Source organism: Nannobrachium achirus, assembly GCF_963921795.1.
Source record: "Nannobrachium achirus genome assembly, chromosome: 9".
Lineage (NCBI taxonomy): Eukaryota > Metazoa > Chordata > Actinopteri > Myctophiformes > Myctophidae > Nannobrachium > Nannobrachium achirus.
Window position 1 is genome coordinate 43,315,592 of NC_137818.1, and position 260,383 is coordinate 43,575,974.

The 260,383-nt window shown below is 41.9% G+C and overlaps 9 protein-coding genes and 1 long non-coding RNA gene across 13 annotated transcripts; 3 read left to right on the forward strand and 7 right to left on the reverse strand.

Annotated features, from left to right (window-relative positions):
• The first annotated feature begins 2,116 nt into the window (after positions 1–2,116).
• dennd2da (DENN/MADD domain containing 2Da) lies at positions 2,117–37,395 on the forward strand. Of its 2 annotated transcripts, XM_080733631.1 has the most exons (17): positions 2,117–2,343; positions 7,121–7,200; positions 7,323–7,415; positions 7,580–7,726; positions 16,611–16,652; positions 18,729–18,824; positions 21,279–21,445; positions 22,326–22,438; positions 23,405–23,474; positions 26,687–26,764; positions 26,862–27,002; positions 31,255–31,403; positions 33,022–33,196; positions 33,996–34,046; positions 34,783–34,864; positions 35,212–35,457; positions 36,159–37,395. In XM_080733631.1, the coding sequence occupies exons 2-17, from the start codon at positions 7,134–7,136 to the stop codon at positions 36,224–36,226; spliced, it is 1,785 nt and encodes a 594-aa protein (XP_080589757.1). In that variant the 5' UTR covers positions 2,117–2,343; positions 7,121–7,133; the 3' UTR covers positions 36,227–37,395. The 2 variants fall into 2 exon arrangements, with proteins under 2 accessions (XP_080589757.1, XP_080589758.1); XM_080733632.1 differs by lacking the exons at positions 2,117–2,343; positions 7,121–7,200; positions 7,323–7,415; positions 7,580–7,726 and adding an exon at positions 9,204–9,475.
• A 456-nt stretch (positions 37,396–37,851) lies between these two features.
• On the reverse strand, positions 37,852–46,916 carry LOC308290875 (DNA damage-regulated autophagy modulator protein 2-like; the record flags this gene model as incomplete). Its single annotated transcript, XM_080732789.1, has 8 exons — positions 37,852–37,974; positions 38,795–38,887; positions 40,301–40,316; positions 40,771–40,819; positions 41,438–41,615; positions 42,504–42,649; positions 45,861–45,928; positions 46,786–46,916. 8 exons carry the CDS (start codon positions 46,914–46,916, stop codon positions 37,852–37,854), a joined length of 804 nt encoding a protein of 267 aa, XP_080588915.1.
• A 2,236-nt stretch (positions 46,917–49,152) lies between these two features.
• On the reverse strand, positions 49,153–61,464 carry LOC308291466 (choline/ethanolaminephosphotransferase 1-like). The gene is made up of 9 exons (XM_080733482.1): positions 61,315–61,464; positions 57,958–58,477; positions 55,752–55,899; positions 54,963–55,104; positions 53,926–54,010; positions 53,550–53,681; positions 52,735–52,893; positions 52,054–52,179; positions 49,153–51,963 (listed from the first exon to the last, which is right to left on the reverse strand). The coding sequence occupies exons 2-9, from the start codon at positions 58,378–58,380 to the stop codon at positions 51,835–51,837; spliced, it is 1,344 nt and encodes a 447-aa protein (XP_080589608.1). The 5' UTR covers positions 58,381–58,477; positions 61,315–61,464; the 3' UTR covers positions 49,153–51,834.
• A 3,881-nt stretch (positions 61,465–65,345) lies between these two features.
• LOC308291118 (serine/threonine-protein kinase 38) lies at positions 65,346–86,079 on the forward strand. 2 transcript variants are annotated; one of them, XM_080733054.1, is made up of 14 exons: positions 65,346–65,415; positions 69,366–69,502; positions 72,440–72,491; positions 73,085–73,207; positions 73,871–73,954; positions 75,022–75,145; positions 75,694–75,848; positions 77,370–77,481; positions 78,096–78,157; positions 79,104–79,221; positions 79,882–80,005; positions 80,451–80,546; positions 81,912–82,006; positions 82,595–86,079. In XM_080733054.1, exons 2-14 carry the CDS (start codon positions 69,372–69,374, stop codon positions 82,732–82,734), a joined length of 1,416 nt encoding a protein of 471 aa, XP_080589180.1. In that variant the 5' UTR covers positions 65,346–65,415; positions 69,366–69,371; the 3' UTR covers positions 82,735–86,079. The 2 variants fall into 2 exon arrangements, with proteins under 2 accessions (XP_080589180.1, XP_080589181.1); XM_080733055.1 differs by having other exon boundaries at positions 77,370–77,472.
• Positions 86,080–91,170: 5,091 nt separating this feature from the next.
• Positions 91,171–98,631, reverse strand: LOC308291264 (BTB/POZ domain-containing protein KCTD20-like). Its single transcript, XM_080733246.1, has 8 exons — positions 98,487–98,631; positions 96,475–96,551; positions 95,369–95,525; positions 94,485–94,587; positions 94,234–94,354; positions 93,441–93,638; positions 93,107–93,217; positions 91,171–92,611 (listed from the first exon to the last, which is right to left on the reverse strand). The coding sequence occupies exons 1-8, from the start codon at positions 98,495–98,497 to the stop codon at positions 92,322–92,324; spliced, it is 1,068 nt and encodes a 355-aa protein (XP_080589372.1). The 5' UTR covers positions 98,498–98,631; the 3' UTR covers positions 91,171–92,321.
• Positions 98,632–103,043: 4,412 nt separating this feature from the next.
• On the reverse strand, positions 103,044–104,291 carry LOC308290876 (solute carrier family 22 member 23-like; the record flags this gene model as incomplete). Its single annotated transcript, XM_080732790.1, has 1 exon — positions 103,044–104,291. One exon carries the CDS (start codon positions 104,289–104,291, stop codon positions 103,044–103,046), a length of 1,248 nt encoding a protein of 415 aa, XP_080588916.1.
• A 1,170-nt stretch (positions 104,292–105,461) lies between these two features.
• On the reverse strand, positions 105,462–165,104 carry vps13d (vacuolar protein sorting 13 homolog D). 2 transcript variants are annotated; one of them, XM_080733220.1, is made up of 69 exons: positions 164,581–165,104; positions 163,892–164,119; positions 162,925–163,002; positions 160,230–160,420; positions 159,838–159,918; positions 159,181–159,297; positions 158,515–158,619; positions 157,612–157,782; positions 157,409–157,509; positions 156,911–157,079; positions 156,303–156,404; positions 155,881–156,064; positions 155,446–155,628; positions 154,434–154,564; positions 154,118–154,169; positions 153,725–153,904; positions 152,916–153,046; positions 152,700–152,832; positions 150,147–152,399; positions 149,871–150,022; positions 148,310–149,389; positions 145,589–145,679; positions 145,302–145,428; positions 144,400–144,580; positions 143,034–143,216; positions 141,361–141,526; positions 140,531–140,750; positions 140,039–140,210; positions 138,393–138,508; positions 137,694–137,918; positions 137,283–137,566; positions 137,047–137,180; positions 136,026–136,181; positions 135,403–135,589; positions 134,950–135,024; positions 134,497–134,697; positions 134,140–134,229; positions 133,477–133,617; positions 132,387–132,512; positions 128,602–128,707; positions 127,086–127,238; positions 125,951–126,086; positions 125,726–125,773; positions 125,282–125,432; positions 123,951–124,167; positions 123,473–123,720; positions 123,018–123,209; positions 122,514–122,640; positions 121,836–121,978; positions 121,607–121,737; positions 121,301–121,476; positions 120,525–120,648; positions 120,082–120,317; positions 119,665–119,767; positions 118,883–119,040; positions 118,212–118,320; positions 117,774–117,944; positions 117,580–117,681; positions 115,630–115,779; positions 115,128–115,280; positions 114,554–114,650; positions 114,289–114,437; positions 113,508–113,642; positions 112,615–112,782; positions 111,652–111,784; positions 111,069–111,264; positions 110,419–110,550; positions 108,864–109,104; positions 105,462–107,351 (listed from the first exon to the last, which is right to left on the reverse strand). In XM_080733220.1, exons 2-69 carry the CDS (start codon positions 163,986–163,988, stop codon positions 107,220–107,222), a joined length of 13,083 nt encoding a protein of 4,360 aa, XP_080589346.1. In that variant the 5' UTR covers positions 163,989–164,119; positions 164,581–165,104; the 3' UTR covers positions 105,462–107,219. The 2 variants fall into 2 exon arrangements, with proteins under 2 accessions (XP_080589346.1, XP_080589345.1); XM_080733219.1 differs by having other exon boundaries at positions 153,725–153,907.
• Positions 165,105–172,780: 7,676 nt separating this feature from the next.
• On the reverse strand, positions 172,781–181,932 carry LOC308291123 (leucine-rich repeat-containing protein 38-like). Its single transcript, XM_080733059.1, has 2 exons — positions 180,946–181,932; positions 172,781–174,786 (listed from the first exon to the last, which is right to left on the reverse strand). The coding sequence occupies exons 1-2, from the start codon at positions 181,586–181,588 to the stop codon at positions 174,527–174,529; spliced, it is 903 nt and encodes a 300-aa protein (XP_080589185.1). The 5' UTR covers positions 181,589–181,932; the 3' UTR covers positions 172,781–174,526.
• LOC308291124 lies at positions 179,854–185,718 on the forward strand. Its single transcript, XR_013962311.1, has 3 exons — positions 179,854–180,309; positions 180,956–181,121; positions 182,150–185,718. It is a non-coding gene; the product is annotated as an uncharacterized lncRNA (long non-coding RNA).
• Positions 185,719–192,365: 6,647 nt separating this feature from the next.
• Positions 192,366–253,785, reverse strand: ephb2a (eph receptor B2a; the record flags this gene model as incomplete). Its single annotated transcript, XM_080733195.1, has 16 exons — positions 192,366–192,474; positions 195,554–195,709; positions 196,330–196,523; positions 197,434–197,583; positions 199,340–199,555; positions 200,598–200,845; positions 201,729–201,851; positions 202,769–202,833; positions 204,049–204,157; positions 204,576–204,738; positions 204,927–205,051; positions 205,335–205,670; positions 206,762–206,917; positions 232,722–233,406; positions 233,992–234,056; positions 253,734–253,785. 16 exons carry the CDS (start codon positions 253,783–253,785, stop codon positions 192,366–192,368), a joined length of 2,952 nt encoding a protein of 983 aa, XP_080589321.1.
• Positions 253,786–260,383: the final 6,598 nt, after the last annotated feature.

The following is a 260,383-nucleotide window of genomic DNA, read 5'->3' on the forward strand; positions in this document are numbered from 1 at the left end:
GGGGCAGAGGTTCTGAATTGGTGTCGAGGGAGTGTGTGTGCACAGTTTGGCAGCGGCCGGGCCAACGGCGCCGGAGATTAGCTGGTAACGGACAAACGGACGGACGGACGGACGCACGGACGCACGCACGGACGGACGGACGGACGGACGGACGGAGGGGAAAACATACTCTCCCTCAGCCTTCGGCTGGTGGAGACAATTATGAGAATCAGAGATCTAGGGAGCACTGGTTCTCAAAGTGGGGACCAGGGACTCCCTGGGGTCCTTGAGGGGGTTCCAGGGGGTCCCCAGCAAATTGAGCATCAAAAACAAAATATAGCATAAAAATCAAACCTCGGTTCGAATTGAAGCGGTGCCGGTGGACAGATAAAACTTCTATTCTGAATGTATTTGGAGAGCTGGTATGACAGTTGGTATAATAGGTTTAAAAAATAAAATAGATTAAAACACATACATTAAAATAAGAATTTGTAATTAAATAAATACATAAATAAATATAAAGTGTTTAAATAAGACAGATAAACCCTGAAGGCCAAATTATCATGTGAAGCTTGACCAATCCTCAAAGTATCCATTCATCTGACCGGGAGGGACACCGCACACATATTCTAGATGTACAGGACATATAAAGCCTATTCATTCTGAACTGAAATGACCATATATGGACATGGGACACACATTTTGCTTTTTGAAAAAGCCTATTCATTCTGGACTGATATTTTACACGTACGGGACAGGAAGAACCTGTTCATTCTGGCCTGGAGTGACCATATATGGACATAAGGTAACAGACATTCTGTTTTTGAAAAACCCTGTTCATTCTGGACTGAGATCACCATATATGGTAATTAAACGGACATTCTGTTTTTGAAAAAGCCTGTTCATTCTGGACTGAAATGACCATATATGGGCGTGATACACACAAAGCCATTCATTGGAAGCGGTTTCCACCGCTTCAAAAATCTGTTCAGCCATGTTAACCCTATATTGTATCCCATGTTAACCCTATACTGTATATCCATAATGCCTCAATGTCTATAGCTGACATGGAGATCCATATATGAAGATCACAACACGACCTCATCAAACCCTGGAAATCCATACATGGAGACGACTGGATCGATCACCTAGATCTCCATATATGGAGCTTGTCAATACCTCTACATCTGACCTCACGGACTCCATATATGGATATAGCTGACCTTTTCACAGTGATGACTCGACCGGCTCAGCAGAAGGGTATACATGCCAAAGCGCCCATGTGCACATGCCCATGCATGCAAGGGTGAGGTGGCGTCTTAGGGCATCTTACTGGTATATGATATATATATATTTTTGTAATATATTGATTGTAACAACACACTTCTTGTATGGGGGTCCCTAGGACAAACTATGTTCATGTGGGGTCACGGGTCAGTGGCCAAACACATAATTGGGGGTCCTTGACATGAAAAGTTCTGAGAACCACTGATCTGAGGATGAACTGGAATGAACGGAATGGGCCGGTTTTGCTGACCACGTCAGATATGTGAATGGAACATTCTTGATTTGGTCTCGCTTGAGAGGGCCCTATTTCACAGGGCCTCTGAGCTCAAAGGAAATGCAACCAAATGGCCACCAGATGGGGATCCATTGCCTTCTATTCATTCTTTGCCAACCTACAGGGTGTCTGAAACATTGGAATCAGGGGGCAAGTCTCTCCATAACTGATAACTGTACTGTAGGCTTGAGTGCAAGATTTTCAGACACCGATTCACAAACAACTGTGAATTAATTATTGCTTATTTTAGAACATACTTGTGTATTATAAGTTATTAACCTGTAGGAAAGACATGGGGGTGGGGGTAACAAAATGGATGTTATATGCAGTACACACACACACACACACACACACACACACACACACACACACACACACACACACACACACACACACACACACACACACACACACAGACAGATAGAAACGTATAATGTTTACCCAACACTGGCTTGGCTTGATGTTGAAAAGGAAACCCCGGTCAGTGCATGGAAGAGCAAAGTCTGTTTCTCAGTGAGGCGTGCACTGACACTTCTACCAAAACACTTCCTCATTCATACTAAGTGCACTTGCTACAAGCCTCATTATGATACTGATGACACAGACAGAACAAAGTGAGGGAATGGACAGTGAGATGTTCAGACTGAGAGATGTGTTGGTGGATCCTTTCCTAGTAGAGTCTTTGTATTGATGGATTCTGTATAATCAAAGCAGGGCCAAGACGCTCTTTCTGAACCTACTGGGGGAACCAGGTGGATTCCTGCTGGTCTAGAGGCAACACAGCACCACACAGCACTATATAGGTGAGTGTTAATGCAGCTGCAGGTTGAACCTCATGCTTTCTGTGCTTTGAGTCTTCTTGGATGAAGTAGTGGGGAAATTGAATTCTACAACAGGAAACTTTGCTGTGTGGGATAAAGTCAGCCCTATTTGTGTCATCATCATGTACCTTGTTTTTATTGTTATTACTTTTGTCATATTGATTATTTGATCTCACACGTTTTGTGGTTCTTTTTTTGTTTAACTGATAATATTCAAATTAGTAACCGGGGCAATTACTTTAAATTTTGAGCTGCCCCTTATAAACAATAAATGAAATAATATTTGTTTAGGAGGCAGTGCTTGTCCAAATCCTAGTGACAGCACTTTGGTTGCTATTCAGATTGAATTTGAATTAAATCATGTCATGTAATGTAGATACATTCATTAGATGACATATGGGTAAATGAACACTTGGAAAACAAAGTAGGCCTATGCAGTGAAACTGAAAGTGACAGTGACAGGTAGCCTATAACCCAAAACGGAAAACAGGAACTAGGATATTTATCAGATTCAGAAACGTATAGTAGGCCTATTGCTATTGAGACCAAGTATATTTTTTTCAGAATGAATTAAATAATCAAATGTTATATGTATATTACATAAGATGTATTTAAAATACTCTAACACATCTCACAATTTAATAAATTATCAAAATATACTAAGTCTGTAGAACTGTGCTGAGTTACAAATGGATGAACTCATGCTAAGGATTTTACTGTGTAACTTCCCAAACGGTTTCACTTCCTGCTGTAAGCATATAACATCAACTTCCCTTTCTCTTTGTAAAAAAAGAAAAAAGAAAAGGAAAAACACAGGGTGAAATATTTCACAATTCAATTTGTATACAAGAAAAAAGGTTGTCTCTGTGCTGTGCACCATTGGCAGGAGAGCTGGTAGCCGGAGCAACCAGGGAGATATATTGTACTTCAGTGCCCTCCAAAGGTCTACGTTGTCCTTGGCAGGAGTGTCTCACTTGCCCTAGTAATATGAGAAGAATAGCCTCTTATTTCTGGCTAATATTACATATTAAGGGATTCGTTCAGAATGGTTAATGGCTGGTTAGTTTTGAAGATCCTTTTGTCCTTGTCATCAGCCAAATGACTGTATTCAGAGATTACATAAAAGAGAACCAGAATGAAACAATTACAAGGCACAAAATAACCAAAGCAGCCATTTTGCTAATACGACCTTGTCGTAAACAACGGAGGGGAGGGCAGGTGGAGACTTGTTGTCAAAGCTTGGGTAGCTTATAGTCCAGAAAATAGGTATCACCCTTTCTAGAGTTAATCTGCATTCATAATCTTTAATGCCTTAGGACAGTAGACTGACATGGAGAGTGGGGAGAATGGGGAGTGACATGCTCATTTGAATTTGCAAACTTTACAAAGGTACATAGATAGATAGATACCTTTATTATCCCACGGGGGAAATTCAGTTGCCCAGAGGCAGCACAGCAGTTAAGGTTACAAGTTACAGAGAAGTAAGAAAAAGAAAAAGAGTACTGTAGTATACAGTCCAAAGAGCAAGCACAAAAAAAGATAAATAAAACATAAAGTGTCGAAAGCTATTGCAAAAAAAAAGAAGACAAATATATATACATAAAGTGACCACGAAACATTCAACGCTCATAAGTGACACGTGACGTCACACACACAAAAAAGCTATACTCAAGCATAACTTAACAAACAGCGCCAAACAAAGAGTGCACATAACAGTCACTGCTAGTCATGCAGTCATGCAACACAAGTATCACACCACCATATCAACACCGCAATAATACACAGTACAACCAACACAACCCAATAGTGCAGGGCTAGAAAAAAAGTGACCAAAGTACATAAAGCATTATTGTTAATAAATGGTCTAAAATATGTCTGATTACGTTCAAGTATGGTCAAGAGCCACCTATCTGATGTCCAAAGTGAAACATGGAGCCAGAGGTCACACACACACACACACACACACACACACACACACACACACACACACACACACACACACACACACACACACACACACACAGTCATAGTACAACTCTCAGTTCCCAGAGGCTTAAAATACCCTGTGTGTGTTTGCTTTGTGGCCGGGGGGTGGGGGGGTGGGGGTGTGGTAAGGGTGGGGGTGGCCTGGCTGTACATACAGTTGCATTTCACAGGATAGAGATTCCCCAGAGAGGGGACTGTGACCCCAATCTGGAACGAACACTCACTGTCTCATCCTCGTCCTCATGCAAAGAGCAAACCCGGATGTGGATCCAAATCTCACGTCCACAATGTATCCTCAATACATCTACAGTACAGTACAGTTCATTCATGTGCCATATCACACACTCCCTTAAATAGAAGCATTAATATCCAAAGTCAATTCCCACATGACTCTTGTCTTGTGTGGACAATCTGGGATTGTAATGTAGATGCTTTGACATGTATGATACAAATGAACTGATTATGAAAAACATCTGTATGAGCAATTTTGGTATAGTGGCCTTAGTGTCCCCCCTCTGTGCAACACAGGTTTATAATGCTAGTGAGATTTCCCATGGGCACGCTCAACTTGTGTCATTTCAGTCTGCTATTAATAGTGGCCGCATGTCTTCCCATGCATGCAGAGTCACAGTGCACATATCCAGTTCTGCGTCTCCAGAATATAAGCAGAGGGCTAATGATGGCAGGACAGCGGAAAGAGTAGGAGTACTGATGTAATGGTGACTTTAGTATCTACTAATGACTTGTTATTTACACGTTCCATATATGCGTGTCCAGACTGAGCTTGAAATCTGAATTCTGTTCTGACTATGGCTGCATCTATCGAGCATGTTCTTATAATGTTTCTATTGATTGCTTTTTTGATTAATCGAATAACTGAGAAGCCTTTTTAAAACAATAAATCAACAGAATGAAAGTTTTTTTTTAAATAAACACACACAAAATCAGTAACAAATAGTATGTTATGAAATAAGGTTCCAACAACAATAGCCCCCCCCCCCCACACACACACACACACACACACACACAGTAAAGTAAAAGAAATTAAGTAAAAGAAATTGGCCCAAAACTGTGTACTCTTGTTGTAAGATGGACTGAAGATTGATTGAAATGAATTGATTTTAATTGATAGGAATTGAATTGATAAGAATTGAACTAACCCTAAACAGTTTACAGTTTAGGCATTTAGCAGACACTTTTAATCCAAAGCGACTTACAATAAGCAGATAATACATCACTATAATAAACAAGATAATATGTCAGAACATCAACAACAATATAACAAATGCATATGAACATCAATCTAGAAAAACAATATAAGCAGTAAAAAAGTAAAAACAAAGTCATTGCTGCTGCAGCAGACACAAGATGGTTAGATAAAGAATGGCTGCAAGCACATTTCCAAACCCCAGCTGGTGTTGGTAAATGACATGGTGTTGTGGGTCAGATGGACGTCTAAAAGACTGCTCTCTTTTCTGATGACTCATGATCCCAAGGCACCCTCATTGTTGAGCCAATGGAGAGGGTGTGTCCACTGTTTAAATACAGTGTTTCACTGTCAACAATAGAGCAAGCAAACAATAATGCACGCAGACATGCAAAGGCATTATAGTGCAAAACATGAGCCCGGCGGCATGTTATAAGATAACAAAACTGCATGTGTCACAGAGTAGCTCTGCCTGAAGACCAGAAGTATTTGCCAAGGGTGGGCGATTCCCTTTTGGATGAGAGGTAGGCAGTGGTGGAAGAAGTTCTCAGATTTACAATGCAGAAATACTCTGTTAGAAGTAAAAGACAAAAGTCCTGTATTCAAACTTTTACTTGAGTAAAAGTACAAAAGTATTGGCATGAAAATCATCAAGCTTCATCGTTTTGATTGTTTCCAGAAAGAGAAAGAAAAGAAAGAATGGGCATTAAAAAAGGGAATAAAAAAATAAGTCAACAATGTTTCTACATATTTACACATAGTATATCTATCCAAACATTAAGTACATGAGGTTTAGAAATATCAAATGAGTGCAAGAAGTGTATCAGTGTATCAAGTGTACATGAGATTAAGGTGCAGAGAACAGTTGTTTCCCCCATGCACGCAGAGACCCATGCACCCATGTTCCAATGCAGGTAGTAACACTGGGGCTGATGTGGGATAGGGTGGAGAGTTTCAGGGTCAGTGGCGTCAGTTTAGAAAAAGCTGAGGGCGCGCGTGCAAGACACCAGTCATGTTGCCATACCTTAGCAACAGGCACAATGAAAAGTACAGTTTATTATTTCCCCCTGTAGCCAAGGTATGGCAGCTGCCATAGCTTGCATACCCAATTGACGCCTCTGTTCAAGGCGTGCAGGTGAGTCTAGTGTACTGTAGCAGAGTGGCCTTTCCCTTTCCCCTTACCCCTAAACTTCATTGCCTTTTTTTTTTACTATTTTGGAAAAACATTTTAAAATACTTCAAATAGCCGATCTACATTGACACTTTGTGAGCTTGAAGATCAGCTATTTGAAATATAAAAAAAATGTTTTCAAAATAGTGAAAAATGGCAAAAGGGTAAGGCATGGACGAGAATAGAGCCCCAGAGGCCTAATATCTCCCTTGGCCTTGGCCAAAGAAAGTTTGAGCTTTGGCCAAGCATTACTGTAGATGTTTGTTGGAATCCCATGCAGGAGACGCGTATTTAGATGGTTACACTTGCATATTTAGTAATGTGTTGGTCTGTTTAAAATCATTTAACTTTTCATTTAAAAACACCAGTGATCTTTCTTTTCTTTTTCCTCACAGACAAAAACTAAGGATGGCGGATAAGCATCCACCAAACAAACAAAGGAGGAGTTTTAGCTTTTCATCTGTCCGTCACAAAAGTGAGTATTATCCACTATATTCAAATCCAGTTGTAAGATATTATGAATAAGTCTAATAACGGCATTTGCATATAATTTAACCTATATATAAACCTATAGACTTTGAACCTATCAAATTTCAGCTCACCGGCAAGATAGCAATGAGGAGACTGGATTCTTAAGACGGAGAGGGTTAAGGGCCTTCTCGTCAGTCCGGTTAACTTCCACAAGGAAAGGTAAAGGGCAGGCATTTAATTCTGTTTTAATGACTATATGTGTTCTTAAAAGTCATAGCCTATAAGTCTTTGGCAAAACTGTCTATTCTGAAGAGCAGGACAATGTTTACAGTTTAAACATATAGCATGCAAGACCTGATCTCCATCCATATTCTTCTGTTTAGATTCTAGTATTCTAGATAAAGATTTCCCTGCCCCTAAAGATGTCCCTGCCCCTAAAGATGACACTGTCCCTGCTCTTGCCCCTGCCCCTGCCCCTGTGAGAAGATGTACCTTTGGAGTATTGTTGAAGACGACAGGGAATTTGGAAGGTAAGACTCATGTCAGTCTTTTACACTTAAAAGGGATACTTTATATAGGTCCGCTTTTTGCATTTTTGCCTGTACATTAAGGTAGTATGGCAGAAATGCTGCCCAAATACACCAATGTCAAATACACCAATGTCAAAACAAATCAAGTCCAAAACAATCCCCTATATATAATAAACTTTTTTGAATGAGTCAGGTGGCATTTCTTGTCTATAAGCAAAACAATGGGGGAGTCCTGCACACTGCCTTCACTTGCAGCGTTTGGGTCCCTCAGACCTTCATCATGCATCATGTACCATGCCTGATGAAGGTCTGAGTGACAGAAAGGATGCCTACCAATAAAAGTGTTGAAAGTGAAGACAGTGTGCATTGTTCCACTTTTCACTGCTCCAATGCACCTGACCATGCCTTGTGATGTGATGTGTTGTGAGCTTAGATAGCCTATAGGCCTATGCTATTTTCACTGTTTTCATCTTTGAATTTCTTTCTACGTTTGAATACAGCATCGATATAGAAAATGTACAATTTAGGCATTTAGCAGACAATTTGCATGCTACTTTTGATAATAAGTAGGCCTATATAAATATATTGTAGCCTTTACTATTTTTTTTTTTTTTTTTAAACTCTTTATTTCTCAATAATTTTACATTTTTCAACAATATAAACAATAAGACAATAAGCAAGACAGATATAAAAGTAGATCAAAAATAAGATACATAAATAAAAATACAATAAAATACAATAAAAAAAAACAATAATAAAATATAAGAGGTCATGGGACGCCCGGCACAGTTGTCATGTAGTTATATTTATAGGATTAGTAACATGTAGGATATCATCAACCTTCATAAAGAATCAGTTGCTTCACCCAAATGTCTTAACCATTTCTCCCATTTCCTTTCTCCTGCCTCCTTTTGGAGTCTCAGAGAGTAGGTCATGACTCATTTGTTCCATAAGATGCAATTGTTTCACAATGTTAACATATAGGTCTATACTCTATAGTAGGGCATTTTTTCTGTAACCAATTCTTAGTTATGGCTTTTTTACTTGCCACAAGTAGTATCTTGAGTAAGGCCTTTACTATTTTTTAAAGCAAGAATGCTCCTCTAGTACAAATTTGACAGAGGAAATGTCACAGTTGAGTAATATTTGACTAGGAGTATCTATACTTTGACTAAAGTAATAGCTTGCTGTGGGGTTGAGTGTCCATATTGTCTTTAAATTATTTTGAGCATTTGGAGAACTAACACTGTCACCACAGTAAGTAGGTGGGGATTAAATAACGTGGTTAAGTTCACAACAACGATAGATAAATAAATCAACACAAGTTAAACGTGAAATAAAAAAGTAAACATGGTCGTGATGCAACATGTTGGATGCAGGGCAGGGTGTCTGCAGTGCAGTGGGACAGCGCAGCTGCGCAGGAGGCGCATGCAGCCATGCACTCAGCACTGTTTGCACCACACAGCGCACACACACACCACAAACCAACCAGCAGCAGACACACACGGTTTACGGTGAGCCTGCAAACAAGCATGCGGTACCAGGGGGGATTCTCCTTTCGCTTTCAGCAACCAACAACTATCATGGATACGATAAGGGACTCTGTTTGCTGATAGAAAGAAAAAAGAACAAGAGAAACGAATCCGGAGTCAGTTGTCAAGTGTTTTCCACAAGTTCTTTAGGGAGCAATGAGTGAAGTGGTCAAAAGACGGAAAGGACACGGATTGTCTCACTGGAAGGACAGATGGAGTGAGTATAGACCTGACAACGATTTTGGATTGAAATTAAACTGTTAAAATGACCGAGGCGACGTGGATGAAATACAATACATGAGCTCTGCTGTGTGCACGCACGCACGAAGTTATTATATACTCATCTCGTAACTTTAAAAAGTAGATTTGTCTTCTGTTACGTTCGATGTCCCACTGCGTAGCCAGTCGAGATCTATTCAACACCCCCCGGGTACTCTCCTAGACGTTTGGACAGTTTCAATTGCATTAAATGTCAAGTATGAATGGATTGACATTCAAGTAGACTTGGTTAATGTTTGGTTCGGGTTTGTTTGCATACAGTTAGAATGATGGTGCCTACAGTACCACCTGTCGCCATACAGCTCACTGCCATCCAGATGAAACGCCTCTGGCTGTGGAGCCTGTGGTTTTAGCAGATTGACCTAACTGCACATATTAGGGCCTGGAATGTGTCTGCGGACAGAGAGATGAACCAGGAATACCTGATAAAATAAATAAATGAAACAAGCTGCTAAACGCCTCCTAGACACAGATACTGTAGGCATAGGCCTACATAGAACTCTATATTGGTTAAGTAATGTAAAGTTAGGCTATATAGACTACATCAGCGCTACTCAACCCGCGGCCCGCGGGCCGCATGCGGCCCTTTCCGCATGTCTGTGCGGCCCGTCATGATCTAATAAAAATATAATTTTTCTATCAAGTGAACGCAGCATTTCTCAGTGTGTATCGGTACATGACGGCTGAAATCATGATGTATCGTTCGCTGAGTGTCTGGATCGGTAAACTCCACGGATGTATGTATCGTTTTTTTCATGTAGTATTTCATTCTATCCTACGTTTCCGAGGCACATTGAATGCACCATCTCAGCTCCCTCCCCAAAAGCCAATCTTTAACGCGAGTCGCCACCACAGCACTCGGACATTCATTCTGCAGGCAGACAGACAGTGCAGAAGTGCACACAGACGAACTAGCAATGCACTGAATGCAGCAGCAGCCGCACAGGTTAAAAATGCAAGATTAGCAGTACAGTAATTAGCGTTATAATAACATCCATGAGTGTCCGCTGCGCTGATTGTTGTCACAGAGTAGCACAGGCTGAGTGCTATTATAATCAACGGCCGTTTCTTGGCGAATCTCCGACGGTATTGATTGAGATCATTTTGTTAAAGAAAGCTTCTGCGCTATATCTGCACACACAAGACAACAACGTTGCTGGGTGTTGTAGGACTACTGCTTGTGTTTAAAACAAAGTATTTTTCACTGTTTTATAACTTTCCTGTTGAGTGTTGATGCAATGGTGCAACTCTCTCTCTCTTTCTCTGCTTCTGTTCTGGGAAAGAAGCCTAATTTATACTTCGCAGTACAAGGGTGTCGCACCTTAAATAGGAGACCTACAAGCTCACAACACGTCGTGGATGCGACACGCTGTGAGCTTGTAGGTCTATGTTTTTAAAACATTTTTGGCTAAAATGGCATAATCTTGGATATTATTATAATGTAATATAATAAACCAGGGAGTTGTTTTTCAGGCCAAGGACCCCTTAGCTGAGAGAGAGATAAAGCAGGGACCCTCACTGTAGGCTAGGTATTATAGCCTACTGTAGGCTATTATATAAAACTGTATCACAAATATTTGGTAGCCCCCCCTGTAATAACCTGAGGATTGGGGTCCCTAACCCCCCAGTTGAAGACATGTACTACTACTAATAATGATATAGGCCTACTTTATGATTAGTAATCAAACAATTCTACAATAGCAGCAGTTGGGTTGTTAGGCCCAAAATGTGGCTGTTTTCTGTGTGTTTCCTTAATTATTAGACAAATTATTAGACAAAATCATTGTAAACGTCCCAAATGGGACCGTCATTTTTAGCTTGCGGCCCTTTGACTTTTGGCATTTTGCTGAGTGGCCCCTGAGCCATCTTAAGTTGAGTAGCCCTGGACTACATCATTTGAACAATCGACAAAATTAAGGCCTATTCTACAATGCGACAAAACCTGTATATCCAGTTATTTTGGGATTAAACAATGTAGGTTAAAGTTTAACAAATTAAAGTCAGATTCTTTTACATTTTGGAAAGACAAAGGCAATTTATGTAGTAAGGACTGTAAGGTGCCCACACTTTTTGTATCCTATAGCCTTCGATCAAGACAGAAGATTTTACCAGGATTTACCAGGGAAATTGGGAAGAATGCAGGTTTGATTTGAGTTCCCAATCCCAATGCTTTGCTCAACATAGCGGGCTTGTCAGAGATGTTGGAACATGTTTAGTTGCCTCAGGGCCAACATCACGCCCAGGCTGTGTTAAAGCATCACACCCCACAGTGTTGCATTTGCAGTGCTATAGTTTATGGCATGTAGCCATGACTTAAAGTAGGCTACTCTTTTGGATGCTTGCTTGCTTTGATGTGTATACAGTATATTGTTGTTTAGAGCAGTGGTTCTCCAACTTTTTCATGTCAAGGACCCCCAAGTTAATATGGCCGTAGACCACCATCTGAAAGTATTTTGTGCCAGGAACCCCCATACAATATGTGTTCAAATTATATTTCCAAATATTGTCAATTCATATTCTTTAAAATAGCAGATCCACAAGCTCACAACGCATTGCATCGTGAAGCGCTGTGAGCTTTTACATTGGCTATTTTCAAATAGGCCTACATAGGGTTAAAGTGGTTACACTGAATTGATGCTATATTAACTCACTTTCCAGAGGACCCCCTGGAATCCCTCCAAGGACCCCTGGTTTAGGGCATGTACATGTAGCCAGCATAGACTAGACTACTTGATTGGATGCCTGCTTTGATGTAGGTCTACATGTCTGAGGTTTAACCTCACCATGCGCCTACATTTCCTGACAGTGGTGGAAGTGGTGCTGCTGAGAGAAACCGAACGTTGCAGTAATCAGATTTAATGTGCTGCAACGTTTAGCCTACTAGGGGTTATCAGATGTCATGAAGGCAAACAACAAGTTATGAAGCTCTGCAAAAGTCTTGCAGTGGAGATTGAGAATCAGCTTTATTTGTCACATCACAGGTTTACAGGTGTACACTGTAAAGGAGTGGGTGCAAATTATTTTGTTGTGTGCGTGGTCCATCATTTTGTAGTATTACATTGAACAGAGAAGATGGAGGTGCAGTGAGAGCAGAAGGGAAAGAGATAGAAACAGAAATAGCACAATGACATTAGCATCATGCAGGTGTATACATGTTCTTTTAGAAACATTAGCATCAGATAGTGCATATAGTGTTTCTCAAAGTGGATTCCAGGGACTCTGTGGTTCCTTTATGGCAGGGTTGGGCAATTATTTCTTCCATGGGGCCACATGAACAAGACAAAATATTATGGAGGGCCGGGCCAAAAGGCAACGCTCCCCGCAAGATGTGCTCCCCGCAAACTAAACACACAGCTTTACCTCCGACTTCAGTAAATAAATACTTAGCAGTCCAATTTTTGTTGAAAACCCGGCATTCGGCATCGACTTTTCTTTTTTTTAGCCACTTTAGCCACTTTTTGATGGGTAAGGTAAGGCAGGTCGTCTTGACTTGTGACCAGTCTGACCACCGGCTTGTTATTGAGACAACATCCAATGATCCCGCACACGTGCTGATGTACACATTGCGTCCATAAGTATGTGAATAAAAAACGTCAAAATAAAAGCTATGCAGCTTTAGTCCATGCATGACGTACAATTTGAAAATGTGTTTATTTTGTAATTTGTACAATGCCCAGGTCAGAGCGATATATAAGAGAGTGGCGTCACGCTTTGAACTCGCCGCAGACCGGAAGTGGCTTCGCATGGAGCCGTTCTCATTCCTAGCGAGCCTCTGCCCCGTCCGCCCCCATTCTAGCCGAGGCATTTAAAATCGCTGGAAGTAGACCAAATCACGTCTTTTTCACCATTGTAACGCATTCACGGGCCTCGCTAAGGTAGAAAACATTATTAAAAGAGTGAAAAAGACGTAATTTAGTCTACTTACCAGCGAGTGACAAAATGAATGGGGGCGGACGGGGCAGAGGCTCGCTAAGAATGAGAACAGGCTCCAGTAAGCTAGGCTAAGTTAGCTTCCCACCATAGAGTAAATAGGCTTTCCACGCTTACTATGGGAGTCGACGTAAGTGACGTAACTCTCTCTTCTACAACTCTGGCCCAGGTCTGCTTTATGGGGTTCTAAATGGACCCATACAAGTCTGTAACTCTGACAGTGTACAAATGGAACCAACTGGATCCGTTTGTATACTGTCAGAGTTAAGGGGAGACCTTGAAATGTAAATGCTTGAGAAACACTGATATAGTGTAATGCAGGTGTGTACATGTTATTTCGGAAACATTTGCATAGCGTGCGGCTATGGGTTGAGGCTGGGTTAAAATAAAAAGTAGAGGCAGGTGTTGTTGAGGTGCTGTTTCAAAGACCAGTTCGTGCAACGTGGAAAGATCTAGAAACCACCTCAGGAGGATGTTTGCAAGCTATTCAGGTCAGGTGGAGACATGGTGGAGCTGAAAAGTGGCTCACTTTTGTTGACAAACCTCACCCACTATACAAACTGTGTAGCTGCGAGCCCATTTTGTCCTTTCGCGAATCCACACTGCTGCCATTAAGGTGAGCTAGACTGGAAGTGAAACTTGGCCCAGGTCCAATTAATAGGCCTGCTCCTGTCCAGTCATGTACTGTAGGTTTTGCCCTTGGACCGTTCTTTGTTTAAATCCAAAGCAAACATGCATGATTAGTTATGATGGGTGGCACATACTGTATATGTAGATAGCTAAATATCTCAAAACTGGTAGTATTTAGCTTTTTGTACCCTACTGTACCTACCTACTACAGTACCTACCATACCTAACTGAAATGAATCTCCCTGCTTGTGGGTACAGTCAGTGTAATGTGATATGTGTTGATATCATGTGACCATGAGCATTGAATATGCTCCATCCTGTCCAGTCAACCACCTGAAGGAGGGTGAAGTGGAGGTATAATTACAACTAGTGAGTTTACTCTAATGAGCTATAATTTATCTGGCTAGGCCTATAGCACACACTGTTGACCTCAACCCCTCTACACGTATGATTATCATAGTTTTGTTTTTTGGAGCGGTGAAAGCGCTCCCAATAGACAGGTATGTCCGTGGGTATGTGGGTGGGTGGCTGGCTGGGTGGCTGGGTGGCCGTGTCCGTAGCCTGGCAATACCTTGAGTGGCCACACACAACACACTAGTTAAAGGAGGGGCGCTGTTTTGTGCAGGCCAGGCACACTCACCACTCACTCACAGGCACAGTTTACTCACTCACTCACTCACTCACATAGGGTACAGCTGCTCAAATTCACCGCTCCACTTCGAACCGAGGTTTGATTTTTGCTTTCCTTTCAGCTGGATTGTTTTCCTTTTAGAGTGGATTTGCTAGTTGCAATTTAGTTTTTTATTGTTTAAACATTTAAAAACAAACAAAAAACTAACAATGACGCCTAATTTCACATTAGGCGGTACTGCACTGATGTGTTGCAATAACCTTTGAGAAATCATCTCAATTATAACAGCTACTACAACATCGTGTTTAGTTAGTTGAATGAAAGACTAAGCCGTTTGCTGTGTCCACCCGGAGCACAGCACACCTGCGGCAGTTCACTGCTCGCTCCCACCAGATGTCTTTCTTTCCTCCTTTCATCTTTGTGGTAAAAACATATGTGGACAAGTAAGTGAAGTAGAGATAAGATAACTACTAAGCTATCCAGATCAGTATGTTTGTAAACAAACATGTTGGTGGTAGAATGTCTATGAATATTTACACAATATAAAATAAAGTGTTCAGAAGTTTGTCAATCTGTGGATATTTAAAATAATACAGTATATATTCTAATGCTCAATAACATCATCATAAGTGGCCCGATTGTACAGAAGGTTAAGGAATTATAATGCTCCAACATTTTGCAACGGTGCCTTGCATTATTTACCCCGGAAAAACATTTTTGGTTGTGGTGAATGTCGATGTCATGTTGTGATCTATACTAGCTGGGTTCCCATGTGTAGCATAGTAAACTGACTCCTGCTTTCTGATTGAAAGTCTGGTTTACGAGGCTATCCCATGTGGGTGAAATTGGCACAAAGTACTTGGAGGCACCTGACAACAACGGCCTCTAGAAGAAACGTCAAAATAAAATATCAGATTTGCCTTCCGTTTAGACGGCAACGGCAACGCAAAGTGAAATCTCCTTCCAGACTGGAAATCTTTGTAATAATACGGTGGAATAGGGGTGGGCGATATGGAAAAATACATTATCACAATATTTTCCCAAGCTGTATCACGAATGATACACGATTTTATCACGATTCTTTTTCACGTTGGTTTTTATGGTTACTTGACAAAAACTAGACTCTGGGTTCCTTTTGGGAGGTCAAAATTGAACTTTACAAGTATGTGAATGAATCTCTGTATTAACGATTAAACAGGATTTTTTACAAGGCTCCCTCAATTGTATCACGATTCACAATATATACGATACCTCTGAAAAGGTATATCGTGGAGACATTGTATCGTCTCAACGATAATTATCACCATATCGCCCACCCCTATGGTGGAAACGGCAAAACGTGTGATGTCATGGTTCAAGTCGGGTCACGCTGCTTTTGCTATTACATCGGCGTAAACAAAAATCTGTGTTAGGAAGGAAGGAAGTAGAACGGAAGTGGTTCTACGCATGCGTGATTGGTCTATCTGGCAGCTCGTCTCACCGCCACCTCTGCTGTTTTCACTAGTTTTGTGCGACGGTCTTGTATGATGAAGCAGGGCAAAAGACGTGAGGAGATACGAGGTTTCTGCCCGACAGTGACGATATTTTAGTGATTATGTTGCGAGGAAAACGTTGAGATAATAACCATTTTGGTTAGAACTGACTGAAAATAACTTTGTACTTAAAGTTTAAAATTATACTAAATAATCTTTTAAATGTCCAAATAAATTCCAAATATTATCAAATTATCTCGCGGCACCCCAGGGTGCCCTGTCACCCGCTTTGAAAACCCCTGGCATAAACATGTATTGCTTTGTGTAGTAGTGGAAGAATACACTGAACACTAGGGGCCTAGGGTAGTCTCTGTCTCTCATTGACCTAAATGTTCCCTCTTTTGTCATAGGTGAACAGCCCAAAATCCATACCGATGTCAACGGGAAGGAGGGTAAGTCATTGTCCCAATGCGGGCAGTTTAGACTTTGGTGGTGCACCTGTTTCAGGTTGGGGGCTCAGAATGTAATTAAGTGTTTTTCAAACCAAGGTTTAAAAAAACATTGGTTATCTGAACAGACTTGGCAGCAGCAACTCCAAGTCTAATCTCTATCTTCATTTTTAATCATGGCAGAGCTTTGGTTTTATTGCAAAGATGGAGAAGTCAAATAAAGTCTTTAGTCCAGGATATACAAAGATTATAGTTTGTTTACAAACTCATGTGCTACTTCTCTGTCCCTAAATTGCATGTTAGTAATATAATCCACCTGGGCCACCACACAGTAAAGTCCTGTGTTAATTTATCCATTTATACAGGTCATCATTGTGTACCCCAATTAAGTAATCTTTTGAAGTGAATTTAACGTCCAACATACTGTACACAGTGCACTACTACACACACATGTAGATTGAAACCATCCATCAATCCATGTTCATTGTTCACCTTATCCAGAGGCGGGTTGCGCCTCTCCCTGGCCACCCTTAACCTAGCCTCGCGTAGCCAGGCTTACTCATCTGCGAAGAGAAAAGCCTGGTGACAATATAAGGCAGAAAGCGTTCAACTTCCGCCGTGAGAATTTCACCGGAAGACTGCAACGCATGACGTAACTTCTGTTAAACGCAGGACTTCCGCCACTTCCGCTAGAACCAACCAGAAGGCATATTGTCTACAGGGTGCCCTTAACCAGCTCTAACTGGGGGATCCCAGAACCAGAGACATTCCCAAGCCAGTGTGGAGATATAATCCCCCATCTGGACGTTGGTCTGCCACATGGTCTGGAAAACCTCCCCGTGGAGGCAACCAGTAGGCACCCTTACTGGATGCCCTCACAGATGACAGAGCTTCTCACTGCCAGCCACCCTCCTGAGATAACCTACAGTATTTCGGCCACTTGTATCTGTGATGTAGAACGAAACTGGGCTGTAGAAGTTAGAAAGGTTGGGGGTAAAGCAGAGGCGTTGAGGTTGAGATGGACATGTGCAGAGGAGGGATGAGGCAAGAGGAGAAGAGGAAGGCCAAACAGGAGATGTATGGATGCAGTGGGCTGGAGTGACCAAGTGAGAACAGTCCAAGGGCAAAAGCTGCGTCTCAAGTCCTTAAATCAATCCTATTTCCTATTTCCTTGCTTGTACTGTATGTTAGTCCCTCCCATTGAGGAAATAGAGAAGAGGAGACGTCCCATTGGCCATTTCTGATGACAACATCACAGGTGATAGGCCAACCCCCAGTGGGCGGGACTAACAGACAAGGAAATAGGAAACAAGTGAAGGAAATAGGAATAATTTAAGGACTTGAGACGCGACCTATGCTGATTGTTGAGAACAGCTACATCACTGCAGGTTTCAGGAAAATCTGCATTTTGTTATGCCTTTCTTATCAATCCCAATCTAAATTGAAGACGATTAAAACTTATCAGAGGAGCTCAATGGGACAGAGCATGTGATGATCAGTGGTATCCAAAAATACAAATACTCAAAAGTACAGATACTCAAACAATGTACAGTACTCAAGTAAATGTACTTTGTTACAGTTCACCACTGCATGTGACCTATGTCACATGACCGCTTGAAGACTTTAAATATTGAAAACCTGTCTTCAGTTTCACTTAACAACCTGTGATGAAGGCACTCTGAGTCCAAACGCATCTGAATCCATGACTTAATCTTTGTATAATCCAACTGCCATCCATCCAAATACCATGGACTTCCATTATAAGTAAGCTGGACAGTCTTTTAATTCTTACTTGACTACTACTTGCTCCCTTGAAGAGCACCTGATGTTTGACTTCACTATTGTTCTTAACTGAGATAGGTGATTGGCGTTTAATGTTTTCTTTTGAACTCTTTCTTAATTTTTATTGAATTCAAAATGTGTTTTGCTTGCTTTTCTTATGTAGAGCACATTGAATTGCCTTGTTGCTACACAAATAGACTTGCTTTCTCATATTTTGTCTTCACAAAGATGTATCTGTTGATCTATACTGTAGCAAAACCTTTTAGACAATCTCTTGGCCTTTGTTTTCCACTATAGAAACAGCTCAATCCTGTGAAGATGGAAGTGAAGAGAGAGGACCTCTCAAGAGGATCAGTGCCATGTGGTCGTCGTTCCGCAGGCGCAGACATGACCGTGAGTACTGCTTCAGTAGACCCCACACCATTTATCTGTTACAGTTCTGAGCTTAATCCATTAAGAACGGGTACACATTATTGTGTATCATTATTTTATGCTTTAACTATTGAAAAATAGCAGATATACAAGCTCACAGCACGGCACCGAGTGCCGCGCTGCAAGCTTGTAGATCTGCTATTTTTGAAAAATCGTGAAAATTTGAATTTTGACCCGATTCTATAAGTGTCTTTTGAATCCTTCTAAGACTTTTTTAAAAACCTATGTTTCTATGTCAGCAATCTGGCTAGCCATCGTCAAAGAAAAGGTCCTTTTCACTTAAATGGAACTCAGCTAGCCTGTTCTTGAGAGACTACTATGTCAGTGGTTCTCAAACCTTTTCATGTGAAGGAAATACATATATTCAAATATTTGCACACATTTTCACGACTTTTTCAAAAATAGCAGATCTACAAACTCGCAGCGCGCGCTGTGAGCTTGTATATCTGCTATTTTTCACTGGTTAATGCATTCAATAATTCTAGGCCCACTGAAGCCCTATTCAAATTAATAAATAAATACATTTGATCTGCTATTTTCATATTCTTTTTTTCTTTTTTACATTTTAGAAAATGTATGTTTTTGTCAAATTGATTGTTTTGTAATCAATTCAAATGATTAGTTTCATTATCTGTTGCACCCCTACATTTTTGAAAACCTCTGAAAGGTTTTGAAAAGCTCTGCCTATTATGAAATGCCCAAAATAGGGATGCCAGGTTGAAAGTGGTTAATATCAGCTTACTGCACTTCTTCTAGATGTGTAATTACATTTGTTTCACTCAGGCAGCATACACATCAATCACCTGTGCAACAGATTTAGGAGGTGATCATTAGCCGGTGTGACTGTTTTGGTTGTATGTGTATTACCATGGCAATGAGATGGGCTAAAACTACTACAGCTGTGTGTGTGTGAGAGAGAGAGAGATAGTGTGAGAGAAATGAATAGATGTGTCGTGTGTATATATACATACACAGTACATACTCATGCAGGAATGTACAAATAGTTGGCTGCCTACAAATATGTGAATAAGTGACTTCATGTGTTAGTATTGTGCAACACAAAATGATCCCATCTAAAAAGTGGGTGAGAGTGCAGTGCTTGTGTTTGGTTAGATGTACAGTACCACAAGTTAACCTACCAAAAACACCAACCATGGGTGAGACAGGAAGTTAACTAAACCTTAACGGTTTGAGGAAATGTTGCAACACATAAACAAAAACGCAATCACTCTAATCTTCATGGTCGTAGTCACAATCCCTGATCTAGCTTTGCCTGTATTATATAGTTTAATAGCCTTGCCTTTAAAGGCCGATATGCATATAGAGTGAATGGTAAATCGAGTGGCAAAGTGAGTTTAGCGTCATTTAACGTTGTTTAATGCAATCAGATCAGACTTCTGTTTAGATGTATGGGCTGTCAAGGCCAGAGAGTAGTTTTTTGCCACTCAGTAGGCGTTCCCGGCATAACTTCCGGGTATGATGATGCTGTCACACGCATACCCTCTATTCTTAGAGCTCTGCATTTTAATGCAGTAGAGTTAGAATCTATCCCAATTGCAGACTATCAGCAACATTTCTAAGTTATAGACTAAATTAATAAAGGAAAGACATTTAGGGACCATCAGGGTAGGGCGTTCCAAATGGACCCTTGAAGGTCTCTAACTCTGAGAGTGGAACCAAATGGACCCATAATGGTCCATTTGGTTACATTTGTACACTCCCAGAGTTATGAGGGTTCTTGAAATCAAAATGTTTAGCCACTGGTCTATACTATTATATTTATTGAGTACAAACATTTTGAAAATAGCAGATCTACAAGCTCACAATGTGTCCCGTTGCGATGCATTAGTAGATCTGCTATTTTGACTTTTACAAAAGGTTTCTTAACCTGCTTGCTGCCAAGCATTAAAATCTTCAATGTCTTTCCATTGCCAGAATCATTGGATTCTTACCTTTTAATATGCACGATGTGCACGGGTCATGCACGGATAAAGCACGGATTTCAAACAAAGAATTCTGCTTGGAAATCCGTTCAGGCATTCAAAAGATATAGTCTATAGTGTTTTCTTCAAATGTAAACAAACATGGATGCCATGGGAGCTTCCATGGGCTGTTCTGGGAGTCAAACATGCATTTCGCGATCGCGATCATGCCGAAACCGGATGTTGGAAGTAAGGAGAGTAGGGAAAAAACTGCCAACTCTGGAAACTCGGGCTTGGCACAGCTATACACAAACCCGGGAAACTCAGGGTTGGCACCATAAGTGTTAATTGTAGTCGAAACGTTTGAAATAATCGTGATATTGATTGATTTGATTTTGAAGTCATATCACCCAGCCATAGTATGATCTGTTGGTGTGTGTGTTTGTGTGTGTGTGTGTGTGTACGTTTGTGCTTGTACGTGTAATGTATGTAGCGCTGAAAGACCTAGCCCCTCCTCCCCCAGAAGCGGACAACGTGGCACGTGAGCCGTGCTATGCCAGTGGTCAGTACTTCTTCGAGTATCTGGTGGTGGTCAGCCTGAAGAAGTCCAAGGAAGGAAAAGGAAACTATGAACCCCAGATCACATACCAGTTCCCAAAGGTGAGTTTGATAGTCAAATTTACACCACATTATACTTAGTTGTTTGTCAACTACAGTAGCAAAAACAGCCGAACTACAAGCTCCCAACGCAATGCAATCTTGGTTTAAATTTTGGTTTTCATAAAAAGTTTATCTCGGATTTACTAAATTGATTACATTTTAATGGTGAAATACACGCTCACCTCGGGTTAGTTCATGATCAGGATTTGATAACTTCAGAACTAGTTTTTCTAACCTCTGACAACAGCTGATGGTTGCAAAAGAAGCTGTTACAAGAAAGCCTGAAGCAACTGGTGAAACGTAGAAATGCTTTAACTATTGAAAAATAGCAGATATACAAGATCACAGTGCCGCGCTGCAAGCTTGTAGATCTGCTATTTTTGAAAAATCGTGAAAATTAGAATTTTGACCCGATTCTATAAGTGTCTTTTGAATCCTTCTAAGATTCTTTGAAAAACCTATATTTCTATGTCAGCAATCTGGCCAGCCATCGTCAAAGAAAAGGTCCTTTTCACTTAACTGGAGCTCAGTTAGTCTGTTCTTGAGAGACTACTATGTATGTGGTTCTCAAACCCTTTCATGTGAAGGACCCCCAAACTGATTTTTATTTGGCCACGGACCCCCATCTCAAAGTATCTAGTTCCAGGGACCCCCCAGAAGCAAAATTTGAGTTACAAACGTTCGCTTTGAAAATACACATATTCAAAGATTTGCACACATTTTCACAACTTTTTCAAAAATAGCAGATCTACAAGCTCGCAGCGCGGCACTCGGTGCCGCGCTGTGAGCTTGTATATCAGCTATTTTTCACTGGTTAAAGCATTCAATAATTCTAGGCCTAAATAAGAACACATACAGTATTGTTTTGTCTTTCTGTCAGAGGGATGCGATGTTGAGGTTCCAGAAGGAGGAGGAAGAGAAGACACTCAAGGCGATCACTCTGTTTTGTTTTCCTGAGGGCATCAACTGGGCTCCGTTGACAGAATACCACAGGTAGGCTCTCCAGCCTGATTTTATGAGCAGAGGAGCCCTTGGATATCTTGTCCAGAGCACTCTGCAGCCTTTATTGTTCCCAGCAACGTTCAAACCTATCAACCGTTGCTGAAACAACGTAAACAGGGACTTCTCTTGGTTGTGGTAACGATTCAATGCCGGCTCGTAAATTACCGGGTTGTCACACACAATCAGGGTAATCACCCAGGGAGCTCCGCCAAAAAAACGCTGGGCTCTGAGAGCGCTGAAGCATAATGCTTGGGCACTGGGAAGAGGACCTTTTCCCAGAGCCTTCTTTACCTTATAAATGTTATAATGCATGGCCAAACAGACGCTGCCAGCTCCAAAAAATATTTCTGTGGACACAGCCCCTAATATATTGTCTTACGGCAGGGGTCTTCAAAGTTTTCAGGCCGAGGACCCCTTAGTTGAGAGAGAGATGAAGCAGGGTACTCCACAACCTTCTCATGAATTCCATATAGTTTCATTGTTTGACAGCACAATCATTAGTGTATTTTGGATTCATGTCAATTTGTGTATATTTAACCACTTGAACCGTGAATACTCAATAAAATTGGCCTTTCACTCTGTACTTAGTCTGCTCTTTTTCTCCTCTACATCAAATCTCTTTGTCGAGACTAGACGATCTACAAGCTCACAACGCCTCGTGTTGCGAGGCGTTGTGAACTTGTAGATCTGCTATTTTTGGCTACAGTTCTCAGAATATGGACATTAGGGTTCAAGTTGTTAAAAAGGATTGGAAGATTTGGAGGCCCCCTAGGGGACCCGGACCCCTTGTTGAAGACCCCTGCCTTATATATTGTCTTACGGCAGTGTTGCTTGCCGAAAATAGCTGATCTACAAGCTCATTGCATTTCATCGCGGCTTGTTGTAAGCTTGTAGATCGTCTATTTGCACATGCACCCTAAACGTGTGTCTGAGATCTCTTGTTTGCTCTTCTTCCAGCGAAACCTTCTCGTTTGTACTGACTGACCTGGATGGCAGCAGAAAGAATGGATACTGCAGGAGATTACTGGTCAGTGTTATCCACAAGTCGCCTGTTCAAGCAAATTATAAGTAAACTCTTAAACTGTCACAAAGCGCATTTTCATCGGCTGGGCTGAAGCAAATACATGGTAAACCATATTATAATTATTAGTGGGTGTCAACAAATTTGATTGGCCAAGTAACACCACTACAATGTTTTATACTTTTTCAAGGTTGAGGTGTTCGTGTCATAAGTACTGGGTGTGCAGCTCGACTTTAGAAGAAGGGTCAGAGTAGGCTGTATTTGCTGAGAAGATTGGCTTCTTTCAACATCTATCAGACATCGATTTCCACTTTCCAGCATCGTTTTCTATGCTTTAGTGTGCTGGGGAGGCAATGCTAGACAGGGGACACTCAGGCCGGGCAGATTGGTTAGGTAGTCTGGCAAGGTGATAGGGACTGAGCTTGGCTGTGGTGGTATTGGCAGAGAAGAGGACATTGGCATCTTCCAGTATACTGGATGATTCTTCTATCACAGAAGTGACAGATTTAAGAACTCCTTCATCCTAAGGGACATATATACACTTGTATACAATATACAAGCTATACAATGAAGCACTGGGGGGAGAGGAGGTTGGCCAGCAAATTTATATCGTTGCGACCATAGGTCGCATTTAGTATGAAAACCTGCAGATCATGTGCGTGCGTCACGCCTCAGCCCCCATATATGGACATATTGTGTCAGACATCTAGACATCAGCCATCTCCATATTTGGGAAAATATGGCCACATTTTGCAGAAGGAGCAAGTGCATTCTCTGGCACCGGCGTCAGATGCGGTGGCACCGGTAACTGCCGACAACAGCCGCGGCAGGCACCGCCACACGGACCGGCAGTGGACCGGCAGCCATGCGGCGTCGCCGGTAACTGCATGAACGCCTGAACGGATTTCCAAGCGTATTTTTTTGTTTGAAAGCTGTGAACGGCGTGCACACGCGTGGTGCATGATCTGTGCATGGGCGTGCATTATTTGTATTGTTATTACTAGCCCTTACCCGTTCAAAGATATGAGCTCCAAAATGATGTGCAGTGTGTGGGTTATGGGATGTGCACTGTGCACACAGTATATGAGGGATGGAAAGTAACTTTAACTGGTGCTTGCATGATGTAGGAGCATCAATGTAAGAAACCCGTTTCGTTTAATGGCGACAGAGATACTGTCCCCCCCCCCCAGCCCGCCCACCCACCCGCCTGCACACACACCCGCCTGCCTGCACACACACACACACACACACACACACACACACACACACACACACACACACACACACACACAGAGCTGGTTAAACATTTTGCCTCAAGCTAGATGCAGAATAGATGTGCCTCATGCTAGATGCAGAATAGATAGTAGATACACCATAAAAATGCTAATATACAGCATACGATTTGTGAAAGTGACAAACGGGCTTCACAGTTATGTCAGGTGTGTTCATATGCTAATGGTGATGCGATTTCAGATCAATTGCTCCAGCCACTGAGGAGAAACGCTGTGACAGACAGACACTCACTCAGACAGACAGACAGACAGACAGACAGACAGACAGACAGACATTCGCAAAATTATATGTTTGATGGGTGAATTTGGAATTCTGGCACTTTGGCAGCCATTGAAGGGCAGAGTGTGTTAATATTAAACCCATATCTGGAAATGCCCATAAATGGACATATTATGTCAGTCTCTGTTGTTTCGCCCTTAGGGCGTCCTACTGGTAGTTATAGTTGTGTTCTTTTTACTTTTTTACTTCTTATGACTTGAAGTTTTTCACTACATTCTATTTCTATTGATGTAATGTGATGTAATCCCCTTTTCTGACAAATGAATGTATGGAAATTGGAACTGTTGAACAGAAAACATTCCTTCGGGATTAATAAAGTATATATCACTTGTAAGACGCCTCAGGGCGACATGCGACCTTGCCCTAAAGGGCGAGGTCACGCCGATTCTTGGCCATATGGCCAGTGATGTATATCGGACCAGTTACCCATATATCTGAAAACCCTGGTACCCATACTGTATATGGAGATCCATTTACTGTATATGGAGATATGTTGTGAGAGACCAAACATGCTTATTCAGTTATTTGTTATGTGAAAGTCCTATGATGTCTATGACATCTGACATCATACCCTTTTATGCCTGTAGAACCAGCCACACAGATATGGGCTGTCTTGGCCATCTGTCTTGGCCATATATGGATTATGTTATGTGGTATGTGGCCTCCATATATGTGTATTCCCATATGAAGTCCTGTTAGATATGGACTTAATATTGATAACATCAGGAAACTCCATATACTGTATGGGCATAAAAGTGATTCTGTTAGTGTGACATCACAGTGAAGCCAGAGCGTGATGTCAGGACGGAGATGCGAGAGACTAGGAAAGTCTTTTGTACCGGCTGCCCTTAAACTGTACAATGAGACACACAAAAGTCGATTGAGGAGGACTAACTTCCTAACCTAGGATGAAGGAACTATAGCTGACTCTGACCTCTAAGGACCTTCCAGGGAGGGTGCTCATGTGCGTCTGGCTGTGACACCCTTTCTAGTTTCTTTTCCTTTCGAGTTGTTTTTTTCGCACTGACTTTTTTGACACTGCACTATTAGAATTAGTTTTGGTAGTTTGGGGTATTTTTGCTTGTGTTTGACATGACAGTGAGTTACTTGTTGCACATTGATTGCTATTTCACTTTTGATTTGGACACTGTACTATTTTGATAGTTGTGCTATCTGTCAGAGCAGCAAACCTATTCTGTTAGAGTGGTTCCCCTGACATTACAGTGACGTCAGAGCGGCAAACCCCTAGAACCACAGTGTCAGGCGTGACAGACAGAGACACACACACATGGACAAGCTGTGACCGTTCACATACTAATTAATCTGTGACCTATGGTCGCAATTATCTAAAAAAAAAAGTTATTTATTCTACTTTGGCGAATTACCCCTGTTTAATGAATCTGTAATGTGCTTTTTTATGCATGTAAACAAAACATTTACTTAACTGACTGGCCAAGCATCGTGTAACGGTCGTGCCCGTGTAACCGCCGCATAGCAGTATAAATTCAACAACTTGCATGGTTCCCAACATCCATGACCCCAAGTAGGCTGGCACCCAAATGGCAATGTCTTTCATTCAAATTGTCAATTGAATGTAGTGATTTAGGATTCTATATTCATGATTAGTCTCTCTTTTCCCACTCCAGCCCAATGGGAATGGAGCACGTCCCCCAGAGGCATACTGCATCATCAGCAAACTGGCATGTTTTGGCCTTTTCTCCAAGGTAAATCCTTAAGTAAAGAATGTAAAGTTTACGGTCTTACACAAATGGCATCGGCAGTCATTGGTATGAAATGTAATCAAACGTGCTTTCATGTCAGATCTTTGATGAGGTTGAGAAAAGGCGACAGATCTCCATGGCGATGATCTACCCGTTCATGCAGAAGCTGAGGGAGTCTCCATTCCCTGCCCCAGGAAACACAGTGGAGATTAAGAGCTTTATCCCAGAGTCTGGCACTGAGGTGAGAACAGCACCAGTCTCTCTGATTGTAAACATCAAAATGGAGACTTTTTTTATGTGTCCACCTTTCAGCAGTCGTGGAAAGTAAGTACTTGTACTCAAGAACTATACTTAAAGGGCCACTTCACCTCTGGGACAACCTGATCTTATTTTATTGTCGTTTGGGACACGATCAACACAATCCTGAGTTATCTTTTGTGTTCAGTCTGTTTTTTGAGATATTTTAGTATTTTAACATGTACTAGTGATGCGTTTTGCATCATATGATGCAAAACGCATCACTGATGATGCAAAATGCATAAAAAAAATAACTCAGGATTGTGTTGATCGTGTCCCAAACAACAATAAAATAAGATCTGGTTGTCCCAGAGGTGAAGTGGCCCTTTAAGTACAATTTCTTTACTGGAGTATTTCCAGTTTTCAGTTCTTTTACTTCTACTCCACTACATCTGAGAGGCAAATATTGTACTTTTACTCCACTACAATTATTTGCAAACAAGCTGCTATGTACAGTAGTTACTTTGTAGATTTTGATTATTATCACAAAACATACAGCAACCACAATCAGCCCTATATAAATTTCGTCCATTTGAAAATAGCCGATCTACAAGTTCACAATGTGTTGCGATACAACGCATTGTAAGTGTAAGTGTGACCCCTGCATAAGGGCTGAAAGGGTTAAGCGAGTCCTCTATAACTACTGTCATTACTCCGGGAACCAGGCAGGCTGCCGCAAGAAAGAGTTCATTCAGAGAAAGGGTTGAAGGAATCCATGTCAGGAGGACAAGAAAGAAAGCCATGAATACAGTATCAGTAGGTGTAAAGTCATGAACTCCTGTTGTTAGACACAGCCATGAATAAAAAGTACCTCAAAAGATATGGGAACTGGGGAGTGTGTTCAACCCACTTACTATACTTCAGGTATGCTGGGTGAAACTTGCCGGTTATACATAAACACATTGGGCTCATTGTAGGGTGACTTTTATGTTAGTGGTGATTATTGAACATTTCAACTTACATGAAAATGAAATCAAGTCTTTTGCAATATCATACAATAAACCCGCCGAAAGAAAGAAAACGAAACCACAAATATATATAATCATGTTAAACTGATGTATTTACATTAATAAAATGAAAGGATTTACACACAAAAAAGAAACAAATCAACAGGAAAGACATACAAAAATGAAATAAAAATGAAATGAAGTATGGCGGATTACAATAGGTGTTTTGCCTTTACATGGCAGGCACACTTAATCACATTTGTAAGATAACAGAATTTCACATACTGTAGTACATACACTTTTGAGCAGTGATAGCTGAGTGGTTAGTATCCACATCTAGGACTCCGGAGGTCGCAGGTACGATTCCCTGCTCCAGCTATCACTGCTCCCCTCTCCCCCGCGCTCCTTGTGGGCAGCACCGGGTTCAGCTGGGTTAAGCTGGAAAACTGAATTTCCCTCGTGGGATGACGTAGGTAAATTCGGCTCAATCATTTCCACCCCCCACCCCCCCCCCCCCCCCCCCCCTCCTCCCCAAAAAAAGAAAGTACGAAGGCTTCCTTTTAAGATTGAACATGATCTTTTCTGGGGTTAAGCATGTAGAGAGCTCTTTCAGCCATAGGGACATACTTGTAGGGTGACTTGGGAGTCTTTCCCCAGACAACACACCCCTACTTCCCTGACATAATGCCTCTGGGACACAGCTCAGTGGTTCCATATGAATGGCAGAGACGACACAGCTCAGCCCAGTGAACACCTTGAAGTGCAGGTGTGTTACAGTGTAAGGTTTGTGTCTGGGCCTGCCTTTGCTTCTTTACCTTAACTTCTCCCCCTCCAGTAACACTCACAGTATTACCTATTCTACCATGTGACATTCCAGCCTTCCGCTCTGTTGCACAATCAAACCCAGGGTGATCAGTGCAGGGGCGTCAATTGGGTATGGCAGGGGTATGCAGCTGCCATAGCCTGGGTCCAGGGGGGAGAATACAAGTTACTTTAAAATATAAATCCATGAATGTCTCTTTGTCTATCTGTGCTGGTTATGTTGTTAAATTACATTAAAATAACTACAAATGCAAAATTTAACAAGGTATTATAATTATATTCTCCACACTTGTATTCTCCCCATCTTGACAGAATAGTATATTCCCAGGTTCCGCAGGTCAGATGCACAGGTGCAATTCATCATTGTTAATTGTGGCACGTTTACTATATTATGCCAAGTTTAGCCGCACTTGAACAACTGTTCCAGACTGCCATATCCAGCCCAAGAAACCATAGAAATTTAAGGTATGGCAACATGACTGGTGGAAGGCGCGTGTGCAAGACACCACTCATGTTGCCATACCTTACCTTTTTCTGAACTGACGCCACTGATTCAGTGGCTCTCAAAGTGGGGTCCATGTACTGTAGGGGTTCCAGGGTGTCCCCAGCCAAATATATTTTAATATAACATTTTAACTTATTTTATACTCAAATATTTTGAATATTGTAGAAACATCTTAATACGAATCTTCTCTTCTGGGGTTCCCTGGCACAAAATCTTTTCAGATCGGGGTCTGTGACTAAATACAATTTGACACGTTTGAGAACCACTTGTATTAAAGCATTTGGCTTTGGTGATGTTAGACCCACAGTATATCCATAGAAGAAAGGCTCAAATTACTTGTACAGAAACACTATAAACAGCCAATCAGGAAGTAGCACAAGGGTCAGAGGCTCAGAGCGCTAGTTTTCGGTGTTATTGTAATTCCAAGACGGAATGCCAGTATAAAGAAGAGTACAACAAAGGAGGAGGGGTAGAATTTGTTTTTTTTTTCAGCTCTTGGGGTAAACAGATGAGCCGAAAGACTGTTCTTGCCCATGAATGGTCCCTTTGTCCGTGGTTTCTGTAAAGGTGGACACAATGACATGAGCCAAACAAACTCTGGCTTCAGTTCATGTGGTGTCGTCTACAATGCTTGCCCCTAAGGCCACCAGGTCGGCTATTTTTATTTTTTTATTTTTTTTACACCAAGACTATTTAAAAACTGAATGAGGTTTGGGTTGCACAATAATGTTGCTATCCTGTTCAGTTAAAAGAGCATTTCACCCATTTTCATCCTATCTTTATATAATTGGTCCTCACTAATGCCCATTTTAAGATGGCATAATTTCTGTCTACCGTATATTTCAAATAGACGGGGGGCAAATAGCTGCCGGGCACCAATTACCAGCCGGGGGTCTGACATAGATTTAGCAAATTTCACTCCCAGGCTACTATTTGGAAAAATGCCGTATTCTGTCTGAGTATAGCTCAGAAACCTGACTACCAGTGACATAATCGGTTGCCAGATTTGGTTATTTCAAACTTCTTTAAATATCTTTTATTAATGCAAGAACAATGGCTTCTATTTCAGCATGCTCTTTCCAGGAGGAGAAAGACTGTAGTTTCTATTAGCTTGGAATCACCATCGATGATGTCATTGATAGGCAGGTTTCTGAACTGTCCATAGCCCTGCAATGATAGTATATAGTACACTACAGACTGAGTAGATGGAAGTGGTGGCATCTTATAATGATAATTATTAAGGAACAATTATATCAAGATATTGGGTAAAGCGCTCCTTTAAGATGATAATATTGATGTTTGATTTGCTATTTTAGTGTTCAGGGAATAGGGATAAATGAGGTAGGCTTCAAACGAACTGTGACTAATTATTTCTTCAGAAGGTTTGGCCCTTAGATCGTATTGGTAATAAAAAGACTTGGCATGGAATGTTTAGTTGTGAGCACGGCTGACTAAGCGTTGACAGGTCAATAATATGTTGTTGCTGTCGGTTGGAAACCTTGTTCGTCCTAAACCGTTTCTTTTCTGGAAAGGTAAAAAAAAGAACTTGTGTTCCAATGAATGGTTATCATTTAGTCACAAGCTCTTGTTACTCAGTTTCAATATCTATAAAACTCACAGATACACTTCACCACTTTCAATTACGTTTTGTGAATTAGTAGATTGGCACACGGCAGTTGTTTCTACTTTTGTGAAGAAAACATTATATATATACAAATAAAATACTGATGTATTTAATAACTTTATACTTAGAAAATAACTGATCTCCAATCTTTTTGTGTCACTTTGTGACACAAATGTATGAAAATGTTTCCACATGGAAACAACTATGACGATCGTGTGAACGGGTCTGTAATGATTGTGACAGGCCTACTGCTGTGATGACATGTGACTCAGGGTGTCTGTCATCTCCCTGCACTCAGATCATCAGGCTGACGCGTCCGCTGGACTCCTGGCTGGAGCACGTCAGCTTCGACACGCTCTTCCGCTGTCTGACTGACGAGGAGGTGATGGTGGTGTTTGGTGCTGCTGTCCTGGAGAGACGGATCGTCTTCATCGCCGAGGAGCTGGGGTATTAAGAATGCAATCACCCATACACTCACACGCGCACAGATAGAGTTCCTCATGGATACTTAACCCTGTGTAACTGTAAGCCCTGCCCAAGGCAAAGTCCATCAACCGGGCCTACTGTATATATCTTATATATATCAGTGTGAAGAGGACAAAATAGTCCCCTTGACAATGACAACCATGTTCATGTTTTTCAAGGGCCACGAAAATTGATATGTATTTGGCCGTGGACCTTCATCAGAAAATACTTCTTGCCAGGAATTATTTTGTTCAAATGTTCTAAATGATATCAAAATCATCACATTCTTTGAAAATGTTAACATTGTATATCAACTATTTTTGATAACGTTACTTACAGTTGTCAACAACAGCAGCGCGGGATTCCTAGATTGATCATACATTATTCTATCAGTTACGGTATGTTGTGAAACAGACTTTATGTGACCATGAGTCATGACCTTTCAGCCCCATCGCTGTACACCAAACGTCAACAAATGTAAATAACAAACTTGTGCTTCTAATTTCCATGCAACCAAATCCACATTCCTTTGAATTACTTCGACAGTTATAAATTAAGCATAGGGTTATTCAATGTTTTTCAAGCCAAGGACCCCTTAGCTGAGGCAAAGACTGAGCAGGAACCCCCACTACAGTATTGTATAAATTTGTGTTGCATATTATTATAGAAAGTCGCCCATGTAACTTGAAAAGATGCTTTCAAACTGCTAATTCACCATTGTTTGAAGGTTTGGTTGCCTTCAGGTGATGATGCACCTTTGATGGTATCAAAGACTTGTTTTACAGCACTATCATAAGTGTAAATTAAATGTCTTTGTTTACAGATATCTTTGCTAATAATATGTTGGATTCATGTTAACAGACATTTATTAGCCTATATTTACAATTATAAATGGTAAAGTAATATGAGATTATTTTATATATTTTAGACAGCAAGGCATTTTAAGTTGTCTAGCTCTAGCATACTACAGCAAAATGAAGAACACTTCTTTTGGTTTCTTTATTTCCATTCTCCTGCTGTGCACTTTCATGCTTGTGTATCTGTAATGGATGCACGTGTCAACATCACTTGGCAAACTATTACTTGAATTATCTGTGGGAAAGAGACACATTGTTCTTGAGGAAGAGGCCTTGGTGTACCTGACATCATTCTCTTTTGCCAAGGCAGATAGGCCTGTCAAGCATGGAAAGAGATAATTAGTGGCATTAATTATTTGTCTCCGTCTCATAAATGCGGTATTATCAGTATTTATAGACTGATGCAAATTCTAACTTTTAATTATAGACTAGTACATTTATTACATTTTAATGTTTTTCATATTTGCTTGGCATGTTGCCTATTTAAATACGGTACCCATAAACACATTTGCACTTTATAAACTTGTTAATACTGCTCCTAACAGTAAGTGCAGAGGGAAATTTTTCATGTATACGGTTTGCAAATGTACAGTGATGAAAATACACCAAAGGAGTGGGTATCATTATTAGCAGGAGTAGAATAATATACAAGCAAAGATAGTAATCTTCTAGGAAGTGTTGTCTGAGCTTTGTCTGAAGGGTGGCTGTCTTGCTGACTGATCTGTCCATTTGTCTCTCTGCAGCACCTTATCGCAGGTCATTCATGCTGTGACGGCACTCCTTTATCCATTCACCTGGCAGCACACCTACATCTCCATTGTTCCAGAGATCCTCATCGATGTGGTCTCAGCTCCAACCCCATACCTGCTGGGGGTCCAGAAACGCTTGCTGGATCTGGTCACCGACCAAAGTGCTGATGTGAGTTGAGTTACTGTACCCCCCAACAGTTGTCATGTCAAGGACCCTGTAATTGACATGTATTTGGCTGCAGACTCCTCTCTGAAAAGATTTTTGGGACCCCCAGAAGAGAAGATTTGTGTTCAGATTATTATTATCTATTTGTATAAAATGGGGTTAAATTGGTCAAACTGATTTTGATGCTTTGTATGGGGTTTCCTGCTCTGGCTGGAACCCATCAAGGATTGTCTCATATCGTACTTTTTGGAGCTGTGTGGAACACAAGCTCCCTATACGTGGCCGTGTGTGTGGGTCTGTCTGTCTCCGTGTCTGTCTGTAGCCTGCAGTAACCTTTTCTGACCACACATGTTAAGGGAGGGGCGCTGTTACACACACACACACACACACACACACACACACACACACACACACACACACACACACACACACACACACACACACAGCTCCACTTCGAACAGAGGTTCGATTTTTTTTTTATTACTGGCCATTACTTTGCCTTTTCCTTTTTTTAAGATTTATTTGTGGGCTTTTATGCCTTTATTGATAGGACAGTACACTGACAGGAAATGGGGACAGATGGGGAGTGACATGCAGCAAAGTTCATTTGGAATAGAACTCGAACCCACAACACACTGTCAGGCACTGCAGCCTGGGCCTAATTGCCCTTTCTTAACCTTGACAGTTCTTGGTGCAGCATTTGTGGATTAATACCCTTAATCTGTATCCAATGACAACATTCAAAGTATTCAGTCATTTAAACTAACAGTAACAATGTATCCCTGCATTTCTGCTTACACAGTTGCTTGTGGTGGACTTGTCTGAAGATAAGCAGAAGACGTTCCTCTTTTCTGTAAGTTTTGCGTGTATTTTGACATTGTTTGTTTCAAAGAAATATTCTACAAAATGGGAGTTTGAGTGTCTTAGGTTAACAAAATGTTTTAGATAATAGATAGATAGATAGATAGATAGATAGATAGATACAGGGTTCCCACGGTCATGAAATTCCTGGAAATATTTTGAAATTAGAAAAAAAGAAATCCAGTACTGGAAAAGTTTTGGAATTGATCAAGGGTCCTGGAAGGTCCTGGGAAAAATAGCTATGCATTGTCTTTGGTTATTGATTTTGTTAATACCTCTGAAATGACAAATTAAACATTGATCAAATTGTCAAATATTAGAGGCAGAAATTGTGAAAATAGCCGATCTACAGAGCATTTCACAATAGAAACGTGTGAGCATTTCACAATAGAAACGTGTTAGAAAACGTGTTAGAAAAATTCTTCAACTCTTAGTGCTTGTCAGGGTCCCCAGTTAAAACATGATTATTTCGGGGGTCACAGCCTGAAAAGGTTGAGAACCACTGGCATACACTACCTGTCTTTAGGCATTGCGCATAGGAGTTAGCGACTTGTTATTGAGCTGAATCATTGTTATATAGTCCTGGAAATTGGGTTAAATATTCTGGAAAAGTTTTGAAAATTAATTGGTAAAAATGTGTGAAAACCCTGTAGATAGATAGATAGATAGGAAGAAAGAAAGTATACTCCAATGTCAGTGTTAATGTGAAACTGTCCCTGTGTTTCCAGATTGGCGATGAGAGGGATATTCTGCCCCCTAAGCTCCAAGATGAGATATTACAGGCATTAAAACAGAGGAAAGAAAACCCTAGTGAGTACACTGGGCTTGAAGTCAAACTCTCAGCAAATGTTTACATTGTTGTACAGGAGCAAAAAGAGTTCTTTGGTTTTTCAAGATGATGTATACCAGCGTTCTCAAGCAAGCAAGCAAAATTAATGTAACCGCTTTAACCCTACATACATCAATCCCACAATGCATCGCAATGCTATGCTTGTAACAAACGAAATCTATTTCTTTATTTTGTTTCGATTTATTTGAATCTTGTATTCATGACCCTGGCAAAAAATATATTCCAGTTCTATGGCATTTCAAAATGATGTACACTACTCAAAATACGTTTGTGAACACAGAACTTGTGCGTGTGGCTTTCCTTTCAGCTGTGGATGAGTTGAACAGGATTGTCTCTGAAGCCTTCCTGCAATTCTTTGTGAAAACGGTCGGCCATTACGCCTCCTATGTGAAGCGTGGTGCGGCGGACGCCAGCGGGGTGTTTGAGAAGAGGAGCTTCTACAAGGCCATCGACTCCAAGACCACACGGCACTTTGTGAAGAAGTTCTTAATGACGCAGATGTTTGACCTCTTCATCCAGGAGGTGGAGCAGAGGCACACAGGGATGCACCAAGGTGAGAGCTAGGGCCAGAACTACAGTATCCTTATACCAGGGTTCCCCAATAGGCGGCCCGCGGGCCATTTGCGGCCCACTGGGGGGCTACTGTCTGGCCCACACCAACCCCAGTAATAATGGTGGTATAAGAGCAGCAACAACACTAGTATATCGTCGTTGTCGGCTGGAAATCTCCTATCTCCAAATTTGTACGTTCGCGGTGCGAGGCGGTGTGTGCTTGTAGATCGGCTGTTTTCACTAGTTTAAATCATTTTAAAAATTATAAATTCAAATGAACGGTTTTGGACATACAAGATTTTCACCCGACAACGACGATATCTGAACTGTCGCTGGAGTAGCAGGAACGCTGCCGTCGCCCCCTGCAATGTTGTGGCCCTGGGCTTGGTACCCTAGACATAATTCGGCCCTTGGGGAAAAATAATTGGGGAACCCTGCCTTATGCTATCGTATTCTTAGCCATTCTTGTTTCTTTCTTTTTACCCCTTTTTCTCCCCATTTCCGTAGTTTCGCCGATTATTCCAGTAGGCTATGTTTTATTTTGTGAGCTTGTAGATCACCTAGTTAAGAAATAAATAATGATAAAGCCCCAAATTGGAATGCCAGGCTTAAGTGGTTACCTTCACAATGTTAACATTCTTGGTAATGTGTGCGATTGTGTGACCATTTAGACTGACCTTTTCTCATTCGTTTATTCCACAGGAATATTTCACAAAAAGATTGTTGAATACCAGGAAAAGAAACGGGAGAAAAAGCCAAAGAAACACTAATTACTTTGGTAAATACACTGTCTGTATAAGTGACCATTATTTGTATATATAAGGGATTAAGATGTGAATTTTAAAGTTTTAGAGTACAAATGTTGATGTTCAGTGTGATGTAAATAATGTTTTAATTAATGATACTTTTTGTGTATTTTGTGTAGCATTGTTCAAGTTTCTTTAAATGTTGCTGCTACTGTATGAGGCATACGGAATGTTCCAGAAGTCTGGAATCATAGGATACATACATCTCCTTCCTGAATGTATTTGACACAGCATAGTCAGACTGTAAGTGGCGGAACATGTAAGTGGCGGAACATGTAAATTACTGTATTCACCAAATAGCAGCCCAAGTGCAAATAGCAGCCAGGTTCCTAATAGTAGCCAGGTCTGACCCCATATTGAATATTAAAGGCTGGTTCAAATAAACGCTGGGGTCCCACACTGGGGCTATTATTTGCTGTTTCTTCAGCATAATTTGGGTCTGCCAGGCTATGATTTGTAGTTTCTTCAGCCTATTTGGAACTGTAACCAAATAATATTGTGACCAAATAATATTTTTGTACCGCAAAAATAAATAAAAGCCTGCTACAAATAGATGCATGGATCTTGCGTATTAAACACACAGGCTACTATTTGGTGATATACATGTACTCTGTTACAAGAACCCTGTATTTAAACTTTTACTTGAGTAAAAGTACAAAAGCAGAGTACCATATACACGTTTAAATGAACCAAATAGAAATACTCGATTAAAGTAAAAGTACCTCATTCAATTTACTTTCCATTAATAGTGACAGCAGTGAATGCCTGTGGTGCCAGGCAGTCAATGCTGTAGATAGTTAGTTTCAATTTGTTAGAATTCAAGGGATATGCACTGTAAAAATGTCTGTTCATTTAACTCAGAGTTAAATGGTTCCATATACGCGGTCAGAGTTAACACTGGTGATTGTACTGTGCGGGAGCCAACCTGCTGTTACGTTTTTGACATGCATCATCCAGTCCTATGATTCCAGAGCTTTTGGAAACCCTGTGTTGATGACATTTCAAAGGTCCGAGGCTTTTTCTTTTAGTTGAGTTCAATTTCACTGCTGGTTCTCTTCCTGTGGCCAAGGTCTGCCACTGTCAATATGACAGGCAGAAAAAATCATTTCAAATAAAGACTAGTTAATTTTCAACTGCATTTCTTTATTTTCTTTGTCATTGTCAATGTAATTACATTTATATTTATAACCAGTTGCACCCACAGATGTGGCCTTGCAAATGATGTGCGTAAAAGAGCCATTAAATCGACCCTCATCAAATCAAACATTTTCATTATAAAATATTTAATTTTCATATTTCATTCGTTTTGTGTTTTGCATTATCTTCAGTAAGCAGCAAAATGGACTTCACATCAAACTTGACCTTACTGTGGCAACACAGTAGTCAACTGTCACAGATAAAGATAGCATTATGAAAAGGTTCTGTAACTTCAGCCCCAGTAGGCTACTTGGTATTATTTTACTTGGTACCAGCAAAATCTAACATTAAATAAATGTCAGAATGAAAAAGATAATATATACAGCATTTCCACTGAAAATACAAAATTCTGCATCAAAGGCACTGAGGAAACAGCGGTTGGTGTCTTCATGTCAGATGCTCCCTGCCAGCAGTGGTGACTGTTCCTCATGGTGCACGTGAGCCCTGACATCATAGTGACTGTAGTCGTACAGGTGGTTACTCTGCAGGACAGCCTGCACCCGCATGTCCAGTTTCTGCACAAAATAAAAACGGGACTCTTTAACTCATGCCAAAAGCCCAGTGATTGTTTAGTTGTATTTTTGTCTTGCAATTTAGCCATCCTTTGTATTAATATTGTCAATTAAAATGTTTCAATTCAAATGAGCTTTATTGGCATGAGAAAACACAAGTTTACATTGGCAAAGCGAGTGTCACAAATAACATCAGTTGAAAATGGAGAACATAATACATACTGTTGACATTTTATATGGGGGATAAAGCTTTTGGAACAAATAGCATTCTTTCTCAAAATGCATTTAAAGGTGGCAGCTCTGTTTCATACTGTATGTGTGCAGTAGGTCAAGATGTCAATCCATGGCTTGTAGTCATTACAAGCCATTAGTTCCAGTACCCTTGTCTCTGCTGACCCCTGTGGTTGTGTTCCAGTACCCTTGTCTCTGCTGACCCCTACTGGTTGGTCTTAGTGAGGATGTAAGCAGGCATGTGTCACTTCACCACCAGTTTTGCTTCTTTTTGCCTGATTGTGGCGTTTCGTAAAATGTGTGGAGCTGAACTAGCTATTCCTCCTAGTTCTCCACAAACCTGACTAACCATTAGGAGGCGCTAGAGCAGTGACAGATTTCCCTCCCCGCTGGCTTCTCATCCTTAAACATGGCCAATTGTGTTGGTTGGGATGCCAGAAAGCACTGGAGGATTTGAACCTCTAGTCTCCACGGTTCGGTAGTGGTGGGCAGGAACCATACCCCTGCACCACCCGAGTGCATCAATCTATTCCAGAGAAACAACGATCGTTTGGATTTTGGTTGAAGTTAGTTGAGCAGCAGCTCTTCTTACCTGGAAGTCTTTGACGTAGGTGAGGAAGAACAATACGAAGGAGAAAGCCAAGGACCACTCGGCTGCTGTACTGACCATATGGGCCGCGTAACCCTGGAATGCAAGGTCAAAAGTACATGTATCTACACAGCACATTTTAAATGAACACTCAGATTGCATTCTTCATTTCCAATAGCTTCATAAACCTGACTAGTATAATAACCCAATTGCCTCTTGTGTAAGCTTTTCTATATTCAAAATAAATAAATTGGAGAGATGAGTAAGGAGGAAACTTTGCTAGATTTGAATCTACTAATACTAGGGAAATGGGACAGCCTACATTCTGGCACACGTTTGCATAAACCTGTCTGCAATGCAAATCACGAACGGTAGGAACCACATACAGTGCAAGGGCACTGAATAAAGATGCATTGTCTGTAGATTGATATATAAATACAATATATAACATATATATATATTAAACCATTTTTTTAAGTGTGGGGCAATTAACTGAAATATCTAAAACGATATTTGGAATCAATAACCGACTTAATCTTGCTCATGTAGGGTAATCGAACAATTCTTTTAAATTTATAATATATCTTTTATTTCTGAATGGACATTCATATAGATTTTATTATGATCGACTAAACCAATTTGATTAACCACTTAATCTTGTAATATGCTTTGTTGTGAAAGCTCATTAAAATGCATTGCATCACGCTTGTAGATCTGCTATTTTCCGTATATACCGGAATATATATATATTTTTTAAATAATCGTAATCAAGGCAAAAGTTTGAAATAATCTCGATATTGATTTGAAGTCGTATCCCCCAGTCCTAGTTTATTTTTTAGCTGATAGACGTGGCACATAATTATGTGAGAAGTAAGGAATGTTCATTTGTCGGCCCCATGTTCAGTGTTACCAAACATGAACCCAAGAGCTGAACTCTCTCAGTGGGGTGACCTTCTATCTCCCTTGTCTCTGGTGGAGTTTACTGGTTACACACTATATTGTTGCTGTCTGGCAGACAGACAGACTGACTTTTTATGTGTGTTTGTTTTTTTGTGTCATGTAACCCAGGTCACAATTCTGTGTCAATGCTGTGTTAAATAAATGTACTGGTGTCACTGCTGTCCATGCATTCCTGTGGATGGGGATTCCAGTCACAGCAACCAGCAGTCACTGACAGTCAAACAGAGACAAACAGCAAGTTTAGCGATCGATTGCTGACTAGTCAAGCAATCAGTAGTCTCTCGATTACAGACTTCTGCATTGCTGCAAGGGAAAAGATGCAACAGAACTTTTCCTTGACGATGGCTAGCCAGATTGAGCAATCAGTGACCAGTCACCAGCTTGCTTGGTAAAAGCAGTAGTATCAGCCTGCAGTAGTGAGGTGAATGTTGTGGAGCACACACACACACACACACACACACACACACACACACACACACACACACACACACACACACACACACACACACACACACACACACACACACACACACACACACACACACACACAGGAGCTGCAGCAGGTCTGTTACAGAGACACAATTGTCAAATCCCTAACTTTACCAACTTAGATATATTATATGATCAGTTAAAAATACTTGTGATGCTGGCTTTTTACAGTAGATTTACACCTCCTGTGCTGGTTGCTGGTTTCAATTCGTAGCACTGTGACTGAAATTAGATTGAATTGGTGAGTGAAACCTGACGTTGAAATGTTTAGTTTGAAATGTTAATTTTGTTAGGTTTTACGAAAGTAGCAAAAATAGACGATTTACAAGCTTGCAACATGTCACAATATTAATAAGCGTTTGTGACAAAATCATAACTACATTGGATCAATTGGAACACAGGATCTTTTTGTCCATTTCCTGAAAAGCAATAGTTTTGTATATAAAGGGTTTCCACGGTATCCACCTGGTAGGTCATCATAAAGCTTCACTGACCTTCTCCCCTGGTGTCCAGTTGACTTTACTGTTCACTTCCTCATCTGGTAGTTCATATCATAAAGTACCACAGATGAAATAAACACTGTGTGGAATAGAAAGGGACACATCGTTAGAGAGGCACATACAGTATAGGCAACAAAAGTACGAAACAAGCACAAAAAGTTAGAATAAGTACTGTAGATCAGGGGTCTTCAACAGGGGGTCCGGGACCCCTAGGGGGTCCTCAGAGTTACTACAGGGGGTCCTTAAAATCTTTGTGTGATAGAAACATTTTTTTCTCCTTTTTTATATTAATCACTTGAACCCTAGTGTCCATATTCTGAGAACTTTAGCCAAAAATAGCAGATCTACAAGCTCACAACGCCTTGCGCGTTGTGAGCTTGTAGATCTGCTATTTTTGGCAAAGAGGTTTGGTGTAGAGGAGGAAAAGAGCAGACCAAGTACAGAGTGAAAGGTCAGGTTTATTAAGTATTGACGGTTCAAGTGGTTAAATATCTGAGAAGACAAATTAACATGAATCCAAAATACACTGATGATTGTGCTGTCAAACAATGAAACAATATGGAATCTATGAAAAGCTTGTGGGGGTCCCTGCTTCATCTATCTCTCAACTAAGGGGTCCTTGGCCTGAAAACGTTGAAGACCCCTGTTGCCCGTGGAAAGAAAAGGTTTCTTTCCACGGGCAACGAGATGTTCTCACATGTGATGATGCTGGCCATGGTCCACAGCCCAACGACGGTGCGCGCCCACAGGATGTCCCTGCCGTGGAAGCGTGGCTGCATGTGATAGGACAGACCTGTCTGCACCAGGATGTAGAGGGACCCCGCGCCAAACGTCAGCCCGGCCCCCAGCAGGTGCACAGAGATGATGGCACTTTTCTAGAAAGATAAGAAGAGATCAAGATAAGAGACCTTGTAGAAGTCCCCCAGAGGAAACAGAATTCTTTCAGCAGTTGCTGACGGTTTGCAGATGCAGCAACAAGAGAAAGAACAAACATTTGCCTTTTCTCTTCTCCATATGCGTCCTCACTAATGCTCACTATGGGAGTGCACTATTTCTGTCTACATATTATGCTCTGTGCCTCACTGTGGCAACTCCTGGTGGGACTTAGCAGGAAAAGAACGAGGCTCTGTGTCTCAGAGGTCTGTGGTGGGTTCGAAAATACCTAGCGATGACATCATTGGTGGTAATTTGGTATAGCAAACTTTTTTTTGTATTGATGCAAGAACAATGGGTTCTATTTCAGTGTGCTAACTTGCAAGGAAGAGAAATGCTGTAGTTTCCATTTAGTTTGGAATTCAGACCAATGAAGTTATAGGTAGGCAGGTTTCTTAACTGTCCACAGGCCCACCCTGAGATGCAGAGCGAGTAGATGGAAATGGTGCCATCTTATGAGTGAGGAATGACAACAGATCACAATCACAAACGCAAAAAAGTCTGAAAATCACTTTTCCATTTTGTCTGCATTTACAGAATATGCAAACCAGTTCAGATAACTAAAGAAACAGCTGGGATAAGTGATGGGTCACACTTTTTTCCATGTCTTTACAAGCAAGGACAAGCGTTTCGGCTATCAAGCAAGGACAAGCGTTTCGGCTATCCAGCCTTCATCAGTGTGTATAAGGTGACGAGGGTGCACTGCACTTTTAATGGGGGGCGAAAGGTGTTCTCTCTACTCTACCGTATATAACAAGAAATACATGTACAGTACAGCAGTGCTGGAGTCATATTCATGGAACAAAAAAACGAAAGCAAATCGAATTTACCTGAACATTGGCAACAATGCACATGCCCAGGGAGCTGAGAAGGCCCAGTACCAGACCTCCAAAGTTGAGCCGATGTAGCCTCTGTTCTCCCCCTATGGCCAGCAGAGCCTCCACCTGCTTGTAACGCACATACACTGTAGCTACACCTGTAAGGGACATTGGGTACAAGAGATGACTGTGTACTTAAAGTTACTGAAATAGATCCTCACCATGGTTATTATAGTTTTGCATTTTTTCATTCATTTTTTTAATTTAGTTTTGACCCTATGGTCTCTTGTTAGTGTGGTATGGGAGGCAGCTGGCCATAGCCTCCAATCACTATAAAACAGGGGTCTTCAACAAGGGGTCCTTAGAGTTACTACAGGGGGTCTTCTAAATCTTTGTGTGATAGAAACCTTTTTTTCTCCTTTTTTATATTAACCACTTGAACCCTAATGTCAATATTCTGAGAAAAATAGCAGATCTTCAAGCTCACAACGTCTCGCAGCTCGAGGCGTTGTGAGCTTGTAGATCGGCTATTTTCGGCAAAGAGGTTTGGTGTAGAAGGGATCAGACTAAGTACAGAGTAAAAGGTCAAATTTATTAGGTATTGGCGGTTCAAGTGGTTAAATATCTGAAAACACAAATTGACATGATTCCAAAATACACTGATGATCGTGCTGTCAAAAGATGAAACTATATGGAAACTCTGAAAAGGTTGTGGGGGTCCCTGCTTCATCTCTTTCTCAACTAAGGGGTCCTTGGCCTGAAAACATTGAAGACCCCTGCTATAAAAAGTCCACACTTCCCAGTTCACTCTCTCTTCCCCCTGGGCCATGCCAGAGCATTTTGGTTTACTTTTGTTTACTATTAGTTTATGGACAGTTTAGTTTTCCCTAATGAAGACTACATTTTTGTAACAAAAAACGTTTTGCATTTATTAGTCCATGGGCCAGACGAGTTGTCGGTATCAAAAAGGTGGCAAAGGTTACCATGCATTTTTGAAAAGCTCTATATCTGTAGATTATATTTTGATATGATAACCCTTTCTTAGACACAGCTAAATTCGTGTTATCAGCCGCTGGAGTTGGTGTCCCATTAACTTTACATTACAGGAAAAAAAAGCTAAAAATGAATCTGCTTTAAGTAGCATATGAGGGGTCAAACTAGGGGGTTTTCATGATGCTGAATCCATTGCAAGCATCTGTTTTGCACGAAAAACATTCCTGGGGCTAAAACAGCCCCCACAAAAGTGTGAAAAGTGATGACTCATCACTTTTCATCACTAAACCATAGTCTTGTGGGACAGTTTTTAGCCCAAGGAATGTTTTTTGTGCAAAACAGATGCTTGCAATGGATTCAGCATCATGAAAACCCCCTAGTTTGACCCCTCATATGCTACTTAAAGCAGATTAATTCTTAGCTTTTTTTCCCTGTAATGTAAAGTTAATGGACACCAACTCTAGCGGCTGATAACACCAATTTAGCTGTGTCTAAGAAAGGGTTATCATACCAAAATATAATCTACAGATATAGAGCTTTTCAAAAATGCATGGTAACCTTTGCCACCTTTTTGATACCGACAACTCGTCTGGCAAAAAACGTTTTGCATTTATCCCTTGCCTGTTGTTTGTGTTGGGGTATGAGAGCCAAGCCATAACACTGACTGAGAACGCATTTTCAAGTCAAAATCAGGGACCATTTATGACAACAACCCAAATTAAGCACTCCAAAAACCAAACATACTTTCACAAATTACAGCCGTGAAACTGGATTTGTGTGCTTTTAAAAAGACAACAGGCTTGATTTGTAATAGTTGTGCGGTGGCATCACATGCCAAAAAAATAGCAGAGATATTTTTGGTGTGTGACACATAGTGCATAACTAAGTAATTTATAAATCAGGCTTAATGCTGGTTCACTGGCAGATACAAGCAACAGGCTACCAGCAACAGACAAACACAATCAGGCACATGAACAAACTGTCAAGAACGAAAAGAATCCAAGGCAAAAGAAATCGCTAGCCCCCCCCCCTTCCTTCCTTGCACTGCTTGAGCTGCTGCACCTACTGTACATACTGTAAATACGCTGTGTGTGAAGTTGAATTTCACCTACTGTACATAAATATCTACTGTGAAGTTGAATATATTAACCTGTTGCACATAGAATACACTGTAAGTTGTCTACAAAAAGTTAGGTACAGTAGCAACTACTGGAAAACAAGAAATGCTGTTGGGGTATACCAGGGTTCCCCAATTAGTTTTCCCCAAGGGCCGAATTATGTTTATGGTACCAAGCCGAGGGCCACAACATTGCAGGGGGGCGACCGCTACTCCAGCGACAGTTTTCGTCGTTGTCGGGTGAAAATCTTGTATGTCCAAAACCGTTCCTTTTGCATTTATCATTTTAAAAATGATTTAAACCAATGAAAACAGCCGATCTACAAGCACACAACGCCTCGCGGTGCGAGGCGTTGTGTGCTTGTAGATCTGCTGTTTTCACTACTTTTGTGCGACGGCCTTGTATGAATTGCGAAAGAACGTACAAATTTGGAGATACGAGATTTCCACCCGACAACGACGATATACTAGTGTTGTTGCTGCTTTTATACCACCATTATTACTGGGGTTGGTGGGGGCCTGACAGTAGCCCCCCGCGGGCCGCCTATTGGGGAACCCTGGTGTATACAATATACCAAACCTTATGCACATGAACATTCGAGGATGCTCTTTTATTCTCTCTTTGCTATTTTGCACTTTTTTAATTTCTATTTACAAAACATTTGTAGCTGCTACAAAATCTACAAAGCTACAATCCAAGTTGAGCTGGCTTTAACTGCAGCTACAAAATGGTGTTAAGACCATTTGCTCAGGGGTAGAGTGGCCGCTTGCCTGGCAACCGGAAGGTTCCCAGTTCGATCCCGGGCTCCCCCAGAGTTAATGTCAAAGTGTCCTTGAGCAAAACACTGAACCCCTAATTGCTCCCGATGAGCAGGTTGGTGCCATGCATGGTTTCCACCGCCATCGGTGTGTGTGTGTGTGTGTGTGAATGGGTGAATGTAATGCACTCAATCTATGTAAAACGCCTTGGATAAAGGCACTATATAAATGCATCATTTATCATTTTATTTGCCATTTACACTCACCTTCCCCCTTCACACAATTCCGGTTTATAATAGAGAAAAACGAATGGCTTTATATTTTCCTTTATACTTTTCTCTCTCATCAACGACGGATATGCTGTTTCTTTTCATCTGCCAGTGTGAACGCAGCATCAGACTCTACAACCACAAATCTCTCATGTTCAGGTTTTACTCACAGAATCACGGAACAGCAGATATGGTGTCAAACAGGATGTATCACTTTTTCCACATTTTTACCTAAAAACGATGAGATGCTCAGCATGAAGCCGAAGAGACAGCGCTCAGGAACCACCAAGCTTGTGTCACTGTAAACACAATCCGCCAACGCAAGTATCAGACACTCACACCTAGCCTAACTGACAGGAAATAATAACTGATGCAATTTATTCCATTCTAACCAATGTTCAACACTATTATGTTGGGTCACAGGCTGGGCTGCTTGCTCGGGAAAATACATTTATGTACTGTATATCCTGATCAGACAATAGTCACAATAGACCAGTGGTTCTCAACCTGTGGGTCGGGACCCCCAGGGGGGTCCCCAAATTATTTTGGGGGGTCCCCAGATGATTAACTTAATGTGCAACACTGTTTTCCTCACTCAACAGTAAACAAACCAACAAGTTTAAGTGTATTGAGGGTATCTGCACATTTATAAAGTGACAATTTAAGGACTTTTTAATACCTCTAAAACATTGGCCAAATTGTCAAATATTAGAAGCAGAAATTGTGAAAATAGCAGATCTACATGCTCACAACGCCTCATAGAACCGTGTTATACAAAATGTGATGCCTCAACTCTTAGTGCTCTTTAGGGTGTGTGTGTGTGTGTGTGTGTGTGTGTGGGGGGGGGGGGGGTCCCCAGTTAAAATATGATTATTTTGGGGGTCGCGGCCTGAAAAGGTTGAGAACCACTGCAATAGACAATAGCCTCTACATGCCTATAGTTCCCTTTCTGCATTCCAGTTTCTTGTTATGGTCAGTTTCTCATGGCTTAGCAGCAGATTTGAACTGGAAACACACAACACGCACCTTCATTATGTGTTTGTTTCCACTTCAAATCGGCTGCCAATCAAAGGAAGTTATGAGAAATTGAACAGGAAACGGGACTGCCACATTCTGGAAAAGGTGGAAAAGTGAGCCTAGAGATGTCCCCACATACCTGATGTAAGGTATCAGAGGATCAATGTGTCCCAGCAGCACAGCAATGACATAGTTGACTATGAATGTGGCAGATGACCACGTCACCAATAAAGCAGGGAGGATAGAGACTCCACTCTGAAACGACCACATACTGTACCGCCTGAGGGGCTGTGGAAAGAACAGGAAGACAGAAAAAAACATCACAGGGATGAGGGATTAAAGCAAAAACGAATCTCACAGCTGAGAATTTTGCTTAGGCCAAGTCCCAGTCGGTGATTTGTGAAACGGTTTCATTATAAACATGTTTCAGCTGTTCTGTATACAGCCAACCAGTTGAAGAAATTGCATATTGAGGCTTTTAACATGTATTCTATTGCTTATTTGACCCATTCTAACACATTAGTCTTATAAAAATGACTGCAATCACCAATCAGTGGTGGTGACTGAGAACTTCAATGAACTTCAAACTTAATCCACGTACAGTATATCACTAGTAAGACGCCTCAGGGCGATGGGCGAGGTCGCACCGTGTCTTGGCCGTCTGGCCAGTGATGTATATCGATGACATCAGGGATCTTCATATATGGGCATAAAAGGGATTCTAGGGAATACCCATATATGGACTTTTACATTGGTGATGTCACCTGTGATGTTACAGTGATGTGACAGGGGAACCACACAGTGTCAGGCATGACGTACAGACAGAGATACGTGGACAAGATGTGCCGGTTTTCATAGTAGTTATAATATATAGTAATAATAGCCCACACAACTATTTAAATGTTTCCACATCATGTCACCATCACAGTGACATGTACCGTACATAATTACTAAATCAGTCAATCACCTTTGCTTGAACACGTAAAGCCCCAAGACTTGGAAAACTGGACCGGAGTAGGCTCTGTAGCTGGGACACATTTATTTGTGTATACCAGATCTCTTCAACAAAAACAGAGATACAAGCTCACAATGCATTGCAAGCTTTTAGATCGGCTATTCTTGGCTAATGTTCCCCCAGAATATGGATGCTGGGGTTCAGGTGGTTGTGGAAAAACCCAACTGTTTAAAAAATAAATAAAAAATACAAATAAAAGAGAACACAAATAGCTCAGAGGAATGCAGGTCACATACAAAGATTTTTTTTGTCAACTTACTCACTGTGAAAAGAGGAGTCAGGCCTCCATCCAGTTCAACCACACAAACGGCACCGCCACCGCTCCACTCGAGTCCCCCAAAGTAGTGGAATTCCAACGTGGACAGATGTAGTTGGGCCTCTGACAGTGTGTTTTATCTAAAAAAAATCTCTCAATTCACAAATAAATCACGCAAAGAGACGAGAGGAAGTGGGGAGACGGAGATGTGAGGCCTGTTGTACAGTATATGAAAGTGTTGAATGAGTCTCACAGAGACCTGAGGCTTCCATCTGCTTAAGCCAAGGCCTTGTGACTTTCAGCCTAAGTCAGCTGACACTCCTTAAAGCATGATTTCACTTTCATTGATGCAGACTGCCAAAATACTTTGGCGGGCCTCCTACACACCACACAGGCGCAGTGCACACCAACACACAAGTGATTTCCCAAACACTACCTATTTCTTTGAACATGAACAGATGATTGCCATCGACGATCAGGGGCGTCACACCAAATTCTGGGCCCTGGGTACAAGGATTCACTGCGGGCCCCCCATGAATGTTAACTATTGAAAAATAGCAGATATACAAGCTCACAGCGCAGCACCGAGTGCCGCGCTGCGAGCTTGTAGATCTGCTATTTTTGAAAAATTGTGAAAATGTGTGCAAGAAACCTATGTTTCCATGTCAGTGATGCTCAACATTTTTCATGTGAAGGACCCCCAAAATGATATGAATTTGGCCACTGACCCCCATCTCAAAATATTTAGTTCCAGGGACCCCCCCCCCCCCCCCCCCGGAAGCAAAATTTGAGTTACAAATGTTCACTTAAAAAATACATATTCAAAGATTTGCACACATTTTCACGACTTTTCAAAAATAGCAGATCTACAAGCTCGCAGAGCGGCACTCGGTGCCGCGCTGTGAGCTTGTATATGTGCTATTTTTCAATAGCTTAAGTTACTAGGGCCCCTCCACCTTGGGCCCTGGTAACTCAGTCCCACTTTCCTACCCCTTGTGACGCCCCTGTCGACGATATAAGCAAGGCTCCAACAACGATATAAGCAAGGCTCCAACCTCCTACCTTGCTAATAGTACCATTTGTCATTGGATCATGATTAACTAGACACTGTATGTCACAGCAAAATAAGAAAAGAATGATGCCATAATCGACAAAAGTTACAAGGCATAGATTATCATAAATATATCAATCTTTATTATCTGTAAGGTTGTTTATCTGTATGGTTGTTTAATCCCAAAATTAATTTACAGAAGAAAAAGAACATTGGTCAAATTAAATCCATTTAAGCACATTGCCTAATAATCCATCTACAACATTTCTGCATGTTTCCTCATAATTATGTCTACTTAATGATGGGGGAAATTACAAGTTACAGTGTTTTGTTAGTTGTTTTATAGGAAGTGTCTTCAATGGTTAGATGGCTCAGATTATATTTAAATGTATATGCATACTTTAGTTTGTTATCACAGTTTGAATAAATGTGGGTTAAGAAGCTCTCAAAAATCGATACCTCCAACTTTTAAGTGACAATCAAAGAATACAGAAAAAAAAAAGACTCTTCAGATTGACATAACCAGACAACTTTTATGACCATATGAAGGGATTAGCAAACAAGCTATTGTTATTTTCGACTGTGGACGGTATTTGGCCACGAAACTTGTAACACTCAGAATACGTAAACGGCGTCAAAACGAATGAGAACGGTGTATACTGCGCATGTAATGCAGACCAGATGAATGAACCAATTTAAAAACGTGGAGCGTAGAAGTCAGCAGCAGTGGACAATGTTGTGCAGGATATCAGAACCCTAACGATGAGGTAACCGGTGGAAGAACAGACAAACTATTATTTTGAGGTGACAACCTCAAAATAATATATAACGACAGATCAGGGCTTTTATTTATGCCCACACTTTACCCTATGAACGCAAATACTTGGTAAGGTGACTGTAATCTGTAATTGGAATTTGAATAGACTACCCCATTGGATGGTACACTATTAGAAATCCCTTTTTCAAGGAAACTATCCATAAAATGTATGCAGCAATGAACACAGGGAACTGATGTTTCTAGATAGAAGCTAGGAGTGTAAAGCTTAATTTATACATGGTTGTGCACCAAAATAGCTGATAAACAAGCTCACAATGCATTGCCACACGACATGTTGTGAGCTTGTAGATTGACTATTTTCAGTGCACGACACCGGCACAAGTATAAATCAGCCCTAAGCATGGGTGACAGTGCTGAGAAGAGGAGTGTAAGCATTGGTACAGTGCTGGTCTATGGTCCATGGAAAGACAGAACTAACAAAATAAGCTTTGACAAACTCTTTTGACGATACAGTGGAAAGACTTGAACATGAAGACTCTTTCTCAAAATACTCACATCAATTAAGATTTGGCAAACAACTTATACCATTTCACATTCTACCTAATATCCTCTCCTTGTTTTTACAGCACCTGCTGACTGGAAGCATACAAGACAATCACATACATGTGTGTACTGATCTCTTTGAATGGCAAAAGAAAAAAAAGAAAGAACAGTAACCAGCCATTTACAGTACTGCGGCGTATAGAAAACGAAGTTTGAATTTCTTGTTCGTATCGATCTTCAAAATACATACATTTTCAAAGCTGGAAATTATTTCACCATGTACATGTATGTGCAGGTATAATGTATAATTGTCTCGGAATACACAACCCTGTTATTTGACCTCACCTAGGGTTTACCTGTAAGGAAAATGGTGACAGTTTGTGCCTCATTAAGTACCTAAATAAGTGACTTAAGTGAGAGTGACATTCATATTGGTCAGACAAGCTAGGTATAGGCTCCCATAATTTGGTTAGGTTGAAACTCACCCTTCTTAACAATACATTTTATGTACAGCATGTTTCAATCCAAAATCAATCCAATATATGAACAGTGGTATGGTAATTTACTTTTCTTAAAGCTGCAATGTGGGAATTATTTTGTTTGTTTGTTTTTTTTGTTTTTTTACCAACTTTGTATGGTAAAAGTAATTATGTTAATACAATACAACTACTTCTCCATTGAGAAACGTTTGACCCTCGTATTGGGCAGGACACCTACTAGTTGATAGGTAACCCTGCCTGAAGCGCATAAGCCCAATATCTCCCCTGGGCCAAGCAGGGATTCCCTCTGGAATGCTTGGTTTCCCACACGGGAGAGCCGGGTTCAAATCCCAGGTGTTAATCTTGCAATTAACTCTCTCTCTGTCAGGAGAGGACATTAAACGTATAGATTCAAGATTCAAATCAACTCCTATAAGTAACTGTGGTTAGTTAGACAATGTCTTATTCTCATAAATAGCTGGTAAGTACTGTAGTTACATTTAATGGCACAAACAAAATAAATGACAACAAATATTCTCTATTCTTCTCTTTGGTTAAAGGATACACCAAAAGAGAGAACCGTAAAAAAAACTAAAAACAAAAAAACAGCATTATTGCACACCACAGAGATTTAAATAAATTAGTTCCCATTTACAGAGTTTTTCTTGCCCTCAAAGTATCCATCACATCATAAGCTAATACGGGGTGCCTGACCAGTCTGGAAACACAGGGACAAGTGCAAGATTGCTGACCAAGGGATTTAAGGAGGAGGCTCCCTGATCCCTCAACTTACTGACCAATGTACTGTATATCCGGCTAGGCTTTGTGGAATACAAAGTGCCACGGTGTTCCGTCTGCAAACATCTAAAGGTTGGCAGTGGTCATGGTGAGCAGATAATGAATAGGAGTGAGTGATTCCAAAACGTTCGGCCACCCCGTATCTTAACCCAGAGTTCACTTCATTACCGTATGACTGAACGAGAAGCAAGGGGATGAGCTTCGGGTTACGACGTCCCCGCGCTGCTTCCTGTCACCTGAGCGGGAGGAGCCCCCGGCGTCATCGGTGCTATTTGGCAGAGAGAGAGCCGGGCTGCCCGCTCACTTGTTTGAGTTTGAAGACGAAGATGCAGAGATGACTGGCGATCTGGTTGCAGACGCTAACACTGTAGCGCACCAGGTCAAGGGCGGACAGGAACTGGATGGAAGGACGACGAAAATTTAAATACAATAAAGCCCTGTTTGTATATGGATGGCATATTGACTTAAACAGCGGAAATGTTCTTACCAGTGCCACCCAGAGAACCAGGTACTCGTCTATGAAACTGTTGAAGTACTGATTTAGGAAGAGCAGCCCTGGCCCCAGGAAAGCCAGGTCGTGGAGATGCATCTCACTCTTCGTCATATGAGCCACCTTTAAACAAATAGATTACATCAATGTGCTTGTCGGAAGTAATTTTAATCATTTTTATGGTGTGGCACCGTAGGGGCCAGCCGTCTAGAACAACATTTGTCTGTATATATGTTCCCCAAATATTTGCCCAAATATTTATGTACAGTATGTCCAGCACAAATGTGGTTCCATATGGCTCAAGTCTGACGCCAGAGTCACTAACATAATTTTTTAAACAGGCAACGTGTTGTTCACAAACTGCACACCTAGTAAATTACTAGCCATAGCAACACCATTATTAGAGCCTGGCTGTGTCCATACTGATCACTCCCTACTGACAATATAGTGTACTATAGTGATTACATCATTTTATAGTGGTGTCCAAATGTATAGTGATCATTATTATAAGTTCACTGTATTGTCTCCTAAATAGAACTCCTTATACAGTATATGGAGGGGTGACAGTGAATGAGTGATTCATTTTGGCCCCTGTCAGGTCTTGTTTTGTTGTCCTTTTTTTGCTCACAAAATCATGCTGCATGGGATGGGACCATGGGCTTCAGGGTTATTTCTCACCACTAATTTGTTGGTGATCTTGGCTGACACAAAGCCAAAGGCTAGAACATAGAGGCAGGGATGCTTCTGGAATAGCTGCACAGATGACTTCTTGTAGATCATGAAGGCCAGAATTATCACGGCACCAATGTGGAAGAATGGTCCCAGTACACTGGTCCCCTGCGCAGCAACAAGACACAATATGTTTCAATATACAGTGTCTGTAATGAACTGGGTTAAAACTAGCTAGACAAAAAAAGAAAGAAAAAAGTTTCTTAAACTCTCCTAACATGACAAAGCCAAATGTAGGGCCGTCACAATTATTAAATAATCGTCTAATCGTGATTATTTGACATAATCGCTATTATTTCTCATAATCGTCATAATTGTTTCCATGTTGAAAAATGTTCATGTTTTAAAAAAATTCTAAAATAGTGGAAACAGCAGATCTACAAGCTCACGCCGCGTCACATCGCGACGCGTTGTGAGCTTGTAGATCGGCTGTTTCCACTATCAGTGTTCTTTTTTAAGCATAAAGTTGTCAAATATGTCAGTCATTTCTTTGTATATTTAGGTTATGTGTCATATCTGCCATGTGCAACTTCAAAGCCTAAAAGCCAAACAGAAATGTAATTGTCAACGACAAAAACACAATCAAATCGTTAATCGCAATTATTTGAGTGACAATTAATCGTCATGTAAAATGTCATAATCGTGACAGCCCTAGCCACATGATTCCAGGGATACAGCACAGTCATATAAAATAGCCTCATAAATATAACAATCAACATACTGTATCTAATAAATGCTAAAAGCAGAGCAAAACGGCTTCTTACCGCTATAGTGGATCCATTCTTTCCTACTCCACCTGTGAATATGACCCTGAAGTAGTTGGAGCAGGAGAAAATGGCTCCTGCCACAGTGAGGAGGGCTGGAATTATCTTCACCTGGATGTTGAGCAGAGGAATCTAAAGGAACGAAACAAGCACAACTAACAATGAATTAATGTGTGCTCAGATATATATTAATGTATTAATTAATAACAGGCATATGCTGATGGTAAACTATATGCAATTTGTGGATCATTACAACACAAACCACACTCCACACACACACACACATTAAAATCTATGGCACACTGCGATAACTTCAGTGTTTAATTTAAGAGCCAGTGTTTGGTGAGTCATATGGGGTTGTGGGTAATGGCATTACCGAGAACTGCCAAAAAGCCGTTCCTCCAAAGGCAGCCAGCACATACATGGTTATTATGAACATCTGCACTTCAGTCACATCAATGCTGAGCGGGCACAGAGAGAGCAGAGGAATTATGACCAATAGTCAAGGGTTATAGAGCCACATCAAAACACACTATGTACACACACCACTCCCCCTAGCAGCGCCTGCACTAACTGCACTTTATAGTCCTCAAACTGTTCAGTCTGAGTTTGCTGTGACTGACAATGTTAGTAATCCTTTCTAGTGATTTTACACAATAATTTCTCAACATAAAGTTGAACTGAATATATAATTGTGAACCCCCAAAATCACCTTGAATTAACAGCATATGCTTTAAAGTCCCAATTATATTCATAGTTTGATTTGTAGTTTCTACTTTCTTACACCATCATAAATCAAAATGGTTGGTGTATATATATATATATATATATATATATATATATATATATATATATATATATATATATATATATATATATATATATATATATATATCCAAATACAGTACCAACATAATTATACAAAGCTATTACAGCCCCAAAATAGAGCGAATCCAGGTTTAAAAATAACTTATCAGTTGTCTGTATTGTTAGTCCCATCAAGAGCTGAGTCAGTCTCCCCCAAGAGAATAATAAAAAAAGAATTGTGCTGGGGTGGGATAACATAATTATGATCAGAGTTGGAATTTCTACAGCAGTAGCATTTGATTATCAACAATGTCCTAAAAAACATCTTTGTTCTGAGGTCACACTAAATAGAACTCTTTTGTGACAGAGGTTAAAGGACAGCCTTGTGAAAGGTTTACACGTTTGGATTAATAATTCCTGTAATGCCTAATTTATATACAGCATTGTTACAATGGTGTACCGCACCAACAATAGCAGATCTATGAACTCACTTGTAGATAATGTATTTTCAGTGCAGGACACCGTTGTAAGACTAAATATAAATCAGGCTTACCAGTCTAGTTAAAGCATTAACTGTGTGGCTGCATACAGTACAGTACAACTTACATGCCAAAGCGTAGGGTGCCCGACACATAGGTCTGCCAGTGGGCACAATAGAACATAAACATGGCAACAAAGCAGCAGAAGAACATCCAGTCAGGATTAGTGCCCAGCTGGATGGCGATGCACGTACCCAGAACCACAAACACTAAAGAAAATGGGGGAGGGGGGTAATGAGTAGGGGAAAGAAATACAATTTACACAGCTAAAATACTAAGCGTTGATTCTGAAAATGCGACAAAATATGTTAACTTTCAAATTAGTTAAATCAAACACGTGGATTTGAACTCTGTACAGTTAAAGGAGCTATAGTCAACTTTTTCTTGAAAAACGGATGCTAAAATAAAAATGTTTCGAAAATATTTTATAAAAAAAGAAGCTTCATATAATGTGTTTCTATTCAAAAATGACCACAACAAGCGTAAAATAATGATAAAATAATCATTTTGGCCATTGTCAGACTAGCATGTAAACAAAGTGTCGGCCCTACAATGAAAAAATTGACTATAGCTCCTTTAAGTTAAAGACGCTGGCATGTGACCAACACCAAATAAAAATAAATATACTGTATATATCATGAGGTAAATAACTTGGAGGTGTAGATGTTTTGTCTCCCATGCGGGGGACCTGGGTATGAATCTGATGTAGGACAACTTACAGATAGCAGCTTTAAACGTAGCCTTATGTTCTGTTGTGTGTTGCCAACAAGTGAGCGAGTGTTTTGCCTCGATGTGTGAGTATGTCTGGTGGACACATTTGAAGTGTGTGCTTTGATGTCACGTGATTTCCTCCCACCTGTCGAAAGAGAGTCACAACCGTGATCAAAGAGCTCCCCCAGAGGAGTGCTGCTATTGGTCCGACGGGCCTGCTTCCCGTCTATAGCATCCAGTGACTGGTAGAGGAACAGGCCCACGGCGCATGCCATGTACACCCACAACGGTGCCTGCAAAGAAACGTTACAATTTCAAACAGCAGATACTACAGTACGTTTTTTTGTACTGCTTCATGTCTGATCTAGAGCAGTGTTTCTCAAACTTTTACATTTCAAGGTCTCCCCTTAACTCTGACAGTATACAAATGGAACCAAATGAACCCGTTAGGGTTCACGGGTTCATTTGGTTCCATTTGTATGCGGTTAGAGTTACAGACTTGTATGGGTCAATTTAGACCCCCATAAAGGAAACCACAGAGTCCCTAGAATCCACTGGTCTAGAGGACCAGCCCAGTGGCCTTGTGGTCAGAGTGTCAAACTGTTCCGAGTCTACAAATGCACCCAAAATGGTTACATTTTGTACACTATTGGAGTAATGAATGGATAAATTAACATGAAGGAGTTTTACAATATAGCTCTTTTGCACAGTGGAATAACCATATTCACTCTGTATCGGTCATGGCTCACACTACTGAGACGCCCAGCCCCACAACATCCGTCACAAGGAAGGAAGCACAGTTTCTGTTTCAAATAAACACATACGATGCAAGACTTGGATAGAACGTTTAACCAGAAGTAAGCAGTGTTGAGCGTTTGCCTGATGTTCCTCCACAAAGACTTTGAGGGTAACAATAATGAGGTTAATTTTCTAAATCTGCAGCATTAAGCAACAAAAAGTATAGGAATAAATCACAGAAGCAAACAGTAGCATTATATGATTATTAGGTGAATGGCAGATGTATTTACTTATTTTAGTTTTTTGTTAACTAGACAGGAGAATGTTGAATCCATATAACCGGTCAAACTTGGCCCAATCTCTTCAGTAGGTCAGACAATGTCTTGTGACTGGTCGTACTACCCAGTCAACCCAGGTCACCATACATGATGTGTTAACATGATGTGTTCTTGAGCAAGCACTTATGTCACAAGCAAGCTCCAACGGGTGTCACTCTGACTGTGCATGCTGCTGACTTTCACATGGAGTATGCCACTGACTTCAGCAAAAAGAACATTTCTTTGTTGAAATCGAAACATTTCACAAAGAGAAAGTTATACAAACGGCGACAACAAAACACTTCATGTGGCAGCACTGTGTTGTAAAATGACGATGTAAGACAGCAGGTTATGTCAATTACAGGTTTAAGCCAACCTCTCATTACACGTCATTACAAACACACACATGCTAGGCTCATATAACATAGTCATCATATCATTTAGATAATTTAGAATGTTTACGTTAAGGAAATCAGTAGATTTTAGGTGTGAAAGAGAAACAGACATGAATCTTTTGTTAACCCTTAGTATTTAAACATTTAGAAGTCACACCCCTAGTAGGATGGTGTAATTATTTGAATGCATAATAGGTTTTGGGACACTTAAGAACTGCCACTGGGCCATCTGTAATAAGTAACTTGACTACTAGGGAGTAGGGAGTCGGGACACTGGACACCTACCTCGAAATGAACTTTATGAACTATTCCAAGAAATACAGTACAGAATCACCCTGACCCCAGGGCATGCAAGTATGATCAGGGTCAGCAAAAGATAACCTTACTGATTGAGTGCTTTCCAACCAATACTGTTGATAAAGTTAAACTGTTCGTTGGAATTTAATCACATGAACTCTAGCGTCACTCTCCTTGGCAATCATTCAACAATGTGTTCCTACTACAGGATTGTTAAACTGTGGGGTGCCCCAGAAGGGCACGGGTTCTTCTAATCCAACCCGAGGCCCTTTGCTGCATGTCATTCCATCTCTCTCCTGTCATTAATGTCTCTCTACTCACTGTCACTGTAAAATAAAGCTGAAATTCTTATTCTCAAATAATATTTATGTTGCAAAGAAATGTAGTTTCACCCATCTTGTTCGCCTTGCATCTGAATATCAGTTAATTTAAATGGCTCTGAATGTTATGCACAATCCTCAATCATGAGTGCCTAGCAAAGCAAACCCAGAGAGGGAACACTAGTATTAAATCAATGATGGCTCAGTCAGGCTCATCCTTTTTCGAAAAGAAAAGACATCGCGATTGGAACCTCGGACGTCGGTGTATTGAAATGGGAACCTACCTGCTCAGTGGCAGTGGGGCAATAGTAGACCAGCACCAGGGTGGTGATGATGTTGACGGCCAGGCCGATGATGGTGATGAGGTTGGGAGCGATCCATGTTGGCACGTGTCCTACCAGCCACTCCCAGAAGTGCTGCATGAGCGGCTCCAGGAGGGAGCGTCCTGCACTGCTGTACTTGTGTTCCTCCAGCTTCTTCAGCTGGTGAACTGAGAGGGGAGGCGCGGGCATCTGAACCAACTTGCTCAGGGCACAACTTACACCGCCGCCGCCACATGTTGCGGCCTGGCCCTTGATGGTGGCTGGCTTATACGGAGTGTCAGCGCTTGGATCCAGTGATGACCAAGTTGTTGTAGATCCAGCCGTGCCATGGCCTGCTTTTGCAGTTCGAGACCGTAGATTCCTTTGGCCGGCGCTACTACTCATGGAGGAAGTTGAGCCGCTTTGCCTTGCACTCCCCTGGCACAGCTTTGAGTCCTAGTAATCCACAATTTGGGCAAAATGGGACTGTGTGGTCTTTGTGCTGTATGGAAAATAACAAAGATACACTTCACTTTGGACAGCACTGCACAGCATTATCAAAACCACATCAGCTAGTGGTGTCCTTATTGGTCTAGTCAAAAACTGGATACATTTTGACAGGCACAAGTTCACAGTAACATCATGTCCACACACAGTGGCGTAGCTAGGGGTAGGAAAGTTAGACTGAGGTAAGGGGGCCCAAGGTGCCAGAGGCCCTCGAAAAGTCTGGATTCAAACTCTTTTCCCCCCAATAATCATAATTATTATTATGATGTTTATCATTTGTGTCTAAAAACTTAAAATTACTGCTGGAATAAAACCAATGAGCGATACAATTTAAATAATTGAGGGTCCCTATATTATATACTCACCCCTTACAAAGCTAAAATGGTTTCTCCTGCTTTCACATTGTTTTGAGACCTATAGTAGCTTTGCGGTTTGTGCGTCCGCTTGCATCATGTTATGGTTGTGAAACTTAGGTGTGCTCTACAGGATAATTATGATCATCTGAAGTAAATGGAAAAGTCTTTTCATTGGCCCTGCAAACATAAGATCAACTCTCACGTTCTGTTCGCCCCACCCTCCCCCGGTCCTGACTGTAAAGCAGCTTCTTCAGCACACAACAGCATGCATTGAACAGAGACAGGGAGAGGGAGAAAAAAAAAAAAAGACTGCAAACATAAGATCAACTTTCAGGTTCTGTTCGCTCCACCCTCCCCCGGCTTCTTCCACACACAACACGCATTGAACAGAGACAGGGAGAGAGAAAAAAAAAGACGTAATGTGACATAGAGCAGCATGTTTCATTACTGTAAACTGAGAGGAGAGCTTGACTGTTTACACTCAAGGAAGCAGCTGATGTCTGTGGGTAAGCATGCAACAGAAAATCTTCTCCCCTCTTCCTTCTTCCTTCTTTATCCAACACCATTAAGCAATAAGCATGGATAACGTTTTAAGCACAAACGCAAGTGTTTCGAACGAAACACCTGTTTGCTAAGTTCTGGAAGGAAGCACTCCCAAACTAGTGACATGATCAGTTGATCACAATCGCATCATGTTATGAATGTATGTAGGTTCCCAAATCAAAGTGAAAAATGGTTTGGTTTGTTGCAACAATGACTAGTTATCTAAAGTATGGTAATAGTGTCAAGTAGTGTGAGGATTAATGTCAGAGTGTTTGTGTTTGAGCGCCTCAGTGCGGCCGCTGCAGAGTTCATGTGCAACCTCTTCCAGAGAGAGATGGAGACACTAGAAACTCTGCTGGAGAAACAAGACAAACTGCTGGATGTCCCTAGTAATAACAATAATTGTATAATATCCCATCATCTATCTAGTAGTCATATGATTATGTCATACAAAAATAACAATCTAGGCATCACAATATTTTTGTTTCAGTCAGTCACAGTAGGCTATTATTGTTTTGTGAACTCCCAAAATGTTCACAGGATCTTGCTGTAGATTAAACACACTGACTGACTTTGCTGTTAAAACAATGTATGTGCATACACACAGACACAGTACACACAAGAATGTCCTGTTATGCCATTCTCATATAGCCTTATATGATCTAGCCTGTTATACAGTAGATGTATTCTCAGATCATTATATCCAACCCTTGTTTTCCATAGTTTAGCTAACTAGCCAAAGTTCTGATTGCATGCAGACTCATTTTTGCATGTAGGCTAATCATGTTCATACTTCACCCAATCTGAATAGTCCTATACTGCTTATGTTTTCTCCTATTCTACTTCCTATGTATAGCCTATATGCTTCACTCCTCATGTGCATTTGCTTGAGCACTGCTGCTATTGATTAGTGATTGTATATTCTGCACAACACCTGCACATATTTAAGCTGCTACTAAAAATACAATGTAGTGTTTTATTGTTATACTGTTTTATATTGGCTTGCATGGGAGGCTGGGCTCAAGTCAGAGTTCTGGTGTCTCATTCACTTGCTGGTGATGATGGTGGTCTGCACTTTTTATTTCATGGGACTGTTGTGGATTATACTGTATTAATAATACAGTAGCTGTATCTGAGTGTGCATGTAATGGATGATTATGTGTAGTGATCATGGTTAGATCAAGTTAAAATTCCTGGACTTTGTTTCAAGAGCTAGCATTGTCAAATTGTTACACCAGACACTACATGTTTGTTTATATCCTGCTTAGGCTACAAGAGTAAAACTAAAAGTAGACAAAAATGGTAAATGGTGTTACAATTTGACAAATAAGGTGAACATGATTGCTGAGGCGATCACGGCTACCGTATCATTGTGAGACATGTCATTCAAACAGTAACAAAGTGTTCCCGGTTGGCCGGTTCTCCGCTTGCATGGGGGGGCCCATACAGATTTCTGGCCTAGGGGCCCAGAATTGCTAGTGACGCCCCTGTCACACAGACCACATTATAAAGGCAATATGACGACTGCTGGGTACAAATCTACTGCAATGGAGCTAATCATCATCATGATTAACACAGTTGAAAAGCAAATTAAAGCATTATATTACCATTATTTAGATGTCACATTTCTTAATGGGCAGATGTTTGAAAATGAGCATGTTTCTGATTCAATACATAACGTTAGTATTGATACAGATGTGTAAGGACCTACAGTACAGCTAGGAACGACTTATAACTGTTAACAACGCAATGATTTGCTAACCGGTTCAACGCCGAGTGTGACTACATAACACCTAATGATCATGCACAGCATCCAGTGTGACTTATCTGGTGGAGATGGCTCGGATGTGCACAAATGTCAATTGCTGGCTAACGAGCTGATGACAGCTTAGCATGTTGACATTGTCCATCGACATCTCTTATGACACCTTACCGTGTTAGCTGATCGCGTCGATGTTGCTGTTGTTTTTCACATTGATTTGATGCTGTAAGGACAAGCTCCCAATGCTTGGACCGAGCAGGAACTGCTACACAAGTGGATTAGTGTACAGGGCTGAGGCAGGTTTTGGTTGGAGCAGGTGGAAAACAGCACGACGGACCGCCGCAATGAGAAACGGCACAGACTGTCAAAACACCAAGCAATAGCCACATGACACTTCCGGTTGACTGCTTTCAAAAGAAAAAGAAACGTAACGAGCTTGTCTTGCTGGTTACGTTTCCACCAGAGATTGGCAATGCGATCATCTAACCAAACTGGTTCTCAAACTTTTTCATGTCATTTATTTATTTTATTTATTTTATTTATTTGCACCCTAGCTCTGGTCCATCGCGTCTCCTCCCGGAGACGCTCTGACAGACCCGTCGGGAAACGCCTGGACTCGAGATTGTCGGCCCCTCCGAGCGCTCAACATCAGTCAAAATAAACTAAACTACTTCACTACTCACCAAACCAAAGGTAGTTTTGCGTTGTTGAAAGTCTATTCTCCGCGGTGGTAAACATCAGCACCCCACCTACTCTGTAAAATACATTATTTTTGTCATGAAATAAAACGCTTACACCTCAGGCCACCTAGCGGCCACCGCAGATACAATGGTTCACAACCCGGAAATAAGCGGCGGTCGAGTTGGATGCACTTTATTTCATGACAAAAATAATGTATTTTACAGAGTAGGTGGGGTGCTGAGGGTTTCACCACCGCGGAGAATAGACTTTCAACAGCGCAAAACTACCTTTGGTTTGGTGAGTAGTGAAACGGTTTTGTTTATTTTGACTGATGTTGAGCGCTCGGAGGGGCCGACAATCTCGAGTCCAGGCGTTTCCCGACGGGTCTGTCAGAGCGTCTCCGGGAGGAGACGCGATGGACCAGAGCTATTTGCACCCGAGATTATTTATGAGCAGTGACAGAAGTTACGCTTTTATTTTGAAGGCACAGATGCGATAGGTCTTTCCGCCACACAGTAGGCTTGGTCACTGGGCTGCGTTCAAAACATCAAACGTAATGTTTATGAATTGTTTATGAGAATGATGATCTATATTACGAGAATAATGTCCTTGTTATCTAGGAGTAAACCTTGATAAGTTGTGGGTTGTAAAGCTATGGATTTCTATATGTGAAAATAACTGAACGTATCTCTTTGGTTCTTTCGCTTGTGAACTTCAATAATGTGATTATCCTGTGTGACATCAAGATTTCAAGCCGCCTGGTGGGTGATCATAGTAACTGCATACAGATCCCTTGACATCAATGCCATATTTCAGGGGTCTTCAACGTTTTTCAGCCAAAGGACCCTTTAGCTGAGACAGAGAGATAAAGCAAGGACCCCCACTCTATTGTATAAAATTGTTGTGCAGATTAAACATGTTCATAGATGCTTCATAGACTTGTTTGACAGCACAGTGTAACTCAATGTGTTTTGTTTGTTTACACATAATATATTTTATATTAATATGTTGAATTCATGTTAATATGTAATTAACCACTTAAACCCTCAATACTTAGTAAGCTTGACCTTCGGACTGCTCTAATATTTTTCCCTCTACACTCAGACCCCTTCTAGGGGATGAACGTTACCCCCAGAATAGGGCTGCTAGGGTTCAAAACAATTCTATCACTATCAGATTTGGCGCTAACTCTGATGGCCTATAGGAATCCTGAAGACCCATGCCATATGTTATAGATGAGTCCTCAATAGTGGTGGACAGTACTAAAGTACATTTACTTGAGTACTGTAAAGTACGTTTTCTGAGTGTCTGTAACCTACTTTACTTGAACATTTGTATTTGGGGATATTTATGACTATCACTTCTCAATATTTTGACTTCTAGGAAGGGCAAAAAGTACATTAACCGCTACTACACTAGTACTCCTGTATAGCCTTCAGGGATATTCCACTTTCAACAGGGAAACAGCTTATGGGCTTCTCTCCACATTCACACCCATTGTAACTTCAAACTCCATTTTAACCATGATAGATTCATTAAAAACACCCATTTTTTTTCCTAGTGACTCATACTACCCTCCTAATATGTGAGCAGGCTGTGTTTTTGCCATAACTTGTTTCATTTATTTTTAATAATTATTTGGGAAAATGGAAAAAATGAAATACAAAATATAATTATTAAAAATAAATGAAAAAAGTTATTGAAAAAAACATGGCCTGCTCAGGTATTAGGAGGGTAATATGAGTCACCAGAAAAAAATAATGGGTGTTTCTAATTAATCTAAGTTAAAATGAAGTTTGAAGTTACAATGGGTGTGTCTGGGCCTGGAGGGCCTGGTAAAATTTACATCAAATATCTAAATATTGAATCAAGCAAATTAAAAACTGTCCAGGGTGTTCATAAAAGCCTGATAAGACAATAAAATGACCAAAAGTTTTTTGAAAGTGGAATATCCCTTTAACTCAAGTAAAGATTTGACAGAGCAACTTTCACATGAAGTTGATTAATATTTGGGGTTGAGTAGGCCTATACTCTCAAACATTTTTATGCCAGGACCCCACTTACATTACAAGCATATGACAGAATTACTCAATTGGGAGAGCTCCTGGCATCTACTGATACACAGGTCCTATAGCCTACTTTATACCAGGGGTTCCCAAACTTCCCAGTGCAAGACCCAAAATATATTTTGGTGTCTCCCTGACACCAAAACATACATTATGAAGCCTCTATTATTTAATAGTGAAAATAGCATTATATAACATTTATGATTTATATGTATTTTTTAAATCTTTGGAAATTATATTACATCCCTGACCCGTTGGTAAACACTGCTCTGTACTTTCTGGTTGTTGACCGTCTCTTTTGCTCAGTACAACAAGGTGAGAATGTCCTTTATGTCAGTGAGTGTGTGTTTTGTGTTATTCCATTTGGATGTTTTAACAACTTTTCTCCTTGCCAATGTCTATTACATTGTTATGCCCTTAATTGGCTGATGATGCAACCTAAAATACTCATTAATTGAACAAATCAAGGGTTGGGTCAAGAAAGATGATTGTACAATACAGCCTAGAGTGAGACTTTACATATTGTATATTAATTTGATCAGACAGACACGGCTATAAGCCCATTCAACTTCAAAGTCCAGGACTCCTTGATGCAGCATTAGCCTACAGAAAATATTAACATTTACTAAGATTAACTAATTGAAAAAAGTCTGGTCTCCCCATTCATTAGAACATCATGTGGATGCTTTGTGCACCATGTGTTGGGAGACAAACAACAACAACATACCAAACCCAGACTAGACAGTGGACAGAAACCTGCCTAGTAGTTCCTACCATCATCCTTGATAAACAGGTTTTCTCATTTCAAACAAGATTTCAAACTTCTTTTTTTTTTAAAACTTATTATTCTTGACTAGCATGCTAATTTACCAGGAAGTGAAAGGCTATAGTTTCTATTTGCTTGGAATCCCCATTGATGATGTAGGCATGTGAACCATCTGTAGTCTCTACAGCCAGACTGTTGACTCACCCAATTTTCAAATGCTTCCGTCATACATAATACTGTCTGTACATCACAGATTGTGTAAAGTTGTCTGGCTTGCTTGAGAGACCATAATTATGTATGTATGTATGTAGGTATGTATGTAGGTATGCATGTATGTACTATGTATGTATAGCCTATGTACAGTAAATTCATATCCAGCTGCAGCACATGTACACTCACATCAGGGCCTAAGTGAGTGTACATGCCTAGCCTATATACATATCGTCTTATCCGTCAACATTCCAAGTAACATCTCTAATATCAGCCAGAAAATACATTGTGCCATGATTAGGCCTATGCCATCTAATAATGAAGAACAGGTTGAAAATGTGTGAAGTGCTCCTTTAAGGGGGGGAAAAGGTATTTTGCATTTGCGGTGTTTGTCCACCGGGGGCGTCTTGGTATCCGAGACAGAAATAGGCAGACAGACACACAGACAGGCACTCAGGCAGACAGACTGTCACAGACAGACAGATAGACGAACGAACAGAGTGTAGCAGGCTGATCCACACACATCAACAGACAAGAGGTCCTTCGAGGGTAAGAGAACAAAAGATCAAACTATATGCGTTAAAAACAAACAGCTGGGGAAGAACGGCAACACGTCGGGCTTTGTCTTAAGCCAGTCGTTCAAAAACAACGAGTTTATAACCGCAGTACAAGTGCAAAAAGCCAGTGTTGAAGGCAAGTTAGCCATGCTAGCTTAGTAGCTAATGTGTCTGGCTGGTTAAGTTTTTCCCTTTTAGCGCAGCTAAAGTTAGCCAACTCCAACAGCTTTAGCTAACAAGCGAGTGGTTATGAAGTTGGGTTTATGTTAAAATGCACACAGAAACACTTGAAGTCGCGTAAACCTTTATGTGGAAAATTCCTCTTTCTTCTCCAGTCCAAACTAAAGCTATCTGTTGACGTAGCTATCTATCTCACCCAACAACTTTGTCCAGCTGTAGGCTGTCTGTCGCTTGATGATGAAACTTGCTCGCTGGTTTCGTTTATGGACGGGAATCGAACCCGCAACCTTATTATTGGCGTCACAACCCTGCTGTGAGTGTAGGCTGTCTTGTGGTTTCCCAAACAGTGGGTCGGGGCCCATTTGTGGGTCACGGACCAATTTTTAAGGGTCACTCACGACTCGAGTAAAATATGTATATTTCAAAAGATGGGAACACTTTTTGAAATATAATTATTTAGAAATATCTTTTTAAATAATTATATAGATTTTCAAACAAACAAGCTAACACATCTAAGAAATTCCATAAATATAATAATATAATTAAGAGTTGAGAGCTTGTAGATCTGCTATTTTCAAGTTTGGGTCCTGTCCTGGGCGAATAATTTCTCTTTTGGGTCACAGGCTACAAAGTTTGGGAACCACTGGTCTACTCTGTTTGTTCCATGTCCACATTGCTGTTTCTCTCTTATGCTTGAATGCAAAAAGTATGGCAAGATTGGTTATTTTCACTTTTGACACTTTTTGAAACTTTTCCTCTGTAATGATATGGCTAGAAAAGGGTTAGAATATTAATTATTTTAATTTAAATTATAGATTATTTTAGATTGTTTCGTTAACTGTTGCACCCCTATTCGTACAGTAATCTTATATGTTAAGACTCATAAGATTGGCCTAAGTTCTGACCATGTTGCTTATAATACTGCCTCTAAATAAACCAATCCTATAGTTATTTGTTGCAAGACATCATTATTAGTTGAACTGAGAAGCATTTTCTAAACTGTAATAACACTGTCACTATTGTATTGTATATCTGTATTGCAGTCACTCAATACACATAATCCCCCCCCCAAAAAAAAACTCACAGTTGGCCATGATGAAACTATGATATCTCTAATTCAATATTTGACATATGGTGCAATTTGGTGGCCATAAGGTCAAGGATCACGGTCAAGAAGGTCAGTTATTGATTAACACATTGTCCTACAGAACTACTGCACTGTTCATCGTATATTTGAAAGCTTGTTTTATGTTTTTACAGAAATTCCACTTCCCTGGCATTACGTTTCCTAGATGTTAGTCATTGAATTGATGTTGAAATGTAGCATTTGCTGGGCTAAGCTACAGCTATGCATACAGGGGCGTCACACCAAATTCTGGGCCCTGGGTAAGGATTCACTGCGGGGCCCCTGTGCTTTAACTATTGAAAAATAGCAGATATACAAGCTCACAGCGCGGCACCGAGTGCCGCGCTGCGAGCTTGTAGATCTGCTATTTTTGAAAAATCATGAAAATCTTTGAATATTTCAAATCCTTCTGTTTTTTTTTGAAAAACCTATGTTTCTATGTCAGTGGAGTCAAACCTTTTCATGTGAAGGACCCCCAAAATGGTATGTATTTGGCCACGGAACCCCATCTCAAAATATTGACTTCCAGGGACACCCCCAGAAGCAAAATTTGAGTTACAAATGTTCGCTTAACAAATACATATATATTCAAAGATTTGCACACATTTTCACGACTTTTCAAAAATAGCAGATCTACAAGCTCGCAGCGCGGCACTCGGTGCCGCGCTGTGAGCTTGTATATCTGCTATTTTTCAATAGCTAAAAGTATAAAATAATTAAGGCCCCTCCACCACCTTGGGCCCTAGTAACTCAGTCCCACTTTCCTACCCCTTGTGACGCCCCTGTATGCATACCCCTACTTGTGTAGTCGTTATCTCCATTTCACACCATGAGCAAAACAAGACACAGTGTAAACACAGGATCATTTTTCCATGCTGTGGTTATAATGGACAACATTATTAATTGATGTGGGATCTTAATGGGCTCACTCACACATCATCCTTTTAGTACTGACTTGTTATCGTCACAGCTTGGGTTGTGACATTTTAGCGGACGATTAATTGTACACACATTATTGTAATTTGTAATACATTGTATTGTGGTATTGAACATTGGAACATATAACAGACATGGCATTTATGTTTGCCTATTAGGGGCTTTGTAAACAAAAAATAGATAGATATGACAAACAACTTTAATATACACAGAACAGAAATGATCGCAATGACCGCTACAATCGTAACAAATGAATAATGTAGTATGGCCAAAACAGCCCATGCATTTCATAATTTGATAGCGGGCATACGCGTAACAATGCGACATTTTGTGAGCAGCCAGGTAGCAAGGCTATTTTCGCTATTCTTCAACTGATTCATTTAGATGAATGGAAACGAATCATTCTGACGATTATGCAAAACTTGCTATTACCTCAAATAATTGTGATTTATATAATAATCGTAACAAACCTAGCCACCACAGCATTTGGCTACGTTTCAGTTATAGTTAGAGCCACATTGGACAGCAAACATCATAAAACCCAGGCTCAGTCTTCCTGTTCCTGCAAGCATCAGCATCTGGAACAATTACTGATCAATTCATAACTGCACTGTCTCAGTATTATTCTCTCGGCTGTGTCACAGTAGTTGCTATATGTAGTTTTCTGCTGACATGAGCAGGAAAAAGGCAATTGCTTATTTTTATTTTATTATATTCAGGCTGCTAACAATTTCCCCCTAAAAAATCTAGTCTCTGTGGCGCTTCTAGGAGCCGCAGTCTGCCTCCAAAACTATTATTCTATCTGTAAGAAGCTCTGTCACTAGCAGCTCATTGGTGCATGAACCAGCCGACCCGGGGCTAAAAGGATTGACAGACAGGTCTAACCAATCCGAACAAGAGGCGGTCCTGATTGGACCCTGACAGGACAGGCTATCTGTCTATCGACCAATGACAGATAAAAATAATAGTTTTGGAGGCAGATTGTGGCCCCAGTAAGTGTCACAGAGACATTTCTTTAGGAAGCATGGTTAGCTGTCTGAATATAATAAAATAAAAAATAAAAATAAGCAATTGCCTTTTTCCTGCTTATGTCAGCAGAAAAATACATACCGGACCGGTATAGCAACTTGCTCTTGAACGCATATTAGTCTTATATTTATATATATTTTAGTGTCCACCAGTCAAGCATTCTATACTTGAATTGCCTTGTCTGACATTTAGAGAAATATCAAGATGGCTCAGACAGTGTTCTCAGTGTGTTCTTATTCTAGTGCTGTGTCAGGTCTGCCCGGCCCTGACCCCCATCCCATCTTTGACCAATACACTGTGAACCATGACCAGTTGTCAGGCATGTGAAAACCACTAGACTAATGGTCATGGAGTTACCTTATTAGATGCTGAAGAGATGGTATATAGTTAGTCAATCAATCAATGAGTCAGTCAATCAAAAACGTCATGTTCAAGTCCTGACTCCTGAGCTTACTGTTTCAAAAATACTGTGTGTTGCAATGAAAGATAAATGCTAATAAGCATCATACTTTCAAGGTTGATATTTCAATCAGTGTACTGAGGAAAGAGCCCTGCGACACTAGAAGGGTTATTTTTTAACACTAGTTCCTTTCTTTGTCATTTCTCTTTAGAGCAATATATCAGCTGTGAGGGTCGTCAGGCTAAGTTTGTACTCTTTGGGTTCCTTCCAGGTAACCATGGCGATGACGGGCCAGAGTTCCTGCTCCTCAATGAGTAACCACACCAAGGAGCGTGTGACCATGGCCAAAGTAACGCTGGAGAACTTCTACAGCAACCTCATCGCCCAGCACGAGGAACGGGAAATGAGGTAATGTCTCACCATCTCTGGTGTTTTATGGACTGGGCTAGAGATGGGCGTTCATTTGGCCCAACTGTGTGCATTGCAAGCGACTGTGGTGTGGTGACGTCTCGCTACATGTGTGAGTGAGGTGGATTCGCCCTCTCAGAGCAGGCTCTACGCCCGCTGATCTAGGATCAGAACGCTAGCGTCCTTCGAGTGAGATGGAGCTAATGTTAGTGCGGCAGGCAGCGTAACTCCTCACAAGTGTGGGTTCACTTTATAAGAGAGGAAAGTGCATGAAATCACTAGCCTGATTTCAGACTCAGCTGACGCTTGAGTCTGACATTGTGCCCCGTCTGAACGATTTCTGGGGGAGGGACTTTTGTGCAAGCGTGTAATCGCGATGTACGGTGATCGCGCGCGTGTGTGTGTGTGTGTGTGTGTGCGTGCGCGCGCCAGTGGCTGCTTCCACACAGAACTGAGACCAGAAACATGTAATCAACATTAACAGCTGGGTGAAAGTGCGTGTGCGTGTGCGCCTGCCTGGTGTGTGAACTTCCTGAAATGTAATCATTTCAATTGCTGTGCGGATTGGATATTCGTTAAACCCACCCCCACCCCCCGCGCTCATTGGAGGAGCTGCAATTTTGGATCGGGAAAAGGCAGATTCATTTACTCAACTTTTGTCTTCTTGCATTTGTGTTTATGTACTTGTATATTATAAGTAAGTAATCAGAAAATACAAAAGATTATATATTTGGAACCGTTATACATTTTAATAACTCTGGCACACAATATTTTCAGATGGGGGTCATTGACATGAAAGAACCACTGCTATAGGAGATTGAAACGCTGTCAATATAATTAGGGTGTATAAATGAAAGTTCATATGTGTGGCTTGATGGCTTTGCCTACTCCTGTCCATACCGATGTGTACACCACAGTAAAACTTAAGCCCTTCTGATCATTTAACTCAACATATTTTACATTTGCAGAGTTAAAAATGGAGAAGTTTACTGTGTACAGTATGCATTGGTTCAACTAGAAACTGTGAATAGAGACCACAAACTCTTAATGCTAATATTCTCCCTTATATGTCATATAGCCTTAATATATATCATATATCTGCCTATTGCAGGCACTGTGCTAATGTTACACTTGAATTCACACTGTAATGAGTAAGGTGGAGAATGGAGATACATGATCTGCTTTTCTTATATGGAGTATATGGAGGGTCATGTTCCTGTTTGAGGCTAGTGGAAGCAATGCTCTTTTCAAGATAAATGAATATTCGTAGAATTCTTTGACAACCCCATCTTGGCTCAATCATTTTAGCTCTTGGACAGTAACCAACAGTAGCTGCCAGGTAACACTTTAGTTAAAGGTTGTGTCTATAATACTTATAATCACATTTATGATAACGCTTCATAAGACTCATTATAAATGTGTACAATTATGCATAACAACTTATAAGTGTAATGACAACCGTTCATATGCACTACATAAGTCATAATGCTAGTTATAATGTGCAGTTCCACTGAGCTTATAATGCATTATGCACAAGTGTCATAATGCCTTATTAGTGCATTATAAATCATAATAAATGTGCTTATAATTAGGGATGTGACGATATGAAAATCTCATATCACGATTATTGTGACAAAAGAAATCGTGATTTACGATATTATCGTGATGATCAAAATCCATTATCCTGTGGTGGAACATTTGCCAAAAAATAGCCGATCTACAAGCTTGTGACGCGTTGTGAGCTTGTAGATCGGCTATTTTTTGGCAAAGACGTTTGATAGAGTGAAAAAAAAGTCTGTATCAAGTACGTATATTATAAGTACCTTTTACCTATAGAGGGTTTAAGTGGTACCGGATATGCAGCTTGGGCAAATAAAAGGTGAATTGATCCCAGTGCATGACGGTGGATATCACGATAAATTAAATCTCCACGATACGATTATCACGATAAACGATAATATCGCTTATCGTCCCATCCCTACGTATAATGCATTATAGACCTGACCTAAATATACAGTCTGACGATGTAAACATGAGGGGTAAATTAGCCAGCTGAGAGGATTATGTTGTTGAATGTGCCGTGAGTCTAGTCGTGACTATATGTGGAACCAACCCTGTGTTTAAATGACCACAAAACCAGAAATGCTCCCATGCATGAGTCAGGCAGGGGTGAAACAGTCAGTGTACACTGGAATAGCTTGGCGTTGAGCAATGCTAGTTCAGTTGATGCTAGTGGGAGGGTGTGGTTCGTGTGTGTGCAGCAGTTGGTTGTAATAGGAAGTTGGTAAACTACCGTAAACGAGACGCTAGAAAGAAGTGACAGTCAAGCAAACCCTCTTGGGCTCTGGAACAACACTAGAGGCTTATCCGCTGTTGTTGGAGGCCTCACTTCATTATCAGAGTTGTTGATGAAGAACAGGGGAGCTACAAAGCCCTTAAACTAAAATAGTTGCCTTAATGGGGAGAACGTTCCTACCAACTGCATATCTCTGGTGTGCTAGGAATGGTACTAGGGAGGGACGTGGGGTGACTTTAAAGCAATCACAATTATTTCAAATGTTTACCTAAATGCTGTTGATTAACAAATGATTATTTATATATTATATTTAATTAAAAGTGAAAATAGCAGATAGATTTTTTGAAGTAAAATACAGAATTGAAATAAAATACAGAGTTGTTAATCGATTTCGTTGATTATAAAAATACATCTTTTAGAATTTATTGTTGAAGAATGTTGATTCGGTTAATCGATTAACCTTAAGTCAATTAATGGTTCTAAATATTGGTTTCAATATATTTTTGTTAATTGCCCAGCCCTAGTCCTAGGGACCCAGAGCAATGCTAGAAATGAAACTAGCAGTAGTTTGACTCAACTCTTAAGTTTCTGTTTTGGATCAAGACTCTTATGCATGTACTGTATGTGCTCTTGTATTCTAGGCAGCAGAAATTGGAGAAAGTGATGGATCAAGAAGGCTTGGCTGATGAAGAGGTGAGAGTGAAGCACCTCTTTTCAAATAAGGATCCACTGATAACTCATTGTAATTACCTTGTGCTGCAGGGTTGTTTTTCTCCCTAGAGGTTTGTGTAACTGTGGTGGACTGGTGTCAGTTCCCCATTCCAGCATTCCATCCCCCCAAAATGACATAACAAAATGGGCACTGTGTGAATATGCCAATATGGTTGAGCAATAACGTTCTATGATGAATTTTCAAGCATGCATGTTCTTAGCTGATAGATAGTTTTCAGGAAATGCTGTCGTCCTGCTGTTAACTTAACTCTGGGAACATGGTGCAGGCTGTGGGCTATTTAAACCAACTGCATACACTGTTAAATGTTGAAGGATACATTTACTCAGAGTCGGTGAGAGAGAATCATCTGTGTATTCTGCTATGTATCAGAACAAGTCACAGCAAGATGTACACAGCTCTCATAGGCATACTTACAAACACAAAAGGAATGGTTCTGTTGCCTGCTACAGCAACAGGAGAAAATTGCAAAGGTTTCTCGATGCTTGTGGGTTTTCAATTTTGGATAGAATTGCAAGAATGACATTTATACAATTATTGCTCTGTGGGCTTGTAGAAACGTATCCGGCGTTCTCAACATGCAAGGAAAGAGACAGAGTTCCTACGCCTGAAACGGACCCGGCTCGGCCTGGAGGACTTTGAGTCCCTCAAGGTGATTGGCCGAGGAGCTTTTGGAGAGGTGAGAACCTGTTTACAGAAACGCAGTGTGAAATAATTTCTGTAGGTCCAACTTATCTCTGACACAGTGAAAGAATAAACTTGACTGACAGTGAACTTAGTGTAACCTGAATGTATGCATTTTTAGGTCAAAGTACACTGATGTTACACTGAAATATTCATGGCACAACTGGAAACTGAGCCAGCTGAAAATGTGAGCCAAGCGCATAACAAGAGTGATACAGTTTCCCAAAATCACTAACCAGTTCAGAGTTCAGACAAGATGTCTAGTCTTTGTCCTTTTTTCATGAGCTTGTATCGGTGATCATAACTATAGGGATGAAATAATTGGACTGTATAATATGGTAGCAAATCCCTAGAGATGATGAATAGCTATGATACTAGTGGTAAAGTTGAAACATGCAACATTTTAGTTGCGAGTGTGCCATGATGATTGATACATTTTTGTAAGCTGCCATTGTTGGAGCTCCAAATATTGCTTGGGGGCCGAGTTGTGTGATGAAATGAGTCGCAAAACTCCTTCATTCTAATGTTACGACTGTTAGTCCTACATGAGAGAACCTGGCTGTGAAAAACTGCAGAAAGTACAGTGTAGTAGTAGTATGCTTCCTTCTGTGTGGAGTTCTAGCTAAACTCCCAGTTGTATCCATGTGTTTGCCTTTAGGTGCGACTAGTTCAGAAGAAGGATACAGGCCACGTGTACGCCATGAAGATCCTCCGTAAGGCAGACATGCTGGAAAAGGAACAGGTGAGGAGGCAGCGCACTGCGGAGAGTGGTGCCTCTATACTGTATATCAGTGGACTGAAGCCTTGTATCTCCATACTTAAACTTTTTGAATGCCCTTCTTTGCCTACTTTCATTTTTCACGAATTACCTGAAAAGTAACATTTTTGTACATAACAAGGTATCCACCCGACAGACACCAACAGACGTCAACCTTTATTTAAGATTCCAAGAGAAATCATTGAGGGTGACCCTCATTTAAAATGATGCTGAGATTACACTTTGGAAAATGCAAACTGGTCAAATTCAGCAAACACAACCAGAATGTAAACCATATAAATCCAACAGAAAGGATTTGAATAGTTACAGCCAGGTAATGGATGGTTTTGTATATTCCTAACTTTATGGGAGTTATTCTGTTTTAGGTCACGTTTGAGTCTACTGCAAAAATAATACTAAAAGCAGTCTTTCAAAGCCAAGGTCAGACCTGGCAATAGTTACCTGGAGAACCAGCTGGAGTGAGTTAGAAATGGACCGCGGACCGTGGATTGCTACACCAATGATTATTGTGTCTCTCAGCCAGAGAAGACAATCTTATCATAATGATACAGTGGTGATAACTGTAGCTATCACCAGCTACAATATCCCCGGAATAGCATAGAATGGTATTATTATTGTGTCTCTCAGCCAGAGAAGACCATCTTATCATAAGGATACACTGGTGATAACTGTAGCTATCACCAGCTACAATATCCTCGGAATAGGATGGTATTATATTGTGTAAGATATATGACAATAGCTAAGTGTGCAATTGAATGCATTCCTCATGGCTGCTATTGTAGCTTGTTAACTTGCCCAACTATGCCCACAGTCTGCTGTGACACACTAGGACTCTGGGTGAATTATCTTTCTGATGATTCATAAGCTTTATTTTATATGTTAGAAAGTTGTGACAGTAGCAGATCCATAAGCTCAAGTTGTAAGTTATTTTAGCTCACTACTAAATGTCAGTCTCAGTGGTGCACCTAGACTGAACTGGTCTGGCGGAATCCCTGAGTTGAGCTTATTGTGTGTTTGACCGACTGGTTTAGGTGGGTCACATCCGTGCCGAGAGGGATATCCTGGTGGAGGCAGACAGCCTGTGGGTGGTGAAGATGTTCTACAGCTTCCAGGACAAGATGAACCTCTACCTCATCATGGAGTTCCTGCCTGGAGGTAACGTTGGAGAAGGAAACCTCACCAGAACACATGATTAAAGTTCTCAGTTGCCACAACTGATTTCAGGCATTTGGATTCCATAGCATGAACATGTCTTTCTCTAAAAGAGGATTATAATTGGTAGCGTGCCAATGTCACAACCTGAAAATCTACCAGCTCATAATACACATGTATATAAGTACAGTGTCCATCACCGCACGTTGTGAAGCATTGTGAGCTTGTAGATCAGAAGAGATTTGGTATACCGTAGCTGTAGAGCAGTGTCAATCATGATTGACATGTCGCTCTTCAAAGCCGTCACAGTCATTTGTCACATATCAATAAAAAGACAATCAATCAATCAATTGAACAGAATATCTAAGTGTGAATATTAATTGATGCGAGAGTCAATATTGCGCATTAAAGATTAGATACTTTATCTGTAATGGCCAACAGAATATATACGGTTTAATAAATACAGTTTTAAGTGGTTCATATTGTCAGATATTTATCTTAAAGAATGTCATTCAGAATGAGACTGATGGCTGTGCCCTGACCTGCTGTAGGTGACATGATGACCCTGCTGATGAAGAAGGACACTCTGACAGAAGAGGCCACCCAGTTCTACATAGCAGAGACAGTGCTGGCCATAGACTCCATCCACCAGCTGGGCTTCATCCACCGGGACATCAAGCCTGACAACCTGCTCCTGGACTCCAGGGTAAGAATGTTATACACAGAACATCAGCCTGGTGACTGACTGTACCCCAGTGGTTCTCAACCATTATCATGTCAAGGACACAACCGCATTAATGTGTATTAAGCCACAGACCCCCATGTGAAATAGATTTGGATTTCAGGATTACTCAAATGTTTTCAAAAATAGCAGATCTATATGACATGTGACCTTGTAGATCAGACTATTTTTGAGTAGCTGTAGCATAAACTAGACCAGGTCACCTGGTTCTGCCAGACCCGCAATGAAAATCAGAATGCAAGGAAGGGGGGGGGGGGGGGGTGGATCAATCTTAGTCTGGCCTCTCTCCTTTGACCTGTCCGGCAAGCGTGACGCTGGCAGGAGTGCAAGACTCCAGCTGGTATAGCTCGTGGGATCCTTAAGGCACGCAAACCTCCCCACCACGATAAGGTGTTGATCCATGGGGAAGGGGGGGGGGGGGGGGGTGGTAGACAGACAGAGGACAGAGACAGGACAGTTTCTGAGCTTGTAGATGGGCTGAGGAATTTATAGTGTCAGCAGCTCGTCAGCCAACTCAACTCAGCTGGTCCTGTACAGGTGACGGCACTCAAGGCAATCAGCCGAGCAAGGGAAGGGAGGGGCAGATGAGCAGTCAGAGGCAAACACAGGCACACTGAGGAAAAGAGTGACCGACCGACCGACCGACAGACCGACAAAGCCTTTTGTAGGCCGACCCCCTGGGTCTGGCAAATAGGGTTAAAGGGATAGTTCACCCCCACCCCATGGATACTTGAAATCATCATGGATATTCTTTCGATTTTGTTGAATTCCTAAGTCAATAATGTGACGATAATAAATACCCTCATGTATCCGGTAGGAGACACAAATAGTCTCCTTTGTGTCTCCTACCGTTTACACGAGGGTTTTTTAAACTGCTGTATTAACTCGTTTTCCTTGAGGGTCCTCCCAGACCCCCTTTAAGAACCACTTGTGTTCACCACCGCAGAGGCCCATGTTGTTCAGTTCCCAGCACTGTTGTCTCCAGCTTAGCTGGGAGCTCCAATGAGCACATTATTTTGTGGCTGGGAATCTGGCAGACACTAGTGGCCCCTACTGGTTGGTCAGAGCGCCTGTTCAGCAGGGAGGGGATCTCAGGGAGACTTTGTGAACCTCTGTGTGTGCTCTCTTGAACACACCAGATGTATGTCCGCACACTTTATTGCGATCAAATGTTATCAACACAGGGTTCCCACGGTCATGAAATTCCTGGAAATATTTTGAAATTAGAAAAATATTTTTCCAGTAATCATTGAGGGTGACCCTCAGATGTTGATGTTTAACATGGAATTGATTATTCCTTTTGGGATTGCAGGATGTTTATATTTGATCAAATATTTTGTGTCGGGAACAAGATTTGTATCGTTTCAAAATATTTCAAATTGTTCCAAATCTTTCAAGATTCTTTCGAAAATAGCAGATTTATATAAGGCCACAGCGCACTTTGAGAACCACTGGTTTACCTGATCGTTGGTGTTTTTTTTTCAGGGCCACGTAAAGCTGTCTGACTTTGGCCTGTGCACCGGTCTGAAGAGGGCTCACCGCACCGAATTCTACAAGAACCTCAACCACAGCCTCCCCAGTGACCTCAGTAAGCAAAGTCAGGCAAAAACGTTCCAATCATTACTCTTTACACTAACCCTGTCTAGAACCGTGGTTCTCTAACTTTATCATGTCAAGGTCCCCAAATTAATACTTATTTGTCCACAGCCCCCCGGCTGAAAATATTTTGTGAAAACAAAATGTTTTTTCTGAGTTTTTTTTTCCAGAGGTGTCACATTGCGACCTGTTGAAAAAAAATCTGATTAAAGGGATTTTCATGCTATAGTAATTAATTTTGCTGCGGAGCCCCTGGAAGCCCCTCACGGGCCCCTGGGGGTCCCCGGACCCCACTGTTGGAACCATTGTTCTAGAACACACTGTGTGATTCTGAAATTTGAATATAATCTCAAATACTAACCACTTATATAGATGCATGACACCCTTGTGGTGTGTCATTCCAAATGATTGCCATGTGTGATTAATGTTGAATATTATTGTATGCTAAATGGTTAAGCATGGGTTTGGCAGTTAGTTGCTTTGCTTCATACAAATATTGCCTTTTTAAATTGATTTACTTTTACATATTATAGTTGTGTAGCTATTAATTTAACTAGATTAAATAAAAGAAAGTCATTAGTTAGGGCCATTACTAATGAGTATTTCTATTTACAGCAATGCAGAACATGAACTCAAAGAGGAAAGCAGAGACATGGAAGAGAAACAGGAGACAGCTGGTGGGTCACAAGTCTGAAAATATTCTGATAGTAAAATATTCTGGCAGTAAAAACCTTATGGAGGAACTTTTAGCCAATGAGGAAGGTGCATAAAGGTGACGTCACCAAGAATGCTGGTTCCTCATTGGCTAAAAGTTCCTCCCTAAAGCTGGAAGAGAATGATAGTGTGGTTAGCAGTGATGTTACTAGGTTTTCAATGTAATGGGTCCCGGGACCCACAGGTGGTCATTCAAATGGGTCCCAGAAAAGTTTTATGAGTCCTCAATATAAAGTTTACGCGCGCAAAATGGCGTCGGACGTCGGTGGAATCAAAACATTGACGTTTCTATCGCCTGTTTAAGACTTTCTACGTGGATTTTATTTGTGTTAACGTAGGGTAAAGTAGGATGCTTTCACCCATGAACAATGGTGGTGTCTGTGGAATTCTTTTTTTCTTTTACAGCGACGCGGTAAATTATTTTAACATGGACTCCAATGGAGGCGCATCCCCGGGACCCCAGGACCATGACATGAATGAGTCCCTGGGTGACTTGAATGAGTTTTTGATGCGGGATGCGCACGTAATGACATCACTGGGTTAGGGCAAAAGAAAGTAATTTGAAGAAACACTGTCCCCTCACGTATTAGTAGGGCAGTATGGGTCACCAGAACCAAGGACAGGTGTTTTCGATCATGGTTAAAATGGAGTTTGAAGTTGCGATACGTTTGTATATGAAGGGAGCGTGTCTGATAAAATGAATATCAAATACCGGTATATAAATATTGAATCAAGCAACTTTAAAACTGTTCGGGGTGCTCCCAAAAGCCTGATTCTTTTGTGTGTGAAATATCCCATTAAGTGGGGATAAGTAAACAGGTTATTCATACTGTGCCATTTTGCTGCCTTCGGTCACACTCTGTTCTGCTCTTTCATGATCATACCTCTTCTCTTCTGCCTCTCTGTCAGGCCTTCTCCACCGTGGGAACACCTGACTACATCGCTCCAGAGGTCTTTATGCAAAACGGGTACAACAAGCTGTGTGACTGGTGGAGCCTGGGTGTCATCATGTATGAGATGCTGATAGGTAAGAAACACCATGGGAATGAGTCATCTCTGAACTCTGGAAACTCTGACACCTTCATCCCTCCTAGTCACCCATTTTAAAAAGGAGGAAATGAATGGGTTGTCATGGAAAAAACGATTAGATTGTGACAAATCTCCAGACCTGGAAAATGTAGTCGTTTGACAGCAGCTGATTTTAGATCTGTTCGGCTTCAGTTTTCTGTTTTATTGTGTGTTGCGTTCCAAGGTTATTATATTTTCGAAGTTTTTATCGTAACACTTGACAAGTTGACATAGCCTTGACGACAATGCGGTCTTATGCAAAGGTTAAATGTCATTTATACAGCATGTTGTTTATATAGATTCCAGGCTCATTTGTTGACCTGGCATTCTATAGTTTAAGATTTTAAATGTACAGATTATACATTTTGTTATATTATTTTATCAATTATTTTTAAATATTATTGCTATATTGCTTTTTTAAGGCTTATTTTTTTCTTTTTTCTTTTTATCCGTTTTAGTGTTTTAGTTTTCTCTAGATTAGGCAGGGGGGCAAGGTCAGAAAATTGTCTAAATTGAAGATTGTTTCTCAGATTTTTTCTTTTTTTTAAGTAACTTGAATTGTGGTTTGAGTCATTTGGTTGGTTGCAATGAGCTGTACTGTTGCTGTGCTGTTTTCCAGGCTACCCTCCATTCTGCTCAGAGACTCCCCAGGAGACCTACAGGAAGGTGATGAACTGGAGAGAAACCCTGACGTTTCCTCCTGAGGTTCCCATCTCAGAGAAGGCCAAGGACCTCATCCTCAGGTAGGATTTGATCAAAGATGGTAAAAGAAATGGTAATTCCCATAAATTTACCCAATCTCTCTCTCACACACACACACACACACACACACACACACACACACACACACGGTAGAGAAAACTATGCAACGCACCAAGCTGCTCCAAATAGGCCCTGTTATTTGTTCTAGATGCACCCCTCCATTACACTGACCGTTTCCAACAGCAGATCAAGCAATGCAATAAGAAACGACGACAAGTTTGTGCCCTATTTAGAAGCTCTGACCTTACGGTCGCCACTTGCCATTAGGGCGTGTTACTTGTTAACTGATCATTCATTCATTAATCTGAGCAGCCACGAATAATATCAGTAATAATAAGAAAAGTATTTTAAAAGCATGTGCTTTATTGCTGGCTTTATATTGGGGTCAGTTGATGAGATGTGATGTCCTCCCTCTGTTGTGTGTAGGTTCTGCTGTGAGGAGGAGCACAGGATCGGAGCCACCAACGTGGCAGAGATCAAGAGCAACGCCTTCTTTGAAGGGGTCGACTACGACCACATCAGGTGAGGCTGACGTGTAACTCATCTAAGTTAACCCATTTAGGCCTAGAATTATAGCAGATATACAAGCTCACAGCTGCGAGTTTTTAGATCTGCTATTTTTGTGCATGTTTTGAATATATCTTTTTAAGAGCGAACATTTGTAACTCAAATATTTGCATCTGGGGGGTCCCTGGAACAACATGTTTTGAGATGGGGGTCCGCGGCCAAATACATGTAATTTTGGGGGTCCTTGAGATGAAAAGGTTTGAGAACCACTGATTTAGAGGAAGGATTTGGAAGTCGGGTCAAAGATCAGGTCAAAGATATTCAAAGACTTGCACGCATTTTCACGATTTTTCAAAATAGCAGATCTACAAGCTTGCAGCGCGGCACTTGGTGCTGCGCTGTGAGCTTGTATATCTGCTATTTTTCAATAGTTAAAGCATAAAATAATGGTTAAAGTGGTTCAAATCTAACGCGACTCGGGCGCGTTCCAGGTATTTGAGAGTTAATGACAGTGGTGGACATTTAAGAATGACATTTACTTGAGTATTGTACTGTATACTTGATGACTTGCACTCCACTTCATTTCAAATATTTTTCTTTTTGACGTTGAAAATAGCAGCTTGTAGATCTGCTGTTTTCACTAGTATTGAACATTTCCACAGTAATGCATTGATATTACTAAGTAAATGTAATTTATTGATTTGAAAGTGTTTTTTACTTATATTAAAAATAAAGTATTTTTGAAAGCATCTACTTTTCAATACTAAAATATGTTTTAAATGCAAGTACTCCAGTGACAGTGCAGCTTTACTTTGACTAAAGTACTGGTGTTGAGTACTTTGTTCACCACTGTGTGTAACTCGTCTAGGTTAATGATAATGTGACATAAGATGCTTTCACACATTCATCAACTAGAAGGTCACGTTATGGAGGTCAGGTTTGTGTTTTTTGCGATGCTAACTCGGCAACACAACACTGGTGAAAGTTAAATGTTTCCATAAAGACACTTTTTGTTCCAGTTCTTCGAGTCTTTCGAGCCAGACACCTATTCCACCTATTCCACTCAAAGACTAATGTACTTAGCATTCAAAAGTGAATGTTCTGTAACTACACCTCCTGGAAGCCGAAAACCGAATCTTGTCACTTCCCTTCATGAAAATATATTTTAAAATATCTTTAAAATAAAATGTTGAATTCCCAATTCTGCTAATAATATGCATATTAGTCTATATAGAATTAGACTAATATGATGACAGAGACTGTTTAGACAGAAGTACTTGAATGCGTGAAGTCTGGATCAAGAGATCATGTTACTCCATAATACTTTTAATCACAGAAGTTCTTTGATCAGTTTCTTTCTACTTTGTTTTACGCTTCCAGAGAGAGACCCGCCGCCATTCCTATAGAGATCAAAAGCATTGACGACACCTCTAACTTTGACGAATTCCCTGATTCAGACATCCTCCAGCCAACAGGTTTGCAAGCTTGTTTGTTTTCCATTTTAAAGGGGAGTTTTTATTTTTATTTTCACATCTACCACTTGTTAATGGATGGAATAACATCAGATTGCCATAAGAAAAACACTCCTCCGAAATTCCCCTTTAATGCATTACATCCCTTATTCTGCTGTAATCTTGTCCCAGTTGGCCAAAGTCTAAGGCCATGGCTACACGGAGCTGGATATTTCTGAAGCTAGACATTTTTTTGTGCTGTTGGGGCTTGCAGCCACATGAAGCTGGATATTTCGGCCGCGAAGCTGGATATTTTTTAAACCAGATAAATAAGTGAAGACATTGAAAAATATCCGATTCACTGGATCCGTGTAGACATGGAACCCGGATATCTCTGAAGACTTTACTGTGTGTGTGCTTGTTAGACCTAGATATCTTTGTTGTGTGGACCTAGATATTTTTCTATGTGGATATCTGAAAAAACAGGATATATGAAATATCCAGCTCCGTGTGAACCTAGATATTTTTCTATGTGGATATCTGAAAAACCGGGATATATGAAATATCCAGCTCCGTGTAGCCATGGCCTAAACCTCTCGTTTCCCCTTACAGCCGCACCAGTGGTATCCAACCAGACTGAGGCTGACCTGAAGAACAAAGACTGGGTGTTCATCAACTACACCTACAAACGCTTTGAAGGCCTCACCGCACGAGGGGCCATCCCCTCCTACATGAAGTCAGGGAAGCGATGAGCGCCTTTTATTTGGATCCCCAGACTGGCGTGGAAGCAATAATACCACCACCACAGAAAACCTAACAACTCAGTTCTGTAAAGAACTTGACCCCAGCATGGGTGGAAATGAGCACTCGCCCGTCTCTCTGGCTTGTTAAAAATGGAGAATTGCTCCAATTCTTTTGCCCGCTGAATGGACAAGGATTCTTGTCATCGTCAAGAGTCCATGCAATTTCATGCAACCTGGAGATGCCCTCTTCTATTTTCCAGTCTATCAAAACACGTCGGTATGGACAAACGTGTGTGTACTTGGTGGGGGTGAAAACATATTGTCACACTAGGGCCTTAGTACCTATTTTTACCACACCCACGGACCACAGTCAATCCTTCTTTGACTAAAGGGTACCATCCTTCACTCTCCTTCTCCATAAACCAGCATGAAGTCTGACAGGCTGTTGGACCAGCAAGGAACTGATCTATAGCACGCTGTTCTACACAAGGGCTTTTCTCCTTTTCAGTACAGGAATCTTTGTTTTTTGGACTGTCCTTCACTTTACAGTACATAATGTAGGAATTGAATTCCTTATTCAAAAACAGCACATTTGAGTGTATTAGGTGAAATTGAGATATACGTATTTTTTTGTGTGGGGGAGGGGGGATTCTGTTCAAATTCATTTTTCAAAAGGAAAAAAAGTGTTTTTCATACAAGCTCTCTTCTGAAGTATCTTTTAGAAAAGTGCTTCCAACTTGGCCTATGTTTGCCTGGTTTTATTAAGATGACTTCTTACCAAAGACAACGAGAGCTGAATGAATCACAAGTACTGTTTGTAATCTATGTAATTGTCCTCTAAGTCTTATACAGTACCTTCCATGGCTTAATAGTTTTGTAGCTGTGCTGATGTATAGCAGCAATAGTCATCATAATAGAACTAGGTGTAACCACCAAGTTCTCAGATGGCCAGACCTTTAACCACTTCAACCACTTGAAAGATTTTCAAGCTCAATGCATCACATTGTGACGCGCTACGACTATTTTTGAAATTTTGTATAGTGGCATGCCCAAAATGGAGACAATACAGATGCATCAAGATGTAGGAGTTTAATTTGATATGCAACTGTTTTGTATGTTAACTATAGCACCTTTTGTGCCATCTGAGGGTGCTAGTTTAGCCCACAGCCTTTTTCTACCCTGCAGAAATTATTCGTTATGATTTCTATTTGGCATATTTATTGCATTTGTGTTCAGCCATAACTCCCTAACTGTCCGTAAGCATTAGTTGGAGTCTGAATAAGTTTTGTTTGAGAGAGAGAAAAAAAAGACAGCTGGTGATTCAGACCTAATAATAAACAATATTGTACGCTTGAACCGCGAACCATGAACTGCTGTTTTCTAACTTTAATTTAATTTCTTTTCACCAGCAACTTGTTAACATGTTGTGCTGTAAAGCCTGGTAATTCTATGCATGGTATTGATGTTACCGAGGGGGGAAAGAAGAAGGCAAGAATTTAATACACTCAGGGTCAATGCACTCTGTTGACCCCAAGCTAAGGTCAACATCAGTTCCTCATTTCCTGAGGGCAAGGTCGTTATCTCTCTGTTTTTCAAAGACAAGAAACCATCTGCAATGTGTTTGTCCAAAACATTGTTGAAAGTAACGTCCTTAATTTTCAGTTGTAGATCCTCAACATCTTATTTCTGTAACCACAGGGCCATAATATCACAGATGCTGTCATTAGAAATGAATGTAAACTTGAGATCTGCAGAGAATGACTTTGATGTGATGCCACAATAATTACAAAATGCTGTTTGGTTGAATGGAATGTAGCTTGAACCACGCAAGTGATGCTGTAGTGTCTTTGTTCTCTCCTTTTTAATAGTAGGTTTATATGCACAATACGATGAAATTTCAGGTAGTGTGTAGATATTACTGTTATTGTAATACACAGCATTTTAGACGAACAACAATGGAGCTCTTTTCATGAGGCTGGTTTCTCACTTTTTTTAAATGGACTGCTCCAATGCTGGAATGATCCTGCTTGCATGCTTTACCCAAAGCTTTTGTAGGTGGATTGCGTTAGCCAACTGCTAAAGACTTCCTGGAATAACACTTTTTCTTTTTGTATTTATATTGATTGGTGTGCAGTTTGCTTGCTTTTAGAACTATTGGTGAGGATGGTGGTAATGCTTGGATTGTTTGATTAGCCCTTGCACTGCTTTTCTACTGGTGTCACTCAAACGTGTCGTCGTTATGCTATGCTTGTGTCCCACATACCGCACACGTGGGAACCAAAACTAAAAGGAAGAAAAAGGCAGTGAACTATTAACAGGGATTTGGAGTGGGTGGGTGTACGTTATTTTAACCCACTGTTTTCTTTTAGCATGTGGGTGTTCTGTTGTACATTTCCTGCTATTTGACAATGAATTTACGCTGCACTTAATAACGTGTGTCCAATTTTGTTAAAATGTCTAAATGAATGGTTGCCCGTGACATTTTAGAATGCTTGCACGCCGAGTACACTGCTCGGCAATGTAGTCTTAAGGTTGTTCATGATAGGAATGTGTGAGCTTTAGCTTGGTGTATCAGTGGCTAATTTGAGCACTGCCTCTTCAGTGAGTCTTTAATTGTCCAATTGATTCATTTCGTCCACAGTGTTTTAGGACATCGACTTTCACTTTCAACTATCTTAAAAACTGCACAGATCTGACCTTTTCAGAACCATTCTAGACAGAACTACACACCTAATGGTGAGCTACTATAGCAGGATAAACCAGTTCCACGTGGCTCACAATGGCAAATTACACAGCTGTCACATTCTAGTGATTCTCAATTAGCCATATTATGCATGAACTACATTGTCCCACGTAATTTGTCAACGTCATCCATGGCTTCTCAATTGTGTAACAATGGTTTCTGTACATGCAGGACTTGTGCACCATAGGTTCTCTGCCAGGGCAGACTTGTTATGCAAGTTAAGAATTTTTAAGTAATTTCACTGCTGATGTTTTTGTGTGCATTTCCATATTCCTACTTTGGGGGTTTGTTCATAAGCAATCCAAAGTCCTGAGGTGTTTCACTTTTTGTCTGTTAAACAGTTGTTACCATGATGAGACCAACAATGCTGTTTGATTGATACATCAGTATTGATATAGCTGGAGCAACTGCTTTTCAAAGTTTTACGTTTGTACAGTATGTTTGCAAAGTAATGATTGGTGTCTGATAACGGCTAGAGTTACATCAGTGCATGTTTCTCAAGTTTGTTAATGGAAGTTTGGTTAAACTGATTGTAGCAAATATTCACACCTTTTACTTTATCATGTTGGCTGAGTGAAACGGCACTAAATAAAGTACTCTCTTTTTTTTAACTGGTCTTTTTCTTTCATCTGAGACTTCATCATCATGAGGCTGAAGGCTATATTGTTGCATAATATCAAATCAATTACTATAATCTTACATTCATTGTGTTAATACAAACATTCAAGGAATGTCAAAGCAGTAACATTAAGCATTTCTTAATGATTTCCATGGCCCCGTCTAAAATCATATTTAGTATGCCAAAAGCGTAGTAAATTACTAAATAGTGTGTAATTGTGAGATGCATTGGGATGTCGGGTGAACAAGAAAACAGGGAACAGAACACAGGGAAATATTATATTTCTGTTAAGAAGTTTTGGGGGGAACAAAATCAAGGCGAAACACCTGGAAAAGGGTGAGTCCCATCAAGACGAAATACCCGGAGAAAAGTGAGTCCCATCAAGGCGAAACACCCAGAGAAAAGTGAGTCCCATCAAGGCGAAACACCCGGATAAAAGTGAGTCCCAAAATCCTGCAAAAAGTGAGTCCCAAAATCAAGGCGAAACACCTGGAAAAAGGTGAGTCCCATCAAGGCGAAACACCCGGAGAAAAGTGAGTCCCAAAATACAAAAAAATCCCCAAAAAGTGAGTCCCAAAATCAAGGCGAAACACCTGGAAAAAAGTGAGTCCCAAAATACCCAAAAATCCCCAAAAAGTGAGTCCCAAAATCAAGGCGAAACACCCGGAGAAAAGTGAGTCCCAAAATACCAAAAAATCCCCAAAAAGTGAGTCCCAAAATCAAGGCGAAACACCTGGAAAAAAGTGAGTCCCAAAATACCAAAAAATACCCAAAAAGTGAGTCCCAAAATCAAGGCGAAACACCTGGAAAAAAGTGAGTCCCATCAAGGCGAAACACCCGGATAAAAGTGAGTCCCAAAATCCCCCAAAAAGTGAGTCCCAAAATCAAGGCGAAACACCCGGATAAAAGTGAGTCCCAAAATCCCCCAAAAAGTGAGTCCCAAAATCAAGGCGAAACACCCGGATAAAAGTGAGTCCCAAAATCCCCCAAAAAGTGAGTCCCAAAATCAAGGCGAAACACCTGGAAAAGGGTGAGTCCCATCAAGACGAAATACCCAGAGAAAAGTGAGTCCCAATCAAGGCGAAACACCCAGAGAAAAGTGAGTCCCATCAAGGCGAAACACCCGGAGAAAAGTGAGTCCCAAAATCCTGCAAAAAGTGAGTCCCAAAATCAAGGCGAAACACCTGGAAAAAGGTGAGTCCCATCAAGGCGAAACACCCGGAGAAAAGTGAGTCCCAAAATACCAAAAAATCCCCAAAAAGTGAGTCCCAAAATCAAGGCGAAACACCTGGAAAAAAGTGAGTCCCAAAATACCCAAAAATCCCCAAAAAGTGAGTCCCAAAATCAAGGCGAAACACCTGGAAAAAAGTGAGTCCCAAAATACCAAAAAATCCCCAAAAAGTGAGTCCCAAAATCAAGGCGAAACACCTGGAAAAAAGTGAGTCCCATCAAGGCGAAACACCCGGATAAAAGTGAGTCCCAAAATCCCCCAAAAAGTGAGTCCCAAAATCAAGGCGAAACACCTGGAAAAGGGTGAGTCCCATCAAGACGAAAACCCAGAGAAAAGTGAGTCCCAATCAAGGCGAAACACCCAGAGAAAAGTGAGTCCTAAAATACCAAAAAATCCCCAAAAAAGTGAGTCCCAAAATCAAGGCGAAACACCTGGAAAAAGGTGAGTCCCATCAAGACGAAACACCCAGAGAAAAGTGAGTCCCATCAAGGCGAAACACCCGGAGAAAAGTGAGTCCCAAAATCCTGCAAAAAGTGAGTCCCAAAATCAAGGCGAAACACCTGGAAAAAGGTGAGTCCCATCAAGACGAAAACCCAGAGAAAAGTGAGTCCCAATCAAGGCGAAACACCCAGAGAAAAGTGAGTCCTAAAATACCAAAAAATCCCCAAAAAAGTGAGTCCCAAAATCAAGGCGAAACACCTGGAAAAAGGTGAGTCCCATCAAGACGAAACACCCAGAGAAAAGTGAGTCCCATCAAGGCGAAACACCCGGAGAAAAGTGAGTCCCAAAATCCTGCAAAAAGTGAGTCCCAAAATCAAGGCGAAACACCTGGAAAAAGGTGAGTCCCATCAAGACGAAACACCCAGAGAAAAGTGAGTCCCAAAATACCAAAAAATCCCCAAAAAGTGAGTCCCAAAATACCCAAAAATCCCCAAAAAGTGAGTCCCAAAATCAAGGCGAAACACCTGGAAAAAAGTGAGTCCCAAAATACCAAAAAATCCCCAAAAAGTGAGTCCCAAAATCAAGGCGAAACACCTGGAAAAAAGTGAGTCCCATCAAGGCGAAACACCCGGATAAAAGTGAGTCCCAAAATCCCCCAAAAAGTGAGTCCCAAAATCAAGGCGAAACACCTGGAAAAGGGTGAGTCCCATCAAGACGAAAACCCAGAGAAAAGTGAGTCCCAATCAAGGCGAAACACCCAGAGAAAAGTGAGTCCTAAAATACCAAAAAATCCCCAAAAAAGTGAGTCCCAAAATCAAGGCGAAACACCTGGAAAAAGGTGAGTCCCATCAAGACGAAACACCCAGAGAAAAGTGAGTCCCATCAAGGCGAAACACCCGGAGAAAAGTGAGTCCCAAAATCCTGCAAAAAGTGAGTCCCAAAATCAAGGCGAAACACCTGGAAAAAGGTGAGTCCCATCAAGACGAAACACCCAGAGAAAAGTGAGTCCCAAAATACCAAAAAATCCCCAAAAAGTGAGTCCCAAAATCAAGGCAAAACACATGGAAAAAGTGAGTCCAACCTCAGTCCCATCAAGACAAAACACCCGGAGAAAAAAGTGAGTCCCATCAAGGCGAAACACCCGGAGAAAAGTGAGTCCCATCAAGGCGAAACACCCGGAGGAAAAGAAAACTCATGCAAATGAGGTCCAAGTCAAACCTCTAGAAGGCCAATCTGTCTGTAATAGAGAGATTCTAGGCTGACTTGGACCTCATTTGCATGAGGTTTTTTCACCTTGATGGGCATTGATGGAATTCACTTTTTTCAGGTGTTTCGCCTTGATTTTAGAGAGAGAGCTAGATCTCACAACTTTCAAATACAGAACAATCAAATACCCCCTTACTTTAACTTAGCGACTTGATTCAAAATTCAAAAGTTCCACCTCACTGTGAACTTGTATGGTTGAGATTTTTACTTTGAAATAATTTGTAGGTTTTGAAATATTTAACTTTAAGTGCCCAATGCATTGTCAATGTCAAAAGTACAAACTTTGGCAGGCTACTTGAGCTACAAACTTACACATAGAAACACTGTTCAAACTTTATCATGTTCAGCTTACTGTGGAAATGTTTGCCTGAAAATGAATATTTGCAATGTTTCATGGTTTTAGAGATGGTCTTTACAAAATTCGGAAAATTAACATGGGGCTCAATGGCAGATTTGTGCACCTCAGAAAAACACGTTCACCTAGAAACTCCATTCATACATTTTATAATTCACCTAACTGCCGACACACATGCTTGAACATTTTACTTTGAAATGTTTTGTAGTTTTGGAGATATTTAACTTTTAAAACTTGAATCTGAAAACTTTGGCACCTCGCTGTTCCTACATACTTTAACCGAGCAACTTCATTCACAATTCAAAAATTCCACCTTACTGTGGACATGCATGCTTGAGATTTTTACTTTGAAATAATTTGTAGTTTTTGAAATATTTAACTTTAAGCGCCCAATGGCCCTTTAAAGGAGAGAAAAATCAAGAAATCAGTTTCCATTGCTCAGATGCAGAGGTGCTGGACCCCATGACCTTCTGATGATGAGTCAATAGCTTTTCCAACAGAGCTACCATAACTCAGACTGTGGGAGCACCCAATGCATTTATAAAGACATTTTGAGTCACCCATGTATGTTTGCATAGAAAATTCCAAAGTAGTGCATCATTGAACTCTGGGAAGACTGGGGATTGAACTTGGCACCTCTGAGCCAAAGGACTGATCATTAGACCACTATACCACCTCTCAGGCTCTTTTAATAAATGTCAGATCTCTTAAGATTTACTTTTTTTTCTCAAGGCTAGAATAATAGAAATAGGAGAAAAAAAAACACTTCAAAACACTATGAGAGCGTTTCTGACAGGTAGTAAAGTGGTCTCAGGCTGGATTAACCATTGGGCCGGTGGGGGCGTTGCCAGGGGCCCTTGGCTCTCAGGGGCCCTTGTAGTCCAGTCAATCTGAGGTTTGACCCAAAAGAAATTGCAATAGTAATGGTTCAAGGTTTTTTATGATCCTTAGGATCATCCAAAACACATGTTAAAAATCTTCCAAAATATTCTTAGTGGATCAAGGTAAATTCAGGGGGTTCAAGTTTGGGTCCCTTCACTTACTATACAGGAAAACGATGCCTAAAACAAATCTTCTTTAAGTAGCATGTGAGAGGTCTAACTAGGGGTTTTTCATGATTCGGAATCCATTGCAAGCATTTGTTTTGCACGAAAAACATTCCTCGGGCTAAAAATGGACCCACAAAAGTGTGAAAAGTGATGACTCGTCACTAAACCATCACTATACCATAGTGTTGTGGGTCCGTTTTTGGCCAGAGGAATGTTTTACGTGCAAAACAAATGCTTGCAATGGATTCAGGATCATGAAAACCCCCTATTTAGACCCCTCACATGCTACTTAAAGAAGATTTTTGGGGGGTATTTCTTCCTGTATAGTAAGTGAAGGGACCCAAACTTGAACCCCCTGAATTTACCTTGATCCACTAAGAATATTTTGGAAGATTTTTAATATGTGTTTTGGATGACCCTAAGGATCATAAAAAACCCTGAATGATTACTATTGCAATTTCTTTTGGGTCATGCCCCTTTTAAGCTTAGATTGACTGGCCTATTGGGCAAACATACCTATAACTTTCATTAGCCCCCACAAAAAAACAATATTGGATTTCTTTTCTTCAAAATTGCTCCAGGGACGCGGGCTGCCAGTTGAATACCCATGTTATACTGTGTAGTATGTACAGTAGTAAGACCTATGTTAGCGTGGGCCTTAATACGGGGCCTCCAGAATGTCACATCACACATTGCACATGACAGCTCAGTACAATGCATTTTAATTTCTTCCAAGGCTCACAACAGGTTGGACAGGCTGAGAATGCATTAAACAAGATCTGACAACAAATGTGCCCCCCCACCCAATACAGTTGTCATGTTTCCATGGAATGTACAGTACACTGGTTTTCACTCATAGGCCTAAATACGATGTTTGCATGCCTACAGCAGTAGCCAACAGGTGGCACTGGATATATTTTGAATGCATAGACGAGAGACGACATAACAGAACATCAAAACATTTGTTGCATATTCCGCACATAGATTAACTGTATAGAAAAGCTCTTCTCAGCACAGTGGCTACAAAAAGGGTTCACCCCCTTTACTCTCTACGACTTGGTCTTCAGAATGGGATGGATGTTCAGAAAGATGCATCAAGTATAAAATTCCAATAAGATATGGATATATCCCATTAATAGTTTGTAAAAGAAGTCACCCCTCTCCCTAGAGCCTAAATGTTACTTTTGTTACTAAGGTGTTTCATATGGTGTTTCAGAATGCTGAAGCACAGTGAGGAATATTAATCCTGTCACTAGGTTGTTCTATGTCCAATTTAGTAAAATTATAGGAGAAAATGTGCTAACCGTATACACTATGTTTTCACACAAGGGGATTTTTATACTTCAAATAAAGTGCATATCTTTATATACCAGTTTGACAGTATATAGAGTAGATTTCATAAATAACATCCCAATCCCAAATAAATGGATTTTGAAGTGCTTTTGTAGCCCGAAAAATGCGTCAAAAAGTCAAAGGGGGTGAACATATTTTCCGGCCACTCTTTACGAGATTGACATTCAACACTAGGACTGGTCAAAACAATGGGTTGTCATTCAACTATGAGGAAAGTGTCAGTTTTCACGTTAACACATAGCCCTCTGGAAACGCTGACAGTCTCACCGGAGGGAGTAAAAACCTCAAGACACCCCTCTGTGATACAAGCCCTCATTTTAGGAGGATGTGCAAAACCTTCTACCAAAAACAGCCGACAGTCCTTTCGGAAAACGCTCATTCTCAATCAGGGAACCACCCACAACATGGTTCAGCAGACGATCCATCCATCCCACCGTCTGACTGGAATCGGTCCGTCCTTGGGACATCACAGCGAGGAGTAGCAGCACATTCGACTGGACATTAAGAGAGGTAATACAGTGTCGCGGTCTCAAAGAGACTCAACTGTCATTGGCTGTGGTCTGGGGGAGGAGGGCGGGGCCGTTGAGCCTGTCCAACTCGTCCACCTGGGGCGTGGTGACGGCGCCCACCCAGGCGGCGCCCCCTGGTTCACTCGTCGCCGCCAAGTTCGGAACGCTTTTGCTGCGGACGCACTGGAAGTCCACATGGCGGCTCTTCCCTTCCTCCTTCTCCCAGGAGAGCTGGATGAAGGGCCTCTGGACGTAGTTGTAGATGACCTCTGACCTACCGCCAGGACGGCGCTTCACCTTCTCTTTACAGGTGGGATATCCTGAAAACATGACGAGTGAACCAAGGTTATTGTAATTAACCAAAAGTAATGAAACCACCAGTCGCGCTGAAACGATAATATGGGCTTAATATTGATGACATCAGGGATCTCCATATATGGGCATAAAAGGGACAATGACAGAATTAATTTGCAAGTGTGGTTGCCGTGACGCGAGTCACACTTGCAAATTAATTCTGTTCTGCCATATACTGTATGGAACGTGACTGACTGACGCACATGAGCTGCAGGTTTTCATAATAAATGCCACCTACGGTCGCAATAACAAAAACTAGAACTGAAAAAAAAAAAAAAATTTAGTTATCTGAAATAAAATAAGATATATAACTAACTGAAACTGTATTGTGTGTTCATAAAACTAACTAAAACAATTTCCTTCGTTTTTTCTATAAAAAATCAATCTGCAAGCTCACAGCTCATAGATACATGAAACTGCCTCTGAAGAAAAGCAGTTTCCTGGGGTGTTCTAACGCTCACCTTCGATTCCTATCCTGATATTCTTGAGGCCTCTCTCCTTCAGTAGGGCTTTGGCCACGTCTCTGTTTTCGATGTACTTGAAAAAACGATACAGCTTGGAACTGTACAGGACTGGAAAAGAAACACAATTTCAATTTCAGAAGTTAATTTAATCATCTATTTTCACAATGTTCGCCTCTTGCTTACTTAATATTTGACAGTTTGGCCAGTCCTGTCGAATATTCGAATACTTTGAGGTCGAATAATCCGAATACTAAAAATCACTATTCGTGAATGCCCTAGGAGACATTTAGATACAACACAGAACGGGGTGTGGACAGAGTGACGTGCATACTCTGGGAGTACTCCTCCCCTATGGGAGGAGGGTGCTCCTCGTCCCAGTCAACGATGTCATCCTCAGCCAACACCACGATGTGACACTCTCTCTCGCCTCCCTGGGCACACGCCACCATGGCCGGCATCACCAGCTCCTCCAGGAAACCTTCGAACTGCCTCCGCGCGCCATCGTTGGACAGCTCGTGGAGCAGGGCACCTGGAGCAGCAGGGGAACATTAAGTCATCCAGATTGAACGGAGACGTGACATCGTTGCTGTCCGGTTACTTTTCAGGAAATGGAAAAAGGAATCTGTGTAGCAATGGATCCATGGATCCCCAGAAAGATGTAACCACTTCCATTTTAACTTTCAAAATACAAAAAAAACATAGTGAGAATTGCAGATCTAGAAGCTCACAATGTGTCGCATTGCCAAACGCTGTGAGCTTGTAGATCGGCTATTTCCGCTACTTTTGCGGTAGTATTAGTAGGGCATTCATTTACAAAAAAGTAAAAAGAAAAAGAAAAAAAAGAAAGTTGAAAGACTGACAGCAACGAAATCTTTCAATACCATTTGACATGAGTGCATAGCTTTATCACAAGTAGATTATTTACCAAATCTAACCACAGATAGTCTAAAAATAAAACAATATTTGAATGACATTCCTAGTAAAAACTAAATCTAAGACATTATAGGTGATAGGTGTTTTTTTTTTTTAAACATTGTTGATTGTGACTTTGTATCTCAGAGATATCAGTCGCAATTGAGAGCGGGTCTTGTAGTGAAGACAGAGGTGATGTTGAGAATACTGACTGAGGTCGCGGCATTTGACTGTGCTGGCGTTGAAGTTGATACAGAGGTAATCACAGGCCTCTCTGAGCTCCGCCACCGAGATGCCGTCTGGACACTTCATCACACCTGTCTGGTAGAAGTTCTGACACACAAGAGAGCAGGACCATTAAATACCAGCTTCTGGTAGAGAGAGAGAGGAGAGGGAGAGGGGAGATAGTGGAGAGATAGATAGAGAGTGGACTGGAGAGATAGAGAGAGGGGTAGAGACTCACCAGTATAACCTGAAAGATGTTGGCGCTGATGCCCTCAGCCAGTTCGTATTCTCCTTTCACATTGGGCCTGGTGAAGTTGTGCTGCCTGGCCGGTCCAAACATTCTGCAACAACAATCGCTTTTATTTTGGCACATTGAGTGGGACATAATGCTGAGAAAACCATCTCAAATCTTTGACAAATTATGTAAAAAAAATATGAAAAATATTGGGAAGAAGTTCTGTTCTTCCTTGGCCTCAAGGGAGTGTGCGACTGTGTGTGCACGCCAATCTGTCCAACAGTTCTGGGGATCAGCTGTTCATAGATGGACACACGGACAGACACACTGGCGGACAGGGGCAAAACTTGGTCTCTAACCCAGGGGTCTTCAACGTTTTCAGGCCAAGGACCCCTTAGTTGAGAGAGAGATGAAGCAGGGACTCCCACAACCTTTTCATAGATTCCATATAGTTTCATTGTTTGACAGCACAATCATCAGTGTATTTTGGATTCATGTCAATTTGCGTGTCCAGATATTTAACCACCTGAACCGTCAATACTTAATAAACTTGAGCTTTCACTCTGTACTTAGTCTGCTCTTTTCCCCCTCTACACCAAAGCTCTTTGACGAAAACAGCCGATCTACAAGCTCACAACGCCTCGCAGCACGCTATTTTTGGCTTAAGATCTCAGAATATGGACGCTAGGGTTAAAAAAAAAAAGGAGAAAAGGTTTCTATCACACAAAGATTTGGAGGACCCCCTGTAGTAACTCTGAGGACCCCCAGGGGTCCCGGACTCCCTGTTGAAGACCCCTGCTCTAGCCTTTGGCCGTCTGGGGGGCAGAGAGAATTAGGGTCAATTAATAACCTGGTTAATGATTACAGTATGTTTCCCCGAAAAGTACCTTCCCAGCATGGTGTCTGGATGTGCGGTGAAGGTGGCAGGATCCACTATAAAGTGCCTGCCGTCCACAACCAGTGTGACCCTCTCATGGTTGGTGCCGGGGGCAGGGTTTTGTCTCCTCTCCTTCAGTCCACTCATCTCTTTGCTTCTCCACCTACCTCTTGGACACAGGAGACAACATCCTGCCACTTATACTGTATGTCAGTTAGGGGCGATACAATGTCTCCACGATATGCCTTTTCAGAGATATCGTATATACCGGTATCGTGATACAATTGAGGGAGCCTTGTTAAAAATCCTGTTTAATCGTTAATACAGAGAATCATTGCAGAATTCAATTTAAACCTGCATTTTGGTCTAAATCAGTAGTTCTCAAACTAAAATGTGAAGGTCTCCACTTAACTCTGACAGTATACAAATGAAACCAAATGGACCATTTGGTTTCAATTGTATACTGTCAGAGTACATACTTGTAAAGTTCAATTTAGACCTCCCAAAAGGAACCCAGAGAGTCTTGTTTTTGTCAAGTAACTTGAAAAATAACCATAAAAAAGAATTGTGATAAAATCGTGTATCGTGATACAGCTTGGGAAAATATTGTGATATTGTATTTTTCCATATCGCCCACCCCTAATGTCAGTGGTTCTCAACCTTTTAGATTTCAAGGTCCCCCAGTTCCATAAGCACTAGGCCACGGACCCCCATCATTTGATATTAGTTTCTGAATCTACAGTCTAAAATCATTCGTTTCCATTTAACTCTAAGTGTAGAAATGGAACCAAATGGACATGTAGGGGGGCATTTCTACAGATCTACAGGTCCATATCCTTCCTAATTATCAATCATTGAGCTGGGGACCCGCTCCCCATCAAGGACCCCCGGGGGTCCCCGGACCACTGCTATATGGCAATGTCACATCCTAAAATGTAGCTCTGTCCCAGGGCTATACACACAGCAGCACCATATGGATTAACAATGCCTTTATAAAACGTTGCGATCTCTATTGGCACAGGCATCAGCTAAACTGAATAGCACTGATCAGTTAGATTAATATAAGCAGTAAATCTCAAACAGCTGGCTTTTAAAGGGAAGGAGAAAGAAAGAAACCTGTTGGTTTGTCTTCCTGTCTTCTATATGTAGATCTGGACACTTTCAGATCAGCACAGCACTGGGCCTTCTGAGATCTGGAATGTAAAAAAAAAGACATATCATCAGTCAGTGGTGTTACTAGGTTTTCAATGTAATGGGTCCCGGGACCCACAGGTGGTCATTCAAATGGGTCCCAGAAAAGTTTTATGAGTCCTCAATACAATGTTTTCGAGCGCTGTGAGCTTGTAGATCGGCTATTTTCAAAATGTTTGCCTATTTCTTATATTTATTTTACAATTAGGCTAATGTTTGAACTTAGAACTATTAAAACTACTAAAACATGTGCCCCTAATGAATTCGGGCGCGCAAAATGGCGTCGGACGTCGGTGGAATCAAAACATTGACGTTTCTATCGCCTCTTTACTTTCTACCTGGATTTTATTTGTGTTAACGTAGGGTAAAGTAGGATGCTTTCACCCATGAACAATGGTGGTGTCTGTGGAATTTTAAAATGTTTTTCTTTTACCGCAACCCGGTAAATTATTTGAACATGGACTCCAATGGAGGCGCATCCCCGGGACCCCAGGACCATGACATGAATGAGCCCCTGGGCGACTTGAATGAGTTTTTGATGCGGGATGCGCACGTAATGACATCACTGATCAGTGCTGAGAAGGTCTGCAGTATGTGTTATTTGTGCTTTTTTAAATCGATCTAATTATTATTTTATAATCTGTTGGCTCAATTAACTGTTGCAGCCACAGTCTGCAGTGCTTTAATCAAAGGCTTTAATGTGACGTGTGACATTAAATATTATTTTAAAGTATTTTGTACTGTGTTATTGCATGATGTGTATGGCCTGGGAGGTAAGCCTGAAAGGCCATGAGTATGTGATGTGTCTGTGATGTGTGGTGAATGACTGGGACTACCTCAACTTCATATAGGCTACACTGTCTTTTTTTTAATGTATTGTCTTATGTGTTGTCTGCAGCTTTGAGAAGAGAAGAGAAATAAAGACAACCTTTAACCTTGATCTGTTCTTCTTTAAAAAGGTAAAAGGCCTTAATTTAGACAGACAGCAGACACAAAGCTGGCTGGGAGAGCACACAGTGTGTGAGCCACTGGATATAAATGATATGAATGGAGTTATGTTCAGCTAGTTATGGTCATGTCATACTAATAATGGCCTGGGTACACTTATTGCACAAAGAATATGCTATGTAAAATATGCACTAAATAGGCAATAATTAATTTTATATTAAATAGCATGTCAGAGAGGACAAGATTATGAAGTAAAAGTATACATTCATGTCGAAACCAATACATTGAGAATGCATATAGGCTACTGTAAATCAGTGTAGCTCAATATAGAATAACAGAATTCAAATTTGTGTCTTATATAAAACATTAAATAGCCTATGCTCTTGATGGCCTTTATTGCTACTCTCAAACATCATCACATTAACGTGAAATGACATGTTTCATCATTTCAAATGTACCACAAATATAAGCCGCAATGTAGTATTTAATGTTAAGGGCATGCCTAAACATGTCCTGAATAAACCATTTCCCAATACCAGCCAACTTCCTGTTATATACTAGAAATCTACGAATCGTCAATATTATAAGTAGCCTACAGTAGCTTATGGATATCAGTAATTGAGCTGTTATTACAACGATCTGCGGGCTGCCAGCCCAGGTATCGCAGTTACGAACAAAAAATTCAAATGTACCAGCTAGCTGCTGTGACATTTTTAATGACATCAGCATTGCAGAATGTGTGGTGCAGGTACAGTACAGGCCTATGAAGAATGAATTAGCTGCTCTTTACGTACACAAACAAACACACAGTGCTTGCTTTATTATAGCATACAGCAATCGTTTCAATAGGTCATCCGTCTCCGGTCTCCGATACAGATGTTCGGCGGCAGTTGAGCTAAACGCAAAATAATGCACACAGGGTAATTTGAACGAGGACAAGTTGGATGCTACATGTTGAATGTAAAAAGAAAAAAACGCCCAAAACTCACGTCAGTTTCATACTCTCGCTGCTGCCACTGCGACAGAGACGCGCATGGCCCGGTTCGGTTGGGTTCGGCGGTCCAGTGTGTGTTCAGATGGTCCACCTCACTGGGGGTTCGGTCCGGTGTGTCATCTGTGTCTGTTCTCTCTCTCTTCATAAAGCTAGCTCACCTTTGCGCACTGAGCGCCTGCTGATGTGTCAAGTCACCCAGAAACCGAAACACTTCTGGTCAAATGTTTCAAAATAAAACGTTTCCTTGACTATTTACCCACTTTATTTTTTTAAAACAAGGTAGCATTATATATGATTTTTTAAGCCATAGCATGCCTTTTTTAAGCATAGTATGATAGTAGCCTACGGCATAGCATATTGTTGTTATTCTTGTTCTTATTACTCACGCCAGCAGAGCGCGCAAGTACTGCGTTCGGGGTAAGGAAGGTAGCCAGCTGTGTGTGTTTAGCCCATAGACCAATCAGAGACCAGCATTTCTGGCAACATCATCATTAACACTACAGCCAATGTGGGACCAGTATTCCTGGTGATGCCAGTGGTGATGCAGGTAGTGAGCGGTGCGCACCTCATGGCGTGCTCAACAGAGTGCAGTTCTAGTTTTATATTTAGTGTGGTTACCTAACAGGTTTATATTAGTATTAGATAATGTGTAACCCCCTAGTGGCGAAAAAAAAGAACCTCTGGGAACTCAGATTGGATAATGTGATGTCAAGTGAAGATTGACCAATCCTGTCTGATTGGATATTATATTGTCCAAAAAAATCAAACCTCGGTTCGAAGTGAAGCGGTGAATTTTTATTCTGTGTTCTAGAGCTATGAAATCTGTGTTCTAGATCTATACATTCTGTGTTCTAGATCTATACTTTCTATTATATTTTTATGAATTCTGAATGATTTTGTCTGGAGGGCCAAATTGTCATGTGAAGCTTGACCAATCCTCAATTCTGCATGCACGGGACATGTACGGGACAGACAAAGCCACTCCTTGGGAATCTATGGGAATCCTCAAAAATCAAACCTTGGTTCGAAGTGAAGCGGTGAATTTTTATTCTGTGTTCTAGAGCTATGAAATCTGTGTTCTAGATCTATACATTCTGTGTTCTAGATCTATACTTTCTATGTGCTTTAGTTCTATATTTTTATGAATTCTGAATGAATGAATGATTTTGTCCAATCCTCAATTCTGCATGCACGGGACATGTACGGGACAGACAAAGCCACTCCTTGAGAATCTATGGGAATCCTCAAAAAAACATGTACGGGACAAAGCCACTCCTTGGAAGCGGCTTTCACCGCTTCAAAAAAACATGTACGGGACAGACAAAGCCACTCCTTGGAAGCGGCTTTCACCGCTTCAAAAAGTAGGTTCACTTCAAATTCTCAGACCGAAAACAAGTGTGTTGCCTATATAGCAAGTGTGGTTGCACTGACGCGAGCTACGAGGAATCCGCTGGGAAATGAATTAGGTCTTACCATTTATTGCGACCGTAAGGTCGCAGTTTAGTATCAAAACCTCCACCGGCCGTCCGTCCCTGAGTCACACGTCACACCTTTGCCCTGCTCATATCTCCGCATCAGTATGACATCACACTGCTGACATCAGTATGACATCACACCGTACACAAAAGACCCCTATATAAGACCGGCATTGTCTGTCGTACATTTCGGTCAATTCCAGTGGGGATGCCATTGAAAAGTTAATCTAGTTGTACAAAGTAATCAAAGAATGGGTTGACTGGTAGGCTGGTTGACTGCTTTATCTGTGGAGAGTGTATGTCACTGAGAGTCCTTTTATAGCGATTGAAATCATGATGAGGTCACGATGAGTCATCTATGCCCAAATATAGATTTCTAGGTCAGATGGCCCATGGAGTTTGTGATGTCAAACCTAGCAACCCAATATAAACAAACCTGATGTCAGACCTGAAGTATCCTTTTATACCCATATATGGAGATACAGAGATCTCCATATATGGGCATATTAGAAAGCCCATATATGGGCATATACGGATGACATCAGGGATATCCATATATGGGCATAAAAGGGACAAGGGCTTACAGTTAAGAGATCTCCATATATGGGCATATCAGAAAGCCCATATATGTTCATATACTGATGACATCAGGAATATCCATATATGGGCATAAAAGGGACAAGGACTTACAGTTAAGAGATCTCCATCTATGGGCATAAAGGGACAAGGACTGTTACAGTAGATATAGAGATGTCCATATATGGGCATACATGAACAAGGACTGACAAACACTGAGATCTCCATATAACCTATGGGAATATAAGGGACGAGGACAATGCGTAGCATTGTGAGCTTGTAGATCTATTTTCTAAATATTGTTGTACATTAAAAACCTGAAATGGGTCGTTCTGCATAGTACTTGGGATTTGTTGATGTAAATGTTCACATAGAGTGTAATAATTGGTAAAACAAACTTTTGGCCTATTTGTGGAGATAAGCGACCAACGGTCGCTTATCTCCCGATTAGGGAGTCTTACTGGTATTATACTGTATGTGATGTCATGTATGACAACAGTGTGTGTAGCTGAGCACAACCAAAAGCTTCACATTTACATTTGTGCAAGTCTTACTATTTGTGGGCTCGCCGAAGGCGAGAACACTATGTTATCCTCATTATTTATAGAGTGAGTTCTGCCACATATTTCCGCCGCAGACAGTTGGCAATTTGTGCCGCAGACAGTAGAAAGGCAGAGCCACTAGCCAATGAGTATTGGAGTGTTGGTTGAGCTTCACATGACAGTTAGCACACTGCAGAATATAGTCACGTTGGCAAACATAAGAAATGAAGAACAATTTATTTGATTAAGAGTTTTTATTTTAGTTATTGTTGTGGGCTCGCCTGAAAGGCGAGAACACTATGTTATCCTCATTATTGTGGGCTCGCCTGAAAGGCGAGAACACTGTTATTTTCATTATTTATATATAGTGAGTTCCGTCGCAGACAGTATAAAGGCAGTTATTTATATAGTGAGTTCCGTCGCAGACAGTACAAAGGCAGGGCCCATAGCCAATGAGGTGCAATTGAGGTGTAGAAAATCTGGGAGTGGTGTTAGCTGGAGTATTGGTTGAGCTTCACATGACAGTTAGCACGCTGCAGAATATAGTCACGAGCAAGCCCACACTGTTTTGTAGGAACAGTATTTCTAGTTATAATAGATGTTGTGATGTCAAGTGAATGACCAATCGGAGATGCAGTCGGCCCTCAGGTATTTAAATATTTTCAACTATGGTCCCCTTTGAAAAAGGTTTGGATACCCCAGAGTCTAGGATGTTGGCACTATGATGTCATAGTAATGATATCATGGGCCTATATGGGAAACACACAGACGCATCAGATCAATGCACGAGTTTCGTTATGAAGTTACCTGCCCACCCACCAATAGAGTGGGGTCAACAATGTCATCTGTTGGCTGGAAGCAATCGCCTTTTTCAGAAGGTGGATGAGAAGGAATGGGCCAAAATGTACAGGGGCCGAATTTCTGTCCCAGTCCATCTCTCAAGGACCTGCCATGGCAGGGGATACAGGGACCAAGCCATCTTTATTTACAGTACAGCCACCCAACAGGTGGCTGACCCCAATTAAAGCGACTATTCAAGGCATGTGCTGAAACAAATTAAACCATAATAATTCCAAATCCATTAAAGCAGGACTAAAGTGTAAAACATGAATCACAATAAAATGGTAAAAGCAAGGTGGTACAATTAAAAGTAAACAAACAGATGAAAACACAGCGAGACCGAAAGAATATGTGACCTAATTCAGCAGGCAGAGCAACCTAAGTTATGCTCTGTTGTACGGCAAAAACAGCGGACAAGCTGTCTGGCTGTCTTGGCCATTTTCAACGTGCGACACAGTCCTGTGAGTATGAATTGGGCCTAACTGTGAGGTTCGGGCATGGTCTATGACTGTGGGGGGGGGGGGGGGGGGGGGGGGGGGACAGTGTCCTCTCAAACCCAGAAGCTACCTTAGACATACATTGTTCAATCATTCATCATTACCAAATACAATTCATGTAATGTTTTTGCATATGCTTAAGTAATGGAAAGCATAAGCAATTTAAGTTAATAGGAAAAACTTTGAATGTATGCATAAGCATTATCTGGATGGTGATGGTCCAAATGGCTTCTACTATCAGCTGATTGATTATAATAAAAAAAATAGACTGCACTCTGACAGCACCGAAAGTAGTACTTGCGGTGCTCTGTTGGCACAAGTAAATAGTATTAATAAAAAACTTGTAATAGCAAGTCACCATTTGCCTTTAAAAAAAAGGTATTGTGATAAATACCACATCATGGACTTATTATAGTAGTGAGTTTTTGGTATTGTTACATCCCTAAAATTAACAGTTTTATTGAATCTGAAAAACGAATATAATTGTAATTCAATATCATATGCAGACAATGTCCCACCTACTACCAATGTCCCCCGGTGCAGACCAGAAGACTTGGCAGAACCTACCTACCCCATCAGCTGCGGGCTGTGCCCGATATTGGCAGAACGACATCCGAGATTGCTACGGGCTCGAAGATTCACTAACGGGGGGATGAGGGGATGGCTTGGGCTTCCTGCGGGAGCGGCGGGTGTGACGGGTGTAGCGAGTGTAGCTGTCCCCATCCACCAGGGTCTCTGGAAGGGACTGGTAGCGGGTCTCTGGAAGCATCAGAATGAGGATGAAGCAGATCATGGTACAGCACAGGAAGAGGACGTGATGGAGGAAGAAGCCCTTCTGTTGGTGGAGCTCCATGATGTAGTCCGTCACTATGCCAAAGTTGGCACAGGCCAGGACTAGACCCAGACCGCCACCCCGGATGACAGTAGGTGTGATCTCAGCACAGTAGAATATGCTCAGGTTGGTGACTGCATAGGAGGAGACCATGCCGATGAAGGAGAAGGCAAAGTTGACTGTATCCAGCACGATGTCTGTCTTTTTCCCCAGCAAGTCGACGATGCCCAGCTGCAGCAGCGATGCCAGCATGGTAATGACCATGAACATGAGCAGGCTCCAGCGCCGGCCCATCATGTTCACTGTGACACACATCGCCATGGAGGACATCAAGGCAATGGCAACCATGATGTAATAATTGGCATAGAACTTACTGTATATCTGGGTTTCCACGGCCATAGTCAAGCTATGGTGGATCCCATAGCCTGTCAGTGAGTTGATGCAGAGCACAACAATGTTCTTCCACAGGTTATTCGTCCCTATGATTTTCAATACCCAGGTCTTTTTGGGTTTCTTTTGAAGAACCCTCTGCAGTTCTGCAAGAAGTTGATCTGACTCTAGCTCTATGTTGGTCTGATTCTTCTCTGCGATGTGTTTCATGATCCACTTGTTGGCCTTGGAGTACTGCTGCGTGGCCAACAGCCACCGTAGTGACTCAGGGAAGATCCATAGGTAAGAGATTACTAAAACCAATGGGCAAACGATGACAGCCTGGAGGACCTGCCAGTGATGAAATAAGTATGCCACTACTGGCAGCATCAGCTGCCCGCCCAAAATCACAAAGTTGTTCATCATGGTCGCGGTGAAACGCCATTCTGGAAGACAGAACTCAATTCTGAGAAGATAGAGGCAAAGTTTGATCCCAGCCAAGGAGAAGCCCTCTAAGAACCGCAAGGTGGTGAACATGGCAAAGTTTACAGAGAGGGACATGGTCAGACCGAATAACAAAATTAACAGCACAGAGACTATCAGCACCGGGATACGGCCATACCAGTCAGCGAGCATGCCAAACACCACGTATCCACAGATGCATCCCATTGTTAAGCATAGTCTTGCATAGGGGACATGCTGTGCCATGTCACATACCAGATGCCACTTGGTAATCACATTCTCCACAAGTCCATTATCCATCTCAAACTTCCATTCGATACAACCCGTACATTGATCGTTGGCCTTGCTTGGTTCAGAACCTTGGAAGGCGGAGACAGACGCCGCGAGGCCATAACTAGTGCCGTTAGGGCGGTTAGTACATTCTATGCTTGGATGGGCAAGATGAAAGTGATTTGAATGTCGGATGAACCCAATAAATACAACTGGAAACAAGGTCAGGACAATTAGCCATTTCTGGTAACTCGAAAATCCCCCAAGAAATGGCATAACATGGTCATCGACGTTTGTCAAACTGGTGTCTTGGTGAGATAAGCCGTCAGCTGGACTGCCGAGCTGCACCTCGGCCGTTGCAGTTTTGCTCATTGCAGGAAACAACAGTCAAAATTACAAATTTCATCTAAAGGAGAACACTGCAAACCGCAATGAGAACCTATCCAGCGCAAGTTTTTATGGTGCCGGTGGTGATGTCAGTTAGTTCATGTCCATATTTGGGTATAAACCACAGACAGGCAGACACATATATTATTCATGTAATGCATAGATAGAATATAGAACAATGGGACTGTATACTATCCATCAGCATCCTTGTTCAGCGTTTCCTTTGGGCCTTGGTATTGTTTGTCATTTCTTTGTGCATGCTGCCAGTAGGATGAGGAAGTAAATGGCAGAATAATTCACAAACTGTGAATGTATTTTGACCCCACCTCCTTGAATTCATAATGTCAGATCTGCACTCCACAGAGTGCACATTTCTAGTAATTAATTCAACGATTTGCCATGAAAAACAAGGCAATCATAGTCAAACTCAAAAAGGTTTTACCGAAGTAGCTACAAATGAAATGTACTTAGGTAGTTTCTGTCCACCACTGCCTGAAGGTGAGCTATAGGTATGAAACTGTATGAACATTGCTTTTAATGCTGTCATTAGCTATACTATATCTGCATTTACAGCTTTTTAAATTGGAATTTAAATGTACCACAAACACTCAGTATTATATATCAGATGTGGTGCTTTATTTTAAGCAGTGTTAGTTTAACTTTCTTTAGGGACAAAGTTCAAGTCCCATAACTCTCACGCAAGAGAATGCATGTCATTTCTTCACAATGAAATAGGGCAGTGGTCCTCAAATGGGGTCCAGGGACCCTCAGAGTTCCTTGAGGGAGTCCCAACTTGACCCTTACAGGTCTGTAACTCTTGAGTGTACAAATGGGACAAAACAGACCCATAAGGGTCAGTTTGGTCCCATTTGTACACTTTCAGAGTTATGGGGGGGGGGGGGGGGGGGGGGTCCTTAACTTAAAAAGGTTGAGAACCACTGAAATAGACAATCCATAGTGCATTTGGCTGAGCAAGCCCTGCTCAACTGACACCGATGTATAGTCTTAAAAGTTCAACTCCCCCCCCTCCCTCCAAAACGGGTGTCACATACAATGGTTTGCCAGGTTCCGTTTAAACATTAGCGGACCAGGGTCCCTCAGGGCTCTATACTAGGTCCACTAGTATTTCCCTCTACACCAAATCGCTGCATAAAATAGCCTGATCTACAAGCTCACAACGTGTTGCGTTGCAACATGTTGTGAGCGATTTTTCAGAATAGGGACGCTAGGGTTCCCGCTCCTATCACCCTACAGTGCCACGCTGGGGGTGGGGGAACACTGGTTAAAAAGGACACCAATATAAAAGGGAGCCATTCATTTAAATAAAGTTTTGATTCACCCAGGACCAGGTGCAAGATTGTAAAAGGCGATAGAGACAGTGAGCGACTGCAATAGTTTCACTGTGAGGTGTGTGGGCTCGCATCATGTCCTACCTTTTTGTCAGTGCAATTAATTCCTCACTTTCAACCAGGAAAAAAACAAAACAAATCTCCTTATTACACAAAATAAAGTCTTAAAGGCAATTTGTACAGCATTTCATATCACACCAGTTTGAGATCATTCATTTTCACTCCTCAAATGTGTTATGTACACTTGTTGTACAGCATCGACATGTAGCTATATGTACATTTATGCATATTCACACCACATATATAACACTCCTATGATGTATACATTTGCCGACTTGCACATCAGCAGTAATCACTATATTTATAAACACTGTTATATAAAATAAGAACCAGTGTAAACGTACTTAGTGTTCCTAAATATACAGAGTGGATGAAAACACTTACGATTTGCATATACTCTTCATGTCACCTTCATGAAGTATGTGCTTTGTGAAAATGCTCTCTAGAACTATCTTTACTAAACCAAGTGCATGGGGCGTACGGATGTGATGCAGTTGGATTCTTCACACAAACAAACTTGCATCTGCATCAAAAACACCTATTCCCTTCCCTAGTGGGTAAGTAAGTAAATACACACTCAATGTTATCTGGTTAACAGATGAGATTGGTAAGAGAATTTAACACCCTCCTATTGGGGCGAGATTATCCTTAGGGTGGGAATTGGTATTGACTCGGGACGTCCTGCCACACAAGATTATAGGAGACCTCTGTGGTTTTGTCACTGAGCTACGACTCCAGTAAGCAGTCTAGGGATAAAGTTCAAGTCCCATAACTCTCAGACTGAATGTGTGTCATTTCTTCACAATGAAATAGGGCAGTGGTTCTCAAAGTGGAACCCTCAGAGTTCCCCTCCTGAGACCCTCAGAGTTCCTTGAGGGAGTTCCAAATGGAGGGGGGGGGGGGGGGGGGGGTCCTTGAATGAAAAAAAGCTGAGAACCACTGAAATAGACAATCCTGCTCAACTGACACCAACGTATAATCTTAAAAGTTCAACCCCCTCCACAATCAAACCGATACAAAGTACTTCTCCGGCAAATTGATGGGAGAACTCTGTGGTTTTGTCACTGAGCTAGGACTCCAGCAGTAAGCAGTCTTCATTGTCGTTGGGCGGCAGCATGAGCTGCTGTTCGTAGTAAAGGCTCTTGGCGTAGTTTACTTCTTGAGAGATTTTGATGGCGAGACTCTCGCTCTTCACATGAACCTATGAAGAGAACAGTGTGATCAGTGTGAGGGAAGACTGGGAAAGCCAAAGTCCTGTGGGGTGTCTCCCTTTTAAGTATCCCAAAAATATATAGCCATTTTGTTGTACCCACTGGAGTAGTGTGGTGGTGTTTACCTGCAGAAACACATTGCCCTCTCGCTGTATTTGGGCGTTACCTTTTTAGAACGCAAAACCTCCTATCTGCAAATTACATGATTTTTGGATTTCACTTGAAATGAGGACAACAGGCTATGCTGCACATGGTCAGTCTGTCTGCAAGATCGTTCTGCCCCTCATTTTGCCAAAAATGTCATGTGACTGGAAATAGTAGATAGGTTTTAATGTTGAACACACATTTTCTTTTTCATTTTCCCAACAAAGTGACATTTTCAGATAGGAGGTTTTGCGTTTTGGCCTTCGATATGCAAACGAGCAACCTCTAATACAGCTCTCTCTGTCCGAGAAAGGGCCAAGTTTGAGAAGCTAGAGAAGTTATATATTATACTTTATATATAAATGTCACACGCACGTCACTTAAAGTGATCCCTGACTAATACGACAAATATGCCTTAATACATTATAATTGTCCTCTATAACTACAATGTAAAATTAAAAACATCTCAAATATTTTATTTCTTCTAGAAATAGCTAATCTTTCAGTCAATAGGGGAAATGCCTGTCGCAAGTTGATGATGTCATAAATGTTATGCGTGGTCTAATTTATGGCATGCATGTGCAAAATAAACCACAAACACATTTGAAATATTGATTTGATGCTCATATTAACCATAGGAAGTATTACGTTTGTTTTTATTTGCACATGCATTCCATAAATTCCATAGGGATAGATCACAAATTACATTTATGACATCATCAACTTGCGACAAGCATTTCCCCTATTGAGTGAAAGATTAGCTATTTCTAGAAGAAATAAAATATTTAAGGTGTTTTTAATTTTAGATTGTAATTATAGAGGACAATTATAATGTATTAAGGCATATTTGTCGTATTAGTCAGGGATCACTTTAACAACTACTCTACAATCTACATGAGTTAACAGGTCTATTAATATGCGTACGGTCGAAGTGTGAACTTGGGTGTTGTTTTACTTCAATGCATGTCCGTGCGCGTGCTGAAAAAGATTCAGGATTGGCGTGTACGCGCTTGACACGACCAATGCAACACTGCTGTCCACCACTGCGTGACACTACTATGCACAATCAAGTATATCATCGTTGTCGGGTGAAAACCTTGTATGTCCAAAACCGTTCGGTTTGCATTTATCATTTTAAAAATGATTTAAACTAGTGAAAACAGACGATCTACAAGCACACAACGCCTCGCACCGCGAGGCTTTGTGTGCTTGTAGATCGGCTGTTTTCACTACTTTTGTGCGACAGCCTTGTCTGATGAAGCAGGGCTTTGCTTTGCGAAAGAACGTACAAATTTGAAACTTGGAGATACGAGGTTTCTGCCTGACAACTACGATATGTAAGGCATGAGGTGTCTCACCATGGGTTTCTGGTGCGATGGGCCAGGCATAGCCACACCGCTGCTGGTGCTCTCTGCCTTCTTGGTGAGCTGAACATAGACCTTCCCGTGGTCCTTAGAGACCAGGCAGTGGTAGAGGTCGTCGTACTTGACCTCCAGGAAGATTGCTTCGCGGTCCACATACTCGCCAGGTTTCAGAAAGTACACCACCTTGGAGGAGATGAGCACGCAGTAGGTGTCGATGGGCTCCACTGCAATGAAACTGGCATAGGGGAGGGAGGAGGGTCGTCAGAAATGTATCCTTTTGCTGCAGTTCTGCTAGAAGTTGATCTCACTCTAGCTCTTTTATTAAAAAGGAACATAACGGTTTTTGTCTTAGCCGACTGACCACAAATTAACGAATTGACCACTGATTTAGTAGATGCTCTTAGCCAGAGCGACTTAAAAAGTACAAGAACACCAATCAACAATAATCAAAGAAGAAATGTGCTAAAAAACTATTGTTATCACCATGCTATCCTTTTTCAGGATATAATAAAAGAGAATAAAAATGGGTATCTTCGTGTCTTGTTCATGAGTGAGGGTAGGACAGAGCGGGAGATCAGCAGCAGAGTTCCCAAATTCTGCCCGAACCCAACCCTACCCGGCCCCACGTTGTCAGGTAGGGCAGAGCCTAAAATAAATGCGAATTGATTGGGCCAAGCCGGGCGGAGCCTCGGACTCCATCACTTAGGCAACAGAGAACAGGCGCATATCCCTGTCTGTCTGTATGCACCTCGGCACTGAAGCCTTACAAACCAATGAACCAAGGATAATCGGTGACGGATACAAAAGTATAGCCTATTAGCGACCTGGTTATTGGGATGACGTCACAAACATAACTTTTGTATGGTAATTCTGCCTTAGAGCGTTAGCCGAGCTCCATGTTGGAGCGACTCCAACCTTTTTATTCTTCTCTCGGGTTTTCGGGCCTAAAATGATGATAATTGTTAGGGCCCAGTTAGGCCCAGTTAGGGGCGAGCCTTTATTTTCAGGCCCGTTGAGAATTCTAATCAGCAGGAGTGGAATTTGCATCTATATTAAAAAACAGAGCTTTCAAGTTAAGTCAAAGCTCTCGATCTACCGGTCAATCTTCATTCCTACTCTTAACCTATAGTATCGTCATGAAATTAAGGTTTTCTCAGAGGCTGTCATCTCCCTTAAGCCTGATTCATACAACAGAGCATACATTAGGCTTTGGGTGAGAAGCCATGTCATCTGTGAGAGACTTGGAGCAGAGCTGTGCATAGAAAGGAGTCAATTGTGGTGGTTCGGGCACCCAGTAAGTAAAGGATAACTAACACTCTTGCGTTGGTATCCTAATTTATAACTGATTTTCAACTGAAAAAACAAAAACAAAAAACATGTCCTTTTCAGTTGAAAAGTTATTTCTGCTGAGTCATCAAAGTATAAATTAACCATTAACTGGCCTAGTATTGAATGCTGCCAGCAGCACCTTCCTCCCCTCCCGTCTCTCGACTGTCTCCATCTCAGCTTTCTAAATAAATAAATAAAGGGTGAAATCAGAGAGACTTACAACTCAGAGTGGATGTTGTCAGTGAGCCGGAACAGTTGCTCCTGCCCATCGGCCTGCGTAGGGGAGAAGCGAGGCAGGAGGCCCTGGGGCCCCTTGCAGCACCGAGGCTTCCTGACCCTCTGCACACTCAGCCTGCAGGGAGATCACAGACAGACGCTTGTAATGCAATGCAATGCAACAGCCATGTGTCAACTTTCTGCAATCGGACGCTGCCTTCATGATTTGAGGCATTTTGTTCAAAGCGAACCACTCCTGCAAACTTAAGAATAGATGCATTTCTTTGCTAGTCAGGATGGACGCATACACACACAGAGAAATGGAAAGAATTACCTGTGATGATGAATGGATCCGATGTACAGTAGTTATTATTAGTCACAAGCTCTTGTATTTACTTTTCATTGGTTCAATATCGATAAAACCCAGACACACTTTACCACTTTCTCTTTCGATATTTTTTAAAATATCAAAACAGCAGAACTTGTAGATTTTTGGCTATTTTCAGTACTTTTGCATGACACTCTTTTATGACAAAATAGGACATTAATGTAGGAAAAAACATAAAGAGATGAATTATGGAAACACAAGGTTTTTGCCTGATAACGACATATTCAGCATGTCTATGATGACGTTATGATGAGAAAAGGATCCACCTGTGGTTGCTGAGGCTGGCCATGTCCCTGACCGTCTGCGCTGTCTCCGAGGCAAAGTCCAGTGCACCGGCCACTGGTTTGGTCACTGTGCCAACCAGGCCTTTGCCCAGGCCTGAAAAGAAGCCGCTGACACCACCTTCGGTCTTCACCCCTTCCACAGTGGAGGTGATGATGCTGGTCATGCCACCAATGATACCTGAAGAAAATAACACACAGCCTTTTGTTTAAGCACTTGTCTTTCAATGTGGTGTCCCTATTTTGGTTCAAACATTTTCAATCAGTTTGTTTTTTGAGTGGGTTTTGAGCTTGTATTGCAGCTGTTATTGCCTAGTGACACCATAGTATATCGGACTCTGCGTCCAAGGGGGCTGTGCATAACGTTTTTTATCAGATAAAGGATATAAAAATAAAAAAAAAGATGTTCAGTCTTGTGCTTTCTGACCGTATTTGTATCTAAACTCTTTGAACAACTGACAGTTGTGTGACTAGTGTACAATAGCAGAGTTACATCAACACTGATAATAACAGTAACGGACTGTGTGTTGTTGTTATAGAACATGTTCTGCACAGTTAATGGTCCTACCGTGAGCCAGTCCATGGATCCCTGCCACCAGATGCTCTCCGCTGGTGGCTCCATGGTATCGGATGTACTCGCGTTCACTCTGGTGTCGGTTGTCCATGGTCTTGCCCAGTCCGTCCGACAAGGTGCCAGCGAACTGACGAAAAGAGAAGAGGGAATGACAAGGCATTCGTGCCACAACATAACCTAGTGTAGCTATCCTGGTTGATAATAATAGGCATGTCTTGTCAAAATCGTGCTCAGATTTATGTCTTGTGCAATGGTGGTGGAGGCGACGAGTAAACCGAGTACTGAGAAATACCAGGCATTTGTTTTTATGTAGACGGTGCTTTGTCTCTTGCTTTCATTTGTTATGTCGTGGATAGAACGATGATCGCTAATTGCTCAATGATGTCCTCACTACAATGATCCTCCACAACAGCAGAGTGATTGCTACTTAAAGACCATTGAAGCATTAACTTAAGACCTTTAAGTCTTTCTAAAGCCTACATCTTCACACTGGAGGTGGCAGTGTCTCAGGAGATAGAGCAGCCGCTTGGGAACCGGAAGGCTCCCAGTTCGATCCCAGGCTAACCCAGAGTTAGTGTTGAAGTGTCCTTGAGCAAGACGCTGAACCCCTAATTGCTCAAGCAATCTTGCATGGTTTCCTCCGCCATCGGTGTATGAATGTGTGTGTGTGAATGGGGGAATGAATGCACAATGTAAAGCGCCAAGGCGCTATATAAATGCACCATTTATAAATGAATATACTTTTTAAGACTTTGTAAGGATCCATGGATGCCATGTACACATAATAGTGAATGTTTCAAGTTCAACCTCTCGAACCACAATCTCAAGGAGCAAAAGTAGTTCGCTAAACACAAAACTGCACCTATAGGACAAAGAAAAAAATAAAACTACAAAGCAGAAAAAAGTAGAGAAGAGGTAAAGGGAATCAAAGCTATGAGTTTAAAAAACGTGGCATACCTTGGCAGCGGAGTTGGACACGCCATGGGTGACGTTGCGGATGAGGCCGCCCACGTTTCCGTACTTGATGAGCTCGGACATGCCCTCTGTGACATCATTGAGGAGCCCCATGGGGTTTCCCAGGAAGTCGACCGAACCCAGGATCTGAGCCGCCTGGCTAATCAGCTCCTATTGGGAGGCCACAGCCATAGATTATTAATTTAATTAAAGCATGACTGCTAGTGGAGTGGTCTGTCAGTAGGGCTAATCTGGCTCATGTACAGTATACATTTTTCGATTAGACCGATTAACCAGTTAAGACCTATATCATACTTGTACAATGTTGCTGTGCAAATATCTTAAAAATAGCTACAAGCTCACAACCTGGCGCATCACGACACGTTGTGAGCTTGTAGATCTGCCATTTTCCCTAGATATATTTTGTTATAAGCATCCATCAATCTTAAAACTTTCCCAGCCTGGCCAGAATGGCTTGTCTGTGGACTAGCCGGAAATTTCTATTATTGTATTATGATCTGAGACATAATATTATGATTATAAGCATCAGCGCACCCCCCGTCCTTCTAGGATGGCACCGTTCTTTTTTTTTTTTTCTCTTTCGATCCCCTGTCGTAAACTCGCAACAATTGTCTCGATCCGCATTGGCATATAGTGGGGATTTTGGCCGAGTCGTCTTCTCCCCTGTGCGCTTCGCATTTTTTTTTATCATTATCATTTATTTTGTTTTTAATGACCTAGTACGGAAAATTCCGGTCGGCTAATTTGAGTACAGATGAAGTACGGTTTAATCCGGTTTTAATATAAGTGGCTCCCCGTGGCTGAGAAAGAGTTAATAGTGGCAGAAGTTTGAAATAATGGGCCAGCCCTAACCCTATTGGGAATGCTCCTCTCACCTCTCTGAAGTGCTTGAAGATGTCATTAATGATGATCTCCTGGGTCTCGTAGGGGTGAACCCTGGTGAAGGGGTACATGTTGATCACAGCGTCCTCAAAGCGAATGAGCGGAAAGCCCAGGGTTCCCTTGAGAGCCTGTGGTGAGTTTAAGATACGATGACATTGAGAACAACTGTATGAGTGCAGTGGTAAGTGACAGCACTGGCAGTACTCAATAGGAAGAATCTACTGTATGCTGCACCTCATTTGGGGAATTATGCTCCATTATGGTGGTACACCAAGTTGTAAAGAATGGCGTGCATAACCCTACTTATCATCATGTCATGCTACTTTTATTACAGTGATTATAATTTAAAACATTATACGCATTTGGTGTCAAATTATGCTGTTAAATTCATTGGCCAACGTCTTTGTATCAATAGACCAGTGGAGTGCTTGTAAGACTTATTACAGTTTTGAAATATTCACCAGTGGACCCTGGTGAAGGCCTTTTCTTCCACTGTGATATCTACAAACTAAGAGCACCTGTTCTCAGTTTGGCATAATTAGGGACCCACGCATCGCTTCTTCATCGATTATCTAATCATTCATCAGTTTTAGTTTGGCATTTTCAGTTTAGTTCTTTTTTGTTGTTGTTCTTTCTTCAGATATTAACGGCAAAGCCTTGATTTATAGAAACTGAAAAAGGTAGGACGAAACATCAGAGAGGATGTGGGAAAACTTCAAATATGTTTTAACATATAACCTTGGACTTGGTGGATGTTGACACTAGTTGCCTTACCTTTAAATCAGCAGGCAGCTTGTGAGAGGTGAACACACTCAGTTTGACCTGAGGCAGGCTGATCTTCAGGTTTTCAAAGTAGTAGCGTTTGATAGCACCTGTATCCTCGCTGGGCCGCTCGTAAAGGTTCTCGTCCAATCTCTCCACCTCTGGGTTCCATTACACAAGGATCACAACGTAAATTATTCATGAAACTCAACTTATGTTTTGTTACTGTTAAATGAAGACTCTCCACACATGCCACAGCTAACTACAGTATGCCCACCTGCTTCCGTCTGTCCGTATCCAAAGAAGCTGAGCAGCTTAAGCAGTAGCTTCTCCTCGATGATGACAGTGAAGCGTCTGGCCGTCACCATGAGATGCTGTGGAAGTAACGTAATGACTGATCAGTTTACTTTCCATACAGTTCCATACAGTACCAATGGAATGGGTCAACATCACACAAACATTCTTCTGTTTATCACTGCAAGGAATAGGAAGAAATCTCTGAAGTGGTTATTAATAACAATTATAAAAAAAAACAAGAAATGACACAGGATAGGTTACTAGCAAGCCTAAAATAAAATGTTATTCAGGAAGGCTTTTTTGTGCTACATTTTCAGCTATTTCGTATTTTTGTAGTTTGTTTCTATGCTTTTAAAACCTGCTAATGTTACATTATTGACTTTGACTATTTACTATTGAATATGTATTTCCTTGCAATGTATGTAGCACTCTGAGATTCCTTGAATGAAAAGTGCATTACAAATAAAATGTATTATCATTATTACTATTACTAGCGTAACACGGGTTACTTTGATATTATGAATATTGCGCGAGTAACAGAAAAAAGAACTCGCCTTGAATAGGTCCGTGAGCATGAGGTTGCTCGGAACCTTGACAGAGTTGACCTGCAGGGCGGCGCCACTGTCTACCATGCTGCCGCCGTCACTGGAGCCGGGGGTCACGCAGAGCATGACGGGCTGAGTGGTGCCCAGCAGCTGGTTGTCCACCTGGATGTTGTGGAGCTCAGTTAGTCTGTTCCTGAGAGACTACTATGTCAGTGGTTCTCAAACTTTTTCATGTGAACGACCCCCAAAATGATATGTATTTGGTCACGGACCCCCATCTCAAAACATTTAGTTCCAGGTACCCCCCCTGAAGCAAAATTTGTGTGACAAACGTTCGCTTTGAAAACACTTATATTCAAAGATTTGCACACATTTTCACCACTTTTTCAAAAATAGCAGATCTACAAGCTCGCAGCGCGGCACTCGGTGCCGCGCTGTGAGCTTGTATATCTGCTATTTTTCACTGGTTAAAGCATTCAATAATTCTAGGCTAAAACAGATGGTTATCCACCTGGATGTTCTGGACCTTCAGCTCCAGGACCTCGCTGGCGGCCGTGCGGGTGAAGTGGACGTCGATGCCCGACAGGGTGGTGAAGACGAGCTCCTCTGGCAGCTTGTTGACCAGGGACACACCCACGCCTTCCTCCAAGCTCACCAATACCTGTTCAGCATTGTGTCACCACAGAGATTAGCCATCATTTTACAGTCAGTGCCTTCCATGACATTGTGTTAAACCCATTTAGAACGGGTACACATTATTGTGTATCGTTATTTTATGCTTTAACTATTGAAAAATAGCAGATCTACAAACTCACAGCGCGAGCTTGTAGATCTGCTATTTTTGAAAAATCATGAAAATTTCAATTTTGACCCGATTCTATAAGTGTCTTTTTCTTTTTGAAGAAAAAAAAAATATATGTTTCTATGTCAGCAATCTGGCCAGCCATCGTCAAAGAAAAGGTCCTTTTCACATAACTGGAGCTCAGTTAGTCTGATCTTGAGAGACTACTATGTCAGTGGTTCTGAAACCATTTCATGTGAAGGACCCCTAAAATGATATTTATTCGGCCACGGACCTCAAAATATTTAGTTCCAGGGACCACCCAGAAGCAAAATTTGAGTTACAAACGTTCGCTTTGAAAATACATATATTCAAAGATTTGCACACATTTTCACGACTTTTTCAAAAATAGCAGATCTACAAGCGAGCACAGTGAGCTTGTATATCTGCTATTTTTCACTGGTTAAAGCATTCAATAATTCTAGGCCTAAATCATTGTGTTAAACCCCATCTCAGTAGTTCTCAAACTTTTCTAATGTCAAGGACCCCCCATAACTCAGAGTTACAGACCTGCAAGGGTCTTTTGGAACCCCCTCAATGAACCCTGAGGGTCCCTGGACCCCACTTCCAGAACCAGTGCCTTCTTTCATGCTCCGTATATACTGTACGTGATGCACTGTGAGTTTGTAATTCTGCTAATTTCAAACATTTCTTAATTTGAATAATGTTTTGGAAAGCCTTCACCCATAACGACATGCCCAAAATAGTGACACAAGGTTGAAAGTGGTTACTTGGAGCCTAGTCTCGCATAGCCAGACAACTATTCCACAATCTCCGAATGCTATATAGTCTGCATGAAAATATATTTTAAAATGTCATTTCTGTTAAGCAGCAAGCAAAATATGCTTAAAGTTATACTATGTAACTTTTTTAATAAAATAAATCTTAAAATTGTCCTAATTATTAAATCGCTAACGTTTTAGAACACCCACTCTGTTAATTTCAGCTCCCGAAGCCTTTTCTTTATATGTGTTCTACTGAGCCCTGGTGGCCGTGACCGGGGCTGTTTTTCCCGGCAAAATTACGTCATATGCATCATTCTGTTTCACGTGTCTCCCTACCGGCCAATCACAGCCCAGATCATACACTGCCGAGCTCTTCAGGAAGTACACTGCAGTGTTTACACTGGTCTAGGAGTTTAGCATGTAAGTCCCCAACCGCTGCTCGTAGAGGGACACGGAAGACCTCTACGGATGCGTCTCGGCGAGGCGAGGCGGACGCGGTGGTCTGAAGGCCCGGCCCGCGGCGAAAAACGGACGAAAAAAGCAGACGCGACCACGGTTTGCTATACCGCTACTGACCACTAGTTGAGCAACTTACACAGTATAGCTTTAAATGATTTTTATTTATATTAGGATAAATGTTCGCGACGTCAGACGGCAACGGAAGTGAGGAGGAGGCTTCACTTCCGCTTTAACCGGTTACTCATCGTTCTTCTTACGTTATTCCAGACTGTATGACGGGAGCATTCGCAAATCGCGGAGTCAACAGTCTGGCCACGCGAGACTACTTAGAGCCTAACACCAGACTCAGACCTCTCAATGTCAAACACAAATGTTCATTCATTTTCATTCATTTTTTCTCAGTATGTGTATCTGATGTGACTGTGTCTCCACGCACCTCTAGCTCCTGTTCAGGCTCCTTCTTTGGAACATTTTCTTTGTTCGGCTCATCCTCCGTGGTTGAAGCCCGGATCATTCTGCGCTGGTTGAAGTCACTGATCTACACACACAGGCATAGGGAAACAAATGGCAGGTCTGTGTGCACAAAACAGTTAAATTATGGTATGAAATATGAAATGATCTTTTCCTAACCTGCAGTACTCGTGTTGGTCCATCCGGTAGCACTTGGACCGACAGCACCCCAGAACCAGGTCTCATCTTTTGGTTGATGAACTGCTGATCGGGGCCAGGATTCATGAATCCAGAGTCTGGTCCCAGAACTACCTCTGCCCCATCGTACAGTCCTGACACCCCGCCTTTGGCCTGAGGGTCAGAGATCATTCATTAGGAAACGTAACAAAAGTTGAGAAACTACACCCATGGAACGGTTTTGTAGAACTCGCAAATAAATTCACAGGGCAATTAGTAAAAGTGTTTCTCTCAGTTGATAGTCTGCCAATATTTTGCACATGAACATACTCTAAACATATCATTGCTTTCGGGCATAAACCTTGTAACCTTTGAAAATCGGATAACAGTGCAAATCCAGAGCATGGTATGGTATGTGTGCTGGGAGCTCTAACCACCCACCTGGACTACCAGACGGGGGAGGCCACAGGTCAGCATGCCTGAGCTGAAGAACCATGTCTGGGTGGTGCTGCGACGCGAGTCTGGCCTCCTCAGCATCAATGGCTCATAACTTGGAGAGAGGAGGGCAGAGAGAGAGAGAGTTAGTTAGAACACTGGGTTCCTAACTTCCTTGGATCATGACTCAATTTATAGGCCTCGTTTGTGTCAGATTACAGGATTATAGTGCTAAAACTTATTTGATGCTACATTAAGTCATTTTCCTGGGGACTAGGGATGGGACGATACGCGATATCGTTTATCGTGATAAAAAACACTCACAATAATCGTATCGTGGAGATTGAATGTATCGTGATATTGTCCTCCGTCATGCATTGGGATCAATTCACCTTTTATTTGCCAAGCTGCATATCCGGTACCACTTAAACCCTATCTCTATCAAATGTCTTTGCCAAAAAATAGCCGATCTACAAGCACAAAACGCGTCGCGATGCGACGCGTTGTGTGCTTGTAGATCTGCTATTTTTTGGCAAATGGTCCGCCCCAAGATAATGGATTTTGATTATCGCGATAATATCGTAAATCGCAAATTTCTTTTGTCACAATAATCGTTGTGATATGACATTTTCATATGGTCCCATCCCTACTGGGGACCTCTGAGCAACTATACTAACCTGTTGTCAGTAACGGCTGCCAGGCCAGCGATGTCCAGAACCAGGGAGGATTCCAGTGGGCGTGGCTGGGCCGGCTTGCTCTGCGGAGGGGAGGAGCCTTCATGACAGAGCATGCCTGTACCCGTCATCCTCCACAGCTGAGACCTCTTCCCAGGCTCCTGTTTATATGAAAAGTATTAACATACAGTTAAAACTCAATGATAACACAATAAAGTTCAGGACTTATTTCCATTGTGGTCCTCACACACACACAACACATCGTCGTTGTCGGGAAGAAACCTTGTATCTCCAAGTTTCAAATGTGTATGTTTTTTTTGTCCTGAAATTAAAGCCCTACTTCATCATACAAGATGTTGTATTGTACTCTTATTTGGGGCGAATCCGATAATTCAGTGACCGTGAGAGCATAGGTCCGTTTCTCAGTGGTTTTGTCAACAAATTGAGCTCCCATGCCCCTCGCAAAAATGCGGGCAAAATGTTTGACAGCCGCTGAAAGTACGTGTCTCATTCACTTACTATACACTATACTATAAAGGGAAAAAATACCCCCCAGAAATCTGCTTTAAGTAGCATGTGAGGGGTCAAACTAGGGGTTTTTAATTATTCTGAATCCATTGCAGGCATTTGTTTTGCTTGAAAAACATTCCTTGGGCTAAAAACAGACCCAAAAAACTGTGAAAAGTGATGACTCACTAAATCATAGTTTTGTCGGGCCAACTATCTTCATGGTCTACTCTAGGCATTAGTTCATGATGCCTAGACCATGTACTAGGCCACAGTACCTTCTTTTTCAGGATGACTCTCTGAGTCTTGGTCTCCACATCCAGAACCAGTTCAGCAGACCCAACCACACGCTTCTTCCCAACAGGCCTCTTACCAGCATCCCTAGAGCAATGAAATCACATTCAACCAGGTGTCCTTATTTCTGGGCATGTATCATATGCACATTTTTTCAAAATGTATCAAACTAAATGTCTCCGAACATTTGTCAAAGAATAATAGATTTAAAAAAAAAAGCTAATCTATAAGCTCCCACGTGCCATGGTGCAATGTATTGTGAGCTTGTTAAATATTACTTATTTTCAATTGCAAATCAATTAGCTTTATGAATAAACCTTCATAACAAAACTGTGTATTTATATATATTATTTTATAATCATAATGAGGGGATTTCATTTCAAATGGTTCATGGTACATACTGTGAGAAGGTGTACGTAGCCGCTATGTAGATGAAGTTCTCGTAGTAAAGCTTGTTGTATTCGCTGAAGAAGTTCATGTCGGCTGTGACCTCAGAGGAGCCTGCACCTTTTGCGGTGAGCGTCAGACAGGGGGGCAGAGTGGGCTCATCACAGGCAAAGTCCAACACTGAGCCTGCTTTCACCTCGGTTTTAAGACGCATGTCAGCCACACCATGCTGCCAGAACTGGATAGGCACCTGGGAGAAGTGGAATCAAGTATTTCGTGAACATTTCTTTGAGGAAATATTGACAAAATGCAATTTTCTACACTGAACCAACAGCTAAAGAGTCATCTAACGCAACCCTTATAATTTTAAGGACCCCCAGTTTGATATGCATTAGGCTATGGACTAACTTATGTCATTGCACAACATCTGAGATGGTGTATCTATTAGTGTTCATACTTCAGAGAGGTTGACGATGCGGAAAGGTGGTGGCAGCTGGTCTGTGTCACTGAAGCAGATCTGGTAGGTGGCTCCCTTCAGGGTGATCTCAGCCCTCAGGAAGAAACAGTTTCCCAATGTGTCCCTGTTAGAAAAAAGCAAAAGACATGGTTCTGCATGAGGCAAGATGTCCATATGCGGTTGGTCTGTTTGTTTGTCCAGAGCTAATCTTGCGACCGCTGGACTTTTCAGCGTCACCTTTCTTGTGCATACTGCCAGTGGGTCACAGAAGAACCTCCACTAAATATTTTTCACAATATTCTTTACTTTTTGAAAGATTTTACTCCAATTTGAAAGATTTTACTCCATAATGGAAGTAAACAGTGGACAACTTGCTGAAACATTTCTCAACTTTCGAGTCATACGTCATGACGGAAGTCACAGGCTGGCCTCATTAAGTCAGAGATCAGCTCAGTGGCCTTGTGGTTGTGCGCCCTGAGATCAGGAGGTCGGGGTTCGATTCCCTGGCCAAGTCATACCAAAATGTCAATAAAAATATGAACCCAATACCTCCCTGATTGGCACTCAGCATAAAGAGTTAAGACACTCAGCATCAAGAGTTAGATCGTCCCTGCGACATACTAGCGTCATTGCACGGGGTGTATTTGTAAATCAAGCCGCCTCACGCTACAGAAACAGGAGATAGGCTCCTGACCTATGGGCCACGAGGCTCAGCAAGGCTCTCTTATTGCTCAGAAATTAATTTGTCATTTGAAAAAAAGACACGTGTTGGGCACCTCATGTTGATGTGGAAGGATTTGGGCTTGTTGACCTCGAAGCCTCCAGACCAGGTGCAGTTGGGTGTGTCCATGAGCCGCACACAGAGCAGCTGATCGTAGTCATTCCTGGGCCAGTGGAAGACCACACTGGAGCCTGGCGGCGTGGAGATGTAGTGCTCTGGGTTAGCTGTGCCCTGGGAAACCATTCACATCATGTCAGGATTTGTTTTCATTCATGTGATAAATAATTAACCAAATCATTTAGCACTTTCCAAGATTTCTGGTTTTCTTACACCCCCCATTCCCTAAAGAAAAACATCTCACCTTTCCCCTCGCAAACTCTCTCTGAGAAAAGGCGAGTTTGTGTGAGGAACGATTGTCCAGCAGGTAACGTGGGGCAAAGGTCACAATATGCGTGTCCCTGTAGCGGCCCTTTCCTTTCCGCACGCTGATACCTGTTTTTCACAAACCAATATCAGTCAGTTATCATTCAATTCAAAATGCCACTCAATTCAGTTGCCTAGTAGTATATTGAAGCATCACTGTGGCTTGCCTATGTTGTAGATGAGACCCGGTCTGTTGCCATGCTGAATGACCTTCACTGCTCTCACGCCGCTGCCTCCGTCCAGGGAGAAGCCCTGGCACCAGCCTGGAACACCATCTGGATGGATCCCTTTCCCAATGCGCATGGTGCACCTGGACACACATCCAGGAGGACCGAGGAAAGGGTGGTATGGTAAGAAAGAATAAGAAATGGAGAATTGTTTGTAAAAATGGAGGAGGCAAAGCACACATTTGCTGAGTGAGTCCTGAATTGTTCACAGCCAAGTGCATTAGCTAAAAGCCTAGACCACTACTGATTAATCAGATAATAATAATACGAAAGTTACGTATGTAACTACGGTTCTATGAATCCTGAATGGCCGCCAGAGGCGGTGCTTTAAGCACTGAAGGGAATCATTCAGTGCTTAAAGCACCGCCTCTGGCGGTCAGGAAGGATGAAATAGAACTATATGCACTGGGTGGATGACAGCTTGACAAAACAAACTAACATAAACATCCACGTTGTATGGTAGTGCAAGGCTGCCATATCACATACACTCTGTGATGCATTTATCTTTCAACAGCTGTAGGTCATAACACCAAAAGAGTTACAGTAGGACCAGGCTATCCAGATGACAGCTAGTAGCAAATGTGGGAGGAAAATGGACTGCTGATGCAAACCACTTACATGGCAGGTTGCTCCTTGTCAGTGTAACAGAAGAGCAGAGGACTGAGGCTTCTGGCTAACTCGTGCTCCTCAAACTGACCTCCTGCATCCGTCTTCCCATTGTCCTGACGGAAGATCAGTGGCAGACCTGAAGGAGGGGAAATTATGAGTTAGTAATCAAAATGTTTACTCTTATAAACATTCTTGAATGTTAGAATGTGGTTTTGAACAGTGATGAGGAAACAAAGCCAGGTAGGAAAGCTTATACTTAGATGTACAATGGTGTCCCACATTGAAAATAGCCTATCCGGTGTCCCACATTGAAAATAGCCTATCCAAGAGCTTGTAGATTGGCTATATTCAGCACAGGACACTGGCACACAACTGCATGTTTAAATGTGACCTCTCCCAACTATCATTCACATTCACACATTCACACACACATCACATTAATGAGAAAGATGTTGCTTAATGCTTTGCATTGCTTAACTAAGTGGCATTTGGGGATAACTGGGGGATAATTACCTGTCTTGTTGATGAGCCAATAGGGGGCAGAGATGAGTATCTTGAGAGCTCCCTGCGCACGCAGGATGATGCGGATGGTAAGGCAGAGCAGGCGCTTGTTAACGTCATACAGCCGCATGCGCACAACGTAGTTCTGCGTGCCAGGCGGGATCAGCAGCTCTTTACATACTGGGAAGTTCTCTAGCAGCACTCCTGAAGGGAAAATGTTAAAATGCCAAGAAAGACTTAACGTTATTATCGTAAATGTTGTTTATCTGTAAAAATCTGTGAAATCGTTCATTTATCAGCCACTCCTGGGGTAACCAACCAAAATGTAGGTACATTTAGAAAAACAGCTAGTGTAAAACACTAGTCATTGTTGCTTGTAACCTGCCCACATATACAGTTAGGTAAAAATGCTGAACTGAATTCCAACAGGGATGGCTCAGTAGAACTGACATGAGAAGAGATCTGACCTAGCTCCATGTTCTGGGAGGTGTCAGCAGAATGAAGCACAGCCTCTTTCCCCGGCTTCAGGGTGCCTTTGATAGACGTTCCCTTGATGTAGTAGTTGAGGTCGCAGGGCAGTAGGTTGGCCACTACCATGGTGGGCAGCAGGTAGATGGTGTGGCCAGGCTGACGGTAGATTTGCTGGGTGCCACTGGACACCATCTTGGCAGGCTGCTGGTCTGGGTAGTTCTCCTTTTTGATCACCACACAAAACCTGGGCGGGGATGCAGTGGAAGGACGGAACAGTCAAGGGAAAGGAAGTGAAAAATAAGATAGCTACAAATGACAATGGTAAGGTGTCCATGATTCATGAAAGGGCGTGTAGAGCCCTGATAGGTGTATCTTATTTTTGTTTGAAAGTCAGTGGTGCGTTCACGTGGAGAATCATTTGCATTGCTCCATGCCCCATTTAATACATTCCCCTTCAACATGTTACTTATTTACCTAAAGTTGCGTTTGAGGTTGTCCTCAAAATCTGCAGACTGGCACTCTCTCTTGCTGCTGCTGACCTCGCCAGGCCGTTCCACGCTGGTCCAGTGGATAGGAACCTTACAGAAGAACAGGCCCATGCCTTTGGGCCGGGCCTGTAGCCGCCAGGACGTCAGGTGAAGGGGCACCGCTAAGGCCTCACCAGGCAGGATGGGTGGCAGCACCACCGGCTCTGTGGGCACATGGGTACAACTCAATCATTAACACTTTTAATGCCATTATTTTTGTAATTATTTGGATACAGTGTGCTTCACTGCGCTTTATTTTGAAGAGCCCCGGAAGCCACGATCGTGTCCATGTTGTGGAAATTCACAGTGTTGTGATGTGGATCTGGATGTTTACTTTCACACGGAAATGAACATTTCTCACCGCGGCCAAATGTCGCAGCCCAGCAGAGCTGACATTGCTGTTGATGTAGGTGTCAGTGTAGCTGTGAGGTTCTCTGTAATTGGTCTACTTTTGTGGCAATTGTGATTGGTGTAGCAGCGTTAGCTGAAATATGTAGTTCACTGTGATTGGTCTACTTTTGTAGGGAAATACATACATACTGTATGTGTTTGCATACTGACCAATTCTGTAAGAAGGCTGTCCCCTTCTGCACCATGCCATAACAAACAAGAAATTGCTGTGCTTTTTGACAGCCTTGTGTTCATTATACGTCGACACAAAAGCAAGTTATGACACAAAATGTGTTTGGGTAAACAGTGTTGATCACCAACGGATGATTTCCCCCCACCCATTTATGTATCAATGCTTAACTCATTTTGTGCTCCAGACATGAACGGGTTAAAATGTCAAGCGTGCCTCTCGCAGGCTCCGTCCGCGGCCATTCTCTTATTTTGAAGGCCAGAAGTCCATTGCGCAAACATTTCCTGTTTGACGTCATGACGTCATTCACCGGAAGTGGTCATCTCCCCATGCGGTTGGATTAATGGCGGATCGTTCCCTTTGTTATTATTTTTTTTGGCAGGGTATGAGTTAAGGGATTACTATTTTGTGCACGTGGATCTGCGATGATGATGAATCGGCGAGGCCGATCGTGCCAGGACTTTCCAACGGACCGTAGGGTAAGATTGCCAGCGTTACTCTATATACAGTATATTACGCGAGTATACTCGGGATCGGCACTCCGAGTACTCGAGTATTTTTCACGAGTATTCTCGGGATCGGCTACAAATGGGTTAATATGAAACATAAGAAAATATCTGAAAACTAACATCACGATATTGCCAAGATATCTTTCAACCTTTCCTCAGATCAAAAATAAATGGGAGATGTGGACTCACTGTCTGGGGCAGAGGGGCTGTCCAGTCTGACTTCCATGGGCACCTCCAGCCTGTTCTTGACCATGAGGGCAGAGCGCACAGTGATGACCTTCCGAGCGCTCCCCTCCATGGTGATTGAAAAGACCACTCTCACAGGCGGCAGAGCCGAGAACTAAGGGGACAACATTTCCAAACAAACACATGGATATGTTTTTAACCACATGAATCCTAGTGTCCATATTCTAAGGTTAACATTTGACAAACAATGCCTGTCTACAAGCTCAGAATATGTTGTAACACTTGCTTGTAGTTTGAATTAACTGGAATAGAGGTCATTTTTCTATATTTGTTTGTAATTCATACCTAAAGCAATGGCTGACAAGTGCGAGGTCAGTTGTACAGTATGTTGACCTCGAATTCAATGTATTAATTAACAAAATATATAATATATTCTGCCAGACTTACATAGACATGTGGGTGGATGATGTTGGTTCTACTGATGGGACTGCCAACCTATACAAAAGTAGAAAGAGAATAACTTTTCTCATAAAGCTCAGAGTCAATCTGTGAGTTGACAGACCTAGACACAGAGAACGTACAATAGCATCATCAAAAACACTTTTTCTTTCCTTTCAAATTCTAGAGACACGATTCTACATTAACCTCTAGGAAACCACATGCACCACTCACAGTGTTGGACGGATTGTTTCTGTCTGGAGCGGCGTAGCGGAAGAAGACGCCCACTTTGTCGACGGACACGGGTTTGACCTGCTCCCAGCCGCCCACGCGCACCAACAGCTGGTGAAGCTTCAACTCATGAGTGTGTCTGCAGGGGAGAAGGTGGTGGGTCAGGGTTGGAATTATGCATATATATGCAGCATTATATTATTTACAATCATCATTATTATCTAATTAATTACATTTGAATATTTCTTAGTAGAAATTCATGTGCTACAAAGTGCAAACGCAAAATTTGTATCACATTCAAATGTGCTGCGGCACTTCTTCATGACAGGTAATTTAGACAAAGGACACGTGTAACTGTGCTAATGCTGTGACTGTGTTAACCCTTTTTACCATTAACTAAAATGAGAACAAAATGTGAATGTTTTTCTTTTTCAATTACTTTGTAATCCTTTTTGTGCTGCTAATTCCTACAGTTGGGTCCCAGGGAGGGCCCAAACAACCACATGTCACCGGTAGGGATGGTACAATATGAAAATTTCATATCGCGATTATTGTGACAAAACTTATCGCGATTTACGATATTATCGCGATAATCAAAATCTTTTATCCTGGTGGCGGAACATTTGCTAAGAAATAGCAGATCTACAAGCTCACAACGCGTCGCAAAGCGACGCGTTGTGAGCTTGTAGATCGGCTATTTTTTGGCAAAGACATTTGATAGAGAGTGAAAAAAAGACTGTATGAATTACCTATATTATAAGTACCTTTTACCAATTATAGAGGGTTTAAGTGGCACCAGATACGCAGCTCGGCAAATAAAAGGTGAATTGATCCCAGTGCATGATGGAGGACGATATCACGATAAATTTAATCTCCACGATACGATTATTGTGAATGTTTTTTATCGCGATAAACGATAATATTGCGTATCGTTCCATCCCTAGTCACCGGGAGGACGTAATGGCGGAACATGCTCTTCAACCAATTCCATACCGAACAGGAACCCTGACCAACCTGTAGGAGTCGCTGGAGATCACCCTCCCTACCTCTCTTTCCTCCTGTGAACCTGGCCATGTGCACTCACTGAAACGCCAGGCCAATCCCGATGCAAAACAAAACGTAAATGTTAAGCAATCACCTATGACGCAGTTTCTCACGGGCCTCAAATTCAAATGGGATCTCCTCCCCAGGCAGCACCTCTCTCCACTGGCTGACGTTGTGCGTGTCGTCTGTTCCTGGCCCATGCATATCAGAGATGGAGTCAGCACTGCCACTGTGAGAGAGAGCCACCCTGTTGGGGACATGGGGACAAAATAGAAGAAGAAAGGAATGTATTACTGGATATTTCCATTCCAACAACATGGGTTTACTGAAAACACCGCACCTGGCTACAGCTGCTGTTAACTCTATTACTGCCAGATGTTTTATTTATTTATTGGGTCTGGCGCCAGCAAAAAGCGGCTTACCTTTGCGACGTTATAGTAGATAGATAGACATTTATTTATTTATTATTATTTTATTTTTTTTGATTGTGCAACATGCACTTTGGCAGACCAGGCAGCAGAGGGCGGCATCATGCAAGAATTAATGTGAATTTGGCCGTTATGTGTTGCCATCCATTGAGACCAGTCTCTGGCCACAGAGCCACAGGGCCAGAGAAATCAACACGGAAGAGAATTGGTCTCCGTTGATGTTAACGCATAAGGGATTTTTAAGACCATCACTGCGGGCGATGTGATTACAGTACACGGCGGCGCGACCCCTCATCAGCTTACGGACATTAACAAGGTAAACGAACGAACGGCTGTATTGGCGCGACGCGACACAGAGAATTGGGGCGAACGGGAACGTCCGTAGCAGTAAAACAGTTAACAATGAATATATATGTCACGGTTAGATAGAGAAACTGTTAGATCGAGAAACGGAGCGCTCGTCGTGCGGCGCGGGGTGGAACAAGCGGTCGCTTTGAGCAACAACAACGTGGCGTCGGCAGGAATGATAGCCTCACCCCACGGAGGTTATGGTTAGGGTTAGGCATAGTTTTACTGAGGTTAAGGTTAGGGTTAGGGTTAGAGTAAGGCATAGTAAGCTAATGGCTAAACACAGCCGAGCTGGGCTAGTAAATAAACGAAAGAGAGTCTCAAACGAGTGACGTCAGCGCCTGCACTAGTGAATGGCTGACTGGTTGTTGTCGCCATCTGGTGGTGATTGGTGTGTGGTGAACTACAAAACGAGCGCTCTTACCACAATCTCACTGAGTTACCCAAACTGACTGTAACATATATACCACCCACTTAGCAATACTGTTTCTCACAGCTCCGCTTAAAACATATTCCTCTAATCTAAACATATTTTATAGCTGGATTATTGAAATGAATAAAAACCTGAAAACAAGTAAAAATAATTAGCAGGGCTCTGAGTGATTGGCCAAATGTATTGATATGCAGAGTGTGAATACAGGGCATGTAAATATACCATTTATTGCAGTTCTTGTGATAATGCAGGTCTTTTGCGATACTGCTCATGTTGATATTGCGATACATTTTCAACACATTGTGCAGCCCTGCTGGTGAGTACCTCTGAGAGTGTACAAATGGACCAATTAGGATCCATTTGTACAGTTCAATTAACAGTCACTGTGTATACTCACTGACCTTGTGGGAGTGGTGGTAAGAGTAGCGAACCACATGGTGCATCCGGTATGGTTGCGCAGGGCGTATGGAACAAAGGGCTGCCTCTTCTTAGAGAGTTTAACGTCAGCTGGAAAACAGTCACAGAAGCAGAGAGTCACATTCAAAGAAGGGACAGGTATTGTTGACAGTGTGTTACTGTGGCTGCTGATTATACCGACTGTAATGGCATGCACTTGGATTTGCTTCGATTGCACAGAATAGCCAACATAGCATGAGTGGTCCAAAAACAATAAAAATATATTGTAGTATGGAAAAAGCCATTAAAAACGTTCTAATATAAGTCATTTTATGGGACATTGGATATAATAACAATTACTATACTGTATTACTAATTGGACTCATTCAAAATGCTTTGGACATAAAAGCTGTAATTATGATATCATGTACACTGTACAGTATATAATCTCAAATTAGCAAATTTAAGATTTTAGTTTGCTTTGTGTTTTAAATGTGTTCCCACACAAACCACTTTGGAGGCGAGTCCATAATCAACAAACTTTCAATTCAATGTTATATTACCCAAATATAGTTTTTTTTATACATTTTAAAGGCTTTTTTTCCTTTTAAACATGAAAACACAAACTGATGTTAAATATTCAAACAAATGGATTTACATATTTAGTAAGAAGCTCTGAACTTGGTTTCAGGTTCAGTATGTCCAATATTTAATTAGTATTCTATGGTGCATGACAATGCTCTGTAACACTGTACATCGTCGTCGTCGGGTGGAAACCTTGTATGTCCAAAACCTTACCTTTTTTGTAATTTTAAAAACTATTTAAACTAGTGAAAATAGCCTATCTACAAGCACGTGTGCTTGTAGATAGGCTATTTTCACTAGCTTTGTACGACAGTCTTCAATGATGAAGCAGGGCTTCACTTCAAGTTTGAAACTTGGAGATATTAGGTTTCTGCCCGACAGTGACCATAAGTTTATTGGAAAGTACACAGTATTAGCATTCTTAGCTTAGAAGGACTACCGTCAAGGGTAAATACTGTAATGACCAATTATTGTAAATCCACGGGTATTCATTAATACCTTGGTTCATAAGGTACAGGTCACCCATTTTATCACAATGAAAGCATCATAGTGCATAAAATACTGGACACAAAGATCAAAAGGCAGACAAAAAGCTGATATATTCCTTTACCAAAGAAATCTGAGATTTACTGATTAATACATGCAACAACACAATGTATATAATACTGTAGAACAAGTGGCATGATGGTACACCTGGTGAGATTACCATCATGTTCATAATCAATTAATTCACTTAGTTGATCACATATGATATTGTAGCCCCGCCAGTGCACGGGGGCTGTAACACCTAGTTCAAACCAAAGACTTGCGACGAGCTGAGCAACCACTTCAAAACTGTGGTTTGGTTTGCAACATTAGAAAACTGAACAGTCCACATCAAAGGAAACGAGCCGAGACCATTACCGTTTCCAAAGCATCAGCTACTTCTACCTCAACAACCTAATGTACTTTTTTGACATGCAGACAATATCAGCCAACATGTGATGGGGTAAATCAGACCACTGTGATTTATCTATGCAACATTCTAAAACGGTTTCCTCTCATTGCAAATCTTTGGGCTGAACTAGGCTTGAATGAGGATGGCAATATCAGCTGCTCGGTCCAACACGTTGGTCCCAAACAAGATATGTCAAAAGCTACTGGCTTGTATTGTTATTCAATACATGTGTCATTCAATGCAAGGAAATGCATTCATTTTACAGATTAATCAAAACATAACATTTTAATTGATGTAAAGTGCAATTGAGTATTGTGAAAGAAATGAATTGACTAAACGGAATTACACAGAGTTCAATGGAAACGACAAGTGATTTTCTGTTGTGAAATCAGATTAAGTGTCAGTTGTGTGTAGCATGTCTAGCTAAACAGCAGCCCTGATGTAGAGCCTGACTAATGTCTGGTAGATAGGGGTGCTGTTTAGAGTCTTTCTTCAATTAATTTTCATTCTGTTTTCCATAACCCTTTACAGCAGAAGAATTTCTCAGACTGTGTATTAATTGCAACAAGACACAAGACAGCACACCATTAAGCTATACATCTTTGTGTCTAAAGATGTATAATAGGATGTTATTAAATAAAGGATACCTATACTGACCTGATGAAGATCGGTTAAAATCGAAAGGTTGTCGCTATAATAATCCTTTGCCTATAACCAGTGTGCGGGTCCTACCTCCTTCCACTAAATAAAGGATACCCATATGGAGTTGAAGGTGAGCAGGTCAATACAAGGTGGACCGTGTTTACCTATCTCCTAGGCCCCTTAACAAAAACATGTCTATGCCGTTTGCAGTATAGTCTTTTGGGAATGTTACCCCTAAATGCAATGGCTGAAGACAGATTTATTTTTATTATATATACATACTATATATTTATACTTAGTTGTGCGTCATGTGCCGAAAATAGCCGATCTACCAATCTCACAACGCAGCTAGTAGATTAGCTATTTTCGGTGATCTACACTCCACGCAATGAAGTATATCGATGCCTTTAACAGTGCATATGAAACTCATCATTCCTGCTTGAATCAAATGTTTTTACATGCAAACTGCTCCACATTGTTCCGCCTACACTTTCAGTATTGTTAAGATATTGGCTCAGAGCTTGGGGGCTAATGTATAATTTGTGTCTCAGTGAGAAACCAGTTGAGAACCATTAACTGGAGGATGACAGGAATTGAGGAGGGGCTTGAGATCCTAATCTAGGGAGGCAACCTGACTGCAGGAGCTCTGAGCACTGAAACTGTACCTCTGGAGTGAATCTGCTGCTCAAGACAGGTGAGGCTGGCTGTGCTCCTAGTTCTAAGGTTGGCAAGAGGAGCACCTGACAGCAGAGAGAGACAGTCACCACAGCAGAGAGACAGAGACATGCAGAGGGAGCAGAGAAGAGATTTAGGAGAACCAAAGTCCCATATTAGGTATTATTTCAGGTTAGCATCAGAGTGAAACGTCTTAATAGAGTCAGAAAAAGGGAAGAAAGGGGAGAGACATTTACACTTTGCTTTAAACCACCCACTCCTGGTACAAGATGACAGGAATAGACACAAATAAACGCAATATAGTAATTAATATTATCAAACAGAGATGGCACTAGTTCACTCTATTCAAACCATTGGATAGAGTGGACAACATTTTCCTAAGGGAATCTACTGAGAAATTATTAAAATGAACGATTTGGTGACATAACATGAATCCCAGTATGTTTATTACATTTTGAATACTTTATTAACTGTCCACAGCCCTGACAGGGAAGTCCAATTTTGAAGGCAAAGCCTAGGAAGACAAGCCCGGTAACACATCTTCATCTAATATACACTAAAACACTAAAGCACAAGCAGTGCATTTCAACAGACTTCTGGTGCTTGTTAGTGATTTAATTGCTTACACAATTTCAGTTTAAGTTAGTTGGTTGACAAGACAGTATCCATGCAACAATCAAACAGGAACCCAACAAAGGACAAGGAAAACAGATGTAATGTCAAGAGATAATACCAGGCAGCCACTAGCTAAACCTATTTATTATTTTTAAATGGGGCTTAACAATTTAATCACTTATTCTATTGTACTCCATTCTAATTAGCCTGGTCAGGTTGTAGTATAGTGAAAGTGGCTGCTGAATGATGGGGTGTACCACTGTTGCTTGTTATTCATTTAACCATTCCGGTAATCAGCTGCCATAGACAGAGAAACATTGGTTTGATAGAACTTACTTTGTCCAAAGCTCGGAGGGTCCACCGAGGAACCCATCCAAGGCATGGTGGGAGAAACCGCGGGAACTTGCTCCTCTTCCTTACAATAGTCGGCCAGCCAGGAACTTTTGGTGGTGTTGTACTGTTCTGGAAGGTCCAGATAAAAATACAATCAACACGGGATGTTCTAATGGCTAAAGATCAATGTATACAGAACGTTGTCGTACGATGGTGTCATGCACTGAATATAGCAGATCTACACGCTCTTAATGCGTAACATGTGTGGCGCATTGTGAGCTTGTAGATTGTATATTTTTGGTGTGCGACAAACATAAACTAGGCATAAACCAGTTAGCATGAATACCGCACAGGCACAGATCTATTAACAATATAATGTGTGTGAATTGGGAGTGGAAAGCAACTACTGCCATTAGTGTGGTTGCCCAAAAGGGCAACACACCATAGTACTCAAGCAACTTTATTTAATTAGTACTAAAGTTTGTCCCACTACTCCTCCCAGTTTTGGCGGCATACACTCGAGCCATATGTAAAAGCTTCATCGGGAATCATGTGCTTCCATGTTGCTAAGCAATATGTTTAATTTCTATTCATTTATTAGAGAATACATTTATTTTCCCAATGACTTGAATGGGAAAATGCAAAAACTCCCATTCAAGTATTCTTCTCTCGAAAAATGTAGGGGCTACAATTACCACACCAGGAGGAGAGGTTTAAAGTCCAATGGCCTATGAAGGAAAAAAAAATACGCAAGTCGGCACTATAACAACGCACTTTATGTTTTGGACTAGAACTCTTGAACTGTAGGCTGTAGAATCAAAATGTAATTCCCACTGGATCTCTTGGGTGATGACACAACTCCCCATATAGGCCACAGCCTTTTGCGTCTAGACTATTTCGAGCCATTTCAAATTTTCTTCAAAACACACTTTTTGCTCCTCCACCTACAGATTTTGTCTAAAGTGTATTCCTCAGGTCCCGGCGACTGCAACCCACAACTTGCGCCATACTTCCAATTTCCAACAATTGGTCCGTGGCCTGTTGAGGTGGAGAGGGGTGGGGGTGCTTTGTGTACAGTAGATGTGAAGCCTACCTAGCAGAACAGAGGTGAGGTTGACGTCCAGCCTCTGCTTGGCGCGGACCCCCATCTTGAGTCGCGGAGGGTGGAGGCGTCCAGCGGCCTGCTGCTGCCAGGTCAGGAAACAAGGCCAGGGCTCGATGAAGGGCTCCCAACCTGATGAACAATAACACTTTCACATCTTTATTTAACTGCATGAACCCTAGCATCCCAGTTCTGAGCTTGTTATAGGGGTGTGTGTGTATATATGTAACGGAGGTGATCCGAACCTCCCCACCCGGCTTCGAACCCGGGTCTCCCGCGTGAAAGTCCAATATCTTAACCATTACTCCAAAGGGATATCCCTATGGAACGAGAGCAGATACTAGACTTTTGAGGCTTCAGGCTGGGGCTGCGACTCTCTCCGCCACACTCACCCCCCTTTGACCTCCTCCTACGGGGAAGCCCGAATCCGGGTCACGGCACCAATGTAACGGAGGTGATCCGAACCTCCCCACCCGGCTTCGAACCCGGGTCTCCCGCGTGAAAGTCCAATATCTTAACCATTACTCCAAAGGGATATCCCTATGGAACGAGAGCAGATACTAGACTTTTGAGGCTTCAGGCTGGGGCTGCGACCGCCACATATATATACAGTATATATATATCAATGACATATTTTCAACAATATTTCTTTACCAGACAGCTCTCTGTTGTAGTAATCTCCAGACAGTGTGAAGCTGGCGTTGCCCTCCTGGGTGGAGCCGATACGCTGCAGCACGTACAAACCTGACACAAGAACATAGTTTTACAGCATAAGATTCAAGCAGCACATCCAGGTGCTCTAGGTCTTTGATTAGACAGCGGTCTGTTATTGAGCAGAGAAGGCATTATCCAGAAATAACACCGAATGACAAACCGAATCAGAATCAAGCATACAATCAAGCTGTGCTATAAATTGTATTATTAACATACTTTATCATACAGATTGGTTAAAGTAATGTAATTCCAGGTTGCAGCTTTTAACAGAGAAACAAATGTTGGAGGACCACTCACGAGAGAAGGTCATCTCTGCCAGTGGAATGTCACAGTCCAGACAGTCGTCGATGAGGCAGATACACACGCTCTCTGCCTTGACCTCCACACCGGAGAGAGGAGCAGAGTGGCTGGCGGAGCCTGAGTCAGCCCGGGCCCTGCCCTGACCCGTCATGTTCTCAGCATTCTCTAGAAGCCACGTGGCAGCTTGGTCCAGCTGACCTGATAGCAACACAACCATAAACAGAAAAACTCAATCAATCAATAAATCAATCAAGCATATCCATCCATCCATTGAACACACAACTTGAAGCCATTTCAAGCATTATTCTCAGTACAATCCTTACTGATCATTTTAATCCATATTCCGTGTATTTAAATGTAAATTGGGAAACACTGAGGATTTGACTGTGTTCTATCAGATAAGATCCACGCTGTGATTTGGGGAAAGCATTGATTCAAGGCTTGTCTCACCTTTACAGCGAACTAAGGCTGTCTTGCAGTCTTCTTTCCTGAAGCCCAGGTCCTGCAAACGGCTCAGCTGGCCCGCTAAAAACAAGAAGGAATGGGATCTTTGAATGCTCAATTAGAGCATCATGGCTCAAACATTCAGATCAAAGATAGGAGCTGGCCTCTGACTTGTGATTTTAAAATAAATAAGCACACATTTAAATAAAATATGCTAAATATGTGTCAAACAATCTCCACAGATGGTTTGGGAAAAACAATTATAGGAACACAATGGGAAAGAAAACTAATTTACACACTTTGGTAGAGGTTTGGGTTGTGCCATAATTGTACTCCCAAAAGTGTAATCAATTTAAACCAAAGATTTTACCCTGACAATAATATTTGGTTACCAAATCATTTGTGCATTTGTATTCCCTCAAATGACCAACACTTGACTGGGTAGGTTTACTACAGTACCTATCAAGGCCTCGGTCTTGTGCCTGAAGAGGTCTTTTTGCGATACTGCTGGCTCAGTGGTGACTGTGGATGTGTCATTGGGGTCACCAGGCAGCGGTGTAGTGGCGGTAGGGATGGACTTGGCGATGGCCAGGAAAAGAAGAACGTCATTGTAGGACAGACGAATGTCTAATGCAGGGAACTGGATCTGTCACAACACCAGACACAGACAATGACTCAATTACCCTGTATGTTGCTGACAGATTTTAGATTATACTAAAATGAAGGCAATACTGAATGTGGAGTCCTGCACAGCATCAGAATACATTTCTTTTAATGTAATCAATGTTACAATATTTGGTTTTGTTTGTATATTACATTATTAGGTCAATTATTTAATTCACATACTTTACATATACATACATTAATATATTATCATATTTAATTAACTTTTTCCCCCCATGACATGCAATACAATTTACATGATTACAATTTATCAGTATCAATTGATTTTAACATCCCAAGGCTTCCTTTAGCTGGCTAATAATATTGGGAAGCTAAACAGTAAGCTATACTTGGTTGTCATACAATAAACATTAGAAAACAATGCATTTCCAAGGCATTTAAGCTGCTAACGTGCTAACCTCCAGCAGTGGGGGGAAGTCCGCTATGTTAAAGGCATCCAATAGGCCAGAGCTGCTCTGGTAGGTGGGGCTGCCGCACAGCTCCACCTGAATGTTGACGGGGTCGATGATGGACAGCGCCGTCTCCTGCTCACTGCCCAGGCGACAAGAGAACACCTGGGGAGATGGAGAGACACTACGTTTGTCACAAGGAAACAGCGTCAAACCGGCGCAGGTAAATAAGTGAACGCATATCCGCATTCCTACTGTTTGTTGGGAAACCATCCAAATGTTGCAAGCTCTACAGCAGGGGTTCTCAAACCTTTTTAGGCCGTGACCCCCAAAAGAAACATATTTAAACTGGGGACCCCCACCCTGACAAGAATTGTAGGTATTACATTTAATGTGACTCGGTTCAGGTCTACATGCTCACAATGCCTCGCAACATATTAAAACGGTCTTGAAAGCCCTTGAATTGTCACTTTAGAAATATGCAGTTACCATGTATACACTTATACTGTGTGTTGGTTTGTTTACCATTGAGTGAGAAAAAAATCACACCTGTGTGAACTGAGCGGTGGTCGTGGAGGCTGTGCAACAGCACTACTGGGTGGGTGCAGCGGGGTTAGTGTGCTTTACAATGCTGTAGTTTCTTCACACACTCTAATTTATTTGACCCTAAAACATTCAGTTTGTTAATAATAATAATAATACTTGACCACACATGCTGACCCACCCTTCCCCCCTGTGTGTGTGTGTGTGTGTGTGTGTGTGTGTGTGTGTGTGTGTGTGTGTGTGTGTGAGAACAACAGCGCCCCTCCCTTAACATGTGTGGTCAGAAAAGGTACTGCAGGCTTGAGGCTACATACACGGACGGCCGGACGCATACCCACACACACGGCCACGTATAGGAGACGGTGTGACCACCGCTCAAAAAATGACATTAAGCTAATCATCTGGGGACCCCACAACATAATTTGGTGACCCCACAAGTTTGAGAACCACTGCTCTACAGTATGTGATGCTAGCTATGTTCAGTCACCTCTATTCCGGCCAGGCTGCCAGAGAAGGGCCTGTCTAGCAGTCGAGGTTTGTAGGTTAGAACAGTGGTGCCCTTCAGAATAATAGCGTTGGTGTCCAGACTGGATGAATCCTCCACAACCACAAACTCTGTACCTGAGAACCGAAACACAATCATATCAATGAAAACTAGTCAAATGAAACGTTGGAGAAGCGGTCATTGAAACAACTGTGGTTTTACTGCTGCCAGTCTCTCACCTGTGACATTGACCTTGACCTCCAGTTTGTGGTCGTCAGTGACAGGTACCGTGGACCTCTTGGTTACCACGCCGCTCTTCACCGTCTTGGGCATGACGGCCCCGCTGGACGTACCCGGATCACTGCTGCCACTGGGCCAGCGTTGGCGAGGCTGGGCATCGCCGCTCGTTCCTTTCTCAGCCGGCATGCGAAGGAAGTCCCGGACCAGCTGGAGCCAATCGAAGATTAGGAAGACCCTGAGGTTGTTCAGGACCACCGTAAAGCAGGAGGACTCTCTTGTGGACCTGAAGGAAACATACAGTACAATGGTGAGTTAGGATGATAAGGATCATTATTTTCACAGCACGGTACGGTTAGTTCTTTTAGCTAGTTGAAAAAGAGCCATAATAATCTGCCCCTCACTAATGGCACCTGTAATGCAGTTCCATCTGCAGTGATGCCCGGTTGGTGCCCGTCCTGGAGGGCTGCAGGATACAGTTAAAGACATTGTTCTTGGTGCTGCTGCTGGCCTCAGTGGTTCTCCTGGGCCCAGGGGGCCGTGTGTCGTATGCCAGCAGAGAATGAGACACAAGGTTGACATTCTTGGACCCGTTGGAGAAACTCTCAAACAGCACCTTGGATTTCATGAAATCAAACCTTGGGCGAGAAGATAGGAAATTGTTATCAGAGTTAAGCAAAAAAGAAGAATGACATGGTAACATTTAAATTACCGTTTAACCCATTAAGATGTGAGGTCGATTCTACAAATGCGTTCTAAATCAGTAGTTGTCAAACGTTTTTTGTGACCCTCAAGCTCACTCCGCCAGATGGGACGGTATTGAGTTCACAAGTTAACTCATTACGTCCTATCTGGAGGAGTCAGGTTACCATGGACCTCATCAGAGTTTTTCCCAAACTCCCATATTTGTGTTATAAATTATTCGCCTTCGAAACATTTGTATTACTCTCATATCCAGCTACAGTAGACATCACTAACTTATTTGATATATTGGACATTTCCTTTCCAGGGGCTTTTATGTCTCTAAGTCCTTTGTCAACTTCCTTTCCTGTTTTAGTAGCCATTTCAAAAAGGCAAATTAATATGTCAGCATCAGGTCTCTCTGATCCTACCTCGCTAGTGAGTGTTTGTGTCCGGTGGCTTTTGGGACGTCCAGAAGTTCCAGGCTGACATCCATCATGTCCACTAGCAAGGACAGACTGGTGTACACATCACCGCCCAACACCGTCTAAGGAACAAGTGGAAGTGAGTGTAAAGTCCCTCTGTGTGTGATTTAAGTCACACACATACTGTACACACACACACACAGAGACACACTTTAGTTTTTCTTTGCCACCTTTCGGTATACGGACATATCGTCTGGCCCTTGGACTACACTGCACAAATGAAGTTCCGAAAGGAAAATAAATTAATTTGAGGTAATTTATACTTGATTGCGCATCGTGTCTCACAACAAATTAGTCAACCTAGAAGCTCACAGTGAGCTTGTAGATCTGTTCACTCACATGCACACAAAAATAAGGACATTTATTTGCATTGCACCTTTCACACACAAGGGTTAGTTACTGCTGTTCCAGATTGAGAAGATAAATACAAAGTTGGACTAAGTATGAGTGCTTGCTGTGCAGCAGTTTACTGTAAATGCTCAACACTATTAAACACAAACTCATAATAAGACCGAAGGTGGTACACAGAAACAAGAGAAAAGTGAAGAGAAAGAGTAATGTTAGGCAGAGTTCGAGTTATGTGGGAGCCAGTAGGGGCTTAGCTCCCATAGTTAAAGTCTGGGACCCCATAGTCAACAACCCCCTTTGGGGTCTCTTTTTTTCTAAGTGTGTATTTTTATTTATTTATTTTTTTCGTTTTCTTTTTTTTTATGTTCCATTGGAAGAATTTATATTATTTATGTTAACTAGATATACTAAATAAACATGTTAGACAGTAAGACTAAACAATGACATCACACCGTTTAATCCTACTATTAATTTTATTATTATAAATCAGGCGCATTTAATGTGGGGTGTGAGTCTTCCTTTACCGTCCGGGTTATAACACACTCGCTGCAATGGTTCCTACTTCCTACCTTTCCCCTAACCTCGCCTACCAGGCTTTCTTTCCCCATAAGCTAGGAACCACTGCGTCGAGTGTCTGTTCTAGCCACGGCCCGGACGGCAAAGGAAGGCGGACACTCGGACAGCAACAAACAACCAAACAACGCTGTCTTGTCTTGTGAGCAAGACTGTAGCCTGTGCCCGTGACATTGTTTTTTTTAGTAAATAAATATGAACCCGACCCGCCTTGTTTTGAGAAAGAAAAATACCCATTTTAGCCGACTTTATGCTACCAGAACGGGAACTTTTGGCTGGATGGCTCAGAGCTCAGATCATCAGATGGAGGAATTGGGAACTGGAGGCTGAGCAATAATGGTGAGTTAATATGAACAGAAAAGACTGCCTGGAGTTGTCAACATAGCCAATGTGAAGCCCGAATTAATATTGTGAAAGGAAAAATATGATTTAATATAGGAAATACCCGTTTTAGCCGACTTTATATCCGCGAAATACCCGATTTAATATGATTTAATATAGGAAAGTACCCGTTTTAGGCGACTTTATATCCGCAATTACCCGATTTTTTTTCGCCGCCGCCGAAGGGAGCCCTATTCTGGCGGCGCCTTCAGCGCCGCCAGAATAGGGCTCCCATAGCTCTGTGGGTATAACTCGATCACTGATGTTAGGGCTGTGTGCACTTCTCTCACGTGGCTGCTGGGGTCCTGGAGGTTGTAGGGTCTCAGGAACTCCTCCACTGGTTCTCCCAGGTTGTTGTCCAACAGGCCTCTAATCAGCTGGTAGCGCTCCAGATCCAGAGAACAATGGACTGACGACAGGCTGCCGTGGATGGACAGGTCTGGGACTTCATGACTCAGCTCCCTGGAAAACACCAAGGTTTTTATCGTTTTGCATGTTTCCTTGAGTTTGTGATTTTTATTTCATATTGACTTTTTGTTTCCAATTTCAGTTTGATTTAGCAGGTTTTGTGCTAGTAAAAATAAAAAGGTGAACAGCTTTGGGATGAGATGTGGATCAAAGTCAAAGTTGGACTTAAAAGTGGAATGAAAATATTGATGAGCCATATACAGTAGATACCACATTTGCCATATCTGTCAAACAACCCCCACCTCGACTGACGCTAAACAAATGAAAATATCAAATCTACAACTCTGCTATTTTTTACTATAAATCAGACCCACTTGTCCAGATTGCGCTCCACTTTGAGCTTCAGGCGGCAGCGTTCCTTCAGCAGGGTGTCTCCGGTGCGGCGGACTGAGTAGGAGGGGAACACCAGGTCACAGCAGTCTGGTGGCTGCTTCCCTCCGCCGTCCCACAGCTGACAGGGCAGACGCTCTGCTGCAAAGATGTCCATCTCCTGGAGGTCCAGGGCAATGCAGTCCAGCAGGCACACATGCTCTTCTAATGAATTAAACAATAGAAATAAGATGAATTTCCAGGGAAATGGAAATGGAAATACCTACTCATCCCGCGAGGGAAATTCAGATATCGCAGCCCAACCCAGCTGCTTTTTTTCTTCAGCTTAACCCAGCTGAACCCAGTGCTGCTCACAAGGAGTGCAGGGGAGACGGGAGCAGTGATAGCTGGAGCGGGGAATCGTACCTGCGACGGAATTATCAGCCCTGTGTAATGTCTGATTATTACTTTCTCTCATCAGTAAAAAGAGCAGGATATTATGACTACCTCGGTTCATCATCACCAACATGAAAAGTATCTTCTCATTTGACTAAAATTCAAATATGCAAGTCATTCCATTTATATTGACCGGTTCTGATGGGTCGGGTTAGCCAATGACAATCAGGGCTTTATACTGGCTTAACGGCTCTGCCAATCCATGAAGCCGACGGTTAGGGTTGGCCAATCAGGGGAGGTGATGTTTACAATCTCGCATTTAGAACCCTCTCAAGGAATCCTGCTATATGTATTGTGTCTGATTCTGAATATATGTCCATCTCAAATAAATACACATACAAATAAATGCACATACATATTTGTTTAAGGTTGTCCTAACCTGGGATATGAGAGTCCTCATCCCCAGGGAATCCCCCCACTTGGAGGTGTTGTGGTCTGTCCACTGGGAGCCCTGGGGAGGCGGAGGTGGAGCTCTTTGGCTTCTCCTCCTCACTGGTCCTTGCTGCTGTGCTCTGGCTCTCTGCAGCAGTCTGCTGCACACGGTGCTTTGCAGGGAGCGCCCATGAAGAAGAGGAGGCACTAAGTCAGCCTTTTGCTTAATTGAGCAATGCGTTAATCACATTATACAATCAATGACTTTAATGTCCATAGAATTATAGCTGGGTTCACAAAAACACAAAACAACAATCACCATTAAAATCACATCATCATCTCTGAAAATAAACTAATTCCACACATAAGTTTTCAGCTTTAGACTGCAGCTAAAAGCCCTTTTCTCAAAATAAGATTATGATGGGGTCAAAATAAAATGCATTTCAAACTCATATTTGAAGAACTATTATTAAAGGAATACACTACTACGGTTTCAGCGAATAAGGTATTTGAATAATTCGGTCAGCATGCTTGAATTCCCCAAAAAGCAGTGCATTCCTTTTATGCTGTACATGCAAAATCAGTTTCAGAGTAAAAGTCCAGTCCACCACACTCACATTCCAAACACCAAAAAATACTGTTCCTTGTACCTTGTAAATAATAGATGGATCCTTGTATGAATTTGCATGCAATATCAAATTCTTCACAGACAATACAAGATGCAGGTGAAACACTATTACAACATCGTCTCTCCCCCCCTTCAACATTACACACAACATTATGAAACTGTTATTAAGACATTAACAAAAAACATAAAACATAAAAGGATAGAAGTGTGAATTTCAAAGTATATTGAAAGAACAAAGAAATGCAAGACAGACAGTTCAACTGACAAGGTTTAGTTGACCATTGAACCATGGCATATCATCCCAAGAAAACCCTTAGAACCTTTTTAAATATTTTAAAATCCCAAACCAAGTTTATGTCAAATTTCACACAGATTAATCAGTTAAGTGCAATGACACACATTTTAAGTTATAGAGTGGGTGGTATGAATTACAACCATGTAATTCAATCGCATTCGGTATAATTCACAATAATTTAACTGCACAGTCTGAAGGGGGGTTTAGGGAGCACTGTATTAATAAAGCATTTTCCCTCTCACTGAGCTCCAGGCATGCTGGGCATGCAGCATTCTAGCCAGTATACTGTAAGACATTACTGAATCAGTTTAGCTAGGGTTTTCCCTAGTTTTGCACTACCAGATGATCAGCGATCTCCACCAACCGAAAAGTCTGGGGACATCTAAATTCAATGTGTTTTCCAGGCTGAAACGATTCAGAGATTACAAAAATAACTGCATTGCTGCATTGCACAGCAAATGCAACGACTTTAGGGCAGTCATTTATGTTGGGGCTGTGTCAGGGTTGGTTTCCATAGCAGTAAGAGTAGGTGTGTTAACGGCCGTTCTCCCCACTGTTCCAGGAACTACATTAAATCTAGATTTCAAGTATGATCAAGTACAGTATGAGGTTTTAACAGCATTAAATGCTTCATCAATACAGGTATTAAGTGGTGGGCAGAAGTGCATAAGGGGGAGTTAATTGCTTGTAGGAACGGTGTGCCAACAGGACTCACCAGAGAAGGGAAAAAGCAATGGACCATGGTAAGTTTCTCTACCTTGTCCCAGAGTGAGAAGGTACCATGGCTGCCAGCGGGAAGGAAGCGGTTGCGTATGCGCAGCTGGCCCAGATTGGCCACGATGAGGCGTGGCGAGCAGGAGCTCTCTGGGATGAGCAGCACGGGGGCACCCGCCTCGATGTCCAACAGCACCCGAGACGCTCTCTGAGGGTGATCACGCACCTGGACACACAAACACCAGGGGAGGAGGCAGAGAGAAATCAGCATGAGAGAAATTAGGACAAGTGTGTGTGTGTGTGTGTGTGTGTGTGTGTGTGTGTGTGTGTGTGTGTGTGTGTGTGTGTGTGTGTGTGTGTGTGTGTGTGCGTACACACACATTTGTGTGTACACACAAGACGTACACAGACGCTAAATACAGAAAATTATGTTTGCTACAAAGAGGAAATAAGAAATGCTAGAGTAAAGAGGGGGATTATAAAGGAAAACACGGAGGGCAGGAGTGTAAATCTCTATTTAGCCAGCTCTGGGCTAATCAAATGAAACCAACTATGCACTTCGGATCAAATACGGTAAGGATTTACAGTACAGCATACGTAAGCTCCTGCTTAAGCCATTAAGGTACAGTACAGACAGTACATGCTGCCAATGTTGAAGCACAGCCCAAATAAAGATGTCTGGTGTCCTGGGTCAGTGTGGGGAACTTAATGTGAGGTGACAGGTATCTGTGCCTCCTGCTGTCTTCTCATCTTGGTTACGTTCTTGTGAAGACAGCACACGGCCACAGTGACAGACTTAATGCCAGTGGGATAATCTCGTTTTTGCTCTAAGAGGACATAGGAGCACAAGAATTGAATGCACAAAAGATCACATTTAACTCCTTTGATGTACCATGGCCTTTGATGTGACATGCACTCCATGGCGCCCCATAATAGTGTTGGATCTTAAAGACCAAGTGAAATCAAAAATATACGTTTTTCACACTTTTAGAGCATATCTGTAGTGATAAGATGGCCATACCTAACAGTAGATGGCAAAAAAGTAAAACAAATCCTGTGTTTGAGTATTATAACAAGACAATTGCAGCCCTAGTTGGTGCATGTATGAATCAAAGTCAACTACTTCAACTTCAGCTACCAGAGTCCAATTTTGACAACCCGTGCCCGCCCCGCCCATCACTAATCCTACTTTTTGACCGTCAAATCACATTCCCTCCAGCGCTATGTCCCTCCTTTCTGGACGGGACCGTTTCACTAGGAACATAAGGAAGTTGAAGCAACTAGAGAACCTCTGTTGCAGTCCGTCTTTAAGAAATGTAGCGGCTTCATAAAAGGTCCACTCACTTCCTGACAGGCCCAGTTTCTTTCTGTTTTAATATCTATATTCATTTCACTCAAAAAGCACTCACAGCTTGACCCTCCATCGCGGCCCTCTGCCTGCCGAGGACATCCTGTAACTGTGTGAAATGTTGGATGAAGGCCACCACCTCCGCCTGGAAGCGCTGGGTGTGCACGTACTGCACCGAGGCCATCTGGAGGGACACTTTGATGTCACATTCCCGCTCCAGGTCTGGGTCGGGTTCGCCGTACCTTTCAAAGAGGAGAATGATGAGCCCCTCCTGTGATTAATTGTCCCGTTAGCCCTTACATGTACCGACCGTATATGAGCCCCGACCTCTTGTTGGTCGCTTGCCAGATCAGTCAGTTTTTATATACCGGTAAAATTGTGTTAATTTGTGCTTCAACTCCCGTTTCCTGCCTTCTTTATCTACACTTGTGTCCTTACTACAACCTGTGACATATACATTATATCTAGATCAGAGCTTCTCAAACTATGGGTTGGGACCACAAAAGGAGTCACAGGAAGGTGAAGGTGGGATTGGACATTGATAAAAGAAAAATGTATCCTCCCCATTAAGTATTTTTTTATTAAAGGTTATCGCAACAAATATAGGCTACTTTATACTTCCACTTACAAATCTGTACAGAAACATACAATATCAGCAGGAATCACAGCGATGTACATTTTATAATAAGTATTCCTATTTAAGGCAAGCAATGATTGGTTTATTTTTTAAATATGTTTTTTCAACTTTGAAGTTGCACTTTAAATCAAGCGTGGGGGGTCGCAAAACATTTCCCCCATAAAATGGGGCCCAGGTATGAAAAGGATTGAGAACCCCGGACGTATATCTGTCTTGTGTTTTCCTGACGTAATATTCCATATTTTACTTGTGATTGATGCATCAGCTCTACACAGCAGAGTAATCTGTTAAACAATCATAGCATCATGGAACTAAGTGATACATACTTATAGATGTTGAACACCAAGGCCTCCCCTCCCCGTGTAGTGAAGCGTTCTCTGTACAGGTCACCGTGTGGAGTTAGGTCACTCAGAGACAAGCTTCCCAAACTCCCATGCAATTGCATGTCACCCTCTGAAATATATAACATTTTGTTTAAGGAAATGAAATCACAATGTTGTAATGTCACTATTTACACTATTGCACGAATGATGATTATTTGATGAATGGTATATTATGAAGGCAGAGAGCATTGTACATGTTATGGTTATTTCATAATTATTGTTTTACAAACCCTGATTTTCCAGATGTGCAGATAATTTTGAAACACTCGCTTTCGCAAGCTCATTGGTTTTCTTGTTTAGCACAAGAGACAGGGAATGCACCTGTGAATGGAAAGGCAAACATCCATCACTATACCTTATGGTATATTTGCAGAAAATAGCCATTTGGCTATTATTACATTTGGCAGTTAATTGGTATTGGATCGAAAGTTACCTAATCTTTGACAATAGATGTCACAAAACTATCATCCAAATTAGCATCTCACAAATGCACCGGTATCACTCTGACAGATTGTCAATTAATTATCCTTACTGGAAAATATATATAGACACTACAACTACTGTGTAGTAATAATAATAATAACTCTCTATCACCCATATTCAGTTATACTACAGTTAGTTCTGACCTTGTGTTTTGGCTAAGAGGTTTTCTAAGAGCCAATATCTCCCGATACAGCATTCAGACCACTCCATTATATTGATATTATCATAAATTATCGATAACGACAATGTGGTGTAATTGTGGGCTCGCCTGGAAGGCGAGCACACGTATGTTATCTTCATTATTTATATACTATACTAGTCAGTATCTCCTCAAAACTTTGGCGCGCTTCATCTCTTAAACGCTTACACCTTTCAACACCATTCAAATTTTTATGTGTTCAGCTTACTGAGGACACGTGTGCTTGTATTCTTGGTTTTGAAATGTTTTGTAGTATAAATATAAAAAAATAAAAATGTTTAACTTTAAGCACCCAATGCATTTCCAATGGGTTTAGTGAGTGGTGACAGAGTGGAGAGAAGGATAATAGACCCATGTTTATGTTAAGGCGCTGTGGCTGCAGTGTTCACACTTCAGATATGCTATCTATATCATTGCGTTCACACAGGTCTGCTCTCTGATTTGATCCAAATATCTAAGCTTTGTGATGTATATATTCTGAGTTAAAACTACAAATATCTATAAATGTCCCTCTCCACTCTACTGATTGAGACAGCTGTGATTAAAGGCCTGTCTGTCATTGGCTGTTCTGTGGTGCTGCAAAGTAACCAAGTACATTTACTCTAGTATATACAAGTACTTGTACCTACAGTACAATTTTGAGGTACTTTTACTCTACTTTCCATTTTTGTTACATATACTCTACTATAAATACAGCATTTGACAGCCTCAGTTACTTGTTACTTTGCAGATTTTATTATTAATAAAAAACATAGATGGACCACTTAATACTGCTATGAAGTTGATCTACAATGTGCGCCCGCACGCACGCACGCACGCACGCACGCACGCACGCACACACACACACACACACAAACAACTGTTACTGTGTTACTGTGGAGACGTTTGCTTGTATTTGTCTTTGAGACATGTTTTGTAGTGTTTTAGAAATTTTACTTAAAAAGAATAAGGTTTTAGGATCCCGGGCAATGGGATTTACAGTATATATCCTAGAACCCGCAGGGACAATCAGCCGTATTAGTGGTTGTTGTTGGTTTTCAGGGAGATATCACAACCAATGCATTTTCAAATCAGATCCACAAACACAATAAAAGTCATGCTCCACTCCTCAGTCTGGAGTGGCCACATAGAAGAACGCCTTGGTTATAGACATAGTGGAGGACAGATGTGATCTGGGATTGTTAACCTACAGTATATGCACTCAATATACACCTCTAGAACACATAGAATATGTACAGTAAGGTTCAGTAGAGTACAGTAAAAGTACAGTAAGGTTCAGTAGAGTACAGTAAAGTACAGTAAGGTACAGTACAGCACAATAAAGTTCAGTAAAGTACAATAAAGTACAGTAAGGTACAGTGGAGTACAGTAAAGTACAGTAGAGTAACGTAAATTACAGTAGAGTACAGTAAAGTACAGTATAGTAAGGTACAGTAGAGTACAGTACAGTACAGTAAGGTACAGTACGGTACAGTAGAGTACAGTATAGTATAGTACAGTAAGGTACACTACAGTAAGGTACAGTAGAGTACAGTAAAGTACAGTACAGTAAGGTACAGTACAGTAGGGTACAGTAGAGTACAGTAAAGTACAGTAAGGTACAGTACAGTAGAGTACAGTAAAGTACAGTAAGTTACAGTAGAGTACAGTAAAGTACAGTAAGGTACAGTAAAGTACAAAACAATACAGTAAGGTACAGTAGAGTACAGTAAAGTACAGTAGAGTACAGTAAAGTACAATAAAGTACAGTAAAGTAGAATAAAGTACAGTAAGGTACAGTGGAGTACAGTAAAGTACAGTAGAGTACAGTAAAGTACAGTAGAGTACAGTGAAGTACAGTATAGTAAGGTACAGTAGAGTACAGTACAGTAAGGTACAGTACGGTACAGTATAGTATAGTACAGTAAGGTAGAGTACAGTACAGTAAGGTACAGTAAAGTACAGTAAGGTACAGTACAGTAGAGTACAGTACAGTACAGTACAGTACAGTAAGGTACAGTACAATACTGTAGGGTACTGTACCTTACAGTACCTTAAAGTATCCTATTTGTTGGGTTGGAATCGAGCCCACACTGTTTCGAAGGAACAGTATTTCTAGTTACAATAATACACTTGATATCATGCTATACTGTGAGATATTGCCAATAGTGTGCTCTGTTTCGTGTACTCTGTGTCATGCCTATGACAGCAGCAGCATGCCAGGGCCAATATCTTATGGTATAGCATGACCTGAAGTATTATTGCATTCCAAGTGGATTGAGATTCCTACCTTGAGGTCAAACTTAGTGTTGACAATTTCAATTGCCTCCTCCTCCACAATATCTGGGTAATATGCGTCTGGTTCATACAGAGGATGGCCTGGTTCGAGCTGAGGTGACAAGGCAGGTTTCACTGCATGGTTATTGGCAGTGGAGCCAATACCAAAAAAGTCGAGGATGACCACCCACGTCTGCAAAGTGATCAAAACATCCAGGCAGTTGAAGTCGACGTCAATGCTTCGCCCCACACTGCCGTAACGCGACTTAAACTCCGGGTGGCGCCGGTCCACCAGCAGCACATTGATGTGTACCAGTGAGTCGTCGAAGTCAGGGGGTGGGTGCGGGGAGGGCGTGTTGCGGGTAGGGGACGGTGGCGGGGTGCTGGGGCAGGCTGGGTCTTTCTTAGCCTTGCGGTTGGTAGCCGAGGGTGTGCTGGGATGCCTCTGGTACAGCTGGAAGACGTTGCGGGCCTCTTCCATGTGGGCGGGCAGCGAACGGGGCATGTCGGGGTAGAGTGCGTTGGATGCTGAAGGGCAGCTCTGGGACAGATACTCCTTGGGGCTGAAGGTGGAGGCCTTGGGAGCTCCGCGGGACACCATCAAGTGCTTGTACTTGGACTCTGGGTTCTGCTCTAGGAGGTCCTCCATCAGCAGCGAGCGCAGGGCCAGTTGGATCGCCAGCGAGTGGGGGTGGTCCTTGGTGAAGTCCCCCTCCAGGTCTTGGAAGCAGAGGCTGACTAAACCCTGAGAGCCCTGCGACAGGTCGGCGCTCAGCTGGACCTGCAGCTCGGCCACACTGAAGGTGGCTCTCACCTGAGTGAACGACGGCAGCTCAAGAGGGTGGCTGTGAGGCGTCAGCGGCAAGGGAGAGGAGAAGGAGTTTGACAGAGAGGCGAACGAGAGGCCGGTGTGAGGCGGATCCCTGGCAAAGAACCCTCCCTGGGGGTCGGGGAAACGGTGAGGTTTGGTGGAGGAGGGGGTCGGAGGTGGCGGCGTTGGCGGCTGACACGGTGCCCCTCGCTGCTCCTCGATCAGGGAGAGGTTGTCCAGCGTCTGGAGCACCTGCTCGTACACTGGCTTACATAGGAACACCTGTTGCCGGAAAGACAATGCAACTACTAAATAATTCCCACAACTAAAGGTCTGATATTTTGATCAGTGATCATTTTTAAAAGAGACAAAAACATAACAGCAACTCCACCTGTTAATCACTTAAAGGGAAATTTCACTTAAAAAAAAAGAAAACGTTTGGTCATTGTATCATCTAATCAGGCTTTTATGAACACACTGGACAGATTTTAATTTGCTTGAAAGTGAAATATCCCTTTAAGTCAGAAGACAAATAGTAAAAATAGGTGATAGGTGAATGTCTTTGTCTTTATGTATTATATGTAAAAGAAATATATAATAATAGGAGATCTACAAGCACACAATGCATCACACTATGATGCGTTGTAAGCTTATAAATCTGTTATTTTTGTAAGTAATGTAATGCCAGGGTAAATTTGGTTAAATGGCACTCTTGCAAAAGTAAATATTTCTTTAGAAACATAAACACTACGTGTTACTGTACCTGAACAGGATTCACAAATTTGCCCTGGATTTTCATTAAACCCGAGCTCTGGCAAGGCTCATCAACAGTGAGAAAGTTAAACTGGATGTCTTCATCAATGGGAATTTTCTCCACGGTGAACTGGATGGTGGTGTCCTTCAATATATGGAATGCTATCAGAGAAAACAAATAATTGAATGTTTTAAAGCAATTTAATGTCTCAATTGCACAATCAACATTGCACACTGATATGCAAACAAATAACGAAAACAAAAATTTCCTCAGAAGTCTTCTCACCTTTTCCCCGACTGAGATAGTCAAAGAAATCATGACGTGTGAACGTCACGTGAGGCTCATCCTGACTGGTGCTCCCATTGTGGGAAGGTGAGATGTTGGAACTCGCAGAGTCATTTCTGGGTGCCTTCCTCAAAACCAGATGACTCGTATTGAGAGAGTAAAGCCGGATATCTTTCACCAACACCTGCAATCGTTCTCCTTCAGAGTCCTGCCCAGTAACAAAGTTTTGGATCTTTATGCTCCCCAAGTGACCCACCAAAAGCTCGGGATGGCCAGGCTTGCGTGGAATCGACACAACTGGTGATTCAATGCTGATATTGAGGGTCAACTTGACAAAGTAGGAGTCTAAGGTGGGTTCCTCCTCTACTACAGTAAGATCGACCTCATCCTCGTATGCCGAGTCGAGCCAATTATGGCTCTGAGTGCGACCTCTCCGTGCGGGAGTCTCAAAAAGAGAAACCATGCCAGTGTACTCTGCCGTCTTATTGACTAAGACCGTCGACACTTTGGTGGCAGCGCTTTTCAACATCAATCGGAAGTTGTCTTCTACTTCGTTGGCAGACAAAGTAAGCTCCTTCAGGAACTTGGCCGAGTGGTTGTAGTGCAATGAGGCCATCTGAAGCTGTAATGAGCACTCTCCCTGAGATTTCTCCAGAAAGTGGAAGTTCAAGGCGTCCGAAGAGGAGCCTCTTGTGTCTGCATAAAACGATACCCCACTGGAAGGTGAGGAGTCATCCTCCACATTTCCGATGCTGACCACAAATTGACTTCTGCTTCCTTCCGGGGTCAGGTCCACCAACTGCATCGACCCCAAAGAACCATTGACATCCAAACGGCTGCCCATGGACACATTGACCTTGGTGCCACTGATGCTGGCCGTTGCTATTTTCAATCCTTTCTTTTCTGCACCTAAGACAGTACCAGTGGAGACGGTCCTAAGGAGTAGCAGGTTGAGGCGATGGATCTCCACTGTTAGCTCTTTGTTCTGGTCATAGGTGGACTGGTAGGTCTCCCCTCTCTGGTCATCATCTTCAGGCTGAGTTGCCGGTTGTTGCGCTGGTGGAGTCCAGCTACTCTCGTCTTTGGGAAAAGACTTCTGGAGGAACTTGAGCAGCTCCACCATGGTTTCAGGGTTGACGATAATGTCCAAGCTATTGACCTGCATGGTTGTCACCTGGAGGGAACTGTCCAGGTTCATAGAGGGGCAGTCTGAGCTGACAAACTGGTACTCCAGTTTAATAAGGGCCTCTTGATCTTTGAGAAAGGAACTGAAAGGAGGCACTCCGGAGGATGTCTCGTCATTGGCCATTCTTTCAGGCGAGACTGGCGATGAAGGCTGGCTCTCTCGGATGCTGCCCGTTGGTAAGTCAAAGCTAAGGTGCTTGTGAGAGGCCACCAAGAGGTCAAAGTCTGAGCCATAGGTCTGCAATGTGTCAACCAACAGAAGGCCATGGACAGTCAGGGAGACTTCGGCATCATAAGGTCGCTTGACAAAATGAGCATTGGTGCCAAAGACCTTGAGGACCGAGATGTAGCGCCCGTCACTCTCCACACCGAGCTGCATGTAGTTGATGTTGAACTCAGCCAGAAGGAGGCGGGATTCCACCAGCACTTCTCGCGTGTGCTGCTCTAGAGTGGTCACACTCTGGGTCAGGTTCTTGCTGGAACCCTGGAGCTTCCACGAGCTGTCCTCCCTCTGAAAGATCTTTTCGTGCCGCAGAGGCATAGGGTCGGGGGATTTTTCATTTTGGCCTTTCTCTTCCTCTTCACCCGCAGTGGGGCTACTCAGCCTGGCCAGGCAGCTCCTGAGGGCAGTCATTTTCTCCAGGTTGATGTGAACTTTCAGGTCAGGGAGGGTTGCAGACAGGACTGCCCCGGGCAGCTGGGGGTCTGAAGTGTAGCGGAGTCTCTGCTCCAGTTGCAATAAGACGTTGAACTTCTCCACCACATGGGTGGGCCCTACCTCATTCTCCTGGAGGTGTTTCCAGTTGTCCTTATAGCGGCCGACCATGATCTGCAGGTCCTTGAAGGACAGAGAGTACTTCTCATAAAGCTTCCGGCTGTATGCCTGGCTACTTCCGGGGGATGTAAGGCAAGAAAGTTCAGGATTCTTGGGCTGTTCTTTGAAAGGCATTTCTGGTTCAGGAGCTGGAGACTCTGGGGGTGTGCCAAGTGGAGTCTGATATTCATCTTCATCATCACTCAATTCCCCCCCTTCAGGTTGAGTGGCTTTTGATTTGGCCTTGGTATCATCTTCAAAAAGAACACAAATGACAGTTATAAGATGATTTTATAAAACTGAAATGCCATAAAAAGGCTGTTACTATCACTGTCGTTTGGAAAACATTCATCTCTGAATTGATCTAAAAAAAAACTTGTAGATCTGAACAAAAATATTACGTTTTCGTCTATAAGATTGTGGCTAAATGCTGTAACTCCATTAGAGCCATTGGAAAAGGTTACTCTTTTCTCTTTTTTTCATTTCATGAAAATTAACAATTCTGGACAAACATGGTCAGCACCAATATCACTTGGGTGTGTATGCTATTTTACCTTGGGAGTTGGTGAGAAGAATTCTGCCCAAATCCACCACGACTAACATAGGGTCGTCTGATTGGAAGTCATCAGGGAAAATCACCTGGGGTGCGCAGATGTCTAGTTTCATGGTCCAGCGCTTAATGTTCTCCTGTCATGGCAAATATAACAATAACATTTAGTTGGATGTGATTTAATCATCAATTTCACATTTGATTTCAATCTACTTCTTACAATGAACTCTCCAACAAGCAGTTGATCAATAGTCTGTCTGATCTCTGCTTTGGTCTGCATCTTCAGCTTGTTGTACTGTCTCCTTGCAGCTTCTGCTACTCTCAGCTCCAATTCTGACTGGTATCCAAAACCTGGGAAACAAATGAGCATTTTAGCAACACAAATGTAACTTTCTTCTTTTGTAACCAACTGATTGCGTAATGGATAAACATTTGAAAAAGTGTCTTAATCTGAACATGGAGTGCATTTCTTTGGACTGTTCATGTTCTGGGATTTTCTTTTTAGTAGTAGCCCGGGCGAATGCATTTCACCATTCTTTTACTGTGGCCTGACCACCATATCATAATGAATTTCTTGGCACTTCCATCAAATATAAATGAGCAGCACATCACTACTAGAGAGAAAAGGTGTGAGAGGACACCTGGTTAATACCACAGGGGAAATTCCGTTTTCAGCTTTACCCAGCTGGATGCTCAGATGGTTTTGATGAGCACTTGAGGGGAGCAGTTACAGTTAGGTTTAATTGTCTTGCTCAGGGACACTTCCAAAACATATCAGTGTCGGGAATCAAACCTGGGACAATTCTGTCTCTACCCATTCAGCAATGGCCAACCCTGACAGTTGTACAGTACATTAACAGAGTCTAACAACGGCGTGTAGTGGGCTAGCTGTCCCATCTTTAGCTATTGATAGTTAGGTAAATAACTGGTGTGCAGTTTGAGAACAAAGCATACTGTACATACAGATAAAACCTGTTCTAGACATCTTGTCCTGCAACCACAGTGTAAAAATGTCTGTAAATGACTCACCGGAAGGGTGGACCCGTCCTTTGTAGAAGAACTCTGTCACTTTCTTGATTGCTTGTGGATTGTAGATGATGTTCAGAGGACTAGTGTTCACTTCAAGTCTTCTCTCAAATTTACACCTAACAGGGTTACGCTCGTAGATCATCTCAAACACAGGTGCCGCAGAAGAATCTTCATTGGTTCCTGCTAAACACCAAGAAATCATATGTATGAGAGTTGGGAAGTGGAGGTGGGGGACTGATGCATGTCAACAATTGTGAATACATAATAACTACATTTGATCCATTGGAACGCAGGTATTTTTTTATTTTTCCTCCTGAAAAGTAAAGATTTCTGCACGACAGTGATGATTCTGATACAAACTGTCAGTTTAAAAACACAGAGTAGAAATCTCACCCGAACTCTTGCTGGACTGCCCGGGTTGATGGACGGCAATGACAACCTTGTCCTGCAACAATGACACAAAAATTAAAATTGTTAATAATGACATAATTATGTAGAAACTACTCATTTACAGGATTTATTGAGGATAAGCACCAGACTAAAACATGTGCTACAAAGTTATGCAAGGAGGCAGTAAACAGCTGCAAGCTTATAGTGCTTTTAACAGCACAACACCTATTCGTTTCCTACTAAGTAGGACATTTATTTAAGAAAAAACATGAAAAGTTGAAATGTGGAGATACAAGGTTTCTATGTGTATTTTACTCACAGTTTTTGGAGCCACAAGAACAGGGAAGATGGAGCCCTGTGTGGTCAAGTCCCTGAGGAACAATCCCCCAAGCTTGACAGACAGCATAGAAGACTCGGAGCGAGGTAGGGACTCCACTGTCACCTTAACCCCTGACAAGAAAAGAAAACCACTGTATTGCATTAACCCTGAAATCCCGATATTTGGGGGGAAAGTTATAGAATAATACATAAATAAAAAAACACGAAACATTGCATAATAAATAAATAAAAAGCTAAAATAACTAAACAATAATCTCTACAACTAAGCTAACAAAACATTGCGATGTGAAGTGTTGTGAGCTTGTAGATTGGCACTATTTCCGCTATTTATCATATTCCGTCTAGGGCTTGAGTTGTTAACACATCTGGTGCCAACCCCGAGTTTCCCGAGTTTGTATTGGTACCAACGCTGTGCCAACCCCGAGTTTCCAGAGTTTGGGACGTTTTTGAAAAAACTTTTTTTTTTTTTTTCAAAAGTTTTTTTTTCAAAAGTTTTTTTTGGACCTCCAGAAATGTATTAGGCATGATCGTGATCGCGAAATTGCATGTTTAACCCCCATACCAACCCATTCTTTCAAACATGGCAGCCATGTTTGTTTACATCTGAAGAAAACATAATGGCTGATAAATCATGAATGCCTGAACGGATTTCCAAGCGGATTTTTTTGTTTGAAAGCTGTGAACAGTGTGAACACACGTGGTGCATCATCTAGGCATGGGCGTGCACTTTTTACACAATTGCGCAATTACATGGAAGTCTATGGTAACCATGGCAACGTGGGACATTGAAGAGAAAAAATCATAGCAACATAAGTGTTAACATAGTGCACTCTATTTATGCAAACATTTTATATGTGTTATGTTTCCTCTCTCATTTGGTTCTCTTAGACATTTTGTTTCATATGACATTTTTCCAAACACACCATCAGAATAATAATATGAATCAACCAAGAAAGGAAAACAGTTCCTTCAATTAAGTGCTCACATAATACCTGAGAATTCCAGCTGGATGACCCCACTTTCGCTCAGGGTGTCCCCTCTCCTGTCCTGCTGGAACAGAGTCACACTGCCCTTCTCCAGCAGAAACTCCATGCGAGCAAACAGGTGGTCTCTTCTGGTGAACGTGTTCAGGGTCTGAGAGTCCTCCAGAGGGTCAAACAGGTCCTCTGTCTCTGCTGGCGTGAGGAACAGGGTTATTACAGTAGTTTAGTATAACTAAAATGGGGAAAAAAACATTTAGTTAAAGCAGCACTGTAACATTCCTTTAAACATTTTCATATTCATTGTTAGCGCTACGTTAACCACTTTTCAACCTGGCGTCCCTAATCTGGCCATGTCATTATAACAAACAATCTACAAGCTCGCAACGTGTCAAATTGTGAGCTTGTAGATTAGGGCATGCCTCAGCGTATCAGTGTGTTTCTCACCCAAAATATCCCAGGAACTAGGGCTTGGTAGGAGTTCCTCTGGGACCTGGCTGTCTCCATACCAGCCTCCCCAACCAGGGAACCAGGACTGCAGGTACTGGATCATCCCAGAGCTGGCGCTCTTGGGGATAGCGCTGCTGGGTACTAGACAGTTCTGAGGGGTGCTAACAGGCTCGCGCACACTCTATGAAAGGAGAACAAAAAAACAGTGAGGAGAGAAAACAGACAACACCACAGATAAAACAGTAACATAAGTGAGGCATATACATCTGGATGTCATCCATCTGAACATAATGCATAAGGGTTTTGTCTGACATGAGCGAAGCCGAACACGGTATTTTATGGGGCCACAAAGATCCTGATGGCTACTGGCTGGGTTTCTAATGCCAATCATCTGTGTACTGTAAATCATCTTAGCTTGCCTCTGCGATCTCTTCTTCCTTTCGGAAGCGGTCGTGGACCAGTTCCCTTAGAATCTGTAGTTCCTCCAACGTTTGCTCATCCTCCACTCTCTCCAGGTCAAACTGTATGACAAAGACAATGTACATGGACATTCAATTAACACATCTTCTGCCTAACCCGGCCACAGCCGTGTTTACTCTGGTTAACGGTGCTCTGCCACGGCTGAGTTAACCCGACTGCGGTTAACTCATTAACACATTTCTCCCTATCCCAGTCAAGTCTGCCCTTTCGCCAGAGACCCAGAGAGGACTAATTTTAGTGTTTTCGCCATTTCAATAAATAAGCATAAACAAACAGATTTGTGTGGAAATATATATTCTATATACACAGATTTATATATAAAATACATTTTCGCAAGGACAAACCAGTCATACATACGCCACGCGCCGTTTCAAACTGTTTCCAGAGAGACCGCGTGACATACTGTATCATACATGATAATTTAGGGCCGTGTCATAGGAGCTTTAAGTAATTCTGCTGGGGACCCCCTGGAAATCTCTCAAGGATCCCTGAGGGTCCCCGGAGCCCACAATGAGAAACACTAGTACATGGGTGGTTAAAGTGTTACCTCCTCATCTGGGCTGAGGGGCGTTCCTGTCAGCCTCTGGAAGTAGAGGTTGGTGTAGAGCAGATTGTCCCGTGCTCGCTGCAGGACAAAGGACCAGCTCCCCCTCCGACGCAGCTCCCTGATCTCATATAAGTTGGCCTGGATAGCGAACAGCCACCACTGACGGCAACTGTAAGGACACACAACAACACAACAGGCTATTATTCATATTCAGTAGATCATTGAGCAGTGAATGTGTCCCCTGACACCCGTTATATTATGAACTGGTAATTTCCTTCGGGGTGGAATTTCACTTACTGTAGAAGGGTTGCTAACTACTGTTTTTAACAAACAAAGAAATCTTCTCTTAAAATAAAAAATAATAAAAATCGACACAAGAGAGAAAAGCAAGTCCAAAAATTGTATTTTTTACGAAGTTATTTTAAAGATACTTAAGTCATTTTTCTTCCATGGTAATAGCCTTAAATTAGATAAATCCAATGGTATGTGTGAACATACTTCCCAATAACAGGAACTTTGGGTCTCCACTGGCGGTAGTGCATCTCTCTCTCCCTACGGTCAAGCTCTTTGAGGAAAGCCATGATCTGCTGGTACTGGATCTGACAACAAACAAGGCAGCAGTGCAGGTGAAACTTATGGTAATGAATAACTCAGAAACACCATAGGAGACACAAGGTCACTATAGGTGAGTTGGTGCAAACCTGTGACAGACGTAAGGACATGGGTTCCAGTTGAACTTGGGCTTCAATTCGTGGGGTGTGGCGGGACCTCAGTGGTTCTTTGGACGCATTTCTTCTCAGCAATACCGAGGCGCACACAGGTTCAAAGATGTACTGGTGCTCACGAGTCTGCATGCATTTGGTCATGGCGTCCTGCGCAACCAGGAAATGATGAAAGAGGAGTTCAGTATGTGAATCAGATCGAAAACTGAAAACTAATCCTGATACCATCCCAGCATGAACTTCAAAGACCGCCCTAAATTCTTCGCATTGGTTCTGCAATTCAGTATGTTTTAACATTTCTGAATTGTATCCACCCAGTTTACCCATCATCTGGCTATGCGAGATGATGGAGTCAGGGATTCCCTCAGACAGCTTCTGTGTTTGAGTTTTAAGATATTGGGCTGTATTTTGATTGTCTTAAAGGCCCACTTCACCTCTGGGACAACCAGATCTTATTTTATTGTTGTTTGGGACACGATCAACACAATCCTGAGTTATTTTTTGTGTTCAATCTGTGTTTTGAGATATTTTAGTATTTCAGCATGACTACTAGTGATGCATTTTACATCATATGATGCAGCATGATGCATCATATGATGTAAAATGTTCTTATGCCTTAACTTAAAGGCCTGTCCATACTGTCTCCGACTACGAAACTTTTTGTCGGAGAGTTCCGACATTCCGATGTGCAGCTTTCCGAACTCTAATTCAGGGTAATGCTTTTCAGAAGATTCGAGTGACGTCATTTTGTAGTTGAACAGGACCTTTGACAGGCCTTTAAATTAAGGCATAAGAGCTGGTACTTAAGACAATCAAAATAAAATAGAGCCCATTGTGTTTTTACAACAGTGATATTATTAAATCTCCCCATCGGTGACTGACCTGGATCTGATTCGCAGGAAGTTTTCCCAGCATTTCACACTCTGTATCCCAGTAAACGCTGAAATCTGAAATCTCCAGCTGTTTCTGCCTGAAGAGCTTCTGGGCCTGCCAGTAGGACAACATTTATTAGCTGGGTTAGGCTTTGTTAGGTGTAATGTAGCTTTTTTAATGGCTCGCAAGGAAATATCCAGTTTTTCTAACCTCTACAACAAACAACAAATATATATTTATAAGGGTTGAGGTTGAAAGTGATTAAAACAATTAAAACAGTTTGAAGCCTTCATTCATAAAATCTCTCTTTTATTTTGAAAGTTACTGTATGTGTATTGTGTAGTTCTCTCAGAGAACATCTGATATGGTTAAAATATACCAGAACAAACTTTAACAGTAACCTCCTCAGGTATAACGCTATGGAGTCCAGATATCTAAACACTCTCCAACTGACAGTGGAGAACACTCTTCATTGACTAACATATTTAAAAGTCAATATGTTAGTAATATAATCGTAATTAATATTTATGAACTACACAACACATAGGTGAGCCAAGGTGACCAATTCATGCATATAATAAAAGGAATTGCAAAGCAAATCAAAGATTACAAGATTTTTTATCAATTTTAAGCAGCAAATACAGTACCTTACTTGAGCTTTTATATCTTACTTACTGGTTCTTTGGAGGAATTCTGAGCTGCTACATTGTTGATGCACACACCGAAGGAATATGGTTTTTCTGGATTAGAAAAGTCATCTTCAAATCGCAGGTGTACACCCTGGATTTTCAGCTACAGTGACAAGACAGACAACAAAATTTAAGTTCCAAGCAAATGTAACACAATGATTTATTGATCATACGTGTAGCGCTTAGTGAATCTCTCCTTTTTGTTCTATCCATTTAGGCATGCGGTTGTCTACAGTACACCCTGCCCAAACCAACAGTTGTTGGAACTTTGACAAATTTACTCCCAAAATTAGGCAAAGTACCAATCCCAACTGTTGGTCTGGGGAGGGTATGGACAACTGCCACTGTACTCCTGGTACACACAGCCATCAGTAGGGCTGGGCAACTTTTTTTGTTTTGTTTTTTAAGCTGATCTACAAGCTCACAGCGCATTGTGAGCTTGTAGATCTGCTATTTTCGCAATAAAAAATGTTTCATCAATCATAATTAAGGCAAAATTTTGAAATAATCACAGAGAAATAACCGTGATATTGATTTGAAGTCATATCGCCGATTTGTACCATACTGTAGGTTATGAGGTTAAAAGGAGGTTTCTGTTTGCAGTTTGCACCGTGCCCCCTCTTGCTCCCATCAGACAGCTTACCTCAATGTTTTCTACGATCCTGGTGACCACAGAGGCAGTGGCGGAGTACCAGTAGGACTCGCCCTTCTGTTCACATTCACTCTGGGAAAGACATAACAAACACATTTGCTCTAGTTGTCAGTCTCTCCACTGTTACAGCTTTTACAAGGTACTTTCAAAAACAAACAAGCACATTTCTAACGACTTAAATCCTCTATTCTTAGTAAACTGGACCTGAATTGACTCTTTTTTCCCCCTCTCCACCAAATCTCTTTGCCAAAAATAGCAGATCTACAAGCTCACAGCGTGTCACGATGCGACACATACTGAGATGTAGATCTGTTATTTTTGGGCAATGTTTGCCCCAGAATATCGATGCTGGGGTTTCAAGTGGTTATGTACTGTAAACCCACTTTCCATCTATCCTCCAGCGCCTTGAGGAGGCGTTTCTTGCGTTCTCTCTCCTCCTCCCTCTCTGTGTCTTCATCGTACTCATGGACCAGGGCTGGGCCGATGATCAGGTTGAGCTGTGACATGGAGATGACCCAGGGGTCACTGTGGGGCCTGTAGAAAGGGATCTGGAGTGTGATCTTCCCAATGAAGCCTGTTGACCACCAACAACAACATTGGACCATATCAGATAAAGGGGATCGACTGAAAAAACACAACTGAAATCACATTAAAGAGACCATCCTGAACATAATCATCTTTGATCTTGTGCTGTGGAGAATCTACTAATAAAGTATCAAAGAAATCTAATTAAATCCAGCAAATTCTAAGCATTATGCTATTGACCGCTAGGGTGATAAGTATAGATAACACTTTACAATTCAGGCATTTCAGGCACTCTTAATCCAGAGAGACTTATAATATATATAACCCTTTTAGACCGATTCTAAAAACGCCTTCAAAAACCTAAGGTTTCTGAAAAACGTTCAAATACTTCATAGCAAATACTAATGAGACACAGAGGTGTCTCCTGGTTTGAAAGGTATAACAACGTAAGTGGCAACAGGTCTATATGTGATAAATCATATATAATGCATAAATCTAAATATATTTTGCAATCACAATTAACTGGAATAAGAATCACAATATGATTATAAGAATATGATCATCTGACGAGCTGAAAGATTTCAGTTTTTTATGATTTATAGTTCTCTGCTTCAGCATTTGGATAAGATGCTTCCACATGTTTTCTATTGCCATTTTTATGAACTTAGCACTCCATTTTAGAACATTTTTTGTTGAAGAATGAGGCACACACTTTTTTCACCCCAACGAGATTTATGTTTAGGCACTAGGATAGAGATTATTATTCGTGTCAGGGTAACGCCTAATTTATGCTCCATCGCGCGATGGTATCGCACACCGAGACCGACAGAGTATAACATATGTTCGCCCCAGAATATGAGCGCTAGCGTTCAGACAGATGTGTTAAGACCATAATAGGGTGATGGATGTGGAACCATATTGCCCTTTATAAAGTCTACCAGAAAAGGAGACGCAATCTCAAGAGCACGGTTGTCTGGTTCTGCCCAAATAGCCCCAGTACACATAGAAGGAGCATGCTTGTGTCAAGTTCAACACAGGTCACATTCCACAGCTGGGGCGGCAAGATAAAGGATGGATGAGAATAGTTCATTAAGATAGCAAATGAAGGAGGCGGTACATTCCTAATGTTGAATGACATGCATTCTAATACAGACAATTACGTTGAATTAATAATCACAAGAACCTGTGACGATTATTACATACCGTTATTACTGTATATTTCCAAATAGTAGCCTTCAGGCAAATAGCCGCTGGGCACCAAATTATTTGAGATAATTGTTATTATCTTACAATAATAGTAATTATTTTGTATAATTGCCATAATCGTTTCCATTCATTTCATCTGTATGAATTCATCTGTTGAGAAATGGTGAAATTAGCAAACATATGTAAATACTGGATCTAATAAAGTAACCACTTAACCCTGTATAGCGGATCTATTAGATTTGATTCGTTGTACAATGGTGGCGTAAAAAACAAACCTAAAATTGCACATGGACAGAATAGCACTTCGCAATGCATTGTGAGCTTTTAGATTTAGATCTGCTATTTTAACTTTACATTTTTTTAACCATTCATTAAATAGAATTTATGCAAAAGTTAGAAATTGCCCTGCCCTACCAATGGCACAAGTCAGCAACAATGGAAGAAAGAGAACTACACAAACATTCTGTGCAATGCCTGTATTGAAATATGCATGTAAACAAATTGTTGAGCAGCAGCATGCAAAACCAGATAGCTGGCAACTGTGGCAATATACAATGTACTGTACATACTGTACATAACTAGAGTGATTGCAGTCATGCAAGACTAGGTGTGTCTTTCCAGCCTTAAGATATTCGACCACAGTTACCAGGCAAGAAAATCCAGATTCCATTTGCTAGCATTTCTTGAATAGACTGACAGGCTCGTGAGATGACTGCTGAGCAGCAGTGGTGGACAAAGTACTAAACTCCAGTACTTGAGTGAAAGCATACTCCTGGTCAAATATTACTAAGTGAAAATTGTTAAATGAAATTTGTGCTTGAACACTCAAGTATTCAAATGTGTTTGTTTTAATATCAATGCATTGCTGTATTAAGATTTGGACATTTCCCCCCAAAATGTAAATGTACTTTATTACTGTCCGCCAGTGCCGAGCAGAGAGAAGACAACAAGAAGTGATGGGAGAAACAACCCCAGAGATTTTGTTTTCTATCCTTGGCTTGTATCCAAATGACTTATCCACTTCACCTAAAATATCATTAAAATTACATAAAATACAAGGCTTCATTTGTAGTCCTACACGGCCATGTTGAGGACCAACACGGGTGTTTCAATGTGATTGTCATAGAAGAACTAATGTTTTACGCCAATCAGAACACCTGTGTTGGTCCTCAACACGGCCGGTGTAGGACTACAAATGAAACCCGAGAATGTATTCAGACAATACGGCTAGTACTCTATTCTATTCTGTTCTACAAGGTTGTATCCCCTTCCCCTAATCTTGAATAATAGTTGTTATGTATCGTGTGTGGCTCAATCAAAACTCTGTTTCTTTTGAGAATTACTCACCTGCTTTGACTTCAAAGGGAAGATCAAACTCTCTCAGAGCATCCTTCCTCAGAGGGAGATTCTCCAGCTCCACCGCCCCTGAGAAAGAGCAAGAAACTTACTGAACGAGCGACTAGCTTCATGATTTCCCCATAAATACAACATTCTGAAACATAACTCTATTATTCCATTCACTGAAATTCTTGTATGGGGCATTATGTACAGTATGTATCTCCATTGATTGTAAATTCATTCATCAAGACCTGCATTTAACACAGTGAAACACCTTGATATCTGGCCTCCTTTTAAACAAAATGAAAACATTTCAGCACCTGGATAGTTCAACCAACTTCACCGATTAATTGGTTGGATACATAAGTATACTTGGATACTTATGGCTTTCACTCCACTACTGTACATTTTAAATACTGGTTCAGCTTTTGAAAGCTGGAAAACAAGCTATTGCTGTTTAAAATATCCCATTATATATTGATACTGTTACAGTTCAACACATACTATTCAAGGCTTTTGCAGAGTGTAGAGTAGACAATCCTAAAGTGTGTGTAGCTGTAGGCCTACTCAGTAGATATTAACTGTTTTTGTACACCCTGTAATGAACACCGTGTATGAAGTCTCATCATGAAAACTGTAGGCAGCTTAGTGTGAAAAGTCTAAAATGTCACAATAGTGTTTCATGGCAAGTCTGTGTAGCAGGATATTTGGCCAGGAGCTCATTCCTTCTGGATGAGCAATATGATCTTTGGTTGCCCCTTGCGGGAGGCCGCGGTTAAAATCCAGGTTGTTACAAATATGACAAATACATGCAATAACTTGCAGCATCATGTTATTGTTATGAGTATCCAAAATAACATATTGGTATGTACGGTATGCAAATGCACTCCAATGCATCTTCCACACATCTCATCCAAGGCAGATATCATCAAACACAAGATGACAACACCACAACACACATGCATATTGTATTTACCTTTAAGGAGGGCGATGGAGAGCTGGTCTGTATTTAGGTTGCTGACATATTTCCCCAGGTATGTGTTAAGTACCCAGGCGACAAGTCCCTCTAACATGGCGAGGACTCAAGGAGGAGGGGGAGTGGGGAGAGGCTCAAAGATAAACTTGTGGGAGGAAATCTTGGGCGCCGAAGGTTCTCAGGTTTGACATCCACCAGCCTCCACCAACGGTGGAGTTTATTCTGCGTCTAGTATAGAGAGAAACCAAAACAATGAACCTACAATATTCAGAATGCAAAAGAATCACAGGACCGTTTCTCAATCTCTATCTTGTTGGATTGGACAGTAATGAACTGAATACACAGAACCATAATGGAAACAAGATCCTTTATGAGATTTGTGTATTATCCTTTTAACAATTTGTGTTAATCAAGTATTCAATGGCAAAAAAGTGTGACAGGAAAGAATGACCTATGCCCCAGAAATGTTTTCCCCTTCAAAACGTCTCAAACATTGACTTGACTTAAAATCGTGCAAACAACTAAGAGCACATTTCACAGAGCTTGTAGTTGAGTATATATTTTGACTCAAGTACAGACAGTATCTCATCCAGCAACTATCTGGGCTTGTGAACTCTCCCACTATCTGTAACCAAATTGACTTATTCTCTTGTACAATAATTCGACCTTATATTGTGTAGTAGACTCACTGCAAGTGAGGACGACCGCTGAAATTCCTCAGGGACATTTGGACCAAGACATCTGGAGTCCCTGTTCAAGCTGAAGCCCGACGATTTGTACTGTCCATCATGTCATGTCCAGAGGAATGTACTGGTCATCTCCTCAGCTGCATGGCAGGATCGAGGTCAGACAGTCGCTCTGTCCGACCGTCAGAATCGACACTAGGACTAAAAACCAGGACGTCCTAAAGGTAAAAGTCGATTGTTACAGAAGGCTGTCTGTAGCACCAGACAACAAAAACACTGGGGAACAAAACAAGGCAGACGACAGGACAAGGTTGTGATCCCAGGCTAACAGTTAGCTAATGTCAACTGTCCCAAACCGAAAGAAAGACAGCAGCGTCACGGAGCTGACAGTAAAGCGAAAAGACAGGCGAGCAATATCCGCGTCGTTTATTCACAGAGAGAACAAAGTAAATCCTTCCAGAATGTGTTTTTTTCTAATTTAATAAGCAGAGTTTAAAGTTACATGACAGCCCAGCGGACGTAAATAACGACGCTCTCTCCCTCACTGGACTTCCAACGGGTAACTTCCGGTCACGTGACAAAAACAAAATAATTTCTCATTCTTCTCATGTTAGGAACACTGGGGACATCTAGCGGTGGAAAGGACAAAACACACACACACACACACACACACACACACACACACACACACACACACACACACACACACACACAAATGACATACATGTTTATGAATCTCATAAAGCTTCAGTGGTGGAAAAAGTAGTCCTACTGAAAGCTAAAGTAGGCTATCAATACTGCAATATGTAGAAATACTCTTTTACAAGTAAATATCTGGAATTCAAAACTTACCTGAGTAAAAATACAAAGGTAACAACCAAAGTGGAACGATACAAACACTGGAACTGACAAACACGGGCCCTGGTTGGTTCCCTCATGACTTGGGTGCTGCTAGACCCATCTGCTGCCTTGTGTTAGTAGCAATGGCAGACAGAGTCTAGCAGGCGCTTGGCTAAGTTTGAAACCCTTGTATGTCCAAAACTGTTGGAGTCTGTTTTCCAATGTTTGCTACTTTTTAGCTCTTGTTGATATTTTCATTGGTTAAATATTTATAAATACTCAAAGACACTTTACTTTAGCTTTCGCTTCCCAAATTCTTCAAAAATAATGAAAATAGCTGATCTACAAGCTGACAACGCAATGTAGTGAAGCTTTTAGATCGGTTATTTTCAGCATACTTTTGTGCAACACCGTATGATGGAATATTAGGACATTATGATTAAAACATTAAATAGACTTTTTGGTTACCACCGCGCTCTGACTCGACTTGTGCGGTGTCCCTTTAGATCAGCATGTATTCATTGGAGGATGGATCGCACTCAGTGGCAAGAGTTGTTTTTTCTTTCTTTATTATAACATGGATGATGATTAAAACATTAAACATTAAAAGTTGAACTCTGTAGATATAAGGTTTCAGTCCAACAAGTTGATACAATGACAACAAGGAGTAGTTTCACCTGAAAACAAGCATAGTGCATCCCAAATGGGTATACCCATCATGATATAGAATCACCAGTAAAATATATGTAAGGAAAGGTGATTAAAACCTTTATTTGATATCTGAGCTATAATCTGTGAGGGCATTATGGTGTCTAGAAATGCTAATACGGTAATTTTCACTAATCACTTTTCACAAGTTCAGCATCAGCAAATTGTTAGTCCATAGCAAATTGCATGATTTCAAACCTTCAAAAAATGTTCTCATATCCAGATTCCAGATATCAGATCCGGATATCCAGATTCTATCGTTATTGAGGACACACACATTGTGAATTGGCTAAACAAAAAATACCACATTAACCACAACAGTCAGAAAAATATATACTGTATAGATTACCATCATGCTATTTTAATCTACAGTCTGCAAACCACAATGCATTATTTTATGATTCCAGTCCGATCACACAATGTTTTTAAGCCCTAGGTGTAATTACTGTCATGGCCTGATCCCAGCACTTCATCAGATCTGCCAAATCCACTGAGAACACTAATCCGCCCAAACCCCACAAATGTAACCGCCTCTGCATGACCACTGTCAGTAATCACTAAAGAGATACAGGAGCCCCCTGTCTTTTGGCCACCCTTCCTATCCCTCATTGTCTCTGTCTCTCGCTCATTATTTCACTTTAATTGGGTGTGCTGTACAATGTGAATGATATACACCAATAGTAGCCTATTGGCAAGTTGTTGAAGTACAAAATGAAGCTTAATCCAGACCCACATTGGCAGGGAAGGCCCATCTGTTCCAGCTGTCGGCTAGCATCTCTGCACGGCAGGAAAGTCAGGGGGCCACAGTGCACACACTCACACTCACACACACACACACACACACACACACACACACACACACACACACACATGCAGGCACGCACGCACGCACGCACACAGTCACCTTCGATCTCCCCTGATAAGATTCATGTCACCTTAGAGTACACACTGGAGGAAGCACAGTGAACTTACCTGATGTGTTTACTTGATATGAGACCACTCAGATTTCATTTGATTGTATCTTTGTCATGTGTGGTGTATACTGTACAAGTACACATCTTGCATGTACACACACACACACACACACACACGCACGCACGCACGCACGCACGCACGCACGCACGCACGCACGCACGCACGCACGCACGCACGCACGCACACACACACACACACACACACACACACACACACACACACACACACACACACTCACACACACACACACACACACTCACAATTTCACAGGAACCCGTTGTGACTGAGCTTGTAGATCAGCTATTTTTGGCGAAGATATTTAGTGTAGCCCATGGGAATACGATCAACTAAGTATTAGTAAGTAAAGGGTTTAAAACCCAATTTAGACCTGAGGCCGATTCTAAAAATGCATTCTAAATCCTGACCTACATTTTATGAAAAAATATACATTTGTATTTAAACATTAATATTGCTATAAACTGCGTATATACTGTAGCAACAGCTACACACAGAGGTTTTCCCAGCCTTAACGGTATAACAACGTACAGGTGTTCCAGGTCTAATTGAGTGTGTATATTCACAAACTTCTGTGGACATTCGAACTTGAGAAGGTACGTCAGCCCAGATCAAATGTGTGGCAAAGGCTTCACTAGTCTACGAAGGCCATGATGAATGAATACAGGCACGTGCACACATAGAAACCAAAAGGGGCTTGAGCCCCTGCCCTTTTATATCTGTAAAAAAGTGCCCTCTCCAGACCATGAATGCAGTTTTTACTATGGTGAAAGAAATGGCAACATTCAAGAGAATTGACTTGTCCAAACTCTCCTGAACTTGAATGCAGCATCTTATGTTGAAGGAATTGCCCTATCTGTGTAGAAATCAAGCATCGAAAATAGCCGACCTCCATGCTCACAACGCGTTGCAGTGAGCTTGAAGGTCTGCTATTTTCGATATGTTCACCAAAAGGCCCTTTTAGAAATTTCAGCCCCTGCTTCTCTAACATTCTCTGCACGTCCCTGAATGAATACTGTCCTTCAAAAATGCAAAGATTATAACTGATAAAAATGGCTTTAAGTGTTTCAACTGGCCAGCCAAATGGGTTATGGGTATATTATTAAGTGATATTGCACTAACTGTATCCCCAAAACCCTGAAGGCTGATTTCACTTAATTGGCTTTCTAGGGCAGAATCGATCTTGAAGTTTCTCCCTATACACAGCTTTTGTATTGTTTCTAGTCTCGGGCCAGTAGGTTTTCTGATATGGTCCGTGTGAGTCTGAAAAGCATCCCTTATAGCGCATTGCCAGCAACACACACACACACACACACACACACACACACACACACACACACACACACACACACACACACACACACACACACACACACACACACACACACTGTAGTCTCCGGACGGCTTTAACGTGAAGGTGCAGAATGATGTTGACTGACGACTGACGTATTTCAATTTGGTCCTAATCTGAGTTGGTCTGATTTAGTTACACCAAACCCTAAACCATGACCTCAAACCCTTATCATTTGCCACAGAGAAATTATTTATACAACTCAGCCACAGTGTAGAATTACCTGCTATTTTCCTTGGATGTACTCATGGTTTCCATGAGGCTTCTTCCACAACTTGAAGGAAAATGGACATGGAGTGGCGTAGAGTATCCAATACCTTAGTGAGCTCAATACAGACACACACACTGCTTCTAAAGTAGGCAAACCGCCATCAGCAGCATTACAAAGAACCTGAAAATCTACTGTACCACATCCGTACAGAATGAAGACTTTCTTCCCCACAGAATGTTCCCAGTTTGATCTCCCACCAATGAATTGCCCTTGAGCAAGGCTGCTCCAGTTGAGCTGCTCAGTGGCCAACAAACTGTATGAAACCTTTGTACAGGGAAGCTCCCAGGTGTTAATGTGGGCCAACTGCATGAGTGTGGAGCAGGTCACTGCATTCATGCTCGGTGAACGTACCCTGATAAATAGTGACATTTGAGTTGAGAAAGTGACAGTGGTGAAGTGTGAGATGTATGCCAGTGGAACAGCACGTGTGAGTTTATACAGTACTTGGTCGTGTGCGGGTGTCTTCAAACTCACAACACATTGTACTGCAACACGTTGTGAGCTTGTAGATTGGCTGTTTTTGCCTTTTTTCGGTGTGCGACACTGGGCTAGTATAAATCAGCGAGGGAGAATGGCTTTGTGCAATGAGAAGAAAAACAGTGACATTGCAAATTCAAAAGCAGCTTTGCATCCGAGTTCCAAACCAAAAATTGGTCCTGCGCCATGTAACCATGGTGACGACAGGAGATTTCAGTGGGTGTAGGGAATATCCTCATATTCGGCTTTCTTTAGCTCTGTCCACCTCCAAATGATTGCAGTAGGTGCAAAACCAATAAGGCTGGATGGAAACCCAAGTCGGGCCCTGAAAAACCGCAACCTTTAAGAAATTGGACCAAAACATCATCCTTTCATGCGTCTTACCATTCTTGGATACCCTCCAATTTGCATACAAGGAAAGGAGAGGTACAGTACAGCTGCAGGGGCCTCTCTCCTGTACTGTTGGCCACAACACCTAGACACGCCAGACTTTTTTCCATAAATTCTAGCCCATAAAGTAATCAAGAAACAACAGCACCTCCAAGTTCCACCATCACCAATCCACTGGATCCACAACTTCCTCTCTCTAACAGACCACAGGCAGTGTGAGGGTTTAAATGCACCAATTCTGAATGCACCAGTGCATTTTCCTCCAGTACAGTACCATCTAGATACTAGTTACTTTACATATTTGAGCAAGCTGATGATCGGTATTCCCACCCCAACCTGTTTAACTGTGTCACAGTATCACCACATCCCTGTTCTGCAAAGCATTCACAATCATATGTGTGCAGAAAGCCCCATGCATTTGTTCCAAGGGCTTTGTTTTCCACGGCCATACAAGCTTTAAATACAGCAAATAATCCCCTCTTAAGTTACAGTTAGTTGGTGTGTAGAGTGTCAATCCATGTCTTTGTCTCTGTTGTGTGATCCACGTTATTAAATGTTCCTGTGAATGCTGTATTTTGTATGATTCAGTTTTAGTTGTTTGAGTAAATATTAATTCAATTCGTTTTTCTTTAAGACCAGTCAGTCAGCCAGTCAGTCAGTCAGTCAGTCAGTCAGTCAGTCAGTCAGTCAGTCAGTCAGTCAGTCAGTCAGTCAGTCAGTCTGTCTGTCTGTCTGTCTGTCTGTCTGTCTGTCTGTCTGTCTGTCTATCTAAAAGCTAGGGGGGAAATAGTTCATTTTCTCTGTATCCAGTGCAATGCATCAGAACGCATTGTCTACTCTGACACTGACTCCATTAACGTTGTTTGTGTGTCATGTCCAGAGGCTAGATGTGAGATGTCAAGGCTCACACAAGGAAGAATTTAACCCTCAGCCTCAACTGTGGCCCTTTTCTATTCTCTGTGAGGCAGAAGTGTGGGAGATGGTCGGAATATTGGGTCTTAACATATCGCACTGGATCTCCTTTATCTATTAACTGTAAATTGTATAAACTATGACCTCTGTATGTTCTCGTCCATTGGAATGTTGCTTCTATTTGGTGTAGTTCAAAGGAGTATGCTTTCACAGGCAATACGTTTATTGCTTGGTCCAAACCATAAAGTCCAAACCAGGCAGAATTTACATTTGTCTAACAATGATTACATCTTTAACAGATGCTCTTAAAATCCCTTGACCTTGACCAAAGCTGCTATCGAAACAATTAATTGTGTACATTTTGTAGCATTTAAAGGATGCAGGGAACACATTATTACAAACAGTGGACACTGATGATGGGTAACAAGTCCGTTCACCCAAAATCCCATTTGCCCTAATTTATTTCCGCAGACTTCATGCTGACCGCTCGGCGGGGCGGTTTTTGTATACTTGTATTTGTTTTACTGAGGATAAGATGAGAAATAAGTTTAGGGTTAGACAGTTTTAAGGTTAAGGTTAGGAATAAGGTTAGGTTTAACCATTTTACTGAGATTATGTTACGGAATACCAGGCAGAGACTGTGTACCATTCCGCCGGATAGACGCCCGAGGCGAAAAGGATTTTGGGCGAATGGACTGGTATTCTGATGAAGGCCTCCGGCTGAAACCCGTTGGTCACCTGCGTTTTCTATGAAATGAAGATTGTTCTACTTAAACTGAAGAGAGCTGCCTTGGACCTGTTTTAAGTTCAACACCTTATCTTTTTACCACTGTGATGCCTACACTGAAAGGAAATGAACTTAGAACTTGTCTTGTAAGTTACTAAACCCTCTCCAAAGAGCACCTGTTATCAGTTTGCCATATTCACAACCCACCCACGCAGCGCTTCTTCATCTTTTATCTGAACACTTTCTTTTTGTTGCTTATCCAAAGCGTGTAATTGCGACTGTAGGGAGCAGTTAGTTTCAAAACCTCCACCTCATGTCAGTCAGTCAGTCAGTCAGTCACGCCTCATGTTACACTCCATATATGGCCATACTTGTCCCTTTTATGCCAATATATGGAGATCCCTGATGTCATCAATATAAGTCCATATCTGGGAATGCCCATATATGGACATATTGTGTCAGTCTCATGTGGTCTCAGCGTGACCTCGCCTCTCGCCCTTAGGGCGTCTTAATAGTTTATTTCTTATGTCAAATGAGGAGCTATTAGAGGACAGATATAGCTGAGGAACATGGTAACAACAAAAGCTATAATTAAATGTTGCAATAGAATAGACCCGTTACATGCATTGCTTTCTAAACTGGAGATCTGCAGGTGCGGCAATCTTTCAAACCCATGAAAAGTTATTGCACTATAATTTGTATATAATCCTGAGCAGGAGCCTGTAGTCATGTGACCTACTGTAGATGCTGCAGGCTGGTCCAGAAGGAGGATGAGATAGCTGGAAGGGGAGACTGCAGTCCTGGAGCACAGGCAGACTGTACAGTACTTACGTCTGTGTTGTAAAAAAATAGGTTAACACGCTAAGTGAGAAACAGGCCTTGCAGTTGCTCAATGGTTATTTCATAGGATTACAAAACTAGAACATTGTTTAGAAGATAATACATACGGTACCACTAAATGTATATATTGTACAGTGAAAATGTTAATTTAAGATTACAGTAGTTCTCCATTAAGCTGATGTGATTAAAAGAAACATGTCCTCATCATCACTTAATCTCATGTATTCTTGTGAAGAACTCGGCAAAGTGCTCTCAGTACACTCAGTATACTTATTCACAAGACTATTGTTGCATACAGTATACCAGGGGTAGGCAACCTTAGGCAGGGGATGATGATCACTGGCACACTGGCAGAAGTGTGAGAGATGAGTTTTAAACATGGTCAATTAGATTAAGTCACCTAATTACATCCTTCACACAATTCTATTCATTAAAAATCTGAACTTCTTTGACTGGGGACTGTGGGGAGGGAGTCGGGGAGATTGCTCTGAGTCTAATGGCCGTTATAACAATGTCCTGACAATCAAAATAGGTCAGTACTTTGATGGGATGTCATTAAAATGTATGTTGACATGGCACACTGACTATCTAGAAAACATGGAACTTAATTTCAAGAAGGTTGCTGACCCCTGCACAAACACATTACAGATTAGCTGCATGTCGTAGGCGAAATAACAGTGGACACACAAACTCACCCTTCAAATCAAAATATGTTTATTATAAATCTTTTCTGATTTCCTCTCATACACATTTTGTTCCATAAATGTAAGATGTCCTCTTGTTAAAGTGCTCATTTGTCACTGCACCACAAAAAATCCCATGAGTACACAAAGCCTTCACATTTTCCAGGAAGGCTCACTCTGAGGGAAAGAAATGCATCAGTACAATTATCAGATTAGGACATGCATTTTCCCACCAGCTTAATCCCACCACTATCCACTAATGTTCACTGCGCCTCAAGTGCTAATAGACTATTGCACCCTGATCCTTGCTCTCTCACTGATTCTTATACGAAAACATGTCTAATAAATGCAGTTGTCTGTTACTGGACTATTCTTCACTGAGAACCAAATATACTGTATATGATGACATATTAGTCGATCATCGCTATTATTAATTTGGCAACAAGCAACAGACATGCCAGGAGGTGAACATCTGCTCGGGCAATTTCTTGATGCTATCACTGATGAGATGGCAGGTTTATGTTGAAGCCTGCAGGCCAGAGATGTACTATAAGGATGACTACATTATGCTGGTGAAACCCACCCAGCTATGAGACTTATCTGAAGTGCTGATACTGTTACAAAGCAATATCTAAAAGAAAATCACAGAAGAGACAAGTGAATCTTGACAAGACGACACATACGTACATCCTTGTTAAAGTGCGCACATCGTACAAAAATGAAATCCATTGGTCCAATGAAAAACAGCAGCTGCTGTTTCACACACAATACTGTGTTTAAAGGCCAAGATTGAAGGTGAAAAAGAAATTAGCCCATTTAATAGTACTTTAAATGCCTTCCCTCATATATTGTGTGTATCTGTATCCGTTCTTGATCTTAGTTTGTTTACTTTTGTACTTTGTACAATTGTATTTATTTTGTTTCATACCTTTTTATTTTTCTCATTTGAACATTTAGGGATTCATTTGTACCATGCCAATATGCCATACAATTTTAATCTTGAAGAATTATATTCTTCTTCTACAGCAGTTTAATAGTAGTGCAGTGTCTGACATTTCCCCTTCTTTGGCTGACTTTCCTACATGTATCTGCTATTCAGTGTTATGATGCCCGTCTTGAGTGACAGAGTTATCACATTCTTTCTGTCTGTACTGACTAACCTCACTGACAAAGTAGTCTACTGAACAGTGTAAAGCCTAATAATCTTTCACAAGACAGTGAATACAATTAAATACATATTTTAGAAGACAGTTACTTCTTTTGATTTACACGTTTGTTTGCCCTAAATACATCAGCTCTAAAGCGTGGTAGTGTTGCTTGCAGAAAAGAGCTGATCTATAAGCTTACAACGTGTCGCATTGCGTTGTCTTCCCATCGAGTTTTTATTTTATTTTCACAGTGATGCAATTTCGTATGGTTTTCAAACCACTCTTAGACACCATTCCAATGATAGATCAACCCACTGTTAAGCAGCAGCATACTGCTCTGTTATTGTGCTCTGACTGCAACCCACGTAGAACTTCTAAAACACAGATAGAATCCACTGAGAACTGTAACCCAAGTTCTGTGATTTCACACGATAAGCAATGATTGGCCCTGGCATGTGGGCTGACACCCTGCCTTGCTACTGTTTATGTTGCCATCTCTCTCCAATGCTTTGACACATTATCTTCTGCCCCTCATCCTACATACAGTCTCTGAGGTCGACACCTGGGCAACGACGAGTACCTTTCCAAAACAAATCACTGTCCCCTCTTCTGTCAGTCATTCCCTTCCTCCTCTTCTTCTTCTTCTTCTACCTTTCTGCTCCTGCTGCAGTATGTGAAGCATTGCACGGTGCAGGCCAGGCAGAAGCTGGAAATGATGGCAACCACCAAGACAACGATGCCAGAGAAGATGACGATGAGGTAATCGGTGAGGGAGAGGATGAACTGGCACTCCCGGAAACTGTCCTCAGAGAGCATGCTGAAGGGAACTCGACGGCCATCTTGAGGCAGTGTGCACTCGATGCCCTCCAGACCTGAGGGGTGAGAAACAAAAAACAATAGACTAGTGATGTGCACTGTGCAGGTCGTTTTTTTCTTTTGACCTGACTCGACCAGAAGCCGACCCAACCTGTTCCCAACCCGGAAAATATGTGTTTAATGGCGTTACTTATACTCAAACAGAACCTGTACCTAGCCATTCATTTTATTGTGGCTATAGGGTTGACTATTCGGGGTCATGCCTATGTTTCCTCAGTCCTATGTTCCCTCAATTCCTAACACATTTTTTATCCAAATTAGGCCCCATGTTCCCTCAGACTTACGTTCCCTCAGCCATATGTTCCCTCATCCAAAATTACTAAATTAGACCCTATATGTTCCCTCAACCCCATGTTCCCTCATCACAGATTAGACGGACCCTTATGTTCCCTCAGTAGAGTTCTCAAATTCTGCCCGAACTCGACCATACCCGAACCCGACCCGACATTTAGGGTAGGGTAGGGCGGCTAGGGCCTAAAATGTATGCTAATTAGTCGGGCCGGGTAGGGCCTCGGGCTCAATGAAAAGAGAAAATATATTTTGTAATTATTTTATTACTAAATTCTTTCCAAACCCGACCATACCCGACGTGTAGGGCCTAAAATGTACGCTAACTAGTCGGCCGGGTAGGGCCTCGGGCCGGCCCAGTTAAGGCCCAGTTAGAGCCGGGCCTTAATTTTCAGGCCTGTTGAGAACTCTATCCCTCAGTCCTATTTTCCCTCATCCCAAATTAGACCATATGATCCCTCAGCCCTATGTTCCCTCAGCCAGTCCTATCTATGTTCCTTCAGCATCACTGCCCTTCCATAATGTGCTCCCCAAGGTATCCCCAAAGGCAGCCCTTAATAGTGTATAGTTTATATAAAGTGCTACCGATTAGGTTATCAATCATCAATATAACACTTATAACTGTGTTCCCAAAAATCATTATTTTAGCGAAAACGACAAGATATTGTGTTATGACTTACAACCTCATACAATGTTAAGACACTTTGGAACTAGAAATTGTGTTCAGAAGCACACAGACATCCAGAAAGAATTCAGCTTGTTCACAAAATGTTGCAGTGCCACATTCATATATCCTATTGGCCCAACTGAATTTGGTCAACTTTAAATTATTTAAGTTAATCAGTTGTTGCGTATTTAAGATTTCTTAAAGAGTTGGTGCCATAGTGTTGTACTTTTTCTGTTTTATATGTGTCTATGGAGTTAACATTACTCTAATAGACCACCATGTGTGGTTATAACGTGCACATTTGCCTTCCTTCCCTGTGTATTTTTGGTTAATTCCTGAAAGCTGAAAGCCTCCAAGTAAAAAAAAAGTTTTTGATAATTGAGTACCGAATTCTCTCCATAAGGAGCACATTACCCAAGTCTCTGAGCCATTGCTGAAATGAAGGGCTAGATTCTGATTTCCATTGTTGCAGTATTAGACGTTTAGCCAACAGTGTGCACAAGGAGGTCGCTCGACCTTCAGACAAATTAATAGAAGGATAAATGTAACTGATCCAAACATAGCCAATAGAGGATCAGGGTCAATGGTTTTATTAAGGGCTTTTGATAAATAATCGAAAATGAGGGACCAAAAGTTTTGGGCAGAACCAGAACTGATGGGTGTGCCTGTCTCCAGTTTACATTTATCACACAAGGGGTATTAGGTATGGCGTGTAACCTTGACTTCGAGTAGTCTAGTCTGTGTACTACTTTGAATTGAACCAAAGTGTGTCTGGCATTTAAAGAGCTGAAATTTTGCTCAGAATTTACTCCCAGACATCCTCTGAAATTGCAATGTCCAAATCTCTCTCCCAATCAATCCTAGATTTATCTCTGGATACCGTACAGAAGCCTGAAGGATGTCATAAAAGAAGGAGACTGAGCCCTTAATGCCAGGTGTGTGCAGAAGAATACTGTCTAGCGTGCTATGTCTTGTTAACTGTTGATCATCATGTTTTTTCCTGCCTGCTCACACACGAGCAGGCAGGAATCAGGAACAGATGGGCATGGACCAGATATTTGCATTGAGAAACATCATAGAACATGTATGCAACCTGATTAAAGGAGCTCATTGTAGTACGGAAGTACTAATTAACTGCATGGTCAAATCGACTGATAACGATATATTAACTTTCCATTGTCTAGGGTTTACCTTACACCTGTTATACAGTTACCGTATGCAGATTCTGGGTGCAGACGCAAACTTGAGGGGAAAAAAGGGGGGCTAAAACGATATACTATTTCAGTATCGATATGATGACTGATTAATAATGCATCCCTATATTGTAGTATTTTGCCCCACATGGGATGAAGGGGATTAAGTAAGTAAGTAACTACAATGCAGTGCATGCAACCTAGAATGTAGGAAACATTTGAGGGATTTTATTAGAGCAGTTCACATAATCTATGTCTAATCCTTTGACTGGCACTCTCTCCAGTGAGTTTATTTTTATTTATTTTTATTTATTTTTTTCACTCAATTTCAAACTGAGTGAATGGCCACAAAAACATTTTTTGGTGTGAGTGTGTCAGTCATAAGTACTTTCTGGCCTTAATTCTAGAAAAGAGAAAGTCCCTCTGAAGAGGCATAAATAAATAAAATGGCTTTAGGAGCCACATTACAGTGTATGGACTTGATCTTTAAGATTCTTTCCTTTCCTGCATCTGCCCAACTATTTGTTTTGTTACTTGCCTTTTAAGATTTGCCTGAATAGGGAATATTTAAAGATTAATCCAGATGTTAAAGGGACTAAAAAGTTAGAAAGTTTAAGAATGGGGCTCGCCTGCTGGTCTAGCGGTCCAGGCACATATATGGCTCTAATGCAGTGTGTCGCCGGTTCGAATCCCAATCCCGTCGACCTTTACTGCCACTTTACTCTTCACTCCTCGTCTCTTTCTCCCTGTTTGTGTTTCCTGTCAATCTCCTCTGGTACTATCAATAAGGCAGAAAATCCTTCCCAAAATATTTAAAAAAGTAAAAAGATATTATATAATAAATAATTATAACAAATGAAAGTTAGAATATGACCAATTTCACAGAGCTCAGATCAGACCATATCAAAGACAACAACGTGATAATGATGATGACCTCATACTTCATATTAGATGGAGACATTTTTCTTTCAATTGCCATACAGATGCATATCATACACACGGATGTAGAGGAGATATCAAGATACTAGGTGACAGCTTTGACAGTTTACATCCATCCAGCTATTGTGCAATGCAAGTGATATTAATTTATACTAGACAATTCCTTGCATGAAACTCGTACTTGGCAATAAACTGATTCCTGTAGAGTAAAATTCAGATAATAAGTCTGAAAGTATACAGTAAATGTAATAGGCTGAGTTACATCTAAAAAGCACAAGACAACAAAATAAAAACCACCGTATCCTCCGGCTCTGATTATTATATTGTTCAGTCAAAGCATAGACGGATGAATGATAATTTTCAGCCTTCACTCGTTCCATACTGTAGTGAGGAGGGCGGTTTCAGGCACTTCCATTTTACCCTGCCTGCTTTGGTGCTGCTGTAACTAACAGTCAGTTGATATCAGCATCATCAAGTGTGTGTGTGTGTGTGTGTGTGTGTGTGTGTGTGTGTGTGTGTGTGTGTGTGTGTGTGTGTGTGTGTGTGTGTGTGTGCGTGCGTGCGTGCGTGCGTGCGTGCGTGCGTGCTGGCTTCTGAAGGCCAGATGTCCCCACAAGTATAGTAGAATTTGAGAAATGGGAATGTGAGGACCATTTTCCTGGTCCTCATAAGGAAAGGCAAATGGTTGTTTTATGGTAAAAGGAATACATAGTAAATTTAATATTCTTTGAAGCTTACAACGTGTCTCAGCGTGGGCCTGTAGATTGGCTATTTTCAGCTATAGGGTTAAAAATGACCAGAAATTGAATGGCATTCATAAAATGCCGTCCTCACAAGAATAGTAATACACACACGTGTACATGCACGCGTGTGTGTGTGTGTTTGTGTGTGAGTCACGATTAGACCAGAAGGGGTTTTCCACATGAAAAGGGATTCAGTGACCTCATCGCTTGGTGAAATTCCAGTCACGTGGCCCTCCTTGCTGCTGCACAATGGACAGCCAGACCCATGCCTAGAAAAAAGTGCACGCATGCACTCCACATAAACATTCAAACATTCGAGTTTGTAACGACTCACACGCACGTGGTAGTGCATATCTCTTTATTACTCTTTTAGCATGTCATATGGAAGGAGCCGAGAGCTTGTTTGGCAGCAGAGCAGTCTAGAGACAATCCCACAACAGATTAATAGGATGACACAGTGCAAAAGTAATTTCCATTGATCTCTAACTCTGTGTGCAAACACAGGTTTCCGTCTGTGACGGATAGGATGTCTTCCGGAGTGGGAGGGAGGAATCTGGACAACAAGTAATCCGTGTCAATGGCATGGTGTCAGTGGCATCAAATGTGCCACGGTGCTGAATTACGCACACCTCTTGTTCACCGTTGACCAGACAGTAATCCAAACAGCAGGGGATTGTGTTTACAGAATGTGGGTTAACTCTGTGAATCATTGACACTTCCTTCCTCAAAATGTTGGACTCAAACAACGCCAGCAACCATTGTCTGATTAAAACCAGCATGAAGATAGGTCAACTCCTATCACATTGTCTTTGAAGTAATTATTTTGAAGTGCCATACAATACAGTACAGTATCATGCTCACTTAATTTAACCCACTTAATTCAGTGGGTAGAGCATGGCATTAACACTGCAAGGAATAGGGCTTCATTCTTCCCATTGTCTCTAGTCATAACCATCAGACCATAACACTGCCACAGTTAAGGGCTCTTTGGATTGTTAATTACAGGATAGCACGTCAAGGCACCTAATTATTCACTGCTGCGCTGCACAGCCGTGATCTCCAGAGTTAGGATTTGTGTTCATGTAGGATTATTGTCTTCGCCAGGCCGACAGGCCAGTGGGAGGCAAAGACTATGTTTTCTCCAGTGTCCTTGTGTGTGTGTCCATCGATCTGTCTGTGTAAAGCTAATCACGGACATAGCTGGACCTATCACCGTCAAACTTTGCATGCACACTCCTCATGGTGGCTGCTTTACTTTTTGGTCTATAACTGCTCGTACAATCAACATTTTCCCTGCATTCCTTGGATCATGTCACAACTCCTGGAAAAGACCTGTACTCAGAGGAGGGCCCTTTTCTAGTTAACAGAGTTGGAGATGCTATGTTTTCCCTAAATCTATTAGGTGAGCAAAATAACTCAAGAATGAATGGGCTATTAGTGTATTTTGTTGACATAGGATTCAGTGCATCATGTTGGTTGGTTATGTTTAAAAAGACCAACCAGAACGGCGGTTTCTAAATAGATAATGTATGCTCATAATTATTCAACTGTATGCTCCAGTTAATAATTCAGGAGCAGGCAGAAGACTACAGATGAGTATTCCACGCTTGGCAGAACACAAACATTCACGTGTTTCTCAACGTAATGTCTAAGGATTATCACTCTATTATCACACAGCTGCAGTTACAGGTATCTTTACTCTTTACCCTTAAGTTACATGATCCAAATGTTGATAAGGCCTGAACGGTGATGCATATTATAAGAGTGCAGGTTGTTGGATGTCTCTGTTGTATTATTTGGGTGGGGGGCTCATATGTATACTCAAAGCACAGAGGAGAAAGATGGCATTTGAAATGTATGTTTTTACAGCTTTGATTTTGGTCAATGTTTGTTTTGAAGACTTCTGAGAAATTATATTTCCACTTTAGGGATATATTGATTTGAAACCTACCTGTATGAGACCAATTAGAGCTTGTTGTATGTTTAATTGCAAGATAATAACAAATCTTTGAGTTTGACACCAATGTATTTGACAGGAAAGAATAAGATTTGAATAATATTTCAACAGCCAATGGCTGTTTGCTTTATTTATAGACAAATGGCAACAAAGATGGATATAATTTGTGGCAAATCATATCAGCCAACTACAGCACATGATTTTGAATTAGTATATCTGTTTTTTCCCTTCTTTTCAATTGATCAATGTTGTGTTAATCTTCTTTTCGTGAACTGAACTTGAACTTCAGTTCATGAACTTGAACTTCAGGAAACAGTGTAAATGATGCACTATCACGATGAACTTTAACTAAGCAGCTTATGGCTTACCCTTTGGAAGCTTGTGGCGGTTTTCTGACAACCACACAAAGAGTTTGGCCAGAGGACATTCGCAGATCCAGGGATTGCCCTCCAGGCGCAGTGTCCGAAGAGACGGCAGGCGCTCCAGGACCATGGCGTCCAGTGCCGACAGGCCGTTCCTCTCCAGCTCCAGCTCTCTCAGGGAGGTCAGTCCCATGAAGGCATCCTGGCCTACCATGCTTAGGTATGGGTTGCTGCCCAGGCGCAGTTTGATTAGGCTCCGTGACTCCCCGAAGATCCCAGAGGGGATCTCAGTCAAGTTGTTGCCCCCTAGGTCCAGGTAGACCAGCCGAGAAGAAGTGCTGAAGGTCCCAGGCTCTAGCCGTGAGATGGAGTTATTCCGCAGGTCCAGGTACACTAGATCACTGTAGAGGACCAAGAAGTCAGAGGGAATCCAGGGAATCCAGTTGTTGGACAGCCGGAGTCGACGGACGTTCAGGGGGATCAGGTCTGGGAGGCTGGTGAGACCTTGACCGATGCAGTCCACGGTGTGGTGGTCGGGGCACTGGCAGCTGGAAGGGCAGTTGTAACCCCGTGCGAGCAAGGCAGAGGAGAGCAAGGCAGAGGAGAGCAAGGCAAGGAAAGGCTGAAGCCAGTTAATGCATGGTAACATTGTTGAGGGGGGGGTCAGAGTTGGGTGGGAGATGGGGGGTGAGGGGGTGGGGCAAGGGGGAGAGGGTTTGTCAGGGCAGGGGGGATAGAAGAGGTCAGCTTAGCCACCTCGGTCAGGGAGAAGGGGTGGGAGGATCGAGGACCACAGGAGGGGAGAGGGAAGGAGAGGTTGCTAGCATCCCAGTGATGGCATCTTGCTCTCTCTCAGCAAAGCGCGCGCTACAACGACCTGGCCAGCGAGTGCAGTGAAAGACGGACGCACGACGATGTTTTCCAGGAGATCATGTAACAAGCAGTCTGGATCGAATAGCAGCCGGCTGGCTTTGAGGGAATGAGGGGAGGAGTAACAGAGAGAGAGAGGGAGAGAGAGGGGGGGGGGGGTGCGCGGCGTGTGGTGGTGGGATTAATCCAGAGGTAAATAGAGACAAGCGAACCGGAGGGGGTGGGGTGCTTGGGGTAAGCTGTGATGCGTGTATTTGTGTATAATTATGTTTGCTTGTGTGCATATGTACTGTATAGGCATGCAGCCATGACCCTATATGCCTCATTAACCCCATGTTAGGCAGCTGATGTGCTGAACCAACTCTTTGTTGCCAAGAAGACCATTCAACCTATGAGAATCAGAGCAACAGCCGAGATCGACCAGACCAGCATGCATTATTGGTGTTAATGTGCCTCTGATCCAGAGTGGCATTTTTTCCATACATCTCCTGCCATTGATATGCAGATGGTGCACTATTATGTCTTCTGGTGAAGCCCAACAACCTATACGCTTGTCCAGTTTAGTTAACTCTCTAGCAGAAATTAAAGACTGGATGTAAAAAATGTATCTTCAGTTGAACTCTGACTAAACTGAAACATTCTCATAGTTGACCCAGATCACATTAGTACATTCTCAAAAAAAGTTTGACGTATCAAGGTCAGGTGACTGCTAAATTAGACATAAATGTGCTGCTTGTTTTTTTTTTTGTTTTTTTTTTCGGAAACCAGGAGAATTGCCTGTTTTTTAATAGGATTGATTTGTAAGATTTTACTGATTACTTTTCTTGAAAATCACTTCTTAAAATGTACTTTTATCAAAAGATCTTTACAGAATTTAAAATGTCTACATTTTATTGTTTGATCATTTTGTTTTATTTCTCACTGCATTATATATTTTATACAGGAATGCTGTAGCTGATATTATTTTTATTCCAATTATTTTATTCTAACTTTGTCTTGATAAATGCTAGTATTATTATCATCATCGTTGTCATTATAATATTATTATAATAACTATTATTATTACAATTAAAATAGAACAAAATAATAACATAACATCACACATTGCTATAATGTCCATTTTACATGTTGTGTGAGGGCCACACAGAATCTTACTGCACAGATTTGCCAGGCTATTTTCCTGGATTCACCTCCGTCTCTCTTCCCCTGCTCATCTTATTCCACCACACCACGATCCTTCCCCGCCCTTCTCTGTCTTCGCTGTTTATTGGATGGAGAAGCCGTGTTTCTGTTTTCCTTTTTTTCCCCTTGTTGCTATGACAACAGGCCTTACACATTTACCATGCAGAAGAAGCCATCAAAAATACAGAAATGCCCTGCAAGTGTCGCCCTGGAGGAGAAGCTGATTCAGAACACTGGTGTGGTGCAATTGCACAGCCACATGCTTGCTCATCTCCTTTATAAGTAATATAAGTAACATGGAGAGCTTCATTGACAGACTGACATGTATGCAGAGACATACGGTGTTGTTCATTTTACTACTTTCGAGAAAAGTTGTGTTAGAAGGAGAATAAGAAAATACTTGTCGAGCTGGGCTGGCAGAGCTGCCCGGCCACTTCAGTCCTGGTTGAAATTGACATGCATGGCCCATCACGGTATGACATCATGAATAATTGACTGACTGGAAGTGTTGCTTAATGATTAGGGTGACAGAGAGGGCATAAAGCCAGATTACACCCTTTGGGGACGAAATACAAAACCTTAAATGGCAGCCTTTATGTGAATAAATGATAAATGCTAACTGCCGCATGGCATGCAAGTAATAAAAAAATAATTTGTACAGGCTGTGTGGTAGCATAGAAGGCATGACACAAATTGGTCTGCCACCTTGACCTTCAGGAATGCAACCTTGCCTTTACAGCTATTCTGATCATTACAGTAGCTCTTTAGAAGTAAGATGTAGTGTAAGGACGGCACCAACATCTCTACTTTATTATCACTGCACCAGTGTCCAGAATTGGTTTGATTGGTTTAACCATTTTCAACCTGGGCATGCCGTTAAAGGCGAACATTTAAAAAAGTTATATTGCCATGCAACACCATGTGAGCATGTAGAGTGACAATTGTTTGTGTAACAGTGTCATGAGAAAGCATTAAATATGGCTAAAACTAGTGTTTGAGTAGGCCTATAGAAATTGACCTTTGTCAACAAGGTCAAGAAACTCTAGACGTATGCACACGTGGGTATGGGCAGGTGATTCTGTGAGTGCATGTGTGTTTCCATGAACACCAATGTCCCCAAAACACCAAACACCTGCCAAGCACAGAACTAGGACAAGGCCATCAGTAGAGTGACGCACACTTTGCCACAATGGCCAGATCATTTCTAGCATTGCCGAATGCTTCCTGGCAAGTTTCTGTTTCAGAAAATTAGGCTATGAGCAAAGAGGCTTTCACATTTGGGGACATCTTCAACATTTCAAATTGATGTGCTTCATGTGAGAAACAAAAGTAAAATAATGTATACAAATAGCTCATAAAAATCCCTTTTTAATCCTAATTTACTGTTGTAGTTACTAGTTTCTGCAGTAGTCTAGATATTTCATTAGAAAGAGATCACAGGTTTAATCCCTCAACTACTTTATGTCCTGTTGAAGTGCCCTTGAGCATGACACTTAATCCGCACCTGCTCCCTCACTGTTAATTTGCTCTGGATAAAAGCAAGGCGAAACAGGACCTCTGCTCTATGCAGAATTGCAGATGTCAGCTCCAACTCACCTTCATGTCAATCCCTCCAATAAAGAGTGTTAACTTGTGGGTCAGCTTGACCTCAGACAAAATGTAATCATTGTGTCAGTGAAGGTGAAGTCTGATGGCTGTCGCTTTGGTCCTCGATGTCCTTAGGATAATGAAGTGACTCTGAATGAAGCCTGGCAACGACCAAATGTTACTTGAATCATTTGTGATATTTGACAGCTGAGTACATCCATTAGCAAAATGACATTGAAAGGCATAGAGGGTATGACAATATTGCGCTTTACCGCAAATAAGTAGGCTGGCTAAAAGTGGCTATAAGCCAGTGTTACTAAAAAGGAATAGACCTAATCTATTCATAAATTAATGGCATGAACAAACCTACAGTACAGTGCCATTTAATAAAGCAATTTCCGCATGCAAATTCAACACAATATTTTGATAAGAAAGAACGTAATTTATCCTTCTGATAAAAACTTCAGGAGGCAATCTGACTGCCCAAATATTTTATTTGCCAAACTAGTAGTAGTATCTTACATGATCTAGCCAAGTTAAAATGTTGACTTTTTGGCTTGAGGTAGTTAGCTAGCACATGGTCATGGTCTAAATACAAGAAATGGGGAAAATATTTTGGCTATGCTGTCAAGAGTTTAGTGTCAATCTTGTTCTGTTCTGTTCTGTTCTGTTCTGTCTGTACTGTACCTTAAAGTAGTTTTGGACTCTGTATGGCCCTTTGTGTTTCCTCTCTTTCCTGCTTGTAGTTCTCTCCACCCCCTGTGATTATTATTATTAAGTCACCTCACCTGTGTCCGGGTGTCTGTCCCAGCCTATCCTGTGTTGATTGTCCATTGAATTCACCTGTAATTGGGGGCAGCACTCTTGGGAGGGAGGGAGGGGCTTTGTTGATTTTATTTGGGTTTGAATTTACATTTTGGTTAAGTAAAGCAGCCTTGGTTGTAAACTGTTATGACAATTCACCCCATATGTACATTTAAAATTGTATCTGTATCTGTTTTTTATGTGCGTGCATGCGTGCGTACATTATAAGAATATTTGAAACAAATTCACCTGTATCTAGTTTTTTTACCCACCTGTTCCCATGAGTGAGTGTAGCCTGTTCTACCAGCTTAGGCATGTGAGTAGAAATAAACCTTGTTTTCCACTCCAATTCGTCCGAGTCTTCCTTCAGTTGGGTCCGACTAGAAAATCTGTGACAGATGCAGGATTCACCTTCCTTCCTCCTGTAACATCTCTCAACTTAGCCCAATAATCACATGTTCATTCTACATTGTATTATTTATTGCCCCTATTAGACTGACAGAATGTGTCCTGTGAGTGTACAGTATGTGTGTCGGGGCAACAAAATGGATATTGTTACTGCTGTCCACTGAGCAAAGACAGATAAAGATGCAAGATAGGGCCCAATAGTCCATGTTGTCATCTTAAGTCTTAAGAAATCCACATAAATCTCTTTTACTTTCTTTTTGTTGCTCAGTCCATGATTTATACTCCCTCTTGAGGTCTAAAATGTTGCATCTGTAGCCTCACACACAAATGCACGCACACCACGCACGCACGCACGCACACACACACACACACACACACACACACACACACACACATGCTTTCCTTTAGCAGGAACATTTGTAACCCATAATGATGCATATGAAAGCACTGTCATCAACTTTTAATGATGCATTACTGTTTCATTATTCAATTCATAGCTGTGTTTGAGTAACAGTGTACAATATATATTTAGACAATAACTTAATTAACATGACACCTGTTAATGAGACCCCAGGGTTTTCCATTCCTCCACCATGTGATATCAGTTAATGGTTAGTAGTTTAATTAATAAAGTGTTATCTTATAACCCTTCTCTCTCAATCATTGCTGGTTCAGGAAAAATAGTATTTGTATGTATGTTCTTAGGCGCCCTCTCCTAATGTAGGGTTACTGTTTGTTGGTATGTATTGTTTTGTCTTCATGTGGGGACTACGGATGAAATTTAGCATTCTTGCTAATTCCGGCTTATTTACATTGCATTCATGTAGTGTTCATTAATATGCATTGTCCCGTCTAAATAAACAAATAAAGTAAAGTAAAGTAATGAGACCCCAGGGTTTTCCATTCCTCCACCATGTGATATCAGTTAATGGTTAGTAGTTTAATTAATAAAGTGTTATCTTATAACCCTTCTCTCTCAATCATTGCTGGACCTAAACTTGGGCCCTGCCTTTCCCAAGGACCTTACTGACAGACTGTCCACCAGAGTCATATGCACTCCTTTTGCAGAGCATTGGATGGGGATGGTTCAAAAGAGCAGTTGTTGAGGACCAGTAGAGATTGACTATTTTATATAACACGATTATGCAATGACATGGTCTCTACTTCTCTCACAGTTTACAGTTTACTTATGATTATTTATTTTTTAATCTCCACTACAAGGGGTAAATGGTAAATGGTGCATTCATTCCAAAGCGCTTTACATAGATTGTGCATTACATTCACCAATTCACACACACATTCATACACCGATGGTAGTGGAAACCACGCAAGGCACCAACATCGGGAGCAAAATGGGTTCAACATTAACTCTGGGGGAGCCCAGGATCGAACTGGATCATATACGTTTGGATTGGGAGGAAATAATAGTTAGTGTCAGAAAACATCTGTGACACTATTGAATGTCAATGTTTTTTCATATTTTTTTATTTAAGACAGTTGCTACAAAACTTTTCCTTTTCATTAGTCTTTTTCTTTTCTTTTGTCTTAGTATTTTTTTTCTTTTTTCCTTTTTTCTACAAAATAGACCAATAACAGTATTACAAATAATGAATATCAATACATCATTCACTGGGGGTGCAGTCAAATATACATTTATACAGAAAAGAAAGGTCCTAAATGTCCCAAAGGAGACCACAGTGGTAAGGACACAGGAGTGGTGATCATGTCCCTTTTACAACATGCCACAGTAAGATCCTCAGTGTTAATAGATCTATTTGTAACTCTGAGAGGGTGCAAATGTAAACAAAGGGACCATATCGTCGTTGTTGGGTGGAAACCTTGTATGTCCAAGACCGTTCGTTTTGTATTTATCATTTTAAAAATTAACTAAACTAGTGAAAACAGCCGATCTACAAGCACACAACGCCTCGCACCGCGAGGCGTTGTGTGCTTGTAGATCGGCTGTTTTCACTACTTTTGTGCGACAGCCTTGTATGATTAAGCAGGGCTTTACTTGGTGCAAAAACGTACAAATTTGACACTCTGAGATACGAGGTTTCTGCCCGACAGACGATATGGCGCATTTGATTACATATTACAACTTTGAGGTAAAACCCAGGATTTTACTGAATATACACTTGACCCCGACCATCTTATGTACATTGGACACAATTGGCCCAGGACGTATCTTTAAAGGAGCACTGTACCCATGCCCTGGCCTTTTCCTCACAGCATAGTGTATACATGTTTCCAGAGCCACTCTGGGCGAGGCAGGCAAAAGTGAGACAAGTTACTGTTGTGTACACAGTATGGGCTTTGAGGAACGGCAAAACATTGGACCAGCATGTGAAAGCTGCACAGTGCAAGTGATTTTCTGATTTGTTTTTGCAAACATGGACAATGTTAAGGGGAACAAATATGTATTCATTAACTATGTTACCCCTGGTGTCCCTGTTTTGGGCCTTAAATTATAGCCGAAATAAAATACAAAATTCACAATTCTTCAAGATTTTTCCCAATTGTTTATGATTTCTTTTTATGTAGACAAAAATCAAATCAAAATGTACAAGCTAAGTGTGAGTTTTTAGATTATCTATTTTCTGATAGCCTAAGACAGTGGTTAAATTGTATATAGAGAGAGTAATATTTAAGTGAGGACATCACAGGTATATCATTTCGTTTTTTCTGTTTGTAAAATGGCACTGATGTACAGTGAGTGAAGTGAGTGGAGACAAGTGGAGCAAGCTAATTTATACTCCATCAAAAATAGCAGATCTACAAGTTTACAATGCGTCACATTACAGCTATTTTTGGCACGGGACACCATAGTCTGACATAAATCAGGCTTAATTCTGTTTGAAGGGATGCCACTGCACTCAACCTGGCAACCTGGTGTGTTATCCTAGATTTCTGTAACCATTATAAACAATGGGGCCACACTCAGAAAAAGTCCATGATCCTAGTGGAGGAAGCTCAAATCAGAAATGCATGTACAATTATCACTCTAATACAATCTACAATCTCAGTAAAAGTACTGCATTTCCAGTGAAAATTTGGTATTCATTATGGTACACAAATATGTATAAAAACAAAAGCAAAAATTGTTAGTTAGTTATAAGGAAATTATTTACCAATATTTACCACAGGGTTTACGGTAGGTACAGGTAGCGCATGTATAATCAGTGGTGTGCCAGCATGTAAACTTTTGATTTGTGCCAGTACAGTGTGAGTATTAAAAGTTAGGATATACAATACTGTATAACCTCTCCCTATGCAAAAACTCTGTATGATAATTGTTTCATAATTTCCTCATAAAAATCCTTTATTTTAAGGCTATGCCTTGGCATAGCTCATTGCTTTTGTGTTGTACAAGGCTACTTATCAACACTAGATGTGTATAGACAAAGTTAAAAATTCACATTTTTCTTTTCTGCACTGAGAATAAAATAATTATTGTATTAGCAGTATATATATACATATATATATATATACTGTATATATACACACGCACACTGTATATAAACACAGACACATATCAAAAATCACATTGTAAAAACAAAGAAAATGCATTTTGGAGAGTGCAGTGTTTTGGTAGGTTGGCTCCATTTTGAATCACACTGATCCATGTTTGGAGCAGTTGTAACACTGCTACTGTATGTTTGTGCAATTACAGTACCGCTGGCTTCACACTTACAGAACAACATTTGAACCATCAAGAAAATGTGTCTTTTTCATAAACAGAATAGAAAAATCTCTACAGTGAGTGGAAATGATCACAGGCATAACTCAATGTTGCATAAAATAACATTTTCTCCAAGAAGAATTCACAGTGCCCATCCTACAGTATGGCAAAGGTTAAGATTCCTTATTTGAAAAACAGTAGACCCTTATCATCCAGTCCTTTTACAACTAGACATGTAAAGATTTCTTTAACCATTAAAAGATGAACAATTTGGCTAACTTTGTCTCCCCAACATAAAAATCTGTTGATCATCCCCCACCCCAAAAGAAAATAAAAAATAAAGAAACAAGCTACCAAGTACAAAACAAACATAAAAACAAATTTAACAAACACAAACAGTTACAGAGTCACTGAAATAAAGATTGCACATCAATTGGTTGTTGCTACTGTAACTCTGGATGTGTGTGAATGTCATTATATTGAGCTTCAATGGCTGTGGCCTGTTGATGTGAACAACACAAAGTCAAATGTGTCCGATATGTACAGTACAAGACAAAAGGTTTGTTTTCACTGCAGCTAAAATGTGATGTCATTGCAGCAGTTGGTAATATCGTATTTCCTGCTTATTAACCAATGTTTTAATATCCTGTGTGTAGTCCCTTGATTTCACAACCGAGGTATGGTAGTAGAAAAACCTTTAGTTGAAAACAGCTGGTCTCCTAATGCTAACCCTAAAGCTTCACAGCTCTTGCAAAAGGGATAGTGAAAACACAGTGAATGACATGCATGGTCCACAACGTTTATACATGAGATTTTTAAGGTGGTGGAAGTTAAAAACGTTCTTTTTCTTTGCCATTGGAGTGTAAGAAGTACCGTAATAACATTACACATTGTTATCCCATAGTGTGACCTCTGTTGTAGAGCTAGTTGTTGTTGAAAGAAAACCCCTTTATGGCTCGTTCAGACTTCTAACTCAGACAGTATTGACCAATGACCATGCAGGCTTTCATGATGTTTCCAAAACCACACAACTTCAACTTATGTGATATCGATTCCTACTCCTGATGACCTACAGTAGGTATTGATGTCCATGATGCCAATGTGACGTCATTTTACAGTAAAAAACAATCAGACATGATTTCCTTGTACAGTAGATCTCTTCCCAGCGCCTCTTGTATAAGCAAAGCCCTTTTAAAGGGCAAATCCCTTCACATTAATCCAGTCTGGGAGCCAAATAATGAGACAAACCAAAACTGTATAAGTGGTCCAATAGTTGGCATGTGGAAACTGGGTCTGTGGATGTGAACCAATAGAATGTACACCATGCCAACCAGTCTCTAAATTTGTAAAAGGTACCGTGACATTTTCTATTTTATTCTATCATTCTCTGCCAGTCAAAGCTATTTGCTATTTTGACTTTCTGCAACCCTAAAAGCGGCTTATTAGCATTTGACAGCATCGTTGCCACTACCTGCAAGATCCTGTAATAGCAGACACAGTACCAAACTAGCTTCAACAGAGTGCAATTCACCTCTGGGTGGCAACACAATCATGGTCTTTGTCCAATGAATACCAATTAAGAGGTGCACAAATAAAACAAAATCATAGCATCTGTGTGAACACTAAACATGCTAGGGAAGCTAGGATCATTCATACTTTGTGCTTGGCTTGTTAGAACCAACATGGCTTAACAACTCACAATAATGTTTGATTGTTTTATGTATTACTGCTTGTTGTATTACCAACAAGTAATTCAACAAGCAATTGTCATTATTGCCCATTATGCTCCATCAAAGAACTGTAATTAAAAAGTTCAAGGCATTCCTTATGCGGGTACAGTATGTTGGGAATGTGGGACTGCCCAGACAGATCGGTGAGTTTGAAGCACTGAGCTTCAGGTTGAAGTATGACTGCGACGTTAAGACCCAGAGCACGATAAACTAAGGAATGTGCTGGCTGTGTTGGGGTGGGAGGGAGGGTTAGTCTTTAGTCTCTCAGAGAGTCCTGACATTTTGTGGGATCCAAGGATGTTCCCAGTGGAAGGATGCAGACAGGGTCGTCACAGGGGGGGGGCTGAGTTACTAGGGCCAAAGGTGGAGGGGCCTGTCTTTAGCTATTGAAAATCACACCCGTGTGAACTGAGCGGTGGTTTACCCCCCCCCCCCCCTTCCCCCCTGTGTGTGTGTGTGTGTGTGTGCGTGCGTGTGTGTGTGTGTGCCTGGTCTGGCCTGGCCTGAACAACAGCGCCCCTCCCTTAACATGTGTGGTCATAAAAGGTACTGCAGGCCTGCAGGCTACATACAGACACGCACACACACACACACGCACGCACGCACGCATACACACACGGCCACGTATAGGAGACGGTGTAACCACCGCTCAAAAATAGCAGATATACAAGCTCACAGTGCGGCACCGAGCGCCACGCTGCAAGCTTGTGGACGGGCTATTTTTGAAAAGTCGTGAAAATGTGTGCAAATCTTTGAATATACTGTATGTATTTGTACATTTTTGCTTCTGGGGGGTCCCTGGAACTAAATATTTTGAGATGGGGGTCCGTGGCCAAATACATATCATTTTGGGGGTCCTTCACCTGAAAATAATTTGAGCACCACTGACATAGAAACTTAGGTTTTTCAAAAAACCTTAGAGGGATTTGAAATATTCAGACTCCGCACACATTTTCACGATTTTTCAAAAATAGCAGATCTACAAGCTCGCAGCGCGCCACTCGGTGGCGCGCTGTGAGCTTGTATATCTGCTATTTTTCAATAGCCAAAGCACAAAATGTGATTGAATCCTTGTACCCAGGGCCCAGAATTTGGTGCGACACCCCTGGATGCAGAAGGAGAGGGAAGACAACAGCGTGCCGAGTCTGTCTAGGTCTGCGCGGTCAGACCTCCACGGAGGTAATCTGGTTCATCTGGGCCCTCATACACTGAATGCTGTTGAGAATCTTCTTCTGGTGGCCTGCCAGCGTGACGCCCACTCGAAGGATGTCCCTGTGGAAAGAGACCAGTCAGCTAGTGGTGACACCTTAACAGTTTTTCATTCATTTTGTGGGGCATTTTCATGCTTTATATATAAAGGAGAGAGTATGAGAAAGGAAGCCAAAAGCAGAGAGAGAGAGGAGAGAAATGCAAGACAAGACTGGGAGTCGGATTTGAACTTTTGAACACGTTTCACAAGGAACACATGGTCTATGCACTGAGCCACCACCAGGCACCCCAACCTTAAACCATCTTTCAAACTGGGAGAGGTCTGTAGAACAAAATACTCTGCTAATGAGTAGCATAGAAATTAATGTAATACTTTTGGGCACTCAGGAGTAAAAAGAAGGAAAAGCCTACATGTATTAACTCATTGACTGACTCATAGACTTCCATTTTACAGTTTGTAAGAAAAAAGCCTTCATTAAAAATCATCCAAACCAGTGATGTCATCAACTATCCTTAGACTTTCTCCTATTTGGTAAGAACTGCTGATCCAGATAATCTAGACACTGCCATCTAGTGTTTTTTTCCACCACTCGCCTCGCCCACTTCCATTATACAGATTTTTACAGTTTTGTTCTAAAAAAAACGGAAATGCTGATTTTGGTCCGGTGACATCATCAACATGTCTAGGTGACCTGCTACATACCCCATTGGTGACCCATAATCTAGCTAACAGCGCCATCCAGAGTAAAAAATAAGTATCTTTGGAATCTCTGGCGTGGGCGGACTGGACCTACGGGAATATCTTGGGAATCTCAGGTAAGTAGGTAGGTACACTGCCAGCATGTTTCGACCTCGGGAGGTCTTCATATACAGACAGGCAAACTCATTCCATACTACTGGAACACGTGAGAATAGCTATGCAATTAGGCAATTAACAAGTGTCCAAGTGCACGTAGGTACCTACAGCATCAGTTGTTATTACCCGGCTTGTTTGAATGCTTGATTCTGATTGGTCAATCGCTTAAATCAGAGGTCTGATATTCCCCGATAACAGACCGCTCCGCTCTATAACAGAACGCTGCCTAATCAAAGGCTCAAAGCACCTGCTGCAGTCAAGCTGTACTGCGTGAACCTTGTGCTGTAGCCAACATGTCAGCCATGTAAACAGACACACAGCGACATTTACAACTAAACGTTGCTCTCAAGAATGTTTTGATGAATATTTTAAGCGAGAAATAGACAACGTAGTATCAGAAAATGGATTCTATCTAATCTTATTTTCAAGGCGACCGTGTCGCGCTACCATGTCCCTTCAGCCTGATAACTCCCCCGCGGCTAGCGCCTCGGGGAGTTATCAGTCCGTCGGTCTGTTATCTATCGTCATTCACCGCGGAGCCATTCATTATCCCTTACATAGATGGTAATTACATAGGCATAGTCAATCAATCAATAACTTTGAAGCTGCACATTAATGACAGCCCAGAGGAAAAGGACTATAGGACATGAGCTCTTATCTTCTAAACATCAAGAACAACAAATATATGTATTATGTATCACAAGCTTGTAGATCTGCTATTTTTGAAAAATCTTGAAAATTTGAATTCTATAAGTGACCCGATTCTATAAGTGTCTGCTATTTTTCAATAGCTAAAGCATTCAATAATTCTAGGCCTAAACAAAGTCTAGCAGGACCAGCATAAGATGTTAAAGGTGAAACAGAAATATTCAGCCACTAGATGTCACACTACAACTGCACAATCCACATCATAGCGCCTCTGTTGCCTGAAGCACAGACCCCCTCAAGTGCTTACCGGTTCATTGCACAACCATATTTTATTTAGTGGTCGAGCAGAGTGAGACCAGTCAGACAGAGTCATGTCAAGTGATGAAACATTCATGCAGAGTAATGAATTCATTTTACCATCAAATTCAGCCATTTCCCACCCGACAGAGATACAGCATGGTACCAACGATGTTATACTATTAGTTCACAAGCCATGGGAACCAAAGTTCAGTCATCTTCTGGGGGGTCCCTGGAACTAAATATTTTGAGATGGGGGTCCGTGGCCAAATACTTTATATTTGAGCACCACTGACATAGAAACGTAGATTTTTCAAAAAAGCTTAGAAGGATTTGAAATATTCAGACTCACATTTTCACGATTTTTCAAAAATAGCAGATCTACAAGCTCGCAGCGCGGCACTCGGTGCCGCGCTGTGAGCTTGTATATCTGCTATTTTTCAATAGTTAAAGCTCAAAATGTGAGTGAATCCTTGTACCCAGGGCCATGTCATGTGATGAAACATTCATGTAGAGTAATGAATTCATTTTACCATCAAATTCAGCCATTTCCCACCCGACAGAGATACAGCATGGTACCAACGATGTTATACTATTAGTTCACAAGCTATGGGAACCAAAGGTCAGTCATCTTACATACAGTAGATAAACAAAACATTAATTTTGCAATGTTAAGCTGCAACACATATTTTTCTGTGCATGCATGCGTGTGTGAATGATATATTATTTTGACTATCTTTAATCTATAAGGTAGGTGGTGATCGTTAATACAATATAATGGTTAGTCTACTTGATCTTCCTGAGAAGTGTATATCCTGTGGGTGGTATTGCATGAAGCTCAAATCGCAAAGTTTAAACTTTTTTTATGATGAAATGAAACCATGCTTTCATTCTGCGCCGTTCTAAAAGAGCTGTGGATTGCTATCTCTCTTACCACTCCTGTAATAGAAAATGTGCTGTTTCCCTGAAGGGTGCTTTTCTCGAGGTTTGTTATTAATCTGCATGAAAATTGGATCAACCACTTTAAATAACCAACTGGGTTGCTTATGGGAGTGAAGTAGATAAAATAGAATGAAGCTTGAACTTTTTAGACGGAGACAGCACAGCTCTGAAGGGGCTCAAACTCACCTTTTTGAAAATGTACACGCTCTGCACATTCTGTTCCCATCACGGTAAATTCTCCCACAGTGCAGTATCTTAAGTGCTATTCTAAGCAAGTATGTGCCTCACATCTGACACAGTACAATCTCTGCCTGAGACACTAACATCAGCTAAATGAAGAGATACTTTCAAATTGTTGGAATTTGTTTGGTTGAAGCCATGAGTTAAAAGCAGACTTACTCTGTGGTCATTTGGGACACCACATCGAAGCTGGTGAAGCCTTCATTGGCAAAGTTCTCCTTATACTGACCCATCTTGATGGCTTCCAGCCAATCGTCCACTGTGCTAAAGGACGAGAAGTCTGGAGTACTGCGGTCTAGCAGAGGTAAGTGAACACTGCAGAAACAGAACAATAATGATAATATTGTTGTACATCGTGACTTACAAATTAAATCCAGGGACAAGAAATATTCAGGTGCTTAACCCTGAATATTTCTTGTACAGGGTTCACACACATTTTCACCAATTAATTTCCAAAACCTTTCCAAAACTTTTCCAGAATATTTAACCCAATTTCCAGGACTATATAACAATAATTCAGCTCAATAACAGGTCGCTTACTCCTATGCGCAATGCCCAAAGACAGGTAGTGTATGCCAGTGGTTCTCAACCTTTTCAGGCTGTGACCCCCAATATAATCATGTTTTAACTGGGGACCCCGACGAGCACTAAGAGTTGAGGAATTTTGCATAACACGGTTCTATTGTGAAAACAGCAGATTATTTTCACAATTTCTGCCTCTAATATTTGACAATTTGGCCCATGTTTAATTTGTCATTTCAGAGGTATTAACAAAATCAATAACCAAAGACAATGCATAGCTATTTTCTCCAGGACCTTCCAGGACCCTTGATAAATTCCAAAACTTTTCCAGTACTGGAAAAATATTTTTCTAATTTCAAAATATTTCCAGGAATTTCATGACCGTGGGAACCCTGACAGTAAGAGGGCCATACCTTGAAGAGAGTGGCGTCATGGCCTTGAGGGTGTTGGGGTTGCGGATCATCTTATCCAGCGTGCTCACAATCTGGCCTAACTTGGGCCGGTTGTTTCGATCCTTCTGCCAGCAGTCCAGCATCAACTGGTGCAATGCACTAGGGCAGTCCATAGGGGGCGGTAACCTGTAGTCCTGCTCTATAGCATTTATCACCTAAAACAAAACATAAAAGACTATTATTAAAAAAATCGAACCTCTGTTCGAAGTGGAGCTGTGTGTGTGTGTGTGTGTGTGTGTGTGTGTGTGTGTGTGTGTGTGTGTGTGTGTGTGTGTATTGCAGTTGATGCTCAGGGCAGGCTAGACTCAACAGCACCTCTCTGGTCACCCAGGGTTACTACATACAGGCTACATACAGACCCACAGACCCACCCACCCACATACCCACATACCTACACACACGGCCACGTATAGGGGAGCTTGTGTTCCACACAGCTCCAAAAAGAGACCATTATTATTCTATATTAGTGTTTTTATGTCAAGGACCCTAAAACAAATGTATTTGGTCACAGACCCATATCTGAAAATATTTTATACCAGGCAGGCACCCTCATAATACAAGATTTGTGTTGCTGATTTATTTTTGAAGAAATCTTCAAAAATGTCAAAAATATATATTTTCAGAGCTTATAACGAGTTCCAAAGCTTTGAGCTTATAAATTATCTATATTCATATAGCCGATGTATATAAAGCTGTCACACTAATTTATATTTTCAAATTAGTTATATTCACTAATTTCACTGGGGACCCCCTGGAACCGACTTTTTGGTTACCACCACACTCTGACTTGACGGACTGGTGCGCTCCTTTTAGATTAACATGTATTCATAGGAGGATGGATCGCACACAGTGGCAAGAGTAGCTTTTTCTTTTTTTATTACATGTCAGGATGAGAAAAAAACGTTTCGGCTATCAGCCTTCTTCAGTGTATCTCCCCCTGGAACCCCCTCAAGGACCCCTGGACTCCTGGAGGGCCCCGGACCCCACTTTGAGAGCCACTGTTCTATATTATGTTGTATTTAGTTTAGACTACTGTTAAATCTTCCTTCAGGTCATGATACTCACATCTTGGTTGCTCATATCCCAGTAGGGCCTCTCTCCGTAGGACATCACCTCCCACATGACGATGCCGTAGCTCCAGCAGTCACTGGAGGAGGTGAACTTCCTGTACTGAATGGCCTCAGGCGCTGTCCATCTAATGGGGATCTTCCCGCCCTGGTGAAGATACATTGTGAAGTATTTTTGATGCCAATGTTTTGAATTAGTGTCCATTGACTAAATTACTTTAGACCAGGAACCCCTTTTGGGGTTTTTACCTATCAATCCGGGAACCCTTTTGGGGTTGTTGCTATATGTACAGTATTCCGATGTTTCTGGTTGACATTGGCACATTTCACTCAGGTTTTTTCATCTCACTCATGTCACTTTGTCTGCTGACCTCACTCAGCAACGAAATAAAAATAAAATAAACAAAAATAAAAAATAAAACAATTCACAGGAGGCAAGCAGTGATCACCCCATGATGTGCACTGCAATGTAGTTTCAAATGAGTAAAAAACTAAAAAAGAAGAAGAAGACACGTGTGATCTGGGCAGATTGCCCCAGGAAATGTGCCAATCTCAACCCAAAACAATGGTATAGCAACATACGTACATTTCAGGAAACTTTAGGATTTAGAGGGTGTTTTTAGAATCAGCCTCAGGTCTTAAAGCGTTTTACTATGTACTTGACATCACTGTAGTGTGTAGACCAGGGGTGTCAAACTCATTTTGGGGTGAGGGCCGCATTGGATGAAAGGCGACTTGAAGAGGGCCGAACCAGTCGCGGATCGGATGGCATGCACACTCGCGCACATGTTCGCTCTGTTTTTCTTCCTGTCGTCTCAGCCACTGCTGTAGCTAGCAGTATATCAGTATATCATTTTACAAATTGTGTTAATTATTAAGTAAAATAGCTACTTTCATTATTGGTATTACAGTTGCAGTTAGGTACGAGAGATGCTATTTGTTTAAAGGAGTAGTTCATCCCCAAAATGACTATTTTTTTCTTTGATTACTCACACCATGGAGACTTGAGTTCAATAATATATTTTTATTTTATTTGTCGTATTACTAAGACAAAAATGTGATAATAGTACACTTCCCCCCATTGATTCCGGGTCCATCCGGAATCAATAGGCATGCTTTTATTGTATTTTTTAGGAATGAGTCTCCATTGGCTCCATGGCATTTTGGGGGTGAACTACTCCTTTAAGAAGTGCCAATAAGAATAAACCATTTGATAATAGAATAATTCAATTCCTGATAGTCTCTGCTATAATTTGTAAATGGCTAATATTATTGATGCAGGACAATAATTATTTTTATTGTATTTTATAATAAAAAGAATAAAAGTAATGAACAATAATGGCATATTCTGAATAATACAACTTTTACATTTTATTATTATTATATTTTTTAAATAAGTTATTTTCTTAACAACATTAATTTCCATGTCTAATATGTGTAATCTTTGAGTACAGTTCGAATATTGTAGGTATGTTCAGGTTTTATTCATAGCCAGACCCCCCACCCCATTCCTAGCAATGCTGTCATCTTCAAAGAGAGAGAGAGAGCTGGTCACTTAACATTCCAATCAATCAACTCAATCACTGCCAGGTGGGAGAAATCTATCCTGCAGTGAGCAGGCATTAGTTAGGTTAATTCTTAAAACAATCATAACTCTTGACAGGAATGGGCTAGAGACCGGATCCGGCCCGCGGGCCGTATGTTTGACATCCCTGGTGTAGACCATTCTCCAAAGTAATTCAGTATGGTAGGAAACTTGCTTGAGTTGCTTGAGAGAACTATCGCAGCATGCACTTTCACAAATTAACAGTAGAACTAAAGGCCTTCTTTTAACTCCAGTTTACTTTATATGAATTGGGACAAGCAGTAGTTTTGTCTTCACTAAATGCACAACAGTGACTCACCAGAGCGCTGGTGTAGGTGGGGTCTGAGGCGTCGTCCTCTAAGAAGCGCGACAGGCCAAAGTCAGACACCTTACACACCAGGTTGCTGTTGACCAGGATATTCCGTGCCGCCAGGTCTCGGTGAACATAGTTCATGTCACACAGGTACTTCAGCCCCGCTGCTATGCCACGCAGCATGCCCACTAACTGGATCACTGTAAACTGCCCATCATTTTGCTGAAAAAATAAAAAGTTATATTTTAAAATGATTTCCGCTAGTGATTTATGAAGTAATTGATAGAGTTGGCCATGATGACCAGGGGCGTCACAAGGGGTAGGAAAGTGGGACTGAGTTACCAGGGCCCAAGGTGGAGGGGCCCTAGTAACTTTAGCTGTTGAAAAATAGCAGATATACAAGCTCACAGCGCGGCACCGAGTGCCGCGCTGCGAGCTTGTAGATCTGCTATTTTTGAAAAGTCGTAAAAATGTGCGCAAATCTTTGAATATGTATTTTTTTAAGCGCACATTTGTAACTCAAATTTTGCTTCCGGGGAGGGGTCCCTGGAACTAAATATTTTGAGATGGGGTCTAGCTGTGGCCAAATACATATCATCTTGGGGCTCCTTCACATGAAAACGTTTGAGCACCACTGACATAGAAACATAAGTTTCTTGCACACGATTTTTCAAAAATAGCAGATCTACAAGCTCGCAGCGCGGCACTCGGTGCCGCGCTGTGAGCTTGTATATCTGCTATTTTTCAATAGTTAACATTCATGGGGGGCCCGCAGTGAATCCTTGTACCCAGGGCCCAGAATTTGGTGTGACGCCCCTGATGATGACCATGTATGGCTGACATTTTGGAAAAACGATGCCTTGATATATCCTTAACTCCTTAACAAACTTTGTCATGCGACGAATAGCAATAATAGACAATCAACTTGTAGCAATAGCCGATCGGATCTCTGTATTTTTCCATTCTAAATGTTGGGGAAATATCTATATTGACGTGCCTAAAATAGGGCCACCATGTTATAAGTGCTTCAGCTAAACAGGAGAGTGACAAGACTGTACTGTAGTGATGATGAAGTAATCTAAGCAAATCCTCAAGCTGTTCAAAAGACAAGTGGCTAATGTTAATTCTAGGACACAGACAGAACCCATGGTGGTTTTACTGATTCAGAGTAATAAGCCCTACATTCACTTAAACCTGTTTTAGTTGAACACTGGTTCTTTTCAGCCAGCGACATCATGGCTTACAATGAAGTATTGTGCTTTACCCTGAGGAAGGAGTCCAGGGATCCATTCTCCATGAACTCTGTGAGGATCATGACAGGGCTGCTCTTGGTCACCACCCCCTCCAGGTGGATGATGTTGGGGTGGTCAAACTGGCCCATGATGGATGCCTCGCTCAGGAAGTCCCGCCTCTGGCGATCTGTGTAGCCCCCCTTGAGTGTCTTAATGGCCACTAGAATCTCTCGCTTCCCGGGCAGACGCAGGTTTCCACTGCACACCTCTCCAAACTCTCCTATAGTGAAAGAGATGAGACGATGACTCATTTATACATGCAAATGGTAAAACCTCCAATGGTACCAGCACTACAAAAACGTATATTGGAAGTGCCATGGTAGCTTACTGGCAGTCAGTGGTGTTGATATGGATTTTAGAAGTGTGGGTCCTCTAAATTCATGACATCATGCGCGCACTCTGTTTTTATTGTTAATTAGTGTGTGCATATGAGGCGCGTGTGCGTGCAGCAAAATAAGTGTGGGCTCGCCGAGCCCACGCCGAGCCCATGGCATCTCACCCCTGCTGGCAGTGTGAACAAGAAATTTGGCTCAAGTTCAGCTCAAGTGTATCAAGTCTACATTTTATATTGGATTTGTACTTATGCATTTCCTCCATTCCCAGGAACATCTTCTAAACGCTATCCTTGATAGGGATTTTTATCCCATGGTTTTGTAACCCATTTTTCACCCAGTGCCAATTATCTAATCATGTAATCCTGGGCGATACACATCCTCTGCCAACCTGGGGAAAGCAACTGACTGACCTCATGCTTCCTTCTATGCATGAGTAGACCAAGTTGCTTCTTATCACCTGACAGGGGAGAGATTCCCCGGCTGGACGTAGCGTGTGGAAGGAACACGTTATTACTAGCCTGGCTCCATCAGGCGCCCTGGCTGGCCAGGGGGAGGCAGTATAGAGACCAGGATTACAGCATGTTTTTGTGAGGGTACCTACCCTAGGAGACACAGGGAGAACATGCAAACTCCACACAGAAAGAGCCCTTTTGCCAACCCCACCTGCGCCACCGTGTCCTCTATTTATGGTCTTATTCTAATGCATCTAAGAATCACTACACCATGTGGATGTAGCAGCCTGCAGTATGGGACACATTGCAATTTTACCTGCACCAATGACTTGCTCTATCTTCACACAGGAGATGTCGATCTCCTTGGCAAACTCCCTTACGGCCTCATTTGGGTCCTCATATGTGAAGGGATCAATGTAGATCTTCATTCCTGGTGACACTGGGATGAAGTAGTGTAAGAAGAAACCAGTTTACGTTCGGTATAGATATAGAACACTGTGAAAAAAGGTTTTAGAATTATCCTCAACTCCAGTCTAGAAACAGAGAGGAAACTATGGATAGCTTTTCTATAATGTCCCCCGCAACAGTGACTGAAACTCTGAAGTCTAGATTAGAGCAGGGTTTCCCAAAGTGGGTGCCGTGATGCCAGTCCAGGGGCGCCGCAGAATAATTTGACAATATGTGGAATTCATCAATATAGAATTTTAGAATAGAATTTACCTACATCATCCCACAAGGGAAATTCAGTTTTCAGCTTAACCCAGCTGACCCCCAGTGCTTTGCACAAGGCGCGCGGGGGGAGGGGAGCAGTGATAGCTGGAGCAGGGAATTGTACCTGCGACTTCTGGGACCTCCGGAGTCCTAGGTATGGACACTAACCACTCTGCTATCACTGCTGTTATCACTTCAGTTTAACCACTGAGACGCTCTATGCTTAGTAAAACAGACCTGATTTGCACTGTACTCGATGCGTTATTTTCCATCTACAGTACCTCAACTCTCTTCACCAAAAATAGCAGATCTACAAGCTCACAACGTTTCAAGTTGTGACGCATTGTGAGCTTGTAGATCGGCTATTTTTGGCGAACCTTCCCCCAGAATAGTAATGCGGGGGTTGAAGAGGTTAAACGTCAAGTATAAAGTTATTTTCAGTCAGTTCAGTCAGATATTTCTCAGTGACATACCGTATCTCAGGTGGAAAGATATGCATATTTACGTAGCAGTGTAATTCAAGGGTGCCGTGGATGAAAAGGTTATTTATCAAGTCAAAGAAGTTAAAAACCCCTGGCCTAGAGCAAAACAAGCACAACATTTGCAAAACTACTTAAAATACAACATTTAAAACATGTGACTTACGGTGACCACTGGTGTAGTGTTGAAGCTTGTCTGTGTACTCAGATTCTGGTCTATCGGAACCCCTTCTGTTATGGACACACAGAAAGAACAAAAACTATAAACGTGTGCTCAGTGGAGTGCAAATCTTGTTAAGTAAAGCAGGGACCCTCAGCTATTTCTGTAGACAGCCCCGACTGTAATCTATTAAATGAATCCATTATATATGGTTTAGGCTGACTGTATCAGCGTGTAAAAGAGGCTGCATGCACAATTATGCATTAGAGAGACGGCTAACCATGTTCATTAATGAACTGATGTTGAAATGTAATGCTGATATTAATTCTAATAAGCACAAGGGATGAAAATAACATTAGATAAGCCACTTTTCAGAAGTGGACTGGCCTCGGCATTATTTGCAAATTTTGTCCAGCCCTGTCTCCACCTGGATTCAAACCTGTGTCTCCCATAAGGGAGGTCACACGCACGCACGCACGCACGCACGCACGCACGCACACACACACACACACACACACACACACACACACACACACACACACACACACACACACACACACACACACACACACACACACACACTCTTATATAACATGTCCTCTCTAGGACATAAATGCAGGTAATGCTACTGTACAGTATGTTAGTTGTAACTCAGTCAGCAGCTGTAACTACAAAGGTCTGTTCATTGAAGCGCATATCACCAGGCCAGGCGCTAACAGACTAAAAAGGAACATAATATTTGTTTGGATTTTTATTTGTCCAAACAAATTGTCAGCTTGGGCATTGTCAGCTGAATACACCAGATACGCTATATTCATGGCCACGCAGGCAATGGAGGTGTCGGCTGACAATACTTGGGGCTCTAGTAGAGTTAGAGTTGATGGGAGATTTTGTTAGTGGCTATGTGGAACTCAGAGAAAACACTGCTTGGCTGTTCTAGGCCAAGTATGCCAGATTACAGCCCTGTCCTGGTCTATTTGTACAGGAAGGCAGCAGATGTGCAAGCATGCTTGCAAGCTCACTGAAGTACCCCTGAGTATAGACACATCTGCCATGAACACAATTCTGCTCCAAGGGTTTGCGAAGCAAGGCAGACAATATCTTCTTTGCATTTCCTGAAAAGTAATGGTTTCGGTTTCCATCTGACAGCGGCAATATACTGGAAGAAAACATATGTTTTTGTCCTCGTAAAAAACACAGAACATGCATAATGTGTAGTAATATAACAGTTGGTACTGTATAATAATGGCATCTGTTTACGAGTGACAGCGTGCTGCGTGACTGACCGCTTACAGACGATGATGAGCACAGTGATGGCGATGATGAAGACCACTCCTGCAGCAGCTGAGCCAATGATCAGAGGCAGCTTCTCCTGGATGTTGGAATTATATTCCTCTGCAAATAAAAACATAGTAAGCCATGGTGGTTTTCTGAGTGATTAAAAGTGATTTAAAATACAATGCAGGTTAACACTACAACCAGCGATAACATCATTTATATCTGAGAGGTCAATATAATGCAATAAGTACAGAGTGCTGTGAAGTGAGAGTGTGCGTACATGCTAAGGAAAAATCTCCCTCAGGACACCAGAAAATCTATTAACAAGCTTTGTTGGACTGCTGAGTGTATCATATGACTTATACAGTAATAATGTGTGGTTGACACAATACAGTTTTTGCATTCAAATGATTCAATGGAATAATTTAATTAATTGAAAAAACAATTTGCGTTCAACTTCGCTATTATATCCCACATTAAACTGGAATTCCTCCTTCTCTTGAAAATCTTTGAGATAAAGAGATCTTCAGCATACCTTCAGTCATAGTTTGGAAGTACATTTTGCCACTAAATCGTCCAAATCCGGCCACAGTCCGAGCTCGCACTTGGAAGATGTATATAGCTCCAGGCCTCAGTCCTCTTATGACTGCAGTGTTGGTCTGACTCCTCACCACAGAGGAGTTCCACTCTGCCTGGTTCTGAAACATACCGGTAGATTGGCTCATTCAGGTAAAATGATAAATAATAAAACCCTATAGTTACATCTAAACAAAATGATAACCTGACATGGTCACATTTACAACGTCAAATCTGCTAAAGTATAATCATACAAGTCATTATGATTATAAAAAAGTGCATATTGGACAAAAGACCTGGTTGACAATACCTTCTCATAGTATTGGAGTTCATAGTCCAGGATGAGTCCATTTGGCTGGTCAGGCTGTGACCAGGATAAAGTGATGCTATTGGGGGTTCTGCTGACCTGGTGCATAATGGACACGGCTGATGGTGCTGAGAACATCAAAGACCCAGAGACAGAAAGTTAGGACGGGCAAAAGCATGAGAGAAAATAAGATGTGCCCTAGACAGACAGATTAAACTGGGCCAAGACAATGCTGACAAGAGCAACTCAGTCAGTAGTCTCGCGTGGCCAGACTGTTGCCTCCGTGATTTGGTCAAATGCTCCCGGCATTCGGAGATTGTGGAATAGTTGTCTGGCTACGCGAGACTACTCAGTCAGCAAATGGTTTAATTGGAACCTTACGGGTCAGTGCTGACTTCAAAGTCGACCTACCAGCTTGGTTGGTGGTGATGTTGACAGCCGCGTGCTGTGGCGAGTAGAGACTCTGGTCCGACACCCCGTTCACGGCTTGGATCTCGAACGTGTACTGGGTGTGGGCCAGGAGGTCGCTGATGTGGACCTGCGTATCCGTCAGACCGAGCTGACGTGGCACGAACTGCACGTTGTCGCCACAGCGGGTGCAGCCACCACGCCCGGCACCGCAGCTCTTGCAGATGATGTTGTAGACGACGTCCTCACGGCCACCGCCTTCCCGCGGCGCAGTCCACTCCAGCCTCAGGGATGTCTCATTCACTATAGAGATGACATTCTGCGGTGCTGATGGAATAGCTGCAAGGAATAGGGGGAATAAGAGCATTAGAGTGGCCCATGTGCCATTTACAAAGATTCTGTTTTCTTGTGTTTACTCTTAGTTAGTATGAAAAGGGCCAGCTCATGTCCCTGAGTGAGTGAGTCAGTCACGCGGCTCTTGTCACGCTCATGTCCTGTCACGTCTGTGAAAGCCACAGGGACGCAGCACAGAGCTATATGTGAGTGAGTGGCACAGAGCAATGTCAGTGAGTGTGAAAGCAGCAACGTATTTTGAAGCTCTGTCGTCTTGATGGTCGCTAATCGCCATTAGGGTGTTTTACTTGTACTTGTTTCTCCTGATTTAGTCATTAAACCTCCCCACACATTTCTGTTTCCCAACTGCTATTGTACCCTACTGGTTTCCCAGTGAGGGGAGCTCCGACTGGGAGGACGTGGCACCTTGGTCCTACTCGTCCTGTCCAGACTGTAGGAGTTGCTAAAGCAGTGACATTAAAGGGCCACTTCACCTCTGGGATAACCCTATCAGGTTGTCCCAGAGGTGAAGTGGCCCTTTAATGATCACCCTCCCTGTCTTGCTTCCTCCTCTGCACACAGCCAGTAGCCTACTGTTTGTATAGATGTGGTGGACAGGACAGGTACTTTAGTTAACCAACAAAGCTTGTATACTCATCAGTATACAGTAAGTTATGTGACTATCAGCTTGAGTAACTAGTGATTTGAGAGAAACGAATGACTAATTGTGAAATAACTGAATTATAAGAAATGTAATAACCGAGTGTGGTGTGTAGCACTGTGTCCACTTTTTTACATAGAAAAATAAAGTAAATGATCAACCTTCCATTACTTCCTATGAAAACAAAATAGGGGCAACATTCGATGCAATGCACTGTGATCTTGTAGATCTGCTATTTTGTATCCTAAATGCCGGTTATGTCGCTCTTGTTTAGTGTTTAAAGGCAGTTTCCCATAACCACTGTTACTGTTCTATACTGTACATCTCACATGTACACCAGTTTTTCACAGAGACAGGCAAGATTAAAAACAAGTTCTTATTTACAAGGCAAGGGAGTGGGGAAGGGAGCTACATGTAATAGTATAATTATACATACTGGTGCAAGGCATCTGCGGTGGGTCAGAGTCGGTACGGTAGTAGCTGGTGCGGCACACGCAGTTGGTGGCTCCCTCGCTAGTGGTGCGGCTGTTGCTGGGACACTGCAGACAGTTGTGGTCCCCCTGTGAGGTCTTGAAGGACCCCATCAAACAAGCTGCAAAGGACAGTGACAGAGTTATTACGTGACAGTGGACAGAACCAGCAGCACAGTAAACATCCTCATGTAACGCTGAGTGTAGAATGCATCATGGAGTGTCATGGAGTACGCCTCACTCAGCTGGATGTAACCTCGCGTCACCAGACTTATGCTTATTTCATTGTATGCTATTGTATTGTTTTTATTGCTCTTTTTACGTTTTAACTTGTACAGCACTTTGGTTGACTTCTCATGTTAAATGTGCTATATAAATAAAGTTTGAGTTGAGTTGAGTTGAGACTTTCCACCTCGGAGGAAAGCCTGGTATTTGTTCTAAAACTAGCCGTGTGATCCGGTAAAAATAAATACATAAATACATTAAAAAACTGTGTTTTTTGTTCCCCACATAATGCGAATCAATTCATTATTCTTGCCAGTCACGCTACGAGAAATTAGATGAACATACCAAACGATTATCATACAAAAATAAACAAAACGATTATACCAATTTAAACCAATTTTAAACTAGGGGAGTCATTTTGGTTCCGGCCGCCTGATTACCATAACAAACTAACATGACATAAAGTTATTTCCGCTCCCGACCGGATCAGAAACCCAAAAATGATATTGTTCCCAGGCTAGCTGGATGAGTGCTCCACCTACACATCTTGGTTTACTTAATATTCAGAGGAATATTATTGGAGTTGACCAGGACACTGCCTGTACAAAACTCTCCATCCCCAGCCTTAGCCACAGAAGACTGGTTGCTGCCGCTACAGTCCTGTACAAAATGCACACCCCACTGCCCCATGGACCTCCAGGAAATGCTCCCTCCACCATACGTCAGACGGTGAACCGCCCACCTACAGTATACACAGCCACACCAGAACATGCTCTCAGCCTCCCAGGCTCCAATACACGCAAATTGGACACCATTTATTGAAAATCAACCTTCCGTAATCATTACGGTTCAATGCATTTTAAAATGCAGATTAAGTCTAGCCAAAAGGGGAGCCAACATACCCCGAGGAAGGCTGGTGTCAGCCGAAATGCGTGGTTATCCCATTTTTAATTGTATTATTCAAATATGAACTAGCCACAATGTATTGAAGGCTTTTTAACTTTTAAAGAAGAGTGCCATGGTTTCCTTTTTTTCTTTTGAATCTTCAGTTCCCTACCAATGAGAAAGAGCCTTCATCACACTTCAGTTTTTTTAATCTTCCGAGCACCCAGTCTTTTTCATAGTGCAGCCAACATATTGACACAATTATTCAGACTATGGAGAAAGAATAAAGCTATCAACAGCAAAATTGTCCATGTTTGTAAATGATATATGGCCGAAGCTGTGAATAGACAATGACATGTAGCCTATCGATGTCCAAATGGTGACTGATTTATAGGAGTTGAAGCTTATCCTATACTATACACATTAACCTACTGTATAGAAACGTTTGGGTGGTGCAGTGGGTCGAGAAACTCCCTTGTCTGCCCTGATTATGTCCATCGATATTGTGTAACACACTGTCAATATATTGACACGTACTAGAACAAACATTCATTATGTTCATGTGTCAAGCTGGCAATCAATAGTGACTGCAAAGTAAAATCCTCGTCAGTCTTTTTTTATCCATTTGCAACTGAGAACTGAGCAAATGTAACCAATTATACCTGCAATGGTCCATTTGATTGCATTTTTACATTCAGTTAAATGCTCTCTGCTCTGCAAACATTGATTACATATACTTGTTAATAAAAGCTGTGACAATCTAAACCAGGGGTCTTCAACAGGGGGTCCGGGACCCCTAGGGGTTCCTTTGAGTTACTACAGGGGGTCCTCCAAATCTTTGTGTGATAGAAACGTCCATATTCTGCAAATATTCCATATTCCAAAAATAGTAGATCTACAAGCTCGTAGATCGGCTATTTTTGGCAAAAAGCTTTGGTGTAGAGGGGAAAAGAGCAGACTAAGTACAGAGTGAAAGGTCAAGTTTATTAAGTATTGACGGTTCAAGTGGTTAAATATCTGAACACAAATTGACATGTGCTGTCAAACAATGAAACTGTATGGAATCTCTGAAAAGGTTGTGGGAGTCCTTGCTTCATCTCTCTCTCAACTAAGGGGTCCTTGGCCTGAAAACATTGAAGACCCCTGATCTAAACAATCTATGTATCAATGTAACAATGTACTATCTACGAGTGTGTGTGTGTGTGTGTGTGTGTGTGTGTGTGTGTGCGCGCGCGCGCGCGCGCGCGCGCGTGTGTGTGCGCGCGCGTGTGTTTGTGTGTGTGTGTGTGTGTGTGTGTGTGTGTGTGTGTGTGTGTGTGTGTGTGTGTGTGTGTGTGTGTGTGTGTGTGTGTGTGTGTGTGTGTGTGTGTGTAGACAGAGACACACATATTGGAAGATGATGGAGGAGGTCTGCCCCCCGCTGAGTGAAGTGGACCACATCATGGGGATGCAGACAAGACCACCACAGCAACAGGTTGTCACTGACAACGTGTTGTTGCCCCAGGCAGCTGGTGACCGTGAGGTTACGTTGTAACCTATGTTCTCTGAGTGAAGAGATCATCTCTCCACTTACATATTTAATATGTATTAATATGTATGGGGAATGACCCCACCTAACATGTGACGTGGATATTCTTTTAAGACACACCAGTGTCACCTGACACTGGCACGCACGGGTATATAAGGCCCAGGTGTGCGTGATCACACTGGTTTACCTTGATCGACATCGTCGCTTCTGAGCGACCTCGAGTGGAGAGATGATCTCTTCACTCAGAGAACATAGGTTACAACGTAACCTCACGTTCTCTATCGTATCGAGATCATCTCTCCACTTACATATTTAATATGTATTAATATGTATGGGGAAACTCTGTAAGACACCTCGTGAAGAAGCGAAGCAGTCCCAGAACCCCAAAGCCAACACCAGTGGGCTCCGACCCAGCACATACTGAATCTAGAATATATTCACATTCATGTGCAATTTAAGGTATTTACAGACGCCAACCACCGCTAAATGCACGGCGTAAGACGCCACCCAGAGCCTTGCCCCGCCAGATGCTAAGGCCACTGATACAGGGAGCTGGCCTGCTAGACTCAGGTCTGACTTGACTGGTGAAGGTGACGGTGACACCTACCGCTGAGTAGCATACAAGACCAACCCCCCGGAGGGTGGATGCAGCCTCGTTCAGTCGGTGAAGCCGGGTGAATGTCAACCGTGTTGACCATGTCGCTGCCGTGCAGATCTCGGACAGAGATGCACCATTCCACAGCGCCCTGGAGGCCACCGATCCACGGGTGGAGTGGAGTGTACTCGCACTCCCACCTGCTTGTATGCCTGCTGAACCACTTCAGTGGGACAGTCTAGCCTTTGACCACGGTCTACCCAAGCACTCAGCTTGAGCCCCCGACGAGCTGTTTCGTTTCACTGTGGGCACCTGTGGCCCTGATGAACGACCAATGCTCTTAACAGGACAGAGTGTGGACCGACTGTGTCTCCACTCTGCCTGTCTGCATGTCAAAGAGAGGACAGAGCTCAATCACCTGAGTGAGCCGTGTCTCTGAGAGAACCATGGGGAGAAAGGCCGGGTTGGGGTGTAACATTACTCCCCCATCATGTGGCCAGGACCTGCCAAGCTCTTCATGGACTGACAGGGCTTGCAACTCCCCAGCTCTCTCTTCTTGCTGTACTCAACAGAGACACATGTTGTTCTGCTGTTACAATATGTCATAGTCAGGTGGAGATTCAATTTAAATTGCTTAAATAGAATCACTGCTTAGCAACTCTGCAACCACGTCGGACTGGTTGGTAGACCATAATCATCTTAGAATGATTGTAAAGGGTCATGGTGCTACACCGACCATTTACAGTGACCGTGTACTGTGCGTAACCAAGCACTGTAAACTTGTGAGTGACACAGAGTAGTCTCAAGAGCTACTGCCATACACCTTACTTGAGGTTTTGTATGAATCGAGTTCAAAGGGACCCCCAATGTAAACAAGCCAACAGCTTTATTGTGGTCTTATCCCTTTTTGTTGACCTTGTATCAGTGAACTGTACTGTCAACCCAACTCACTTGTATCCGCGCCTGCCGCGTCATCTCTATGAGGACCGACAGCACGGCAGAGCGCGATCATCCCGTGATGGGAAGAGCGCTTCACTGCATGGCTTAACACCATCACTGGTTTCCACCAGAAACACCACGGATGTGTAGACAGCACTGCTGCAACACACCGTATAGTGCGCTGTTTACAGTATTAAGCACGCTCCGCTGTGATCGCCCATCAGGCTCCACAGCGAAGCTACACCACAGTAAGCATCAGCCGTATCCACGCCAATACGTCTGTATAGTGTGCAAACTGTATTACAAGAGAACTTGTTGATCCAGCTCACAGCACGACACTGTGTGATGTGTGATGAGCCTGTAGATCGTTCGGTTACATTGTAACCTTTGCTCCCATGAGGCTGTGTGCCATGTGGGATGTGCACACGTTCCTGTTGGGGCTGGCCTTCCTGCCTGCCTATACAGTATGCCCGCTGGGATTGTTTCACAACCCAATGAGAGAGCCCAGTCTTGGAGACCATCCGCCCAAGGCAGTTAGGTCTATACTTACCTTTGAGGCCCGGCAGGGCCCAATAGTGACTGCAACCCTGCTTCAACACCCTACTGGAGGGTGGGAAGGTTGCAGCTAAATAGACAGACTGGCTCATACTCTGATCAGGCCATAGGCTGGAATGCAGGGATTGGCACCAGCACCACCCAAACATTGCCATGTAGGAAGCATCTGCGTCCCCCATGCTCGTAGGGAGACATTCTTTTAGCTGACCCCGTTAGAGCAAGAATACGTCCCCGACAGCCGACGTAGCGACGCGACCAACTCGGGACGAGGAGGGAGCTCACTCTGCGGCCTCATACCTCATGCCGGCTTCTACCATGCAGGATCATCCTCAGCGTGGGAACCTGTATGGAGCATTCTTGTATTAGCATGCTCCGTGTAAGCTGACACCGCCAGCAACACGCCCATATGGTGCATGACTGTGAACAACAAGGAATGCACTGGCCGCATGTTCAGGAAAGCCGGGGGCACCATGTGCTCCGGGCTGACACAAGCCCCAAAGGGTGGAGGCACAAACTCCAGGTCTCTCCACAGAGTTGGGAGGAGCGAGCCCTGAGGATAGCCCGTCCCACTGGAGCAAGGGACAGAGTCCCTGCTTCGGCCTCGACACTTGCCGATGAACCCTGTGGACTGTGAGAGCTGCTCTTGCCGAAGCATCGGTCTAGGTGCCCAAAGTGCTGCCGGAGCCTGGCCACATTGCCGTGGCACTGCTCCTCTGAGCAAACGACCCGACCTGTCACCCATTGTTCATCCTGTGCACGCCGCAACTAGTGGGGGGCAGAGATCGGTGAACGAGGGGGCCTGGAACTCAAAGGTTCTGTCGTCTAAGATGAACCTGAGATTGTGCTCACTCTTCCAGATACACGGAGATCCCTGATGCCCATATATGGGCATATTGGTTGGATCGGTAGTTCTGGACCACTGGATGTCCCTATATGCACATAGGGACATCCGACCCACTCACAGTGGTAACCACAAATGATTTGTTTGGGTCCTGATGTCATGCTGCCATGGTCTGCATGGCACTATGCATATTTGGGTGTAGCTGAAGCAGGAGCCCATAATAATGTCTATGATTACGTGTCATAGTCATAGTGATGGGACAGCAATCTGCCGACGGAGCATGCAGGCCACGCTCTGCTCCGCCCGGCTCAGCTATATGTTCTGCTGTGTTTTTGCCGAATACGGCTCCACAGCGAACTACACCAAGGATGTGCGAGCTGACAGTGTCAGCTATACACCATATAGTACGAAAACAACTGCCCAAGTTGGAGCCTCTCTTTCCCTTCTCTTCTGAAGGAAAGTCGCCTGCGTGTTCTGTCTGTGTACAGATAGAACAACAACTCTGTTGCATAGGCTAGCATAACTGCTAACAAAGTGATCGCAGAGTGTGCATACGACAGCGAATCCATATAAGCGTGTTTTGTCTGCCGGCAGACAGAACTACTCTGCAGCCGCGTGAACCGACACCATCGGCGATACGACGGTCACGAGAGGAGCGACTCGGCGCTAGCTCTCCGAGCTACACAAAGCAGTGGATTACGAAGGCTGTCCAAGCTTGTAGTGGTTTCCCGCAGAAACCCTTCTTTGCACCAGGCAGGGCTGATCAAGAGGGAGCCATAGCCTAAGCTTGGCTCCTCCCCTGTAATGATGCGGGCGTGTGAACATATGCAGACCCGTCTACATCAGGCAGGGTGAATAACCGGGTGGAGCCATAGCCTGAGCTCGGCTCACCTAGCACCGCCACCCTGAGACGTTAGTCCATTGGGCTGGAGTGGACACAGCTGCTTAGCCTTTAAACAGCAGGCACGTAGCCTCCTACAGACCTAGCTGCAAGACAAGGTCATTCATACAGGAGGCGGGAACCTCACAAGCTGCTATGGCGTGACCCGGCCCAGGAAGGACACACACTGGTCACAGCCACCTCTGGGGAGCAAGCCCCCATATGCAGCACCATAGAAACCTCCCTGTTTCTGTCTCCAGCTTCCATTTATTCACATATACATCCTTTAGATGTTTAGAATGGATGTTCATATGAAACTCAACGTCCAGCAGTTTACTTTGTGTTTCTAGCAGAGTTCTCAGTGTCTCTCTCTCCCTCTGGAAGAGATTGCACATGAGCTCTGCTGCCACCCGGAGGCGCTAATACACACACTCTGACATTAAGCTCAACGGAATGCACCCATTTTAACGTTCATACTAGGGTCATCAGTATGCACATACACATGACAATGTGTTCGCAAACCACTATAATGTTTTTATTGTGGGCTCGCCTGAAAGGCGAGAACACTATGTTATCCTCATTATTTATGAGTGTGGGCTCACAAGCGAGCCCACACTGTTTCGTAGGAACAGTGTTTCTAGTTTTGGTCGTAATCTTCAGTATATGATACTGATTTACTACGACACTAACATTAGGAGTCCACTTGTACAAGTGGATCTCACATGTTTTTATTTGCGAGGAGGACCACAGTAACTCTGACTCTAAGAGTGTACACATGGATTTAGAACAGACCCGTTATGATTCGGGTCTGGCTTGTTGTGTGTTCTGGTAATATTTTTGCCATGCAACATTTACTCAGACAATTATGTCAAGCCATAGCATGGCGATGACCCCAGGTTTATGCATATAGGCCTACAGTATATATACATATATCTGTATACACATACAGTGTTTCCACTGTTTGGAAGGTGCTTAGGACATTATAGGAATTGTGCTTGTGACAGAAGTCGCAACAATTTCTGCCTGCCTTTATGAATCAAGGCAACAGCCGGTACCCTAAGACCTTCACACGGACTTCCAGTGTGTTTGTGCTGTCTCTGTTTAGGATCAGTGTTGCCAGACGTACGATAATTATCGTATTTGTACGATAATTTGACCCTCTGTACGATGTACGATCAATAATTCCAAAAATGCCCAAATGTACGATAATTTCGGCATATCATCAAAAAGAGCGTGAATTCACTATTTTCCCTGGCTGCTGATCTGGGATCTGGTTTGGCTTCTCAAAATAAGCCAGGAAATCAGTCAATCTGACCCTAGATCAGTACTTGGAGACATTAAAAACACTGGTTGCATGAACCTACAGCCCATGCTTGGGAAGGGAGTGTGTAGGGGGCGGAGACTGTGTCTTAGCAACACTGTGTTAATAAGCCAATCAGCTGCTTACAAACAGCGCAGCGCCTCTCACAGCAATGGGATGCAGCACTTGTCTCAGAGGAGAGCAGAGTGGAAGTGGAAGCTCTTAGCTCTCTGACAGGCAGAATCGCTGTCATTTCTCAATTAAATCATCCCGTCATTCATATTTATCCCCCAACCTTAAAATACGGGACAAAGAGCGTCCCGTTTCAGTTCAATACGGGACACGTCTTTTAGTTTCCAAAAAAGGGACGATCCCGTATTTTACGGGACGGTTGGTAATTAACCCTAGTATTGCATCTTTCCAGACCAGTTTCAGGCTTTTATTTGTGTAAGCTCCAAGAAGTTGCCTGCCTCCACACAGCATATCTGATGCGTTTTTGTCACGCAGGAGTCTAAAACGAGGTCGTTTCTTACACTAAAGACGCATTTTTTGGTGAAATTACGTTTTTACGCGAGTGATTTCTCTTTTTTGGCCGTGTACGATAGTTTCATGTCAAATACGATAATTCTGAGCCTCCGGTACGATAATTCAACATTTCCCATCTGGTAACACTGTTTAGGATGGATCGTCGTAAACAATGCCCCGCGGCTGTCTGTTTTGTGTCCAGCAAACTTTCTCGCGTTTTCATCTTCCCGATCTGGAAGAGGTCGCACATGAACTGACACCAACACTCAACATAAGCACACCGGAGTACTTCCCACAGACAGCTGATGCCTCTGCTACCACTTCACACGGCTACACAGCGGGACCCCCCGCGGCGCGTGGCCACGATGGTGTGCAGATGACACGATTAAGAAGCGTCTGCTCTTAATTTCTGACAGCCTCAGAACAACACAAAGTCGCGTAAATCAGCCCTGCTGACAATACAACCTGTACATTGCAATGAAGACTGCCAAACCAAACTTTCATTCCTTGTTTTGCGATTATCCCGTGATGGGAAGAGAGCTTCACTGCGTGGCCGAAAACCAACCGGCCTCCACCACGCAGACACACCACGAATGCGTTAACAGCACTGCTGCAATACACCGTATAGTGCGCTCTGTTCTACAGTATTAAGCACGCACTGCTGTGATCGCCCACCGGGCTCTGCAGCAGGCTACACCACGGACGCGTCAACCGACACAATCGGCCATACGTCTGTATAGTGCGCAAACTGACAGTATGTTTGTGTTTACAGTATGTGTAGCACACCCCACTGTGATCGCCTACCGGCTCTGTAGTGGAGTTACACCACGAACGCGTCAACCGGGACCCGGCAATACGTCCGTATAGTGCGCCCACAGTCTGTTTGTTTGTGTTTACAAAACTTTAACAGTATTAAGCACGCACTGCTGTGATCGCCCACCGGGCTCTGCAGCAGGCTACACCACGGACGCGTCAACCGACACAATCGGCCATACGTCTGTATAGTGCGCAAACTGACAGTATGTTTGTGTTTACAGTATGTGTAGCACACCCCACTGTGATCGCCTACCGGCTCTGCAGTGGAGTTACACCACGAACGCGTCAACCGGGACCCGGCAATACGTCCGTATAGTGCGCCCACAGTCTGTTTGTTTGTGTTTACAAAACTTTAACAGTATTAAGCACGCACTGCTGTGATCGCCCACCGGGCTCTGCAGCAGGCTACACCACGGACGCGTCAACCGACACAATCGGCCATACGTCTGTATAGTGCGCAAACTGTATTACAAGGAAGAAAGGAAGAATGTTTGTTCTGGATTTACCTACAAACGACGTGACAGAAACCCAGGGAGGAGCACCTCAGCACCAGCTCCCTAATCTGCATTAAGCAGTGGATTCTTGACTTGGCTGCCAACTCGTAAGTAGTTTCCTCCAAAACTTTCTATATACAAAATTCTCTACACTTCTGCTAAGAAGTCCACGTCTTGGACTGCTCGGTGGAGATCATAAAATCAGTGTGATCTTCTTCTTCTTCTTTAGTTTGAATGGCGGGTGTCACCAATGTATCTAGGTGAATACCGCCACCTACTGAACTGGAGTATTTAACGTGCCTCCAGCACTACTTTGTGCAAATTATATACAGTGTCCACCCAAAGTGATCCCATCCACATGTAATTGTCCATTCAGTTCGTTAGACCCAGACTTTACGTCTGGGCCGCTGCGACGTCTTCTCGCAGCACGCTGTCCAGGTCCTCACCAGTTACATCCACAACATTCAGGAATCTCCTGGCTGCTACCAGCACCATCTTGATTCTCTCGGACTTGCTTTCTATTCCTACAGCACAGTTGATCACCATTGCAATAAAAGCTAGAAATCTTGTCTTGTCCATGCAGATGTTTTCATGCCCATTTCCTTTTTCCTCTTGTTCTTTCCTTTCTGGCTTCCTCTTTTCGGTGTTCCCCTCCACTTTCTTTACAGCCTCTGCATAAGACATTCCCTGCTTTCCTGCTCTCAGCTTGTGTACCAACACCTCCTTCACTTTCCTTGGACACTGTGCTGCCCCTGCATAATGCTGCCCTCCACAATGTATGCACTTAGCTTCTGCTTTTCCTTCGCATTCCTCTTCACAGTCCTCTTTTCCACACCTCCCACATGTTTTATTACCCCTACAGACAGCCGCTACGTGCCCGAATTGCTGGCAGCAATAGCATCTTAGCGGTGCGCTCTCAAATCGCCTGACACGATAACTGACATGATCCATATATACTCTCTCTGGTAAAATCAGTGTGATCACGCACACCTGGGCCTTATATACCCGTGCGTGCCAGTGTCAGGTGACACTGGTGTGTCTTAAAAGAATATCCACGTCACATGTTAGGTGGGGTCATTCCCCATACATATTAATACATATTAAATATGTAAGTGGAGAGATGATCTCGATACGATAGAGAACTCATGCTCCAACAATTAGTTCAGAAACGGTCCACAGAAACAAATCTCCGTGAGAGGAGAAACGCATGCACGCATGCAACTAACACACGCACCGCACGCACACATGCATGCACGCATGCACAAACCAAAACAAATCTCTCATGGTCTTTGTCCTGAAATACATTGTATGCTCTTTATTGCGACCGTCAGGTCGCACTTACTATCAAAACCTCCAGTCAGTCAGTCCGTCAGTCTGTCACGTCACGTCACGTCACACTTTTGCCCTGCTCATATCTCCGCAACCGTTGCCCCGATCCATGCAAAATTTTGCACACACACTCCTTGCCTGCCAAACCACAACCTCCACATCTATTCTCACATGGCCCTCTTCTAGCGCCACCATGAGGCCGATTCTTGCAAAACAAATTTTTGGACACTTCTCCTACAAATCTTTCCCTAAAATCACGCAAATCGGTACACAGTTGCTCTACACTCATGTCATCACCATGGATCTGTCCCATTTAGCGCCACCTTCAGGCCGATTTTTTAAAACCCTTTTTTCGACACTGCTCCTACAGATTTTGCCCTAAAATCACGCAAATCTGTACACAGTATGTCTACACTCATCTCATCAACATGGATCTGTCCCATTTAGCGCCACCTTCAGGATGATTTTTTAAAACACAATTCCACTAACTGGAAGAATAACATTGTCATGCTAGTGCTGCAAGGTTATGCAAGAAAATGGTGCATTGATAGCAATTTTTAAATAGATATATACCAGGAAAGAAGCATTTCTTCGACTCAGACCTTATCGCCAGGGTTGGCTTATAGCAGCTGTCGGTAGATAATGCCGGTCTTATATAAGGGTCATTTGTGTACGGTGTGATTTGCCATGGTTACTCATTGAAGTTGAATCTCCATATATGGAGATAACCTACGCATCACACTAAGTCTGACCTCACCAGCCCATATTTGGGCATGAGCAACTTATGTCTCCATATATGGAGATATGATGACATCACACAGTCCTCAGCCGATGATGTGGCGTGATGTCATACAATACACAAACGAGCCCAGATATGAGCAGGGCAAAGGTGTGACGTGTGACGTGTGACCGACCGACCGACCGACCGACCGACCGACCGACCGACGGACGGCCGGTGGAGGTTTTGATACTAAACTGCGACCTTACGGTCGCAATAATAGATATTGTTTTTTCTGCCTTTATTTGGATATTACAGTGTAGATTGACTGGACACAGGAGACAGGGAGAGATGGGGAGTGATGGCAAAGGCCATCGGGCTCGGGAATTGAACCCGCAACCCACTGTCAGGCTGCATTAGTAAGACCTAACCACTAGACCATCGGTGCCCCGGTGTGATAGGCTTTTGACTCTGGGTGTGGGAGTGCAAAGGGAAACAAACAGGCCTGTGGTTCTGCACATGCTGTAGCACAGATACATCCAGGATTTGAACCCTTTAATTAAGACCTGGAAAGCATTTGTGTCCCCTTTAACCATTATGTTATGCTTTAATTATTAAACTAGACCAGGTCAACCTGGTTGTGCCAGACCTCGGTTCTGCCAACCCCCTGTCTGTCATCATCATTTATGACATCATGCCTTTTGTAGGCATGTCATCATCATGTCATCATCATATATACCCTTTATATAGAAAACCCGGACAGACCGACATTTGCTTATGTAGGCCTACCCATTTCATGGGTCTGGCAAAAATAGCAGATAGACAAGCTCACAGCATGCAGATCTGCTATTTTTGAAAGAATCATGACAATTTGAGCAAGTCTTTGAATATATTGATTGACCCGATTCTATAAATGTCTCCTAAATCCTAACATGTTTTTATCAAAGTGGTGCTCAAACCTTTTCATGTCAAAGACCTCCAAAATTATATGTATTTGGCCATGGACCCAAAATATTTAGTGCCAGGGACCTACAAGCTCGCAGCGCAGCACTCGGTACCACGCTGTGATTATATCTGCTATTTTTCAATAGTTAAAGTATAAAATAATTCCATCGTCCTAATGGGTTAATAGGAATGTACCGGTAGCTTTGCTCTCTACACTGGCCAATGTGGCCAATGTGTTCCTCTGTGCTTCATACATATGTTTAGTCATACAAGTCTGCACCGCGGCATCTCAGAAAGGTCAGCTTATGGATGTGACGCGCAACATGATTCCTCTAGACCCTGTCAGCTCCGTTGTTTGCGGCGGGACTATGAGGATTAGATGGGGAAGTCTGGGATTGTCCTGCTCAGTGCTCACTCATCCAGGCACCATTGTTCTGAGAGGGAAGGATCTGAAATGGCCTGGGTTCAATGGATGGATGGATGGATGGATGGATGGATGGATGGATGGATGGATGGATGGACAGACAGACAGACAGATAGATAGATACCGGTAGGTAGGTAGGTAGGTAGGTAGGTAGGTAGGTAGGTAGGTAGATAGATAGATAGATAGATAGATAGGTAGGTAGGTAGGTAGGTAGGTAGGTAGGTAGGTAGGTAGGTAGGTAGGTAGATAGATAGATAGATAGATAGATAGATAGATAGATAGATTACAGTACTACAGTAATCTCATTAACCTAACATTGTCTTAATTTATGAGCTCTGATAACCTCCTAGTTACTACATACATACAGTACATTATCATACCTTATTGAAATCTTAATCAGAATTATTTTTATTTATTTAAACATAGTTTTAATTTACCAGTAACTTATATGGACAATATCGTCACTGTCGGGCAGAAACCTCATATCTCCAAGTTTCAAATTTGTACTTTTTTCACCAAGCAAAGCCCTGCTTCATCATACAAGGCTGTTGCACAAATGTGGTGAAAACAGCCGATCTAAAAGCACACAACGCCTCGCGGTTGTGTGCTTGTAGATCTGCTATTTTCACTAGTTTAGTTCATTTTTAAAATGGCAAATACAAAACGAACAGGCTTGAACATACAAGGTTTCCACCCGACAACAACGATATATTGGATCTAGTTTTGTGGTAAATTTGCATTACCGGTACATTTAAGTTGACAAGAGCTGTTCTATTCTATTCTATTCTATTGCACATTGCACATAGTTTGATATTCAGAAACACCATGTCTTGTCTGACAGTCTGACACTGTCTGAACTGTCATCTCTTTCCACTGTCTTTGTTCTGCTTTAATGGTTTCCTCTCAACACACTATTCATTCATCCATATTTCATGTTTCACTACAGTCTGGAGCTTCCAGTCCATTTCCTACATACAGTATTAAATAAAGCCATACATTCGCACAGATTGTTGAAGCATTTTATCTACAGTCTGTGTATGCCAGAGCTGTCTAGAGAACTTCCATAATCAATCAATATTGCTCTGTCAATTGCAAATGCGTCATTTGATCAATCAAGCGATCGGGTGGCGCAGGGTGGCCACGAGGCCTGGAATTTTGTCATTTTAGGGGGGGCAAGGCCGCTTGGCCTTTGGTGTTGTCTATTCTTTTAGGTTACATAGGTCAATTGCCAGCCATGCCAGGGCAGGAAGACCATGAAATAAAACAAGAACGATTTTAGTCCACTGAGAGAATTAATTGAATTTAAGGTTTAAGGATGATTTTAAATGTAATATGTATTGTAGACTATCTGCAGTGACATAAATAAATTGGTATAAAATGGTATTTACAGTCTGATCCATGCTCAGCCCTGCACCAATCAAAGTTACTGGATTGGTTTAAAGATGGGGAGTTAAGACACTGGAAAGAAAGAGACCCAGTGTCTCTTTCTACATATTGATAAAAAATCAAACCTCGGTTCGAAGTGGAGCGGTGAATCTGAGCAGCTATACCGTGTGTGTGTGTGTGTGTGTGTGCGCGCGTGCGTGCGTGCGTGCGTGCGTGCGTTCGTGTGTGCGTGCGTGCGTGCGTGCGTGTGTGTGTGCGTGCGTGTGTATGTGTGTCTAGTCTGCACAATAGTGCCCTTCTCAATATGTTCCTGTCTGTCAGAACAGTACAGTACTGTACCTTACTGTACTGTACCTTAATGTAGTGTATACCTTACTGTACAAGTCAATTGTTTAAGAAGCGCTATGTGTTCTAGATCTATGTTTTTATTCTGTGTTTTAGATCTGTTTTTGATTCTGTGTTCTAGATCTATGTTTTTGATTCTATATCTATGTTTTTGATTCTGTGTTCTAGATCTATGTTTTTGATTCTATGTGTTCTAGATCTATGTTTTTGATTCTATATGTTTTTGATTTTATGTGTTCTAGATCTATGTTTTTGATTCTATGTGTTCTAGATCTGTTTTTGATTCTATGTGTTCTAGATCTATGTTTTTGATTCTATGTGTTCTAGATCTATGTTTTTGATTCTATGTGCTCCAGATCTATGTTTTTGATTCTATATGTTCTAGATCTATGTTTTTGATTGTGTTCTAGGTCTATGTATTTACATTCTGTGTGTTCTAGATCTATATTTTTGATTCTATATGTTTTTGATTCTATGTGTTCTAGATCTATGTTTGCCAGACCCATGAAATGGGTAGGCCTACATAAGCAAATGTCTGTCCGGGTTTTCTATATAAAGGGTATATATGATGATGACATGATGATGACATGCCTACAAAAGGCATGATGTCATAAATGATGATGACAGACAGGGGGTCTGGCACAACCAGGTTGACCTGGTCTAGTTTTGATTCTATGTGTTCTAGACTATGTTTTTGATTCTATGTTATATATCTATGTTTTTGATTCTGTGTTCTAGATCTATGTTTTTGATTCTATGTGTTCTAGATCTATTTTATGATTTTGTGTTCTAGATCTATGTTTTTGATTCTATGTGTTCTAGATCTATGTTTGCCAGACCCATGAAATGGGTAGGCCTACATAAGCAAATGTCGGTCTGTCCCTTTTCTATATAAAGGGTATATATGATGATGACATGATGATGACATGCCTACAAAAGGCATGATGTCATAAATGATGATGACAGACAGGGGGTCTGGCACAACCAGGTTGACCTGGTCTAGTTTTGATTCTATGTGCTCCAGATCTATGTTTTTTGATTCTATATGTTCTAGATCTATGTTTTTGTGTTCTAGGTCTATGTTTTTGAGCGGTGGTCACACCGTCTCCATAGCGTGGCCGTGTGTGTATCCGTGCGTGTGTGTGTGTGTGTCTGTGTGTCTGTAGCCTCTGGTGTATGTAGCCTGAGTACCCTGGGTGACCAGAGAGGTGCTGTTGAGTCTAGCCTGGCCAGTGCATCAACTGCAACACACACACACACACACACACACACACACACACACACACACACACACACGCACCCCCCCCCCCCCCCCCCCCCCACCGCTCAGTTCACACGAGTGTGATTTTTACATTCTGTGTGTTCTAGATCTGTGTGTGTGTGTGTGTGTGTGTGTGTGTGTGTGTGTGTGTGTGTGTGTGTGTGTGTGTGTGTGTGTGTGTGTGTGTGTGTGTGTGTGTGTGTGTGTGTGTGTGTGTGTGTGTGTGCGCCCCTCCTTTAACTTGTGTGTTGTGTGTGGCCACTCGAGGTATTGCCAGGCTACGGACACGGCCAGCCAGCCACATACATACATACATACCCACGGACATACCTGTCTATTGGGAGCGCTTTCACCGCTCCAAAAAGAGACCAAGCTCACTGTGGTCATGCAATTTTTTTCCGGGCGCACAAGGCCAAACTGAGGGGCAATGTGCCCTGATAGCGATTGAATCCAGAGTGATTTACAAAAAGTACGGCCAACACAAAGTAATATATCAAATGCATAGCAATAGCAATCTTGTAATCTAGGATCATAGGTAAAACAAGAACCTATCATCAGTCTAAACAGTATAATATCAAAAAAATCTATAATCTGTATATTGATACTGTGTACTGGCATCTGTCTAACATGCTTCTGCATAAGCCTGCAACGTCATCAAGGCTAGGGCAAGAGGAAGTGCTAGGGCAAGTAGTGCCATGGGCCATAGAGATACAGTGTACCAATTTGCGTGATGTTTGGACAAAGTCTGTGCGAAAGGTTTGGGGCAGAGGTTGTGCTCTGGCATGCAGGGAGTTCTCAGGGAGATGCACAGTTACATCGATTAGATTAGCTGTTCACGGACGGACACACAGAAGGACGGGTGGACAGGGGGCAAAACATAGTCTCGGCCACGCCTTTGGCCTGGCAGAGACATAATGCAGGGGTCTTCAACAGGGGGTCTGGGACCCCTAGGGAGTCCTCAGAGTTACTACAGGGGGGCCGCCAAATCTTTATGTGATAGGATCATGTTTTTTTACATTAATAACCATTTGAACCCTAGAATCCCTATTCTGAGGGGAACATTAGCCAAAAATACCAGATCTACAAGCTTACAACGCGAGGCATTGTAAGCTTGTAGATCGTCTATTTTTGGCAAAGAGGTTTGTAGAGGGAAAATAAGTATTTGACGGTTCAATGGTTAAATGTCTGAAAATACACATTACTCATGATGACAGTGCTGTCAAACAAGTCTAAGCTGTCTAAGAAATCTATGAACATTTTTAATCTGCAACACAATTTTATACAATAAGTAGTGGGGGTCCCTGCTTCATCTCTCTCTCAGCTAAGTGGTCCTTGGCCTGAAAACGTTGAAGACCCCTGCCCTGACATAAAGCACTGTGGACAGTCTGACACTGTCTGAAATGTCATCTCCCCATTGTCTTTGTTCTGCATTAGTGGGTTCATCTCTGTATTCATTCATCTTTCATGTCTCACTGTCTGGAGCTTCCATTCCATTTCCCTATACAGTATTCATTAGATTTCAAACAGATTATTGAAGCATGATGTATTCTGTATGTACGCCCAAAAATGAACTGTCTAGAACTTCCTAAAACAAAATATTGCTCTGTCAAATGGCTCAGTTGATCAATCATAGTCAGTAAGGGGATATAAAAATATCATCACAGAGGACAGCATTTCAACAGTGCATAATACGACAATTTCGTTTTTGCATCAAGCCGTTGCATTGGGTGCATGAAGCACATTTGGACCTAAAGATGTACCGGTAATCCATCATTGTCAAAACAGGAAGAATAAAATAAATAATACTAATATATTTGTTCTATAATGATTAAGACAGCAGTTGCAGTGCAGTAATACAGGCTGACTTAGAGTTGACATGCAACCACAACAGCACAATAACATGTGTGTTTATGTGGCACACCTAAACGCGTGAGTGACCCAGCTCGGTGCTCAAACAGTATGCTGTAGGGAGAGAACGGCCCACATATTCCCATCATCATCTCTTGGGAGATACCCAGTTTAATTAGACTCGCAGTCTGGACTTCTCACAACGGCACACTACAGCAATTAAATTTTACTTGCTCAGAGACAAGTTGATAATTGACTGATGGAGATTGATCCCTGTGGGTGTAAAGAAAAGCGAAAGTGTGTTACAGCAGTTGCTTTCTTCCCATATGCATGAAATAAAATAATAATAAAGGCAAGAACACTATGTTATCTTCATTATTTATAGAGTGAGTTCCGTCGCGTGAGTTCCGTTGCGTGAGTTCCATCGCAGACAGTACAAAGGCAGGGCCCTTAGCCAATGAGGTGCAATTGAGGTGTGGAAAATTTGGGAGTGGTGTTAGCTGGAGTATTGGTTGAGCTTCACAGGACAGTTAGCACGCTGTAGAATATAGTCACGAGCGAGCCCACAATGTTTCGGAGGAACAATATCTCTAGTATGATAATTGAGTCACTCACATTTTCTGCCACAGCCTGAAAACTCACCTCAACCTCGCCTCATAGACTCCCTTTACTTGTATCCCTACCTCTCACATTTTTGTTTCTTTTGTTGTACTATGAAGATGGAAAGCTTCTTTGTGTTTAATCCTTTTGACAGATATGTAGCTACAAATATATCGATATTATGCATTTTTGTCAATGCAAAGCAATCAGTCAGATGTATGTTTGTTACTTGTTCACCTACGTTGTTTGCTTGACAATGTTATTTACATTGCATGTTGCTTAGTCAGACACTAGATTTGATGTTTACCTGGTATCCAAATTATTTTGTTAAACTCAATTATTTTCCTTGCCCTAAATGAATAATTTAGGAGTAATTGTAAATTGAGTCGACACAGCGTGTCATAGCGACTCATCGGTATTTCACTTTGCCCTTATGAAAGACTTAACCAACCCTGACACCTCACAAAGGTCAAATGATAAACAGGAAATTGAGGACAGAGAAGGGGGGGAAGACTTGCAACACAGGTTTCTTAACCTCGCCTCGTTTACTAAACAGGTTGGTTGATCCGGTCTAGACCGGATGACATCTTACGTCATTTTGTATTCAAAATGGGCTACACTTTGGCCGGAACTACCAACCGGAATCAGTTTTAATCCAGTTAGCGCATGCGCAAAACTGGGTTAAAACTGATTCTGGTTGGTAGTCTGGCCAAAGTGTAGTCCGTTTTGAATACAAAATGACGTAGGACGTCATCCGCTCCCGACCGGATCAAAAGCCCGAAATTGGAAGCGATCCAAGGCTAAGGTTTCTTGCCAGAATTGAACCAGTATGTGGTCAACCGTGCTAACCGGTAATCCACCAGTGTGCCCCCCACCCACCACAGCAAGACGCTTTGATTTGATTCCCACCCCACCAGGGACGTGCAGAGAATGTTAGAGAGGAAGGGGCTGAACTTTGTAAAGGGGCCTTTTGGTGAAAATATCGAAAATAGCAGACCTCCAAGCTTGGAGTTCGGCTATTTTTGGTAGATAGATAGATACCTTTATTATCCCAAGGGGGAAAATCAGTTGCCCAGAGGCAGCACAGCAGTATAAGGTTATTTGTGCTTCATACACACTGAGCTGAAGCATAATCAGAGAGAATGTTAGAGAGGAAGGGCATGGTCGCAAACGGCATGGATTTCTACACAGAGAGGGCAATTCTTTCAACATAATATACTGCATTCAAGTTCAGGAGTGTTTGGACAAGGCAATTCTCTTGAATGCTGCCTTCAGGTATGGCATGGAAAGAGGGCCTCGCTTTCACTGTAGTAAAAACTGCATTCATGTTACAAGGGCCCCCTTATATGTCTATTTGTGTGCAGGTGCCTGCACCCCACAGTAGATGGTGACAGGACGAAAGAAGACTGATGACTTGTGCAGCCATAGCACTAAAACAAAGTGTAGGCAACTGTATGTTAATGTGTGACTAAATGATGTGACAGATGATGTAGACAGAGCATGGGTCTTCAACAGGGGGTCCAACGGACCCCTACAGTGAAAGTAGTAGATCAACAATGTGGCACGTTATTGTGAGATTGTAGATTGCCTATTTTCAGCGAAGATAATATTGGTGTTGGGGGGTAAAAGGAGCAGACCTATTGTAGCATAGATCCCTGGGGGAGCCCAAGTCAAGTGCATAGGGTTTAAGTGGTTAAACAGGGCTGATTAAAAATGTATAAACCCTCCTACATGTAGGTTACATGTACCACTTGAACCCCAGTATCCATATTCTGGGGGGAACATTGTCCCAATATAACTGAGGGTGTTGACGCAAAAAAGCTATCCAAGCTATTACGTCTAGACTGGGTAAGTGCTTAAACCTTGCTTAAAGACACAGATTGATGTCTGCTAGTAACATTTGAACGCTTTTTATTAAAGCAGCACTGTAGCTTTCCTCTTCTACCCTGTTTCCTGACAGAACTGTGGAAATTAGGTAAAAGGTAATAGAAAGCAAGGAAAAGAATGATGAAAAATTAGAACAAATTAAAAAAGAAGATGCAATGAGTGAGAGGGGCAGTGAGACAGAGAGAGAGAGAATATATATATATATATATATATATAGAGAGAGAGAGAGAGAGAGAGACAGAGAAAGAGAGAGAGAGAGAGAGAGAGAGAGAGAGAGAGAGAGAGAGAGAGAGAGAGAGAGAGAGAGAGAGAGAGAGAGACACAGACATACATGAGCATTAGAGAGCATGAGAGAGACACTGAGATGTGGATGATTCACTATTGGTGGTGAATAAAAAGGATGTTTTTTCCCTTCTTGTATTTACAGAAGCGCTGACCCGTTACTAAGGGTTTGGGATTGGAGTCTGCCCTGACATAGCATGCCTGCTTTTCTTTCAGATGACTTCCTCTCTCTGAGTCGGATGCAGATGAGTCTTTCTTGCACTAAGCCTAACTTTTAGCCTGGTATGAGAAGAACTTCCACTGGTGTGAGAACACAACACAGTACACTAATCTGTACACATCCATAGAAACACTCATACACAATTATCATCGTATCGTGGTCAAAAGCAGCCTCAGATCAGCTGGTCTGTATTTTGACATTAGTCGGAAATGGTGTCAGACATTTGTACTGTACACTGTACAGTAGCTAGAATAAATAGCAAATCCACTCCTCAGCTGACAGCTGTCCATAAGGACTGATGAGTCTGACTGTGGCAAACCAATAATAGAAAGAAACTAGAAGCAGTGCTCTTCCGAGCACAGGTCTCCACCAGGCCGTGCGTCCTGGTGGTGCTACTGTATAATAGGCCAATGTAAAAAGGGTGGCATATGTTCTTCACCTTAGATCTTTCATGGCAATCGGACGCTGCATGCATGATTTCAAGCATTGTGTTCCAAAAATGTGTTTTGCTAAAGTCTACCTGCTGGTGGCGCTATAACAGGACAATGTTAAAAAGGTAGCATTTGTTCCTTGACCTAGTGGGAATATGTGTGGCAAATGTCACGGTAATCGCAAGCTGCGTTGATGATTTGAGGCATTTCGTTCAAAAACGGAGCAATCCTGCAAACTTTGGAAGCTAATATTAGCCAATCAGGATGGAATGTGAAATATCAGACGGATCGGACTTGATCACATGACTATAGAGATACTGTGTACCGATTTGCATGATTTTTGGATAAAATCTCAAGGAGTAGCCTAATATCCAAAAATGTGTTTTACATAAGTCGGCCCAAAGGTGGCGCTATAAAAGGCTGATGTGAAAAATACAGGTCAAAGGTTTATCCTTAGCCTCTAGGGAGTGCGCTTACAAAGTTTGAAACTGATCGGTGGAGTTATAGGTAAAACCACAAATCGGGCTGTTATAGCGCCACCATGAGGCTGATTAAAAAAAATTAAGTGGCATTTCTTCCTCGGCCTAGTGGGAACGTGTGTGCGCGATTTCATGATAATTGCACTTTGCGTTTGTGATTTGAGGCATTTTGTTCAAAACGGCTCAATCCCACAAACTTTGGAAGCCAATCTTAGCCAATCAGGATGGAATATGCAAAATCGGACAGATCCGTGTCGATCACATGACTGTCGAGATATTGCCTACCGATTTGTAGGATTTTTGGACAAAATCTGTAAGAGTAGTGCACAGAAATGTGTTTAGCAAACATCGGCCACTAGTTGGCGCTAGAAAAGGCCCATTTGAAAAATTTAGGGCAGAGGTTCTAGATTGGCATCCAGGGAATGTGTGTGCTCACTTTGGCAGCGACCGGGCCAACGGCGACTGAGATTTGGTGCTCACAAACTGCGAGGACGCACGGACGCACGCACGGACGGACGCACGGACGGACACACGGACGGAGGGGAAAACATACTCTCCCTCAGCCTTCGGCTGGTGGAGACAAAAAAGAAGAAGAAGGGAAAACAAAATCATCTTGTTAAAGTGCAAAGTGATATCCTCTGACTGCAAAAGGTTTATTTGCCAGTTGTATTTAAAAGTCTAGCTATGCCGCTACAGCATAAATGCTTTTCTTCATGGCCCTGTAACATATGCAGACCAATTCCAAAATCTAAATTATAAATTATAATTATATCATAATTATAATAGTCTACTGCTTACATGTTTACTAATCATTAGCGTGAGCATATCAGATCCATGTACCCTGAGTATTCTCCTAATGATTTTCTTTTTATGATTAATAGATGAATATTTCTATGCCTTCACTGAGATATCTTTACTTAAATGTCTCAATCAGTCTTTTCCCCTCATATTTTGAAGAAAGGTAATCACCAGCTACTTTTTACAAATGTATGTTATTTTGCTTTATATAGTGTTTGCAATGGGTAATGGGTTACATTTAAAATTGTGATTTTTAATCAGATTATCGTAATCCTCTTCTTACATCCTCTTATCTGTTACTCTACCCTGTCTTGGAAGCCTATTGGATGACACAAATGATGGAGTAAACACTGCGTGATGATGACATGTGTATAAATGTATAGACAGAACATACTGTACAAAACCATCTGTCCAATGGCGGAGGAAGAGAGCAAGCAGCGTTGCTTTGCATGCTGTGGTGGTAATGCGTGTCTATTACCGCCCTGATCCCCCCTGGCAATCTGTGGCAAACATTGTGCGTCTATTCCTGTGCCATTAGACTATGACTTGAAAACAATGTAATTCTGTGTCACTTCAGTTGTATGTTTCTTCAGGTTAAAAGCATCTCCCGCTCTTCCACCCTTAGGGCCACACGGAGGGTCACAACTAAAGTCACAACAGATGGCAAACGTTGGAATGAATGTAAGATCATATTGTCATCTCCCTAGCAAAGGACTCACAATGCCACTTTTCAGTAGAAATGAGAGAAGGAGATGTCAAGGAGTATCAAGTGCCACAATCTCAAGGGGCCCGATTCATCAAGCACTTTATGGACAAATTATTACACCCATATTTTGATCTTACCGGCATTTAGGACAATTCCCACGTTAGGGGTCAGATTCAGCAATGTTTTTTGTCAGGGATTTTGAGGGGGTTTTGAAGGTAAAACAGAAATATAAGCCAGATTTAGTCACTTTATTTAGACTATATTTATGACCAGATTGATGAATCGGGCCCAATGATATCACAGGATCTTTACTTACAGGCTTGAGGTGTTGGTCATTTTATTTGTCCTCAACTGTCACATGAAGTGATCAGCAAAACTAGAACTGAACATCACTTGCTCTGACAGATCCTAACCCTGACAGCAGAGTTTATAATGCATGAGCCAACTATAGATCCTACAGCACATATAGAGATGTGGAGGAGCAGGGAGTCGCCTGGTGGATACAAAGCCGTGTTCCCTTGCAATCATCATATGAGGACTGTCAGGCCGAATCACAATCAAAACAGACACGGCAACGATTTTCACAAAGAGCGAACCATGGACAACGGTGCAGAGGATGGTCACATATGCACCCGCTGCATGGGGGCGTATTTACCACTGTTTACTGGGAGGGATGGATGGATGGGATGGACATCATTAATTAGACTTTCTGGTCTAATCATCATCAGGGTAATATTCTGCAGCCACATTTTACACAGTTCAATTAGTTCTCTGGAGGTGCCCTGGAGTAAGGCAGCTGCTCTGCCAACGATAGCAGAAGACTGTAGTTCCTGTGTGAACAATAGGGTACATTTCTAACTGTGTATTTACTGGTGAATAAACATATTAATATACTGTGCATTGTATCGATTTTCACAAAGAGCGAACCATGGACAACGGATGGTCACATATGCACCCGCTGCATGGGGGAGTATTTATCACTGTTTACTGGGAGGGATGGATGGGATGGACATCATTAATTAGACTTTCTGGTCTAATCATCAGGGTAATATTCTGCAGCCACATTTTACACAGTTCAATTAGTTCTCTGGAGGTGCCCTGGAGTAAGACAGCTGCTCTGCCAACGATAGTAGAAGACTGTAGTTCCTGTGTGAACAACAGGGTACATTTCTAACTGTGTATTTACTAGTGAATAAACACTGCTGATTATATTTGCTGATTCATATTCATGTACTGTGCATTGTTTGAGTATATATCACAGCGTGCATACTGTAGGTGGAAAAGCAAATATTGATAGCTGTTGTGTTTAAACATTCAAGACAAATGATCGAGGACGTGACTGAATGAAAAATAAGATCCCTGATTTATACTTTGTCTCCTGTAACAATTTAAACTCTTAAAGGACCATGCAACTGGTATGGTATGTTTAGCCCACTCACTACAACTCACTGTAACTGTTTTATTTGCTGCTTGACTGCTTCTAACCAGATTCTGCAATTACTTCATTAAATACAATCTTTTCAACAGGGATTATTTTCGGTTGTTTGCTCCTTTAACTGTTAGAGAAAGATGCCTGCAACAGAGCAGAAAGCCTGCAACACTCCAAATTAGATTAAATCTTTTCGGTGCACGGCTCGAAATAACATGAGACAAGGAAGAGGTTGCCAGCACTCAAGGAATCTCCATTTTACATGATTTTATTTACCTCACTGGACAAGAGTAAACGGACGTGCTTCGACCTTGTTGGTCTTCATCAGCGTTATGACAACAGGAAATGATGTATAAATAGGATACTGTATATGCTTAGGAGTAGAGATGTTGTAAAATGCCAATCAATGATTTTCACTTTTTATCAGAAAGACTCCAATTTGAACAATTTCTTCACAAAAAGCAGCTCAGTAAAAGCTCCTCATTAAGACCCTTCGGATTTTCTGTCTGGAGTGTGTGGATCCAATATGCCTCCCTATTCAGAGTAATTTCCTGTTGTCTTGTCATAACGCTGACAAAGACCAACAAGGTCGAAATGCGTCCGTTTACTCTTGTCCAGTGAGGTAAATAAAATCACTTCTTCCTTGCTCCTTTAACTGTCAATGATCACCTGGAGTTTGTCCATTGCATGCATCTTTTCTGTGGAAATAACAAAAATTATAGAACTTGCACATGTGGCGGAGATAGTCGCAGCCCCAGCCTGAAGCCTCAAAAGTCTAGTATCTGCTCTCGTTTAGTGGTTAAGATATTGGACTTTCGCGTGGGAGACCCGGGTACGAACCCGGGTGGGGAGGTTCGGATCACCTCCGTTACATTGGTGCCGTGACCCGGATCCGGGCTTCCCCGTAGGAGGAGGTCAAAGGGGGGTGAGTGTGGCAGAGAGAGTCGCAGCCCCAGCCTGAAGCCTCAAAAGTCTAGTATCTGCTCTCGTTCCATAGGGATATCCCTTTGGAGTGATGGTTAAGATATTGGACTTTCACGCGGGAGACCTGGGTTTGAAGCCGGGTGGGGAGGTTCGGATCACCTCCATTACACACAAAAACAAATTTTAGTTTTTTATTTACTTCAGTAAATCTCTGCTGTGACAATAAAGCTGATTCTGATTCTGCACTCTATGGTTGGCATTGTCTATAAAAGCATCGATTTGAAGTATAGTGATTTAATCCGTTGAACACAGAAACCCAACTGCTCCTTACCTCTGCACAGTGTGCCATTCTCCACTCCCTCAAACCCGGCTTTACACATGCAGCGACCAATGGGCACCATCCACTCTCCATCCCCGTTGCAGTACAGCTTGATGGGAACATCCACCTCTTCTCCATTGGGTACACATTGACCTCTGGCCGCGACTAAGGACGTGCTTTCAGCCCCAGACAGTGTCTCTGGGAAAACCGCACCGTTCCGGATGACACGAGGACACTTCCTGTAGAAGACCCGCACGGCGATGAGCGACATGCACGCGCCGTAATCCTGAAAGGCCAGATAGAAGCCATTCCTCGACACGGGTCCAAAACTCCGCACCTCACTGTTTATCTTCATGATGCGGCCGCCCAGATCCACCTGAGAGAAGCTCTCGTCAGCTGCGATCGTGTCCACTTTGACCCAGGGGTTCTCCATCCAGCCCGGGGACACTTTCGTGGCCGTGTCCGAGTCTGACTCATAGTAGTACAGGTTGAAGGTCTCCTTGCAGGAGCCAGGTACGTTGGGTATGGAGCTGCAGTCACGCACAGAGAACTTCATCTGGACGTGGATGCGCTGAGCGCCACGTCGCCGGATGTACTTGGTGCGTACCCAGTTGTTTTGGCTGTTGTCAAAAACGTTGCACACCTGGTAAGTGCGGATGGTGTTCATGTTTTCATCATAGCCGCTCACCTCCTCCCACTGCAAGAATGACATAATATGGAAAATTCAATTATTTTACTATAGGCTACTTGGTGGTCATTTTAAATTAGGGGAGAATTTTTACGTGTTTAAATAACTTCAGTGGACAGTCACTTATGCATTGTTGTAATCACCAAATATGGTATAAATATTCTATAAGAAAAATATTATAACATCATAATGATTTGTCCTGCATAGCCAGTCAAACAGGTGAAACAGCACTCATGTTTGTACGGTATATAAAAATAAAAATAAATGCATACTGAAATGTTTTGTACAGTTCACTACATCATGGCCTTTTTATTTTCAGTGAAAATATTTGGTGTAGAAGGAATATAGGAGTGGGCCAAGTATAGAGTACTGTACTGTATATAGTGGTTAGCCTTGAGAGTGCGAAAGTTAACCCAAATTGACCCTGTGTCCATTTTAATGCTAGTGCAATTAACACGATGATTGTACTGTGTAGTTTGTCTAATAGTGAGGATCATGTAATATGTACTGTATTCTTCTGTGAGTCATTATGACTATACTGTATGCTATAGAATATGGTGCAAAGGTCATATAGGCTTAATTGGTTCCACTCACCCCCTGTGATGGGTGTAGGGTCCAGCCCAGTTCTGCTGTTGCCGTGGTAGAATCCATTAGTACCTCTTCCGATGTAAAAAAAAGAAAAAAGAAATATGTCAAGACTTTACAGTAAATGAGATACATAGTGATACTGTTGCAGAGACACCAGTAGTTTGTGGGGGCCGTAGCTGAGAGGCGTAGAGAGGCCATCTGGCCAGGTCATCCTTTCGCCTCCCAGCTCTGGTCTATGTGTTGAAGTGTCCCTGAACAAGACAACCAAACCCAAAGCGCTCATCATAACCATCTGAGCAGCACTCAGCTGGGTGTAGCTGAAACTGAATTCCCACTGTGGGAGTAACAAAGTCAAGTAGAGATCAGTTTGTGTGTTTGGGTGCTTCAGACTTTGTTGGTTTTCTTTACCACAATCTTGTTAAAGCTGTCCTGTCCTGACAGAGAGAGGCAAAATTGCAACTATCACACTCAGGATTAAAAAACCCATCTCCGATGTGGGAGACCAAACATGTACAACTCAGCCTAGAGCAAGGGTCTTCAACAGGGGGTCCGGGACCCCTAGGGGGTCCTCAGAGTTACTACAGGGGGTCCTCCAAATCTTTGTGTGATAGAAACATGTTTTTTTCCCTTTTTTATAATAACCACTTGAACCCTAGCATCCATATTCAGAGAACTTTAGCCAGAAATAGCAAATCTACAAGCTCACAACGCCTCGCGCTGCAAGACGTTGTGAGCTTGTAGATCGGCTATTTTTGGCAAAGAGATTTGGTGTAGAGGGGAAAAAGAGCAGACACAGTACATCGTGAAAGGTCAACTTTATTAAGTAGGCCTATTGACGGTTCAAGTGATTAAATATCCGAAAACACACATTAACATGTTTCACTGATGATTGTGCTGTCAAACAATGAAACTATATGGAATCTATGAACAGATTGTGGGGGTCCCTGCTTCATCTCTCTCTCAACTAAGGGGTCCTTGGCCTGAAAACGTTGAAGACCACTGGCCAAGAGGACCTGCTTGGAACTCCAGGCAGTGCCACTTGTTAACCAGTAGGTGTCCTACCTGACAATCTACCACTGCAGACGTGCTAGTTAACATAGGCATACAGATTGGTTAAATGTAATGTTTTACTCATTAAGATTAGATCCAGATCGCAGCATTAAAATGTGTGAAGTGTGTTGAGAACCCAAAAGCAGGACAGGCAGGATGGTACTGTAGAGAGTTCAAAGCCCATGGTTGGGTGTTTAAATACAGGGTTAGCAGAACAGACATCTTATTTGATATGGTCATCTACTGTATATTACCACATTGCGGTATTTTGTGGGGGTGAAAAATCAAATTTGAAGTTATTTATTTTGTAAATAATCATGCATATTTTTTCAGGAAATGAAAGGTATTGTTGAAATGAACAGTGAACAGTGTATCGTTTGCAAGCAGTCCGCAGACGGAGAAGGTTTGACAGTATCTTGACTGATCTGGCCGAGCTTCGTGTTAACGTTTGTGCCGCATATAGTCAATATGGGTGACAGTGAGTGAATGCAGTGGAACAGGCAGTAGCCCTTCTGGCACTGAGTAGACCTATAGCAGTGAATAATAGGGTAACGAGAGGAAAGGGAGTTCTACCAGCAGCCAAGAGAAGGTAGGTATAGGTCCGGTGCATCACGGAAGCAAGACAACGGCAACAGAGGTACAAAGTACACAAAAGTCCACAAAAAGGGACAATGTGTGTAATACATACATCCGGACCTGACATCTGGACCTGAAGATGCAGCACACATCAAAATGTTGTCCCTCTTTGTGTACTTTGCACTTTAATAAAAATGCATCAAACCAGTCAGAGTTGCAATGCCTTCCTTTTTACCATTAGTCTATCATAGGGTATAATAGTGTAGTATAGTGTATCACAGTATAGATCACAATGTATAATAGTGTTAGTGAACATAGTGAATCATGGAGTATAATAGTGTATCATACTGCAGTACATACTGTAGTAGTAAATAGTGTATACCAGTATTCGTTTTTCACAGTGTACCCGTCAGGTTCATATAATAGGGAACAAGTTCCAAGCAGGCAAAGCTCTATAAAGATGTGTTTGTGGACTTGACACCACTAGTTAAACACTGACACACATTAATATATACTAGCTTCTCAGAAAATAAGTGTAATGTATTATTCCAAATAACATTTCATATGAATAACAGAAGACAATATTTTAATTTAGCCTCTACGTTTAGCCATGATAGTTTAGCTGAGAACTGCAGCAGGCTGACATGCACAATGAACACAAAGAACAATAATGAGTTCACTCCAGCATGTGGAAACTGCAGGAGATCCAGCTGCACTAAACTCGCCATGAGACCAGAATGAAAGCAACATTGTTGCATTGCATTGGTTGGTTGGTCAGCAGTTGATCAGTTATTTCTTAATAATTGGTTAGTTTGATCAACAGATGGATTTTAATTGATTTGTTTTATTTAATACCATTTATTTTCATTGCAAACAATGAGAACTGATCATAATCATAATGAAAAAGGAAAAAAGACAGCATGGTTGACCATGCTGCATGCACAAGAATGTAGGACTGTATATTTTATACAATTCCTTATGTCTTTTTCCTCTCATACTGAACATACTGTATGGGGGTAAAATACCTGGACTAATACAAGAGAACATGTGTTTTATGACAAAGAATCTTTACTTTGGAATGTTTTGGGGTTTCATCTGAATGTAATATACTGTAGCAATTTGTGAGAGGAGGGATATTGTGTATACAAGCCGGGCAGGTTTATAAGCTTATAGATAATGGATTCTGGAGGGAAGGATAGTAAATATGCCATATTTGTGTCCCTGTTAGGTAAACTTGAACATTGTAAACATTGTAAATGCTTCAATTCATACCGTACATCACTACTCATAGTATCTGATAGCACTGGTGCAAGCTGGAGGCTATTTGTGCAACATCAGTATATTTATATATGGAGTGCATAAATAATATAGGTTTCAACAGAAATAGGACATTTATTGCATGTCTTGCAGTGGCAAAAATCTCAAATTGTGTTTTCTTGTCAATACCAGAGAGTGGTCACATACAGTATGACAAAGTAATGACTTACAAGGGATTGTATGTTTGCTGTGTGATTACAGATTCACAAACACTCACGCACTCACGCATTCACACACACACTCACTCACTCACTCACTCACTCACTCACTCACTCACTCACTCACTCACTCACTCACTCACTCACTCACGCACGCACACATGCACACATGCACGCACACACACGCAGTCCAGCCCATAATCTCCATGCCATTCCCCCCATGAGAGGGGGGAAGCCAAGTAGAGCGAAACTGGTCTCTGTTGGACCTTGTGTCCTGACACATTTTCAATTATTCACAGCCTCCTATGGGTCTAGTGCTGCTGAGAGCAAGATATTAATAAAAATGGCCTTCGTAGTGTGGTACACCACCACAGCATCCTCTAGCCATCGTTGGATGGCCTTGCTTTGCACCCTCTTCATCTCTGCCCAGTGACTTCCCTGCGTTTCATCGATCTGGTTCATCGATCTGTTTGTAATAGCTGGATGAAGAGCAGTGAAGAATAAAAATGCAGAGATAACAATGATATAAATAGACATACAGTAAAGACACTGACAGCATGTAATCTGGTATTATCACAGCCATTGCCAGCTTTGAAAGGTATAAAAGGAAGTTTGAGTCAACAATCATGCAATCACCAAACTGGATTTTGAGTAATAAAATGTTTCTCTTAAAATTATCATTGACTATTATGGATTTGAAGCTATTGTAGCCCACCTCTTTTGGTATTTTCCAATAACCAGACAGTATTCAAATCTGAATGGCGAATAGGACGTATGAGGAAAGAAGTAAAGAAAGAAAGTGACCATTTATTTCCTAACTGTGGCAGTGCTCTCTTACATGGAATGTCTTGTCTTGTCTTGACTCATCTTATGATCTAATACAGTATATTATCTTACATAGCTACAGTATAAGCAGAGCAGAACGTACAGTACAGGTATAGTGTCGCCCAGGGGTGCCACAATGGGGGGAAAAGTGGGACTGAGTTACTAGGGCCCAAGGTGGAGGGGCCTGGAATTATTTTGTACTTTAGCTATTGAATAATAGCAGATATACAAGCTCAGATCTGCTATTTTTTGAAACGTTGTGAAAATGTGTGCAAATCTTTGAATATTATGTTTTTTTAGGTGAACATTTTTTTGCTTCTGGGGGGTCCCTGGAACTAAATATTTTGACATGGGGGTCCGTGGCCAAACACATATACTTTTTTGGGGTGTCCTTCACATGAAAAAGTTTGAGCACCACTGACATAGAAATATAGGTTTTTCAAAAAACTTTAGAAGGATTTGAAAGAGTTTTGAAAAATGCACCCATTTTCAAGATTTTTCAGAAATAGCAGATCTACAAGCTCGCATAGCGCGGTACTCGGTGCCACACTGTGAGCTTGTATATCTGCTATTTTTCAATAGCTAAAGTAACCAGGGCCTAGAATTTGGTGCGACACCCCCTGGCGTCGCCGTCAGATTTATTCCTACAGTACTATGTATGTATTGAATCTCTAGTTACCTTGCACTTGCATTGAGTTACATCAACTGATCTTTTTTTTTCCTTTCTCTCCTCCATTTTAGCCTACTAATCACAATCAATTCTCCACCACACATAATCCCCAACCAGACACTGTACTGTACTATAAAGCTGCCATTTATGCTAAGTTATTGTAATGCAAGCTGCAGTGCTTTCCAAAATTGGGCTGAAGTGCCAGCGGCCACTGTTACATCCAAATGGGCCTTTTTTACGGCTGCTCGCTTCCTGTTAGTATCAGTAGCGATTAATGAGGAGCTGGGAGGGAGCGGAGAGCCAGGTGTCAGCGCCGCCACTAAATGGGAATAAAGAGGCCATGTGCGCTGACCCGCGACCAATTCCCATGGACTTGGCCAAGAGGGTTGAAGCGAAGGGAGAGACGTAGAGAACTGTCACACAGAATGTGTGTTTGTGGAACTTCTGGGCATGTAATTCTTCTGTAATAGTAAACCGATATAGCTCACAGCAAGCTTCTTTCAAGAATCAACAACATCTGCTCAAAACCCACAATCTAGCCTTGCTGTAACTACGTAAGTGGTACAACGGGCTTCACCATTGTTCTCCAAACAGAAATAGTGCGTGCATTTGCATTTTACATTACAAGTCACATTGGTTTAAATGCACCATTGTTCTGTGCATACCCAAAATGCAACCAACCTGACAGGCTCCAACTGATGCTGAGCAGTGTCAGAGAAACGGGGACAGGCTGGGTGAGGGTGGGGGGTTGCGTTAGTATATGTTGCCCTCCTTTCGTGACTAGACATTCATCAAGGCAGTTCCTCCGTTTCTGTGTTTTAGGCATAGCGACTCGGCGCAAAATATGCTGGCAGAACTGTCACACACTTTAGCAACCGTGGCTGTAGAAAGTACTCCCTTTCTACAGCTATATATGATGCTGTAACACACACACACACACACACACACACACACACACACACACACACACACACACACACACACACACACACACACACACACAACTAATTCAATCATTGTTGCGACTGAAGGTCGCATTATTGCGACCGAAGGTTTCATTATACCCTGAAAAACCTTGTAGCTTGTCTGACTGTCTGGCTGTACAGGACGTGATGTCACGTGATGTCAGTGAGTCACAGTGATGTGGTTCAGAATGACTCATATATGGGCATAAAAAGGATGTCACGTGACATCACTTCCTGTACTGACAGTCAGACAAGCCACGAGATTTCTCAGGGTATAAAAGTCCATATATGGTCATTCCCAGAAAAAGAAAAAAATCTTTTATGCCCATACATGGAGATTTCTGATGTCATAAATCCTAGGCCGAAAATGAGAATGTTAGGGTACCCCCTTATGCCTATAATATGGAGATCCACAGACATCAAACCAAGGCCCAACTCACCAAGGCCCTGCTTGGCATTACTTACATACGTTTTATGCCCATATATGGAGATTCCTATATTGTCAATATTAAGGATATTATTAAGGATATTATGTTATCAATATTAAGGACATATATGGGAAGGCCCATATTTGTTAATGTCCATATATGGGCATGTTTTGACGTAACTTAACTATCATGAAGGGGTCTCCATATATGAGTAACTGGTCCCATATACATCACTGGCCAGATGGCCAAGAATTGGCGCGATTTCACCCTGAGGTCGCAAGTGACCCTGAGGTGTCTTAATAGTTCTCCTCATCCTCAGATGAAATTGTAGATCAAGGTTGATCTATCTATCTATCTATCTATCTATCTATCTATCTATCTATCTATCTATCTATCTATCTATCTATCTATCTATCTATCTATCTATCTAATCTGTCTGTCTGTCTGTCTGTCTGTCTGTCTGTCTGTCTGTCTGTCTGCCTGTCTGTCTGTCTGTCTGTCTGTCTGTCTGTCTGTCTGTCTGTCTGTCTGTCTGTCTGTCTGTCTGTATACACACACACGCATGCAAATGTGAAAGGACACACACACACGCACGCACATAAACACATACAGTACTGTATATATATATGATTCATACAATAGCTATATTCGCTTGAGACAGACGCGCTATTCATCTTTTGAAAGTAACATTGCATTATGCAGAGATGAGTTGCGGTATCACTAACATGCATCTATGGTACAGTTTCTGTATTCCCTGACATCTGCATCAGCCACACTATACACTGTACAACTTGATCTCTCTCTCTCTCTCTCTCTCTTTCTCGCCACTCTCTCTCTCTCTCCCCCTTACACACACATATTCTCTCTTGTATTTCTGACCCACAATGCCTTGCTCCCTCCCCATTCCACTCACTCCATCTGTCCCTGCATCCCAGCAATACATACATATACAGTATATGAAGAGGGAGAGAGGGAGAAAGAGCTCTCCCATTCTCTCCATGTTTCAATGAAAAGTAGGACAGCGAGGAGAGAGTGGGGCAACTAAGTCCAGCACACATAATCCTTGTAGGCTGCGCCGTGCCTCTGTACGCCACACTGGATTAAACCCACAGGGAAACAGTGTTGGACTGCACTTAGCTTTATATAAAATGCAAAATACTGTTAGTTTAACACTGAGTGTAAACATTTACCCTCAGGATTTTAACCACTTGAACCACAGCATCCATGAAGGAATTTGGTGTGGACAGGAAAAAGAGATCCAAGTACAGTTGTTGTAACCAGGGGTCATGAATATGTCCATACACGGACAAAAATGTCCCCCACAAGCCAACATGGTGATGACATGGTTGTAACTCAACTTTGAATATCCATTATCTTAAATAGATTCTTTCATGGGATTGAGTCAGATTCTGCCTGGCAGTTACATTTACAGAGTATACCTGGCTGCTTATTGGATAGACATCCAATATGACATGTTGAACATGCTGGCAGACGCTTTAGATCCATATTGTATTCTAGCTATCATGTATGAAAATAAAATGTAACGTTAATTAGGGGTGCAACAGCTAATCAAACTCATCTAATCTTCTACTTTCTGGCTCCCAAACTGCATGTGGAACAAACTCCCCATTGCAATTAGAACTGCAGACAGTAATCTGAAGACTCACCTCTTCAAACTCCACCTTAGCCTATAGCACTTGGTCTAGACTTGACAACCATGTGTAGTATTACATCTCATAGTTTGTATAGTTTCAATTCAATGTACAGATTATTTATTTTTTGTAATAAAAAGCTCATATTATAGTGATGCTTGGTTCTTCTTGGTTTACCTACAGTATGATCCTAGACTACAGAGACACTACACTGTCTCTCTCTTTGCATTTGATGTATATGTTTACCTTGCCTTATCTTTATCTTTCTAGATAAAGAGTGTCTGCTTAATGCCTAAATTGTAAATTCAAACTTTGGTCCATGACGTTGTTTAGTTGAACAGGCTTCTATTATAACAACCTGGATGCAGTCTTGCATAGCTCAGTTATTGATTGCACAGGCTTCCCTACATCAATCATTTCCTCCTGTCATGACCTGCATAATACAGTATTGTGCTCTAAAAAAAAGAAATCCAATCTTTGTTTCTTTATAGCATACAAGCTTCTATGCTGTAAACATCATGGCCAGGTAGGCCAAGATATAAGTCCAATTATTGTTTCAATTTCTATTGTTACTCCTGTGTTCTGTGATGGGAATGGGGAAACAAATACGGTATTTCTCTCTCTCCATCAGCAAAATGGGTCTCAAAATCCTATTTGTAACACATAAAGTCATAAACGAACGCTAACAAAGTGGATTAAAACACACCTACAGTACTTACATCTGCTATATTATGGCCCTGCAGAACAAAAAATAAGCTTTCTATTGTGTTGCAGTTATTTCCCAGAGGAGTTTAGAGGCCTAAAACGTTTCCTTGTTTTATTATCATGATCATACTGTAATACTTTTGCCCTCGTTGATGGAAGAAAGGAGGCACTCGAACATTTGATCAAAACTCTCCTCTCGGCTCAGTATTATTATACTGACACTGCCTTCTTATGTGATGTTCTATGTGGAATTATAGGAATACAAAAAGGTACATGATGTTTCTGGATCTCAACTTAATAAAAACAGTGGAAATACAGTGCATCCACCAGTCCACCTATGACTGTAGCTTGTTGGTCCAGGCGCATACCGCGGTTAGGCTTTAATGCAGCGCGCCGTGGGTTCGAATCCCGATCCCATCGACATTTGCTGCGTGTCACTCCCCGTCTCTCTTTCTCCTTGTTTCCTGTCCTATCTACACTGTACTATCAATACAGGCAGATGGTGTTGGTAACACTTTCTATGAAGCTCATGTCTATAATATGCCTACATTATACGTTCCTTATAATTATAATCTCCAATCTGCTTATAACACTATATAATTATAGATATAAACACTCACTGACCATTTATAGTCAAGGCAAGTTCAAGTTTATTTGTCCCAAGATATTTGAATAGGGGCTTATAATCACAAATAATGCATTATAACAGTGATTATAATGCATTCTAAATCATTTTATAATGTACTGTATGGCCAAAAGAAAGTCTTTGAGTGACCAACAGTCTTGGTCAGTATTATGATAATTCACCTTATAAGTCAACATGTTGTAATCATTGTTATAGCCTAAAGCATCATGCGTATTTGTAGGCTACCTATGAGTGCTTGTAACTGTAATTCTAGATTATTACAGTATATGCCAATTATAATGCATTTATACTGTAATTATAGAGTGTTATAAGCTGATAATACTGCATTATAAGTATAATGCATGTATATAGACATGTATGGACTTCATACATATTGTTAATACACTGCCAATGCAAGCTGTTTGGAAATTTCACATACTTTTTCCAGCTATGCTTCATAATGTCTGCACTGTTTTGTGACAAGTGTGCTAATCAAGCCTTTGTGCATTTACTGTTCAAGCTTACATAAATGTGTAATTTGTAAATGGATGAAAATGGAATGGAAAAGTGCACAAAGTCAACAAGGGAGCTTGGTCAAGAGGAGGAATGTACAGTAGAGAGTACACAGAGTGATTATGAGCAGGCTTTATGGGCAAATTAATGAAGATCTTGCTGCCTGGAGCTCTATACATGCAGCATACACAGAAGATCAATGCCATGTGCTTAGCTGAGAATGGTAAGGCTACTGTACTGTACTGCACTGTACATGAAAATGCCAACACCACAGTGAGTGGCTTGTTAGTGGCCAAAATGTAAGATCCATATGATTCAAAGGGTAGCTGTAGGGAGGATGTTTATACCGGTAGTTGTGCTACTTCTGAAACTTATGATGCAAATGTGTTACTATATAGTCTCTATACTGTAGGTCAACAAAGCCACCACCATGGCAACATTTTGATTTGATTTGTGACAGTAAGGTGAGAAAGATATACGCCATGGATAGGTGGCTTTTAGAGCTCAAATACCCGGTTTCCTTCCTACGCGTTAAAGATCCTTTTGAGAGTTTTTAACTGATCCTTCAGTTTTTAACTGCCATGAGTTGAAGTTGTTAAAGGCTGTAGCCTGTAACATATTAAAACTCTTCTGTGTATGTTGAAGGGGGGGTGAAAAAAATTATGTACTTGAGTAAAAGTATGAAAGTGTTGGCATCAAAATGATCTTAAAGTACCAAAAGTAAAAGTACAAAATGCTTGATTTTTATAATATTATAATTTATACACCAGTAAAGTAACTAGTAACTAAAGTTTTCAAATGAATGTAATGGAGTAAAAGTACAATATTTGGATCTGAGATGTAGTGGAGTAGAAGTAAAATGATTGGAAATTTACAAATAACTGAAAATGTTACGGGAGTACGGTACTCAAGTAAATGTACTTCGTTGCTTTACACCACTGCAACACACAATGGTTTTCTTTGACTGCATTGGCCATGCACTGAACCGGCTGCACGGTGCCCAGACATAAAGTGATGGTTATGATCTCAATAGTAAGGTGCTACTGCCGGCTTTCTCTTTCATGTGAACATATGCTGACATATAGATCCCATAATCACATTCTCAGACTGCCAAACCCACCATAGCGCAGCAGAGAAGTAGGTCTGTTTTGATGCTCAGTACTTTCTGGCGCTGTTCCCAGAGGGTAAAGAGCAGGGCAAATGTGTAACACTGAATATTAATGATGGTTAACTTCTCCTGCAAAAATGTCTACAAAGGGCAATGAAGCCACGAAAGACTATGCTTCCAAATTATACCCTGTAGAAAAGGGGTTACGTGAGGCATGCAGTAGCTCTTTCAAAACTGGCAACAGTTCGCATTCCAAAACAAAATCTACTTGGAATAATTGTATGATAAATAAATAATAAATACGTAAATAAATAAAATGTATTTTGCTATTAACGCTGTCAGGCAGAAACCTTGTATTTTCATAATTCAGCTTTTTAAGTTTGTGTTTATGTGGAAATGAATGCCTATACGACAGTGTCATGCAAAAGCTGTTATAATAATAGCAGATATACAAGCTCACAACGCATAGCATCGCAACGGATTGTAAATGATTAAAACAAATTAAAATGGAAGAAAAAAATGGAAAGCCTATAATGACATTCCCAAAATAAGGAAGGAAGACAGGTTTAACGTGGTTAAGTCTGTCTGTAGGTTTTGTAAACATTTAACCAATGAAAAGTATTAACAAGAGCTTGTGACTAAATAATAACTACACTGGATCCATTGGTCCTTTTTCCATGTCCTTAAAAGTAACAATGTTGGACATACAAGGTTTCCACCCGAAAGTAAGAGCTTTCATACAGAGAACTTAGCCTCGCGTAGCCAGGCTTTACTCATCTGCGAAGAGAAAAGCCTGGTGACAATATATAGCAGAAAGCGTTCAACTTCCGCCATGTGAGTTTCCCCGCAAGTGAGCTTCCCCGGTTTTCCCCTAACGTAACTTCCGTTAAACGCAGCACTTCCGCTAGAAATCTTGGAACCAACCGGAAGGCATATTGTCTACAGGGTGCAGAGAACTAAACTTTCAAGGAGGGGAATATGGCACGCCCCTGATGCAGGCCAATTATATAAGGAGGCCCCAAGATATAATACAAGTCTGATTCAAGCATTCAAATTATAAATAATTATCTAGGAGTAATGCTAACAAGCTCTTTCTAATCAGCGATCTTGTGACAAAACAGTTACCGAACCCATATCAATGTTTCAAAAGGTAAATATGGAGCAGCAATGGTCCATTTTTACACGCTCAGGGTTAAGTTAAGGCTCAGTATTTTTACAGTGCACCAGACACTTCCAGCTGAGATGTGAAAAACAGATATAATTAACTCGCTAAAGCACTTGGGTGTCTCTGTGCTTATGTGTAACCAACTGGTGCGCATCTTAAGCACCCATATCTGTATGAGAGGAGAATGAGGACAGAGTGGAGGGCAGTGGCGTCAGTTCAGAAAAAGCTAAGGTATGGCAACATGACTGGAAGACACCAGTCATATTGCCATACCTTAGCAACAGGCATGATATATTTATTTTAAGAAGAAGTACATATAATATATAATTATATATACCTAAAATATAATTATAATACCTTGTTAAAGTGACCATTTTGTAAAATGTTGCATTTGTAGTTAATTTACTGTAATTTAACTCACTGTAACTGTAACTTTAATTCATATTTAGAACTAACTTTTATCTTCCCCAGGGTATATGGCAGCTGCATACCCCTGCCATACCCAATTGATGCCCCTGGTGGAGGGGGGGAGAGAGAGAGAGTGTAGTAGCACCACAAGAGAAAGAGAGAAGGAGAAAGGAAAAGAGACCGAGGTGTAGGATGTTCTCTGAGTGACTTGTGTCTGAAATAAGTCTGGTCTGATTATACATAAACTAGCCCTTACCCGTTCAAAGATATGAGCTCCCAAATGATGTGCAGTGTGTGGGTTATGGGATGTGCACTGTGCACACAGTATATGAGGGATGGAAAGTAACTTTAACTGGTGCTTGCATGATGTAGGAGCATCAATGTAAGAAACCCGTTTCTTTTAATGGCTCCAGAGATACTGTCCCCCCCCCCCCCCCCCCCCTCCCCCCGCCCGCCCGCCTGCCCGCCTGCACACACACACACTCCCCCTTTGTGTGTGATTGTGCATGGCCTGAACAACAGCGCCCCTCCCTTAACATGTGTGGTCACAAAAGGTACTGTAGGCTAAATAGATATAGATACACCATAAAAATGCTATTATACAGCATACGATTTGTGAAAGTGACAAACGGGCTTCACAGTTATGTCAGGTGTGTTCATATGCTTATGGTGATGCGATTTCAGATCAATTGCTCCAGCCACTGAGGAGAAACGCTGTGACACTCAGACACTCAGACATTCGCTAAATTATAGTATAGATGGGCCAAGAGAAGATGGGGCTGGCAGGGGGGGGGGGGTCTGGCTCTTGATCCAGAGGGACAGGAAGGATACGACAGCAGGCATAGATCAGACCAGACTAGACACTAGACATCAGGAGACCACCAGCCCCAGAATGCAGGTGCATGCATGGAATGTGAGTCACTGTCAGTGTGCGTGCCTGCCTGCCTGCCTGCCTGCCTGTGTGCGTGCGTGCTCGCGCATGCATGTAACCATATGCGTGAATGTGTGTGTATGCACACAGGGGCGTCACAAGGGGTGGGAAAGTGGGACTGAGTTACTAGGGCCCAAGGTTGTGGAGGGGCCTTCATTATTTTATACTTTAGCTATTGAAAAATAGCAGATATACAAGCTCACAGCGCGGCACCGAGTGCCGCGCTGCGAGCTTGTAGATCTGCTATTTTTGAAAAGTCGTGAAAATGTGTGCAAATCTTTGAATATATGTATTTTTTAAGCGAACATTTGTAACTCAAATTTTGCTTCTGGGGGGTCCCTGGAACGAAATATTTTGAGATGGGAGTCCGTGGCCAAATACATATCATTTTGGGGGTCCTTCACATGAAAAGGTTTGAGCTCCACTAACATCGAAACATAGATTTGAAATATTCAAATATTTTCATGATTTTTCAAAAATAGCAGATCTACAAGCTCACAGCGCGGCACTTGGTGTGACACCCCTGTGTATGCATACTGTAGGTGTATAGGCCTATATTAAATATTGTTGTCAAAATGAAAAATTACCCAAACACAAAACTCACATAATCTTAAGATTAGATAGTATTGTTGGCAAAAGGGCCTTTCTGTGGGGAGTTTGCATGTTCTCCCCTTGTCTCCTAGGGTAGGTACCTTCACAAAAAACATGCAGTAATCCTGGTCTCTATATATACACTGCCTCCCCCTGGCCAGCCAGGGCGCCTGATGGAGCGGAAACAAACTGGTTGGAATAACATGTTCCTTCCACCCGCTACGTCCAAGCGGGGGAACTCTTCCCTGTCAGGTGAAAAGAAGCAACTTGGACTCCTCCTCATGCATAGAAGGAAGCATGAGGTCAGTCCTTTGCTCTCCCCAGGTTGGCAGAGGGAGTGTAGCGCCCAGGATTACATTAGATAATTGGCACCCGGTGAAAAATGGGTTACAAAATCATGGGATAAAAGTAAAGTAAAAACAAAAAAAGATTAGATAATATTATATATAATATTTTTAGGTATATAATATAATATACCTAAAAATTTAAGAGATTTGAGAATGCATTGAGGATCCTAAAGCCTTGTTAGCCTAGCGTAACAAAGTATGAATTAGAACATGGCTGGGTGTCCAATGAAATCCTATGTGCTGTTGATTTTTGGAGGGTCTGCTGAAGTGGTTGTGCAACAATTTTGGGACAGATCCTAAGAAGCATGGTACATTTTAGCAGCACATGAGATACCATTATATCAGACTGTCATATCTTACTGCCTCACAAACTGGATTGATGCAGAAAAATGAATACATGATTTCCCTGCTTACTGCAACCAGACCTTAACCTTTTTTTATACTTTGTTATAGACCTGATCTACAGCATTGGTTCTCAAAGTGGGGTCTGGGGACCCCCAGGGGTCCCTGAGGGAGTTCCAGGGGGTCCCCAGCTAAATGATAGTTAGGAACCAAATGGACCCCTATGGGTCTGTAACTCAGAGAGTGTACACATGGAACCAAATGGACCTTAACTCATACCTCGCGATCCCCGTAGAGACCGTAGATTTCCCGCTGTACCGCGCTGCCATGCCCGTAGAGCCCGTAAAGTTTAATTAGCTATAATCATTATGAAAGGATTAAAAGTATTAGCGCAGATTTTCGCTGATTCTGGCTCTTTAGGCCCGCCCCCCTAACTGTATCCGGTCATTTCCGGTCTGGACCGGATCCAGCTTTCCGTATCCAGTCTGAGCCTGGGCCATAGTCCCGCCTCCATTGGTTTACTGCAGGCTTGTCAAACTCATTTTGGGGTGAGGGCCGCATTGGACGAAAGGTGACTTGATGAGGGCCGCAATGGTATAACCAGTCGCGGATCGGATGGCATGCACACTCGCGCTCTGTTTTTTTGTTTTTTTCCTGTTGTCTCAGTCACTGCTATAGCTAGCAGTATAGCAGTATATCATTTTCCAAATCGTGTTCATTATTAATTAAAATAGCTACTTTCATTATTGGTGTTACAGTTCAGCCTACAAGAAATTTGGTACGAGAAATGCTATTTGTTTAAGTGCCAATTAGAATAAATCATTTGATAATTATAATTATTTTTATTTTATTTTATTTTGAGTAATGAACAATAATGGAATATTCAGAAAATATCAGTGAATAATAAAACTTAATATCATTATTTTTCAAAGTTTTGAAAAATAAGTTATTTTATTAACAACATTAATTTTCATGCCTAATATTGTGTAATCTTTGAGTAGAGTTCGGATATTGCAGGTATGTTCAGGTATATTCATAGCCAGACCCACCCTCCCCCCATTCCTAGCAATGCTGTCATCTTCAGAGAGAGAGATTGCTGATCACTTAACATTCCAATCAATCAACTCAATTGCCAGCACCTGGTGGCTGATTGAGGGGAGAGAAAGCTAGACTGCAGAGAGCATTAGTTGGTTACTTCTTTTAAAAAATCATAACTCTTGACAGGAATGGGCTAGAGACTTACTTTTTTTTTCTAAATGCTCAGAAATGTATGCTCTACAAGCCTGGGGCCGGATTGAATCATCTCGCGGGCCGGATCCGGCCCGCGGGCCGTATGTTTGACATCCCTGGTTTACTGTGTAACAGAAGTGGAAGCTACTCGGCGATGGAACGCTCGTTTTTCAATCGGATTTTTGCGTTTGGAAACTTTGATCCAGTCTCTACACGCCTGGATTATGATCCCCGCACATATCGTGCGTTTTGTGCGCGAACGTGTCCACGTGTTACCATAGCGCACAGTTGGCTTTTTTCAATGCTTTTTCATGTAAACACTGGCTGATAAGCAGAGATACAGCGTGGCAACGGATATGTCTTTTTCAATGGGGTTTTTTGTATTCGAAAGCTTGTCACCGAGTCTACACGTCTACTAGATGAGTCGCGCACAGATTGTGCACGATGCGTGCGCGTGCCCACGTTAAAAGGTAAGGACAATTTGGCAGCTGCTTACTACAGCTATGTTTAAAATGGCAGAGAAATTGTTAAAGGAGTAGTTCACCCCCAAAATGACTTTTTTTCTATTGATTAGTCACGCCATGCAGACTAGAGTTCAATAATATTTTTAGTTTTTTGTCGCATTCCTAAGACAAAAATTTGATAACAATAAATTTACCCCCATTCGTTCTGGATGGGGACCCGTTTCGAAACGGGTCCCCATACGGAATCAATGGGGGTAAATTTACTCAAATAAAAATTTGGATGGACCCTTTAATGGGTCCATTTGGTTCCATTTTACATTCTCCAAGTTAAATTAACATTAACTCGTCGATGAGATACAGTATGCGTTAATCTGCGACAACATATTAATCAGCGTGTTCAGGTTTCGGTAGTACCCAGCATTAGCTTTTGCCTTATCTGCCTCTCACCTTTTCTGTCTCTGTCTCTTTCGCTGATCGAGCTCTGGTCTGACATCATACACAAAATAAATGGTTGCCTATACAATGGGGATTTGTGCTGATTTTGGGTATGTCCTTGTGTGACAATGACAGACACAAACACACACACACACACACACACACACACACACACACACACACACACACACACACACACACACACACACACACACACACCCTAACACGTGCATATTTGAATGGACAGACAACCTGAACTTTAAAGAATAGAAAGTACTACAGTATGTATGTATATGATGTACCCTGCTTCATGACCTCATTGTGGATCCTAACTGGATGGATGGAGATTCAACAACTCTCTCTGAAAGCTAAAAATCAAGGGTTTAGTGAGTGATGAGTGAAGACACAGTCAAAACCTTGAGCTGCTCCTTTGAGTTTGACCAAAACCGACCACAGAATGAAACAACTATAGAAGCCCGAGGATATAGCACAACATTGTCCCATGTTCTCTGTAAAGCTGCCAAAGACACAGTTATATTGTGTCTACAGGCTATATGATTACATCATCCAACGGACCTTGGCTTTTTTGTTTCCGGCTCGAGGAAACATGGTGTCCACATTCATAGGCATTTTCATTGGCCATTTATGCAATTGCTGTCATCAAACTATATCAATGACTGAGCATAATATGATATACGATATACACAGAGACTGACACAGTATACTGTGTATCAGTTTAGCTGTTAATTAAGTGCATATTTGTGTATAATACACACTAATATTATGCACTTCATTAACAGCTATACTGATACCAACTGGGAAACAAATGCTTCACTTCACCTCTCACACGCTGTTTTCATAAGCGTCCATTTGGGACCCACAATCATTTCTTACATTCATATCTGAAAAATTATGACCAATGTTTGTATTGGACATTGGGCATCACAGCTATCCTGTTATTTTAACTCTGGTGCTGCCTGATGTAGACTATAGTTGCGCGTGGGTGATGTCTTGTTCCGAAAATGACCGATCAAGCTCATAATGTGAGCTTGTAGAGTTAGTTATCTTCCGTGTGAGACATGATGTGCAACCAAGTATAAATCAGGTTTGAGAGTGTAACAATGGAAGACTTTGGACCGGTATAAATTTGGAATATGAAATGTAATTAAAATAATAAATTCATAGAATTTTTAATTATTCATGATCATTCCATCTCAGCCAGAGCGTCTAAAACCAAAAGTAGGGTTTTCTGATGTTCTGCCAGAGGTGCATAGCATATATGTTAATAGAGTTATTCATTATGTTGGGTTAATTTTCAGTATAGGAAACCAGTTGTGCACAGTTTTTGGTCTTCAGTATTAAAACCATTATGGCTTATGCATGGTTAGGAGTTTGTGTCTGAGTAACACTATACATGTGAGGTTTATACTGTATAATGTATTGTGACAGATAATTTGGTGATCAGTTAAGTAAGAAAATAATGTGTATAGGCCTATGGTATGTTTGATAGAGGGACTGCTGTCCGTAATCTATGTGCAGTAATCTTATGTTGACTGAAAGAATGCTTCTCAATGAAGTATATGAGACCACATCCAACCACAGCAGATGTGGGCCTACTAGTTGTAGGTCTATATTGTAAAATGGTTAACGGTATGTGTTTATATAGTGATTTTATCCAAAGTGCTTTACATTCACACACAGAGGAAACCATGCAAGGCAGTTAGGGGTTCAGTGTGGTGATCAATGACACTTGGACAGTACAGGGAACCTTACTGATGCCCAAGCAGACGCTCTCCCTCCTGAGTCACGGCTCAGGAAGTATTGTATTAACGGCAAGGTTGTCTAAAATATTGCATTATTCATCAAAACAAGTTCCGGATTGCAGCTTTAATACCTCTCAGGTTTATAAGTGGTCTCAACTGCTTTTTGAATTATTTAGTCATGATGATCCTATATGGCAGTTAAGTGTTTTAGTGCCTTATGCAGCAAATTGAAGATTCGTGAGGGTTTATTTGTCACACCATGGGTACGAGTAACATAATGTAGTGTGGCATGCCCCGCAACCGCGAGACTGTGCTAACAACAACAATTACAATATAACAATATAATGATGATAATACTGGATGGAATAAAATAAATAAATATGGTTACAAATAGGTCAGGTATAGAGGTAAAACCCCTTTAGTAGCAATGGGGAGTGTGCACTACTGGGGGAAGAATAATGTAGTTGCAAAAAATGTTACACGAATAGCATACTTACATACAATATTAATATACATTAGTACAGAATGTTCAAAATAAGGGGTGTTTATGAAAACCTTACAGGTTGGTCATACAATCTATATAAAGGCCATTGATAGAGAGTGGGGACACGGTATGAGGACGTGTCCCCCCTTGGGGAGGAAACAGCCATATACAAATGTCATAGTAGTAGGCCTATTATGCTGAAATTGGTGTCAAAAACAGTGTTGTCTGTTTGTTCCTGGGTTATTCCATGGCATGAAAGCAACCTAATCCAAAAGAGACTAATTCTTTACGCCATCAATAAAATAAAGAGTAGGACATGGCCAGGTCTTGGGCTAACTTACAGCATACAGTTGGTTGAAACACCTGCTATTACAAAAAAGCCCCTTTAGCTTACAGACCAATACTGAAAAAACTTTTATTTGTCAATTATGAATTGCATAAGGCTACAGTAGGCCATCCCATACTTCAGTGTGATATGGCTTGTATTGTATAGGCCCAACACAGGTTTTAAATTGTGATGAAAGAGTGCATTAGCTCAGTTGTATGCATTTTATGCATAACATTCGTGAATACAAGTCTGACAACAATGTGAAACCCCTGGAGGGTTTTCAGGCATTCTCCCACTGATTTCATTTGCTATTTGCCTATTTGGTGTAGGCTATATTTTTAACTGAATTATATGTGAAGCAAGCAAGTAAACAAACAAACAAACAAACAAACAAACAAACAAACAAACAAACAAACAAACAAACAAGACTATTGAGTAGGCTAGACTACCATGCCAGTTATATTCTCTTCAGACTCTTTTGACAGTGCCTCTTTCAAATGTTTCTGTACCGAACACTACTTCAATTGAATTCATATTAAAATAAGGTTAAAATATGTTTGTTGCCCAGATAGTTATTTTCTCTTTATACACTTGCGTCTTTAGTGTGTTGCTTATTCACTATGTCGTTGCCTAAATTCAAACAGATTCGAATGAGTCAAGTGTCTTACCTTCGACGGCCCATACCGTTGGCAGTATCCATAAAAAATATAAGATATCCATAATAAAATAAATTCTAGGCATTTGACTATGCAAAGTCAATGCATCCACACGGAGAATGCGTCCAGAAGCGGGCCATTGACAGCGAATTCATCTATGGAAGCGCAGATCCGCCGGACCAATAGAACGAACCGCTGTTGCATGGATGGACAGCGCGCATCCTGAGCTAAGTTTGGACCAAACCAAAACTGAATCCTTCTGGGGGGGGGCGATGCATGTCGCCGGTCAACAGCCCACTGTGGCTGTCTGTCATATCTGACATCTGTTAACTGCCTTTGTTCTGGCCCTACACAGGCTATAGGATATGGCACAAGATTGATATTCAAATCAAATGTCCAGAAAATAGTCCAGAAAAAATAAAATAAGAAGACAAATAAGTCCTTTTCGTGTTCGGATCTGTGTGGGGTATTTAAATTTCACGAAGAAAGAAGAATAATTGAAGAAAACAATTAAAATAAAAAAATAGGTACATGTGTTACAGTATATAGACAGTCAGAACATTCACATTAAAGCAAAAACTGCTAAAATATTATTTGATCATTTTAAATGGCTTTATAGCTTTCTTTGTGTGTGTGTGTGTGTGTGTGTGTGTGTGTGTGTGTGTGTGTGTGTGTGTGTGTGTGTGTGTGTGTGTGTGTGTGTGTGTGTGTGTGTGTGTGTGTGTGTGTGTGTGTGTGTGTGTGTGTGTGTGTGTGTGTGCGTGCGTGCGTGCGTGCGTGCGTGCGTGCGTGCGTGCGTGCGTGCGTGTGTGTGTGTATAGCCTCTTATATACAGTAGGCCTATATAGGCTTTGTCACTTCTTTATAATGTTTTAGTCTGTCCATCAACAATATGAGGAGCTATTATTAATTCTGTTATATATTTAAGTGAGTGTGTGTGTGTGTGTGTGTGTGTGTGTGTGTGTGTGTGTGTGTGTGTGTGTGCGTGTGTGTGTGTGTGTGTGTGTGTGTGTGTGTGTGTGTGTGTGTGTGTGTGTGCGTGCGTGCGTGTGTGCACGCGTGCGTGTGTGTGCGTGTGTGCGTGCGTGTGAGTGTGCGTGTGTGTGTGTGTGTGTGTGCGTGTGTCAGAGCGTGCATGCGTGCGAGTGTGCGTGTGTGCGTCAGAGCGTGCGTGCGTAGCCTTCATGACAAAATCACTGCAGGCAAAGTAGTAATGATACAGCAAAACAAATACTTGATCTCTGACCATAACCTGTGAATATCCACAAGCACATCCCCTGGTATTAACCCCAATGTGTTCACGGAGCAACGCCTTCGCTGACATCCAGAAAGTCCATTTAAAATGATACCCCTATCCAACGGTCACTAAACTCAATATCATGAGGTATTTAAAATGATACCCATGTGTAAGTCACTAGAGTATTTAACTCTTAATATTTAATGTTTAAGAACGTTTCTCCGCTATTCAAAAATTTAAAAAGTATTTACCTATACTACATAGGCCTATAAAGCTTACTACTTTTTAACTGCTGAATATATGCTGCAGAGTGCAGTCTAGGTTTAACTACCTGTAACCTTTCTGAGTTCTCCCTCTTCATTGGATGAATGTAAAAGGCTTAAATGCACACAAAAAATAACCAAATACACTATAAAAGGCTGACTTCCTGTTGGTGTAATTAATAACCCCTTGGCTTGGGTGTAAGTCTGGACATGATTATACAGTATGTTCATATCATTTGTTTTAGGCCTACATGTAAGTGAAACCATAGGGGTCGCTTTTGCAACCCATGAAATACGTATTTATTTTCAGGCTTGCTGAAAACAGTATGATATAAAATGTATTTAAGCAGAATGTGCATTTGAAAGAACTCGTTCTGAGCTTGAAGTTCGGCAATTTGTGTGTGTGTGTGTGTGTGTGTGTGTGTGTGTGTGTGTGTGTGTGTGTGTGTGTGTGTGTGTGTGTGTGTGTGTGTGTGTGTGTGTGTGTGTGTGTGTGTGTGTGTGTGTGTGTGTGTGTGTGTGTGTGTGCGTGCGTGCGTGCGTGCGTGCGTGCGTGCGTGCGTGCGTGCGTGCGTGTGTGTCCGGCGAGCCCACAAATAATTCCTTGCATTTCATCCAGGAATGGGAGACCTGTTAAGTTAAAGAGAAATAAGAGGACGCCACAGCTTGGTCCTGTGGGACATGGCAGCAGACAGAGTGCTTTACCATCCTGCTGTATGAGCAGCAGGGTGTTCCATCATTCCGGCTGGTTCCCTGGTGAGATCCCTGCAACAGCCAAAAGTGTGTCAACAGCCATGTGTCCAAGTGTCCTTGAACAAGTCACCCAACCCCTACCTGAAATCCCCACTCATTGGAGCCCAGTTTTCTATAAATTAATTTGCCTTTATTAGTGTGGTTGCCCAACAGGGCAACACACTGTAGTCCTGGGGAAACTTTATTTATTCTAGATAAACTTTATTTGTGAATGGGTTTTTACCTTGAATCAATAGGCAGGTAAAATCGGCTCGAGGATCGGTCGAGCTTCAGATGACAGTTAGCTTGCTGCAGAATATATTCATGGCAACCACAATTGCATCTTTCTAGTTGTGGGCTCGCCTGAAAGGCGAGACCACAGACCAGTATGTTATCTTCATTATTTATGATTTCCGTCGCGTGAGTTCCGTCGCGTGAGTTCCATCGCAGACAGTACAAAGGCCCTTAGCCAATGAGGTGCGGAAAATCTGGGAGTGGTGTTAGCTGGAGTATTGGTTGAGCTTCACGTGACAGTTAGCGCGCTGCAGAATATAGTACGAGCGAGCCCACACTGTTTCGTAGGAACAGTATCTCTAGTATTAAATAGTTATATTGTGATTCTACCTGTATGCCTTGCAGTGTTTGGCAGTAATGAGTTACTTTTAATATACTGTAATATTATTATTTTACCCAGCAACGAGTAATGGTAATTACTTGACCAAAAACATACATATATTATTATTATTACAAAATCCAAGTCATATATTACTTTTTTAAGGAGTAATATGTATCAAGTGACATATTAATCTCCTGAGTAATATTTCCCAACACTGATGCCTTGTTTTTCCATATCATATAATGTGATCTCTGTTGATGTGCAGTTTGGAGGTCAGTGGTGGAAAACTTCTCAAATGTTTTACTTACTACAGCAATATCACTATGTAGACTAGAAATACTCTGTTACAAGTAAAAGCCCTGTATTCAAAATGTTACTGCTGAACATGAGAAAATGTGTCTGTAAGAGGCTCCTCCCGAGATGTAGTGGAGTTGAAGTATTAAGTATTCAGGTGTGTTTCGTCAATGCTGCAGGTCATTATAATTGGCATACAAAGGTTTGGGTTTATTCCAAACAGTGTAGTTTAGTTAATGTTCTTTATGGTTATGGTTAAGTTGGTTGTTGTTGTTGATGATGTAATATTTGTCAAGTAGTCATGTGCACACCTGGAATTAGTTTTCTGTATTTACCCATCCTAATACATGGTTTGAGTTGTTTTCCACCACCGTGACCATTCTTTTGTTTTCCTAGGATGGTACAGTAGATGCATTGAGCTCAGATGCCCTGTTGATGATGAGGTCAGGGAGCACCCGTGAAAACCTAGCCTGATTTCAGACTCAGAGCACCAGTCCAAGTGAAAACCTATTTCATCGGTGCATAAGTGGTTTAAAAAGTTGTGCGTTTGTTGTAAAAAAGTGCCCTTACACAGTATGAGTGAACCAAAACGGGGTGTCAAGTGAACCAAAATGAGCGCTCCAGTCAGTCAACCATCCTAGGAAAATAACAGCCCCCAGTGGTTGCCAGTCCTGTCTGGACTGGACTGGACCTTAGGGGGTGATTTGAATGTTTTTGTGTTTTTACCTATCTGTACGATAGGTAAAAACACAAAAACATTCAAATCACCCCCTAAGGTGTACAATGACAAACTTCAACTTACTTTTAGATTTAGAATTATTGTACATTTACCTCTGTGCCTTGATTGACATGTGTGATATCCTTGAGCGGGTCCCCAGCTAAATTATTGATACTTTAAGAACCAAATGGACCCTTACAAGTTCCTTAAAGGCCAATTTGTACACTCTCAGAGCTAGGCTAACACTGAGGATTTTACAGCATAGTTTGGGGTCCCACATACAAAGAACATATCAAATGCAGGTCCATCGACTAATACATATCAAATTGGAGATAAAATGTAAAAGGTTAAGACCAGTGGTTCTCACTTCTCACTCTCAGACATTTTCATGTCAAGGACCCTCTAATTGGCTGCAGACCAGGCATTTTCAGAAATGTTCACACATTTTCAAGGCTACAAGAAATGTTTGAAAAGCCAAAGTATAACATAGGGTTTACGTGGTTAAACTGATTATGACATTTATTGATATTTCTTTTTTCAGGGGACCCCCTGGAACCCCTTCAAGGATCCCTGGGAGTCTCTGGACTCCACTTTGAGAACCACTGATCTAAGCAAGCTGGAGCAGAGCAGAGCAGCCACAGCAACGCAGAGAGAGGAGGGAGGAGGGAGGAGGGAGAGTGAGTGAGGGATGGAGAGAGAGAAACATCAGAGGGGGGGGGGGGGGGGGGGGGGCTAGCGAGTGAGAGAGTGGGTCTAGAGAGCGGGGAAATAGAGCAGAAGAATCTGGGCCTGACATAAAGGAATCCAGCAGAACGCTGCCTCAAGATGAGCGAGGGCTCCTAAACAGCAGATTAGAGGAGCCCGTTTAGAGGGCTCGTTCCCATGGAAACCTTTGCCCAGGGAGCTCGGCGACCCTCCTGCTCTGCCAATACGAACGCAGCACAGATTGTAGGTCACACATGGCATCAACGATCCAATCAGGCCTAATCTGTCTTGACTTGTGGGTCGTAAATTGAGCAACAAAGCTGGTTTCTCTCTGTTGGCTGGTTTCGCTGGGGGGGGGGGGGCTTTGTTCCCAGTAACGTTTAACCAGTAAGCTGGATGGGTAGTATTGCATGGCATCGAAACAGAATTATGATTACTTAGGTTACTACTTACTATGTAGCTAGGGACATGCTGGCCATTGGGAAAAGCGGGACAATTCCCGAACGGCCGGTTCATTCCCGGTCAGTCCAGGCCTGCCATTAGGAAAAAATAAAAAATAAAATGTCGGCCTTTGTTCCATTTTGGGGGCTAGGCGGCCAACAAAGTAAATTGTCACTGTCGGGCAGAAACCTTGTATCTCCAAGTTTAAAATGTATACATTTTTTCGCAAAGCAAAGCCCTGCTTCATCATACAAGGCCGTTGCACAAAAGTAGTGAAAACACCAGATCTACAAGCACACAACGCCTCGCACCGCGAGGCGTTGTGTGCTTGTAGATCGGCTGTTTTCACTAGTTTAAATCATTTTTAAAATGATAAATACAAAACAAACGGTTTTGGACATACAAGGTTTCCACCCGACAACGACGAAATATAACTCATGTACAATAATTGGCCCACTGGTTTGTCACTTGTCATGATCTGAAATGGCAAATCTTTGAGTAGCAGCAGTGCTATAGAGAGATCTCTCTCTATAGCGTGCAATGAGGGCCTCTACAACTCTTTTTCCCGGGCTGAATCAGGGGCCCAGCACGTCCCTGCTATGTAGGGAAATGTTGGGATGCATTATGTAAAATCAAATGACACACGCACTCACACACGCACAGACTTTCAGTCGATTAATGCACTGCTGCAGCCCTATGGACAAATGGCCTTTAATGGCACATCATATTCTATGGACCAACGTCATCCATAGAGATGCACATGCGCCGCCTCCTCCATGTTAGCCTACAGCTAGACAGCCACTCTGATCAAATAGCCCCCCTGGCCCGTTCATGCCTGCCCTGCAGCCACACCAAAATGCTCTATGAGATTTTTGAGAATGGTGTGAAGAACCAGATTGGAGATCCAGATCAGCAGAAAGCTTGTCTTCATCTATTAAAGGGGTATTTATTTATGTTAAAGTTGGTAAACACAACTTGTAACCAAGTGAAATAGCTTCATATTACCACAGTAATCATATTGTGTTTGTTCAGTAGGCCTAACAGGATTTATTCACAAAATCCACACGTGTGCACTTTATTGTGAAAACCTGCAGCAATTGTGTCACGCGTTACTCTTGCCTGTCACACTGCCTGTAATGCTTGCCTGTAACGCGCACACACACACACACACACACACACACACACACACACACACACACACACACACACACACACACACACACACACACACACACACGCATACACACACACACACACACACACACACACACACACACACACACACACACACACACACACACACACACACACACACACACACACACACACACACACACACACACACACACACACACACACAATCTGTCTCGTTTGCCCTGCTCTACACTGATTGCACTCAGCTGTGACCCCTACACACACACACACACACACACACACACACACACACACACACACACACACACACACACACACACACTGTCTTGTTTGCGTTGCTCCACTGCACTGATTGCACTCACTTAGCTGCGACCCCTGCCAGTCCTAGTCTCTGTGTATGTGAGTATATGTGTACATTGCCAGATTTACACTGACAATTTTTGTATTTCTGTTGTTTCCCCGCGACCTGCGGTCACTTCTTGCCCTTTAGGTGTTTTACTT

Excerpts from the sequence above, each read along its gene's own strand:
- dennd2da (XM_080733631.1), top strand. The coding sequence starts at position 7,134 with ATGGCGGATAAGCATCCACCAAACAAACAAAGGAGGAGTTTTAGCTTT. Across the intron at positions 34,865-35,211 it reads ACAGAGGAAAGAAAACCCTA|CTGTGGATGAGTTGAACAGG; the intron begins GTGAGTACACTG and ends CTTTCCTTTCAG. Across the intron at positions 35,458-36,158 it reads GCACACAGGGATGCACCAAG|GAATATTTCACAAAAAGATT; the intron begins GTGAGAGCTAGG and ends TTTATTCCACAG.
- LOC308291466 (XM_080733482.1), bottom strand. The coding sequence starts at position 58,380 with ATGAGTAGTAGCGCCGGCCAAAGGAATCTACGGTCTCGAACTGCAAAA. Across the intron at positions 55,105-55,751 it reads TTGTGACTCTCTTTCGACAG|TGTTTGTGGTTCTGGGTACG; the intron begins GTGGGAGGAAAT and ends CATTTTCTTTAG. Across the intron at positions 51,964-52,053 it reads TGGTTCTCTGGGTGGCACTG|TTCCTGTCCGCCCTTGACCT; the intron begins GTAAGAACATTT and ends CCTTCCATCCAG.
- LOC308291118 (XM_080733054.1), top strand. The coding sequence starts at position 69,372 with ATGGCGATGACGGGCCAGAGTTCCTGCTCCTCAATGAGTAACCACACC. Across the intron at positions 80,006-80,450 it reads GCCAAGGACCTCATCCTCAG|GTTCTGCTGTGAGGAGGAGC; the intron begins GTAGGATTTGAT and ends TGTTGTGTGTAG. Across the intron at positions 82,007-82,594 it reads AGACATCCTCCAGCCAACAG|CCGCACCAGTGGTATCCAAC; the intron begins GTTTGCAAGCTT and ends TTCCCCTTACAG.
- LOC308291264 (XM_080733246.1), bottom strand. Across the intron at positions 95,526-96,474 it reads ACAGGAAGACAAACCAACAG|GTAGGTGGAGAAGCAAAGAG; the intron begins GTTTCTTTCTTT and ends TGTGTCCAAGAG. Across the intron at positions 93,639-94,233 it reads AGTCAAATGCCGCGACCTCA|GTGCCCTGCTCCACGAGCTG; the intron begins GTCAGTATTCTC and ends CTGCTGCTCCAG.
- vps13d (XM_080733219.1), bottom strand. The coding sequence starts at position 163,988 with ATGTTAGAGGGACTTGTCGCCTGGGTACTTAACACATACCTGGGGAAA. Across the intron at positions 133,618-134,139 it reads CTACAACAGAGAGCTGTCTG|GTTGGGAGCCCTTCATCGAG; the intron begins GTAAAGAAATAT and ends ATTGTTCATCAG. Across the intron at positions 107,352-108,863 it reads CATCGCACCAGAAACCCATG|GTTCATGTGAAGAGCGAGAG; the intron begins GTGAGACACCTC and ends TTCTCTTCATAG.
- LOC308291123 (XM_080733059.1), bottom strand. The coding sequence starts at position 181,588 with ATGTTACCATGCATTAACTGGCTTCAGCCTTTCCTTGCCTTGCTCTCC. Across the intron at positions 174,787-180,945 it reads CCGCCACAAGCTTCCAAAGG|GTCTGGAGGGCATCGAGTGC; the intron begins GTAAGCCATAAG and ends CTCACCCCTCAG.